Source organism: Mus musculus, chromosome 1 (assembly GCF_000001635.26).
Source record: "Mus musculus strain C57BL/6J chromosome 1, GRCm38.p6 C57BL/6J".
Classification (NCBI taxonomy): domain Eukaryota; kingdom Metazoa; phylum Chordata; class Mammalia; order Rodentia; family Muridae; genus Mus; species Mus musculus.
The window spans coordinates 75,308,173-75,580,925 of NC_000067.6; the positions used below are offsets into that span (position 1 = coordinate 75,308,173).

General features: G+C 51.2%; 11 protein-coding genes, 2 long non-coding RNA genes and 2 pseudogenes across 84 annotated transcripts, besides 31 other annotated features; 10 read left to right on the top strand and 5 right to left on the bottom strand.

Annotated features, from left to right (window-relative positions):
* Positions 1–392: 392 nt before the first annotated feature.
* Positions 393–9,482, bottom strand: Dnpep (aspartyl aminopeptidase). Of its 4 annotated transcripts, none has more exons than XM_006496405.1 (15): positions 8,973–9,482; positions 8,538–8,631; positions 8,369–8,457; positions 8,158–8,271; positions 7,773–7,898; positions 7,447–7,577; positions 7,173–7,248; positions 6,958–7,065; positions 6,192–6,269; positions 5,254–5,337; positions 4,233–4,393; positions 3,820–3,859; positions 3,620–3,721; positions 1,127–1,294; positions 393–537 (listed from the first exon to the last, which is right to left on the bottom strand). In XM_006496405.1, exons 2-15 carry the CDS (start codon positions 8,629–8,631, stop codon positions 487–489), a joined length of 1,422 nt encoding a protein of 473 aa, XP_006496468.1. In that variant the 5' UTR covers positions 8,973–9,482; the 3' UTR covers positions 393–486. The 4 variants fall into 4 exon arrangements, with proteins under 4 accessions (XP_006496468.1, NP_001104301.1, XP_006496469.1 ...); NM_001110831.1 differs by having other exon boundaries at positions 9,163–9,465; XM_006496406.1 differs by having other exon boundaries at positions 8,910–9,164.
* Positions 31,286–31,697: a conserved region, noted in NCBI's record as "conserved region; HS5 region conserved in human". NCBI's record gives the evidence for it as "EXISTENCE:sequence alignment evidence [ECO:0000200][PMID:16545539]".
* Positions 31,286–52,768: a biological region, named in NCBI's record as "desmin upstream regulatory region". NCBI's record gives its function as "regulatory_interactions: Des".
* Positions 33,693–33,819: a conserved region, noted in NCBI's record as "conserved region; HS4d region conserved in human". NCBI's record gives the evidence for it as "EXISTENCE:sequence alignment evidence [ECO:0000200][PMID:16545539]".
* Positions 34,858–34,916: a conserved region, noted in NCBI's record as "conserved region; HS4c region conserved in human". NCBI's record gives the evidence for it as "EXISTENCE:sequence alignment evidence [ECO:0000200][PMID:16545539]".
* Positions 34,944–35,004: a conserved region, noted in NCBI's record as "conserved region; HS4b region conserved in human". NCBI's record gives the evidence for it as "EXISTENCE:sequence alignment evidence [ECO:0000200][PMID:16545539]".
* Positions 35,412–35,463: a conserved region, noted in NCBI's record as "conserved region; HS4a region conserved in human". NCBI's record gives the evidence for it as "EXISTENCE:sequence alignment evidence [ECO:0000200][PMID:16545539]".
* Positions 36,159–36,268: a conserved region, noted in NCBI's record as "conserved region; HS3c region conserved in human". NCBI's record gives the evidence for it as "EXISTENCE:sequence alignment evidence [ECO:0000200][PMID:16545539]".
* Positions 36,659–36,699: a conserved region, noted in NCBI's record as "conserved region; HS3b region conserved in human". NCBI's record gives the evidence for it as "EXISTENCE:sequence alignment evidence [ECO:0000200][PMID:16545539]".
* Positions 37,041–37,072: a conserved region, noted in NCBI's record as "conserved region; HS3a region conserved in human". NCBI's record gives the evidence for it as "EXISTENCE:sequence alignment evidence [ECO:0000200][PMID:16545539]".
* Positions 39,246–39,434: a conserved region, noted in NCBI's record as "conserved region; HS2 region conserved in human". NCBI's record gives the evidence for it as "EXISTENCE:sequence alignment evidence [ECO:0000200][PMID:16545539]".
* Positions 40,882–40,924: a conserved region, noted in NCBI's record as "conserved region; HS1c region conserved in human". NCBI's record gives the evidence for it as "EXISTENCE:sequence alignment evidence [ECO:0000200][PMID:16545539]".
* Positions 41,154–41,212: a conserved region, noted in NCBI's record as "conserved region; HS1b region conserved in human". NCBI's record gives the evidence for it as "EXISTENCE:sequence alignment evidence [ECO:0000200][PMID:16545539]".
* Positions 41,239–41,288: a conserved region, noted in NCBI's record as "conserved region; HS1a region conserved in human". NCBI's record gives the evidence for it as "EXISTENCE:sequence alignment evidence [ECO:0000200][PMID:16545539]".
* Positions 48,120–48,147: a protein binding site, noted in NCBI's record as "CArG6 Oct-like factor binding site". NCBI's record gives the evidence for it as "EXISTENCE:protein binding evidence [ECO:0000024][PMID:11023680]".
* Positions 48,123–49,646: an enhancer, noted in NCBI's record as "MdesA fragment from -4005 to -2495". NCBI's record gives its function as "enhancer in arterial smooth muscle cells but not in venous smooth muscle cells or heart" and the evidence as "EXISTENCE:transgenic organism evidence [ECO:0001131][PMID:11023680]".
* Positions 48,123–52,231: a transcriptional cis regulatory region, noted in NCBI's record as "4.1 kb pE78 transgene fragment from -4005 to +78, including upstream regulatory regions, the minimal Des promoter, and the 5' UTR". NCBI's record gives its function as "drives Des expression in skeletal, cardiac and smooth muscle lineages during development" and the evidence as "EXISTENCE:transgenic organism evidence [ECO:0001131][PMID:11023680]".
* Positions 48,123–52,768: a transcriptional cis regulatory region, noted in NCBI's record as "4.6 kb pE608 transgene fragment from -4005 to +608, including upstream regulatory regions, the minimal Des promoter, the 5' UTR, and part of the CDS". NCBI's record gives its function as "drives Des expression in skeletal, cardiac and smooth muscle lineages during development" and the evidence as "EXISTENCE:transgenic organism evidence [ECO:0001131][PMID:11023680]".
* Positions 48,433–48,460: a protein binding site, noted in NCBI's record as "CArG4 SRF binding site". NCBI's record gives its function as "necessary for enhancer activity in arterial smooth muscle cells" and the evidence as "EXISTENCE:protein binding evidence [ECO:0000024][PMID:11023680]".
* Positions 48,433–48,460: a protein binding site, noted in NCBI's record as "CArG4 Oct-like factor binding site". NCBI's record gives its function as "necessary for enhancer activity in arterial smooth muscle cells" and the evidence as "EXISTENCE:protein binding evidence [ECO:0000024][PMID:11023680]".
* Positions 51,183–51,582: an enhancer, noted in NCBI's record as "region between -976 and -578". NCBI's record gives its function as "high level expression of the Des gene" and the evidence as "EXISTENCE:reporter gene assay evidence [ECO:0000049][PMID:8382796]".
* Positions 51,184–52,352: a transcriptional cis regulatory region, noted in NCBI's record as "1.2 kb HindIII-XhoI fragment from -976 to +200, including upstream regulatory regions, the minimal Des promoter, the 5' UTR, and part of the CDS". NCBI's record gives its function as "necessary for muscle-specific and developmentally regulated myogenic expression" and the evidence as "EXISTENCE:reporter gene assay evidence [ECO:0000049][PMID:8382796]".
* Positions 51,288–51,312: a protein binding site, noted in NCBI's record as "MEF-2 binding site". NCBI's record gives the evidence for it as "EXISTENCE:protein binding evidence [ECO:0000024][PMID:8062833]".
* Positions 51,323–51,338: a protein binding site, noted in NCBI's record as "E2 box myogenin binding site". NCBI's record gives the evidence for it as "EXISTENCE:protein binding evidence [ECO:0000024][PMID:8382796]".
* Positions 51,323–51,338: a protein binding site, noted in NCBI's record as "E2 box MyoD binding site". NCBI's record gives the evidence for it as "EXISTENCE:protein binding evidence [ECO:0000024][PMID:8382796]".
* Positions 51,582–51,627: a silencer, noted in NCBI's record as "region between -578 and -533". NCBI's record gives its function as "strong silencer of the Des promoter" and the evidence as "EXISTENCE:reporter gene assay evidence [ECO:0000049][PMID:8382796]".
* Positions 51,627–51,793: a transcriptional cis regulatory region, noted in NCBI's record as "region between -533 and -370". NCBI's record gives its function as "positive regulator of the Des promoter" and the evidence as "EXISTENCE:reporter gene assay evidence [ECO:0000049][PMID:8382796]".
* Positions 51,794–52,081: a silencer, noted in NCBI's record as "region between -370 and -81". NCBI's record gives its function as "weak silencer of the Des promoter" and the evidence as "EXISTENCE:reporter gene assay evidence [ECO:0000049][PMID:8382796]".
* Positions 52,076–52,095: a protein binding site, noted in NCBI's record as "E1 box MyoD binding site". NCBI's record gives the evidence for it as "EXISTENCE:protein binding evidence [ECO:0000024][PMID:8382796]".
* Positions 52,076–52,095: a protein binding site, noted in NCBI's record as "E1 box myogenin binding site". NCBI's record gives the evidence for it as "EXISTENCE:protein binding evidence [ECO:0000024][PMID:8382796]".
* Positions 52,082–52,162: a promoter, noted in NCBI's record as "region between -81 and +1". NCBI's record gives its function as "minimal Des promoter for activity in myotubes" and the evidence as "EXISTENCE:reporter gene assay evidence [ECO:0000049][PMID:8382796]".
* On the top strand, positions 52,120–60,407 carry Des (desmin). The gene is made up of 9 exons (NM_010043.2): positions 52,120–52,820; positions 53,986–54,046; positions 54,141–54,236; positions 54,393–54,554; positions 54,722–54,847; positions 55,299–55,519; positions 57,156–57,199; positions 58,588–58,670; positions 58,837–60,407. Exons 1-9 carry the CDS (start codon positions 52,246–52,248, stop codon positions 58,876–58,878), a joined length of 1,410 nt encoding a protein of 469 aa, NP_034173.1. The 5' UTR covers positions 52,120–52,245; the 3' UTR covers positions 58,879–60,407.
* Positions 52,127–52,132: a TATA box. NCBI's record gives the evidence for it as "EXISTENCE:motif similarity evidence [ECO:0000028][PMID:8382796, PMID:8062833]".
* Positions 60,038–66,843, bottom strand: Gm15179 (predicted gene 15179). The gene is made up of 4 exons (NR_037976.1): positions 66,715–66,843; positions 65,209–65,324; positions 61,568–61,776; positions 60,038–60,259 (listed from the first exon to the last, which is right to left on the bottom strand). It is a non-coding gene; the product is annotated as a predicted gene 15179 (long non-coding RNA).
* Positions 66,844–67,124: 281 nt separating this feature from the next.
* Speg (SPEG complex locus) lies at positions 67,125–124,148 on the top strand. 32 transcript variants are annotated; one of them, XM_011238645.2, is made up of 43 exons: positions 72,607–74,002; positions 74,965–75,007; positions 75,867–75,896; positions 76,484–76,573; positions 76,656–76,992; positions 79,626–80,932; positions 82,807–82,950; positions 83,590–83,772; positions 92,883–93,058; positions 93,291–93,379; positions 94,126–94,301; positions 96,715–96,975; positions 98,134–98,292; positions 98,407–98,596; positions 98,704–98,927; positions 101,782–101,901; positions 102,117–102,221; positions 102,385–102,591; positions 102,907–103,030; positions 103,114–103,289; positions 106,144–106,256; positions 106,828–106,996; positions 107,148–107,244; positions 107,370–107,570; positions 108,871–108,928; positions 109,491–109,568; positions 109,655–109,833; positions 110,259–110,285; positions 110,799–110,951; positions 112,057–112,099; positions 113,119–113,187; positions 113,388–115,356; positions 115,644–115,775; positions 118,592–118,708; positions 118,872–119,039; positions 119,142–119,264; positions 119,439–119,606; positions 119,720–120,299; positions 120,888–121,127; positions 121,225–121,448; positions 122,267–122,342; positions 122,625–122,774; positions 123,087–124,148. In XM_011238645.2, exons 1-43 carry the CDS (start codon positions 73,970–73,972, stop codon positions 123,277–123,279), a joined length of 9,501 nt encoding a protein of 3,166 aa, XP_011236947.1. In that variant the 5' UTR covers positions 72,607–73,969; the 3' UTR covers positions 123,280–124,148. The 32 variants fall into 32 exon arrangements, 31 of the variants coding, with proteins under 31 accessions (NP_031489.4, XP_030099062.1, XP_011236945.1 ...); XM_011238647.2 differs by having other exon boundaries at positions 76,656–76,815; XM_011238648.3 differs by having other exon boundaries at positions 73,593–74,002; positions 75,862–75,896.
* A 3,590-nt stretch (positions 124,149–127,738) lies between these two features.
* On the top strand, positions 127,739–135,007 carry Gmppa (GDP-mannose pyrophosphorylase A). 13 transcript variants are annotated; one of them, XM_006496532.2, is made up of 14 exons: positions 127,739–127,839; positions 128,606–128,666; positions 128,765–128,862; positions 130,079–130,182; positions 130,670–130,856; positions 131,173–131,232; positions 132,240–132,370; positions 132,988–133,002; positions 133,303–133,437; positions 133,558–133,655; positions 133,813–133,859; positions 134,013–134,105; positions 134,272–134,440; positions 134,729–135,003. In XM_006496532.2, exons 2-14 carry the CDS (start codon positions 128,627–128,629, stop codon positions 134,827–134,829), a joined length of 1,278 nt encoding a protein of 425 aa, XP_006496595.1. In that variant the 5' UTR covers positions 127,739–127,839; positions 128,606–128,626; the 3' UTR covers positions 134,830–135,003. The 13 variants fall into 13 exon arrangements, with proteins under 13 accessions (XP_006496595.1, NP_001344100.1, NP_001344098.1 ...); NM_001357171.1 differs by having other exon boundaries at positions 127,764–128,021; positions 134,729–135,007; NM_001357169.1 differs by lacking the exon at positions 132,988–133,002 and adding an exon at positions 127,975–128,140 and having other exon boundaries at positions 127,764–127,839; positions 134,729–135,007.
* A 7,330-nt stretch (positions 135,008–142,337) lies between these two features.
* Positions 142,338–166,168, top strand: Asic4 (acid-sensing (proton-gated) ion channel family member 4). Its single transcript, NM_183022.3, has 10 exons — positions 142,338–143,241; positions 160,939–161,083; positions 161,185–161,312; positions 161,499–161,661; positions 162,107–162,163; positions 164,112–164,265; positions 164,650–164,741; positions 164,820–164,899; positions 165,071–165,175; positions 165,347–166,168. Exons 1-10 carry the CDS (start codon positions 142,660–142,662, stop codon positions 165,458–165,460), a joined length of 1,620 nt encoding a protein of 539 aa, NP_898843.1. The 5' UTR covers positions 142,338–142,659; the 3' UTR covers positions 165,461–166,168.
* Positions 147,349–151,350, bottom strand: Gm32506. 3 transcript variants are annotated; one of them, XR_865554.3, is made up of 4 exons: positions 151,146–151,350; positions 148,688–148,792; positions 148,343–148,470; positions 147,349–147,687 (listed from the first exon to the last, which is right to left on the bottom strand). It is a non-coding gene; the product is annotated as a predicted gene, 32506 (long non-coding RNA). The 3 variants fall into 3 exon arrangements; XR_373549.3 differs by having other exon boundaries at positions 148,659–148,792; XR_373550.3 differs by lacking the exon at positions 151,146–151,350 and adding an exon at positions 149,137–149,406 and having other exon boundaries at positions 148,659–148,792.
* A 228-nt stretch (positions 166,169–166,396) lies between the features above and the next one.
* On the bottom strand, positions 166,397–171,299 carry Chpf (chondroitin polymerizing factor). Of its 2 annotated transcripts, NM_001001565.2 has the most exons (5): positions 170,620–171,299; positions 170,098–170,240; positions 169,073–169,646; positions 168,388–168,567; positions 166,397–168,054 (listed from the first exon to the last, which is right to left on the bottom strand). In NM_001001565.2, exons 3-5 carry the CDS (start codon positions 169,472–169,474, stop codon positions 166,798–166,800), a joined length of 1,839 nt encoding a protein of 612 aa, NP_001001565.1. In that variant the 5' UTR covers positions 169,475–169,646; positions 170,098–170,240; positions 170,620–171,299; the 3' UTR covers positions 166,397–166,797. The 2 variants fall into 2 exon arrangements, with proteins under 2 accessions (NP_001001565.1, NP_001001566.1); NM_001001566.3 differs by lacking the exon at positions 170,098–170,240.
* Positions 171,300–171,359: 60 nt separating this feature from the next.
* Positions 171,360–177,521, top strand: Tmem198 (transmembrane protein 198). The gene is made up of 5 exons (NM_177056.4): positions 171,360–171,713; positions 172,021–172,225; positions 174,397–174,972; positions 176,203–176,405; positions 176,675–177,521. Exons 2-5 carry the CDS (start codon positions 172,060–172,062, stop codon positions 176,810–176,812), a joined length of 1,083 nt encoding a protein of 360 aa, NP_796030.1. The 5' UTR covers positions 171,360–171,713; positions 172,021–172,059; the 3' UTR covers positions 176,813–177,521.
* Positions 177,522–177,652: 131 nt separating this feature from the next.
* Obsl1 (obscurin-like 1) lies at positions 177,653–198,314 on the bottom strand. Of its 7 annotated transcripts, XM_006496583.4 has the most exons (21): positions 197,041–198,314; positions 195,525–195,794; positions 195,195–195,446; positions 194,741–195,043; positions 193,787–194,083; positions 191,730–192,002; positions 189,903–190,175; positions 188,836–189,108; positions 185,613–185,885; positions 184,698–184,973; positions 184,334–184,621; positions 183,895–184,170; positions 183,016–183,285; positions 182,624–182,896; positions 181,311–181,577; positions 180,417–180,529; positions 179,734–179,890; positions 179,457–179,618; positions 179,051–179,155; positions 178,468–178,737; positions 177,653–177,787 (listed from the first exon to the last, which is right to left on the bottom strand). In XM_006496583.4, the coding sequence occupies exons 1-21, from the start codon at positions 198,050–198,052 to the stop codon at positions 177,780–177,782; spliced, it is 5,691 nt and encodes a 1,896-aa protein (XP_006496646.1). In that variant the 5' UTR covers positions 198,053–198,314; the 3' UTR covers positions 177,653–177,779. The 7 variants fall into 7 exon arrangements, 5 of the variants coding, with proteins under 5 accessions (XP_006496646.1, XP_017168548.1, NP_849215.3 ...); XM_017313059.2 differs by lacking the exon at positions 181,311–181,577; NM_178884.5 differs by lacking the exon at positions 183,895–184,170 and having other exon boundaries at positions 197,041–198,280.
* Positions 198,315–198,904: 590 nt separating this feature from the next.
* Positions 198,905–202,194, top strand: Inha (inhibin alpha). Of its 3 annotated transcripts, none has more exons than NM_010564.5 (2): positions 198,905–199,346; positions 201,162–202,194. In NM_010564.5, exons 1-2 carry the CDS (start codon positions 199,076–199,078, stop codon positions 201,989–201,991), a joined length of 1,101 nt encoding a protein of 366 aa, NP_034694.3. In that variant the 5' UTR covers positions 198,905–199,075; the 3' UTR covers positions 201,992–202,194. The 3 variants fall into 3 exon arrangements, with proteins under 3 accessions (NP_034694.3, XP_011236977.1, NP_001316772.1); XM_011238675.3 differs by lacking the exon at positions 198,905–199,346 and adding an exon at positions 199,366–200,811; NM_001329843.1 differs by lacking the exon at positions 198,905–199,346 and adding an exon at positions 199,437–200,297.
* Positions 202,195–213,356: 11,162 nt separating this feature from the next.
* Stk11ip (serine/threonine kinase 11 interacting protein) lies at positions 213,357–229,163 on the top strand. 2 transcript variants are annotated; one of them, NM_027886.3, is made up of 25 exons: positions 213,357–213,470; positions 213,592–213,677; positions 216,511–216,716; positions 216,916–216,990; positions 217,247–217,342; positions 217,680–217,787; positions 217,915–217,986; positions 218,886–219,012; positions 219,191–219,294; positions 219,404–219,499; positions 219,630–219,671; positions 219,797–219,946; positions 220,137–220,221; positions 220,739–221,089; positions 221,239–221,444; positions 221,762–221,878; positions 222,001–222,178; positions 224,131–224,343; positions 224,455–224,558; positions 225,388–225,485; positions 225,581–225,759; positions 226,000–226,081; positions 226,232–226,302; positions 227,006–227,253; positions 227,914–229,163. In NM_027886.3, exons 2-25 carry the CDS (start codon positions 213,617–213,619, stop codon positions 228,061–228,063), a joined length of 3,219 nt encoding a protein of 1,072 aa, NP_082162.3. In that variant the 5' UTR covers positions 213,357–213,470; positions 213,592–213,616; the 3' UTR covers positions 228,064–229,163. The 2 variants fall into 2 exon arrangements, with proteins under 2 accessions (NP_082162.3, XP_030098903.1); XM_030243043.1 differs by lacking the exon at positions 220,137–220,221 and having other exon boundaries at positions 213,370–213,677; positions 227,914–228,763.
* A 3,941-nt stretch (positions 229,164–233,104) lies between these two features.
* Positions 233,105–234,419, top strand: Gm15183 (annotated as a pseudogene).
* A 3,452-nt stretch (positions 234,420–237,871) lies between these two features.
* Slc4a3 (solute carrier family 4 (anion exchanger), member 3) lies at positions 237,872–251,259 on the top strand. Of its 14 annotated transcripts, none has more exons than XM_006496450.4 (23): positions 237,872–237,990; positions 238,600–238,749; positions 239,061–239,226; positions 239,772–240,049; positions 240,144–240,259; positions 240,697–240,893; positions 242,332–242,480; positions 242,583–242,763; positions 243,075–243,210; positions 243,465–243,648; positions 243,981–244,080; positions 244,451–244,635; positions 245,084–245,309; positions 245,452–245,670; positions 245,988–246,136; positions 246,330–246,524; positions 246,751–246,969; positions 247,239–247,328; positions 247,767–247,933; positions 248,572–248,825; positions 249,101–249,270; positions 249,455–249,628; positions 250,641–250,911. In XM_006496450.4, exons 2-23 carry the CDS (start codon positions 238,699–238,701, stop codon positions 250,716–250,718), a joined length of 3,684 nt encoding a protein of 1,227 aa, XP_006496513.1. In that variant the 5' UTR covers positions 237,872–237,990; positions 238,600–238,698; the 3' UTR covers positions 250,719–250,911. The 14 variants fall into 14 exon arrangements, with proteins under 14 accessions (XP_006496513.1, XP_006496516.1, NP_033234.2 ...); XM_006496453.3 differs by having other exon boundaries at positions 237,889–237,990; positions 238,643–238,749; NM_009208.3 differs by lacking the exon at positions 237,872–237,990 and adding an exon at positions 238,094–238,210 and having other exon boundaries at positions 250,641–251,259.
* An 8,636-nt stretch (positions 251,260–259,895) lies between these two features.
* On the top strand, positions 259,896–260,495 carry Gm15180 (annotated as a pseudogene).
* The last annotated feature ends 12,258 nt before the right edge of the window (positions 260,496–272,753 follow it).

The window sequence follows — 272,753 nt, forward strand, 5'->3', positions numbered from 1 at the left end:
AGTCTGGGAGATCAAAATCACAATGAACTGCCACTCACGCTGGGCTGGAGGGGTGGCTTAGTGTTATTCATTTGTTATTCTTGCAGAGGACCAGGGCTCAGTTCCCAGCATTCACATGGTGACTCATAACTACAGTTCCAAAGGAACCAATGTCTTCTGATCTCTATTGGCACCAGGCACATACATACATACAAGCGGGCAAAACACTCATACACATAAAATAAATCTAATAAAATGACAAGTGGTGTCAAGTCCCTTGTGAACAGGGGCTTCTGGTTCAGGTGCGATGCAGGGAGGGACAACCTTTTACCTGCACCTGACCTTCACCTCTGGTCTGGTTCCAGAGGGTCAGGCCAGGCTCACCCTGCCGCTTCAGAAAAAGCACAGAGAGCTGGAGTGAAAATCTACTTTAATAACCAACATCAGCGAAACTGAGATCCTCCCCTCTCAATTGAAGGGGTGGAAGACAACTCTTGGCGAGAGGCCTCAGTCCACTAAGAGGTTCCGGCTTACAGAAGGGAACAGCTCAAAGAAGCCCTAAAATGCGAGGCAGAGGGAACCAGGAATTAGTGAGTGAGCAGACGGCAGTGCCCCACCACGCACCTTCCATCTCCTCCAAGTCTAGTAACAGAAGCACCGAGGCTTCTATGCCTCATGCACTGGCCTGACTCCTCATCCCTCGGCCCTCTCCAGCCAACCACTTTCCTCTGAGGCCTTGAAAACGAGGAATGGTATGGCCGGTGTTAAAGGCTTGGTAGGCACTGTTGGGGTCTGAAGGGAAGAAGTCAGGTCACCCGGGATGAAGCATACCTGTGATGGACACTGAACCCATTTTCTCCCTCCTCTTCCCCACAACTCCCTCTTCCCTGTCGCCTCTCCCGGCAGCAGATTCCTCTAGCACAAGCTCTCGCCATGATATCCTGCTTTATCACTGGCCTCAAGTCAACAGCCAGCTGGCCACAGACTAAAGCCTCCGAAACGCTGACTTCTTATGAACTGCTTACCTCACATGTGTCAGTGATGGAAGCTGACACAGGGGCCGTTTTCTATTTTGTAGTCCACAGCAATCAGCCCCCCGCAGTGACTAGCCACTTACTGGTGGAGCAGAGGGCCAGGTGGGAGTTACCTTGAAAAGGGTGAGGGTCTGGAGAACTCCAGTGGTACAGGCTGTCTCCCGGATAGAGTGCATAGCCAGTTGGGGGCTGCCTAAGTCCAGCACCCGAAGCCCCAGTCGAGAAGCCAAGATAGGTCCAATGGTGGTACCACACGGGGAGTCATTCCTGACCATGAGGTCCTGGTGAGAGGAGGAGAGGTCATAAGCTAAACCCTAGATGCGCTCACTAAGATCAAGGAGGAAGCTACCCTAGAGCCTCAGGGCTGGCAGAGCATCTAGTTCAATGTCTTCTACCTCTTTGTTACTCTCACACACAACGTGAAACCCCAATACACAAAGGAAAACAAACTTAGTAGTTTTAATGTTCTAAAAGTTCCTGCTGGGCTGGGGGTATAGTTCACTTGGTTGAGGGCTTGCCTAGTATAAATGAAGCCCTGGGTTTGATCCCCACCTGGGCAATGGTGGTGCACATTTGTAATCCCAAGACTTGGAGATGGAGGAATCAGGAGCTTAAGGCTATATTCTGCTTCATACTGAGTTTGAAGCTACATAAGACCCTATCTCAAAACAAAACACCAAGGAAGTCCTAATATGGAGCTAGATTTTAAGATCTGTAAGTGTAAAACAGAAATATAAAAGTCAAACTTTTGTCAGGTGAGAATTACAGTATTAACCCATTGTACTGGCTGGTTTGTCTGTCAGTCATCACAGCTACAGTCATCAGAGAGAAAGGAGCCTCAGTTGAGGAAATGCCTCCATGAGATCCAGCTGTAAGGCATTTTCTCTTAGTGATCAATGGGGAAGGGCCCAGACCATTGTGGGTGGTGCCATCCTGGCCTGGTGGTTCAGAGTTCTGTAGGAAAGCAGGCTGAGCAAGCCACGTGAAGCAGGTCAGTAAGCAACACCCTTCCATGGTCTCTATGTCAGTTCTTGCCTTCCGGTTCCAGTCCCGCTTGAGTCCCTGTCCTGCCTTCCTTCAGTGTAAGCTGAATTAACCTTTTCCTGCCCAGCTTGCTTTTTGGTCATGGTGTTTTGTTGCAGCAATAGAAACCCTGACTAAGCAAGGTATCGTTGTGACAGACCTGACCATGTTTTGGGGATAATTGTGGAAGGACTTTGGAACTTTGGGCTAGAAGAGCCAGTGAGTGTTAAGACCTCAGTGGGAAGTTCTGTAGGAGCTTGGAAGATAAGAATGTTGAGAGAGTGCAGAAGATGGAGGCCTGGCTTATGAAACTTCAGAGGGAAGAGTAGACTCTATCAGGGCCATCTGCTATTTTAAGATTCTGTGGTTCTGGTTTGCTGGGACTGATAGTGAAACTTTTACATTACAAGGACAACTGATGCTGGTCAGCTGGAGCTAAGAAATTAGTAGTGATTAGGAAGAGACCATCCCTGAGGTGAAATCTTCTGGGAAGTGTTTTCTGAGAGCACAGGGAAGCTATGTTTCAGAGGTGGCCAAGGTTGTACTTTGTGCTGCAGGCGGACTTGATAATGTGTAAGAGTCACCCAGGTGGTACTGGTTGTGAAGGCATGAAGGGGTCGTGGAGAGCAGCTGAGGCTTGGAACTAAGAGGCACTGAGAGGCCACTGGTGAAGGTGACTGGTGAAGGTGCAGCCTCAGTGGCAGTTGAAGGTTCAGGACTGAAGGGGTCATGCAAAGAAGTTGAGGCCCGGCCCAGCACCAGAAGAGCTTCAGAAGCAAACTGGTCTAGGTGAGTCTCTTCTCCTGTCCCTCTTGCTCTCAACTTGGGCCTTCTCTTCTGCTACTAGACTAACTCATTCCTTTTCCCCCTGGGGATCTTTCTGTTTGTTCCCTCTGGCTGAGATGTTCGCCCTCTGGACCTCCCCATGGTATTTGTTTCTCAGCAGCTGCCTCTCACTTCCTCCCAGAGACCTCTCTGTGAGTGGAATGATCAGACATTACATGGGACAAGATGGAGACACTGATGCAGAGACGGCCCTTGTCTGGTCCTGCCTCTCCCAGAACTTGGGTGTTGTCCATCGATGGACTGGCCTGGGCCAAGTCTCTGATGTGGAGTGTGTGTACTCATGTAGTGCCCTAAGGACAGTGATGGGTGATCTCAGGCCAGAGGGAAAATGAACACTTGGGGTTCTAGGCTCACCAGTCCTGAATCTTCCTTCTGGGTTGAAGTAAAAGTAAAGAAAGACACAGAGACATGGGGTTATAGAAGGAAAAGGGGCAGGACTAACCTACCAGGTGGCAGGAGTAATCCTTACAGAGATCAGCAGGGTAGGGCTCATTATCACCCTCACTTTACCAATGGGCACACAAAAACTCAAGACAGCTTAGCAAACTAGGCCAAAGTCACCACAACAAAGCCAGCACTGCATCTAGCTCTGCACCCCAAACCCCAGATCTTCTCATTCACTGGGACTCCCTCCACTAAAGTCTCTCTCCTATGCTCCTCACTTACTGGGAGCTCATCAGTTTATGTCTTTATTCTGCTCCCTCCACCAAGCCTTCCTAGAAAAGATGCACACTCACCTGCAGGGGCACCCCAACTTGGCCAGCCACCTCTCGAATCATGGACTCAGACACTGCATTAGAGGCGTAGCGCTGCTTGCTGTTCACCTTGATCACAGGACCCTGGCAAAAGTCCCAGAACAGAGATGATGTGAGGCCTGTGTGAACCACAGAGGCCAGAGTCGGCCAGGCCGCCACATCTTTGAGAAGCAGCATCTTACCTTATGGAACAAAGGCCGGTGGTTTTCTTCATGCTTGTCCCTGTGAGAGGTGATAAAGATCAGGATGGCACACTGTGGTGGGGGCTGTCAACAGCCACTACCCCTTCCAAGGCAGATGGCACTAATGGATCATGGCACTCTTTCCCACCTAGCCCTGCGTGTCCTCAAGGGCATCAGAACAAACGATTCAGGCAGATTCTAGCCATGAAAGGAAGCAAGGTCACAGACAAAGCTTACTTAATATATACACCCGGCTTAGGCAACACATGGCTTTGCATAAGTCTGGCCTTGGAATAATCAAATGGAAGACTCCTGAACCTCCCAGCAGATGGAGAAAGGCAGGCCCAGGAACTAGCCTGCAAGTGGGCTATGCCGCGTCTCTAGCATAAGTACTGTCTGGTATGAAGACTCACGAGTAGTTTGGGTGCACAGCATGGGCCATGTCTGCACTGATCATGAAGGACTTAGGTATGGCTTCCTCGAAGGCAGTCAGACGCTGAGGTGAGGCTGAGATGCGCCGTAGTATCAGCTCCGTCAGCAGGGACTGTGCTCCTTGTGCACTCTCTGACCCCACCTGGAGATGGCAGAGATTTGACTGTGGGAATCTGGACATGCGCCTGGACTGTAAAAGTGTTCAGGATGGCCCGGGATCCACCTGAGTCACTTGGTAGAGAGAAGTATCCTTAGAGACTCTCCTTTCTGAACATATGACAGTAGACTAGGGCCAGACTAATTCCCAGTCATTCATGGACTAGAAATAGCATTTACTGATGGAGGTTTCCACACTGGTCCCCCACATTTACACCCAGGGCTAGGCAGGTGTTAAAGCTATATAACTAACTACCCAGCTAGAGACAGCATTCCCAGTTTCCTTTGTAACTGAATGTGGCCACACTGGGTTCTGTGAATGTGAGCAATAATGAATTCCATTTCCAGACCACACTCTTGAAGACAAAGGCATCTATTCTCTCTGCCCTCTCCTTTACTGCTGACTGGGTATAGACATGATAGCCAGAGATGGAATAGCCAACTAGCATAATAGACCAGAGACCTATCCAAACCACTAGCTGACCCAGGGAGTTACATGAAAGAGAACATCTACCTGTCAAGCTCCACTATAGCATCTCAAGATTACAGCTAAACAACATAGCTGACAACCCGCTATGTGCCAAGCCACAGACCTGAAAGGATGACCTGTGTAGTGGCCCCATCCTTGGGGTAGGAATGCAGCAAGGTACACATAGAATACAGGCTATGGAATCCATTATAAAAATCTATGCAGGGCCAGGAGGGAACAAGTGCTATGGGAGCACTGGCAGCTCTCCTTCCTCCCTCTTTGGGGCCTCTAGAATGCCCTGGCTCGCTCTGAGTGTGGGCCACCAGGCAGTTACTGACTACTCCACTGAGGGACCTCTGCCCCAGCCCTCCACATACCTCTTCATTGTCGTAGAGTGTGACCATGCGCACATGTGGATCCCTGGCCAGAGAGGCAGGGGATGCACAGGAATCAATCAATGCCTAGATGGGGAGGAGACAGGCTCATTATCCCTGACCTTTGCTTCTTACAACTTTGTCTGCCAGGACCTGGGAGGGACATGCTGCCCTGCCAGGGAAGTGGGCTGGGCTCTCGCAACCTTTCTCTTAGGGTCCTGCCTGGCAGGTGGAGTAGGACCTTTCTAGTGGGATAAGTAAATCCATTCTCTGAGCATTTGCTCTCATACACTCCCATGCAGAAGGCAGGAGGATAATGTTGAAGACAGACTGAAACTATAAGTCCTGGGAGGCCAATGATTATGAAGATCAGTCAAACTGATGGGCTTCTGTTAACAGCTCTAGACATGTCCATGAACAACCCAGCTGGCTGGCTCAGAAGCAGACACAGGCCCCGGAGCTACAGTTACCACCCAAAGCCTATCTCCAGTCACAGACAGGCAGGGAAAGGCAGGTTAGAAAGCAGAGGAGGGGCAAAGGGTAGAAAGCTGAGAAACAGCCTGACTGGGGGAGAGAGACAGTGAAGAACATGAAGGTGACCAAGAGGTACAGACAGCCCTACTGAGGTCCCAAGGATCCCAAAGAAGGCTGGCAGGGGACAAGGAGGAGCTTTAAGTCAGAGGCAGAATGAGAGAAGCAGAAGAAAGTGAGAATTGTTTTTCATGGTGGCAAGGCCTGTTTTCAGACAGAGGTCATTAAGGAAAAGTAAAAGACACCATGGCACCCTGAACACTGTCAGCTCCTGGTCCCAGAGCAGCACAGTAATAGTGATGTCAAGGCTACAGTGCATGGGCCCTTCCCAGTGCCAACAGGGTGAAGGCCTGGCTAAGCAGCCATGTCTCCCCAGCTCTCGTGCTGCCTGGGCTGCTCTGGCTTCTCACCTGCAGGGCACAGAAGCAGCTGTGCAGATTGTCCAGTCGAGGAGCGAAGATGAACTCTTCATAGGCTCCACCCAGGACCTAGAAAGACAGGAGGAACACCTAAGTGCCCGGGCCCTCACCACTTCTCCCTGTTCCCAAGGGCCAGAGCAACTCTTGACTGTTGGCTCAGGAAACTATTCTTGCTGTTCAGCAGAGAATGAAGGCCAGGAAAGGGCATCCTACAGCATCTGACTTGTCTCAGAGGGGCAGGCCAAAGGAGGGCTAAGTGGTCAGTCACCAAAAAAAAGAAAAGCAGCCAGCGATGGTGGGGCACACCTTTAATCCCAGCACTTGGGTGGCAGAGGCAGGCGGACCTCTAAGTTGGAGGCCAGCCTGGTCTACATAGTTCCAGCATAGCCAGGGCTACACAGAGAAACCCTGTCTAATAAAAACAAAACAATGCCGACTAAAAGGAAGAAAACAGCTAACACAAACATAGGACCAAGGAGCCAAAGACTAGCAGCTCCCTACTTAGCACTTGGAAGGCACCAGGCCTCTTGCCCTCAGAGGTTCAGAGCAGACAGGGGCCATGTCACACATCACCCCCAGTCTCAGTAGGACGGTCTTCTGGGGAGATGCTCTGCTTATCTGGGAACTACTGAAAGCAGAGGAAGTGCCACCAACTGGGAAGAACAAGGATGAGACTAACTGAGGAGCTTCGGGGATATGCTATGGCTGACAGGGACCCTGGAGGACCCCACCACGAGGGCCTACAGCCACTCCTTACTGCAGGCTGGGTGTCTGCCAGGCAGAGCTCCATCTCCATGATGCTGTCAGGACTCAGGCCCAGATGGGTACAGAGCAGGGACATGAGGACCGAGTGGTGCCGCTCATCCTGTAAGGCAGGGGATGTTGGAAGGTGGACCTGCTCATCCTTTGCCCCTCTAGGGGACTGGTCTGCTCCCCTCTGCCCACCCTCTCCGGGCCAGGGGAGCTTCTTACAGTGGCACCGAGAGGCCCTGGTTCAGGAGTCCCTTTCTCCAGCTCTTCCTGAACTGCTGTGGCAAGAATAGGGACTCTGTGGGGAAATGGGTTGAGAGAAGGGAGAGGGACAGCCATGAACTTCTAGTCCTCCGACTGATTCCCAGCGCACTCCCCAAATGGATAGAACTGGTTTCCAAACGTGGAACTTGACCACTAAGGGGTGGTCCTCTGTTCCCCAGTGCCATATCCCACCCTCACAGCCATCACAACCCTGGCTCGAATGTGGACTCACAGGTGGATCTCTGTGTTGGGCCCAAAGTTCTCATTGATATTTCGCTGCAGATGGATGGCCAGATGTGGGATGCGCAGGATGGGCCGTTCTATATGGACGAGCCTCTGCTCCAGCCGGCCTGAGGTAGGGCACTGTGGCCAACCGGCCAGGTCAGAACTGGGCACCTCCCAAATCCAGCTGATAAAATCCCTTACTAAACCCAGAATAATCATGTCCCCTCTTCCCCACGAGGACTCTTCACTGGTACACTTAAGAAATGGGAAGACATTCAAGCTTCAGGCTGCCGGAAGTGAGAGCCTCCCCAGTTCCTAGCCCCTCGATACCACCTTGATAATGACGCGTCCAGCCAAGGTCAGGTCCCGGTCGAACCATGTGCTCCAGATCCCACCGCCGTAGGTCTCAACACCGACCTGGTGGTAGCCCACCTGGCTTCGGCGCGATTTGCGTTTCACCTGAGCGTAAGAATGAGAAAAAAGGGAATGTCTGAAAGACAACATCTGGAAGGGAGACTCAGGCAGTAAGTTATACAGAGCAGATAGCACATCAGTTGACAGCTGAAAGTGTATGTGGGGAACATGAGAGCATGGGGCGGGTCTACCTTCTTCCCGGGACCTTGGGATAGGGCCTTGCAAACTCTACCTCCAGGATCTCTTCTTCCCAACCGCCCCCCCCCACACCTCCCTTCAGTCCAAACAAGTCCTAACTTCTTACCCTGAGACAGGGACTGTCCGTGTGGGCCCCAATGAGGCTGAAGCCATTGCCAGGAACATACTGGCCCCCCACAGCAAAAGCAATGATGGAGGAGGAGTTTCTGGTTAAGAAGTACTGGGGGAGAGAGTTGAAAGACAGGGGCGTGAGTTGCTTTATGATCCGGGACACAGGCCTTTGCAATAGTGTCTGCCCCCACGCTATCCCTTAGTACCTTGTTTTCTGGTACGATATCCCAGCCCTCTGTTTCCTTGAGTTCACGGAAGCCAGCCTGGAGGAGGCGGCTGCGGCACTCAGCCACGACTGTAGGAAAAGGGCTCTCTCAGCGATGGAAGTTGGTCAAGTCACTCCCACTCCTAGCCTCCCTAACCCTGGTCACCTACCGTGGAAAGGAGAGGGACTCCGGTTCACGAACTTCAGGAGCTCTCGGGCTGTGGCCTGGATGGCCTCTTTCCGAGCCCTGCCGTTCATAGCCATCTACAGGGAGAAGTGGAGAGTTCAGGTGGCTGCCGGGTCTAGGATCCCTCTTTCAGCCCCCTAGAAATGAGAGCCCCAAGGCTCAACCTCTGCTTCCGAGGACTTCACTGGCGACAGATGTGGATTCCTAGCTCGATCGCTCTCGGCTCAAAGGTTCAGTCCCAGGGCAAGAGGACCTCCACCCAGTTTTGTCCCTGGAGTACAGGATCGGAAAGGCCCGCCCCCTAATCAGATAATCCACGCCCCGCCCAGCTAGGAAATCCCGCCTCCAAGAGGACCTCAAAGCTGGAAAGGCCACTAGCCGGCGCGCCACCGTGTCCGGAATCAAAGCACCACTACACCTGTCCCTTAGCCCCGTCAGTCACTAGACAGCCCTTCCGGCTCCGGGAAGGTCAGGCCACCTCGGAGGGTTTCAGTTTTACTTTGAAACCGGAGTACGCCCGTGTCAGCGCCGCCTTAAGCTTAGCTCCGAAAGGGCGCGCGGCCTGCCACCGAGCCGAAGTGGAGGCGGGACCGGCAACAGCAACACACCTGCATAGCCCCACCGCACTCCGCTCCAGGAGCCGGACTCCGGCCCGCCCCTGACGCTCCGCTCCTCCCTCCCGGATCAGGCCTCGCCTTCGCCGAGCTGTGGGCTCCGCCTCTCGTCAGGCCGCACCGGGACTCCGCCTCTACCAGGCCTCGCCCCGCCCCCGCTGCTCCGCGAGCTCCGCCCCTGTCAGGCCTCGGTCGGGTTCCGCCCCCTCCCGCTACTCGCTCAGCTCCCGTCAGGCCTGGTTCCAAACACGCTGACTGCTCTGTGCCAGTCAGGCCGCGTCCCGCCCTCACTACTCCGAGAGCTCCGCCCCTGTCAGGACGCGTTCCGGTTCCGCTCCCGCCTCACCGACCCGCCTTCCTCCAATCAGGCTGCGTTCTAACCACGTGGACTAGTCAGCTCCAGTCACACCGCGCCCCGCCCCACTGTTCCACTAGCTTTGCCCCGTTAGGAGCCACGTCTCATGACCCGCCCTCATTGCGCCACTAGCTCCGCCCCGTCACGCCTACTCTCCAGACCTTGTCTCCGCTGTCCGGGCTTCCTTGGCAGGCCCCGCCCCTGATGCCTCTCTCGCCCCGCCTCCATCAAGTCGAGTCCTCCAGGCGTTGACCCCCCCCCCTCCGCCCTTTCCTTTGTCAGCGGCCTCGAAGCCGCTGCGAGGCGTTCCGCTCCTGGAGCACCCTCAGGCAGGACGGCCCACCGCGGCGGCGGCAGCGCGCTCTAGCGCCCCGGTGGTGTTAGCACAGCCGCTGACTTCCATGAGTTTATGTTATGATAAACGTTATCGTATGTAATTCTCACAATTTTACTGTCAGCATTTTGTAGACAACGGAATTATGAGAGTAATCTGTCTCTAGTTACAAATGGATGGCACAGCTGGGCTTATGACTCCATAAATTAGTGTGCAGAGCCTAGAACAACTGCAAGAGACTTTCGTAGGCTTTTTTCTATCCTCTTTGGTTAAATGTTATGCTACTTAGTAGGTCTCAGAGGAACACAGAAGTCAGTGACCTTTTCAACACAGCTGTTTGGGTGGCCCTGAGGTTTGATTCTGATACTCATGATTTTTTTTTTCTTTCAGACAGGATTTCAGTTTTGTTCAGGCTTTTCCAGAGCTCACTATGTAGCCCAGGCTGGCCTCAAATCCATGGCAATCCTGCCTCAGTCTTGCAATTGTTGGAGATACAGGCATGAGCCGCCCCTACTGGCTCTTTCTACTCCTTAAAGCAGTTGAGGGGGGCAATTCCAATATTATGTTTCCATGTCAAGAATGTTGAATAGCAATCTTAAAACTCATCCATACATCGATGGATCAGGACTCTTGTGGCTTTGAGGTTCAAAACAGAGTCGACCTACCATGAGTGTAAAAATAGTCTTTCCAGGGATCACAGGTCTCTGGGGTGGGGGTGGGGGGCATCTGTTGCTTTTATACTTGGGATGGAAATGAACAGGGATAGATTCTGGAAAGGTCCTGCCACCCTCACTTCAAAGGGGGCAGTTTCAAGATCCGTTCAGTGGGTGACAGACTACATCTGTGTAGCTTCTTAATCATCCTTTAGATATCATTGTATCCCTACTCATTTGTACAGTTAATTAATTACTCATTAATAATTATGTAAGTCGCATTATGTATGAAGCTGAGTGCTAAGTGGACCATGGGAAGGATGTTCTCATCTGTTCTCTAAGGTCTGGTTACGTGGGGGAGGGGCTACATTCTAAGCTACTGATAGCTAAAACAGGGTATGGTTCTCCATATGAGTGGGTTCTGCATCGTTGAATCCAACTAAGTATTTGGGGTCCTGTGTATTAACTAAGCAGAAAGTACAGACATATTTTAAAAGTAGTATTTATGAGAGCGAGAGATGCTATTAAACTCCAAGTCATGAACATATGAAAGCCCGTCTCATGTCAACCTAGGAAATGTGAGTTTAAAATGATGTTCTGTTTTAATTGATGAGGTAAACAAAACCGGAAACGCTTGGCGATGTCAGGCATTGAAAAAGGCTTGGGGTAACACTTGCCTTTACACTCGATGTTCTGAAATGTAAATATTCCATATGGCTGTTTTCAAGCTATGAACGTGATGCCACTAGAGCTAGACACGGATTTGGGAAGAGTTGTACAGAAAAGCAAGCCACTGTGTGTGCTTCTGCCCGGCAGATGCACTGGACATAAGTAACCTGTACAGCAGAAAGTTTAAAATGTGGTACGATAGTGGAAAAGCTGATGGTTTTAAATTTTAACTGTCTCTGCAATATAATTTGCTTAATTGTACCATAATGCTTTGAGGATTGCTGCGGTTAACAACAGGGTCACCGAATCCTTGGGAATCTCACAGTCAGTTCTCATGAACTGGTGCAGGTCAGTACTCCACCCACACTCACCATCCTTGCTATGAAACATACTGCCAATGAAATACCAGACTGGGGGCTGGAGAGATGGCTCAGTGATTAGAGCGCACTGAGCTGCACAGGGACTGTCCCTCCAGCTTTGCTATGTCACCTCTGGCATCAGGCTGTGATAGTAGTTGCTTTGCAGAAACTTGAAGTCACTTTTGCTAAAAACATGGACTCATCCTTTGGACTTGTACTTCAGATTTTTGAATGGGTCAAAAGTCTTGGCACATCTTTCTTTCATATTGTCCCTGTCCCTGTAGGAGCCTATAAGGTGGAAGGAGAGAACTGACTTCTGAAAATTGTCATCTGCCCTCATGTTTGCCCTGGCATGAGCAAGTCCACACTCACACACACACACACACAAACCCATCACACACACACACATACATACACACACACACACATACACACACACACATATACACACACATATACACACACACATACGCACACTCACACACACACATACACACACACACACTCACACATACACACACACATACACACACACATACATACACACATACATACACACACACACACACACACACACTTTTAAATTGTCTAAGACTATAGTGCTGGATTAGTGCGGCCTGTCGCCATTACGGCTGTGTTGAGTATCTTATACCCTGCCCTTTTCCTCTCCAAACAGCTCAAGCACCTGCACTTCCTCAGCCTCATCAGGACGTTCAGACTAAATGAAGGGGCCAGGACATTTGTGTGACAATGAGTGACTTGGTGGTTCCTGGGTTAAGTCACTACACATTAGCCTGCAAGCCACAAGACCAGAATGTTTGTGCCCAAGAAGGAAAAGATCTTTTGAAATCTTTCCCATGACCAATGGGCAATTACTAAGCCTTAATCCATTCCAGGAAAATCAATGAAACTTTGCTGCTTGCTTCTGTTCAGCGAGCAGCAGCCTGATCTCCCTTTCAATCACTGCTCAGCATATTGCTCTGGCTCACATGAAGTTGGCTGACTCAGTCTGAAGCTATAGTAAAGATGCCCTGCTTGTCTGTCTTGTCTGCAATGCAATGTGACTTGGTATCCTCTCCCCCGTTTTCTTTCCCCTCTGTGTGTGTGTGTGTGTGTGTGTGTGTGTGTGTGTGTTGAGACAGGGTATCACCAAGTAGCCCACACTGCTCTTGGGCCATATCTAATTCATGCTAGCCTCCAACTCGCAGTGAGCCTCTTGCCTCAGCCTCCCCAACTATGGGATTATAAGACTTGATCTTATTTCTACTGTCTCTGTACTGTAGGATCTGCGTTATCTGGTATCAAGTTGGCCAACACAATCAGTATCTGGGAAGTTTTTAGAAATGGAGAAAATCAGGATGCAGTGGTTTGAATATGCCTGGTCCAGGGAGTGGCACTATAAGGAGGTGTGGCCTTGTTGGAGGAAGTGTGTCACTGTGGGGGTTGGCAATGAGACCCTCCTCCAAGCCACATGGGAGCCAGTCTTCTCCTAGTTGTCTTTGGAACAAAAGGTAGAAGTTTAAGCTCCTCCATCCCGCCTGGATGCTGCCATGCTTCCTCCCATAGTGATGATGGACTGAACCTCTGAGCCTCTAAGCCAGCCCCAATTAAATGTTGCCCTTTATGAGTTGCAGTGGTCATGGTGTCTCTTCACAACAATGAAACCCTAAGACACAGGGTTTACCAGTAGACATAAGACATTGCTAGATTTCTCTTTTTCGGAGCCGAGGACTAGACCCAGGTTGCTGTGGATGCTAGATGAGCACTCTACCACTGAGCCACACTTCCAGCCTGATTTTACTGCTGTGATTGAGACAGTGTATGACAATGTGACTCAGGCTGGCCAGGTAGCCATTATGTAGACCAGGCTGAACATGAACTCTTGTTTCTTCTGTCTCAGCTTCCTGGGTAGTGGGATTGTGAGTGGATACCACTCTTTGTTCTTTAAAAAACAAAATCTCAAAACATTCAATTTTACCAGTGAAGACTCAGAAGCCAGATGCTGGAGTGAAACCTGCCAGCTCAGAGAGACAGAGAAAGCACCGAGCTGACCTCCTTACTCTACCTATGTCCCATGGAGAAAAAGCCCTTTCTCCTCCTTCATGCTGTCTTAGATACCCTTCAACTCAGTGTCCCTCCTTTCTACCTCCTGGGTTTTCTTATGTTTACTCCCCATCAACTGGTTGCTTGCTCTGCCTCATGACTTATGGTTGACTTTATTCAATCCTGTTTACAGAAAGCTTTAGGATTAAAGGTGTGTGCTACAGCTGAGCCACACCACAACAAGAAACTGTTTTTTTTTTCCAGTTCACAAGCATGGTGTTCATAATGTGATTAAATATCCTGCAACATTTCTCTTCTTTTATCTAAAAAGAAGACTCTTTCTCTAACATCAATAAACTATATACTATCAGATAAGAATTACATTCACAATGTCCAGTCTGTTTGTATTTGGCAACCTTGGAGAAAGTACTCTACTATCTGGCCTATCTTGACGAGTCCCAAGTTCTGTACCTAAATCAATTTCTATCATAACTTGCATTTATCAACCTAAAACCATCTTTTTAGTCCTTTAAACATTTTATTAAATCCTAAACAACGTAAGCTTAACTGTGAGACTATAACTATCTAGTATTCAAACCCATTAGAGACCTGAGAAAGATAAATACTACCTGAATAAACAGGAAGTGCAGAGTAAGCAACTTCTAAAACTACAGAAAGGACAGAGACTGCTGGCTGCCTGGACAGCCACCCACGATTCCTCTGCAACATGGGAGCATCCATCGCTTCAACATACTGGCCCAGAATATCTGACAGATTTTTCTGTGAAGCAGGAACTGTAAAGGACTTCTCTACCTTGTCCTGCCAGAGTTTGGCAGTCAACGTTCTTTGTGTCCTGCTTGCCCACAGCTTGGACAGCATACTGTCAGCAGTAGAAGCAAGGGCAGTTTTGTGCCCAGTAGCAGCTTGCCACATCTGAAGCAATCTCTGGAAGGAGAATGCTTATCATCATTCTTAAAGTAATGGGGGTACTGCCAGGATGCCAGGAGCTGACATGTCTCATTGGCACACACACACAAAAAGGTCTTAAAGAAAACATCTTTAAATGCCATAATCTACAGATCTCAGATGTTTTTGAAGACCATCTAACTATCTCAGTATATTTGAATTGGCAAATATTGCTTGTCTATAGCTATTTACTAATATGATTAAGAAAACATCTGCGATGAACTAAAGTAGTACCTAACAAAACCACAAGTTTGGTTGATTATTAACTTTCATTTCTTAATTATCCTAAACAATGTGTAATAATAGCTTCCAAAGGGACTGGAACTTCACATTGCATTTTTTGTTTGATTGTTTGTTTGGTTTTGGTTTTTTGTTTTTGTTTTTGTTTTTGTTTTTGTTTTTGTTTTTGTTTTTGTTTTGAGACAGGATTTCTCTGTATAGCCCTGGCTGTCCGGGAACTCAATTTGTAGATCAGGCTGGCCTCAAACTCAGAAATCCACCTGCCTCTGCCTCCCAAGTGCTGGGATTAAAGGAGAGCGCCACCACACCCAGCATCACATTGCATTTTTAAGAATTACATAGGTACAGTACCTTAAAAGAAGTTGATACATAGTATCTTGTCACTAAAATTAACCTTAACTTTGTATCAATATACAAAGACCTATACCAGAGTAACCAAATATAACCTTACTTTTCTATCAATTTACAAAGACCTATAAGAGTAGGTTCAATAATCTACCTTCTCCTTATTATTCTTTTGTTATTCCTACTTTTTTTTTAAAGATTTATTTATTTATTATATGTAAGTACACTGTAGCTGTATTCAGACACTCCAGAAGAGGGCGTCAGATTATGTTACAGATGGTTGTGAGCCACCATGTGGTTGCTGGGATTTGAAATTTGGACCTTCGGGGCTGGTGAGATGGCTCAGTGGGTAAGAGCACCCGACTGCTCTTCTGAAGGTCCAGAGTTCAAATCCCAGCAACCACATGGTGGCTCACAACCATCCGTAACGAGATCTGACGCCCTCTTCTGGAGTGTCTGAAGACAGCTACAATGTACTTCCATATAATAAATAAATAAATCTTTAAAAAAAAAAAAAAAAAATTCGGACCTTCGGAAGAGCAGTCGGGTGCTCTTACCCACTGAGCCATTTCACCAGTCCGTTATTCCTACTTTTATTCTTATTTTATTCCTATGTGATTCTTATATTGTTCCTATTTTTATTATATATAAAAAGGAAAGATTTTTAACTTTAACACAGTAATTACAATAATGATGCTGTTTTTTGCTAAGCTTTCCACAATGTCCAGCATGGTCATATTTGGCAGTCTTAGGACTAAATATTTTTGAGTTCGAAGTCCTATTGAATGTGTCAGTCTCATATGAATTTAGCAGTCTGAATGTCCTGAGCAGTTTGTGGTCTGAAGCTGGCCTTTGGGTGGTGTTTGTCAGCTTAGTGGCAATCCTGGCTTTGTAGAACATAGCAGTCAACCTATAGATATCAACTGTTTGCACAGAACCTGACAGCAGATGAGGCATGGGACAGTGTTGCCCAATGGTTAGTGTTGCCACACTCCAGGTGAATTCATCATTTTGGCGCCTCATCATCATCCTGGAAACTTAAAAGGTTACTGTTAGGAATGGTAGAAAACTTACATTTTAAATGCCATAGTCAGCAGATCTGTCCTTTCTCTTCAGATGTTTTATTTGTCCATTGGTCTCTGGAGTCCTTAGTTGGATGTTTTTATTCTTCTGGCAAGATAAAAGCAAAAGCCTGCCCAACCCTACCTCTTGGGGTTCCTTTTTTGGCTGGTTATATCTTTCCTAGGGCAAAATATCTTTTGGCAAAAGAAAAGGTATTATCTTTCAATTGAAATTTTAAAAATTATTTTAAAATTAAATATACTTTAGTGAATAGATATACCTATGTCCCCTTTTTTCTTTATATATAATTTCAAAGAGTAAGGGTATCTATTTTTAGATCACAAAGGACAATCACTTTGAATTTCAGCCTGCCTTTTGCAAGCTACTTTTAAATTTAAGTCACTGTAATTCTCTGCCTCTGCCTCTGCCTCCCAAGTGCTGGGATTTAAGGTGTGAACTACCACTAGCTTGTTTAGTGTATTGACCTTAACCTAGCAACTGATCCTGGGAAGTATCAATACATCTAGCCAGACTTCATCGTTCTGTGGCCCTAGCTTCCTCTTCCCACCATGTTTGCCATGGTAACTCAGGACCAGCTTCCAATATTGCTGTTGTCAAGCCTTTCTAGTCTTGGGGGACAATTCTGTTGAGTTGCCCAAGAATTTAATATCTGTTTCACATAGGGGGAATACATACCATATGTAATGATCACTTCCTTAAATCTCCTTAAATCTAATATGTCTATAGGATTCTATTTAATTTCTCCATAATCTTGGAGGTGCTTATCATCTGCTGGTATGTCTTATGTAACCAGATAAACTGGTTGGTTTTCTAACAACCTTGGGCTACTCCCTTTCAGTTTCATTATGCAGTGGTAGGCCCTTGTCCAAATTCCTCTGTCTGTGCCTAAGAGTTTTTCTATTTCTCATTTATAGGCCTTTCTAAGGTGTGTCTAAATTCCTGTCTGTGTTTGAGTATTTGTCTCATTTTTATTTATAAGTCTCCATAATTTTCTTTCTAAGACTTGTATCTTATCAATGCACTTTTCATATCTTTCTTTTTCCTGTATCTCTAAAGACTTTTTTTTTCCTTTGAGCACATACAGAGGCCTACTTTGTCTATTAAGGATAAAGTATGAAATACCAAAATGCTGATAATCATAATCAATACTGAACCAATTTCAGCTGAATTATTTAGCTTTCATTTCCTGCTTCTATGTTTGAATCATCTAAAGTGTCGATGTCCAGGGTCCTAAAGCCTTCTATTATAGTACTTCCCATCCTTACCTCTCTCCTTGAGGCCTTACCAGATCTGATGGCTTCTCAGTTTATCCACAGCTGGAGTGATTTCTCTGTTCATGTGGTTGTGCCAGAAGGTGGGAACACCAAAATGTTGTTTTTTATAAAACAAAACCTCAAATATTTGATTTTACCGATGAAGACGCAGGAGCCAGATGCTGGGGTAAAACCTGACAGCTCAGAGGGCCAGAGAAAGCACCCAGCTCATTTTCTTATTCCACCAACATTCCAGAGGGGGGAAAGCCCTTTCTCCTTCTTCATTTCTTAGTGTTCCTTCTTTCTATTTCCTGTGTTTTCTTATGTTCACTCCCTGCCAACTGGTTGCTTGCTCTGCCTCATGACCTATGGTTGACTTTTTTCAATCCTGTTAACAGAAAGCTCTTGGATAAATGTGTGTGGCAGGGCTGAGCCACACCACAACAAGAAACAATCTTGGGCTTCACACAATGTGATCAAACATCCCGCACACCATGGCGAGCTTTAGAAGACCTGAATAAACATTAAAGTTTAAGATGCAGTGTTTCAGAGTTCTGTGCTGCAGAAACCAAACAAAACAGCACCTGAAGGTCCATCCTTCTGTATTACCACCTAAAAACATGGTTTCAAATTACATCGCTGAACAAAAAGAAAAGTCATATCTAAAATGTTCACTTAGGCAAATAAATACATTCAGGTAAAATACGTTATAAACAACTTCAGGAAAAATATATGTATTTACACAAACAGGTTTGGAAGAGCAGTTGCCTATGGATACGGGATTATAGGATGGATATGAGGTTGGGATGGACAAGTCAGAAAGACTGAGAGACCAAACGCTTTTCTTTTCTTGTCTTGTCTTTCCTTTTTTTCTTCTTTTTTCCTGAGACATGGCTTTCTGTGTAGTCCTGGCTGTCCTGGCACTCACTCTGTAGACCAGGCTGGCCTCGAACTCACAGAGATCTGCCTCCCTCTGCTTCCCAAGTGCTGGGATTAAAGGCATGCGCCACCACAGCTGACCAAAGAGTTTCTGAGAGTCATTCCTGCCCTCAACCTTCTGAGCAAATCCTCCTCAGCGGCACTGCTGGTGTTTATAACATCACCACTATTTGTTCATCATTTCAATTTGACAAATATTAAAGTGCAAAGACCTACCAGTTGGTGTAGCAATTAATTATGCAGCTCATTGGGAATTGATACAATGTGCAAATCCTTTCTAGTCCATCAGCTTATTAGAGAAGCTGCCTGAGTGGTAATGTGTCCCATGATTGTTAGGGGTTATTTGGGACTTGGGAGAGCAAGCAATACTATGAGAGAGAGAGAGGAGAGAGAGAGAGAGAGAGAGAGAGAGAGAGAGAGAGAGAGAGAGAGAGAGAATAATCCTGCTGTATCTGCTAAAATGCATATGGTGAGGGACTGAATGAGATGATTTGATTCATATTGATGCTAACACAGAGGTATCTCACTGGTGCAAGCAAACACATTGTTCCAATGAGGAAATAATTTGCTTCAGGATAATATGATAGGAACTTGCATAGCTAGGTACAAATTCAATTTTTACAGGGTTGTTGGGGGAGGAACACTTTAGTTTTAAACACTGCTCAAGCCTCACCTTCCATTCAGAAGTCAGTTAACTGAGAACTACAGATCCCCAGATACCCTGAAGAGAGTAACTAACTCAGGGATGGTACTTGTGAATCAATTATGTTATAGGCGTAGTTCTTTTGCCGGGTAGTGGTGGCGCACACCTTTGATCCCAGCACTTGGGAGGCAGAGGCAGGTGGATTTCTGAGTTCAAGGCCAGCCTGGTCTACAAAGTGAGCTCCAGGACAGCCAGGGCTACACAGAGAAACCCTGTCTTGAAAAACAAAAACAACAACAACAACAACAACAACAACAAAAAAGGAGTAGTTCTTTAAAACTATCTACATTTAAAATTTTTTCTCCCTCATTTTTCATGTGTATGGGTGTTTTGCCTGCAGTGCCCAAATTGGTCAGAAGAGGGTGATAGATCCCCTGGAACTGGAGATGCAAGTCATCATGTGTGTGCTGGGAATTGAACCCAGGTCCTCTGAAAGAGCAATAAGTGTTCTCTGTCCTGCTCAGAGTTCCTTCCTACTGTATCTCCCAGGAATTCCTTCTTCCCTCCTCCTCAAGTTCCATCCAATGTCCTGCCCTTTGCTGCTGGTTTAACTATGAAAATAGAAGCCTTCAAAGAGCACATGGCTTTTGTTTCTGTCGGGGGAGTCATCTGTGTTCCAGGGTAAGGCAGCCCCTCTACTTGCAAAGAAGTGTGGAACTGGGATCCAGGACAGGGTGAGAGGGGCAGAGTCACCAACCCTGGAAACCGGACTGGAAACCAGCACTGAGTACAGATCTATTGCGCAGCAGCAAGCATTTTATACAGCCGTTGGACCAATGAGAAAAGGGCATGAGCTCTGGGGTAGATATTCACACCACAATGAGGAGGTGCCAGGCTGCCAGCACCTGAGGGCGCTTTCGTGCAGATGGGGGAAGGAAGCAGGCACTGCTCTGTTCTGGATTGGGATCTGCCACTCATGAGTTTCTTAGGATCCTCTTCTCTTGTGTCACATGGTTTGGCCGGGGACATGGGCACTCGCACTATCAAAGCCGTGCCCACCTCCCTCACCACCTGACAGGCACCACCCAGGGACGCAATACCCACATCTTTCCCTTTCTTATCTTTTAAAGAGTGGCTGCTGAGTCCAGCATGGCCTGGGTGGGGACAGAATGATATAGTTCCTGTCCCTGGGACGGGGCCAGGAGGAGTGGGGCTCCACGAAAAGTTGATGGCTGCTGTAGGCATAGGGCTTGTTTGTATAACAATGTATGTATTTTCACATTCCTCCAAGGAGTAATGACTCCATAATAATCAGAGACCATGAGTCCAGGAGGTGAAGGTGTGGCTAATGTCTCAGCAAAATGGTAAATGCTGGGACCTTCAGGACGGCCCTCAAGGCTGTGGAAAAGAGCTCTAAACACATGAGTCGGGAAACACATAATTCCTCAACTATGCAAAAATATAAGGCTTGCAATATGCATTGTATGAGGGACTTCAAGGATCTAAAGGAGCAAAAGCAGCTGTGCTGTGAGCCACCTTGTCAGAAAGATACTAAGGAAGGAGATACAGAGATTTGGGGAGTGGTGATTGAAAGGCTAGAGCCCATCCAGCTAAGGTTTCTGTTTGTGCCGACCAGGGCAGACATTCCTGAGTTCAAGGTCAGCCTAGGACAGAGCTAAATTAGGTCCAGGTGTGGTATAAATGATAATTTCAGGACTAGGTCTCACCCAGCTAGTTTATGGGCTGTGCTTAACAGATGCAGGCAGATCTATGAATTCTTTTGTAATGTTAAAAGAAAATGTGTGCTTGCTGTCTCCTCAGAATTAAGGGGCTGCGGTCTATGGAAGCTGATTCATCCTTCATGATTTAGGATAATCTAAAGGAAACCTGAAGTAAATGACTGGATTGATACGTAAAATAAAAATAAAAGACTGGGCTCATGGTCGGCTGGAGATGAGCTATCCAGAGAATTTTTTTAAGATAGCAAGAGAGAACTGCTTGGAACACTGTCTCGAGCAGAAGAGCAGAACGTGGGGAGAGAGAGAGAGAGAGAGAGAGAGAGAGAGAGAGAGAGAGAGAGCGCAAACTGTGTCCGGAGATCTCTAGAAAAAGCAGATCAGAGAGAAAGCAGGCTGGAAAGCTGTCTCCAGCAGTATACAGACCACCAGCTTGGACCCCCGACTTGACTTGGGTCCTTTGTTTCACTGTTCCCAGACACCCGTTCCTCAGAACCCCTCTCCAAGTCAAGGCTGGCCCTTGGCAAGGAGCTGTGTCATGATAGGTATCTTTGGTGGCTTTAGGGCCACATATTGTGCCATCACCCTGCCATTGTCATATGGTGGAATGATAATCTGATATAAATCTCTGATTTCTGCATATATGTATATGTGAACCTACACAGGTACACCCACACTTATTTCAATACACATATACATATATACCTATACATGCATATGTTGCCATACAAACTGGAGCAAGTGGGGCAAACATTATGATACAGCATATGGACTAAACCTCTGAAATTGTAAGCCAGCTCCAATGAAATGTTTGCCTTTTATAAGAGTTGCCATGGTCATGGTGTCTCTTCACAGCAATAGAAACCCTAACTAATACAGACATTGATTGGTCCCAGGACTGGGGTATTGATGTGATATTGATGTAACCATGCTTTTGTTTGGAGGAATGTAGACTTTGGATTAGAAAAGCCGTTGAGTGCTTCAAGTGAGGCTTAATGGGCCATCCTTTTAGGAACATGCAAGACAGTGGCGCGGGGCTGATTTGAACTGTGGCAACCTGGATCAAGAGGTTTCAGAGGAGAATGTTAGTATGTGGCCTAGAGACTGTTCTAGTGATATTTTGGCAAAGAATGTGGCTGCTTTTTAAACTTGTCTGAAAAGTCTGCCTGAAGCTCAAGTTGAAGCATTCTACATCCAGCTCACCAGTCAGAAAGAAGTGACTGGCTTGAGCTTCTGAGACCTCGAAGCCCACCCCTCCATGGGCCTGGGTGTGGAGAGCCATGCCGCGAGCAATCGCCATTATAAGATGGCACTGGCCTCCGCTGTGCCTAACTAGTAAACAAGCCTTGTAGGCAGGTGCGAGAGTGAACTCACGCCTAGTCACTGCCCATCTCGGGGTGTAGTAATGGGGTGATGGGCGAGCAACGAATCAGGTGCTGTCACGCCACATCAGGTGCTGAAACATCACGCTGCGGGCTATATAAGCAGCACCATTTTCCGGGTTTGGGTCTTCCCTCCTGAAGAAGCAATAAAAGCTTTACTGTAGAAGGATCCGGTTGTCCGAGTGAATTCTTGCCGGCGAGATACTAGCTCGGGCAAGACCTGGGAAATCTCGAAACAACCTAGTATCGACTCTGTCATGTGGTTATTAGTGTTTGCTCTTTTGTTGTTGTTGTGCTTATTCTTGTTTTGTTTTTGGTTTTGTTTGTTTTTTTTTAAAGATTTAAAATTTTATTTATTTATTTATTTATTATATGTAAGTACACTGAAGCTATCTTCAGACACTCCAGAAAACGGCATCATATTTTGTTAAGGATGGTTGTGAGCCACCATGTGGTTGCTAGGATTTGAACCCAGGACCTTTGGAAGAGCAGTCAGCACTCTTAACCGCTGAGTCATCTCACCAGCCCTGTTTTTGTTTTTGAGACAGAATTTCTCCATGTAGTCCTGGTTGCCCCAGAACTTGCTCTATAGACTAAGCTGGTCTCAAAATTCACCTGCCTCTGTCTCCTGAGCGCTGTAATTAAAGGTGTGTGCCATCACTGCCTGGCTTAGTGTTCACTCTTATGCAGACCTATAATGAAAAGGAGAAGTTGAAGAAGGCAAAATACAAAATGTACAATTTAGGATGAAGTAGGAGCTATGTCCTGTGTTCAAGGAGTCAAACAGATTTTTTTTTTAAAGCCTGATATTAAATGGAAATAGTGGATTGGTGACCTCAGGTCAAGACCCCATCCAGCTAAGCTTCCAACTTCTAAAAAAAAAAAAGAATTAAAGAAACGCTTAGGTCCAAGAATGGTGGTACATGCCTTTGATCCCAGAACTCTGAAGACAAAGGCAAGCAGATCTCTATGTTCAAGGCCAGCCTGGTCCTCCATAACTAAGAAAAGCTACTGAGGCCAGGTATGTGTCAGGGCTGTCCCTGCATGGAAGCCTAGAGAGACTATTGTGTGAAGCTGTGAAGATGAAGCCTGGATTTCATTGGAGACCCCAAGATGCTGGAGATGTCAGAGCCATGGGGTACCTGCCAAGGAAAGCTGCTAACAGGGAGGATAACCAGCCCAAGAGAAAGAAGTGTGTTGTAGTCAACAAAGCTGAAAGGAGTTGGAGATCTGAAGAGAGTGTTGACGTCAGGTGTGGAGATGCAGAGGTGGGAGTTTGCCCAGCTGGTTTTCTGTGTTACTTTGGTCCAGTATTTCCTCACTGAGCTCCTTTTGGGATGGTGACGTGTATCCTGTGCCTTTGTACTATAGAAGTATGTGATCCCCTTTTTCATTTCCATTTTTTTTAAACAGGGGATTACAGTTAAGAGATTACACGAGTCTCAAAAGAGACTTTGGAATTTTAAACAAGGTTGAGACTGTTACAGACTATGGGAACTCTGGAGTTGGACTAAGTATATTTCTGTGTTATGTTTTGACTACAAGCCTACGGGGGCCAGTGAGTGGAATGTGGTGGTTTGAACATGAATGATCCTCCCGGACTCATGTGTTTGAATATGCCTGGCCCTAGGGTATGGCACTATTAGGAGGTGTAGCCTTGTTGGGGTAGGCGTGGCTTTGTTAGAGGGGGTGTGTCACTGAGGGGTGGGCTTTGTGGTCTCAGAAGCTTAAGCCAGTCACTTCCTTCTGACTGGTGAGCTGGATGTAGAACGCACAGCTCCTTCTCCAGCACTACGTCTGCCTGCACATTGCTGTGTTTCTCACCACTACAGAAATGGATTAAACCTCTGAAACTGTAAGCCACCCACAATTAAATGTTTTCCTTTATAAGAACTGCCATGATCATGGTATCTTATCACAGCAATAGAAACACTAAGACACCAACTAAACAAAATAATCTGGGCAGCAGGATGGCTCAGGGGTAAAGGCCACCAACCTTGGTGACCTGAGTTCAATCCAGAGACCCACATGGTAGAACAGAGTACCCCCCAAAAGTTATCCTATGAGCTGGGTGTGCTGGCACACACCTTTAGTCCCAGAACTCAGGAGGCAAAGGCAGGTGGATCTCTGTAAGTTCAAAGTCTGCCTGACATAGTGAGTTCCAGGATAGCCAGGACCACATAGTAAGACCCTGTCCTAAAAAACCAAAATAGGGACTAGAGAGATGGCGCAGAGGTTAAGAGCTCTCTTCCAAAGGTACTGAGTTCAAATCCCAGCAACCACATGGTGGCTCACAACCATCCATAATGAGATATGATGTCCTCTTCTGGGGTGTCCGGAGACAGCTACAGTGTACTTACATATAATAAATAAATTAATTAAAAACAAACAAACACACAGAAGTTGTTCTCTGACCTCTGCATATGAGTGAGATGCTATAAATTTTATAGTAATTAAAAACAAAAATAAAGCTGGGCAGTGGTGGCACATGCCTTTAATCCCAGCACTTGGGAGGCAGAGGCAGGCGGATTTCTGAGTTCAAGGCCAACCTGGTCTACAAAGTGAGTTCCAGGACAGCCAGGGCTATACAGAGAAACCCTGTCTCATAAATAAATAAATAAATTCTGCTGGCACACACCTAATTTCAGCTATTCGGGAGTCTGAAGCAGGATGATCACAAGTTGGATACCAATCTGGGCAATTTATTGTAACCTCGTCCCAAAAATAAATAAATAGGCATGGAATACCTTGGATGAGGTATATCATTAAATAAAATGTAGGTGGGGGACATAGCTCAGTGTTGGAATGCTTGTCTAGTATGCCCTGTACCATAAATAAATAAATAAATAAATAAATAAAGTAAGTAAGTAAGTAAGTAAGCTAGAGAGATGGCTTGTGGGTAAAGACACTTGCTGCTAAGCCTCTAACCTGAGTTCTGTCTCTGGGACTCATGGAAGAAGGAGAGAACCAATGCCTGCAAGTTGTCTTCTGACCTCCGTACTAGTGCGATGGCACAAGCACACTCTCACACATACATACACATCCAATGAGTAAACAAATATGAAAAGAATTAAAAGTAAAAAATGAAACTGCTGCTGAACAGATGGCTCAGTGGTTAAGAGCACTGATTGTTCTTGCAGGGAACCCCATGTTAGTTCCCAGAACGCACACAGTGGCTCACAACCATCTGTAACTCCAGATCCAGAGCACCTGCTGCCCTCTTTTAGCCTCCCCAGGTACTGCATACATATGGTCCATAAACATATTCACAGGCAAAACATCCATACATATAAAAAAGTAAATCATTTTAATAAAATAATTCTCTCACCACACACTTCTAGCTTTCCTCCAACAACGGCCTTATTTTTCTGTTCCCCTTTGAGTCAATCTTTTTAGAAAACAGTTAACAAGACTCCTGTCTAGAATATCCCTCATTCAGTTGCAAACTCTTTGGAGCAACATTTTCACCTAAACCATTCCATCAATACTTTCCTTATCAGGGTAAAAACAGCAACAACAACAACAAAAACAAAACAAAACAAAAAAACAACCACCACGATTCGGAAGACAGTGGTCAATGTTCAGGCCTCACCACACTTGACCCACAGGCCACATCCAGTTGCTTTCTGTCCCTCTCAGAAACTCTCAGCAGCAAGTTAGTCACTCTTCTGGCTTTACCCTCTTTCTCAGCTCTTTCCAATCCTCTCAACTGTGGTCATTTGAATGAACATGGCCTCCATAGACTCATAACTGTGGTAGCCTGTGGTGGTTTGAATGAACACGGCCCCCATAGACTCATGACTGTGATAGCCTGTGGTGGTTTGAATGAACACGGCCCCCATAGACTCATGTATTGGCATGCTTAGTCTCTGTTTGATGAGCTGTTTGGAAAGGATTAGGAGGCATGGACTACCTTGGATGAGGTATATCATTAGATGTGTGCCAGACCCAGTGTCTTTCTCTGCCTGGTTTCTATGGGTCAGGATAAAGCTCTCTGCAACTTCTCCAACACCACGCTTGCCTGCCTGCCTGCCACCACACTCTTGCCATGACAATGATCGACTAACCCTCTGAAGCTATAAGCAATCCTTCAATTAAATGTTTTATTAAGGTTGTCTTGGTCATGGTGTCACTTCACAGCAATAGAACAGTGACTAAGACAAAGCATTTGGCTGAGTTCTCAGAAATCCATCTACGGAGATGGCTCAGTGGATAAGAGCACTGACTGCTCTTCCAAAGGTCCTGAGTTCAAATCCCAGCAACCACATGGTGGCTCACAACCACCCGTAATGAGATCTGATGCCCTCTTCTGTTGTGTTTGAAGTCAGCTACAGTGTGCTTAGGAATAATAATAAATGATGCTTTGGACTGGAGCAAGCAGGGACTGAGTGAGCAGAGTTGACCAAAGCAAGCAAAGGTCCTAAAACTTCAATCCCCAACAACCAATGAAGGCTCACAACCATCTGTACAGCTACAGTGTACTCACATATATAAAATAAATAAATCTTAAAAAAAAATCTTGAAAAACCAGAGAGAGAGAGAGAGAGAGAGAGAGAGAGAGAGACCCATCTACCTTTGCCCCTTGCTGGATCTGTTCCAGTCTCATGGCTTTAGTGTCTACCCCTCGATTCCCAAACTTACCTATCTTTATCCCAGATGTTTCATCTTCTAAACTGCAGCCCCAAACATTTGTCTGTTTATTAAACATCTCCATGTGCACATCTAACGGGAATCCCCACCAAGTTCTGAGTTCCCCTAAAGTGATCCCATCTCTTCTTTCCTTCACTGTAGCATGCCTGCTACTTCTGGGTTTCACCAAACCTGGGACAGAACACTGCTGTGTCCTACAGGAGTATCTTAACTAGGATTCTACTGCTGTGATGGAACACCAATGACCAAAAAGCAAGTTAGAGAGGACAGGGTTTATTCTGCTTATTGTTCCACATCATAATACATCACTGAAGGAAGTCAGAATAGGAACTCAAACAGGGCAGGATCCTGGAGGCAGGAGCTGATGTAGAGGTCATGGAGGGATGGCAGCAGCCACAAGGAGCTGGGACCTCTGCCGTTGATCACTAATGGAGAAATTGCCCTACAGCTGCGTCTCATGGAGGTATTTCCTCAACAGAGACTCCTTCCTCTCTAATGGCTCTAGCTTGTGTCAAGTTGACACCAAAGCAGCCTGTTTGTCATAATGGAGGCCTAGGTCTGTTGTCATAATGATGGCACAAACAGAGCCAACCATGCAGCAGATAGCTAAGTCTATGGTAATGGTACTAATTATTCGCTCCTAGAGGTAGGAACAGGTCACAGGATCTTCACAGTATTCTTCCCTGAGATTCCACCTACCACTCCCTCCGACCCTAGCTGCACTTAACTTTAGATCTGCTAAAGGGGCTGGGGAAATGGCTCAGTGGTTAAGAGCATGTCATTGCTCTTGCAAATGACTCAGATCCAGTTACCAGCACTTACATGGTGGCTCACAACCATCCGTAATTCCAGCTCTAGGAGATCCGATGCCCTTTTGACCGCCGAGGGCACTGAGCTTGCATGCTGTGCACATACACATATGCAGGCAAAACACTCATGCCCATAAAATAAATCATTAACAATTTTTTAAAAAACTGCTAAAATACATAATAGGTGGTGGGATACAGATGCAGCTTGCCTCACAGGTAAAAACAAACAAAAACAAAAATGCAAAGTCTGGCATGGTGGCACATGGCTCTGATCCTAGCGCTTGTGAAGTGGAGGCAAGAAAAGTAGAAGTTCAAGGTCATCTCTGGCTACAAAAGGCCAGCCTGGGCTACATGAGACCTTACTCTAAAACAGAAAAGGAATGCTGGCTCGTAGTAGGACTTTTCTCTTGTACAGCTATCTGTGAGTCCCCCCAAGCTCCTGAACAGAACCCCAGTAAATTCATTACTTTGCCAACACAGACTGCAGACTCTTTCTTCGGTCTGCTGGTTCCTTCTCTGGCTAGGATGAGTAGATCGTGTCTCCCTAGCAAGCTCATACCATACTTGGTAAAGGACAATTCTGCTATGAGCTTCTCGCCAGATCCCACAGTCTATCTTCCATACCTCTCTTCTTCACATTGTATAAACCATCCGCATATCCTGCTGTCTCTGCCTTCTGAAGCATCTCCATAGGCAGCAAGCTGCTCCCGAGCCCTCTCCTGGTACCAGTGTCACCTCTTAGGGTCTACAGAAGTCTCAGCATCTGTCAGCTGAGAATAACCTGCAGGCCAGAGCCAGGTAATGCATCTCAATTGCTAATGCAGGTCTCAGCTCCTGGAGTACAGAGATAGTAAGCAAGTGTTAGAGAAACGTGGGAGTGGCTGAGGGCAATTACTGCTCTTAACTGATCAGGTTCAGTTTCCAGTGTCAACATGGTGGCTCACAACCAGCTGTAATCTCAGATCCAGGGTATCTTCTGAACCTGCAGGCCGAAGTACCCACAGGGTAAACACATTTACACAGAGACAAAAATTACATAAATGTCAAATAATATTTATTTTACATAAAGTACATGTGCCTCTTTTGCAGTGCCCTTGGAGTATAAAATTATTTTAAATGAAAAGTTTGGTTTTTTATGTTGTTGTTTTTGAACAGCCCTAGAAGGGAACCCAGACACTTCTGCTGGGTGAGACAGAAAGGAAAAAGCACTAGTCACCAGCCTCATGGGTTTATGGGGAACTGTAAAAAATGTCACTTCACAAAGGCCCCATGCAGTATCGCCCTCACATGTCAACAATGCCACTCAGTTGTTGGCCGTATAACAAAGTGCTTGGCTCATCATTACCTCTTGGTCCTTCCATCTATTAACTGTGGGCTGTGTTTGCCCTGGTGCGCAGGAGCCAGCAGACACTCAACTCATTGCTATTCTCCAATCGGTGGCTGAAACAGCCTGGGAGTTCGCCACCCAGATCGGCAGATGTCACAAATTGATACTGAACTTTTTTCTCCTTTGAGCCTCAGTTTGCTTATCTGGAAACAAAGTTGGGGAGATAAGAGCAGTTATCGTGAATATAATCGGGGTTGCATGAGGTAACACACTTAGGTTCCTATAGTTAAATCCATTCTGTGAACTGCAAATCGTAGTTCATGGAACCTCTCCTACTATACTGTCTCGTTTTTTAAACTTTGAGAAAGTTGAGGTTGAGGTTATATCTTGGTCTTTGTGTGTGTATATGGTGGGCACATGTGTGTGTTTGTGTGTGTGTGTTTTACTCATTCTGGCCTCTTTAATAACTGACACAGTATTTATATATTAAATATTAAATAAATCCTTATGGAATTGCAAAATAGGTGGCTTAGTGTCTTACGCTTCTAGGAAACTCTCATGTGGCCTTAGGCCTCTAGAGACACAATCTTTAATCCTGGGCATTTTCAGGCCCTGGCACTTTCTGTTGTGCAGTTCTGGGACACTCTCCACAGACACAAGGGTACTGCCTTGCTCTGGCCCTCACCCCCAAAGGTGCATGCTCCTGGAGCCCTCTCTCCAGGAAGCAGAAACAGCCCCCCTACCGTGGCACCCCGGCCCCCAGAAGCTGGCATGGAACATTTTTTGGCTCCTAGCTTGTCTGACTAGCGGTCATTTAATCCTTGCTGGATCTGCCGTGTTTATTTTAGTGAACAGGGTTGTTTACTTTTGGTTCTTAGTTCTGGGGGTGCTTACTCATTTTGCTTCCCTTTTATTTACTCTTTGTAAGCACTTGGGTTTGAGTAAATATGTCTATAAAGTTCCAGGAACCGGGTTATTCTGTGTCTGGTATTTTAATGGCCTTTAAACAGTGTCTGCTCAGGTAAGCATTTTATAGCTAGATCGAAAAGATAGGAGGATTCTGTTCTGAGTGGCCTCTGACTCCTTCCAGGCTGACGGGTTTGTGTGTGTGTGTGTGTGTGTGTGTGTGTGTGTGTGTGTGTGTGTGTGACTAACAGCCCATGAATCATGGCTTTTCATCAGTAATAAAAATGTCAAAGCCAACACTCAACTGAAAAGAGAAACCGACCCCCACCCTGCTCAGCCAGCCTGGGAAACATGGAGACTCTTTAAACCTTAGGGCAAAACAGAGCGTCCCGATTCTCCGGAGTGCTTTTTAAAATGCACACATGTGAGCCCTCCACCTGGAAACTCTGCCCTGGAAGATCTGGCCCGTGGCCTGCGGATTTGCATTTTTAGCAGGAACAGCAAGTGACTGTGCTATCATTGGGCCTCTCTCTGAGAAGCAGTGGTCTAGAATCTCAAAAACCCTGCCGCGGATGGGTGGGTGGGCTGTGCTCCAGCTCATTGCTGTGCTACTGGGTGTGATGGTGAGCTAGGGACAAGCTGGTTTGCTGGGAATGATTGCATTGTAGCCAGAGTAAGGCAGGGTGATGCGGAGCAATCTTCTGCTGAGCCACTTGCTCCAGGTCTCATTTGTTGGCAGACTGAGGACAGAGACCATGTATCCACTGTAATTTCTAAGACAGTGCACCTAATGACAGTTGTCATTGGAGAGAGGGGGCCAGGACACTCTCAGGGAACACAGGAGAGGTGGGCCTGGCTACCCAGGTGTTTCCTGGTAACCCAGATGTTGGCAACAGATGTGGCAAAGAGAATGAGCACCGTGCTGACCTGCCCACTCCTCCTGGGGCTGTGGTCCAGATTTTCAAAGCAGCAGGCGTGGACAGAAACACCCCTCTGGTGTAATTTGAAGGGCATTCTCTGCATTGCCTTAGCCTGCTATGGTATCATGAGTGCAATTTAGAACAGATATTTCATAGAGCCCCAGGCTAGCATGTAGGAGCCCATGTTTAAACAGTTATATTCCTGACCTGGGGCAGGAACTCCTGTGTTCTGGGCCACAGGCAGAGACCTTGTCCCCTTGAAGAAGCCCTGGTTCCTTTCATCAGCCAGGGTGCTCGTCATTCTATCTTCACGCAGTGGTGTGCCCCTGGTCATCTGCTCCCATGAAAAGGCAGGCTCTGCAAGGACACACCAGCCTTGTTCCATGTAGAACCCAGAACCCAGTAGTTACTTCTCCACACACATTTCTGGCTCATGAATACTTGAATGAAAGACTTCCCTGCCACCCACGATCCATTCGATTCCTCACCCTACAGCACGCTCAGAGCATCTGCTGTGGGCCAGGCTCTTGTCAGCCTGAATAACTCCTTTTCAACCCTGAGCAGCTACGAGGCCGGTGGTGGGAAACCGGAGACACATCCTTTGTGTAATGTACCCTGACAAGGCCTAGATCTCAGGTCTGATGGAGACAGGGCTGCACGGGAGAGCAAGCGGCAGCAATGACAGGTTTTTAAGTTAGAGAAATGGTGTCTTGTCTAGCAGGATTTCCCCCTCCTGATTCAGGGAGCCCCATCTGCCCCGAGGCCTCTCTGCCTTTGCTGACAACCGCCGCTGCTTGTTTCTGCTACGACTGCGGCAGGGAGCCTCTATAGAAGCAATCTATAAAACACCATTTACAGCCATAACCAAACCACAAAAATCAATCCCCCAACGCTCACTCCCATCAACAAACACGCTTGGGGCGCCGTCTGAGCGTGGAGCACAGTTTTGAGGTGTCATGGGAGATAAGCAGGAGAATAAAATAGGACTCTGTCCAGAGGCAGCTCCTAATCTCCCTAAGGAGACAAGATACCCAGAGATGAAATGATGAACCACATGAGGGTTTTTGTTTTTTTAAATGCACATGCCAAGTAGCAAAGGAAGGTTCTAGAGCCTTGCTGTCCAATGCAGCAGGCCCATGTGGCTCCTGGACTCCTGAAAGGTATCTGTACACTCAAGCAAGCACTTTGCCTGCCGAGAGGCGCTGCTGTAGAAGGTAATGTCCATGCCAGCTTAGAAACAAATGTCTATGTTCATAATGTTGATCACATGCCAAAGTCCTATTTCAGACAGAATAAGTATATTCAGTTATTAAAATCAATTCCATCTGTTTCTTATGTCATTCTTTAAAATAAAATGTGGTTTCTAAGACATTTAAAATTATCTGTGTGGCCCCTGTTACGTTTCTTTCTTCTTCTTTTTTTTTTTTCTAAGATTTATTTATTGTATGTATATGAGTACACTGTAGCTGTCTTCAGACACACCAGGAGAGGGCATCAGATCCTATTACAGATGGTTGGGAGCCATCATGTGGGTGCTGGGAATTGAACTCAGGTGCTCTTAACCACTGAGCCACCCCACCCCACCCCCCAACCCTGTTATGTTTCTATTGGACAGCACCAGTCTGGCTGGGCTGAGGGGACCTAGAAGGAACCAAGGTTTGTGCTATTGAAGCTTCAAAGGGTTCTGAGGAAATGGGCCCAGCAAAAGGCAGGAGGGAGGACATTTGGGAAACTCTCAGGAAGGGAGGACAGTCTCGGGAGGCTGTACACAGCAGTGACATGGGCTTACCAACTCTACCTTCCTCCAGCCACCTTCCAGAGGGACAGACCCTGAAACACCTGCAGCCCTCCTCCCTCCTGTGATTCCAGATGGGGGTCTGACCAGAAATAGGGAGCTGTGTTTCAGTGCTAAGTACCGGTGAGTGAAGTCCCCAGCTGAGCCATCCTTGGCTAGCATGGGTTTTAAAAAGGCGGTGCTCCAAGCTGGGCATGACAGCTCACCTCTGTAATCCCAGGGAGGCTTCATGAGGCCAGTTAGAGCTACACAGTGAGATCCTTCTTCAAAAAATCAACAAACCTTGCTCCCAGCCAGGCAGTGGTGATGCATATCTTTAAGCCCAGTGCTCCAGAGGTGAAGGCAGGCAGATCTCTGAGTTCTGGGACAGCCAGAGCTACACAGAGAAACCTTGTCTCTAAAAACCAACCAAACAAACAAATAAACAAACAAGTAAAACAAAAACCTACTTGGCTCCAAGCTCTGGGCCTGGGTAAGGGCCGTGACAGAAAAGGAGAGCCGTACTCTGGTGCCTTTCGAAGTGGGAATCTGTTTAAGGTGAGGAGGGATTCCCAGGGAACAGGGTGAGGGTTCATCTAGGCTCCTCCCCACAGTTACCTGGCAACAGCCAGGTGTGCCTGACTCACTATAAAAGGGGCTGCTTGCCCCTCCTCTCTTGCTCATCTCTCTTCTCTCTTTGTCCCTTCTCTTCCCATTCCCCTCCCCTCTCTCTCCACCCCGTGGGCCTCTACTCCTCCACCCACCCAACCCCCTCTGCCTTTCTCTGTCTCTACTCCCTCAACCCCCTTACTCATGCCCTAAATAAACTCTATTCTATACTATACTGTCCTGTGGCTGGTACCTCAGGGGGAAGGGATGCCTCAGCATGAGCCCACAGAGGTACCCCTTCTCCCACACCATACCATGTCTCCACCAAACAACATATCCCTAGCTTTGTTTTCTTTCCTTTTCTTTTTCTTTTTTTTTTTATAAAACACAACAGTGACCCTGGAGGAGAGAGCCAGGCTCTACCTTAGCTGGACCTAGGCAGGTTTTGTCCAGGAAATCTGGCATCTGGAATCTAATGTGATGTTGGCTTTTCTGCCTCTGGTACTGCTTCCCACCTCCCCTCCAAGCTACACACAGATGCTGTAAACACTTGAATGGGAGGATTAGCTCCCCATGTGGTGTCTGGGACATTATGAACAACTCTTAGTCGCTGTGTCTGTATCTGTGTTAAATTGATCTTTTTTAACCCCCAGCACTTAGAGCACGAGGCTGGGTACATATCCAGTGTTCAATACATATTGATGAATGGATAAATGGAGGAAGGAAAGACGGCCTGGGTGAGCGGAGGATAGATCCGTCAAGCCATAGATTCAGACTCTTGGATTCAGGCTAACCTCGTCCTGGACTAGATTTTTGGGACGACGGCAGCAGGAGGGTGTTTCCACAGACCAAGTCCCACAGTGTCTGGGTCACAGAGGAATGGTGCTCTGCTCATAGCCTTCTACCCGCTGAAGAACCAACCGGCCTCCATTTTAGGCTTAAAAGCCATCTTACAGTAAAGACAAAGTAGGTTCATTCCTGTTCATGGTAACACCTCCAGACTCTCAAGAGCTAGGCTGTGCCCCACCTGCAACCTTAACTACAAAAGGTTCTGCACTGCCTGTTCCAGGAACGGCAGTCATGTCTTCCTTTCAAAAGTTAATAACCATCTTACAACCCTGTCTTTGTTTCAAACGGGTTGTTCTGGCTCCCTTCTTAGGACTATCTGCTGTTCCGACCTCCTTGCAATCGTGTCTTTGTTACAAGAGGTTGTTATGACTAACTAGGTGTGCTTGTGTGCTGCCTATTTTGTCTCAGATCCCCCATTTGAAAACTCCCTACCCCTGAGCTATAAAAACCTTGCCTCCCTCACATCCAAACTGACCTCAAATCCTGCCTCAGTGGGAGGAAACCCATGTACCCATTTAAAAGTTTGCTTTGATTAATTGCCCGCTTTAATTAATTTGGCCCTGGTGATTTGGCTCAGTGGTCTTTCTCCTCCCGTCTTTGGCATTAACACAATCTATTTCAGTGGGACTCTGGACTCTGAGACAATGTGTCTAGATTAGCCTCCATTGCTAAACCTTGCTTCTCTAGACATCTCTGATATTCTTCAGTTCTCTTTTTAGAAATCCCTAAGGTCGCCTTAAAAGGAAGGGTAACGTGAAGAATTCCAGGAGGATTGGATGAGCCTGGCGTGGGTGTGGGTAGTTTAATGAATTTCTGAACCAGTTAGGGGAGTCCCAAAGCCTACAGGAAGCCTGCCGTTCCCCATGATGACCACTGGAGGGCATCTGGACCATGGAATACCAGAGCTCCACCTCCCACATCTTGGGAAAACTGATTCAATTCAACAAACGTTTCAAAATCGTTACAATAATAATAGCTCCCGTGTGTTGAATATCCAATTCAGTGCTGAATAAATATATACATACACTTTGTTTAATATTCACTACAATTGTGAATTGCTTAAGGAAAAACCGGGGCATGAGGAAATGCATGCTTTTTTTTTTTTTTTTTTTTTTTTTTTAACCTAGGGCCAGTTAGCTAAAAAACAAAACAACAACAAATTAACCTTTGGTAGAAATGACTTGAACCCCAGTCTTCAAGCACCAACAGTAAACAAAATAAGCAAGTAAGTAAGTAAATAAATAAATACAAGGAAGCTGGGACAGGGGGTCTCTGGATAGAGAAGAAGGATAGAGGAAGGGATGCCACACAGACATTGCATTCCAGAACATTCTGCGATCAGAAGATGGATGGCTGACAGTTTTGTACGTTTTGTACGGTAACGTTGTTGTTTCCTCCAGAAATGATGTTATTAAATAAGTGAAGTGTCTCACAATCCATGGTATCTTAACACAGAAGAAAGTCTCGGAGCTTCAAGGCAGGAAATGGTGTTCTCACTGGACACTTTTTTAAAATGTCTCAGAAGAATCCAGACTATGATGAACATGTTGCTGTTGCTGCTGCTGTTTGGGGGTTCAGGGGATGTCGGCCCTGACCTTGTGGATGCTAGTCCAGTTCTCTCACACCAAGTTCTATCTCCAGCCCTTCCATTAGTGTCTAAATAACACTTGTCATGTATCCAGAATTGTCCGGGGCATGAAGTCTCTTAGCTTCTCCTCATGGCTCTAAGCTAAGGGTCTAAATTATGATCTCCACCCATTTCCTGGAGATCCCAGAGAGGGTGGCGACACACTCAAGGTCACACAGGAGGAAGAGGAGCTCAGGTGAGTGCCTGGGTGTACTGGTTCCAGTCTGCACTCCAAGAAGGGAAGAGCCGAATGGTCAGGCTTGCAGTGCAAAGGGAGAGGAGAGGCCCACGGTAGAAAAGAACTCTGAGTAAAGATGCCCCAGGCAGAGAGAGAGCCCATTCCAACAGGCTCCCCTTGGCCCTGCCTGTGGAGGCCAATGGTAGCTAGCTGAACCCTACATAGCCAGAGTTCTCAGGGCTTCTCTGGAGTGGGAAGAAGAGAGGTTTAACTGGAGGTACAGGATTGGAAGTGGGGTTCCTTCAGTCTAGCTAAGAGTTGAGTCCTCCCTGGCCAGGACCCTCTCCAGTGACAGGCCATTTGGGAAGTGCAGCCTGTGCTCAGGAAATGGCCGGATTGGATTTCAGGGAAGATTAAAGAAGCTAAATCTGGCCGGGGCTGGGGGGAGGTGCCAGGAGAAAGAATTGCAAAGGGCCAGCAACTGGGAGGCCCAGAGGAGCGGGCCAGAGACCTCAGGGTGGGGGTGGGGATCCCAAGTCAGGCCGGAAACCCTTTTGACCCGAGTAAGGCTGGAATGCTGGGTCACCCAGTAGAGACGATCTACTTAGTTGGAGTTGGAGTAGGATGGGCTAGATACCCAGTTGAAAAGAGATGCTGAGCCAAGCTGAGAAGGGACAGAAATTAGGATGCTGACCCCGTACAAAGTTTTTGTGCCGGGAGCCCCAAGACCCAGACACTGTATTGTTCTGTTGATGGTATGGAGCTGTGAAGAAAAGACTTGGGGAGCAACTCGAGTCCCCTCCCCCACTGGGCCCTCCTCTCCTTGCAGCCCCTCCCCTATCTTGAGTGGCAGCAGCGGCTGTGGCCGCTCCCAGTCCCAAGAGTAGGAGCTCAGAGCTTCTATTCCGGTACCCAGCATGGGAGGGTGGAGGAGGGCTAACTTATCCGAGGCAAGATGAGTAGGGGGGTCTGAAGGACTCTGGGACTTGTGTGGGTACAGCTTCTGGCAGCAGAAACACTTGTGCCGCTGCTGGGATGTTCGTGGGAAAAGAGCCTCTTGGGGGTCATCTCTTGCCCCGGGGGAGTTGGGGTGCTGAGGTGATGGGAATCCCCAGCAGCTGGCAATCGGCCTCAGAGTCTCTTTCCAACTTCGAGGCTTTAAGATCTAGCCTGGCTCCAGCCCTTAGTCTTCAGGCAGCCTACCTAGAAGGGATGTGTGGATGAGGCCGGTTGGGGGCAGTCTGTGGCCAGGGTGCAACCAAGGGGAGTGTGAGGCTTTAGCGTGTGGGTGTGGGTGTCCATCTCTTTTGCCCTACAGCTAGGAAACCTCTACCCCCACATCCTCCACCTCCACACACATCCTGAGGCCTCAGCTTCCAACTGGAGGGCGGTGGGGTTGGAGAGAGAAGCCTGTCCCGAACAACCTCACTCCGAATGTGGGACTTTCTCCCATGGAAATCCCCTTATAGGGCTGAGTTAAAGAGAAAGACCTAGGCTGGTGCTGCCAACTCTGTCTGTTGTATGGCCCACACAGAGAAAAGAGCAGACCTTCTAGGGCCACTAGGAAGGGCCAAATCCAGGTGGGTTTGGTTTTGATGTGGTCGCACGGTGGTGGGTTTTGTTTTATTTTGCTGTGCAACCCTGGGGAACTTACCACTCCCCTCTTCAAGCTCCGCCCATCTGCTCTGTAAAAGGAAGATGGAAGCCGATGCTTCGCAAGGTCGTCAGGAGGCAGCGATCCACAGTACCATGCCTAGTACAGAGCTACAGTTCCTGAGTGGCAGCGAGGGTCTTACCAGAGGCAGTATAGGCTGTGGGAGGAAGAGCGGGAGACCTGGAGTCAGGAGGCTGTGGCTATGGATCTTGGCCTTGTGCCTGCTAGACGCAAGATTTAGAGCCAGACCCTGTAGTGGAGAGGCGGGACAACGTGGTAATGGCTGGCCCTTACTGAGAGCTTACGGCTATGGGTCATTTAGTTTGTGGTCTCCTTTTCTCTTATTCTTTCACAGATGGGGAAACAGGCCCAGAAGTACTGGGGGTTGAACCTGGGACCCTAAGTGTGTTAGTGCTCTACCACGGAGCTAAAGCCCCAGTGTTAACATTCCTTTTAGGCTCCGCCCCACAGTTACCTGGCAATAGCCAGGTATGCCTGACTCAGTATAAAAGGGGCTGCTTGCCTCTTCCTCACTCTCTTCCCCTCTTCCTCCCTCTCTGTCCCTTTTCTTTCCATTCCCCTCCCCCTCTCTCTGTGTTCATGGCCGGCCTCTCCTATTCCCCACCATTTCCTTTCTCTGTCTCTACTTCCTCCTCAACTCTCCTCCCCATAACCTACGTAAATTCTATTCCATACTATATCCAGCGTGTGGCTGGTACCTCAGGGGGAAAAGATGTTTCAGCATGGACCAGCAGAGGCACCCTCTTACCCCACACCATACTGCACCTCTATCAAACATATCCCTGGTTCCTTTTCTTGTTTATAAAACACAGCACCCAGCCCTTCACTGTCATAGCTCAGGCTGGTCTCCAGTTCACAGTGTATAGCCCAGGCTGACCTGGAATCTAATCCTCTTACCTACACTGCATGTATTACATGTAGCTTTCATTGGCTCCTACGTTCTTTTCTTCCTTCCTTCCTTCCTTTTGTCTTGTTTTTTTTGAGACAGGGTTTCTCTGAGTAGCCCTAGTTATCCTGGAACTCAGTCTACAGACCAGGCTGGCCTCAAAATCAGAGATCTGCCTGCCTCTGCTTCCCAGATGCTGGGATTAAAGTTGTATGCCATCACTGCTCAGCTTACTTTCTTTTTTAAATTACATTTTTAAAATTTATTTTGTGTGCATGCGTATGGATGCGCATGGGCCCTGGCTAATGTGTGGGCTTTGTCAGAAGACAATGTGTAGGAATTTCCTCTTTCAGTCGTGTGGATCCCAAGGACTGAGCTCAGGTTATCAGGTCTGGCAACAGTCACCTCTACTTGCAGAGCCATTTGGCTAGTTCAGCTGAGGCTCGTGGAGAACAGACTTCCTCAAGAGGGATCGACCCAGGGTCTGAATCCAGGCAGGGCCTATCTGCTCTTCCCCAATTCTTTCTTTTGCTCAGGCTCTATAGAGTCCAGTAGAACTTGAGCCATTGTGTAACTATTTCTCAGTGGGTCTAAGAGGATGGGGGAGTAAAGAGTTAGAACAAGCACGGATTGATGTGCAGGCTGAGAGGCTACATGGCAAGACCCTGTCTGGTGTTCTCTGGAGTTTCAGTTTCGGTGTGTACCTGAATGGTTCAGAGAATAAGTACCCCTCCCCCTAGCAAGCATGGTTTAGGCTGTGTTGTGTGATGTGATCTAAAGTGTCAGAGAAGGCCCCAGAGTCTGAGGGGACCCTTAAGATGACCATGACTCTGGGCTGTGCGAAGAAGAGCAGTGTGATCCTATACAGCTATAAATAGCAGCTTGTGCATAGTGGCCCTGTGAGGTCATTGCCAGCCGCTCGGGCCCTGTTTAAAGCACCCAGAGCCTCAGAGGAAATTTGGAAAGGGCCCAGAACAGCAGGAATATGACCAAACTAGAGGAGTTGGAACCAAAAGGGCCGATGAGGAAAGATGAAAGGAATGGAGATGAATCAGGGAGAGGCAAGTGCTGAGTGATGACCCAGGATCACCGCCACTGGTCTGTCTCTACATGAAGGGAGAGGCAAGCAGAGCTCACCTTCTAGCAGAGTACTAAGAACTGGCTCTGAGGGTGGCTGATGGGCCTGCCCTGTCCAAGCCTGTTGAGCCCTCCTCTCTGCAGCCCACAAAGCCTGATGCCATGCCTGGTGTGGTGATGCACGCTTTTGATCCCTCACGACACAGAAGCAAGCAAATCTTTGTGAATTTGAAGCCAGTCTGATTTGTGGAGGGAGTTCCAGGCCAGTCAGGGTTACACAGTGAGATCCTATCTGAGATCAATACAGTAAGAAAAAGCCAAACTACGATCAAACAAACAACAAAAGCTCTTCCAAGGTTGGTCAAAGAGTGGGACCTCTTTTTCTCCTTGGGGTGGCAGCCTTGACAGCTCTGCCTCATCTGTCCCTTGGGCAAGCTCAGGACTGCACAGGACTCACGATACCCAGAGAAGTACAGAGGTTTCCCCTGTAGTCTGCTGGAACTGGGGACTAGGAGACGTGTGGTAGGGAAACTGGAACTCAGAGAACCCAGAAGGAGGTAGGTCTGCATTAGCTGTGGGGAGGGCCAGTGGCTTCAAGGCTGAGCCAAGAAACCTGGGAGAAAGAAGGAAGGAAGGATCCAGGGTATCCATCCCCAGGAGGAATGGTAGTACCATAGAGGCTTGGCAGAGTAGCCATGTCAACATGTGATGGGATAATGTCTCTTCTATGGGATACACCTGTCATCTGGTTTCTCTTAATGTGGAGACTCCAGACCACACTGCTCAGAGAAGTCAATGAGATTCAGCTTCTGGGTCAGCTATATGGCTCAGTAGGTAAAGGCACTTGACGTTAAATCTAGGGACCTGAGTTCGATACCCAGAATCCACATGGTAGAAGGATGTGACTGGACAAGTTGCCTTCTGACTTTCATATGTATGCGGTAGCATAGCCCCAAATAAGTAAACAAGTAGATGCTTTAAACATTACAATTAAGCAAGACATGGTGCAGGCCTTTAACCCCACACTCGGGAGGCCAAGGCAGGTAGATCTCTTTGAGTTCAAGGCCAGCCTGTTCTACAGAGTGAAAGTTCCAGAACAGTGAGGGCTACACAGAGAAACCTTGTCCTGGAAAAAAGGAATTCTAGATCCTCCTGTCTCAGCCTCCCAAGCATCAGAATTACAAGGTATCCCCACCCTCACCCACCCCAGCCCTTCCCTAATGCTACTGGAGCGTGTGCGGTGGTATTCCTCTACAACCTCCACTATGACCTCTGTTTCCATTATATCTAAACTTTGTGGCACTGATGGTCCCTAAGCCATCACCCTAAGACCAGGCCTCCACCTCCTCCACCCCCCACCTCCATTCCTTCACTCCGTCCTTCCCTCGTGGACACAAATGTCCTGTTTGGTAGAAGCTGGGGCAGAAGGAGGTGAGATTAGCCCCAGACGTCTCCTACTTTGGCAGAAAACCCAGGGTACTTCATGTCTGAAAAAGGAGTGTGTGTGTGTGTGTGTGTGTGCTCGGGAGAGGGGGGTCTGAAGCAGGAGGACTGGGGGTGGGGAGCCAGTGGAAGAAGAGGGGGCAGGAGTCAGAGATGCTTGAGAATAAGAGGATGTGTTTGGGGGACCTTAGGCCAACCAGAGGAGAGGGGGGCAGAGGATGGGGTTTTTCTGACTAAGTCACTCCTCCACCCCAACGCAGCACAAGAGAGATGAGTTTCAGGGAGAATCTTAATGCCATTCTGGCTGGGCCCCCCCAGCTCTGGCCCCGCCCCTAGGGTTTCAGGAAGAAACAATCGCCTCTGGACATTCCTTCCCTTTTACAGTCACTCAGGAGCCCTCACTGGTGAAGCCTTAGGAGCTGCTGGTGAGGGGAAGGTGACGGGGCAGCAGCAGGCAGTGCCTGGAGGGCCTCTCTGCAGACGTCAGAAGGCAACCTCCCCTCTGCTGTCCAGAAACTCAACCTGCCACAACTGAGCACTAGCCCCCTCCCACCTACACAAGATTTGGCCTGGCTCCCCACTCTCACAAAGGTCATTCCAAGGTCAGAAAGAAAATGGCACTTGTCAGGGGGCACAGATGGCTGTCGGTTGAAACCCCAGGATGAGCACCCATCTTGAACTCCAGTTGAAACTCTACCCCAGGTCTGTGTTTGTGCCTCCAAGCATTCTCCCCACCAAGAGCTGAAGGGTCGACAAGAGCTCAGGCCCCCAGGGTTCACCCCCGTGGGGAGCTCCCAGGGCCAGCTCATGTGACAGCTGACAGGAGATAGAGGGGTGGGGGTGTAGGCCCTGGGGAATGGAGCTAAGTGTGACTTTGGAAGCACTGGTTTGGATAAGGTTTGTCCTCTACAGTTCCCTGTGCTGGAGGCTTGGCTCCTGTAGTCATGTTAAGCAGTGGCTGACACCATATGTTGTAGGGAAAACTTTAAGAGACATAAAGTGGGTGTGGGAGCTCATATCTGTAATCCTAGCACTTGGGAGGTAGAGGCAGAAAGATCAGAGGTCAAGGTTATCCTCTGCTGTATAGCAAGTTTGAGGCCAGCCTGGACTATATGAGACCCTGTCTTAGATAAAGCAAAGATTGTTGAGCTAGGCAGAGGTACCTGCCACCAAGCTTGATGACCTGATTTTATTTATTCCCCAGGCCCTACTAGGTGAAAGGAGAGAACTCTTGAAAGCTGTCTTCTGATCACACACACACACACACAGAGAGAGAGAGAGAGAGAGAGAGAGAGAGAGAGAGAGAGAGACATACACATACTTGGAAAGCTGGCTCAGTAGTTAAGAGAACTTGCAGACTCTTGTAGAGGACCTGAGTTCAATTCCCAGCATCCCATATGTAGGCTCACAACCATTTATAACTCTAGTCTGGGGGAATCCAATATCCCTTCTGGCCTTCATAGGCTCTAGGTAGATATACATACAGATAAGACACACGCACACACACTCACATATCAAGATGGGTGTGTGTGCAAGCATGCATACATGAGAGGACGAGAGTAAGGATGTATGCGTATGTTCAGTATGCAGATGTGTGTGGATGTGCATGCACTTGTGTATTGGTACGTGTGAAGGCCAGAGAACAAACTCTGTTGTCATTCTTCATTGCCACCACTTTAGTTTTGGTTTGGGGGGATTTTTTGGTTTGTTTGTTTGTTTGGGACAGTCTCTCACTGACTTGGAACTTCCTAAGTAGGCTAGAGTAGCCGGACAGCAAGCCCCAGGGACCCACTTGCCTCCGCCTCCCCAGTGCTGGAGTTACAAGCATATATCACTTACCTAAACTTTCATTTCTCATAACATGAGTTCTGGGGATTGAACTCAGGTCATTATGCAAGTCCTCGCCACAAACAGGTTGGTCTTGGTGGGCCTTTGCAGGTCCCAGGACCAAGGAGCTCCAGGGAGAGGTATGATAATGAAATAACCCATTTACATAAAAAATAATTTACTAAAATATTCTTATTCGAAGGTGTGTCCTGAAGATGTTCCAAACAGCATTGCTTATACTAATAGAGCTGGCAGCAGTATAAATGCCCATAAGTAAGGAACCTGATGAATAAACGATACCAGATCCATGGTGAAACACCAGGGAAGACATTGAGGTGAAGAGCTTAAACTGTGTGGGCTCCAATAGCTCAGGCTCAGAGCGCAGGACCTGATGGCCTCACCGGGCAATTCTGTGAGACATCTGAAGAAAAAATAATAAGTCTTTGTGGAAGTTAGAGGAGGAAAGACTACTTCCTACATCAGTCTGTGAGCCTAACACTACCCTGATGCCAACACAAGAGAGAGAGAGAGAGACAGAGAGAGACAGAGAGACAGAGAGACAGAGAGACAGAGAGACAGGGAGACAGACAGAGACAGACAGAGACAGACAGAGAGACAGAGACAGAGAGAGAGACAGAGACAGAGAGACAGGGAGACAGACAGAGACAGACAGAGAGACAGAGACAGAGACAGAGACAGAACAAGAAAACTATGGGCTGACCAAAAATTTCAACAACATATGGGAAAGGAAACTCAAGAGCCAATAAAAAAGATCACCAACACATAGAACTTACTCTTGCGTGTGAGACATTTCCACACAATGTAATATTCCACCTTGCAGAACAAAGGGGAAAGCCCACACACAGCCCTCTTGGTTGATGATAAATTATAACAACTTCATCGGTTAGAACTTGTAACAATAGCCAGAATAAAGGTTTGCAAACTATAAAATGTTGCTGAAATAAAAACCCAAATATATGTAGAACATCTCATGTTCATAAACTGGAATATTATGAAGATGTTAATATCCCTCAAAGCTATGCACGCATTCAGCTTGATCTCTATCAAAACCCCATTTTTCATAGAAAAAAAACAATATGTCCTATGGTTTCTTAATGGGCTTCAACTAGAAAATGAAACAAAAACCGGAAAAGAACTAAGCTAACCGACTTACACTTGTCAAAATACTACTAAGGCTACAGTTGTCAAAAAAAAATGTGGTACTAGGAAAAATACAAATATATAGGTCAATGGGACAGAATAGAACTCAGAAATAAATTTTCACATAGTCACACAGTTATCAACAGGGAATCAAGATCATTCAATGAAAAAAGGGCAGTTTTCCACAAATGGTGGTGGGAATACTGGCTAGCCAATTGGAGGCCCTTAGCTTATGCCCTATGTATCTATACTTAAGCATGGAATTAAAAAAACATAAAACTGTTAGGAAAAAAAACATAGTGGAAAAGTTTCATTTTATTGGATTCGGCAATGATATCTTGGATATGACTTCAAAAGGATGTAAAGGAGAGAGATAAATTGGTTCTTAAAATTGGTCTTCACAAAACCTAAAAATCAATTGTTTCTCAAAGGACACTATGAGCCGGACATGGTGGCACACTCCTTTAATCCCAACACTCTGGAGAAAGAGGCAGGAGAATTTCTGTGAGTTTTTGGCCAGCTTTCAGGACAGCCAGGAATATGTGACTATACTGGTTGGTTTTGTGTGTCAACTTGACACAAGCTAGCGTCATCAGAGAGGAAGGAGCCTCAGTTGAGGAAATGCCTCCATGAGATCCAGCTGTAACACATTTTATCATTAAGGACCAGTGCGGGAGGGCTCAGCCCATTGTGGGTGGTGCCATCCCTGGGCTGGAGGTTCTGCGTTCTATAAGAAAGCAATCTGAGCAAGTCATGAGGAGCAAGCCAGTAAGCAGCACCCCTTCATGGCCTTTGCATCAGCTCCTGCCTCCTTGTTCCTGCACTATGTGAGTTCTTTTGTCCTGACTTCCTTCAATGTTGGACTATGATGGGTAAGTGTAAGCCAAATAAATTCTTTCCTCTCCAACTTGCTTTTGGTCACTGTGTTTCATCACAGCAATAGAAATCCCAACTAGGACAGACATTTATCCAAAGAAGATCCAAAGATGGTCAACAAACACATAAAGGTGCTTAGAATAAAAGATGATCAGTAATACACAAATTAAAAACGATAGTGAGGTACCACTTCATACTCATTAGGATAGATGTTACAGAGCAAACAAGACCAGGACATAGTGAATGCTGGGAAGAATATGAGCTGGGGTGATGATGATAATGATTGACACAGGGTTTCTCTGTGTAGACTCTGTATAGACCAGGCTGGCCTCGAACTCACAGAAATCCACTTGCTTCTGCCTCCCAAGTGCCAGCACTGACTCTGAAGAAACTTTTTAAAATGTAATTTTTACCTTTACTTTTGAGAATTTTATACATGTATACATTGGATTTTGGAGTTAGATATGCTACCACTGCACCATGAGGCCCTTAGCATGTATTTTGGTCATGTCCACCCTAGTTTCTCCCCTTCAATTTGCTCTGAGCCCTCCTCCCTCCAACCCCTCTCCATCTCAACTTCTTATGCTCTTTAAAAAACCAAACCAAACCAAACCAAACCCCACTGGGTTCAGTTATCGCTGCCTGTAACTGCCCATGCTCCAGGACCCCATGAGCCAGTGGTCAGGCCCTGCTCCTAGGACCTTCAGAACCAGTCGCTCCAGACGCAAGTGGCCAAGCCCTACAGAGTAAAAAGCCCAAGCTCAGGGCTTGATACGCTACCAATCCCCACCCTGGAAATCTCCAGCCTGGAAAGCTCTGTCCTCAAGAAACCCCATATAAACTCCCATCTTCTGCTAAGGAAGGAAGCTCATGCTAAGGTGAGCGTGGGTTCCCAGTCATTGAGTTCCCAACTCTTGACTGTGATTACCGTTCTCTGCTGCTCCTCACCTGAGCAGAGGCAGCCACCCTCCAGGACTTTTCCTTCCCAATGAATCACTTGTTGTGTGGTGTGGCTTTGTGGTATTCCTTGGCTGCTAACTGCCAGGGTAGCTCTCCCTTCATCGGCACACACCCTCCAGAGCAGACTATCTACTGGAGCATGGGACAACATGGCCATCCTCCCAAAGAAAATGACTCCTTTTCCTCTAGAGGTTATTCGTTGCGAATAGCTCCTCAGCTAGGGGTGAGGCCTCATGAGCCCCACCCCCTTCGCCCTGGAACTTTGTCTGCCCTGATCTTGTGCAGGGAGCCACAGTGGCTGTGAGTTAATGAGAGCGATGACGTGTCCAAAAGACAGAATTTCACATCAGTCCTTTCTTGTCTCCGTTTCTTACAGTCTTCCTGCCCCCTCTTCTGAAGCTCCTTGAGGGTCAGGAAGAGGTTGATGCGGGAAGAGTCTGTCTTGGTTAGGGATGGACAGTCAGCTGTCATTTGTTCTCAGCAGTCCGAAGCGTTCTGGGTCTCTGTGTTAACCACCGCCACTGCAAACAGAAGCTTCTCTGGCCAAGGTTGAGAGCAGCCCTAGCTGAAGGTCTAAACACATATTTAGAAGGCAATTTGATGGCTAGGGATGGCTCAGCGGTTAAGAGCTCTGGCTGTTCTTCCAGAGGTTCTGAGTTCAATTCCCAATAACCTCTTGGTGGCTCACAATCATCTATAATGAGATCTGGTGCTCTCTACTGGTATGCAGGCATACATGTAGGCAGAACATTGTATACATAATAAATAAAATAAATTAATTTTAAGAAAAGACAGGAATTTGACATCATAACCATGTATCAAAACAGCAATAATCAAGTCTGTGACCCACCCAATCCCAGCCATGAGCTCTTGACTGTGATGACATCACCAGGCATGAATCCCCTCCTGTGGAACAGGCCCCAAATCCAAACAGAAAGCAGTGTGTCACCTCACAGTGGTCGTGTCACTATTGCACTAATGGGCATGTCTTGCCGGGCAGGTCAACATTATAGTGTGCAGGGTCCAGCATTATTTACGATAACTGAAAGTGGAAACAACCCAAATACCCATCGGATGATGAAGAGAAAAGCAGAGTAACATTACGAATGAGAATATTATTCAACTATTAAAAAGAAGGGAACCCTGAAACCTACTCTAACATGGGGGGAAACCTTGAAACTTTGTTGTTAAGTTAAACAAACCTCTCACAAGGAGACAAATACTCTATGACTCCATGCACATGAGTTACCTACAGCCATCAACTCCATGGAGACAGAAATAAAATACGGTGTTTGAATGGACTGAAGAATCCCTGATTAGAAAAAGCTGGCCAGGGTTCATAAGTAATGGGATCCTTGCTTGCTCTGAAAATAGAAGTGAAACCTAATTGGAGCTACTTCTTTTCAAAGACCATACTAAAAGGAAACAGATTCAGGCTTGGTGCTGTGGACCTGTAATCCTAGCGATGTGGAATCGAAAGTTCCAGGTCAGGCTGAGGTACAAAATAAGTTCAAGGTGAGTCTGGCCTATGCCACAAATCCCCATCTCAGAACAAAACAAAGAAAGGAAGAGAGGAAATAGAGAAGAGAAAGAAGGAAAGAAAGAACGTAGAGAATGTAGCTCAAATAAGCAGAAACAACCAACAGGTACAGACTGGGCTTTCTGATCGAAGAGTCAAAGGGAGGCAGCCCAGAGCAGTAACCAACCAACCATTGTCTCTGCTTTCTCTCTGTGTCTGACCAGGAAGTACTTCCCCTCTGTGCTCCCTTTATGAAGCTTGAACCACTTCCGTTTGCAACTGCCTATGTCAGAAATGGTCAGTAGCACCAATAAACTCTAGCATTTGTTTGTTTTTGCAACCGAATTTGTACCCTAGGCTAGCTTCAAAGTTGTTATGACGCAAAGAATGAACTTGAACTTCTAATTCTCCTGCTTCTATCTCTGAAGTCCCAGGAGGCATGGGCCCCCGTATATGCAGTAGTAGTGATCAAACCCAAGGCTTTGTGTATGTTGGGCAACTGAGCTGTATACCCTGTTCAAACCAATCAAGAAGATTCGTTGGGATAGGAGAGATGGCTCAGCAGTTAAGAACACTGGCTGCACTTCTGGAGGACCTGGGTTCAATTCCCAACATCCACATCAAAGCTCACAGTTGAAGGGTGGCGAATCGTTGACCGGAAAGGAGTCAGTCTGGAGTGTAGTCTAGTCTTGTCGAACTCTGGAAATCTCATCTCCAGAAAGGTAGGAATTGGGACCCCTCCCTCCCCTGCCTGGGGCCTGCATGTCCAGGTGCATGTAGTTCTGAGCCCCCCCCCCACCTTTGCCCACACCAGAAGAAGTCACATAGTTGCAGCAAAGTTAAACTTCCTCTCTTCTTATAAGGTCATGCCAGCAGCACCTGGAATTCCTTTTTATGCAAATGAGCCATTCCCAGCACCCTAGCCCCACCAATCCTGTACTCAGATAGCCCCAACCATCCCTAGAGGTTTAGAAAACCTTTATAGTCCAACCCCCAACTAAATGTGCTACTTTCTGAATCCTGTCTCCTCTCCTTCCACTCACCTCATCTTGCTCACTTGCTGCCTGAGGTCTCCATCACCCCAATCTGTAAGTCCAGTTCCAGCTGTAGACCTTCTTCTGGACTTCTTGGACATCCATGTGCATCCATGGACTTCTTGTGCATCCATTTGGGGCACATACATACATACAGGCAAAACACCCATATATGTAAAATAATTTTTTTTTTAAGATTAGCACCTTAGTTTACTTTTTGACAGTTTTTTGCTTGTTTGCTTGGTTAGTTGGTTGGTTTGGCTTTTTGAGATAACGTTTCTCTGTGTAGCTCTGGCTGTCCTGAAATTCACTATGTAGACCAGGCTAGCTTTGAACCCACAGAGATCTGGCTGCCTCTGCTGGGATTAAAGGCATAGGCCACCACGATTGGCTTTGAGAAGAAATAAACTAATAAAGCAAATAAAGGCCAATTTTATGTCACTCTATTTTATAACGATAAAACATGACTTAGTTATGAGGGAACTGAGACAGGACACTTTCTAAGACACCTGTGTTTCTGACAACAGCTTACCTCAGAGCAGCATGTAAAATATTTTAAAAAGGGAAAAAGCCAGGTGTGGTAATGCTCACCTGTAATCCTAGCCCTCTGGAAGTTAAGGCAGGAAAATCATGAGTCTAGACTACAAAAAGAAAAAATAAAGGTCAGCTCCACATACGAGATCAACAACCTCCACCACCTAAACTTGGTCCTATGGCTCAGGGGCTGGGGCGGGCTGGAATAGTTAACTGCTGAAAAAACGGGATCCAGTAACTTTTCCCTTTAAGCTCTTTTTTTATACCCTGTGTTTTGATCGTGAGCATTGCCCATATGGGAAGATAGTGATTATTTTAGCGTCCAGTTCCCAACGGCCCCCTTGGGAAGCCAAGGTCTTGCTCCAGCGCCTTCTCAGAGTGTGTTTTGGGGTGTTCCTTTTTCTCCTTCCTGCCTTTCAGGCCCCAGAGTGTTGTTTTACTGCTCGCCCTGGCTGTGTCCTCAGGAGTGGAACCACATCTTGGAAAAAGTCCCAGTTGGTTTGAAGCCAAGAGCCTGGTAGTTGTTGATTTTGACTAGAGATGATGCGGTTTATTTATTTGTTTTCTGCCTCATTTCACCAAGCAACTGAAGGCTAGGGCTGGCCTGAAGGCCATTCCCTTATGTGTTCTAGGGATGGCTCGCAAAGCCCCAGCAATGTCCTTCTTAGCAACTTCATAGAAATGTCCTATACCTTCACAGCAATGTCCTTCTACACCCTGTTTCTTTGGATTGCAGATGACTAGAGCCAACATCAAGGACCTTTAGAGGAAAAAGGAGTTTCATGATCCAAGTAGGGGACAAAGCCTGACAAGGGCCTAGGAGTTCGAGCTGGTGACCACACCCAGGCCAACGACCGAAGGAAGCCTCTTCCCCAGCTTTCCATGTGTAGCCAGAGCAAGTTGACATCCCCCACCCCACCCCAAACAGAAGTCAGGAAACAAGGCGACCACAGGGACCAGTTTAGCAAACCCCAATTTATTCATAAATTCCAGAGATCTCAGCTTGACCCTGCTCAGAACCCACACCCCTTGAGCCAATTCTTACAGTCAGGAGATGCAATGGCAGGGATCTGAGTCATGTATCTACTCGTTGAGCTTCAAGAAGTGAACTGTGTCATCTGAGAGAAGGACAAGGGCCAGAAAATGACAATGACAACTGAAGGTGCTGCCTGGGATGTGTTAAGGATCCATAACAGCCTCCAAAATCCTCTAGAAGCATACAGTCTAGATTGGGAGCTGAGGCCCCAAAATAACTAGAACATAACAGCTTGCACTGACTTGAAGCCTGGATAGGAATATCTGGGGCTCCCCATCCATTTCATAAATGTGTCTCGGGGATAAAAATTAGCTGCTTAATGTGAAAGGCTTTGAAAAGACTGCAGTTGCAAGTCCTTCACAGTTCACTTGCTGTAGACGCATCCGGTCTGGAACCAAAGCTTAGTGTTTGGTTTCAGAGCTGGGGTCAAGGGGCTGAGGCACATATTTTACCAAAGTAGACCTGGCCTCCAGGTTCTCTCAGCATCCCTCAGTCCCTACCTGGTATACCCTGCCCTCAACCTTGAACTTTCCAGTCCAGGGGCTTAGCTGCCCTTTTCCCATAGGCTCATCCCTATATAATCCAGACATTTTGGTCTCTCTTCTTCTCTCTCTGAGCTAGAGCCCTTTCTCTCTTCTTTCTCTTTCCTCCTCTCCCCACCCATGAAACTCCCCTGGCCTCCATCCTTGGGGTCAGTGAACTCGCCTGAGAGCAGCTCCCCAACAAACCTGCCTTTAAAATCATCTAATCTGGCTTGAATTGGCTCATTTCTATGGCAGAGAAAGAGCCAATCACCTAGACCCTGTAGTCAGGCTACCTCACTATGCTACGCTACGCAAATGGCATTTATGTGGCCCCTGCTTCACGATGCTATCGGAGAACTGGGGAGTCACAGGCGTGGTGTTCCCAGCAGGGATCAGTACATATAAGGCATTATTGTTATTGTTGGTGTATGCTTTATTGTCTCCCTGGCCTGTTCAAAGGCTCATTGCACAGTCATGCGAAGCTGTTTGGCCCCCACTCTATGACTAAGGACCCTGAGAGGTAGGGAGGACAAGGACATGCCTTTTGGCACCGCTTTCTCTCTGACCAGCCCTGGGTAGGACTACGGCTCCTAATCCAGGGCTCCATTTCCAAGGTTGAGCTATGGACCCCTAATCTAGTACTCTATCTCCAGGGTTTGTGTTCTAGGAGGGTCAGGGCTCAGTGAAGAGCTGCAGCAAGGTGCACAGAGAAATGTAGATGCCCTTAGGGGTCGGTGTGCGCCTTGTGCTTCAGGGAAGAGAGAGGCGAACACACCCCAGGCCTTCATCTCTGTTGGGGTCCTGGAGTGACTGAAGCTTGTCGCTGTCAGCCTTCCTTGACACCTCTGTCTCCTCAGGTGCCTGGCTCCCAGTCCCCAGAACGCCTCTCCTGTACCTTGCTTCCTAGCTGGGCCTTTCCTTCTCCTCTATAAATACCAGCTCTGGTATTTCGCCTTGGCAGCTGTTGCTGCTAGGGAGACGGCTGGCTTGACATGCATCTCCTGACAAAACACAAACCCGTGGTGTGAGTGGGTGTGGGCGGTGTGAGTAGGGGGATGAATCAGAGAGGGGGCGAGGGAGACAGGGGCGCAGGAGTCAGGCAAAGGCGATGCGGGGGTGCGACTACACGCAGTTGGAAACAGTCGTCAGAAGATTCTGGAAACTATCTTGCTGGCTATAAACTTGAGGGAAGCAGAAGGCCAACATTCCTCCCAAGGGAAACTGAGGCTCAGAGTTAAAACCCAGGTATCAGTGATATGCATGTGCCCCGGCCAGGGTCACTCTCTGACTAACCGGTACCTACCCTACAGGCCTACCTAGAGACTCTTTTGAAAGGATGGTAGAGACCTGTCCGGGCTTTGCCCACAGTCGTTGGAAACCTCAGCATTTTCTAGGCAACTTGTGCGAATAAAACACTTCGGGGGTCCTTCTTGTTCATTCCAATAACCTAAAACCTCTCCTCGGAGAAAATAGGGGGCCTCAAACAAACGAAATTCTCTAGCCCGCTTTCCCCAGGATAAGGCAGGCATCCAAATGGAAAAAAAGGGGCCGGCCGGGGGTCTCCTGTCAGCTCCTTGCCCTGTGAAACCCAGCAGGCCTGCCTGTCTTCTGTCCTCTTGGGGCTGTCCAGGGGCGCAGGCCTCTTGCGGGGGAGCTGGCCTCCCCGCCCCCTCGCCTGTGGCCGCCCTTTTCCTGGCAGGACAGAGGGATCCTGCAGCTGTCAGGGGAGGGGCGCCGGGGGGTGATGTCAGGAGGGCTACAAATAGTGCAGACAGCTAAGGGGCTCCGTCACCCATCTTCACATCCACTCCAGCCGGCTGCCCGCCCGCTGCCTCCTCTGTGCGTCCGCCCAGCCAGCCTCGTCCACGCCGCCACCATGAGCCAGGCCTACTCGTCCAGCCAGCGCGTGTCCTCCTACCGCCGCACCTTCGGCGGCGCCCCGGGCTTCTCTCTGGGCTCCCCGCTGAGCTCTCCCGTGTTCCCTCGAGCAGGCTTCGGTACCAAGGGCTCCTCGAGTTCAATGACATCCCGCGTGTACCAGGTGTCGCGCACGTCGGGCGGGGCTGGAGGCTTGGGGTCGCTGCGGTCTAGCCGGCTGGGGACCACCCGAGCGCCATCCTATGGCGCGGGCGAGCTGCTGGACTTCTCCCTGGCCGACGCTGTGAACCAGGAGTTCCTGGCCACGCGCACCAACGAGAAGGTGGAGCTGCAAGAGCTCAATGACCGCTTCGCCAACTACATCGAGAAGGTGCGCTTCTTGGAGCAGCAGAACGCCGCGCTCGCCGCCGAGGTCAACCGGCTCAAGGGCCGCGAACCGACTCGGGTCGCCGAGCTCTACGAGGAGGAGATGCGCGAGCTGCGGCGCCAGGTGGAGGTGCTCACCAACCAGCGCGCCCGGGTCGACGTGGAGCGTGACAACCTGATAGACGACCTGCAGAGGCTCAAGGCCAAGTGAGGGCCTCCCAGATCTTTCCCCTCACCCCCGTCCCCAGCAGCCCCCCTCCCCCTCGCCTGAGACCCTCCCTCCTCAGCCCATGTTTGGAAAAGGTCATTCCCCGGTGTTCGCTAAGTAGAGATCTTTCCTGGCCCCTTCTATGTAACACTGGAGTAGTAGTCTTGGGAAGGTAGACAGAAGAAATGGGGGAAATGGGGGAAATGGGGGAACCTTGCCTAGTGCACGGTGGGCAGCTGCCTGTGAAAGGATGCTAAGTTGCTAGAGTGATGATGACCATAGTCAAGGAAAGGGTCAGAGCACGTTCTGAGGGAGAAGCGAGGCTGATGAGAGCCTGGAAGGATGGATGGGCTGGGAAGAGCAGGAGGGAAGCCAGGCAGTAGTTTTAAGCTTAGCTGTGATGAGGCCCAAGGGAGGGGCGGGGATGGGGGTGGGGTGGGGGCTAGGCCCCTGGGCCTAGCTGAGGTAATGTTATTGCACTTGGTAAATGGACAGGTTTGAGTAAAGGGGACAGTGGATAAAGGCTGTGACCCATTCCACCACGATCCAGTAAAAGAGGCTGAATAATCCGGATATGGGGGCACCCCCTGTAATTCCAGCACTAGGGAGGATGATACAGAACTGCCATGAGTTCTAGGCAAGCCTAGGATACGGAGCAAATACAAGGCCAACCGGGCCTACTTAGCAAGATTTGTTTTAGAAAATTAAAAAAGTTTATTTAAACAAACAAACAAACAAAAACAGAAAAGACTCCGTACATCATGACGGTCCTGTTTCTGTTTACCCAGATGAGCAGTGTCACCTTCTTGCCACCAAAGTCACAGACATTTATTTAGCTCCTACATGGGTCAGGCTAAGCCTGGGAACACAGAGGTGGATAAAATAAAACAGAGTTCCTAACCCCGGGGAGGTCAGACTATCTGGGACACAAGACTTCAAGGGAGTGGCTCCAGGGTTGAGACAGAGCCACTTCCTGCTCCACCCCCCCGTAGGCGGGGCTTCTGCTGCTTTTTTTTTTTTTCCCCCTGGGCCTCTTGTTCTACCCAACCACCAAGACATGTCCCTGTGTCCTGAGCTGGCTCCCTGATAGGTCCCCAGTCAGTAGTTCTCTACAGCTGGCTTTGTCCCTCACTATTTGTCTGTCTGTTTGTCTGCCCTGGCTAGACTACAGGAGGAAATCCAACTAAGAGAAGAAGCAGAGAACAACTTGGCTGCCTTCCGAGCGGTGAGCCCTCTTTGGTCCCCAGCGGTCACCTCTCCTCTCTCTGGTCCCCACTTGAGCTGTTCCTGACCCTGACGTTGTATTTCCCTCGGGCCAGGATGTGGATGCAGCCACTCTAGCTCGTATTGACCTGGAGCGCAGAATCGAATCCCTCAACGAGGAGATCGCGTTCCTTAAGAAAGTGCATGAAGAGGTACTGGGAGCCCTTGGGTGATGGTGAAGGCAACTAGAAGAGGGGCGTGGCATGGGAGTGAGGGTGGTCGTGGGGATAACTCTGAAATGGGATGTGTGTGTGAAGGTGCTTTGGGAGGGTCCAGAAGGGGACTGAAGCCCCCGCTGTGCCCTGCAGGAGATCCGTGAGCTTCAGGCCCAGCTTCAGGAACAGCAGGTCCAGGTGGAGATGGACATGTCCAAGCCGGACCTCACAGCTGCCCTCAGGGACATCCGGGCTCAGTATGAGACCATCGCGGCTAAGAACATCTCTGAGGCTGAAGAATGGTACAAGTCCAAGGTGGGTGGTCTAGCCTAGGAACTCAGGCACCTGTCCTCCTCTATCTCCATGTGAAATGCTTCCTGTACTTGCATCTATGGAGCAGGGTGAATGTAGAGTCTCCATACTCCCTTGCCTATGCTGCATCCCGCTTCTCTCCCTCTCAGAGACCCTCTCTCTGCCCTCAGGTTTCAGACTTGACTCAGGCAGCCAATAAGAACAACGATGCGCTGCGCCAAGCCAAGCAGGAGATGATGGAATACCGACACCAGATCCAGTCCTACACCTGCGAGATTGATGCCCTCAAGGGCACCGTGAGTCCCTCCCCATCCCCACAACCTCAGCTTCTTTCTGCCTGCTACTTAGCTCATACCTTCATCCTGTGACACTTTGAGCCCAGTACAGACCCTGTGGGGGCCTCCATGTCCTCAACCCACAGAGATGGCAAAACCAGATGGGTGGATTCCTAGTTGGGTACTAAGGAATCAGATGTGTCACCCTGTGAGGTTGGATGACGGGTACTGATGCTCCTCCTTAAGTGGTTTATTCTGCATGGCCAGCCACATAAGACCTTACTAGAGCACAGGGTTCCACAGCTAAGAAAAAGCCTTTGACAATTCTTCCACCTGACCATAAGAACCTGGAGATGCCTCCAGCCTCCAACCTCCAACACTGGGTCTCATTTCCATCCCGGTTCTCTAAGGCCCTCCCTCCTAGACATGCTCTGAGCCTACCCTTGACTTGGACCCCCCTCATCCCTTGCAGAACGACTCCCTGATGAGGCAGATGAGGGAGCTGGAGGATCGCTTTGCCAGCGAGGCCAATGGCTATCAGGACAACATTGCGCGCCTGGAGGAGGAGATCCGACACCTAAAGGATGAGATGGCCCGCCATCTGCGCGAGTACCAGGACCTGCTCAATGTGAAGATGGCCTTGGATGTGGAGATCGCCACCTACCGGAAGCTACTGGAGGGCGAGGAGAGCAGGTGAGGGTCCAGGTGTAGGGTTGGGGTGCTGGGATCCCAGTCAACAGGGTGCTGGGAGCCCAAGCCCACCCCATATCTCAACAAAACCTGGAAGCAGTTTTACACAAGAGGCTACCATTCTGCCCATTGCAGAAAATTAACGAGGGCCACTTGGGTAAAGCACAATGTAATTAACAGCTTTTTATTGAGAGAGAGAGAGACAGAGAGAGAGGGAGAGAGAGAAGTATTCCCTTATCCACCTTTAGAATTAAAAACCTACAGCATAAAATCATATTTGGCAATCAGTAATAAAATATTACTGCCAGTCAAGGGAGCCATGAAAGCAGAGTGGAAAATGATGAGGATGGAAGGGGCGGGGCTAGAGACAAACAGAGAAATAGAGAAGCAGGAAGCCTTGTACACTGATAGAGAGGAGGCTAAGGGGAACGCACATACAAACACACAGTCACTTGTGCTCAAAGGAAAAGACACAGATAAGGTGCTCAAAGCAACCCACCCAAACTTCAGATATGACAAACAGGAGTGTGACCCAGCAGTGGTGGTACCCGCCTTGAATCCCAGCACACAGGAGGCAGAGGCAGGTGGAACTTTTATGTTCAAGGCCAACCTGGAATACGGATGAGTTCCAGGACAGCCAGGGCTACATAAAGAAACCTCATCTCAAAAACAAAACAAAAACAAAACCCAACACACACACACACACACACACACACACTCACTCACACACACAGAGTCCTCTGAGGGAATCTTTTGGGAGACAGAAACATTATGAATCTGGATTGTTCCGGAAGTTACATGGAGATATACTTCTTAAAACTCACTAGAAGTACTCTAACATTTCCGTTGTATGTTAGTTTAACGTCAATTTAAGACAGATCAATGATGCCAACAAGTTGTACCCGTCAGTACTCATAAGAAGCATGGCGAGGTGTCTAAGTATAGAATCATAAGGAGAATTCAGGGGTTTTACTTGTTTCTTTCGAGAAGGGTCTACGATAGCGTGGGCCGGCCTCAAACATGCTGTGTTGTTCAAGGATGGCCTTGAACACCCGTTCCTCTCCTCTTCATTTCCTAAATGATGGGACCTAACAGACTGTGCCACCATGCCTGGTTCATGTGGTGCTGGGGACTGAACCATAGCTTCCTGAACGCTCAGCAAGCTATCTTCCAACTGAGCTCCATCCCCAACCCCTGCATTTTGTAGAACGCACACCTAACACACCATGAATGACCTTTTAAGGTAGCTAGAGAGAGATCCTCTCTTGTAGCCTAGGCATAAATGGCTAGCTCCTCGATCTGGCTTGACTGGGGGGGGGGCACAAAGTGAGTTTCTCAGCCTCTGTCCATGCCTCCCCTAGTACCAGGAGCAAGGACGATCGGGGGCCTGGAGGGTGCAGTGGGGTAGCTATGCCCGAGGTCAGGATGAGAATGGGTGAACTTTCTAGAAGGGGCAATTTCTGGACAGCTAGAGTTGGCTCTTGCTCTGTGCATTGTGAGTAGTAGTGGTATTGGGCTCAGTGGGCCTGGGACAGCTGGGAATGCTTGGGGAGAAGCAGATTAAAGAGTGAGGAGCAGGATTTCAGGGGAAGATTGGAGTGCTCTTAACCCTCTGGGGACATGGTCTCTCTCGCTTCAGGATCAACCTTCCTATCCAGACCTTCTCTGCTCTCAACTTCCGAGGTGAGTGTGGGCTGGAGGGTAGAGATGGGCTGCAGGGATTCAGTTTGGGTAGCCCAAGTCCATTAGGAGAGAAGGATAGACCCCTGGAGGAGGCCAGGCTTGAAAGAAAAAGAGGACTGTAGCTAAAGCACTCAGGTGGTGGTGGTGGTGGTACTGTTTTGTGTTCTATTGTGCTGACTACATCCCCCCAGCCTTCTGGATTATTGGTTCTCAAGAATCAGATGTGTCTTGAATCCCTAACTCTGGAAGCTGCAGGGGTGTCCCCCTGGCAGTTGGAGCATCTCGCTCTCTGCACAGGAAGGTAACCCCTTGCTCATGAACCGTCTGGAATGCTGCCAGAGAGCACTTGGCACACCGTTCTCTGGCTGTTTGTTGAGTGCCCTATTTGTGAGAGCAAGATGTTGGATGCATATTTAAAAAAAAAAAAGCCAAATTTTAGCAAAGCCAAACAATGAGGCGAACGAGCTTTGAGGGCACGTTGCCATCCTGACATTAGTAATATGCAGATCAAGTGGCTTCCCAGCCCCAGAGAGCAGAAAAGAATTCACTAATGATACATTAGGAGAGCAAGTCGGAGATCTTGGCAGCGTCTCCTTTCCTAGATCAAACCTTTTATATCTTCGATGTTCATTTCCATCAGGAAAAATACACGCTGTGCTCCATCGAGTCAAACGTTCATTACAGCCTAGTTGCTTGCTAAGGGACTCATGAGCGCCAAACTCCTGACACCACGGAACTAAATGTGACCCCCACTATGAAAACTCAGATTTCTTTTTTCACTTATTTGTTTATTCAGATACCAAGTATGTGTTCTGCATATAAAATCACTTTTGCTGCGGATCAGCAGCTCTGAGACAGAATAAGTGGACTATCATGGCTGCTACTTCCCAGAGAGGAAACTGAGGCACAGGAGGGACTAGCTCCTGCATCATTAAGACATTAAACAGCTCATCCTGGAGCCTCTAGGTTCCTCCAGCAGGTCTATAGGCCTGGGCTTTGAGGTCCTGTCTTAGATGAGAGTCCACGGATATAAACTCACCATTCAGGACTCTTCTGAAAATCTGGAGGTGGAGAGAGAGCAAGGCAGGATAGGAAACATGAATACTGTTCCCGGGCCTTGGGTCCCCTGCTATCCTGTACCAACACACAGCACAATCTTTTGGCTCTTGAAGCCATTCCTCTAGCAAGACTGGTCCCTCTCTCTATAAATCATCTGTTGGGTGCTGGGTTCCAGGATGAGGTCTCAAAGAAGTCAGACAGTTGTCATAAGAAAGGTGAAAGTCAGCTAGCACTTGGAGCAATGCAGCCTGGGGTGGATTTCCAGTCATGGTGCAGCTTAGGTATGAACCTGGCCAGGCTCATATGAGCATGGGGTGGGTCTATTACAGAAACCAGCCCCGAGCAAAGGGGTTCTGAAGTCCATACCAAAAAGACAGTGATGATCAAGACCATTGAGACCCGGGATGGAGAGGTGAGTGGTGTCGGACCCCTTGTCTGACAGCCCGGTGTCTTTCACCAGCTGGGTGGCTTCCAACCCTGGATGGGGTGGGTGGGCCTTGCTGCCTTGGGGTGGAACAGTTTGGGGTGAGGCTCTTCTAAGCCAGCAGTGGATAGACTGGCCTTCTCCTCCTGCTTAGGTTGTCAGCGAGGCTACACAGCAACAACATGAAGTGCTGTAAGCCAGGAATTCAGTGTCCTGGCCCCGTCCTCACTGCCTCCTGAAGCCAGCCTCTTCCACTCTCGGATATCACACCCAGCCACTTTTCTCCACTCACAGGCTCTGACCCCCCCTCACCGATCACCCCTTTGTGGTCTTCATGCTGCCCAACCCCAGGGAACCCCTCAGCCACCTCTGCAGACCCTCCCATGAGCCCTGGCTATTGGCAGGTGTCAAAGCTGGCTCTTAAGAGAGAACCCAGCTCAAGTCATCGCCCTTCCCCTTCCACCTTTGTGACCCCTGGCTTAGGAGAGGGTACCAGAGAGGGTGTTGGGATCTGCAGGGTCAGGACCGAGTTTGTGGACATCCCCAGCCTGGGTCAGAGACAGAATGAAGCCTCAGCGAGCTGAGATGGAGAGTGGGGGGCCTGAAAACTGCCCTCATGGCCCCTCTCTTTCCCATCGCAGCCCAGGATGGCCTTGGAAAGCGGGGGCTGTAAGAGGGAAGCGGAAGGTGCTGGATGTGGGAGCAGGAGCTACAGAAGGAGAGAGGATGGGTGAGGAGCTGGAGAGGAAGGAAGAGAGAGGCAGAGAGTGGGCTCAGGTTGGTGGGAGGGTACCACCTCCCCTGCCTGCCCCTCCCACCGCAGGGGCCTGGACAGAAACAATAATAAAGAGACAAGCACAAACCTGCATGGCCCTGTCATCTTGACTGTGTCTCAGGGGGAGTCTGGACCGTGTCACACCCCCATTGCCCTGGGATGAACTGTGTCAGTGTCATGCTCAGCGAGATTGAACAGTAGGCCTCTGGGTGCTGTAGTCTGGGGAGCGTGGGGTGCTGGAGAAGGGGTTTCTGTTAAAAAGCCACAGAGCCTTCGGTCCAGCCTTCTATCCCCTTAGGCTACCTATCCCCTTAATATCACCTGGGCATCGGGTAAGGTAGGGATGGGGACAGTCCTATTCTACAGACTGGCTGTGAAGGAAGTTCCCTCGGTCCTTTTGTCCCCAAGGCACTGCCAGTCCCTTTCCATTGAGACAATGTCTCCTGTAACCCAGACTGGCTGCAAACTCCCTCTGTACCCAACCATTCAGCTTTAAACTCCTCATCCTCGAGGCTCAGCCTTTTAACCCTTTCTTTAATGCGCAGAAGCCGATCCAGGCAAAATAACGTTGTTCACAGAAGTGCAAAGACAAGACTTTTTACTTGGGTGAAAAACAGCTCGGCACTCTTAAGAGAATGTCAAGCCACCCTCTATCCATAAGCAGTTCCAATGGAATTTAGTCTCAATTAAAATACCAGAGGGAGCCAGGGCCGGTGTGCTGCCTGTAATCCTAACAGGGGCTCAAGAGGTTGGGACCAGAAGACTTCAGGTTCAAAGCCAGCCTCTGCTTCCTAATGAGGCCCTGTATAAGAAACAAAACAAAACAAATACAAACAACAACACCCAAGAACAAACAGAAGGAAAATTTGAGGTAGTTAGGGGAAATGGAAGGGTATAGGAGTTATTGAAGAAAAGAAAAGAGAAATCAATTGAATAAAATATGTATATGTATTATGAGGCCATGATAACATAGATCAGTGATTCTCAACTTTCCTAACGCTGCGACCCTTTAATACAGTTCCTTACGTGGTGGAGATCCCCCAACCATAAACTTATTTTTCGCTGCTACTTCATAACTGCAGTTTTGCTACTGTTAAGAATCATAAGGTCAAAAACCAACCAAACAACAACAACAACAACAACAACAACAACAAAAACGAACAAACAAACAAAAACGACCGGGCAGTGTTGGCGCACACCTTTAATCCCAGCACTCAGGAGGCAGAGGCAGGCGGATTTCTGAGTTCGAGGCCAGCCTGGTCTACAGAGTGAGTTTCAGGACAGCCAGGGCTACACAGAGAAACCCTGTCTCAAAAGAAAAAAACAAAAACAAAAAAGAATCATAAGGTCAATATCTAATATTTGACCCCCACAGATTGACAACTGCTGACTTAGAAAGTTTTGTTGATGAAAAGGAACCGCCTAAGACATTGATGGGATAAAACAAGCGTCACGCATGTATGGGATGCTGGAGCGTGTTTAAGGAGGCCTTTCAGTCTAGGGGGAGACACTTAGCGACAGAGAACTTAGCGACAAGTGAGGAGCCTAAAGGTCTGGGGGCGGAGCATAAAGTTATCTCTCTTCCCAATTCTTCCTAAGAAAGGTTTCAGGTCAAAGAAAGATTTAAGGAACATGATAATCCTTTGGTCCTGAGGATCCATATTGCTCCCTGCCCCATATCTAAATGACTAAAGGAGTATGGAAGAAGATAAAAATCAAAATGATGATGAAGTCACACATACAGGTGCAGGCGAATGAATCTAATGAGGCTTTAAAGTCTCTGTCGGTCATCCTACACTAGCTCTCTTGGGCAGTGCAGTCTGTCTTTCCCCTCTTTTTGGATGCACCTCTGTTTTCACAAATCCCCACTTTCTTGAAGCAGGTCCACTGCGAGGATCCACCCAAGTTCCCACCACTGCCACCTGTGACCTCACCCCCACCCCCGTCATTTCCGCCTCCCACACGCTCTAAGAGTCAGCATTATAGACGAACTCTCGCAGAACGCGAATTAGAATGCCGGCCAGTGCCTTTACACGGTCAGTGCCTTTACACGGGACTAGAACAGGCAGTACGAGCGAGCAAGGTGCTACCTACCTTTGAAACTGCCTACCTTTGAACTCGTGCGCTGACTGCTCCGAGAAACCCCAGCGCTGAGGGCGTGGCCTTGGTGGATAAGGCTGCAGTATCAGGGGTCTGAAAGAAGTTTCTAGAGTCCCGCTGTTTCTCCTTCTCCCTGAGTGAATCGTGTGTACTCATCCGCTCCACACAGGGCAAAAGGACACATAGGTCGGCGGGAGGGGGACACATAGCCTCACTGTCCTAAAATAACAGATCAGACTAGTCCTTAGGGTTGAGGGAGCTGGGGTTCCCAGATTCAATCAGGGAATCCCCTTCCCAGCCTCATCTCGGTGCCCCCTTTGTGGCAGCTCTCTGGAGACCCCTCCAATTAGGGAATGCTCAGAAGGAAAGCCTTTCCTTCATGTACCTGTCACCTGGAACTACACCTGCCTTTCCTCAGGCAGGAGGCCAGTGCCGCCCTCCACACCCAACGGGAACATTTTGTGTGCAGCTTTTCTGAGCCTGCTCCCATGAGCTAGCGGTGACCCAGGGAATGCAGGAAACAAACCGTGGAAGGTTCACGGCTCCCATGATTATGTAGCTCCGGAGTCAGCTCTTCCAGTGTGCTTTAGCTCCCTATGGCTTCCCTGGCAAAACCTCTCCTGGCCCCTTGAGATGCTGCGGGATTTCCTACGAGACTATACATCAAGAAAGGAACAGACTGTTAAAGGCTTCCCATAGTCCAGGGGCCAGTCTCAGGCTAGCCGAGTTCTCTCTGAGGAGGGAGTGGGAAGGACTGCAGAGGCATTTCTATCCCAGTAGGCACTCTCCTATCCCATCTGTCCACTCTGGCTGGACTCCAGCCCTGGCCTCTGAGGTCACTCCTCCTCCCCCCTCCCTTCCTCTCTGCACAGCTCGCCGGGGATATGTATGCAAACGAGCCAGTGACCTTTGATTCAATAAGGAAAAATGTCAGCTGCCCAAAGACAGTTTTTATCTGTTTAATTCACTACTATATTTGTCGGACCCCAAAGAGTAGTTGGTACCCAGTAGATACTCGTTAAATATTTAAATACTTCTTGAATGAATACCCACTGGACACATTTGTTTACTTTTCTCTATATTAAATATTCACTAGGAAGAGCTGGTAACACCCACTCCTTCACCAACTCAATGGACATTTACTGAGTTTCCCTTCCACCTATATGCACAGCAGATGTCATTAAGACTTAGGACTTGAAAGATGGCTCAGCACTTGAGAACACTGGCTGCTCAGGAGGAGGATTCAGGTTTGATTCCCAGCACCCACAGAGAAGATCACAACCATCTATAATTCTAATCCCAGAGCATCCAATGCCTTGTTTGAGCCTCTGTGGGTACTGCATGCACATACATTTACGCAGACATACATTTACAAATACTCATACACGTAAACAAAAATAAAATAAAAATAAATAAAATCTCAAAAAAAAAAAAATCTTTTTAAAGTCTCAGAGGAGCCAGGCACAATGGTTCCTAGCAGCTGGGAGTCTGAGGGGCATCATGAATTTAAGACCTGACTGTGCTACATAACAACTTCCAAGTTTACTTCTCAAAACAAACAAACAAAACAGCTTAGGTCAAATGTTCCTTGGCCCAGCGTCAGGGCATGATCTGCCAAGGTCACACAGTCATCTATAGCAAAGGAAGACAGGGCCTCTGGGGCCCAGCTATCTTTCCATGACACCACAGACTTATGATCACAAGACAGGGCAACCGGCAGCACACACACCCAGCCTGGAGCCAGAATACAGGGCACCATGAGCCCCAGGCTGAGGGACAAACACCTTAGAGCCAACTGTCTTGAGCAACTGGCCTGGCAGCAGCCTGACCTTTCCAGTTGTCCGCTGGTCCCGCCTAGTCCAGGAGAGGGCGCCAGCCACCAGCAGGGGTCTGAGCCTTTATCCCATGCCCATAAACCCTTGGGAGCAAGTCAAGGTATACCTCTGAATGGACATAGTAAGCAGCATACAAGCCGGGTTCCAGGCTCCATGCCAGGGCCTTTTAAATAGTTAATATTTGTTTTAATATTTAATATAATTTAATACCATCACAACATAGGTCAGACCGTGTAATGCTTCTCCTCAGAATCCAGAGATGCCTCCCCATGTCGCTGAGAATGAAAGCACCGCGACCTGAGAGATGCTGGGCCATCTGGCCTTTGCAAACTATCCGATCCATTTTACCCTGATGCTGTGTTCATCCTCCTAGCCTGGCTGGCCTTCTGGCTCTCCCCAGCTTCCGCCAGGTGCATCCCACATGGGCTGAAATGGTCCTGTGTGTTCATCCCTTCCTCATCCCTTTAAGACTGGCTCTAGAGTTGCTGTGGAGGCGACTCCAGTCACCCTGTTTTGGTTTTTAATTTTATTTGTTTGCTTGCTGTTTAATTTATTTTAGAGACAGGCCTTCACTGTATAGCTAAGACTGATCTCAAACTCCCAATCTTCCTGCCTCAATGCTGGGATTACTGGCATGTACCACCACACTGATCCAACCACCCTATCTTTCTTTCTTTCTTTTTTTTTTTTTTTTAAAGATTTATTTATTTATTTAATGTGTATGAATACACCGCAGCTGTCTTCAGACACACACCAGAAGAGGGAATTGGGTCCTATTACAGATGGTTGTGAGCCACCATGTGGTTGCTAGGAATTGAACTCAGGACCTCTGGAAGAGAAGTCTGTGCTCTTAACTGCTGAGCCATCTCTCCAGCCCCAACCACCCTATCTTAAAGTACACCCCTACCACATTTGTAACCCCCAGCACTTGCTGAGTCATCTACACTAAAGTATTTCTCTCTGTCTCTGTCCTTACACTTTCTTTTTTGCTCTGTCAAATGTCTGTCTTCTCCAGTATAAGCATCCCCAGGGACTGGCCTCTATGTCTGTGTTGCTCGTGGCTCTGTTCCTGGTCAATGAAATGGTGCCAGCCTCATAGGACGAACTCAAGAATGTTTGCTGAAAGAACAGATGCACCCCATGTGTGGCTACTCCCATGCATAGATGAGGAAACTGAGGTTCAGAGATGCTAAGTGATTTGTTCAAGGGCACATGGTTCATTTATTTAACCCACCAACTTGTCAATGAGCCAACATTTCCAGACCCTCCGCTGCATTCCCTGTGATGGTGAGGCACAATGTTATTTAAATGGTTTTGCGTGATGAGCTTTGTGTGTGTGTGTGTGTGTGTGTGTGTGTGTGTGAGAGAGAGAGAGAGAGAGAGAGAGAGAGAGAGAGAGAGAGAGTTAATAGGGGGAGGTGTGCTGGTGTACCCACCCATGCATGCATATGTAGAGGCCGGAAGTTGATGTGGAGTCTCTTCTCTATTGCTCTTCAACTTAGACTTTAAGACAGGATCATTCACCGAGTCTGGAACATTCTAACTCAGGTAGGCTGGCTACCTGGCCAGAAGCCTCTAGCATTCATCCGTCTCTGCTCCTGAACACTGAGGTTACCCACCAGGATTTTTTATGTGGCTTCTGGGGACCCAAATACTGGCCCTCCTGCTTGCACAATGAGCAATTTACCATGGAGTCCCTCCTCAGCCTGACTGTGAGCTTAAAAACAAAACAGTAGCTCTTCCTTTGTTCTTGGTGTTCTGAGTCTTATGCCTTCTCCCACATTTTTTTTTTAAACCTTTTTAGAATTCAACTTACATTGTAGAATTCAATTCATCATTGGCGGTTGCCAGGGACTGGTAGACAAGGTGTGGCTGACTCCAAAGAGGATGCACACGTGAATATTTAGGGTGATGGAACTGCTTTGAATGTTCCTGGGGTGGAAAATACACAATTTCATGCATTTGTCAAAAACCGGAGGCCTGCACATCACAAAGAGTCAGCTTTAATGTATGCAAACTACATGAAAAGACATCCCCTAAGGCTCTTAATCTTTATGGACATAATTCAGTGTTTAAATTGTTTCTTCTGTACTGTGCACCTGGGAATGCATGCCCATGCTCTCAAGCACACACACACACACACACACACACACACACACACACACACACACACACACACACGCATGCACATTTTGACTTAAGTATCCCAGAATGAATGTGGTTCTTTTATTTAACCAACCAAAAAAAAAAAAAAAAATCAAGAATACTCTCTTCATCTCTGAATGACCCTGGCTTTCAGCCTTTCCTAATGTTTATCCCTTAGCTCAAGGTCAGTTCTAGATCTGTAAAGGTGTGTGTGTGTGTGTGTGTGTGTGTGTGTGTGTGTGTGTGTGTGTGCAAATGGAACTGATGACCTCAGGAATCCTATGAAAGTCCCTTGAAATGTAAATTCATATTCTGTATATGCAGTTGTCAGATATAACAAAGAAGAGATAGATAGATCCTGTGGTCATTTCCCAGTGGTGACATCTTGTATGACTACTAAGAAAGTGACTTTGGGATGGAATATCCAGATCATCAGATTTAACAGTTTTATATGCATTCATGTGCCTGTGTGTACATGCGTGCTTGTGTGTGCGTGTGTGTGTGTGTGTGTGTGTGTGCGCGCGTGCGCATGTGTGTGTGTGCGTGTGTGTGTGTGTGTGTCCATCCCCCAGGGACTTCTCTCTACGGGAAAGAAGAGCTTCTGCGCTATCATCCAAGAAGTCTGTGTGGGTCCCTGGCTGACCTTTGACCTCCAACCTTCACGTGCAAAGCCTCTGTCACCTTGATTCTTTCCCTGCCTTTCCCTGTTGATCTGTCCTTCAGAGTGAGCACAGCTGAGAAAAGTGGGCACCTGGGAAGACGGTGAGGGACTGCAACCTATGTCGAGTGGCCTGGACACCCCTGCATTTACCCCATGTGTGTGTATCCAACCTCCACAAGTTGGGCAAAGAAATCCCCCAGGCTTGAAATCAGGCACAGCGCTCCCTGCCTGGAGAATGGAATCCTCACCAACCCAACCTGTTGTCCTCATTCACACTTCAAGCCTTCCAAACCCCTCTTTTACCGCGTTGTCCTCATGCCATCCGTGTCTCCCCTTGAGGCTATTATTGCTGATTGCAATCCTAGCCAACTTCCCTTTCTATAGGTGAAGGCAAATTGAGAGAGGGTTAGGGGTCACCTGGCTGGTGAAGGTAGTAGGGTGGTGGTGTAGTGAGCACAGGACCTGCTGGGAGCTGAAAATCCACCAGAACTCCAGGCTTTGGGTCTTGGTGCTTACCAGCTGTTACGGAGGTGCTGGGAGAGGCCATTGGTCCGGTCTGCTCACCTCCACTGGGGCCTGTCTCTCCATGTGCCTCTCATCTCTGGACCTTTCCTCTTCCTCTCCAACCAGCCTAGTGAGACTAGGGCGCTGGGGCCCGAAGAAAGGAAGCGGGCCTAAGCCCAGGGGTAATTCGACTCCCCCAGATTTCACAAGCTGGGGGCGGGGAAGGGGGCGACACACCGTGGGGGAGGAGATTCTTTTAGGCCAGCTCTGGCGATGGGGGCACTGGGAGAGAGAGGAGCCACATGGAGTCCAAATCCCCTCCTCTGCTGCCCCCTCCCTCCACTGCTCATTCGCAACCCGAGCCGGGGGCCCTAAAAATAGTCCCTGAGGCGCAATCGCCGGCCGCCCTGGTGACCTTCTGCACAGGCCGAAAGCGGGCGGGCAGCAGGAAGGCCGGCCGCCGGCCCCATAGGACTCATCTCTTAAGGCACCATACCCCCTAGGGCGTCCCCCTGGCCTCCCAATTCTAGCGTCCCCTGCCCCTCTAGTCCAGCTCGCAGAGGCCATGCAGAAAGCCCGGGGCACGCGAGGCGAGGACGCCGGCACGAGGGCACCTCCTAGCCCCGGGGTGCCCCCGAAGAGAGCCAAGGTGGGGGCCGGCAGAGGGGTCCTCGTCACCGGGGATGGGGCCGGGGCGCCGGTCTTCCTGCGGCCCCTGAAGAACGCGGCGGTGTGTGCGGGCAGTGATGTAAGGCTGCGGGTAGTAGTGAGCGGGACACCCCAGCCTAGCCTCAGCTGGTTCCGGGATGGGCAGCTCCTGCCTCCACCGGCCCCAGAGCCCAGCTGCCTGTGGCTGCGGAGCTGCGGGGCTCAGGACGCCGGCGTGTACAGCTGCAGCGCCCAGAATGAGCGGGGCCAGGCCTCCTGTGAGGCAGTGCTCACAGTGCTGGAGGTCAGAGGTAATGCGGAGGTGGGGCCTACCTGGCAGGGCTGGGGTCACAAGGGGTAGAGACAGCTGCCCAGGCCATGCGATGCAGGTTGCAGTCCCTCACCATCTTCCCAGGTGTCCCGTTTTCCCTGATGGGCCCCTTCTGAAGGGCAGATCAACAGGGAAAGGCAGGAGAGTGTATCAAGGTAGATAGAGATGCTTCTCATAAGAAGGTCAGAGGTCAACGGTCAGCAGTTGGTGGGTCTAGCCTGAGACCCACACAGACCTCTCGGTCAATAGTGCAAAAACTCTCCTAATCCAATAGAGAGAAACCTTCTGGAGAGAAATGCCCTCGTCTGCTCCAGTGACAGACTTGAGACCTGGTGACCAGCCCCTCTCAGTATGTGTGTGTGTTGTCTTAAAGACAGGCCAGTTCTCCTGTTCCAGACCATGTGGGAGGAGATGGCTATGGCTAGACCTTCTCTCTTCATGATCAACACTGGGACAAGAATGGTGTGGTCAGAACTAGGCAAAGCAGAAGGGGTCAGATGTGTATGAGCAGGACCCAGATGTGAGAAGTGGCTGTTTGAGAATCCGTGTGTGTGTGTGTGTGTGTGTGTGTGTGTGTGTGTGTGTGTGTGTGTGTGTGTGTTTGAGGCATTCTGAGTTGTGGGAGGCTCTGGACTCTCATGGGGTTAATACAAACACACAGCCCTAGGGTAGATGTGGCTAGTGTTGAAAGCCTGTGAATCATGTATCTCTATTGAGGTTTCCATATGAGTGTTCAGAGGACACGGAAGGGGGATGCTTTGGGCTGGTGCCTTGGCTCTTGGGAAGATGGGATTCTAGGCTGATAGACTGAGGCAGAAGAGGAGGAGCAGGAGCCTCGGTCTTGTAGTTGGTCCTGTTGGAGCTGGTGGGGATGTCAGACCAGCTAGATTGTCCTGGGGTCAATGTGGGGGTTTTGTTCAGTTTCTGAGCCAAACGGTTCTCTAAACTAAAAACAGTCTTGGACCTACCAAACTTTGAAAAAAATGGAACTCTGAGGGAGTAGGTTTCATTTAGGGGAGATGGCAAAGGGCTAGGGGGTAGGGGGGCTGTTTTGATCATTTTCTTTTTCTTTTAAATTTATTTTTATTTATATTATACTGTAGCTGTCTTCAGACACTCACCAGAAGAGTGCATCAGATGGTTGTGAGCCACCATGTGGTTGCTGGGAATTGAACTCAGGACCCCTGGAAGAGCAGTCAGTGCTCTTAACTGACTGAGCCATCTCTCCAGCCCTTGGTCATTTTCTAGAGAGACATCTCATTCCATTCCATGGTACAATATAAGGGTCAATCTTTGAGATCTGGGGAGGAAGTCCAGGGATAAAAGACCTTGGCAGGTGGAGGGGAATGAAGGTTGCGTTGGAATGCAATAGGAGATGGAAGGGGGGCATTGTCTCTATCAGTGTCTTCTCTCCCCAGCGTCACCCTGCCCATTTCCTACAGTCTTCTTGTGGTCCCAGAGCTCAGGCCTGGCCTACAGATGACCCAGGGCAGCTTCCAATTGGCCTAGAAGCAGTCAGTACAGACGACTTTAACCTGGCCCAGGGGCTGGGTCAGGTTCTGGAAAAATTCTGAGCTTTCTGAGCTGAAGAAGCAGATTCTCGTAGCTTTTCATCTCTCTGTAGTCTGTAGTAAAAGAAGCTGAAAACGAACTATAACTTAAAGATTAAGGTAGATAAGAAGAATACAATTGAGAGGAAAGAGAGATGAGGTCAGGAAAGGAAGGGACAGTGGAAGAAAATGGTGGACATGGTGCTTGTTAGCTGTTGGACAGGTCCACTGAGACCCGAAGCTCCAAATGCTTCCTTGTCCAGGTGAGAACAGTGCGGACCAGAGAGGAGGAAGGTCTGCCTGAGGTAAGGGATGGTTATGGCCTGTCAGGACTGAGCATCTTGTTTGGTTGGTGATCTTGGGCTTTTCTACTGCTCAAGATGTTCTAAGAGAGGGAGAGATGGAGGGAGGGAAGGAGAGGAGTGGGGTCATAGAATTAGCTACTAGTGACTTGGCCTGACTTGTCCTCTGTGGAGATTCAGGCAGCCCCTCAGACCCCCAGCAAGGCTGTTTCCGTGCTGCTTTTGATCAGGGTGGCATAGCTAGGCATAGCTAGGCATAGCTAAGCATGGACTGGCTACACCTGGACACAGGGGTACAGTCTCCTGGCTGGGGCCGTTTTGGTGAACATCAGGGGTGAAGGGCTCAGAGTGAAGAGACCTCGAGTGCTGTGGGGCTGGGTTTCAAGTCTCTGACATTCACCTTAGACAGGAAGAGAGAAACGGGCTGAGGCATGTCTCCTTTGAGAACATGTCCGACTGTACAGCTACCAGGTTGCAGAAGAGTTCTGCCACGGGGTGAGGGGTGGCTTTGGTGATGATGGAGAGTTAACTAGAGGAGTCTGTCTTCTGCCCCTTCTATTGCCCATCCCTCCTGTCCCTGCTCAGTGACAGCTCTGGGTCCAGGGAAGCTGAGCCAATAGCTCAGCATTGCTCAGACTTCATAGAAAACACTCTTGTTTGGAATCAACAGCACAAAGATGCAAAGAACTCGAGGAAGCCAAAGAGGACCTGGCTCCAGACGGAAGGAGCAGTTTCCTGGCCATGAATGCTTTCTGGCTGGGAGAGACAGGGTGATCTGAAGGTTCCTGGCACTTTAGAAGCTTGGGATGTGAGTTCAGGATGGAAGTGTATTAGCAGGACACTGGAAAACAAGCCTGCTGCTGGATGGGAGGTTTGTCAGATGGGAAAACTCAGGTGATGAAGGTAAAGGGTTTAGGGCATTGGAATGGAAAATAAAGGAGGAAAAATGGCAGAAATTCCGGATGCTAGTAAAATCCTTCAATGTGCTACCTTGTTTAATGGTTTAATCTTCCAGATTTCCTGATTATTGTTTGGATTTTACTAATATATAAGACAGCTGGGATTCTTGCCCAAGACTGAATGGCTTCTAAGTGAGGTAGCAGAGCTAGGTCTGGAAAGCTGGGTCTCTGAGTCTGGGTCCTCATTGCCTGTCCACAGAGAAAGGTGCAGGAAGAGTAAGCCGAGAGCTTCTCATTCCCACCTTTCTCCTGTCAATATCCCAGTCCTCCCCCGCCTGCCTCTAACATCCTCTCTGGGCATCTCTTTGGAAGCATCTGGTCCCCATCCTTACATGGTTCCTCGGCAAGTGACCAGAACAAGTCACTCTCTCAGATCATAGAGCATGTGTGGCTTAAGAGGAGGTAATGGGTACGGGGCCGCAGGGGAGGCTGGTGTGTATTAGTTGAAGCTTCACAGCCAGGACCTAGAGAGTGTTTATCAGAAAGGCCAACATTCGACAGATGGCAATGAACCACCCTGGCTACTTGAAGGCATGGAAGGGAGAGGTTAGAATTAGAAAGGAAGACAGTTTAAGCCTGGAGAGAAGAATACACTAGGACCTTCAGGAAACACTGTTCTATAGTTATCATCCTTCCCACCTGGACTTGGAATGTCTGTAGAAAAAGCCATGAGAAACTACTGTGGAATTGGAAATGGGAACAGAGTGTCATCGGCCATGTGTGCATAGCACAGCGAGTGCCAATCAAAGACAGGAGGAGGGGCTAGAGTGGAACCATAGAGGAACCCTGGGAGGGACAAGAGAGGAGCAGAGAGGCCTCCCTTACTTTGCTGATCAGAGCAAGGCCTCCTTGAAGATCTGGGCAGAAGGGGGGATAGTTGCTTCTCCAACAGTTTCTTGGGAACAAGGTGGGGCAGAACAGAGGAGGAGGAAAGGGGCTATGCTAGAAGATTCACCACCTGCCCCTTACCACTCCTTACCTATTGTTCCCAGCTCTGTGACTCACCCTTGTGTTTATCAAGTGTCTCCTGTGTACCAGTTATCTACTGTTTTAGGTGCTTGGGTACATGACCCGGGGATGGGGGTGGGGAGAATCAAAAATTATGACATCCTGGGGGTTAGTTTCTAGCAAGGAGAGACAGACCATATGAGACACCATCCCCTGCACAGTATGAGCGTAACAGAGTGGCGGGGAAGGGAAGAGAGAAGCTGAACAAGGAGGGAGGCCAAGGAAAGAAGAGTAATGTATGTGGCTCAGAGGACAGTCTGCCAAGAGATCAGGACAGGCAGGACCCTTTAGAGTGTTTTCCAGCTAAGGGGAATGCTACCAGGGCTGACTCGAGCTGACTCGAGAAAGTGGCAGGCTAGTACAGATGAGGGGTTCAAGCTGTGAGCGAGCACCTTCCGGCTCAGTCCTTCAGGTTGCTGCACAGACTCTGGACAGGAACACAAGATCCTGCCAGTCACTCGTCAGGCCCAGCTGTCCCATCACTCACGCCCGCTGCCCATTGGTTATTTTTGCTGTGGAATGTGCCAGCCCCTCGGATTCTCCTGGGGAACAGGGGCTCATGTTACCCCCTCTGTCCACTCAGCTCCTCCATCAGTGAGCTGCTGTGTTTGGGGGGTGCCTAGGGTCCTCTGGCTGGAACTAGTATGGGTGGACAAGTGTCCTGTCTCAATGCACATCCTTAAACACGTGTCTCCACGTGTACCATTGGCCACTGGTGGGCTGAGAGACAAGAACACCTGTATGTAGCCAGAATGTAGAAGATGGAACCTTAAGTCCCTCAGATATGGTGGCACATGTCTTTAATCCCAGCACAGAGAGGCTGAATTTGAGACCAACCTGGTCTACATAATGAGCTCCAGGCCTGCCAGGGCTATAAAATAGAAAGCCTGTCTCAAAACAAAAACAAAATAATGATAATTTAAAAGGGGGCTCAAATGTAAACAACTCCAGGTACTACGTAGAAAAAAAAAAAGAACAAACAACAACAACAAAACAAGATAGGAATTGCTGCCGGCAATTGATTGTAAATGTGTTGTCTCACCCTAAACCCAACCCAATTCTCTGGGTCTGGGACTGTATTTATTTCACTGTCAAGGTTTTAAAGCAATAAGGTCAGGAGACACACCAGAGAACAATGTGGTTCTTTATGACACAGTGGTCAATAACGTAGTCAGAGAACCTAGGTTCCCTCAACTTGTTAGCTCTGTGACCTGGGACGAGTAATGGCTTTGTGGGACAAGTAATTGCTTATGGGAACTAAATGAGTTACTCACACAAAGTCCTCGGCATAACTTAGCCCAATATAGACCCAAGAAGGCCGTGCTTATCACTGTGCTCTGAGCTGGGACTGACACCACCCAGTGCATGCTGGGATGAGACCTGAAGTGATACTAGTTTTCTTAGCCTCAGCCACTTGTCAGTTAAACAAGGATGGGAATACTCCTGAGAGTTTCAGGCTCCTGCCTTTGTTTTGAATGAACTGGCAATTGTAAAGGGCCAGTTTACAAATGCTAATGAAACCTAGCTACATTGTTGTTAGGAAAGGAAGCTGGAACTTTGTTTAGACACTGTGTGTGCATGCTGCAGAATAAGGTGGGCTGGGCAGGAGCAAGGGACACACCAAAAATCTTGTAAGTAGCTCACTTGTGAGAACATGAGTTGACTTTGATTAGGAATATCTATGAGCAACCTTTGGCTGCGGTGGTGTGGTGTGTGTGTGTGTGTGTCTCTGTGTGTGTGTGTGTGTGTGTGTGTATGGACAAACAGATGGATGGAGGGGAGGGGACATCACAGAAACATCCAGAAATTAGAGCCAAGAGAGGCAAGCCCTTTTTTGAGGAGCCTGGGTCCAAGACAGCCCTTAGTCTCAACCCAAGGACCTTTGCGCCGAGCATGACCTAGGCGCCCCCACCCGGTGCTGTACCCTGAGGTGAGTTGGGTGCTGTCTGACAGAGTGCGTGTGCGCATGTTTGCGGAGTACGCCAGAGAAGATGCTGCTGGCCTTCCAGAGCCAGCCTGCAGGAGGAAAGGGGATGCGGCAAGTAGGCCGCCTCTCGCTGCCTATGGAAGTGGCCTGAACTAAAGGCTACAGCACCCCTTTCTGTGCCTCAGTTTCCCCATGTGCCTGGGGCCCGAAAGGCAGATGTGGGGTGGGGGTGCAGGGTCTCAGCGTCGGGTGGTATTTCGTGGGAGAGCTGGAGAGCAGGCGAGTGCTGTCCCAGGGTGGGCAGAAGGGCTGGAAAGGGAAGGGTCGCCAGGTGGGGCGCAGGCTGGCGGAGGAAGGGCGGGCTCTGGGCGCCGCCGCCTTCATCTTACCCCCACCTCGGCTCCTGAGGCCCGGCGGCTCCTTCCGCCACCCGCGCCGGCTCCTGCCCGCTCCCCAACTCGCCCCCGGCCCCGCCTCCGACTCCGCCCCGCCCCCGCCTGTCCCCTCCTCGCCCGGCCGCCGGCCCGGCCCCCTCCCCCGCCATGAAGAAGCTGTGGGTGAAGAAGCGTTTCCAGGTGAGGGCTCCGGGGGCGGGCGGCTCCGGGTGGGGGCAGGAAGGGCTGGGCGCCCCGAGGGAGGGCGGGTCACCGCGGCTGGGCCCAGGGGAGGGGGCGATGGAGTAACGCTGGCCCCACCCCAGCCCTGCTTAGTGGGGGCGACGGGCCCAGCACGTTCCTGGGGAGGGGGCGCCCTGGCCGGCAACTGGAAAGCGCAGGCGCCTCCCGGCGCTGAAGGGCAGAAGCCCCCATCAACCCCAACCCCCTTGACCCCTGGAGGCTCCGGTTGCAGCCTCAGCATGTAGCGCCCGCTGGCTGCTTTGCCATCTCACCCACATCCAGCCCCGGCCTCAATCCCTGCCCGACTTTTCCTGGGCCCCCCACTCTGCAGCCTTCGGTATTCCGGAGATCCTGAAAGCAAAGCGCACGGATCCGCGCTGAGCTCCATAAATTTTTCCCAAGCGCTGTCCTCTACGTACTGGGGCCTCCTTCCTGCATTAGGGAGACGCTGGCTTTTGAGCGATGCTTTACCCTTTGCTAGCCCCTATCCTGCCTGCTTGACACCTACCCCAGGCATCTGCCCTTCCCCGCAGCGGGAATCTGTATCCTCGGCCCTCCATCTCTATTAATTCTTAGCGCCCCCACACCATCTTCCCTCAGTCATGCTGACTTCCTTGTCTCCTCCCCTGTATCTCTCTCTGGGCGTGCTGCTCTGACCCCAGGCTGAGTCTCTGTCCCTTAGGAAGTACTAGGATTTGCTCTACCGCCTCGCTTCCTTCCCCGGCTCCTCCCCAGAGCCCAGCTGGATACCCTAGAGGAAGGAGAGCTGAGCCATTTATGACTAGGGCAACCTAGTGGCTCTGGTCTCTGCCCTGGCCCCTGGTGAATTCCTGTTTGATAACAGCAGATTGGAATGAGAGGGATATGGGTCCAGGAGCAAGCCTCCCCCTCACCAACTCATTCTGGCTTTTCTCTTTCAGAAAACCGGCCATTCCCGCCGGGCCTTTGGCCGACTTACCCATGGTGCGTGGACTTCTGGCTGCTGTAACCCATGCCCGCTTCTCTTCTTGGTCCATGTCCCTTCATGAGGCATTATGGCCCTGAAGATAGCCCATGAGATGTGGAACCCCCTCTCCATCTATCCACCCCCCCCCAAGAAGGACAATTATTCTCTGCAACAGAGAAAAGCCCTAGTATTTGGGAAGGGGCTCCTTAGCACACCCACCATAGGGGACTCTCTGTTGTCCATCTGTGGGACCAAGTGCCATGTTCTAGAAAGGATTACATGGCCACTGCTTGTTTTGGTACTCAAAGGGAAACTGAGGCACAGAACATGACAGACTCTAGGATGTTGAAAAATACCCAGGAATCTTTATTCCTAACCTAAACACAGCCTTTTTTTTTTTTTTTTTTTTTTTTTTTTTTTTTTGAGGACCATTCAGTAGTAGAGAAATTCTTGGAGAAAGATGGCTGCCACAGCCCAGTGCAGACAGATGGGAATGCATTTGTAAGGAAGGGCAGAAATACAGTGCAAACACTGAGTCCGTGGCTGAGCACAAATGTGGTGTGTGTGTGTGTGTGTGTGTGTGTGTTTGTGTGTGTGTGTGTGTGTGTGTGTGGCTAGTGAGAGTATCAGTAAGTGCTAAGGGGACCAGAACCACTGGGCAGTTGAGATAACTCAAGCATATGGCTCACCAGTGTTGGTACCTTCTGGGGAGGGGGTCTCCCTCTCCTCCCCATCTCACAGAACATCTCTGGTATCCCTGGACAGCAGGGACCCTCATGCCTCCCTATATTCTGCCTGCCTTCCATGCCCCATCCCACAAACACTCTGATAACTGTCTGTCCACATCTCTCTCCTGCTGCTCCTATGGAAGCGAAGTTTTCCGCTCCTGCAGAAAGCAAAGTTACGGTAGGAAGCTGGCTCCTGCCCTAGCCCCTCATTCCCTTCCCCAACCCAGCCTGGGCTTCTCCTCACACTGCTTCAATTACACCCTGATGCCTTCCGGCTGGTTTGGGGTTCAGGACAGCCTGGTCCTGCTGTTGGTTGCGTGCCTTGACAGTACAACTCTGAGGTGACTCCTCTTTGTTCCCGGGATACTGGAACCTAGACTTTTGAGCCCTGCGAGTTAGGGCCTTGTTATGTGGGATGCAGCTATTCAAGACCTTAAGCTGTTGTGGACTTGGTGAGGGTGGATGAGGCCCTGGTAAGCCATTAAGTGGGTGGGGGTGGCTTATTTGAAAAGGTCCATGGAAGTAAGGGTGAGCATTAGAGCAGGAGTGGTCCAGAGATCGAGCCTGGGCACCAGCATGGGAGGGGCTTCTTTAAGCATCCCAGGCTGGCCAAGGGGATGTCAGGAGCAAAAGAGAGTAGATTGGGTCCTGGAATTCTCCCTGTGGTTAAGATGGAACTTGCTGTGGGGGAGGCAGGTGGCGACTAGGGAAGAGTTGGAGGCATAGGGAGGAGGTCTCTGCCCACACAGACCCCTTCTTATCCAGACTCGGAGACTGCCGAGGATGACATCAGCGATGTGCCGGGGACCCAGCGCCTGGAGCTTCGGGATGACAGGGCCTTCAGCACCCCCACGGGTGAGCTTTCTGAGTGCTCCAAGAGCAAGCCGACTGCCTTCCTACAAAGGGTGCTTCTGCCTCACTGTGCTCCTTTCTTTAGGGGGCTCTGATACCCTGGTGGGTACCTCCCTGGACACACCCCCGACCTCCGTGACAGGCACCTCAGAGGAGCAAGTGAGCTGGTGGGGCAGCGGGCAGACGGTCCTGGAGCAGGAAGCGGGCAGCGGGGGTGGCACCCGCCCCCTCCCAGGCAGCCCAAGGCAAGCACAGACAACCGGGGCCGGGCCACGGCACCTGGGGGTGGAGCCGCTGGTGCGGGCATCGCGAGCTAATCTGGTGGGCGCAAGCTGGGGGTCAGAGGATAGCCTTTCGGTGGCCAGTGACCTCTATGGCAGCGCGTTCAGTCTGTACAGAGGACGGGCGCTCTCGATCCACGTGTAAGTAGTTACCTCGCCTGGGTCCACACTGTCTCATCTCACCATGCTGTCCTGTGCGGCCCCATCACTGCTCCACCAACCTCCACCCCGGTCTTCTCTGCCTCATCCATCTCTGTGCCTTCCATTACCCACTGCTTCCACGCCTAGCCTTGGCTACACTCTCTCCCCACACCACTCCCACCCACGGCCTCCTGCTCCCACCTGTGCTGGCTCACAGTGCCGTCTTCGTGGTCTTGGGACCCCCTCTGTCCCTTCCACGGCTCCTCTAAGAGCTCCAGTTTGCCAGGGCCCCTCTCCTGCCTCGCCTATGTAGGCTCCAGTTGTCCTAGGATCTCCCCCCCCCCCTCAGAGGCCCCCTCCGTGCCTGCTGTCTCAGCAGCTGCTGCCTTTTCCTTTCCCTGCACATTCCTGTTCCCATGTGGGCCTTTTTCTGGGAGGAACAACCTTTCTGCACGGCAGCTCCCGGGAGAGCAGGGGAACGAGACAGCACCCAGGAGAGAGACGAGAGCGAGGTGGTCAGGGGCAGCTGGGACAAGGGGCCTGCGGAGCATGTGGTCTGTGGGGAGGCAGGGGGCCGAGAGATGAGGAGGGGGTGGGAATCGGGAGCTGGGGGGGGGGAGGGGAAGGGTTGGAATAGCAGTGGTAGGGGGTGTGTGATGATCTCGTGGACCATACCTGAGGATGGCTCCATGGCCGATGTGGTAAGGGGATGGATGACATATGGAGGTGTTGGAGTGAGGTATTGAAGCCTTTTTTGGAGATTTGGGGGATGGCAGAAATGGGAGGGGGTTGCTATGTCAGAAGTGTGGAGTGGCTGATGATAGATATGATGGGGGTATCTAGGGAACTGAAAGGGGGCTTGGTTTGCGATGGGTGTGGGTGTCAGGTGGACATACAGAGGTTAAGCAAGGTACCCTAGTGGGCTGTTTAAGAGGGTGCTTGGAGTGGTTAGTGAAGGGCAGGCAGAGAGGCCTAGGTCAGGGCAGGGGCCCCTGGGAGCTCCTTTGCTTATCTTATGCCATTATCGGGCACTCCTTCCCTGCCTTTTTTTCCCAGGCCCCAGCCTGAGCCTGGAGTTGCTATGGCAACTTCAGAGGAACCCATTTCCTTAGTGATATCTGTGGTACAGAGTCTGGCCTGGAGCTAGGAGCTGCCAGCAAGAGGTCTCCTCTGCTGTCCCCAATTTCTCTTCAGGCCTCACCCAGTTCCCAGAGATCATTCCTTAACGACTCTTACTGCCCCCATTCGTGCTCCCCCTCCACAGACTGCCTCCTTGCTGGCATCTCCGCCCTTACCCCTTCCTCCTCTTCCAAGCAGGGGTGGGTCTATAGAGTGGGTGGTGACTCAGGTAGTCTAAAATATCCTTACATTGAAGCAGCCAGAAAACTTAGGCTCCTGGATGGCACTGCACAATTTCTTCTTCTTTCTGTGTTCCCAGAAACTGAGACAGTTAGACAGGAGCAAAGGCTTAGGGATCAGGCTATCTGTGTTCTGTCCCTAGCACCAAGTCCTAGCTACTGCCTTGGGAAAGCACGGGACCTTCTTGAACCAACCTCAAGTTTATTTATCTGTTAATGGGACAGTATCAATCGTTCTGTTGAGTGACTTCTGAGAGGATATATTTTAAAGCTCAATGCAAGTGCATTCCTAATCCATGCCTGGCACACACTAAGTTTTCAGTGAGCATACTCCTAGGTTTTCAGCTCTCTCCCATATGTCAGGAATGATAACGGCTCTCAGATACCCTTTCCTGACACTCTTCCTGCATACCATGCCCTTTCCCCATGCAGACAGGGGAAACCGAGGCCTAGCTCCTAGGCATCAGAACGCTGTGTGATGAGAGGGTACTTTGGGTTGACAGGTTCCCTCACTCCTCCTCTCCCCCACTCTTTGTTCAATCCCACTTGGTAGTTATTTCTGAGCAGGGCTAATTCTGAGGGAGGACTTCCGCGCTTCTCAGAAGGGTTTCCAAGGACTCAGATTTTTACCCGTGAGGGGTAGACAGAAGCCTATACTATGAGGAAACTGATCAAGAGGTAGGGACTCTGGATATTCCATTCCCAGCCAGATCCTATGGGTGCTGGTGTTAAGGAATGGACTCAGGTCACATGGATAAGATACTGCTCCTTAAAGGCTTGTCTAGTGAGGAGGCAGTTGCTCACTATGAAGGACAAGTATCCTGTCCAGACTGGGTTGGGCTCCTGTGGGGACCAGCTTGGGGCAGGAATGAGTAGGAGGCACGTTCCTGAGAGGAGCCCCTCCCTATCCAGCCCTTGTGTTTTCCCTTGCCATCTCATCTCTGGGTCCTCCTCAGTGCCATTCCTTTCTCTCCCTCAAGCTCAATTCTTGCTGTGTCCCAGCTTCCAGGGCTGGGGGGAGGGGGCTGGCTAGAACCCTTGGGGCTGAGCCTGTATTGGACCCAGCCAATAGCCCAGTCTTCTGGTGCATGAGCCGCTGGCCTCTCCCCAGCACCTGCTCTGGCTGTGCCCTCGAGGGGGTGGGGCAGGAAAATCTGGCCCTTGTCACCCCAAGCCTGCCCAGCATGCACCACTGCTCAATCCCTCTCACAAGCTAGGGGGTCTAGGAGGGAAGGCCCTCTGAGTCCTCCACCCCTCTCGGCCTTGGTTCTGCAGCAGCATTCCTCCGAGTGGATTGCACAGAGAGGAGCCTGACCTTCAGCCTCAGCCAGCCAGTGATGCCCTTCGTCCACGCCCTGCCCTTCCACCTCCCTCCAAATCCGCTTTGCTTCCCCCACCATCTCCTCGGGTGGGAAAGAGGGCTCTGCCAGGACCTAGTACCCAGCCCCCAGCTACTCCCACTTCGCCCCATCGGCGTGCTCAGGAGCCCTCGCTGCCTGAGGACATCACCACCACGGAAGAGAAGCGAGGGAAAAAGCCCAAGTCATCCGGGCCGTCGCTGGCGGGCACAGTGGAGTCCCGGCCCCAGACGCCACTGAGCGAGGCTTCGGGTCGCCTGTCAGCATTGGGCCGCTCGCCCCGGCTGGTGCGCGCGGGGTCCCGCATCCTGGACAAGCTACAGTTCTTCGAAGAGCGGCGACGCAGCCTGGAGCGCAGCGACTCGCCGCCAGCGCCCCTGCGGCCCTGGGTGCCCCTGCGCAAGGCTCGCTCGCTGGAGCAGCCGAAGTCCGAGGGCGGTGCGGCGTGGGGCACACCCGAGGCCTCGCAGGAGGAGCTGCGGTCACCTCGGGGCAGTGTGGCAGAGCGGCGTCGCCTGTTCCAGCAAAAGGCGGCCTCGTTGGATGAACGCACGCGACAACGCAGTGCAACCTCGGACCTCGAACTCCGCTTCGCCCAGGAGCTGGGTCGCATCCGCCGATCTACGTCGCGGGAGGAGCTGGTGCGTTCGCACGAGTCCCTGCGTGCCACGCTGCAGCGCGCCCCATCCCCTCGGGAGCCCGGCGAGCCCCCACTCTTCTCCCGGCCTTCCACACCCAAGACCTCACGGGCTGTGAGCCCGGCTGCCACCCAGCCGCCGCCTCCTAGTGGTGCGGGCAAATCTGGGGACGAGCCTGGGAGGCCCCGAAGCAGAGGGCCGGTGGGCAGGACTGAACCGGGGGAAGGCCCGCAGCAGGAGATCAAGCGTCGGGACCAATTCCCGCTAACCAGGAGCAGAGCCATCCAGGAGTGCAGGAGCCCTGTGCCGCCCTACACCGCGGATCCCCCGGAGAGCAGGACAAAAGCCCCCTCCGGTCGCAAGCGGGAACCCCCTGCTCAAGCGGTGCGCTTTCTGCCCTGGGCCACTCCGGGAGTGGAGGACTCTGTTCTGCCCCAAACCTTGGAGAAGAATAGAGCGGGACCCGAGGCTGAGAAGAGGCTTCGCAGAGGACCTGAGGAGGATGGCCCCTGGGGGCCCTGGGACCGCAGAGGGACCCGCAGCCAAGGCAAAGGTCGCCGTGCTCGGCCTACTTCCCCCGAGCTCGGTAAGAGCACTGAGATGGCTGAGAATGTCCCCCAACGCCGGTTGAGAGAGCTCAGGGAACAGCGGTTTTGCGGCTTCTAGCTTTGATACAGGCAGGGATTGGAGTAAAAGTACCATGTTAGGATCTGCTACTGGTGAGGTGCAGTGTGAGTGCTCAGTGGGGCAGAGATGTGAGCAAAGCCCGGGTGTCTGCTGGAGGGCCTCCCTGGTCCAGTGGACTGTTAGGCAGTGGGGCCAAGGACCATCAGCTGGAGGAGGCACTGGCTGGAACCTAGGCGTTCTCATGCCCCGCCCCCCAATCCATTTGTGGGGACAGGCAGTCTAAAATTCTTGAAAACCCGGAAGCTTCCCTAACCCTTTACTCTGTCGCCCCCCAGGCCCCGTTTCCTTACCCCTTTGTGGCCACACTGAGCCTCCCCTGTCCCCCATCCTTGCATCCTGCCTCACTGATTCCTATGGTTGATGAGCAACATCACAGGCAGAATGCTTCTGTCCCTAAGTCCCTGCTGCTTTCCCCAGTGTGTCCCAGGTCCTGCCTGTACCTGCATTATTGCACTTAACCGCCTTGGTAATTTGCTCCATCAAAATTATTTTTCATTTGTGTGTCAGCACCTCAGAATCGTTAGACATGTATAGGTTCCCTCCATCGTACATACCACCATTACTGTGTTCCCACAACAGTGGCCCAGATGTTGTGTCAAATAGACCCATAGAGATGTTACCTCCTCTCTGTCTGCTTACCAGCTGTACAAAGCACTGAATGCTACCCTGCCGTCTTCCCCATAACAAAGCTGAGACTCAGAGAGACGGTCTCATTTGTTGAGGGTGATATAGTTAAGAAGGCAGCCACCCTGGGGTCTTCGCAGCCCTTGCTGCTGCCCTACTTTGTCCTTTATCTAGCTGACAGAATGTTAGAGGTAGAAAATACCGGGAAAGGAGCTGGAGAGAGGGAGAGCTCAGTGGGAAGGCATTTGTCCGGGATGCACGAAGCTCTGAGCTCAACCTCCAGCACACATTCAAAAGATATCTAGTGAGACCCACAACAGTGTGGTCTTTATCTCTCTGTAGTATCCTACAAGCAGGCACCATGTCTTATTTCCTGATGAACTCCTGGTTCTCTGTGCTCAGTGAAGATAGTGTTACTATCTGCTGATGGGACAGAATCAAAGCTGAGTTTCCTAAGACTGGCTGATCTCTCTACCACTGCCTCTTTGGGCAATCTGGTGGCCTTACAGGTTTGAATATCTCCCCAGCCCCACCCGCCACATTTCCCTGTGAACCTAGGATTGCTGTTAGGTCTTAGGTGGCTAGTAGTTTGTTCTCTGCCCATTGGTGCTTAGGTAGTCTCGTGGCCCCTAGAGTGCTTTCTTTTTTCTTTTCTTTTTCTTTTTTAAAGATTTATTTATTTATTATATGTAAGTACACTGTAGCTGTCTTCAGACACTCCAGAAGAGGGCGCCAGATCTTGTTAGGGATGGTTGTGAGCCACCATGTGGTTGCTGGGAATTGAACTCAGGACCTTCAGAAGAGCAGTCGGGTGCTCTTACCCGCTGAGCCATCTCACCAGCCCTAGAGTGCTTTCAAAGATCTTCCAGGACATTCATGTGAAGACACCCACTCCACGTACCAGTGCCCTCCTGTGCCAGCAGTAATTGGGAAGGAAGTATGGTCTCTGCCACCCTGTTCTGATTAAGAACATTTGCTTCCTTCAGACCCTGTCTTCCAGAAACTTCTCATGCTGGGTTTTGGTTTTCTAGGATTCTGTACTGTCAACATCCCCTCTCCCCACAAATGTCCCCCCAATGACACTACAACAATGACCCTTCAAGTCTCATGTCCCCTTACCCTCTCTCCCTCTGCTCCTGTATCTGGCAGAGTCCTCAGACGACTCCTATGTGTCCGCTGGGGAAGAGCCCCTGGAGGCACCCGTGTTTGAGATCCCTCTGCAGAATATGGTGGTGGCGCCAGGAGCTGACGTGCTACTTAAGTGTATCATCACCGCCAACCCCCCACCCCAAGGTGAGCTACAGGGAGGGCTGGAGGCTGGCGGGTTGTGGTGGCAAGCATGTGGTGTGGGGACAGGATAGGTCTCCTGGAATCCTCTTGTGGGGAAGGGGAGAATTGTCCGTCCATGGGGCTGCTCTGGCTCTGGTGTATTCTGGAAGATTGTCCCCTACCTCCCCAGCTCAGAAGTGTGGTGGCCGAGCTTCTGGAGTGAGGGCAGGTTCCTCAAAATTCCCCCAAGGGAAGATGACTGAAGATGTACTTTGTTGGCAGGGTGCTTGCCTAGCATACACAAGGTTCTGAGTTTGCCCTACAGTACTGCGTGATACGGTGGAGCATCCTTGATACCAGCTACACAGTGAGCCTGGGCTACATAAAACCCTGTCTCACTTAAAAAATTATTTTAAAAAAGTATTGAAGCCAGGCAGTGGTGGTGCACACCTTTAATCCCAGAACTTGGGAGGCAGAGGCAGGCAGATTTCTGAGTTCGAGGCCAGCCTGGTCTACAGAGCGAGTTCCAGGACAGTCAGAACTACACAGAGAAACACTGTCTTGAAAGAATAAGCTATGTTCCTGTGGAGTGGGGGTAAGGATGAGAGCTCCCAGAAGTCCCTTTGTGGCCATAGCAAGCTGGTTCTTCCTCCTTCCCCACAGTGTCCTGGAAAAAGGATGGGTCCATGTTGCACAGCGAGGGTCGTCTTCTCATCCGGGCTGAAGGTGAACGGCACACACTGCTGCTCAGAGAGGCCCAGGCTGCCGATGCTGGGAGCTACACAGCCACTGCCACCAACGAACTGGGCCAAGCTACCTGTGCTTCTTCACTGGCTGTGAGACCTGGTAGGGAGCCTTCTGGAGTAGGTCCTGGTTGGGGTGGGCTGTGGATTCTTCCTGGTCAATGTGAAAGTATGGGTTCCGAGTCTTGGCTTCCCAGTGTGCACAATCTTCCTTTGTTCTGGGTCCGACTCTCGGGAGGAAGCAGTTTGAGTGATCCTAGTCTCAGGACAGGGGTACGCTCATCCAGAAAAATCCATGACATTGGCCAAACTCATCTTTGAACATCCTAAAGAGCAGTGATTCTCTGCCTTCCTGATGTTGCCACCCTTTAATACACCTCATGATGTGATGACGCTGCCGATATTATTTTTGTTGCCACTTCATAACTGTAATTTGCTACTGTGATGAATCATAATGTAAATAGCTGTGCTCTCTGGTGGTCAAACGGGAGCCCTGTAAAAGAGTCATTTAGACCCCAAAGGAGCTGAGACACACAGGTTGAGAACCACTGCTATAATGATCTCTCCGAACAGGGTTTGGTGGAAAGGCCAATTGTCTTTGAGTCTATGAGAAAAACAATGATTCATTTCAAAGGATTTAAGAGGCACCAAGAGCTTCTGAGATCCATTTCTTCCCAGAACAAGAAGAAAATAGAAAGTAACAAAGAATCCAAGTGCCCCCACCGTACAGAGGCAGCAGAGAGAATACACTCAGTGTCTCAGTGTCAGCCGTGCTGAGGTTGTCCTGTCTGTTCTTTGCCCTCACTTGGTACCAGACTACTTACTCCTTTGAGTTGCAGCCCAGTGTCTCTCAGGTTCAGGCAGGGCTAGAGCAGAATCTATGAGCATGGCAGTTCTGCTCATTTAGGTGGTTCCGTCTAACAATGTGCTGATCTTGGGGTGGTGGGGTGGGAATGGACAGGGTGTTGAAGCAGGAAAAGATAATGGTGAAACCCACAGATGTTCCCAAATGGATGTTTCCAGTGGGTGTCCAAAGTCTCTGGAAGCCAGAGCTCAGAGAACAGTGTTCTGGGATGCATCAGGGCCCTGGAGGAGGCTGGGAGTCAGTATGTCCCGTGCTCTGCCTTTCTTTCATTCAGTGTTGCAGAGACAAGCTCGGAGCCCAAGCATGCACATGCCAGAGCTTCAGCCCTTAACACATTCCCAGTTTGGGAGTTCTTGGTGGGCTCTGGTATCAGCCTTTGGGCTGTGTCAGCTCCTTTGGTGGCATGTCTGGCTTGTGATCTTTGTCCTTCATTCCACATCCCTCCCTGGAGCTGTCTGAGGCTCTCTTCTCACACTCCCACTACGCTGAATCATGCCCACCCGTCCACTTCCTGCCTCCATCCTTCCATCATCTCTGGGATCTGGCCTCTGACTCAGCTCCCAGCTCTCCTAGGGGCCCCAGGCCTGGCTCCAGAACTCCAGTCAATACCTGGCTTGGGCTGAGAGCTGGCAAGGGGCGGGGTATGAGGTGCCCCAAATCCTGGCTGGTGGCCACCTGGGAGCCATTTAAGGTTTGGAAAGCAGCTTGGGGCACGGCAGCTGTCAGCACTTGACTGGGAGTTCTGTGCTTGCCACGTTGAACCTCCCGAGCTTCGGTTCCCTCATTTGTAAACCAGAGATAATTATACCGTCCTCACGGATGGAAGCAAATGTGCGAATGAGCGTTATGAACTGTAAAGCTGTAGACAAATGTTAGTTGTTAGCGTTTGAGGGTGCTGCCGTGCACACGAGCTCGGCTTTCCTTGAGGATCTGGAAAGAGCTATGTCCTTCCCTGCCCTTCTTTTCATACTCTCTGTGCCTTGGGGATTCCACTCCTGTTCTTCCAGAGCCCTCCATCTAGACCCTCTGTGCCCTCCAGGCCCTGGGTCCTCATCTCATCACGGCATCTCTGTGCCTGCTTTGTTCTGGGCAGCCAGAAAATGTTCATTATGACAGGCTATACCAAGCATCACAGCAGGCCCCATAAGTCAGACTGGCTCCAGGGCCCAAGAGGCTGGCTGGCAGGTCCAGACTCTGCACTGGTTGTGGAGCAAGCTGACTTTCTTACCCTACAAGGCACTGTTTGGTCTAGAGTGGTTGGATGGAGGCCACAGGGCCCAGGGAGTAGCTGGAGAAGGCAGAACCAGTGGTGGCAAAGACTTTGGCAATAGAGAGGGTCCCCGACCAGGTGTCCATCAGTTGTGATGATGGGGTTGTCCAGCTGTGGGGGTACAGGGAGTACGTGGAGGGAAATGGCACTGTCTTGTGGGAAGAGAACTCTATTGAGCTACTGACTGCCTCCCGACCCTTACACCCAGGGCCATGGAAACCAGTCTGGGTGCTGGGTGCTCAGTGTGCTTCAGGGGTAGCCACCCCATCAGGGCCTGCTTTGGAAAACCCACAGGTGTCAATTCTTGGTTGGGAATAACAGTAACCAGGACCAGGCAACTAGAGAATTCAGCCATTGGCCTAGGAAGGCAGCCTTGCCCTAACCCTGAGTCAGTCTCACTCACTGAATAACCCTAAGTGGGGGATAGACAGAGGGGGGTCTCTGGAGTGTGATGTGAGTGACTAACCCAAGTGAAGCTTCTGATAGCTGCCATATCTGTCCCACAAGCCTCCGTTGAGTACCTACTAATGCCAGGCACCCTGTCTTTGAACGTTTGCTTCTGTTTAGAGTGCCATGTACCTTTTTCGTTGTTGTTGTTGTTCCCAAATCTTTTCATGTCTCTTTCCTCAGGCTCTAGTGAGTCCTGTATGTGTTCGTGGTGTGTGCATCTGGATGGATAGAGATATAGATGTGTGTTGCCCGTGCATGTGATACTCCTATTTTTCAGATATGATTTGTAGCCAGGCCAGGCGCTCAGCCTGGGAATCTGCCTGCGAATGCTATTAGCAATAAGTGATATAGTAATGGAAATTGCTTATTCAAGTAACAAATTAGTTTGAGTCTGGGATAAAAGTAACAGCTTTTTGGTGTTTGCTGAGTCCGTCCTATGGTAACATTTGAACCAGCTCTCACCTAAGTAACATTTAACCAACTCTCTGAAGTAGCTTCTGTCATTGTGCCCCTGTCACTCACTAATGCGGTAATGGAGACTAGGGAGTGTTAGCAAAGTGTTCCAGGGCACATCGCTGACCACCACACCTTCACATGACCAGGGAAGTGTTCTGTGTCTGTACTGCACCTCGTGGTACACCAGTCACATCCAGCATCCAGCATTTAAAGTGTGGATAGTCCCATTAGGAGCTTCAGTGTTTGCGCAATGTCACTTTATCTGTCGTACTTGTTAATGGTCTCAGCTGCTAGTTTCCCTCATCTCAGTTAGGATGTTGAGCTAGGGCTGAGCATCCCTAACCACTGCACTGCACAGTCTCCTTCCCTGCTACTCTGAAGACACTGGGGCTAAGGTATTCCCTGAGATTGTGAGGAGTGCATTGCCCAGGCCTCTATGAGTAGCCAGATTTGGGGAGGAGTCTCTGTCTCCTCTCCTGATTCTCCATCTCTGTCCTGTGTTGCCCTAGTCCTGTTTCCTGATGCTCTTGGGTCCTTTCCACTGTAAACTCTGACAGGAGGCAGAGGAGGGAGGCTCAGAGTGCTTCATCATCCATCCCATTGCCTGCTTGCCTCACGTGTTTGATTGAACAGAGCCATGGCCTTGCACTATGCCTTAAAACTGTCCTCATTTCCTTTTCCTTTTTGTCCTCTCTCTCTCTCTCTCTCTCTCTCTCTCTCTCTCTCATTCTTCTTCCTCCTCTTCCTTCTTTTGGTCTATCATGTAAGCATCACCTTAATAAATGAGTGATGTACTCAGTAAGATTAGCGAGGTTCTAAGAGGATGGAGAATTGCCCTTCAAAATTTGGGCCAGGAGAGTGCATTCATCATGACTTATCTTAGTCTTATATTTAAGATTTCCATTATCTTGTTAGGAAAGAGACTATTTATTGGGCAATGTGAATGCAAAAGGTAAAGAAGAAAAATGTGCCACCAACCTCTACCCTCTTCTCTTGGCCTGGGTCCTAGGCCACCAAATGCATGGTTTCAGGTTCCTCCTTAGCAAAGACAGTGACCACTGAGAGAACACCACACAGCCCCTGTTATCCATTTCACTGGGATCTGGACATTTGAGAAAGCAGAGTACCATGGTCTTCTCAGCCAGACTCACCCCTCCCTCCCTGTCCCAACTGTCAGCATCAGGGGTATCTGTGGGCCGACTCCCTAAGGCTGCCACTTAGAATGGAGCTTATCTGTCACCCAGAAGAATTTAGTATGGATACAAACAGCTTACTTGACCCTGAACAATCCAACATAGTCATATGTGAGAAATTCAACACTTACCCGACTGGGTCAGGCTGACCAAATGAAATTCTCACCATCATTTCATACATTTAGAACTAAACTTGAAATATTCTCAGCAGTGTTTCTTCTTGCCCCAGGAAGTTCTGGGGAGATGGCCAAGCCAACACACTGAGACAAGTTCCACCTCCAAGCCCAGTCCTCCTTTCCTGTCACTTCCCTGGTGATCATAGTGGTAGCCATTTCAAAAAGGGCCTGGGAGGGGCCTACCAAGGCAGCACATATGGAGGGCAAAGGTAAATGCCTGGACACATGGAAGTGCTAGCTAATCCCCAGCCCATTCTCCCTTCCTCACAAACCATATAGGGCTCCCTTTGGCCTTCAGAGCAAAGGCCAGCCCTTCAGTGGGCCTCCACCTTCCAGACAAATAGAGCATAGGTCTTTCTGGGTGGTGGCAGGTATCAAGAGATTCCTGGTCTGACATGGTTCTCTCTCTCTCTCTCTCTCTCTCTCAGATATGGCTTCTGTGTGTAGCCCTGGCAGTCCTAGAACTCACACCATAGACCAGGCTAGCCTGGAACTCACAGAGTTCTGCCTGCCTCTGCCTCTCAAGTGCTGGGATTAAAGGTGTGTGACACCATGGCCCTGTTGCCCCTTTCTTAGTTTGTCACCCATGTCCATTCCTAAACAGTCTGCAGGCCTCTGAGCCTATACTTTCTACCTCACATAGTTTGTTTGCCTTAGTTTCTCTAAAGCAAGCTCTAATTTAAATACCACATCTTCCCTCATTCCCAGAGCCAAGAGTCACCTGTATGTATGACCCTTATTGGCTCCTCCCTGGCCACTCAGCCTCTGTCCTGCTCACCATTATATATTGTATATTAATATATGTTATATATTATAGTGTCTTTCTTATCAAGTCAAAGTCCCCTGACTACACAACTGTCTTTTCCACACCTTGGTCCTCGAAGCCATGCTTGGAGACACTGCTAGATGGATTGAGGGCTGTGTGGGCCACAGAACTTGGGGATGATTGGAGAGGAATAAGGGAAGCATTGTCCAGGGAGTTCAAGCCATGAGCACTCCCTGAGTAGCCTGTGGATGCTAAGGAGGACACACAGTAATAAGGCTGTGTCTGAGAGGGGAGGTTGAGATGGCAGCAGAAACCATAGGCCATAGAGATGTGGTTCCATGAGCCCTCAAAAGCACCAGCACACACACACACACACACACACACACACACACACACACACACACACACGAGAATGCAATAGATAACCTGGTGACCCAAACCTGTAATCCTAACTACTGTGGAGGCTGAGATCATAACTTGCCAGAGATACAGAGTCAGTTCAAGACCACCCTAGGCAACTAAAGAGATCTTGTTTCAGACTAAGAAAAAGAGGCCTAGCAAGGCCCTACATTCAATCCCCCAGAAACAAATGACTCAGACAGCCCAAGTCCAGACTGTAAATCAGAGACTACAGGGGACCATAGCCCAAAGAACTCTCTAGGTGATTCCTGTGCTCAGAAAACTTTGAAACCCAATCAACCAAGCTGGGCAGTGGTGTCACATGCTTTTAATCCCAGTACTCAGGAGGCAGAGGCAGGCAGATCTCTGAGTTCAAGTCCAGCCTGGTTTACTGATTGAGTCAAGGCTGCCCAGAGATACCCTGTCTCAAAAAACTAACAAGCAAAATACAAAAACAAAAACCAAAAATAACAAGAAGCCCAACCATATAAGAAGCATTTTGAAAAAAACAAATGTTTGAAATCGCTGGCATGGGGTTAAAGATCTAGCTCAAAGTGGGAAGCTGGCTGCTGTCATTGGAATCACAAGGGCTGTCGAACCAGACTTATGGATTTACAGCCCTGCTCTGAAGTTGAATGGCCAAGAGCTGTGAGATTCAGTGAAATCACCTCTTAGAGTTCCCATCCTCCCATGAAGATTTGCCTAGGTCTCAAAACTTCCATGTGCCTAGGGATCTCTAGAGTGCTTTTGAAGAAAAAAATTACAGTGTTCGACTCCTCACTTTAGAAAATCAATTCTGTAGGCTGGATAAGGTCTAAGAATCTGTATTTCAAAACAAGCCCCAAGTGGTACCCGTGTGGGTGGTTCAAGCATCACGCACACAGTTCTGGTGTAGATGGCCTTGGGTGATGCTATCCGTGTGCTAGAAACTGGGTGTCTGTCGTGAAGAGACTACAGACAGCTGGGATGTCAGGCTTGACTGGATATACTGGCCTGGGGGAAATTCCTGCTTGTGGGCTGTCTAATGCCAGTTCTTATTGAATGATACTGGCCTGAAAGAACTGTCCAAAGGGCAGCTAGATGAATAGAGTCAGCTCATGGAGAGCTGGGTCAAATGTAATGAAGTGGTCCTTTAATGGGAAGGTTTGGGATCAAAAGAACACTGCCCTTGCTGGTGTTATCTCCCACAGTGAAATCTGGGTTTGTAGATGGATCAGGCTTGGGATGTTACAAAAAAATGGCTACAAAGTTGCTTTAGCCCATGCGGTCTGCAGGGCTTGGGATTCTACAGCTTGGTGGTGTACTTTGGGGTTATGGCTGGAACAGAGGCCACTTCTTTTTCTCAGAGAGGCATTCCATTGGAGCTTGAGCCTGCAGCCTGACAAGCAATCTCGCCAAGACTCTTGACCTAGGCTTGCTGCTGATTGGCTGGCTAGCACCTAGGTTCTATTTCCCTGCTGGCCACCAGGGGTCTCTGAAGCAAACATAGACCTTTGGCAATTCGAGTTAAATGTTTGCCCCGCCCTCCTTTCCTTAGCCTGGGAGCTTGCCTCAGCACTGTCCAGCCTGGAGGTGACCCTGGAGCCAGGAATCTAAACTCTGTAGAGGGAAAGGAGTCCCCTCTTCCAAGGGCTGTGCCTATGACCTCAGTATCAGCTGGTGGCCACGCCCCCGGCCACAAATGCCATTCGGATTTCTCTCTCCTCCCCAACCTTGAGACTGCCAGCCTGAAAGTGGGCTGTCCTCTTGGCCCCCACACTTCTTCATCACTGGCAGTGCTGGGGAACACAGGTCATAGCTTGGGAATGTGGCCCTGGGTGGAGAGAGGGGATCAAGGAGGGAGAGAGATTTGTGGCCTCTGCTCAACACCTCTGCTTCTATTATTCTTCCTGAGCCCCTTCCCTACCCACTGGGTGCAAACGGAAGCTGGGGAGGAGCGACCATTGGGGAGGAGCGGCCCACACTTCCCTAGCTTTGAGCCCTGGTGGGCTGAGGGGTGAGGGGCAGTTTGCCAGCAGAAATTCAGTAGAACCCATGGTTGAGCAGGGTGCAGGCCTGTGTCCTGAAGTACCTGCTCTCCTGAACTTGTCTAGGGCAGGACCTGGGAGTCTGCAGCCATGGGCTCAGTTTCCTTAGGTTGGCAGGGGACAAATCTGGAAAGGAGGGTCAAGCCCTGACAGTTCTTTGGTTCTCTGTGTCTGAAAAAGCTGGTTGTGGCCTATTTGGGGGTTTAAGGCTGGCTAGTTATGTATTCCTAGGTCAGGATTCTTCTTGGTTTGGGCAAAGCATGGCGCTTGCTGTGCTGTATGGGTCAACACTTCTGGCCCAGGCAAGGATATTAAATGCCGCAGTGCAGTGCCACCCCTTAGACCCCTCTGAGGACCGGGGTCCCCACACCTGTAGTCTAGGCGCTACTGATGGGTTCAGCTCTTGTCAGTGTCCCAAGCTGTAAGGAGAGGAAAGGCAGACAGCTAGCTGCTTGGAATGATCAGAGTCTAAATTCAGCTGGTCTGGGCTCCGCCCCTCCCCCGTTCCTATTCCACCACTCCAGGGGCTGCTCTCTGTGGTCTCAGCAGGCACCACCTTCCCAGCCAGCGCCTGCCTGCTGCCCAGCCTCTTGCTGGCCACCCCCACCTCCTCCTTCCCCCGCTCCTAGGCTCACTTCCCCTCCCCCCAGGGCTGGCTCAGTGCGGGGCCTCAGCTGGGTCAGCGAGTGAGTGGGGCTGGCCAGGCTGATCGCCTGTTCCCTGGGGAGCTAAGGCCAGTGGGCAGTGGGCAAGAGGGCCTGGTGCCAGGGCAGAGACTTAAGGAAGGTGCAGGCCGGGGTTCGTGTGCAAAGCCTCAGGGTGAGTTGGGGTGCAGTACTGCTGGGGGCTTGGGGTTGGAGAACCAGGAGGAGGGGCCAGGGGGCTGTGGCAGATTCATGTCTGTATTTGGCAGTCGGATAAGCGCCAGCTCAGCGAAGCTGGGCCCCTGGCCAGTTGTAGGGGAGAGCTTCAGGGCCCTGGGGACACCCCTCCCCCAAGGCAGACTCAGGTGTCCCCTTCCTCTTTTCCTAGGCTGAACCACTCTTTTCTATGGATGATCTAACTCTGCTTTTCCATTGCCTGAGAATCTGGGGTTCATGCTGTAGGGTGGGGCCAACAGGTGCCCCTGGGGAAGCTGAGAAGGGAGAGGGGGATGGGCTGCCTAGACACTGACGCCTCATTGGCTCGGGACAGAGGTCAGGATGGGGCTTGCATGAGGTGTATGCTGCCCTTCCGTGCCAGGCCCAGCTCACCTAAGAAACCAGTGCTTCACCCTGCTGTGGTGGGGATCCCAGAGGTTCCTGCTACCTCTTTGGAGCTTCATGCTAGTAACATAGATTAACTGCTTGAGTAGAATTCAGGATTGCCTCTAAAGCCATCAGTGGCTCTTCTGCTGGCCACACCGTTTGCTCCAGGCTATTCTCTGTAGACTAACATGAGGATAGGCTTTGGCAGGCCTTGACAGAGGAGGAATCGGTCTCAGGGAGAGGAAGTGGTCATGGTCATGAGGAGATGAAGTCAGAGCTGGGCCTGCAGGAACTACTTCACCTTTGCAGTGTGCTCAGCTGGCTCTCTTCATCCTTTCCCTTGATCCTCTCATCTCTCTTCCAGGCGGCTCCACATCCCCTTTCAGCAGCCCCATCACCTCTGATGAGGAGTACCTGAGCCCCCCAGAGGAGTTCCCAGAGCCTGGGGAGACCTGGCCCCGAACCCCTACCATGAAGCTCAGTCCCAGCCAGGATCATGATTCCTCCGACTCTTCTTCCAAGGCACCCCCAACGTTCAAGGTCAGACCCCTAAGGCTGATATCCAGTCTTCTGTGGACACCATTCCTATGTGTACCTCTTATTCTTGAGGCTACTCTTAAGCATTACATGTAACAGAACCTTGCCCCGTTAACCCTTGTGACCTGGAGACAGCCACAGACTGGTGTGGAAGAGACCTCTGTCTCAGGTCCCCCAGTTCTCAGCAGCTGGAGCTATGCTCTGTCACCCCTGATGCTTTGGCATTCTCCTTCAGGTCTCACTCATGGACCAATCGGTGAGAGAAGGTCAAGATGTCATTATGAGCATCCGTGTGCAGGGAGAGCCCAAGCCTGTGGTTTCCTGGTAAGTAACAACCCCCTACACCACTCACCAGTGACACACACACACACACACACACACACCCCCGCCAACCCACCCCTGCCTCCGCCGTCACTCCCCAAGCTAAGCCGGCTTTGGTAGAAGGGAGCTGAATTTTAGAGCGCTTCCCTGGGGATCCCATCTCAGTCATAGCAGCATCACCCTGCCTGTCCGGGATGTTGCTGGAGCAATGAGTGGTTTCATGTCTATCAGCTTTGAATGACACCTCTTGCCCTGTAAGTAGGCTGGTCATCTTTACACCATCAGCTGATGCTGGGTGGTTTTCGAAGCCAAGCCATTCCTGTAGCCAGCCTGTGGTAGACCCAGCCCCCACACACTGTTTCTGAGCTGGACCATTCTTCAGCATGTCATTGTCCCCGCCTCTACACTGGTTTGGGTTCTGGTTTTCACTTTTAATTGATTATGTGGTCGCCAGTGTAATTATATATTTTTTTTAAAGATCGTTCTTCATACCCCTTTAGCGAGTGGGAATCTATGTTTCTGTTACAAATAAGTGGAAGTAAGATATGGGGACCTTTAAGAACTATTTAGAGGTGAAGCAGGTTCTGAGATGGGAGAGATCCAAGTTGAGCAGGGGTAAACCTGGCTTTGGATCCCTGGGGTGCATTGATCAGCCATATAGACTTAGGAAGCCAGTTGGGAGGGGAGAAGGCAGCACTGTGCCTGCCACCCCATAAGGGCTTCAGGCTCTGGCTTTGTCTCTTTGACAGGCTGAGGAATCGACAGCCCGTGCGCCCAGACCAGCGGCGCTTTGCAGAGGAGGCCGAGGGTGGGCTCTGCCGCTTGAGGATCCTGGCTGCTGAACGGGGCGATGCTGGTTTCTACACATGCAAGGCGGTCAACGAATATGGCGCTCGGCAGTGCGAGGCCCGCCTGGAGGTCCGAGGTGAGAGGCCTTCCTCCACTCTTCCCCTACTGACAGCTCACATACAACCTCAGTTATAGGATGCCACACTGAACAGGCCATGGAGGTCCCCTGGTCCCGCTGCTTATATTGTAGTTGGCTAAATTGAAGAAATTCCAGAGAAAGGAAGTGACTTGTCCAAGATCACACAGAAAATAATTCCATGCTCATCTGACTCCCCAACTTGCTTTCCCCACGTTCCATCACGATAACTCCTGGCAGTAGCTGGAAGCCCTGCATCCTACAGCCATGCACCTTCTTCCCACACCCTTTACCTTTACCACGCTCTGTGCCGCCTGTTCGTTCTTCACCGACCCTCTTACCCTCCTTTTGTGCCCCGCCCCTCCCCCACTCTCCCTACACATTTGATTGTTGTGCAGAAACTGTGGTGGTTGGGGTAGCACTGGGGAGTGGCTGGTTGCTGGACCCGTTCGGAGGGACCCTGAGGGTACCATCATCATGGAACACTGGAGGGACATCAGGGGGGCCAGGGTTTACAGAGTCCTGAAGGATGGAGAGCTGGGGACATACAGCAGGGTTCTCGGGCAGCAGGAGTCACAGGATCTATCTAGGCTGCCCCTTGGAGGCTGCTGGGTCACTCCTTCAGAGTCTGGTCATCCGTTTGACCTTCCCTTCTATGTGAATAGGGTTAGGAACATCTCCTCTGCCCTTTATCCCACCATTGTCCTTCCCTGCCCCTCACTGGGCACTGTTCCTTCATGCCTGGCAAAGGCCAGCTCTAGGGGCTTCCCAAGGTACTGCTAAGCTCCCGCTAGAGCCCAGAACTCCAGTCCTAGCTCCTCTGCCAGGTTTTGCCTGCCTCACTGTCCCCCATTCCTCTTGTTGCTATGGTTGCCACCTCTTTGAGCTCTAAATTCTTAAGCCTCTACCTTCTCTGGGGTTGGGTTCTGCCTCGCTTCTCTGTGTTAACCTGTGTCTTGGTGCTCCTCTCTCTTTGGGATTCCTTCCAGCATTCCTTAGGTTTTGGGGTGCTCCTAATGGCTATGAGTACTTCTCCCCTTTGTTGCTCAGGGTCTCTACCTGAGGAACACCAGGGACCAGGCTAATCACTGGCCCTTTTATCCAAGTGCTGATTTATGGGGAGCCAAAAGTGACCACTGTAGAGGCAGCTTCATATCCAAAGGGGTCCTAGCGAGGTCTGTGGTGTGTGTGCACGTGGTGCGTGCTTGTGTGTGTGTGTGTGTGTGTGTGTGTGTGTGTGTGTGTGTGCACGTGTGCTGCACTAACCTGCCGCTTGCTGACTGAGGTTTTTGTCTGTACACAGGCGAGTGAGCTCAGGGGGCCACCTGCGCTGCCCCCGCTACCCTCCGAGCTGCACCCCTGTCTCAGGCACCTCTCGGACCTCGCTGTGTTTCACTGCCTCCTGCCCACAGACCCAGCCGGCTCGCCGGCCCGGACTTAGCCCATGCTCCCCTTCCCTCCCTAGCCCATACAGCACCCTGGGGTAACCCACCGGGCCCCTGTGGATCCTCCCTCCCCAAGTGGATATGTGGCTGTGCAGACCAGGAGGCCCCCAGAAGGACTGAGTGTTGGGAAGGGATGGCCATGAGGGGTGCCAAGCTCCCTCGGTCTCCCCATAGGGAGCATCCAGCGAGTGCATGTGCTATGCTGCTACAGGCCACTGTCTGTCTATCTGTTTGTCCGTCTGTGTGTCTGTGACAGTCAGGGAAGAAAGCCTTTGAGCTGAGGTGGGCTAAGACAGAATAAGATGACAGAGCACAGCATCCATGAGATGCAGGGGTTCAGAGGGGTCAGGTACAGTGGATATGAGGCTCTCTGGGAAGGGGCAGGGCACTGACCATTTCAGAAATGGGTTTTAAATGGCACAACATTTTTTATTCCACAAGAGACCAAAAGCTAGAGGTCTAGGGTTAAGCCCTAGCTGCTGGCAAGATTAGGACCAAGTGGGGTACCCTTCTTTACAGACACATCCGACACGCGCTGTCTGAGAATGAGAGAGGTAGCCAGGCTGAACACAGGAGCAGGGTCATAGTGGAGGTGGAGATTTGGAAACACTATTTCGTAGCTCAAATAAAGTCCAGTTTGTACCCAGCTAGTGTGCTGTGTCTTCTTTTGCCGCCGCCGCCGCCACCACCGTTGTTGCCACCATCGGTCCGGATCCCCTCCCTCAATTCCAATTCACATCACATCACTTCTCCCTCCCGGGGGTCCAACATGGGTTCCCATCTCAGAGCCAGATCTAGGGGGCTCCTTGCTATCTTGCCTGGGGCGGATGGGCTTTCCCAGTCTCCAGAGGAACCAAATGCATCTCTTTCTCTGTATCTGTCTGTCTCTCTGTGTGTGTGTATGCGTGTGTCTTCCTCGCCCTGTGTGTCTCTGCTGTCTGTGCCCCCTGTGGCTGCCTTCCCCTCAGCACACCCTGAAAGCCGGTCCCTGGCCGTGCTGGCCCCCCTGCAGGACGTGGACGTGGGGGCCGGGGAGATGGCGCTGTTTGAGTGCCTGGTGGCAGGTCCAGCTGACGTCGAGGTGGACTGGCTGTGCCGGGGCCGCCTGCTGCAGCCTGCGCTGCTCAAATGCAAGATGCATTTTGATGGCCGCAAGTGCAAGCTGCTGCTCACCTCTGTGCACGAGGACGACAGTGGTGTCTACACCTGCAAGCTGAGCACAGCCAAAGGTAAGACTCACTCAGGTGCTAGGGCTACTGTGGTCCCCAGGGCTGGGGAGGGGACTGGAGGAGCCGGGTACAGAATAGGTGTCCAGGAAATAGAACGCTAACGGCTAGGGCCAGGAGATAGTATGGGCTTCTGGCCCCCCAAACAATGAGCACTTACGAGTACTGGTTCTCAACCTTCCTAATGCTGTGACCCTTTAATACAGTTCCTCATGTTGTGCTGACCCCCCCCCCCATAAATTTATTTTGTCACTACTTTATAACTGTAATTTTGCTACTATTGTGAATCATAATATAGATAGCTGATATGCAGACTATCTGATGTGTAACCCCTGTGAAAGGGCCATTGGACCCCAAGGGGGTTGTGACCGACAGGTTGAGAACCTCTGACTTAGAATGATACCTGGGACAGAAATGCTCCTAGGTTCCTTGTTCCCAAGACAGAGCAAATCCACTGAGCTATAACAAACAAACCTGACTCGGGCATCTCCGTTCTTGCCCTGCAAGCTGACAAGCCCGTGTCTTTGGATAAGTCACTTCCCCTGTGTGAGCTTTATTGTATCCCTCTGTGAATGGGGATGGTGCTAATACCTACCAGGCAGGAGGGATTGGCAGGATTAGTGAGATCACCTCTACAGAGAACAAAGCCCTGTACAAGTCAAAGGCTGGCAACTCAGGATGCCAGCTGCTGTTACTATCAATGGCATTGCTGGCCTGATCCTGTTCTCTGTGAAGAGCAGAAATGAGGACACCTGCCTCTGGAGTAGGGGTATAGAGTGGGACCAAGAGGCACCTGCTCTGGGTGACAGGTAGGACAGAGTGTGGACAGCATGAACCAGACACAGAGAAAAGTCTGGGTAGTGGGCTTATCTTTACAAACCTCAGAGTCAAGCTAAGTTTCATCTTGAATGAATATGATATGGTAAAAGCTTCATCAGGTCCTGTGCTATAATGTCCCCAGCCCACCTTGGCACGCTGCTGTCCATCCTTGTTGACCCCCTGCCTCTTAGGAAGAAGGCCTGGCCTATGAATCTTGTCCAGCTGCCTCAGCCCTCACGCTGAGTCTTTGTAGGGCTCAGTTCAAGCTCCCAAGGCTGGACCTGTGAGATTAGGCGTCTGGGCCTCCACAGCCTTGACCCAGTGCTGCCCACTTCCTCGCAGATGAACTGACCTGCAGTGCCCGGCTGACGGTTCGGCCGTCGCTGGCGCCTCTCTTCACCCGGTTGCTGGAAGATGTGGAGGTGTTGGAAGGCCGTGCTGCCCGCTTGGATTGCAAGATCAGCGGTACCCCGCCTCCCTCCGTTACCTGGACTCATTTTGGTATGGTTCACCACTCTGAATATACTGAGAAAACATCATGGGTGTGATAGGGTGTGCCCAAAGGGCAGGTCCCTCTGCCTTAGTAGATTTGCATCTATGTCCTCTGCCCCCCAGGCCACCCCGTGAATGAGGGTGACAACTTGCGGCTTCAACAGGATGGAGGTCTACACTCACTGCACATTGCCCGGGTGGGCAGTGAGGACGAAGGACTCTATGAAGTCAGTGCCACCAACACTCATGGCCAGGCCCACTGCTCCGCCCAGCTGTATGTGGAGGAGCCTCGGACAGCTGCCTCTGGCCCCAGGTACCACCTAGGACCCCAGGCGCTGCCTGAGGTGCCTCTGGGGGACCCTTACCCTGAGCCAGGAGGGTATAGCTGTGCACATCTGGGTAGCCATGTGGTTCTTGCAGCTCGAAGCTGGAGAAGATGCCATCTATCCCTGAGGAGCCGGAGCACGGAGATCTAGAGAGGCTGTCTATTCCTGACTTCCTACGGCCACTGCAAGATCTGGAAGTGGGACTAGCTAAGGAGGCCATGCTGGAGTGCCAAGTGACCGGCCTGCCCTATCCCACCATCAGCTGGTTCCACAATGGCCACCGCATTCAAAGCAGTGACGACCGACGCATGACACAGTGTATGTGACCAGGAAGGGACCCAGCAACCTCTTGGCTTTTTGAATCCTCCCCCTAGGACTCCCTCCAGGTCTTCTATTCGTAGTCTGGTTTGAGGTGGAAGGGCCTGGGGAACAGAGCCTTTCGGGGCCCTGAGGTCAGCCTGTCCCTTCTTGAGTCCACACAGTGCCATCTGCTGAGTCACCCGCAGTGGCTGTGTTAGCATTTACTGGGCAGGCGGCATAGCCTGCTGCTGACCGACATGGGGACTGCAAGCAGGTTGCAGAATCCAGGGTGCCTTTCCTCATTTTTTAACTGTGCTGTGATCAGAGTGAAACCAGCTAAATGTACAGATACACACACACACACACACACACACACACACTGCCGCCACTGCCACCACCACCCCAAAGCAGGGCCTGGTAGATCGCAAGCGGTCAGCAAATGATGAATCTTATTACAGTTTTTATTGCCACTACTCTCACTGTTGATAGAGCAGAGCTGCCCCCCCCCCCCAAGCCTGAGAAATCCAGTGGAAGGGCTGGTATGTGCAGGGTCTTGCTGAAGGGAAGTCGATCCACAGTCGCTGGCCAGGAAATAGGAAAGAGAGAGTCAGGACTTGGGTTGGAGTCCTCTTGCCTGGTTATTTTCCCAAGGTAACACTACTGTGTTCTATTGTCGAAGCAACATGAATCTCATGTGAGCTCCTCCTACCTCTACTCGTGGTGGCTCTCTTCTAGAGCTGCCCCTACGAGCCCCTTAATAAGTGCTTTCTTTGTGATTCAGCCCAAGTCCTGAAGACCTGGCAGGGACAGTCTCGCCTTGCCATAGGTCTGTGAGGCAGGTACTCTGATGCCTGTCTACAGATGGGTAAACTGAGACTTAGAGAGGTCCAGACATTTCCTCGAAGGTAAGGAAGGACCTGCTGACCCAAGCCCACTTCTCAAGGCCTGCTCTTGACTCCTGACTGGGGATGTAGCTAGGTTGGCAAAGCACATTCTCGGAGGCCTGGGTGTGATCTCTACGGCTGTCTAAGCTGGGCATGGTGGCATGCACGTGTAGCGCCAGCATTTGGGAGGTAGAGAAAGGAAGATCAGACGTTCAAGGTCATTCTAAGCTACACAGTGATTTCTGGGCTGCTCTGGATTACATGAAACCTTGTCAGGAAAGGAGAGGGAAGGGAAGGGAAATGGAGGGGAGGGGAGGGGAGGGAAAAGTACGGGAGAGAGAGAAATGAAGGAAGAAAAGAGAACTAGACTGGGTTTAATCACTCACACCCCATTCTCTCAACTCCACCCTCATCCCATCCCTAGTACCAGTGCAGCAGCTGTAGCTGTCATCGCTTAGTCACAGACCTTCCCGTGTCCCCACTGGAGGCCCTGGGTAGATGTCTGTCTCAGGATCAGAGTTACCGTCTCTTCTGTGCCTGTGTCTGGGGTCACTGACAGCCTTTGGTGTTTCTGCCTCTTTAAATAGTATAGGCAGAGATAAATGAGTGGATAGCCATTCCCAGTGAGATAAGTGATAGAGGAAGGCAGTGTTTGGGGACATCCCTGGTGTGAAGGAGAACAGCACAGGCCACCACTTCTTCATGTCCTGCCCGATGACAGCATCCTTATTATTGATGGAGCAGAGTGCAAAGAAAGAGCTTTGGAATGAAATGGAACTCAAGTTCAAACCATTGCTTCATCATTTACCATACCGTGTAACCTTGGACAAGTCAATTAATGTCTCTGACCTCCTGGGTAAATGGGGATCATTTTGTAGAGTTGCTGAAAGGATTAGGGTACCTGGCATCGGATGAACGCAGAGCAGGCAACTCTTATTATAATTTATAATGTGACATATATTTGGCACTTACTGCATGCAAAGCATTGCGTTGTAAGCGGAACAAGCAGAGCTGGACAGGAGCTGTGACTCATGGATGTGAGAAGGAGAAATCTCTAAAGTCCCTGGGACCTGGTACCCAGCGATGAGCTTTAAGAGGGCTCGAGACCCAGGGAGGGCATCAGGGCACTGGAAGGGGGTGGTGGGGCCATGGCAGGATGGGCTTGATGTACCTGAACTGTGTCTTAAGGAAGGAAGCTTCAGGTAAGTTGAGAACATTCTGAAAAGGAGTATCGGGGTGAGCGAAGACTCCGAGGTGGAGCTCACGTGGCCTGTGCAGGGACCTGATGGATGGGCAGTCGGGAAGGAATGGCAGCCAGACGGTGGGATGGATACTAGAGTTTCTGCTTTAGCTGACCTCTGGTGGGCTTTCTTCAGTCTCCGCTGGAGATGAGGGACAAGCAACAGCTATTAGGCTGAGAAGAGACTGGGGGGGGGGCGTTGAATCTACCAAGAACCTGTATCAGAACGTTGACTGTAACATAACCCCTTGGAGGTACAGGAAGGAGGGAGCTGTTACAGACATACCAACATAGAGACACAGACAAACCCTATGTAAGAAGAAGGTACCAAACCGGGCGTGGTGGCACACGCCTTTAATCCCAGCACTTGGGAGGCAGAGGCAGGCAGATTTTTGAGTTCGAGGCCAGCCTGGTCTACAAAGTGAGTTCCAGGACAGTCAAGGTTACACAGAGAAACCCTGTCTCAAAAAAAACAAAAACAAAAACAAAAAACAACAACAACAAAAAAAACAAACAAACAAAAAGGGGGGGGGGAGAAGAAGGTACCAAGTGGCTAGACTTGAAATGCTGAAGCAACACGTACTAGTTTTGGCTACAGGAGGCACATGCCTCTTGGTGGCTGCCCTATCCTTTCCCCCTTTGCCCTCTCTCTGCAGTGGGTAATATCTGTATAGCCAGGCTTAAGCTGCCATGGGCTCAGCCCAGAAAGTATCCTGATCAGCCGTGTGTTGCTGTCCCTCCCCCACAGACAGGGACATACATCGCCTGGTGTTCCCAGCTGTGGGGCCTCAGCATGCTGGTGTCTATAAGAGTGTAATCGCCAACAAGCTGGGCAAAGCGGCCTGCTACGCCCATCTCTATGTCACAGGTGAGGCAAGCATCTTGTCTAGTAGCTGTGTCCACTGGCATCAACTAAGGGCGAGGCTAGGGGGAGGGGTGCCCCACTCCTGAGGGAGCAGCTGGCCTTGTCCCTGTGCCTGTGGCTGAGCCTCAAGGCTTAGCTTTCTAAGGGTTGGTGATCCTGTGGAGTTGCAAGGCTCTGAAGCACCCTCCCACCTCCTACCTCCCACCCATGGCTTTCAGATGTGGTTCCAGGCCCTCCAGATGGTGCTCCGGAAGTAGTAGCTGTGACCGGAAGGATGGTCACACTATCGTGGAACCCACCCAGGAGTCTGGACATGGCTATTGGTAGGTGAGGGTTGTACAGGTCAGAGGGTGGGGATGAGGTATGAACAAAGAAGGTTCTAGCAGGGGAACCAAAAGGCCCAGGCTTTTGAGCATACAATGGGGGACAGGAGTGGGTAGTACTCTAGAAGTGGGATCAGCAACACCTTTGCTGTTTCTCCTCTAGACCCAGATTCCCTAACATACACTGTGCAGCACCAGGTGTTGGGCTCGGACCAGTGGACGGCACTGGTCACAGGCCTGCGGGAGCCTGCGTGGGCAGCCACAGGGCTGAAGAAGGGGATCCAGCACATCTTCCGGGTCCTCAGCTCCAGTGGCAAGAGCAGCAGCAAGCCCTCAGCACCGTCGGAACCCGTGCAGCTGCTAGAGCATGGTGAGCCCGATGCTGTGTGGATGGGGATAGGCATGGGGTCAGAGATGGAGGCTCCAAGGCTACCTGGACCTGGTAACTGTAGCATGGACAGTGTCGCTTGGCAGGACCCCATCCCATCAGTGGTGGGCAGTGGCCTGGCCACTTCCTTAGGTGCTTTCTGGCTATGTTCCATTTCTCTGAACCTCAGCTTCTCCGTGTGTAAAACTGGAGCTCTAAAGGAGTACAGGAGAGGGGAGGGGGCAGGGGATGACAATACAAAGGGTACCATGGCCCAGTGCCAGCCTAGCACAGAGCCTGTGTTCTACCTCCCTGCAGGCCCACCCCTGGAAGAGGCGCCTGCTGTGCTGGACAAGCAGGACATTGTGTATGTGGTAGAGGGCCAGCCTGCCTGTGTCACCGTCACTTTTAACCATGTGGAGGCCCAGGTTGTCTGGAGGAGGTATGAGTCCTTGCTTCCCATTGGCCCCTATTTGGGATCATCCAGCCCCAACCTGACAAGACCACTCCTCATATCTTCCTTAGCTGCCGGGGAGCCCTCCTCGAGGCGCGCACAGGTGTGTATGAACTGAGTCAGCCAGATGACGACCAGTATTGTCTGCGGATCTGCCGGGTGAGCCGACGAGACCTGGGACCCCTTACTTGCAGTGCCCGAAACCGCCACGGCACAAAGGCCTGCTCGGTCACCCTGGAGCTGGCAGGTAAGTGACAACTTCTTCATCCCTTTGAGTCATGTTGCATGCCAGAGATTCAATCCCATGTCCACCCACTCAGGCCTGTCCTTCTAGTAGCAATGCCAGTATTAGTGATAATAGCAGCAATAATGTCAATTATATTGATCATGCATGGTGACATGTTCTATAACTGCATTCGGGGAGCTGAGGCAAGATGATTGTGAGTTTGAGCCAACCTGGGCTACAAGTGAAGAAGATCTAGTTGAGACAGGGTTTCTCTGTGTAGTTCTGGCTGTCCTGGAACTCTCTTTGTAGAGCCTGGCCTCAAACTCTCAGAGATCTTCCTGTTTCTTCCTCCCAAGTGCTGGGATTAAAGGTGTGAGCCACCACTGCCCAGGTTACTGTAGAGTAAGTTACATTCCAGCACAAGGTCTTAGGTCAAATCCCTAGCGCTCGCGCGCGCACACACACACACCTATATATACAACGTTGTGTACAATGTTAACGTCTCATAAGTACCAGGATCACTGTGACATCATTTTTTTCTTTAAAGATTTATTTATTGTTATATGTAAGTACACTGTAGCTGTCTTCAGACACACCAGAAAAGGGCGTCAGACCTCATTACGAATGGTTGTGAGCCACCATGTGGTTGCTGGGATTTGAACTCAGTACCTTCAGAAGAGCAGTCAGTGCTCTTACCCGTTGAGCCATCTCTCCAGCCCCCACGTACCTTATTTAATGCCTCAACCTCGTGAGATGGGGCTCGTTACCATTCCCATTTTGCAGATGAGGAAACACTATCAAAGTGTTAAGTAACCTGGCCCAAGATCACAGGCTCTAAGTTCAGGAGCTAGGTTCAAGTCCCCATGCCAGACAACAAAGCTCTGAGCACTATTAGTTTGTATGCTAAAATCAGTAAGGAAACAGTGTCTCAGCAAAAAACAGCAGGGAAGGAGAAGCTAATTAAAAAGCAAATGCTCAGGCTGGAGCGATGGCTTAGTGGCTAAGAGCACTGACTGCTGTTTTGAAGGTCCCGAGTTCAAATCCCAGCAACCACATGGTGGCTCACAAACATCTGTAATGGGATCCTATGCCCTCTTCTGGTGTGTCTGAAGACAGTGTACCCATATACATTTAAAAAAAAAAAAAAAAAAAAAAAAGCAAATGCCCTTAAGCACAGCCTTTCGCCTGCGCCCAGCTCCGAAGCCACTTTGACTTCACCACTGTCACCTTAAGCATGTGGAGGTCCAGAACCAAAGTTCCCCCTTTTGGGAGGGGGGAATTTCTCCTTTAAAGTCAGAGCTTCTGGGGCTATAGCATGCATTAAGTGGCCACTGCTTTGTGTTTTGGGTCCCTAATTAAGTCCAGCATCTGTATCTACCTGGACTGAACAGTGTTACCTGCTTAGTGGATACAATTCCAGCCAAAAGCAAACAAAGTGACATTTTAGTTAGCACAGACAATCTATGAGCAAATGGACGTTTTCTGTTGCTTTAAAAAAAAAATCATTGAAACTCACTTAAAAACCTCCAGAGTTTTGACCTTGACAAATTGCTTCCCCCCTCAGTCAACAGGGGACCAAGAGTTCCTAGAGAGGAGGAGCAGCCACAGGGGGCCATGTGGAGGAGCTGGGGCCCTCCTGGCTCTGTGCTGATGGGGTTTCCAGTTCAGGGCTTTTTCTCTGGTCCAGTTCCTGCCCTGCATTTCCGACTCAGTCACCACTCTGTCCCCACACTGGAGTATCTGCTAGACTTGTCCACACTTTCAGGGGTAGCCAAGTTTGGGGCTTGAAGGGGCCTAGCAGCCCTGCATCCTAGCCTGGCATGGATGGTGATGGAGAGAGACTATCTTAACCACCCAGAGCCAAAAGGGATCCGGGTCTTATAGCAGATACCGTGTTCTGCAATGCCCTGCTTCACCACGAGCCAGGCAGGGTAGGTAGAAAGGCAGCCCCTTCTCTTGACTGCCACATAACAAACAGCCTCTGCCCCAGCCCCGCAATAGCCTCTATATAAAGCCAGGCAGGTCCCTACGGTGGTGGCAATCTATACCCAGCTGCTCTATTTTTTCCCTTCGGGGCTTGATTACTTTAATTCCTCTGGGGTCCTCGAGATGCACTCAGAACACAGGGCTTGGGATTTACAGTCTTCACAAGGCACACTGCAAAGTGTGCTTAACTCTACCACGAGAACTGCAGACTGCTTTGCAGGGGATGATTGGCTGTGTGGTTTGCGGGAGAAGTAAGCGGAGACTTCCCTCCGAGACTGTCTGGTTAATATTTGGGCGGTGCTTTTTTTTCTTTGGGCTTGCCACCTCCCAGAAGGCAGAAGGCTTTCTAGACAATTTAAATAAGAATCAGAGAGAGAGAGAGAGAGAGAGAGAGAGAGAGAGAGAGAGAGAGAGAAGGCTGTGCCCTTCAGGAGCTGAATTCTAGGTCACAGCCCCAGCTTCCTCCTGCGGGGGGCCAAGTACAGGCACTCTGAGGCCAGCAGGTGGGGTGTTGAGAAGAGCAGTCACCCATAGGGGGCAGCTCTGAGCCACACTGCACCTGCCTCATGGTTACTGCAGAAAAGAGGGGCTGAAGAGTCAGACTAGAGAGATAGGACATGCAGGCTTCTTTTGTGTATGAAAATGTCTTAATTTCAAAGCCATCACACGAATCCTAAGGGTCGCACAAAGCCACCTGTACCAGTGACCAGTACCTTGTTAGGATTTACAGTGAGAGCCAAGCCAGGAACTCTGGTGTCCTCAGGCGAGGGGGGAGCTGGAAAGGAAGGGCTGGTGTTCTCACCATCCAGTTGCTGATAAGGACAGGACTTGAGGAGGCAGGCCCCTGTGGTGACGACATCTGGTCCTCTCCCGTCCCTGTTTGTTGCAGAGGCACCTCGGTTTGAGTCTATCATGGAAGATGTGGAGGTGGGGCCTGGAGAAACCGCTCGCTTTGCTGTGGTAGTTGAGGGGAAACCACTGCCAGACATCATGTGGTACAAGGTCAGTGGGTAATGCAGGCTGCAGTAGCCTGGGAGCTGGGGGTTTGTGGAGTCCTAGAAGGCCCCCAGGGGCATAGTTACAAGGAGGAGGAAGAGGAGGAGGAGGAGAAGGAGGAGGTTGGATTCTTGGGGATAACTGAAGGGTTAGGGATCTTGTTTGGTTGGTTGGGTTGGGTTGGGTTGGGTTGGGTTGGGTTGGGTTGGGTTGGGTTTTTGGTTTTTCCAAGACAGAGCTTCTCTGTATAGCCCTGGCTGTCCTAGAACTTGCTCTGTAGACTAGGCTGGACTCAAACTCAGAGATCTACCTGCCTCTACATCCCAAGTGAGTGCTAGGATTAAAGGTGTGTGCCACCGCTGATGGGCACAGGTTAGGGGTTATTAACAAGAGATAACGGAGAACCTGATGCTGGTCCTGGGGTCAGAGGGACTGAGTAAAGGCAGCAGTGGGGCTTGATAGGCAGGGTCCTGGCCTTCAGGTCCAGATGAAAGAGGCTGTCTGGGTGTGGAGGAATAGCTAGGTCCAGGTGTCAGTAAAGCCAGATTCAGGCTGCAGGTGACACCCTTCTCTGCAGGATGAGGTGCTGCTGGCCGAGAGCAACCATGTGAGCTTCGTGTATGAGGAGAACGAGTGTTCCCTAGTGCTGCTCAGCGCAGGAAGCCAGGATGGAGGCGTCTATACCTGTACCGCCCGGAACCTGGCAGGCGAAGTCTCCTGCAAGGCGGAGCTGTCTGTGCTTTCAGGTGGGCTCGTGTTCTGGGGAGAAGAGACAGGCAGTATCCTGCCCGGTTCCCGAATTCTGTCCTTTGCCTTTTGGATCTGTCCCACATTGCCCTTCTCCGTCCTTGTCCCTTTCTTGTCCTCCCAACATGGGGACATCTCTCTCCTCCCCAGCTCAGACAGCCATGGAGGTCGAGGGGGTCGGAGAGGATGAGGAACACCGAGGAAGAAGACTTAGCGACTACTACGACATCCACCAAGAGATTGGCAGGTGTGGGGCGAGGAAGAGCTGCCTTTGAGGACCAAGAGGGGGCTGCTGGGTCTGAGGGCCAGGAAGGATGGAGGGTCAGCGTTGTTGTAACAGCAGTGTCTTGTCACCTTCCCTGTGTCATCCAGGGGTGCCTTCTCCTACCTGCGGCGTGTAGTGGAGAGGAGCTCTGGCCTGGAGTTTGCAGCCAAGTTCATCCCTAGCCAGGCTAAGCCTAAAGCATCAGCAAGACGCGAGGCGCGCTTGCTGGCCCGGCTCCAGCATGGCTGTGTGCTCTACTTCCACGAAGCCTTTGAGAGGCGCAGGGGACTTGTCATAGTCACGGAGCTGTATCCTGGGACGAGATGGGGGTGAAAGACTGTTCTTTGTAAAGGCAAATTTGGAACATGTTTTACCCTTTGCAAAGGGCTCCTTTGAGCTAGGGCCATAACTGGGGTGGGGCTCTAGCTCACTTAGCACGCTCAGAGCCCTGCGTTCAGTTTACAGCACTGCATAAAACTGCGTGTGGAGACCCACGGCTCTGATCCCAGGACTGGGGAGGGAGAGCTGAAGCTTAACATCATACTTGTTTCATAGCCTAATCCAGGCTATGCCAAATCCTTTTTAAAAGGTAGACCTTTTGAATGTTAGAGTGAAAAGCCTCTCTAGATCTTTGGTCTCAAAGAATAACAACAATAACAACAAACGTAAGTTCATTCCAGGCATGGTAGCATACGACTTTAATTGCAGTTGTCAGGAGATAGTGACAAGTGGATCTCCGTGAGTTCAAGACCAGCCTAGTCTACAGAGAGAGTTCTTAGACAGGTAGGGACTAGATAAGAAACCCTGTCTTTTAAAAAAGGCTTAAGTTTATACAACATTTAGTGTGTTCCCGGCAATGCTGCACGGGTTTTATAATTACTCAATACTCAGTCCTCGTGTATATCTTCCTGGTAGAACTTCATCCTTGTTTTATGGCTGATGAAAGAGGCATAAAGAGGTTAACTAGTATAGTGTAAGGTCCTGCATCTAGCAAACACCGTAGTCCATCACAGGATGCAGTGTACTGTATCTGCACATCTGACAGGACCCTGCTCCAGACGAGACCCCAGACCTGCTTTACTTACCAGGACTCTTTTTTATAAAGCCACACCCTTCTCTTGTATAAAACCTTTGGCTCAACAAGGCACGTTGAGCTAGCAATGCTGACGGCTGGCTTGACCCTCCTGGAGCAGGGTGACTCTGACCTGCACACCAGCCTCACAGTCTGCCCTGTCCAAGTCCAGACCACAGCAAAATGACAATTTCACTATGAAGACCTCTGGGTTACTCTCAAATATTGCCAGAAGGCTCCCTGTGTAGTCAATAAGATTCTACTATAATTTGAGGTGTGTAAAATGCTTCATAAGTCAGGAGAGGATCTGTCGCCTTCACTTCACTCCCCGAATAGGTAAGGGACTTGCCTGAGAGTTCAAGTTCAAGCAGGTCTCCTATCTATGTAATCTGCTGCCAGGAAAGTGGAACCCAGTGTCTGACCCTTCTGATCGTGGGGAACCAGGGCCCTAGGAGCTCTGAGCATGGGCTGGATGCAGCTCTGGGGTGGAGCAGGGCAGTTGGTACCTAACCCTTACTCCTTGACTTATGACACAGCTGCACAGAAGAGCTTCTAGAGCGCATGGCCAGGAAGCCCACCGTGTGTGAGTCTGAGGTGAGGGCAGTGGGTGGAAGGGGCAAGGTCGTGAACCACCTTTCACCTGTGCGAACTCTAAGAACAATGGGTGGGACTTATACACACCATTTGTGCCCACAAGGAAGCCAGGGTTGGTGGTGGGGAGCAACATCAGATGGCACAATTCCCCACTCCACAAGACAAGACTTGTACTGTCCTCTGTAAACAACAGCAGACACATTCTGGCCCCTAACTCCATTGCTTCCCAGTGTTCCTAACATAAACATTCTATGAAAACCACCTAGACTTTGATCTCACTGCATGGCTATACAAAGTGTATACTGCATGGTTCTCCTTATAATATAATATAATATAATATAATATAATATAATATAATATAAATCACTATCCTCTGTATGTGTGCTGTGCACAACGTGTGCAATGGCACATGGTAACCCTGAGTCTTAGCATCCTTCATCCTGTGTGGTGAGCCACAGATGAGCTCTCATGAACTGTCTGAAGGCCTCTTGCCATATCTCTGGTGATGAGCAAGCAGAGTGTTCCCCCACCTCCACGGACTCTGGCCTCCCTGTTTCCACAGACTCGGACCTATATGCGTCAAGTGCTAGAGGGGATATGCTATCTGCATCAGAGCCATGTGCTGCACCTGGATGTCAAGGTGAGGAGGGGTGTGGCGAGCATGCAAGAGGTGGGGCTGCCATATGGAGTGTTCTTCCTTGATCAGCTCCCATGCCTTGGTTATAGCCGGAGAACCTGCTTGTGTGGGATGGTGCAGGGGGTGAAGAGCAGGTGCGCATCTGTGACTTCGGGAACGCCCAGGAACTCACTCCGGGAGAGCCCCAGTACTGTCAGTATGGCACGCCAGAGTTTGTAGCACCTGAGATTGTCAACCAGAGCCCTGTGTCTGGAGTCACTGACATCTGGTAATGCTGGCATGCTGGCCGCCTGGGGACTTGCTCACTGGCTGGGAAGAGCTTCGGGAAACTGGGATTCCCCGTCTGACAGTCAGTGCGTGGCATCGCTCCTAAGGTTTCCCTTCTGCCCAAGTGATTTTCAGCTTTTTATCATTCGTGGCTAACCCAGTCCTTCTGGGCATCAGATCTCCGCTTCCCTGGGGCTGGGCCTCCACAGATGAGACTGGTATAAATTTACTGAGCTTCAGACTTCTGGGCTTCCTCAGCCAACCCTGCCATGGTCCCTGACTTTGGGTTGAGGTCCTACCGGAAGTAGACACTCCTATGCAGCCTTGCCAGGGAGGACTCATCCTTATCAGAATGGTGGTAGAGACAGCTACTCATTTCTGCCTGGAGTGGCCTGGCCTCTCACTCGTATTTCTGGTTTCCCACAGGCCCGTGGGCGTCGTTGCCTTTCTCTGGTAAGGACCCCTCTGCAGTCTCCTGATTGGCCCACCCCTAACACTTGCAGGGTCCATGTCCCTCTCCCTTCTCTCCCATACTTAAGGGGTTTCACATGCACCAGTCTGGTTACCCCAGCTGGCATGCCACAGCTTCATAAGAGGTGGGCACGCTGGATCCAAAGGCCAGTGCAGGTTGAGCACCATCTTGGCAGGGAGCGACCTGATCCTAAAAGATCCAGAGCACACACTAGGGGACACATCCCCTCAGGGAAAGCCACACTGGAGGAGGGACAGCACATACTCTCCAAAGCACAGGCAGTCAGCTCCCAAGGCACAGCTGCCTCTCTGCCTAACCAAGGACCCCAAGTGGAAGAAGGACAAGACTATGAAAATTCTGGCTTCCTGTCCAGATTTGCCTCTGGTGTCCCCAAACCTTGGGTCTCCACTTGTTCCTGGCCCCCCCATCACAGGCATTGTACTTCACCTCAAGACCCTGCCCACCTCTTACCATAGCCCACTCTGCCTCTGCAGTTTGACGGGCATCTCCCCATTTGTTGGGGAGAATGACCGGACAACACTCATGAATATCCGAAACTACAACGTGGCATTTGAGGAGACTACGTTCCTGAGTCTGAGCAGGGAGGCCCGGGGCTTCCTCATCAAAGTGCTGGTGCAGGATCGACTGTGAGTACAAGAGCCCTTAACTGCAGAGAACCCCCTCAAACCACCTGCCTACTCCTACCAAACCCCTGCCCTTAAGTACGCAACCCCTGGCTCATTTTAAAAAAAATTCAAAGATTTGTTTTTATTGGTTGATGAATTGATTGTTTTCTTATTTATTTACTTACTGACTTACTTACTTAATGTATATGAGTACACTGTCTTCAGACACACCAGAAGAGGACATCAGATCCCATTATAGATGGTTGTAAGTCACCATGTGGTTCCTGGGAATTGAACTCAGGACCTCTGGGAGAGCAGCCAGTGCTCTTCTTAACCACTAAGACATCTCTCCAGTCCCCTGGATTGATTTTTTTTCTCTGTGTAGCCCTGGCTGTCCTGGAACTTGTTCTGTAGACCAGGAAGGCCTCAAACTCACAGAGATCCATCTGCCTCTGCCTTGGAAATACTGGGATTTAAGGATTGTGCTACCACTGCCCAGCTAATTTTTATCGTTTTTAATTATGTGTGTGTGTGTGTGTGTGTGTGTGTGTGCGCGCGCGCACATGAGTATGTTGTGTGCATGTTAGTGATGGTATCTGTGGAGGCATTAGACCCCCTGGAGATGTATTTACAGGCAGCTGTAATCTACCTGATTTCTGATTGGTCCTCTGGCAGAGCATCATTTGCTCCTAACCACTGAGCCATCTCTCTTTTCTTTTCTTTCTTTTCTTTTTTTGGTTTTCAAGACAGGGTTTCTTTGTATAGCCCTGGCTGTTTTGTTTGTTTGTTTGGTTGGTTGGTTGGTTGGTTGGTTCTGAGCCATTTCTCTAGCATCGAATCCCCCGTTCCTTTTTTAAAAAAAAAAAGATTTACTTATTTATTTTATGTATATGAGTACACTGTTGCTGTCTTCAGACACAGCAGAAGAAGGCATCAGATCCCATTACAGATGGTTATGAGCTACCATGTGGTTGCTGGGAATTGAACTCAGGACTTCTGGAAGAACAGTGCTCTTAACCACTGAGCCATCTCTCTCGCATCAAATCCCTTGTTCTTAAGAGGTCCCATTTTCTCAACCATTCATGAATAAAGGAATGATAAATTATTACTTCTTATTCCTTTACAGGAGACCTACTGCAGAAGAGACATTGGAACATCCTTGGTTCAAAGTGAGTCTAGTCCAAACAGCTCCATTTACTGACCATTATACGTGTTAACTATGATATGCATTTTATATACGTGTGACCTAGTAGCCTAACAGTAGATCTGTAAAGGATTGTAGTTTTAGTCCCATTTTGTTGATAAGGAAACTGAGGCCCAAGTCAATGATCAGGTTAGAATAGCATAGACTCTAAGCATAAGCTTGGACTCCTTTTCCTATCCTTGGGAATCGGGGGGGGGGGGATGTGCTCCTCTTTAGGGTTCCTATTGGTGCACAAGACCAGTCCTGGCCTAATTTCCTCCCTTTTGTGTGGCCATCTCTGTCCTGGGTTGGTTCCACACACTGGTGACAGGGTGACCTGGCTCATTCACTCATGAACTTCAGGTGAATGGTTCTTATCATTTTCAAGCCCCTGCATCCCGGGACACAGTGGCAGGCACTGGCAAGGAGGAGATCAGCAAATGAGTCGAGAGAAGGCATCTAAATCCACTTGCCATTGGATGATGCCACATAGCTCAGGGCAGACTGCTTGCCTAGCACCTAAGGCCCTGAGCACGAGGGACTTCATCCTACAGAACAAGATACTTGCCATCCAACTCTGTGCTGGGTCAGCCAAAGACAAGCCATTCTGCTAGCAACTCTCAAACCAAGAGTTTCCATCCTTGGGTCAGAAACAAGTAGCATCAGATCGAGGGTGGGCGGGCTGCCTCCGGCAGCATCTATAAGTCTGGGCCGCCAGGACTTCAAATGTCTGGTGGTACCCAGAGACAGAAGGGAGTTGGGGACTCCCGGAATACCCAGTATGTCAGGGAAAGCCACCCTCAGGCATTGCCTGTTACCTGCCTCTTCTCCTGTAGTCAAAGAATGTGTCTCAGGGGTAGCTCTGGCCTGACAGACAGTTTGTGGGGACAAGTCCCTTCAGGAATCAGTACTTCCTGCACCAAGGTCCCCAGTGGACTTTGTCTCTCACAAAAGGTCTGGGTTGACAGAGTGCTGTCCCTCAGGCCCTCTTTCCTGGGTTTGCAGACAGAAGCAAAGGGTGCAGAGGTGAGCACAGATCACCTGAAGCTCTTCCTGTCACGGAGGAGGTGGCAGGTGAGTTTGTCCCCGACCTGCCCCTGTCCTTTTTACACTCATTTCCTCCCATGATATTTCTTTTCAATGGTGAAGCCCCTCCCCCTATTCCTGCCTGAGCTGCCCTCCCATCGCTATATCTTTCTCCAGAGTTGAAAGGGGCCTGGGAACCAGTTAAGCCTCTGGGCCTTTCTGGTCTGACTGTAGCACCTTGTTTGCAGCGCTCTCAAATCAGCTACAAGTGCCACCTGGTGCTGCGCCCCATTCCGGAACTGCTACGGGCTCCCCCGGAGCGGGTGTGGGTGGCCATGCCTAGAAGACAACCCCCGAGTGGGGGACTCTCATCCTCTTCAGACTCAGAAGAGGAAGAGTTGGAGGAACTTCCCTCAGTACCCCGCCCCCTGCAGCCTGAGTTCTCAGGTTCTCGGGTATCCCTCACCGACATCCCCACCGAAGATGAGGCTCTGGGGACCCCGGAAGCTGGGGCTGCCACCCCCATGGACTGGCAAGAGCAGGAAAGGACTCCCTCTAAGGACCAGGAGGCCCCCAGCCCTGAGGCACTCCCCTCTCCAGGCCAGGAGTCCCCTGATGGGCCTAGCCCCAGGCGGCCAGAGCTCCGCAGGGGTAGCTCTGCTGAGAGTGCCCTGCCCCGAGTCGGGTCGCGGGAACCGGGCCGGAGCTTGCACAAGGCAGCATCCGTGGAGCTGCCGCAGCGCAGGAGCCCCAGCCCGGGTGCCACCCGCCTGACTCGGGGAGGCCTGGGTGAGGGCGAGTATGCCCAGAGGCTGCAGGCCCTGCGTCAGCGGCTGCTGAGGGGAGGCCCCGAGGATGGCAAGGTCAGCGGCCTCAGGGGACCCCTGCTGGAGAGCCTGGGGGGCCGTGCACGGGATCCCAGGATGGCAAGGGCTGCCTCCAGCGAGGCTGCCCCCCACCACCAGCCCCCTCCGGAGTCCCGGGGTCTGCAAAAGAGCAGCAGCTTCTCTCAGGGCGAGGCAGAGCCCCGGGGTCGGCACCGCCGCGCGGGGGCACCCCTCGAAATCCCCGTGGCCAGACTTGGGGCTCGCAGGCTGCAGGAGTCTCCCTCCTTATCTGCCCTTAGCGAGACCCAGCCACCGAGCCCTGCGAGGCCCAGCGTCCCCAAACTCAGTATCACCAAGTCCCCGGAACCTTCCGCTGTCACATCCAGAGACTCTCCCCAGCCCCCGGAACCTCAGCCTGTCCCAGAAAAGGTCCCTGAGCCCAAACCAGAACCAGTCCGAGCTGCAAAACCAGCACAACCCCCTTTGGCTCTGCAAATGCCAACGCAGCCTCTCACCCCCTATGCCCAGATCATGCAGTCGCTCCAGCTGTCCAGTCCCACCCTGTCCCCACAGGACCCCGCTGTGCCTCCATCAGAGCCCAAGCCCCACGCGGCTGTGTTTGCCAGGGTGGCTTCCCCACCACCCGGAGTCTCTGAGAAGCGCGTGCCTTCGGCCAGAACTCCCCCAGTGCTAGCCGAGAAAGCCCGAGTCCCCACGGTGCCCCCCAGGCCAGGCAGCAGCCTCAGCGGCAGCATCGAAAACCTTGAATCAGAGGCTGTGTTCGAGGCTAAGTTCAAACGCAGCCGCGAATCGCCACTGTCGCGGGGCCTGAGGCTACTGAGCCGCTCGCGCTCGGAGGAGCGCGGTCCCTTCCGTGGGGCGGAGGACGACGGCATATACCGGCCCAGTCCGGCAGGAACGCCGCTAGAGCTGGTGCGACGGCCCGAGCGCTCGCGCTCCGTGCAGGACCTCAGGGTAGCCGGAGAGCCGGGCCTTGTGCGTCGCCTTTCGCTGTCCCTGTCGCAGAAGCTGCGGCGGACACCGCCGGGACAGCGACACCCTGCCTGGGAGTCCCGCAGCGGAGACGGGGAGAGCTCCGAGGGCGGCAGCTCAGCTCGGGCATCCCCAGTGCTGGCGGTACGCAGGAGACTCAGCTCCACGCTGGAGCGTCTGTCCAGCCGTTTGCAGCGCAGCGGCAGCAGCGAGGACTCCGGGGGCGCCTCGGGTCGCAGCACGCCGCTGTTTGGACGGCTGCGCAGGGCTACTTCGGAAGGGGAGAGCCTGCGACGCCTCGGTGTTCCGCACAATCAGCTGGGCTCTCAGACTGGTGCCACTACACCTTCCGCTGAGTCTCTGGGCTCAGAGGCCAGTGGCACATCGGGTTCTTCAGGTAAGGAGGGACTAGGCGAGTAATGGGAGTGGTGTGCTAGAGACAGGCTCTGAAAGGAGTAGGGGTCTCCAGAAGCCGGAAGGGGGTAGAGAGAGGTGGAGAGGCAGAGGCTAGCAAGAGAAGGGACAAGGTTGGGGTTTTTTGTTTTGTTTTGTTTTTTGTTTGTTTCTGGTTTGGTTTGGTTGGGTTTGATTTTTTTTGGGGGGGGTGCTACTTTGAGAGCTACAGGAATGTGGGTGTCCTGGGGGAATGGCTACACAAGAGCTCATGAGTCTGGGTGTGTACAGCTCCTGGAGAAAGCCGAAGCCGGCACCGGTGGGGCCTTTCCAGGCTGCGCAAGGACAAGGGATTATCTCAGCCAAACCTCTCCTCCAGTGTCCAAGAGGACTTGGGTCACCAGTATGTGCCCAGTGAGTCAGGTAAGAAGCCTTAGGTTGCTCTCGGGGCTGGCTGACAACAGACCACCTTGAGGACCTTGGGCAGTCATGGAAGAGGCCTCTAGTTAGGAAAACAACAACGATAATTACAGCAGCAGCTGCCATTAATTAGCAAAGGCAAGTGTCCTATTAAGCATGTCACAAAGGCTGTCTTGTTTAACACTACAGCATTCTTTAGAAGGATGGTCCTCTGCATCCTATTTTACCGTTGAGGAAATAGCTTAGTGAAGCGATGCTGAGTAGCTTGTCCGAATCTCAGGTCTAATAAGGGGAGCAGCCAGAGTCTGCAAGCATCTCCAGGCCACTCGACTGAGGCCTTTGTTTGGCTGGCCTTGTGTCTCTTGCAAGGTCTCTGCATCTGGGTGCAGTTTTAAAGCTGCCCCCAATCCTGCTTCTGTGCGCCCAGTGTCTCAGACCACATGCATTCAAAGACACAACTTGTATCCCAGCTTGGACCGCACCTTCTGTTTTATACAACTCTGAACTTCTGGTCGCCCCCCCCCCCAAGTCTCCCCCTCCCCCCATCACCCACAAGGCAAGTTTTAGAGAAAAATAGACATTAGGCTTTTTTGCTTGAGTAGAGGCCTGCAATATCCCACAGTCTATTGCTTGTTCAAATGTCCTGGGGCTGCAGGGAAGGAGGTATTCCTCCCAGTGTCCTCCTACCTAGCAAAGAAGCATTACTGAAGGCAGCCAGGTTTCTAGGCCAGCCGGACGGACATTCAGGAGGAAGCCACCAAGCCAGGGTGTGCACATGATCTTTAGAAGCTGACAACTCTATCCTGGCTCAGTTTTGGGGAGAATGGATCTAAGCTTGCTTTCGACTCAGCTGGGCTTGAGAAGGCTATTTCTAAGCCCTGGTCAAGGCTGTGGGGGTGTAGGACTGGTGGGAGGGCGTGGGGGACAAGCTGGATGGAAGAGGGTAGAAATGGAGGGGGTGGCGGGTGGAAAGAGCATCCGCAGAGAAATGTGGGGTTGCTAATCCCTTCCCACCCGGGGCCTCCATTTTTCTGTGCAGCTGATTCCCTGCTGAGCAGTGAGTGCCCTCTGACCCCGTTCTCCCCCTGCAGGAAGAGGCCCCTCCCAGGTCCACTTTATCAACTGGGGCTGATCCTGGACTAATGACAGTAGGACATCTTTTACCTCTTACGCTGGCCTGCTTTGTTCCCTCCGCAGTACCCCGACTGCGGGCAGCAACTGAGGAGACCATTCCCAGTACACTGGAGGATAAGATCGAGGCCCCTCCTTGGGGAACAATAGGGTCCTGTACTTCCTCTGAATTCCTGCTCCCTCCTGGTTCTTGTGGTTACTGCTTTCCTAGGGGTCTTTAGCTCTCTCTCTCCCCAGGTGAAGTGGACACACCCCACCCCCGTGACCTAAACCAGATTGGATTTTTTGTCTTAAGGAACAATCCAGGGACCACAAAATCAAATCACAGTGCCTCTGAGGACTTGCAGAATTGGCACAAGCCCCTTGCCTTGGGCAAGGTCACCAGCCAGGGTCCAGGCAGCTTTTCTTTTTTTTTTTTTTTTTAAGATTTATTTATTATATGTAAGTACACTGTAGCTGCCTTCAGACACTCCAGAAGAGGGAGTCAGATCTTGTTACAGATGGTTGTGAGCCACCATGTGGTTGCTGGGATTTGAACTTCGGACCTTCGGAAGAGCAGTCGGGTGCTCTTACCCACTGAGCCATCTCTCCAGCCCCCAGGCAGCTTTTCTGCTTTGCCCAAACAATCCCTCTTTCCAGGTTCAGCTCCTGCCTTCTCTGCTGGGCGGTTTGGGAGCACTTCCTGCGTAGACTCTGTGTCGCCTTTCCTTTTCACAGCAGACCCTCCCCACCCAAGCTTGATCGGTCTCAGCCTCTCAAGTCACAGATTAGAAATGCAGTTTCAGAAGGGGCATGGGACTTGCTTAGGGTCCTGGGGTCTACTCTTCTCTCTTGCTCTTTTTAGTGGCATGAATGAGTATGCAGGAATGTCAGGAGCCTCCTCTAAATCCCAGAGACACAGCGAGGCACGCTTCCAGGGGCTGCCCATAGGGGGCGCTGGCTTCAGCTTTCTTGAGACTGCACAGTCTTTATTTTTTTTATTTTATTTTTTTTTTGTTTTCGAGGCAGGGTTTCTCTGTGTAGCCCTGGCTGTCCTGGAACTCACTATGTAAACCAGGCTAGTCTCAAAATCAGAGATCCTCCTGCCTCCAGCCTGAACAACTTTCAGGAGTATATATTTTTTCCTTCCATCATGTGGATTTGTTGGACGGAACTCAGATCACAAGGCTTGGCGGCAGGTGCCTTTATTTGCTGAGCTGTCACACTGGCCCCAAGACTGCACATTCTGATAACAGATGCTTCGCACAGCCCATGTTAGCTCGGGCCCCTGCTTCCTCTCCTTTTCCTGCTCATTTGCCCTGCAGTGGCCCAGAGGGAGTTTAAATTGCAGAGTCTTAACTGTTATCATTCTTCAAACTGTGTTTGTTTTTATTTTAACAAACGCCCATAGAGCACTTATTTACTGCTGGTCTTAGCTCTAAGTGACTTACACACGTGAGGTAAGCACCGGGCATCTTCAGTCATCAGTCAGGGAGAAGATGGTTCTGCATATGTTGAGAGGCTGGAGAAGGTGATGCCCACTACAAGAAAACCTGGAGGCACACAGGGCATGAGGCTCTATTCTCCTACATACGGCCAGGAGGCGAGAATCATTCACTGTACTGGCCATGCTACCAGGGCTCACAGGCATCTGTCTCTCCCTCAGCAGCAAGCAGCCAGGGTCCTGAGCTGTCTCTCTTTTCCTTCAGATTTCCCCCCAGTCTTCCACATCAAACTCAAGGACCAGGTGCTGTTGGAGGGGGAAGCAGCCACCCTGCTCTGCCTACCCGCAGCCTGCCCAGCACCCCGCATCTCCTGGATGAAAGGTAAACACATTGTATCTTCAGTAGAGAGGGGAGGCAGCTACATGCAGTTCCTAGTCAAAGGGCATGGGAGAGGCTAGGCCACGGGGAGGCAGAAGGAAGTAAAGGGCAAGGGAGGGAAACCTGGATTCACTCAGCTGCTCCGTCTATGCCTTCTTGTCCCCAGATAAGCAGTCCCTGCGTTCAGAGCCCTCAGTGGTCATTGTGTCCTGCAAAGATGGACGGCAGCTGCTGAGCATACCCCGGGCCGGCAAGCGGCATGCTGGGCTCTATGAGTGCTCAGCCACCAATGTCCTGGGCAGCATTACCAGCTCCTGTACTGTGGCCGTGGCCCGTGAGTTAGTGGGAGGGCAAGGCCAATGTAGCAGGGATGAGGAAGTGGGCTAGGGCATGCTGAACCCGCATATGTTGAACCCGCATCTCCTTCTCCTTCCAGGCATTCCAGGGAAGCTAGCTCCTCCAGAGGTGCCCCAGACCTACCATGACACAGCACTAGTAGTGTGGAAGCCAGGAGACGGTCGGGCACCTTGCACATACACTCTGGAGCGGCGGGTGGATGGTGAGGGCAAGGCAGGGTGAAGGGAGCAAGTGGCAGGCCAAGGGTAGGGGTGGGGCTGTTTGGGAAGGCCGGAGTCCTCACCAGATAGAGGCATCTTCTCTGGGCTCTTGTAGCATAGAGAGCTGGGGCCATCGCTCTAGGGCCTCAACCCTCCCTCCGCTGTGCTGTCTGCAGGGGAATCTGTCTGGCACCCTGTGAGCTCAGGCATCCCCGACTGTTATTACAATGTGACTCAGCTGCCTGTCGGCGTGACCGTGCGGTTCCGTGTGGCCTGTTCCAATCGTGCTGGGCAGGGGCCCTTCAGCAACCCTTCTGAGAAGGTCTTCATCCGAGGCACTCCAGGTCAGCGGGAGGTGCAGGGCGGTGATGTCGGAACCCAGGACCTCTCTGCTCCTTGGAGCGTCCCAGCTCTGCTCCCAGAACATTCCGTGATGATTTTCCTTGTCTTTTCCTAGATTCTCCTGCTCAGCCAGCTGCTGCTCCCCGAGATGCCCCTGTTACCTCAGGGCCAACCAGGGCCCCACCGCCTGACTCTCCTACCTCACTGGCCCCCACCCCCGCTCTTGCGCCCCCAGCCTCCCAGGCATCCACTCTCAGCCCCTCAACTTCCTCCATGTCTGCCAACCAGGCCTTGTCCTCACTCAAGGCTGTGGGTCCACCACCCGCAACCCCTCCACGAAAGCACAGGGGCCTTCTGGCCACCCAGCAAGCAGAGCCATCCCCACCCAGTATCGTGGTCACCCCAAGTGAACCCAGGTCTTTTGTCCCTGACACTGGAACCCTGACCCCAACCTCTAGTCCTCAAGGGGTTAAACCAGCACCTTCCTCAACTTCCTTGTATATGGTGACTTCCTTCGTGTCTGCACCTCCAGCCCCCCAGGCCCCAGCCCCTGAGCCCCCTCCTGAGCCCACCAAGGTGACTGTGCGGAGCCTCAGCCCAGCCAAGGAGGTGGTCAGCTCCCCAACTCCTGAGAGCACCACTCTTCGGCAGGGTCCCCCTCAGAAACCCTACACCTTCCTGGAGGAGAAGGCCAGGCAAGCAGGGATAGGGAGAAAGTGGGAGAATGGACGGGACACAGGGAACAAGGGATACAGTTTGGATTCAGAGAACAGTGTAGACTGTCCTGGCTAAGGACCATTTGAGTTCAGCTAGCTACTGTCTTGAGCTTGAGCCATGTACTCTTCACAACTGTGAGAGGAAGGCACAGCCTTGCCACTGTGATCACCCCTTTCACAGATGAGAAAACTGAGGTTATGTGCTCTCCCAAAGGTAGAGAGCCAGGAGAGCTGGAAGCTTTGCTCCTAGCACTGAACTCCAAAGCCCACTGTGTTTTTGTTTTGTTTTGTTTTGGAAAGATTTATTTAATGTATGTGTACACTGCGGCTGTCCTCAGACACACACCAGAAGAGGGCACTGGATCCCATTATAGATGGTTGTGAGCCATCATGTGGTTGCTGGAATTGAACTCAGGACCTCAGGAAGAATAGTCAGTGCTCTTAACCGCTGAGCCATCGCTCCAGTCCGCCCACTGCGTTCTTGTTCCCATGGTCCCTGCTTCCCATTTTAGTTCTCACAATGATAGTGCCCACCCTGAGTCTGTGGCATCCCTCCTACACACACAGGGGCCGCTTTGGCGTTGTGCGGTCATGCCGGGAGAATGCTACGGGCCGAACGTTTGTCGCCAAGATCGTGCCGTACGCCGCGGAGGGCAAGCGACGCGTGCTGCAGGAATACGAGGTGCTTCGGACGCTGCACCACGAGCGGCTCATGTCCCTGCACGAGGCCTACATCACCCCTCGGTACCTCGTGCTTATCGCTGAGAGCTGTGGCAACCGGGAACTCCTCTGTGGGCTCAGCGACAGGTAGCTGGGTGTCCCCAGGGAAAGGGTAGCAGGAGTGGAGGAGGCTGACTGGAAGGTCACCCGTTTAGCCTATGGTGACACCCCACCCCGACCCTAGATTCCGGTATTCAGAAGATGACGTGGCCACCTATGTGGTGCAGCTGCTACAAGGCCTGGACTACCTCCACGGCCACCACGTGCTACACCTGGACATCAAGCCGGACAATCTACTGTTGGCCGCTGACAATGCCCTTAAAATTGTGGACTTCGGCAGTGCTCAGCCCTATAACCCTCAGGCCCTGAAGCCACTTGGCCACCGCACAGGCACTCTGGAGTTCATGGGTAAGAGGGCCAGCAGCCGGGTCGTGGTAGAGGGCTAGAGGATTGCCACAGGGGCATGCCAGGCTCACCCCCTCCACCCACACATGTACCACTCATATATTACCCGCTATGTAAATAATGAAAGAGAGTTTTTTTTCCATTGATCTTTACAATAGCCCCGGAGTTGGGCACTACAGTACTCCCTTTTTACAGATGAGGAAGGAGAAGCACCCTGACATTAAGTTATTTGTCCAATTAGACAGTTACAAATAACTGCAATGGGATTTGCAAAAGCTGGAAAGACGAGAGAATCAATTACAACTGTACTGAGCAGGGAAAGCCAGTCATTTAGCTACCTGCTAACCGGTACTTATTATCGTTATTCCTTAAAGTTATTCTACAAGCCGCACTTTAGAGACAAGACAATGGGGAGCCAGGCAGGTTTAGTAAATCGCCCGAGGTCCCATCGTGAGAAGGGGCAGGCTTGGGATTAGAGCCAGCCAGGCTGATTTCAAAGGCTCTTAATCTTGGGGTTGGCCACAACTCTGTAAATGAGAGCACTGCTTCTGAGCTGGTCCAGGGCAGCTTGTGACATTGTATCTTGGGTCTTCTGGAATCTCCGTTACTCAGTGGCGAGTGGCCCACATCACCCCCTCATCTGTCCTGCCTGCTGACCTCTAGGGCCTGCTGTTCTGGTTTTAATCATGCTTTGGTAACGGCCACGGTCCTGCTTCTTACGGCCCCAGAACTCCCCCCAACCCCCGCCCCAACCCAGCCTCCCTCTCCCTGTTCCCCTGCCACGGGGAACCTAAGCCAGCTTGACCTCTGTCTCTTGTCAGCTCCTGAGATGGTGAAGGGAGACCCCATTGGCTCTGCCACGGACATCTGGGGAGCGGGTGTGCTCACCTACATCATGTGAGTGGCCTGGCCCTGGTCCAGCCCCATGCTTCCTCTGCCCATGATCCCTCCCTCTACCTGTTCTAGATCTCATCCCACTTCTGCCCACCCCTCCCTCATCCTGCATTTCCCTGTCTCCCAGGCACGCAACCAAAAGCAAAGTGGCATTATCCCTGAATACTGTGCCCCTTCCAGATGTCCTACATGAATGTCTCTTAGACCTTTCAACTGCACATCACTCTAAGGTAGAGGCAATGAGAGAGGCATCCGAGATGGCAATTCACCTTTCTTCCACAACAGGCTTAGTGGGTACTCCCCATTCTATGAGCCAGACCCCCAGGAAACAGAGGCTCGGATTGTTGGGGGTCGCTTTGATGCCTTCCAGTTGTATCCTAACACATCCCAGAGTGCCACCCTCTTCTTGAGAAAGGTCCTCTCAGTACATCCCTGGTGAGTAGGCCCCCTACCTGCCAACCCTCCAGTGTTATCTATTTCTGAATGCAGACCACCATGGCTTCACTTGGCCAAAGATTCCCAACTCCTCCATAGAGAGCTGCAGCAGAAGCTGTCACACTGCCGTCCATTTAAAGTCCGCAACAGCCCTGGGAAAGGCAGAGTCAGTCCCTATTGCAGAGACTGGGAATCTGAGCCCATGAGCTGCCCAGTATCAGAATCAGGATTGATAAAGGGCCTGAGGGAGGGAACAGCCTGCCTTCTCCCAGAGCTTCTTTCCTGGTTCATGATCTCTGGCTTGCCTGGCAGGAGCCGGCCCTCTCTGCAGGACTGCTTGGCCCACCCATGGCTGCAAGATGCCTACCTGATGAAGCTGCGCCGCCAGACACTCACCTTCACCACCAACCGGCTCAAGGAATTCCTGGGCGAGCAGCGGCGACGTCGGGCTGAGGCTGCTACCCGTCACAAGGTGCTGCTCCGCTCCTACCCTGGCAGCCCCTAGGTGGCACAGACCGCAGCCCGGCCACGGGCTTCAACTTGGGTTCTCACTCGCGCTGCCAAGGGACATTCCAGAGCCCATGCTGAGCTGGACAGGCAGGGGCTTCAGATACCAGCAGCAGCAGCAGCAGCAGCAGCAGCAACATCTGGCTGGGCTATTACCTCATGGACCTAAGAGGACAAGGCCCTGGGGCTTCAGCCGAATGTCACCCCGGCCATAACCAGAGCAGGAGACCCACTGGCCAGGCTGGGCAAGGGTGAGAGCAGAAAGAGGCAAAGAGGGAGTTGGGAAGTGAAGAATGAGACGGAGGATAGAGAGGGAGGAGTTTGAGGAAGGTTCTAGGCTGGAGTGGAATGCTATATCTCAGGGAGAAGCCAGAAGGGGACATGGCTGAAGAGGAAGAAGGACCCTGTGATGTGGGAATGTGGTGGAGAGGAGGACTGGACATAGAGAGTGTGCCAGGAGCCAGAGCAGAGACATAAGGGAGGGCAGAAGGGTAGAAGGCAACAGGAGTGGGCTCAGGGGTGGCAGGGCAGGCCAGCAGCTGCATCTTCAGAAAGAGAGAGGAGAAAGGCAAAGAGACGAAAGGCCGCTCCAGCTGGTCTCCTGTCCCAGCCGATGCAGTTCTGGGCGTTCTCCACTGGCCCAGGGATGTCCTCACTGCTCCTCCATGGCCTTTGCCCTCCTTCCCATTTGTATTTATTTATTTATTGCCTTTTGTGGAGTTTCCTTTCTATCCAGTCCCTAGTGCCTATGTTGTCCCGACCATCCCCCTTCAGTCACCCAGCTGTCTGTGCAGCTGTCTGTCTGTCTGTCACAAGGAAAATAAAACAAAACAAAACAAAACAAAACAAACAAAAAAAAAACAGCAAGCCACAGGACTTGTGCGTGGTCTCTGGGTGGGGTGAGGAAGAGGAGGGGGGCGGCTTGGAGTGGGTCCTGAGTGGAGCTTCACCTTCTCTAGGCAATGACAATGCATTCAGGGGTCTACCATCTATACCACCGAGAGCCTTGGGGCCTTGCAATCCCTCCCTTGCCTCTCACCCCTTTGTATTGCTAGATGAAGGGAGACTGTAGCCACTTTTCAGTTTCTAGGATGCTGGGAGACATACTGATTTCCCATAACCACCCTCTCTCTTGACACCAGGGACCCACCTCTCTGCTCACATGCTCCCTCTTTGTAACTTGAAGAATGTTGGGCTCTAGAATGGACTAGCCACATCGCAGGCCTATCTCAGCCTAGCTCTTCCTCAGGACTAGGGAGAGATGGATTTCATCTCAGTAATTAGGTCAAAAAGAGACAGTGTGAAGAGCTGGAGAAGACACCAGGAGAGGTCCTGGCCTGAGGTTTTTGGGATTTAAACACAGATCTGAATGTATGGAGCAGCTGTGAGTGCACAGGGTAGCCATGTCTGGGGTTGAGGGACACATCAGGCTAGACCTTCTTGTCTCCAAGGCAGGTTAGGAGTCTGCTGGGCAATGACTGGACACACCCATGCAGCATTGAAGAATGGTCACAAGGTCCCAGCAATGAGCTTCCTGGACCGGAGGTAGAGGAAAGAAGGAGGTGGGAAGGAAACTGCAGATCAAAGGGAGCCTTGAAGCTCTACTCTCGGCCAGATGGGAGGAACAAGCTTCTGCCTGTAAGCCGAGCTTCGGCACTGGGTTGAGACCCCTTGACTCAAGCTTCTACAGCCGTTCTGGCTTCCAGGATGGAGGCAGGGCTCATCATCTTAAAATAACAAGATGTTAAAAGCAGAGAGAGAGATACCTTGCCCACCCATCATCCCAGTTATGAAGATATACAGTTTGCCTGCGAGGATCTCCAACCCCTCACACATTGCAAATACATTCATATAAAACTCAGGTGCCTGAACTCGTATCTTGATAAATGGAAAAAAAACAATTCCTCTCCCGTCCCCTTTGATCTGCAGTTTCCTTCCCACCTCCATTGGAAATGGCACGTGAACAGCTTATTCCAAACACGGAAGAGCTGAGGTAATTTATGTCAGCAGAGTGGTATCAAAATTGTTCTGATCAAAAGGTTTGCAGTACCAAGACTCGTAAACCAGTGTCTACAACGCTCCCACCTGGTTCCCTAGCCTACATTGACAGCACTCCACTCAAGCCCCGGAGAGATGATCTTTATCACAGGCAGTCTTGTGCCCCTATGCACAAGGGTATGCCCTCAAAGGACTTCAGCAGACCTAGAGGTTGGGGAGTCAATTATAATGTTAACCTTCAAGGGTGGTAATGACCATCCAGACCCTGTTCTGTCACAAAGATGGAAGAGAGGCACTGGGAAAACAGTGCAGGGGTTACCTCTTCCAATTTCCAGGTTAGGTGTCTAGTGGGATAAGGGAAAGGGGCAGAGATGGTGTGCTGGCAGACTGCACAGAGAGCAGGCCTCAGTTCTATTATGAGAGTTCTGAATACTGACCCAGCCTGGAAGGATGGGGGTGTTTCAGAAGGAACTGAAAGAGAAGGGTCTGCCTTGGCTTCTGAAGGACAAAGTTCTGGCAAAGGCAGTGTAGCCAAGCTGACGTAATGAATCTCAACTTTCCTGGACCTGTTTATCTGCTGGAGTTAGGATGCAAGGAGCTGTGCTATAGGCCTAAGTAGTACTGTCTCCAAGGATCCAGAGGTAGTGGTGGCTCTGGGAGTGCAAGATACTGATAACTGGCCATCTGGACCAGTATAGAGCATCAACGATGCCAACCAGTGCTCAGATTCCATGGGCATCCTTATGGAAGGCTCATGTGCTCTAGGTTCAGAACAGCGTCACCCTGTGGGCATCTGCAGTGGTAGTGTCCAGGCGGGAGTGCATTTGTAGCTGGGCCTAGTCCAGACCGAGTGAGGAGGAACCCACCCTCCACACTGACTGGAGGGCATGACAAGCCTAGCAATTTCCTCCCTTCCTTCAGGTCCTGATCCCACCCAGACTGAGAAGTCAGCCCGGGGCTCCCATCCTAGGATTCTAGGACCCAAGGTCACAGTGTGCGTGCGCCAGGATTTAAAATCTAGTTTTCTGGCTCCCAACCCAGGGCGCTTTCCTTACACAGAGCTGTCTCCGAAGCACTTGTGAGAGCTGTATCTCTTTTGATCTTCTACTTGACCCAGAGAAAAAGGGACAGGGATAAGTCCTGTTTAATAACGAAAGAGATAAAATGTAAAGGCTAGTCATCTGTCCAATAACATACTGTGAATTCAAATGCATCGTGTGGAGTTAGGGCCAGATATTCCTCATCTCATGGTGATGCTCGTGTCCTATGGTCAGGTTCCCCTGTCCTTTGTTGAGTCCATGCTAAGATATAAAAGGGACCTCAAAGACGCCATGGCAGCACTGACTGCCCACTCCATGTCTGCCAGACCAAGCACGGGTAGGACATTGAGGACCACGACAGGGAGGTCTAGGATCTGCAGCTAAGGCAGGGCTGAGACTGGGACCTGTGTAGTATTGTTCCCAGAAACTGGACTGCAAAGAATGAGCTTTATAATTAACGCTCATTACACACACAGATAAACTGACCCACAGATCTGCCCTCCGTCTCTCCACACCTTCCCCAGGGTGTAGAGATTGGTCCTAACACCACCAGCGCCTTACCATTCCCCAGGACTACCCCAGGACATGGCCCAAGGCTTCCTCAGGTGGACATGGCTTGAAAGGGACCATCAGACCTTTTTACCCTGGCTGCGATCCCAGGTGCTGGTGGGATCCAAACCCTCTTCTGCCTTGCTTAATAAAACTGCTTTCCTGGCTGGAGAGATGGCTCAGTGGTTAAGAGCACCGACTGCTCTTCTGAAGGTCCTGAGTTCAAATCCCAGCAACCACATAGTGGCTCACAACCATTCGTTAATGAGGTCTAACGCCCTCTTCTGGTGCATCTGAAGACAGCTACAGTGTACTTAGATATAATCTAAAAAACAAAAATAAAACAAAATTGCTTTCCTTCTGATCCTCCTCGTGCTTGTTTGTTTTGTTTTCCATCGCCATTTCCTCTCCCTGCCTGCCCCCCCCCCCATATTTATTCCAAGACCCACAGGCCAAGGTCACAGAATGTTGGAGTCACTAGGAAATCTGGAAAGCTCATTTTACAGGTAGTAGTCATCCGGAATAGGATTTCTCTCAGTGTCAAATTTCTCAGCTGGACAAATTTTGGAACTGTGATTGCTCCTTTTCTTTTGCTCAGTCTAGGCTCAGCCCCTCCAGGCTGTTCCAAAGCTGGCCACCCAGGGGATTGTCCTGTGACTTAGTGCTCCGCTGCCCCTGAGCCCATACTGGAAAAGCTTAGGTCTCAATCTCAAGTTTCCAGGCCTAACTTCTTAGCCCCCATCCTTACTCCTCTCTCTCCTCAGTTAAGCCTTGTCCTACGGTGACTTGACGGAACGCACCAGGTTTCCAGCACGTTTCCCAAGTGTCTTATTGGAGTTGGAGAGAGAACGTTTTCAAAACTACAATTCCCAGCAGCCCCCGCGAAAGAGCTCTCGCGGGTTGTAAGGAGACACGTACGCGGAAGGAGCAAGCAGTGGCAGGCGGCAGAGCTGGCGTAAAGGGAGCTAGTGGTAAAAGGATCTACATGGTGGAGGGGGTGGTGGGCAGGGTAAGGTGTAGCAGACGGACCCTGGACGTAGGGAGGGCTCACAGGGCCTGTCTTTCTCTCCTCATGCCCACGCTTGTGTTGGTTCTATAACCAATGGCTACGAGAAACTGACGTCTATTGGACTGACTCAGTTGTGGGGTCCAGGTCAGCAATCAATCTTTGGAATCCAGAGATTCCGCACCAGTGGTCGGTATGCGCACGGCTGGAGTAGTAGGCTCAGCGTTTGACATGTCAACGGAACCTGTCTTTTGATTCGAGCACATGTAGGTAGTTGTAGAATTCACAGTCAGCACCTAGAGGTGTTAGGGTTGGTGCTCATCAAATGCAGATTGATGTTAGTTCTGTACTTGGGGCGCATTCATAGGATTAAAATTAAATACCCAGAGCTCACTCAAGGTTTGTGGTTCCATATTCACCGCTGGGATTCGGAGTTGAACAGCTAGAAGGAGGAAGCAGTCATTTGCAAGGCACTGGGACTAGAGGTTTCAGGGTTTTGAGATCTGGGGTCAGAGAAGGGGGTCCGTTGAGTACCCGTGTTTACATAATTTGTTCACGGCCAAAGAGAAGTCATTAGAGATAAAAGGGAGGGCTGCAGGGTTTTGAAGCCATCTGAGTTCTGGATTGGGATGAATTTCGTGATTGTGTGCCCAAGGAGGGACTATACTGAACTTTTGTGTTTACATCCTAGGAAAGGACTATGTGTTGTAATTATTCTGTTGTGGTTTGAGGTTTAGGTAATAGCGCTCATCATGCTCAAAGCTGTGATTCTCATTGGAGGCCCCCAGAAGGGTGAGGAGATGGGGGACAGGGGAGCGGGTAGGCTGGAGAGGTCGGTGGGGTTGGGACACAAGGAAATAGGAAGCTAAAACGTTCTCCTGTCCTCTCAGGGACTCGCTTCAGGCCTTTGTCTTTTGAGGTGCCCAAACCTCTGTTTCCTGTGGCAGGCGTTCCCATGATCCAGCACCATATAGAAGCCTGTGCCCAGGTAACCCCACACTTCCTGCCCCTCTCCTTCATGGTGTGTGTCTGTCTTCCATTTCCCAGCTGCCATCTTTTCCCACCAACTACGGCTCCACGGGCTGCCATTCACAGGCGTCTGAGCACTGCTTTGGGCAGCCAGTCCTGGTGACTTCCCTGCCTCTTGCTGCTGCTCAGATTTCACACTTAGTTTTACAGTATGGAATGTGAAGCCAGGCAGGGATCTTAAAGAATAAGCTAGAGCCATAGCAGGGGGAATCAGTGATAAAGCGCAGAGCACCTATGCTGTAGCTCCTTTTCTTTATTGCTCCATTATTGGGATAGACAAGGTTTGAGTCTGAGTCCTGTCTTCCTGCTGGGACCTGGAGCAAGCCAAATTTCAACCTCTTTCAGCTCTAGTTTTCTTATCTGTAAAGGAGATTAAACCTCCCGTGCAGAGTGTTGAAGCTGTAAAATGCCTAATTCAATGCAGACCCCTGATAAATGACCCTGTCATCTTAGGCTGGAACCAAACTTAGAATAATATATAATGGGAGATGGTTTGGTGGGTAAGTGCTTGCTTGCACAAATGTGAGGCTGTGAGTTTGATCCCTGTCATCACCCTTTTAAAGAGCCAGTGTTGGTGATAGGTTTGCCATCTTAGGACTGAGAAGGTAGATCACTGGGGCTTCCTGGCCAGCCAGGCTAGCCTAATCATTAGGTCCCAGACCCCAGTGAGCGCTGACCCTGAGAAGGTGGGCTACTCCTGAGGACAGAGCCATGTAGAGATCCAAGATTGACCTTTGGCTTCCATGTGGTTGTTTACACAGGGGCTTGTGTACCCCCACATATGCATGGGCACACTTACACGAGCTACACATACAACTCAGAGACACTGCGTGTGTCTAGTATGCGTGAGGTCTTGGGTTCAATTCCCAGTGCTGGGTGTGGGAAGAGGTGACAAAGAAGGAAAGGCAGAAAAGATGACTGGATTATACATGACTGTGGCTTGGTGGACAAGGTTCGTTCTAGTCCAGGTACATGGGAGACTATAAAAAAAGGTGGAAAGGTCACAGCTGAGAGTTCTAACTTCCTCACTGTCCAAAAGAAAAGCGGGGTAGAAAGGCTGATTACCCAGGATACACACCAGAGTTCAACCTTTATCCTCTAGACTTCTGGACCAGTACCCAGATCTTCCCAGTTCCCATCAGAGGTTTCTCTGGCAACCTCTTCCTTTGTCCTAGGTCCCAGGGATGCAGGAGATTCTTCTCATTGGCTTCTACCAGCCTGATGAGGCCCTCACCCAGTTCCTGGAAGCTGCCCAGCAGGAGTTTAACCTTCCAGTCAGGTGTTTGAACATGCGAGTGTGTGTGTGTGTGTGTGTGTGTGTGTGTGTGTGTGGGTCTGAGTCTCAAAGCTCTTGGGAATGGGTTGAGTCACCAGGGTTCACCCCATACCCAAAAGGTACTTATTTTGGGCATCAGAATTACTTTTTTTTTAAAAAAAAGATTTATTTACTTTATGAAAGCGAGTACACTGTCACTTTCTTCAGACACACCAAAGAGGGCATCGTATCCCATTACATCTGTGGTTGTGAGCCACCATGTGCTTGCTGGGATTTGAACTCAGGACCTTTGGAAAAGCAGTCAGTGCTCTTAGCCGCTGAGCGGCCTCTCCAGCCCCAGAATTACTTACAGAATTACTTAATATGCGGTTTCCTTGCAGACCCAGGGCAGAAGTACTGCTGACAAGGGTGGAGGTATGGTGGGGGGGCAGGTCAGGTGCCCTCCTGACTCATGGTGTCTCACTGAGCTGGCTGGGGCTCCTGGGGACAGGTACCTGCAGGAGTTTGCCCCCCTCGGCACAGGGGGTGGCCTCTACCATTTTCGGGACCAGATCCTGGCTGGGGCACCTGAGGCCTTCTTCGTGCTCAATGCTGACGTCTGCTCTGACTTCCCCTTGAGCGCCATGTTGGAGGCTCACAGGCGCCAGCGCCACCCTTTCTTACTCCTTGGCACCACGGTGAGAGGGCTGGAGGCTGTAGAGACTGGGGCCACTCTAGGTCTTGGGTAGGGGTGGAGTTGGGAGGGAGATGTGCTACTCCAGCAGTTACAGAGGTGTCATTGGCAACCCTGAGCCCTTTGGTTGCTGGAAAGTAGAGGGGCGGGGGGGGGGGGGGGGGGGGGGAGGGCGGCTGTCAGCTCTCAGCTCTGCTGAAGGCCTGTCAGTGTCAGCGCTGCATGCCAGGTGCTAACGGTGAAGGGAAGGAAGGGAGAGAAAACAGCCTCAGCCGCCCCGGAGGAGGCAGGTCACTGTCTTGGATATGTCTGTCTCGCAGGCTAACAGGACACAATCCCTCAACTACGGCTGCATCGTTGAGAATCCACAGACTCATGAGGTGAGAGCAGGATGGGGCGTACCTGGCATCTCTAGGGGATGCTGAGAACGCTTTCAGGAGGGGTCCATCATATCAAACAGATAGGACAGTTTGTGTGCCATCCCCCTCCCCCTCTCTAGTAAATCATCTTGTAGCTCTTTAAGAGAGAAAGACAGGGGGAAGGGGCGCCAGCTCGTTTCTGTAGGAGTGATGTTTTAATAAATGTATTCACGGGGCACTACCGGAACACAGAGAGAAGCCCAGCAAGAGTCTGACGTGAGGGGTCAGGGCTTCCTTCAGGAAACAGGTAGAGATGAAGGAGACTGCTGGCAGAGAGAACGGTTTGTGCAAAGACAGGCAGGAAGTCCACAGTGACCCATAATTACTGAGGTAGGAGCATAGTCGCTAGGGCAAGAAGAGCCTTGTCCCTGTTTATGAAAATCCCTGCCCGTGAGTCTTAAGGACTTAGACACACAAGCCATTTTACTTGTTCATAGTTTAATATATATAAACTCTACATGGAATATATATGTGTAGGCTTACATGCGTATGCAGTTTTGTGGCAGGCACCAGTTAGACATGAAAGAAAAAGAACCACAGAATAAACACATTCCCCACCTCTCAGGAAACCCCAGTCTAGTAGGAAGAACAGTCAAAAGCCAATCCTTAGCACAATGGCCTGGGTGAGGTATAACCAGAGGCTAGGGGTGTCAGGTGTGAAGAGCTAAGTGGAGTTGATAGCCGAGTGACAAAGAGTAACAATGTCAACTTGGTTCCAAACGGAGGGTTTCCCAGAGGAAGAGGCAGAGAAGGACATCCCAGTGGCCAGTTATTTCCAGTTATTTTCCTGGAATACCAATGGTTAGGGAGGATTGAGCACAGGTAGCCCCCTGGGGATGTAAAGCCAAGGTATGAACTAGCCCATTCGGGCGTTGCTCTTGGCGGTAGAGGGGCCTGAGGGTGATGTAGTATGAGGTGGTGGTGTGGAGGTCTGCCCTCCGCTATGAACTCTGCCTTCACTTCCTTAGGTTCTGCACTATGTGGAGAAACCCAGCACCTTTATCAGTGACATCATCAACTGTGGCATCTACCTTTTCTCCCCAGAAGCCCTGAAGCCTCTCCGGGATGTTTTCCAGCGTAACCAACAGGATGGGCAACTGTGAGGCAGGCTCCATGACCCTGTGACCTAACCCCAAGCATCCCTGACCCAGACCCGTGTCCCCTGCCAGGCTCTGTAGGTCCCATGGTCACCCTGCTCCCTGGCTTTCTCCCCTCGCCCTTTCCCACTGTCATCTGTAGTCTGCCTCCCTAAGTCCCTCCCCTCCTAACCCATTCTGTCCCTCTTCCTTATACACCCCAGCTCCTCCTCTGTCACCACCTGCCCATTCCGCTTCTGGTCCATTTCTCTCCAGCCCTGCTTGTCCCACAGACATCTTTTGAGAACAGAAGGCAACACACACTTGAGTGCACATGCACTCAAGTGCAGACATGCACACACACGCGCGCGCACACACACTCTTGCTCGGGCTGCCCAGAGCCTTGCCAGCTAATGTCAGGTTTGTCCCTCCCAAGCCTGAAAGCTGGCTACTAGGTCTCCCCCTCCACACCCAGCTCCCATCTCACGCCTCATTCATCTGCTGACAACATTTCTCACCCCACCATGTCTCTGCTTCTCTCCATCTCTCCTGGCCTCTCTATCTCTGTTTCCTCTGAGCTGGCATCTCTACCATCTCTACCCCCCCTCCCTCTCTCTGTGACTGTCTCTGCCCTCACCAGCTGCCTTGCTCTGGGGTGAGTTTGGTTTTTTTTGTTTTTGTTTTTGTTTTTGTGCCATCCAGTGAGGGAGGGGAATTAGCTGGGTGAATGGGGGGAGGGTGGGCATAAGCAGGGATAGGAGGAGTGGGGTCTAGGCCTGGGCCCCCCCAGTGAGAGCAGTCAAGGGGAGTAGAAGAGATACCTAGGATTTGAATAGACCTTGGTAAAGCAGCTAAGCGAAAGGAGTGGCAAAAACCCCTTCCACTCCTTCCCGGAGAGACTCCATATTTGGACTTACCTAGGGATCTGAGTAAGGTCTCCCCCTTTCCCGGCCAGGGAGGAGTCCCCAGGCTCGTGGCCTGGCGCAGGGACCATCCGACTAGAACAGGACGTGTTCTCAGCCCTGGCTGGGCAGGGCCAAATCTACGTGCACCTCACCGATGGTATCTGGAGCCAGATCAAGTCTGCAGGGTACGTGGGGGCTGGGGAAGACCCCGTACCACGGATCTTGAGACTTAAGAATGTGGCATTTGGGGTGGTAGGCACAGGCCCTGCTGGACCCTGAGCGCCCCTCTCCCTTTTGGTCCCCAGCTCAGCCCTTTATGCCTCCCGCCTCTATCTGGGGCGATACCAGATCACTCACCCAGAACGGCTAGCCAGACACACTCCAGGGGGCCCACGCATCAGAGGTACCTACCCCGTCCCATTACTACCCTTTACTCTCCCACATCCTTGGGCCTACACTCTTCACCTCAGGTGTGGAGGTGAAGGCTCAGTCTCCTCCCCTCCCTATCCAGATGTGTTTTGGGGTATCTGCCCCCCCCAGGTTGTTTCTTCTGCTTTTAGGAAATGTTTACATCCATCCAACCGCTAAAGTGGCCCCATCAGCTGTGGTAAGTAAGCTGTGGCCCCAACTTCAGGGAGAGGCTGTTGGGATCCGTGGGGAGAACAAGGGACCAAGCTCAGGTGCCGGTCTGTCCCCCTGCTTTGGAATACCTGCTGTATCCCCAAGTCCCTTCACTCTCAAAGTATGATGATCTTCACAGCTGGGCCCCAATGTCTCCATTGGGAAGGGGGTGACCATAGGCGAGGGTGTGCGTCTGCGAGAGAGCATTGTCCTCCATGGAGCCACTTTGCAGGTAGGAACCAGGCACACAGCCAAGAGGCTGGGGGGGAAAAGGGGAGGGGTCAGGTATGCCTTCCAGATCAAGAGGAGTGAGCCTCACCCCAGGCCCTGCATCTCCCTTCCACACCTTCCTGTGCCTGCCACCTGTCCACTCACCCTGAGCCATTCTATCCCAACAGGAACACACCTGCGTCCTTCACAGCATTGTGGGCTGGGGGAGCACTGTGGGGCGCTGGGCCCGTGTAGAGGGGACTCCCAATGACCCCAATCCGAATGACCCCCGAGCTCGCATGGACAGTGAGAGCCTCTTCAAAGATGGAAAGCTGCTTCCTGCCATCACTATCCTGGGTATGGTTTGTTGGGGCCTGGGGGGCGGGTTGAGGGTTAGCAAGCTCCACAGGTGAAGGCTGGAGTCTGCAGGGGACGTTTGTTCTTGTGTGCATTGTGCGTGTGTGTGCATGAGTGTGTGTATGTATTCCTTAAGCAAACATTTACCAAGATCCTGCCATGTACCCAGCCTGAGGGAATCACTGGGGGATGAGGCTGGAGCACAGATGGGCAGGCCTGGCCATGGCCCCAGCTCCCTGCCTCATCACCTCTCTCGACCTGTTCCTGGTGCCCTCATCCACGCTCCAGGCTGCCGTGTTCGGATCCCTGCCGAGGTGCTCATCTTGAACTCAATTGTTCTACCACATAAGGAGCTAAGTCGAAGCTTCACCAACCAAATCATCCTGTGAGGATGCTGCCAAAAGGCCCCCAGGACTCCCGCCCACACTCCTTTGGGCTGCTGCCTGCCTGGCTAGCTCTGTCCAGATAGGACCTGAGGAAGCCACCTTGTAGGGAGCCTTGTGTGTGGCCAGGGACACCTGGCTTCCCTCCCTACTGCCAAATAAACCCCTATGAACCTTGGAGCCAGCTTGGACTCCTACTTGCGCCTGGACTTGGGGGGGGGGGGAGTGGAGGCACAAGAGGGGCAGCTGAGTCAGGCCCCCCCACATTAGCATTTAAATTGGAGTCGTTGCTGCTGGCTCATGAATAATGAATTCGGAGTCTTGGTAAATCTCCCCCTCCCACTGCCTCAGCCTTCTGCACTAGCTGCTTTAGAGGAAGGCCCTCCAGGCTCCCTGGCCCCCACGACCTTCACCCTGCTCGCTGGCCTGCCTCCCCGGGCCTGGCTTTCCAGAATGCTGAAAGCTGAAGGATTTCAGTGGGCACCCTTGCTGGGAGGCTGGGACGCAGGCTGAACACCCAGCAGCCTGCTCTCCTCAGCTCCATGCCAAGACCCAGCCCTGGCCTGTTTAACGCTCTGCCAGCCCCATCTGCTCCCAGGCTGGCTTCGGGGAGTTGGGGGCTTTGCCCCTACCCAGGGGTCTTCCAGGATCTACCCCCCACTTCTCCGGCAGAGGTCTGATTTCAAAGAGGCCCCTTTACCCCTTGGCAGTCTGATACATTTTGGCAGATCATAGCCCTGCTCTCCACACATCCCCATGTTTGCCCATGACCCCAGTGTGCCCCTCTTGGCACCCCCCTTTCCACAGCTGTGGGTGCTGAGTTTAGTTGCCAGATGAGCTGGTAATGATCGTAATCTGCTAATTGAGAGGAATCTAATTACCCGAAGAGAATAGGGGGGCAGGGTTTGGGTGGGAGACAGGAGGGGGTCCTGGCAGCCAGCTTGGGTGGCAGGCAGCAGGGTGTCGGGACCTTGTTGTTAACCCCAGGGTCTGGGACCAAGCTCAGGATTTCATAGCTTTCCGGGCAGGCAGTTAGAAAGATACATGGGGACTGGACCACAGCTGACCTGGGGACTGCCCTAGAGATGACCTCCCATGCCATGAGGGCTGGCTGAGAGCTGGGGGTGGGGGGTGGGGGTGGGGAGATGGCCCAAGGTCTTAGCAATCCTAAACTATAATCGGCATCACCACAGCCCCTTTCCCTGGTTTCTTCCCAGCCTGCCTCCAGCACAGACCTGTCACGTCTGCAACCATCAGCAGAGATGCAAACCTATTCAGCCTGGGGTCACCTCCCTAAGGAAGGGGCTAGGAGAGGGTTGGACCACAAGGCCAAGCTCTGTGTTCCTTTCCTTTCCTCCCCCTACCCTGACCCTTCTGTTCCAAGTGGTTGGCAGAGGCCATGGCAGCTCCATCATAAATATGATAATTTAATTATTTTCTCAGCAAAACACCGTGAAATCCAATAAGTCTGTGTCAGGCCCTGGCCCCCGGGACCCCCCTCCTAGACCCAGTGGGGGTGGAGACATGATGGCAAGAGTCTCTGAAGGGGGAAAGGGTCAGTGAAGGTGGTATGGAGGAGGAAAGCTGAGACCTTCAAAACATTGCCCAGGCTGAGGGAGTCGCAGGTGCACCGTGTCTTAAGGGTGAGGGGGTAATGCCCTCACTCCTTCCGACCACTCTTCTGCACTGGGAGAAGCCAAAGCCCCATCTGTCTGTCTAAGGGAGGAGCTCACAGCCCATGATGTGGGAGCCACTCTGCCTCCAGAGAGGTAGCAGGGAGCCCCCTTATCTGCTACTCTGGGGATGTGCACCCAACCTTCATTAGCCTCATGGAGATATAGGTGTAGGAGGGTACTGGTTCAGGGGTGGGTTTGAGAAGGGAGAAGCCAGAAGGAACTGGGGTGGAAGTGGGGTGGCAGTGAGCAGGGGGAGGGATGCGGGGGAGGGGTGTGCTCCCAGCCATTAGTGCTTTTTTTTTCCTCCCAGTTTCCATAAAAAGATTATTCTGTAAAATCAGCGAAGGGGAGCGAGCTGGGGGCCGGGGAGGGGGGGTTGGGTCCCTGGCATCAAGCTGGATGGGGTGACAGGGGAGGAGAGCTGAGGACAGGGACTGAGTATGGAGAAAAATTTGGATGGGCTTCAGGAGCAATCGAGATAGAGAGCCAAGAATGCTGGCTAGTGTTGGGGAGGGACTGGTCAGAGTGGGGTTGTGTGGGGGGAGCAGTGCCCTCTCTCACTCATGTCCTGCTGGGGTTGCCCAGGTCCCAATCCTACCTCCATCTTAGTCCCTCCCCCTGGCATTTAGCAGCCATTATGGGGGAGCAGATTGCAGCCTCCTCCCCCTCTCTGGGAAGCAGGCACAGCTGGGGCCCGCCACATCTGCCGCATCAGCACGGAACACAGCTGGGTGTGCCCAGAGCCATGCTCCCCAAAACACAAAGGGGGTGGGAACCAAGGAGAGCCCAGACCCCTGAGATAGACACACTGACACCTCTGCCAACAGACACTCCTCAAAGGGAAGCAACACCCACCAACACACGCTCCCTGTGTGCAGAGACTGAGAACTGGCAAACACGCAATTACCCAGCCCCGCCTGCCACCTCCGCTCCCCTCCCGCACCCCCCTCTTCTTTCCTCTCTTCCCACTAAGGCTGCCTTCTGTCACCAAGCCATCTCTGAACTGTCCTAGGCTAGATTTAGGGGAGCAAGGGGTTTCATTGGCACCAAGAACACCTTCTGGTAGGTCAAGGGATGGTAAGGGACGCCTTGGGAGCCCACCCTGGGTAGCAACTTACTCTTTTCCAAGACTGTACCCCTCCCCATAAGGAGGCCTACCCCTAGTCAGGTGGGGTGTCTACCCCAGTGGACTGAGCATCAGTGACCTATTCCTTTGACGCGCCTGTGTTCCACTGACCGCCGCGAGGAGGCGCTGTGTGCCCTCGGTATCTCCAGATCCGTTCTGAGCGGCTCCTGGGGCCAGCCTCTGCCAACCCTATTATTCGGCAGTCCTCTATCCTCCCCAGTTCATCGCTTGGCTTAGTTTTGCCACCCCAGGCATGTGTGGGGTGTAGACAGAAAAGTCCTCCTTCCCAGAACGAATGATCAAGAGTTTTCTTCTTTCTCCTCTCCTAGTTAATAGCCCCTGATTAAACCTGCCTCCTCAAAGCTCTCCTTTCTCTGCTCGTCTCTGCGGCCGGGTGTCTTGCCCTCAACCCTCTCCTCCCTGCCCCCTCCCATCATCCCACTCGGCAACAACCCCCCACCCCCCCATGCCCCTCGGAGCTTTAATCCCTCCTGCTGCCGTGCTGCCTTATCTGCTCCCAGCAGCTTTCGCTGCTGCAAAGCCCTCTCCCCCTCCTTCTCGGGATCTTCTCTCCCTCCTTCCTGCTCTCTCTGCTCTCTGACCAGCGCCACCTCCTGCCTAGCCTCTCTGTCACTCAGACCCCCATCTCAGGGCTCCCTGTCTGACACCAGGGATGAGTGCCTAGAGGCCCTTTGCCCTCTCTCTGGCATCTGCTTAGGGTCTGTGGGGTGCCTACCTACTCCCACCCTCCCTCTTCTACCTCAGCCCTCTCCACTGACCCCTCAAACTTGTCTGTTTCTAGCCAGTCAGGATGTATCTTTCTTCCTGTCCTCCCTTTCCACATCCCCTCCCTAGTTCCTCCAGGATTTCCCTAAGCTTGAATCCCACCCTCTTCATTCTTGGTGACCAATGACCTCCGCTTGAGAATACCCAAATAGGAATAGATGCCTGACAGAGGAGTGGATGCTTCCCTGGGATAGCCCCGGGAGGGCCCTGTCGGGGTGCAGAGAGTACCGGTGACAGTGGGGGCAGGGCCTGGCGGTGGGATGCTAACCCTCTTCAGTTGCCTCAGATCACGTCCGGTCCTTCCCATCCCCCCTTGGCCGGGACTCTCATTAACCGCTTCTCCTGCCTCGTCCGTGGCATAAATAACCCAGATAAATCAGCCGCCGTCCGCCCCCCGCCCCTCGGCCCCCGCACAGCCCGTTTGTCACTGCTGCTCGCTCGCCAGCCAGGCCTGGCCAGGCCAGGCACACCCCTCCATCCCTGTCCCTTCCTGCTCACGTCTGCCCCACGCTAGCTTCCCACCCCCTGGTCAGCACCAGGTCCAGAATTCTGAGCTGGGGTGGGTCAAGGAAGTGGCCCTTGGGATCTGGAGACTGGGGACTGGATCTATAGAATGCTCCTTAGGAGTTCAAAGGTTGTATAGTTTATGAAGATAGCCAGCCAGCCAGGGGAGTCAGGAGCCCCCACAGGACAGGAAAGAACAGAAAAGGCTTCCTTTGTGGGGAGTGGGGGGAGTCCCTGGGCTGTGAAGAGGCTCCCTGGGAAACCTCTCAGGTTCTGCCCAGGGAGTCTCGGGTCTCCCTTTGGAGTCATTTTGCTCAAGTAAAACTTCCAAGCATCCTCCCAATACCTCTGACTAACCCATCCTGCCCACCCTGTTGACTCCACCCCTTTCCCAGTTTGCCTAGCCCAATGTACTCTGACCTTTACCTCTCTCAATAACCTTCTCTTTCCCAGTTTCCGGAAGCCTAACTCAAATCCCAGGGTGGGGAGAACTGGGCTATGAACAAATCTGGGAAATGGGGATAACTGGAGGGCAGAGCAGTCTGAGTGGGGGCTCACATTCTGCCTGAATGGTAGCCCCTCCCCACACTCCAAACTCCGTATTCCCTAGCCGCCCCTCCCACTAGCTTACAGCTAGCTCAGGTCCTAACCAGCTTCCCTCAGCCCTGCTTCCCACCCCTACCCCTGCTCCACCCCTAAGGGGGCAAGCTGGTCCCTAGGGAATGGGTGAGAGAAACGGAAAGGCTGAGGGAGCTTGGGCGCAGGGCTGGGGTGGGGGTGGGGAAGAAACTGGGCCGGGCCCCAGGGACCAGCTGGGCAATGAGCCGGGGAAGCAGCCGGGAGGCTAAATGAGGGAGATTATCACCCAACTGCAGCCGGGCAGAGAAGGAGGCAGGCAGGGAAGCAGGGAGAAGGGGGGGAGAGGGGACAGGGCCAGAGGCAAAGGGGGTATGGAGGGATAGAAAGGGGGCCAGAAGGGGCTGGGGGTGGGGAGAGAGTGAGTGGAAACCGCCAAGAGATGGGCTGGAAGGATGGGGGTCCCCACTGAGAATAGCCTGATTCCAGGAGGTCTGGGAGACTGGATGGTAGGGACTTGCGGACAATTAGAGACAGCTGGCCACCGGGCAATGGTGGGAATCTGCATGTAACAAGCTGCTGCTTCATTCCAGTGCCCTGGAGTTCCCCCACAGACCCCACCCCACCCCCCAGCCCGGTATGGAATTACCACCCAACGTCTTTCCTTTTAGAGGTGGAAGACTCCCTGCTGACCTGAAGTTGGGGGGCAGGGGGAGGTATCACGATGGAGGTCAGCATGCTGTGGAGACAGCTTGACCCTGAGCGCTCAGCCGATAGCGCGGAATTCAGACAGGATATCAGGGCAGTGGTGGATGCTGGGGGAGACTAGGGGGCAGCTCCCACTTTCTTGGCAGAGTCCCAGACCGAAGTAACCTTAAAAAAGCAATTAAATCACCCTTTTTTTAAAACCCAGTAAAGAAAAATCAATATTGGGAGAAAAGGGAAGAAAGAAAAGGAGGGATGGTGGGTATGTGGTGCAGGGGGTGGGGGTGGGGGGGACTTTGGAAAGGTCTGGAAGTCGACGGGGATGCGGGGGGGGGGGGCGGGAAGAGTATGGAGGACTACTGCCAGGGTACCAAGTAGAGAGGGGGCTAGCTGTCTGTGGTCACTTGGACCTTTCCATAGGAACTCAGCGCCTGCTTCCAGTGCCAAGTCAACTTCTGCTGTGTCCCAGCCAAAAGCAGCCCTTGAATCTGCCCCCCCGGGGTGGGGGTCTTTTCCTCCCAGTGTTGGGAGCCTGCTGACCTAGACTCATGGGAAGCGTGTAGGGACACCCAGCTGTGGGGCCCTGGGAAGCCACTTTGCTGAAAGGTTGGGAACATCTAGTTAGAGCACCATGCATGGCTAGGACCAGGTGTGTGGGTGGATGACACACTGGGGTGCCCCTCACTAGGAGCCTGACCTAGCCTTGCAGCCAGGGTGGGCCGAGCAGCGGCCTGAATCCCCTAAGGGGAGCTACGCTGATGACCCTCCCTCGGGGCCAGCCTGAGACTGCAGGGCCAGGCTGACGAAGGGGAGGGGTGGCCGTTGGACAGCGTGTGGACCTCGGGCTCTAATCCCCAGCAGCTGCCGTTTCCCTCAGATCGATTCCCTTCTCACTTTTTTTTTTCAGCTGCTGGTTCCGCGGCTTGGATCGATGGAGCCGCCTCCCCCTCCCCTCTGAGCTTCCTCTCCCTGCTGCTCATTAGCACCCCGATTAATCAGCCCCCCTCTCCTCCCAGGACAAGTGCTTCCTCTCCCCCATGAGGACTCACACTTTTACACACCCCCAGGGGCCACAAGTGGACCATTTTTGCTACCCCCAAGCGGGAGGTGCCAACGTACCCCCCTCCCGGTGAGCCAATAGGGGCTTCCACTTCCTCTCGTGATGGTAACCCATGTGTCTGATTTCCCTCCAAGATAGCAGCCTGCAAGGCAACCCTGTCTAGCTCTGCCAGAGGACAGGACATTCTGGGCACTGATTTCCTTAGCATAGTATTTCCATTGAAGCCCCCACTCACCTTCCCACCGGCTCTAATAGCTCTCCTGGGCGCTTCATTTCCTTCTACCCTGCCTCTGAGCTCTTAGCTCCCCGGCCTGGCTCATCCAGATTCCCCTCCTCTCCCCCAAGCCTTGTCATAGCAAGGGATTTGGAGACTAAAGGACTAGTAAAGTGGCTACAGACAAGTGAGCCAGGCAGGGTGGCCTCTGCTTCAGTCACAAGAATGACTGAACCTGGGATATGGGGCAAAGTCAGAAAAAGGGAACCAGGGTCCCTCCTGGAAGGGGTAGGGATGCGGTGGATGTTGAAATCAGCAGCAAGGCTCTAGGGGAGGGGAGTCTGAGTGAAGCCACAGTTGTCTCTTCATCTCTCTTGCCTGCCCTCCCCTTCCTTCCCTCCCTCATTCAAACAAGTGGCTCTCACAAGGAGTTGCTGGAAGCTGCTTTGAGTGGGGCAGTGAGATCCCTGGAAGGCTGGAGTCAGGAGTCAAGGAAGCTGGGAAGTGGGGTTGATTGACCCTTCGTGGGGTGTGGTCCAGAAGAAGTGGCAAGGAATGGGCTGAGAAGTCAGCATAGCACCATTCCCAGTTTGGCCCGAGACTAGGCTATCCGTGGCCCCCACGCTTGACTAAGGTACAGCGAGAGAGTTTCAGAAGCACCCCTGATCCTGGAATCTCCATCCTGGGCTGGGGTAGGGTGGGGCTTTTCCCTCCCTGGCCTGGCTCCTGCCTCCCGTGCCAGTGCCCGACGGTGAAACGCTGTTGACATGTCCTGAATTATTAAGCACGGGGTGGGCTCCAGAGCACATGCTGAGCGGAGCGGCTGGGGCTGCGCGGCGTGGCGGAGCAGCGCTTGCTCCCTCGCTCACTCGCTTGCTCGCAGGGACACACGCAGGGGCTGACAGCTGTGCGGGTGCTGATAAGGGAAGCCACAAGGAGACGATCGAGGAGAGAGACAAGCGGCAGCAGAGGCAGCAGCGGCAGAGGCAGCGCCGGGGCTGCGGAGCTGCTGGGAGTGGGAGTGACGCCCCCACCTCGGGCCCCCACCCTGTCCCCGTCCTCCTCCTGGTTGCCCTGAGTTTAGAAGAGCAGCCGCTGCCGCCACCACCACTCCGGAGGGCACCAGGGCTGCTGTCCAGGGAGGGACAGTAGCAGTGAGGCTCTGGCCAGTCCCAGCAGCCGGGGACAGATGCCGATCGAGATTGTGTGCAAAATCAAATTTGCTGAGGAGGATGCAAAACCCAAGGAGAAGGAGGCAGGGGATGAACAGAGCCTCCTGGGGGCTGCTCAGGGGCCAGCAGCCCCTCGGGACCTGGCCACCTTTGCCAGCACCAGCACTCTGCATGGGCTGGGCCGGGCCTGTGGCCCTGGCCCCCATGGACTGCGCAGAACCCTGTGGGCACTGGCCCTACTCACCTCACTGGCTGCCTTTCTGTACCAGGCAGCCAGCCTGGCCAGGGGCTACCTGACCCGGCCTCACCTGGTAGCCATGGACCCTGCTGCCCCAGCCCCAGTGGCGGGTTTTCCGGCTGTCACCCTCTGCAACATCAACCGCTTCCGGCACTCGGCACTCAGCGATGCTGATATCTTCCACCTGGCCAATCTGACAGGGCTGCCCCCCAAAGACCGGGACGGGCACCGTGCAGCTGGCCTTCGCTATCCAGAGCCTGACATGGTAGACATCCTCAACCGCACTGGCCACCAGCTTGCTGACATGCTCAAGAGCTGCAACTTCAGTGGGCACCACTGCTCCGCCAGCAACTTCTCTGTGGTGAGTTCTACCAGCTGGGCCACCTGAACCTGGGGTGGCCAGAAGCTAAGGTGGGGGGTGGAGGGTAGTACGTGAGGGTATCCTCAACAGGGCTTCCCTTCCTTCTGCCACCAGAGGCGGGCCTCGTGTCTCCCTCAGCTGGTGTTTCCCTCTGGCTCCTCAGTCCAGGAGCAGTGGATGCTCAGAAGGGCTTACCCCGTGGCACAGCTCCTTCTCCTCCTCTTCTGCTGCTGCTGCTGCTGCTGCTGCAGTGTTCAAGGTTCAGGGGCCAGGGCTATTCCTCGGGATGGACTCAGGGCCCTGAAGCTGGTCTTCATCCCAAGGCCAGACAGACTGAGCCCCACTTTGTTCTTGTTCTCCTTTTCTTCGGGGGCTACTGGATTCTTCTTCCCACCAAATCAAAGTGACAGGGAGAGGGTTGCTAGAGGGGAGAGGTGTCCCTGTCTAAGGAAGAACTGGAGGGGGGCGGGGGGAGAAGGGCTGCCTTCTGGGGAGCTGGCCCGGCCAGCCAGCTGGTTGGAGATGGTCTTCGTGTATCTTGGATGCCAGTCTCTTTCGTCTCTGTGTCTTTCACACACACACACACACACACACACACACACACACACACACACACTCAGCCCTTCACAGCTGTTCTCACACACCCCTCTTTCATGCTCCCCCTGGTCGGTCCTGCTTGCCAGTGCCCCCACCCCCTCTGGTCCCTGTTCCTGCTGCTCCATTGCCTGGCTCTGGCTCTCACACTGGGAATCACTCATTCCCTCTCTGTACATAACTCATCCTCAGAGCTGGCACACAGATACACACACTTAGGGACATGGTTTCCTTGCACACTCCCTGCCATGCACGCCTAGTGTCCCTGTCACTACATTCATGCACACCTGCACACCCACATATCCAGAGAGCTACTCATTCCATGCCTGTACCCAGGTTCATAGCTGCCAAGGATGGGGGTCACGCTGGGGATGTCATCCCAGCTCCTGACACCAACCTACCCCAACTTCTGCCCACCGTTCTCCAGGCAGAGACCACTAGCACCATCATCCCCGTGTATGTGAACACAAACACATGTGCCCTCAGCAGGAGTGAAGTGCCAGCCCTGCCTGCTCTCCTTGCACACCTCCCGCCATCAGGTATATGAGCGTGGGGGATGTGTCTAGGATGCTGTCAGGTTTATCACACACACTCACAAGCTATGATTCACAGTGTGCTTGAGTTTGTCCCCAGTCGATGCCTCTGTGTGTGTGTGTTCTCATCCTTGTGGCTATTGGCTGGTACATGAGCAGATGTATAGTGGCACCGAGGTGCCTGTTCACACCCAGCCACCAGCAGCAATGGGTACGTTCCTTCCTGAGAGCCTAGCTCCTCACCCATAAGCTCTTCCTCTCCCTGCCTCGGTGTTACCAGGGAACACGTATCAGCCAGGTTCCTGGCCCCACCACATCCGCAGTGTCTAGGGCCTCTTGCTTTGGCTTGTGTGGGTGGGTTTGGTGGGAGGAATTAACATAAAGAGAGGGGCAGGAGGGAAGGAAGATTGTACCAGGAGTGGAATTAGGGAATAGCAGTCTGTTGTCTAGCTAGCTACACGCTCTGACTTCTAGGAAAATAGAACACTGCTCTCCAAGACCAGAGCTAAGAGCGGTGTGATGTGTGAAGTGAGTGTGGCTCTTGGGAATCCATGGGACTCCTGCCTTGTGGCCTCACCCCTCTGTGATGGGGGTGGTGAGGAACTCAGTCTCAGCAGGTGCTGCTGGGGCAGAAATCAATGGGGTCTTTGTGTCCCTGAGTTTGTGTCTTAGCTCCAGTTGGGGTGGGCAGGAAAGGGGAAGGGCACCGATGACACAAATCAATGGAGGAGAGATGGAGGGCACTTAGAAAGTGAAGGGAAGGTGACAAAGGGTTTCTCTTAGGATAAGAGGTGTCCAGAGAATACAGGGGCAGGGATTCCCTTGATCAAAGCTTGACCAAAGTTCTTGGAATCCTGGGAGATGGATGGGGAAGAGGAAGGGCGAGGATAGCTTTCCCTAGGTCCTTTGGTATCCTGGGGGGGGGGGGGGGTACAGATACAGAGAGAGACAGGGACAGAGACAGAGAGACAGAGAGACAGAGAGACAGAGGGGAAGCTGGTGGGGCTGTGCTGTGGGGCTGTTCTAGGGACATCAGTGCAAGAGGGACAAAGCAAGCCTTGGGGGACAGAATTCCCCTTTGAGATTCCTACACCCCCATGCCCACCCTAGCCTGGACCCATAACCTCCTGCTCACACCCTGCCCCCCACCTGCTGCATATAAATTCTTCCTGGACCTAGAGTACTCGGTTGAGTCTGGGACAGTCAGGAACTGGACTGAGAGCCATGGTGTTGGTGAAGATTGAATGTGTTGCCCGGGTGAGACTGGAGGCCTCTGGTGAGGACATGAAGTCCATAACTCAGCTCTGCGGTGAGGGTGTTGGGGTTCATGATGGGGATTTGAAGGGTTTTGGTGAGGTGATGAAGATGTGAGCTGGTTGAGGTAGCACCTGCCAGGGAGTGGGCGACAGGGAAATGGCCAGTGATGGTGACAGACAAGCTTCAGTAAGGGACTATTCTGTGTTTTCTGTTGCCTTCCCTGTTTCCTCCTTCCCACTCCCCACTCTGCTGTGACCTTTCCTCCGGAATCCAAGTTAATAAATGTCACATTTTCCAGCCTATTTTTACTCTGGGTAATGTGCCCTCCCCCAGTCCCCTAAGCAGCCACTCTTGCTTCTGGTGCCACTGAGATCTCTCTCTCTCTCTCTCTCTCTCTCTCTCTCTCTCTCTCTCTCTCTCTCTCTCTCACACACACACACACACACACACACACACCACACCACACTCCCAAATATCCTTTCATTTATTCCTAGCCAGGCACTCAAAAGGCTGGTCTGTGGACCGATACACGCTAGGCTCCTTGCTAGGACCTGTGGGGGACAGCAGAGAAGGGAAGCCGTTGTCCTCAAGCCCTGTCCTCAAGATGCCTTCAGTCTCATGGTGGAAGAGGGACAGGGATCCTCAAAAGCTTAAGCAACCATGCAAGAGTTAATCAGCCATGCAAGCGATGTCATAAGGTGCCAGGATTAATTGCCAGATGAGGTGCGTAGATGGTTAGAGCCTGAGTTCAGAGAGAGAGGCCACTCTGGGCTAAAAGAGGGCTAGGGAGGCTTAAAGGATGAGGGAGACAGAGTGCAGTTTGGAGAGGAGAGAAAGAGAGTCAGGGGTTCTGAAGAAGCCTACTATGGCCTTTCCCACCCCCCACTGTCTTCCCTCGGGCCCCCAGCTCTTCTCTTCCCTTCTCTCCTCCAGTCAGCTCACAGGAGCCCTCTCCCACTCGCACCTCATACTTTCCCCCATCACTCCCTTCACCTGACACTGTAGGGGGCTCTCCCTTCCTCTTTGTTCCCACTATCCCCCAACTATGTTTCAAGCGCTGGCTCTCTTCCTCCCCCCATCATAGCTCACTCTCAGTCAGCTTGGTAGGAGGCAGTAGCTCTCTCCTAGCTCTCTCCCTAGCCTCCATGCTTGCTCGCTTGCTCCGTACAAATGCAAAGGTGGTAGGCAGCTCTAAAAGCCAAGCATCTCCTCTCCTCAGGGGACAGGACATAGGCGTGAGTTCTGGAGCTGTCTGACCGACCTGTCTGACCATGTGGACTTGTACCTCAGTTCTATTCTGTCATGTGGCCTCGAGGAAACCAAAATGCTTTTATGAACATCCATTTGTGTATTACATTGTCTCTGGGGTGGCTTTGAGGATAAGATGCCTGAGAAGAGTTTAGTACACTGCCTGACATGCACACAATGTGTACTTTGCAAGTGCCAGTTGTCAGAAATGCCACCGCAGCAGCTCTGGGCCATCTTTTATCTCACTGTCCTCAGTATCATCTGATGGCTTCTGATCCCTGCTCTGGAGCAATGCTGCTTTCTATCCTCCGGTCGTCCCTTAGACCTTTGCTGTCCATCGTGTGGTTACTGACTTCCCAAGCAAGCGCGCGCGCACACACACACACACATATATGATATATATATATATATATATATATATATATATATATATATATATATATATCAGTGCTAGGTGACAAACCTTTTGCAAAGATGGAGACATCCTTCGTCTGTATTTTCCAACAAGGTAGTCACTAGCCATGCATGGCTGTTGAGCATTTAAAATGTGATTTGGCATGTGCAACCAGTGCATGTTATCTTGGACACCATACTGGTGACTAAGGTTCAGATTGCCTGGCTGAGTCAGGGCTAGGATTACAGGGAGGACTAAACGATGGTGTTTTGTAGGGTATGACAAAGTCAAGCCGAGGCCCCAGGTTAAGCTGGGGACAGTTGGAGGCTTTGGGGTGTCCAAAGCATCATGTGAATCACACAGATACTACTTTTCCCAGAGGCAGGCATGACCTTGCTCTCTTCTCTTCCATGCCCCTGCCTGGAAAATTGAAGCAGAAAGGAGGAGGGATTCCCTTAGGAGGTAGGGGAAGGTCCCAGCTCCTCGTTGTAGCCCCCCACACACAAGATCAAGGGTACAGACAGCCCCTAGAAGGGCAGGAGGCCAAGGCTCCATGGGCACCTTACTCTCTCCATTCCCCCTTGGCTCCCAGGCTTCCCTCCCCCTCCCAGTCCTCCTTCCCCGCACGCTGGTGACTGCCGTGACTATTAATCACTAGCCCTGTTCTCTTCCTCTCTACTAATCAGGCACAATTAGACAAGGCCTCTTCCAGCTGGGCAGTCCCCCCCTGCCCTCCCCCTCCCTTCACAGCCCTCCCTATCCGATACCCAGGACAGCTCTGAGGCAATGAGGACTTGATGTAAGCCCTGAGCTACTCTGGTTGCCCTGGTGCCCAGTTTGGGGCTTTTCAGCAATCTCCTCTTTCCATTTGTCTCCTCCTTGGTCCCTGGTCTTGTCTAGCGCTGTAGATCAGCCAATATTAGCAGGCTCAATCTCTAACCCACTGCCACTGTCAATCAAAGGGGCGACTCCATCCATGCACACCTCCCAACTCCAGACCTTTCCTATAACCCTTGACTCTAGAAGCAGGGGGTGGGGGGGGGCATTTCTTCTAATGTTTGTTCAGGCCTCTTACCTTCCAGATCAACTTTATTAACTCTGCCTGAATCCCCCAGGCAGTCCTCTTCCCCTACAGTCCAATTGTGTCCTGAGGTGTGACCCTTGAGCACATTTAGTGAACATCTGGATGAAGGCTGCTCCTGCCTAGGAGGGAAAAGTTAATGAGACCATCTGTGGCAAAGGGTCGGGTCTCCACCTCAGTTCTAACCAATTGTTGCCCCCGTGAGGATGTCGGTAGTCTTCCAAGGTGTCAAAAGAAGCTCCAAATCTAGTTTATTTCAATAAAAAAGGTTCCCAGAGTTTAACCATCCTGTAGACTGCCTGCAACTTACACTGTAGAACCCAGGTGGGTAAAGCACACCTCTTGCTTTGTACTGGCTGCTGCTCCTCGAGTCCTCCTAGAGGGGGCGCTCTCGGTCTGGCCGCATTGGCAGTGAGGATGGTGGATCGGATTAAGGTAGTTTGCCTGAAAGGAAGAACAGGGAAAATCGTCACAGAGGGCTGGTCTTCAAGGGCAGTGGGGAGGGTCGTGAGAGACATGCCCCACCCGGCCCCACTCAAGAAGCCCTGTAGCCTCTTCATTAATCAGGAATCAGCCCCGAGCTGGGCTCATTATCAGCCCAGCTTCTCGCACTGCTGGAAGATGCTGATTAGCATCTGAAGAAATGGCCCCCATACGGTACCTCTCCTGGCCTCCTTCCCGAACCCCCATCCCTGCCCTTGGGTTTCCAGGAGGAACCTGCCCCCTCTTGTGGTTGAGAGCAGGGTTACGAGGTCCAGGTCAGGATTGAGGGGTAGAAAGGATCAAACCTGGAGGCAAAAGGATCCTAGAGATCTCAAAGAAAGTCCAGCCTCTAGGCTACTGGATGCAGCCCTGGACAGGGAGAGAAGTGGGGACGGAGGCTAAGGAGGAGAAAGGACAGCAACTCCCCCCATACACACACACACACACACACACACACACACACACACACACACACACTTCCTGGCTCTCCTGTATCCACAGGAGCAGCTAGGTCAAGGAGGTGGGACAGCCAGCTTCATGGGCAGTGGGGAAAAGCCCTCATCTAGGAGACTTGTTATGCGTTTTGTTGTCATTATTTTTGTGTTTGGTGGGCCATGACAGAGGCTTAGGCTCTTCAGAGCACCCTATTCCACCCCCCTGTGCAGTGGGAGGAGGCAGGAAAGCTGAGAGCCTCAGACTGAGAACAGCAAAGTTCTAATGCTGTGTGTCTTCCAGAAATGGCAGGGATGCCTTGCGTGTCTTCCCTTGGCTCCCGAGCAGGGGGCGGGGGGGGGGGGGGAGAGACTGGAGGGGGGGCGGTAGCAGGACAGAATATCCAGTCCATCCCCTAAATGTTCACGGTGCCCTTGGGACACCGCTTGGGGCTGGGGGTGGGGGGAGCAGTTCCAGAGAGATAGGCATAGGCTGCGGCAGGCGAGGCAGCAGCGAGAGTTCAGAGAGGAGCCACGGGATGATTAAGGGGAAATGGAGGATTGATTTAGGAGGAAAGATTAAAGGAGCTAAATCCGTGGCGCTTGGCTCAGCGGTGACTAAGCGTGGACAGGATAATAGCTTACAAATGTGTGAAAGGTGTAAATACCAAGCGGGGGGCGGGGGAGGCAGCTTGGCTGGCCAGGGGAGTGGGGACAAGGGACTGGACAGACCCTGGGGAGGGCTGGAGACTCCTGGGCGACTGCACAGTGGAGTAGGCTTCTCCTTAGCGGGGATGCGAGTGGAGGTTGGGATGTTAAGGGGCCGCTGGTTTCAAAAGGAGGTTTCATTTCTAGGGCAGAGCTCCCCAGACCTCGGGGTGAGTGACTTCCACATTTCACTTTAGCAGGGCTAGAGACTAAGGTCACGGGTTCAAATCTGACTCAAGTCCTTCAGTGCTGCCTCAGCACCAGGCCTTTTGGTAGTTCCCAGGCTCACTGGCCACACCCAGCTCTGGTCCAGACAGAGCTCAGTGTACACCGGTCAGCGCTGTCCCTGCTCCCGCCCCTCTAATCTCCTCCCCGGCCTCAGCGGGCGGCGGGCGGCGGGCGACAGTGTCTCCCTCCGCGGTGGAAGCCTCTGGCGCTGCTGTGTGCACGGAGGTCACTTTGCCGAGGAGCCGGAGCCGAGGGAATGCAAATGAGGCGAACCCAGGGAGGAGAGCCGAGGAGCCCGGAGGAGACAGAGGGAGGGCGCTGCTCGGTGATGGATGCCTGCCCCGCAGGCGAGGCAGCCAGCGGGAAGCGTTGCCCGTGGGTGCGGCCTTGCAGTGCGGGGCGGGCAGCTAGGCCTGTGCTGCCAAAGTGAGCCTAGTGCAGGGGGTTCCTGATAGGAGCCCACCCACTCGTCGACTAGACGGATGGATGGACACCCTCCTCTCTCTCTCTCTCTCTCTCTCTCTCTCTCTCTCTCTCTCTCTCTCTCTCTCTCTCCTACTCCAAGTCTCCCCAAGTCTTGTTGGAATTGAAAACTCCCGCCCACCAACTGTGAGTGCTAAACTCTTCAACAGCTTTGTTTGCATCAGGCGATGGGGATGCCAGGGAAAGACTTAGTTACTGATTAAAAACATTTATCGCTTGCAAAATTCTTTCTGGGGTCTAACGCTTAGGCAATGGCTGCTCGGGAACAGGTGTAACTGTTTACCTGGGTCCCGGAGTCCCTCCCTCTTCTACTTGGAAAACAACCCGAGCTCCCAATTCCATACTTCTACTTCCACAATTTCTCACATGCTCTGGCTACTGGACCTTAGCCAGCTCCTCCTTCGCATCCACCAGGGCTCTCGTGCTTACGTTTGAACCAACACTACCGCCATTTCCAGACCCACCTTAGGGAAGAAGGCTCCTGGAAAAGTACGTGGGTGGCACTGGGCACGGAGAACTGGGCGCTAAGAACACGTGGTCCATCCGATTTTCTTCCTGGGGAGTGGGCCAGCCAGCTTACTCAAAAGAGGCTATCCCTCTCCCTCCAACCGGAAGCAAACTCCTGTTGCAGCCGCAGCAGCTGCCTTGGCTGGGCTCTCCAGCACAGCATGGAGCACAGCCAGTAGTATCTATTTGTGTGATTGTTACGTTTGTGTTCTGTTCCTTCTTGTAGACCTGGCACTTTGAGTATGCCTGGCACATGGTGTAGGTGCTCAGGGTTTTAAATGAACTCATGCCTCCACATCCCACAGCAAACTCGTTGAGGAAGACTGTTTTGTTCTGGGATGTATCCCCTGTGTCAGACACAGTGCCTGAAACATTGTAAAGGTGTAAGGAATACTGCTTGACACATGGGCTATCCCAACACCCACCATTCTCTGCTCTGCTACAGCCTGTGACCTTGGCAGCGTCTTACCCTCTCTGTGCCTCCACTATCTCACCTGTGAAATGGGACAATAAGGATAGCTTCTATCTGGGGCTGGCGAGATGGCTCAGCGGGTAAGAACACTGACTGCTCTTCTGAAGGTCCTGAGTTCAAATCCCAGCAACCACATGGTGGCTCACAACTACCCATAATGAGATATGATGCCCTCCTCTGATGTGTCTGAAGACAGCTACAGTGTACTTACATATAATAATAAATCTTTTGGCGGGAGGGAGCAGGGACAGAGCGAGCGAGGCCAATCAGAGTGAGCAGAGGTCCTAAAATTCAATTCCCAACAACCACATGAAGGCTCACAACCATCTGTACAGCTACAGTGTACTCATATACATAAAATAAATAAATAGATAAATAAATCTTTAAAAAAAGAATAGCTTCTATCATTTCTTCCTCCAGCATTAAAGAGTTCATCTATGTAAAGTACTCACATTCCTGCTTGATTCAGAGCAAACATTCAGAAAATTGCTATTGCTGTTGCTAAAGTGTTATGTAGTTATCTCCTTTCTCATGACAACTTCGAAGGGTACCTGATTCTATTCCCATTTCACAGATGAAAAATGGAGGATCAAAGAGGTCTGAATCACACAGACCTCGATAAAAACAAGTCCTGGAGGTAAGCCAGGCTGAGCTTTCCATCTGCTGGGAGAGCCACATCTCAGAGCCTGTGAGCTGTGCTCTGAAAGAGCTCCGTGCTGATCACCCGCCAAGGGCAGATATCTTTAGGAAGAGGCAGGATACCGTGTGAAAATCGACGTGCTGTGCTATGCTGTGCTGTGCTGTGCTGTGCTGTGCTGTGCTGTGCTGTGCTGTGCTGTGCTGAGCTGTGCTGTGCTGTGCTGTGCTGTGTGTGCTGTGCTGTGTGTGCTGTGCTGTGTGTGCTGTGCTGTGTGTGCTGTGCTATGCTGTGCTGTGCTATGTGTGTTGTGCTGTGCTATGTGTGCTGTGCTGTGTGTGCTGTGCTGTGCTGTGCTGTGCTGTGTGTGCTGTGCTATGCTGTGCTGTGCTGTGCTGTGCTGTGCTGTGCTATGTGTGTTGTGCTGTGCTATGTGTGCTGTGTGTGCTGTGCTGTGCTGTGCTGTGCTGTGTGTGCTGTGCTGTGTGTGCTGTGCTGTGCTGTGCTGTGCTGTGCTGTGCTGAGCTGTGCTGTGCTGTGCTGTGCTGTGCTGTGCTGTGCTGTGCTGTGCTGTGTGTGCTGTGCTGAGCTGTGCTGTGCTGTGCTGTGCTGTGCTGTGCTGTGCTGTGTGTGCTGTGCTGTGCTGTGCTGTGCTGTGCTATGTGTGCTTTGCTGTGCTATGTGTGTTGTGCTGTGCTATGTGTGCTGTGTGTGCTGTGCTGTGTGTGCTGTGCTGTGCTGTGCTGTGCTGTGTGTGCTGTGCTATGCTGTGCTGTGCTGTGCTGTGCTATGTGTGTTGTGCTGTGCTATGTGTGCTGTGTGTGCTGTGCTGTGCTGTGCTGTGCTGTGCTGTGCTGTGCTGTACTGTGCTTTGCTGTGCTGAGCTGTGCTGTGCTGGGCTGTGCTGTGCTGTGCTGTGCTGTGCTGTGCTGTGTGTGCTGTGCTGTGTGTGCTATGCTGTGCTGTGCTGTGCTGTGCTGTACTGTGCTTTGCTGTGCTGAGCTGTGCTGTGCTGGGCTGTGCTGTGCTGTGCTGTGCTATGTGTGCTGTGCTGTGTTATGTGTGTTGTGCTGTGCTATGTGTGCTGTGTGTGCTGTGTGTTCTGTGCTGTGCTGTGCTGAGCTGTGCTGTGCTGTGCTGTACTGTGCTTTGCTGTGCTGAGCTGTGCTGTGCTGGGCTGTGCTGGGCTGTGCTGGGCTGTGCTGTGCTGTGTGTGCTGTGCTGTGTGTGCTATGCTGTGCTGTGTGTGCTGTGTGTGCTGTGCTGTGTGTGCTGTGCTGTGCTTTGCTGTGCTGAGCTGTGCTGTGCTGTGCTGTGCTGTGCTGTGCTGTGCTGTGCTGTGCTGTGTGTGATGTGCTGAGCTGTGCTGTGCTGTGCTGTGCTGTGCTGTGCTGTGCTGAGCTGTGCTGTGCTGTGCTGTGCTGTGCTGTGCTGAGCTGTGCTGTGCTGTGCTGTGCTGTGCTTTGCTGTGCTGTGTGTGCTGTGCTGTGCTGTGCTGTGCTGTGCTATGTGTGCTGTGCTGTGCTGTGCTGTGCTGTGCTGTGCTGTGCTGTGCTGTGCTGTGCTGTGCTGTGCTATGTGTGCTGTGCTGTGCTGTGCTGAACTGTGCTATGCTGTGCTGTGCTGTGCTGAGCTGTGCTGTGCTGTGTGTGCTGTGCTGTGTGTGCTGTGCTGTGCTGTGCTGAGCTGTGCTGTGCTGTGCTGTGCTGTGCTGTGCTATGTGTGTTGTGCTGTGCTATGTGTGCTGTGTGTGCTATGTGTGCTATGTGTGCTGTGCTGTGTGTGCTGTGCTGTGCTGTGTGTGCTGTGCTATGCTGTGCTGTGCTGTGCTTTGCTATGTTGTGCTGTGCTGTGCTGTGCTATGTGTGTTGTGCTGTGCTGTGCTGGGCTGTGCTGTGCTGTGCTGAGCTGTGCTGTGCTGTGCTGTGCTGTGCTGTGCTGTGCTGTGTGTGCTGTGCTGTGCTGTGCTATGTGTGCTGTGTGTGCTGTGTGTGCTATGTGTGCTGTGCTGTGTGTGCTGTGCTGTGCTATGTGTGCTGTGTGTGCTGTGTGTGCTGTGTGTGCTTTGTGTGCTGTGCTGTGTGTGCTGTGCTGTGCTGTGTGTGCTGTGCTGTGCTATGTGTGCTGTGTGTGCTGTGTGTGCTATGCTGTGCTGTGTGTGCTGTGCTGTGCTGTGCTGTGCTGTGCTGTGCTGTGCTGTGCTGTGCTGTGCTGTGTGTGCTGTGTGTGCTGTGCTGTGCTGTGTGTGCTGTGCTGTGTGTGCTGTGCAGTGTTGTTCTGGATGCTCTCTTCCCTAGGTCAGCCCCTGCTCCCCTGCTGAGTGCCCGCCTGCTGTGGCAGGGAGGCCATACATCACTCTGGAGTTTATCTCTGATCTGCAGTCCTAACCTGAGGGGGAGGAATTGCTGTTGCCTTTTGTGGAGGAACAAACCAAGGCCTAAAGAGACTGTCAGGCACCCAGCTCTTGATGTAGTGTCTCAGGCTGTTTATTAAGATTGGTGGAAGAGGCAGGATTTGAACACTGCTTTGTCAGGCTCCAAACTCTGTCCCTTCTCCTATGTTCTGTGGCTTTTATTCCAGCATCTCAGACTGATGCTGGGGAGTCATGGATATGATCTCACTTTACAAATGTTTGCTGACTTAAGGGGAGCTCACTATGTTGCTCTAAATTCCAGGGCTGAAGCAATCCTCCTGCCTTGGACTCCTAAGTATCTGGGACTACAGGTGCTTGCTTTGGGGCTTGCTACTCTTTTTTTTTCCCTTCAAGACTTACAACTACCCCCAGAAGCAAGTCAGGTGGAAATTTTCTAGAAGATTCCATTTGACAGAAGAAAAAAAAAAAAACTGAGGCCCAGAAACATCAAAAACATCACTAATGCAGGTTACAGGCAGCTAGACTTAGTGTCTACTGACTCCCAGGGAGGGGACAAAATTAGTAAAGAATTCTGACACTGGCTGGGGAGGCAGGATGGGTTGTGACGCGGAATCTTATTATTTGTGTGCTCTTGGATGGGGAGCTGAGATCTCACAGGTTTTTGATTTAGCCGTTGTACAATGGGGCATGGGGTTGGGGGTTGGTCTGCATGACCCCAAGCTTCTGACCAACACAGATATCCAAGAAATTAGTGCTGAGTTTCTTCCTCTGCCCCTGGAGAGGTGAGAGGGGGGATGCAACCTGGGTCACCCTTGAGTAAACTCATGGCTTAGGAGCGCTCCCACCTTAGATGCTAGTCATGGCTGGATGAAGATGAATCCAACGCCTTCTATTGGTATACAGTGGATTTCAGGGTACTGCGGGGTGAAGGGGAGTCCATTCCGGGGCACCTAAGAAGGAGGTATAGGGGTGGACCTCACAGAGTAGGGCAGAGGGATAAAGGAGAGGGGCTCCCATCCACAGAGAAGTAGCTAGGCGGGAGGTACTGGGGTCTTGGCAGAAGCTGGGTGCCCAGAAGGCAGTGGAGATAAAGCCCAAGCTGCAGATTAGCTGTGGGATTAGCTGCCTGGTCCTTGCTGCTTCTGGCTGCTTCTTATCTCCCAGAGGCCCAGGGCCTTCTCCCACATAGCTGAGCCCTGGCCCTACTAATTGGCTATTAACCCTGTGGGCTCTGTGTCTATAGGGAGGAAGAAGAGCTAGGGAGGGCTGGGGGTGAGGTGGGGGTAGGGGAGCCAGCAGCCAGGCAGGGAGAGCTATCTTGGGAAATGGGAACTGTGGATGGATGGAGCTCAGAGGGCTGAGAGAGAAGCCATCGCTCAGGAAAGCAAGCTCTGGACAGATCTCTCCCAGCTCCTGATCATTGTCTCGGGCAGATGGGGAGGGAGAGGGAACAGGGAGGACATCGGGGCAACCTTGGGCCTATAGTAAAATCTAGGAGAAAGACAAGATGTAGAAACTGAATACTTACATGGAAGATGGACAGAGAGGAAAGCAAATAGGATGGAGGTACGGGGGACAAGGGACAAAGAAAGCAGACAGCATCTAGGCTTTGGGAGAGAAAGGGATGCAGATTGATAAACAGGCTAGCCAAGGGCTAGGAGCAGAGAAACTGAGTCTGGAGGCATAACTGGTTGGGCATCCAGAAAATGTAGACCCAGGGATCTACAGAAGCAGTCAGGAGACAGACCTAGAACAGGAAACAAGCAGTGATTCAGGCCAGCGCTGCAGGGAGAGATAGAGTTGGAGAAGAACCAGTCAAGGGCTGGCTAAAGGAAGCTGGCAGAGGGTCCTAGGGTGGCCGTTCACCTTCAGCTCAAGGAAGTTCTAAAGTCACATGCTCCAGCGAGGGCAGGTAGCACGGGATCAGAAGCTGAGATAGAGAGAAGGTGTTAGGGCTATGATAGGATCAAGGCCCCATGGGCAGAGCTTAGAAGCTGAGGTTATCTGGAGATGACCCTGCCACCATCAGAACACGTCTTGGTTCTCTATGATTGGGCCTCTAGGCTCCCAACTCTTGTATACACATCCTTCCAGGGGAGGGAGGAGTGGACAGCCAGTGGGACCTTGTGGCTGAACAGTCGTGCCGTCTCCATGGAAGAAGCTCTGGGCTGTGCTGCCACCAGAATTGTACCACTTAGGAGCCGGTGGCTGGCTCCACCATCACTGCCTGGGCCAAAGACTGTCTCCAGGGCAACGACCTGCTCTTCTCAGCAGTGGGGCCTGACCCAAGCTGTGCAGGTGGCCCAGTCCTGCCAGTCTGGCCTGTCCAGTCTCCATAGAGTGTCCTTTGGACCTGGGCTACTTTCACTCACTGTCTATGTCACGCATTGTCCCTTCTCCAGTATACTTCACCTGCACATTTGCCAGGTAATCAACTCCCAAGTCAGGGCTAAGTTCCACCCTGTAGGGGGCTCGCACTGCCCAATAGCATGTGTCTGTGTGCACACACTGAAACATAACATACATCTACAGTGCAGTTCCACCAAGGGCTAGGAGCCTCCAACCATCTTTCATCCACTGAGCCCGCAGCAGGTATCTCGTAAGTCCTGATTATGCTGTATACAGCGTTCCACCCTGTCCAAATCTCTGCAGCTCTTCGCTCGCTGTGCACGCTTAGCCACTTTCCCTTTCTGAGCATCAATCACTTCATCCGTCCCAGGGGGCAACAGTGATCACCTCATGGGGCTTGTGTGAAAGGGTTCAAGGAGAAGATCTATCAAAGGCACTTCTCAAAGGGCCCGAGACACGTACTCATGTGTGAAATTCTAAAAGGAAAGAAGAAAGAAAGAAGGAGAGAGAGAGAGAGAGAGAGAAAAAGACAGAAAGAAAGAAAGAAAGAAAGAAAGAAAGAAAGAAAGAAAGAAAGAAAGAAAGAAAGAAAGAAGGAAAGAAAGAAAGGAAGGAAGAAAGAAAGATTTGACCTGGGACAAAAAAGAGGATGTCTGATGATGCCTTTCTCCTGTTCTCTGCCCCTTGTTCTGCTAAGCAGGAAGTAGGACTCGAGGCTTCAGGGAGTTGAAAACTTGTGAGTGAGGCTAAGCTTTGGAGGCCGTGGCAGACACAGTCATGTGAGCAACACAAACCCGGGGTTCCCTCACGTCGCTTGGGCCTCATTTAGCCTCTCAACTCAAGCATGCACTCCAAACAGGCTGAGTTGGCAGGAATGGATTCCAGCATCTTCTCGGCCTGAAACAGGAGGATGTTGGGCACTCACTTGTATGTTTCCTGTATCTGCCTTTCCCACACCGCTAGAGATCCAGGAGGTTTGCATCCCGTGTACTTCAGGTTCCTCTCTCTCCAGGCATGTCTTGAGAGCCCGTGACTAGGCCCAAGCTGTCTTGCTTGACTCTGGTTTGGCCTCTAGTTATTCTCAGTTTCAGCACCAGACATGGAACCTAGGACTTCCCCAACATAGGCAATCCCTCCACCTCTGAGCTAGACCCATGACCCTCTACTTTCTGAGACAGGTTCACTAAGTGGCTAGAGCTAACCTTGAACTCAGTTTGCAGCCCAGACAGGCCATGAATTCTAGTCCTCTTGCATTGGTCCAGAGCTTCTGGGATTACAGGCTTGTGCCACCATGCCTTCCTTGTTCATCTAGAACTTTCTACTTACTGTGCAGTCCACAGATCAGCAGATTTGTAAAAAAAGCAGAATTTCATTCTCAGGAGTCCGTCTACTTCCATGTATTAAACCAGAACCAGCACGTTACAAAGGGGATCTGGGTACAAATTGGCATTTGAGGAGCACCGATCTTGGAGACCTCTGCAAACTGGTCCAGTTCTCTGAGCTTCTGTCTCCTCGTCTATGGAATGAGGATAGTAATACTGCCCTTGGGGGCAGTTGTGATGATTCCATTAGACTGAGCACCCGGCCTAACATGCTCTAAGATGTCTGTGATGCCCACTCCTGCTCTCAGGGACATGCAGTGATGGAGGGTACAGGCGGAGATGGGGTTGGGATGAGACTAGAACCCAGAAGCTGTGAAGGACTGGTGAGGAAGGGAAAGACAAATGACCTTGGGAGGATGGGGCTGAAGAATGGAGCTGAAGGGAAAGAGGAACCAAGGAAAGAAGTTCCAGTGTGAGGCACAGTCCGTCTTTTTCCATCCTGAGGCAGAAGCTGGGTAGGTTTGGGTTGGAAGGATGCTAACAATGAATGATGGGAGTATCGGGGAGCTTAGCCTTCCACTCTGAAGCTGTGCGGCTTCATTAGAGTCACCTCACCTCTCTGAGCTCAGTTTCCTTCTCTGGAACCAAGGTCGTCAAACACACCTGAAGTCAGAGGCACCGGGTGGATGACACAGCGTAGCAGTGGATGTTTTCATGTTTTGTAAATGTCAAGGTGCCTGCTATGCGTATTTTGTTGTTGTTTCAGAAATCAGTTTGGGTAAAGGCTGTACTGGGGAGGAGGTGTGTGTGTGTAGAAGAAAGGTTGGTGAAGCTGCAAGTAACCAACTCACCAGAGGAGGGAGGACAGAACCTTACCCTCAAAGTGTCCCTGGTGTTCCCCTTAGGTTGCTTCAGAACTCCATGTCCCAGTCCCACCCTCTGCTCAGCCTCTGGCTCTCACTTTCCCGCTGCAGCCAAGTCTAAGGAGATCTTTTCCCTCCAAGTCACTTCAGGTTCCTTTCCCAGCTTTTACAGTGTGAACACGTTGCCAAGAAAAGGGGTGGGGATAATGTTGGAGCTCACGGACCCCTCGCTGGCTCTGCCTGTGATGGGTTTGACCCAGGGCCACATCCCTGTGGGGTGAGTTGGGAGGGGTGGAGGAGCAACGACTAGAATCCGCCTCTTTCTTTCTCAGTAGCTCTCCCACTCCAGCTGTTCAGTGACTCCAGGCAGTCACGAAAATCCCCAGTCCGGGCCCGTGCCTTCATCTTTGGGACACCAGCGCCATCTGGTGTCCTTTGGAGAGAATGCTGGTCGTGGAGACATGAGCCGGGCTTTAGATAGTAAAGGTTTATAAGGTGTCCCCACGATGGGACAAATGCATGGAACAACATTCAGGCCCCCTGCTTCTGTACAGCTTGCTCTCCAGTGGGGGACGTGGGCAATGGGCAGTAAAATGGGTAGATGAGCGGAGGAGCAAGGTCTGAGGCTTACAGGGGAAGCAGGACAGCTGGCTCTGCCGCTCCCAGAGACGGAGCAACAACTAAGGCCAGAGGTGAACACAAGGATTGGATGTTTGAGTCACAGAGTCAGGAGTGGAAAGGGAGGGAGGAAGAGGGCCAGGGCCACACTGAAGGGCGACTTTAACGCTAAGGAAAGTGTCTGACTTTATTCTCTAGGAAACGAGAAGCTGTCACTGTTTAGTTTCACTTAAAAATAACTTTTGTTGGGGCTGGAAGGATGGCTCTGTTGATGAAGGACTTGCTGTGTAAGAAATAGGACTCTGCTTTCCAACATCCATGTAAAAATCTGTGCACTGGGGAGAGAGAGAGAGAGAGAGAGAGAGAGAGAGAGAGAGAGAGAGAGAGAGATCCCAGTGCTAGGGAGGCAGAGATGAGAGCATCCTTAGAGCTCACTGGCCAGCCAGCCTAGCCAAACGGATGATCTCCATGTTCAGTGGAAGGTTCTGTCTCCAAAAGTAACGGAGAGAATGATTGAGGGAGATACTGGGCATTAATCTCTGGCCTCCCCCGCATGTAAACACGCACACATGCACAAAGAATAAAATAAGCTTTATTGTGTATACTTGAGTTTTACAACATGATGTGTGCACTACAGAGACTAGAATCTGGCAGGGGACTTGGTTGGTTTGAGTGTTTTGACTGCTGTGTGGAAAACAGAGGAAAGGAATGGATGAAGGGAGCCCGAGGAGGTAGACCATTTTAGAATTGTTTTGGGAGTGGGGGAGATGCAGACTTTAAGGATCCTTACTCAAAAGACCCTAAGTAGCAATAGGAGGACCCTTTACTCAGGAAAGGGAGAGCAGGATTGATAGGATAGCAAGAGTTCTGAGCCTGGTGTGGTGGTGAATCTCTGTACTCCCAGCTCTTGGGTGGTTAAAGCAGGAGGATTGGGAATTCAAGGCCGGCTACACAGGGAGTTCTTGTAGCTACACAGTGTAGCAAATCTTGGGCAGGGGAATTTCTGGGTTACTGCAAGGCCCTGGGGAGGAGCAGATCCAATCTCAACTACACAGTAAAAACCTGCCAAAAAAATATTAAGAGTTCTGTGTCTGCTGTGTTCTTTCTCCCTCCAGGTCTATACTCGCTATGGGAAGTGTTACACCTTTAATGCAGATCCTCAGAGTTCACTGCCCAGTAGGGCAGGCGGCATGGGTAGTGGCCTGGAGATCATGCTAGACATCCAGCAGGAGGAATACCTACCCATATGGAGGGAGACAAGTATGCAGGCGGGAAGGGGATAAGGGCCAGCTCAGGGATGGGGCCTGGGCTCGGCTCTACCCCTGAAGGGGGGTCTGAAGCCTCTCATCTCTGCTGTGCAGACGAGACGTCATTCGAGGCAGGGATCCGGGTGCAGATCCACAGCCAGGAGGAGCCGCCCTACATCCACCAGCTGGGGTTTGGCGTGTCCCCAGGCTTCCAGACTTTTGTGTCCTGCCAGGAACAGCGGGTGAGCATCCCCAGCTAGGCCTAGGCTGGGCACAGGGCAACTCACTGCTTAAAGGGATGCTGGCCACATCTGCCTGGCAGATACTCAGTCTGCCAGCCCCATGGCCCTGGCTGGGGCTATTGACACTGGAGGACTGGCCCTGATGGACACGCTTGGCCTTGACCTTGTCATGCCCCATCTCTGCAGCTAACTTATCTGCCCCAGCCTTGGGGCAACTGCCGGGCGGAAAGCGAGCTCAGGGAGCCTGAGCTTCAGGGCTACTCAGCCTATAGTGTGTCTGCCTGCCGACTGCGCTGTGAGAAGGAGGCCGTGCTTCAGCGCTGCCACTGCCGGATGGTGCACATGCCAGGTGGGCACCTCCAGCCAGTCTTTGGTGCCACTCTTCTGAGCTCCCGAACTTCCAGGAGGCAGAGATGCATGCGTACCACATGTACACGCATCTACACGCATGAGCGTGTGCTCATGTGTATGTCTGGATACTTACACATGGGTTCGTATACTTGGGAGCGCATAGATGTGCATGCTTGCGTGCATGCTAATATATATTCGTGGGTATGTGTTTTGGGGCTGTGTGCATGACCCGAAGACTGTAACATGATTGTGTAAGCAAATGTGCAATTACCTGCATATGTGTATGTATGCATTTTTACTGTTTTTATGCGTGTGTGTGTGTATATACATTGAACTGTTATGCATATGTGTAAACATGCATACATGTAGATGTCTACACAGGTGTGTGGTGAGGGAGAAGGGAAAGGACTGTAGATCTCAGAACTGTTCTTCTCTCCTTTCAGGCAACGAGACCATCTGCCCACCAAATATCTACATTGAATGTGCCGACCACACACTGGGTGTGTGCTGCCTTCCCTTTCCCTGCCTCTCATCATTCCTCACCCCTCTGTGTGCTCATCTCCTGTGTCTTATCACTTCTCCTTCCAGTCTGTCCTGGAGAGGTCTTGCTGAAGTTGAGCTCTGTTCATATCTCAGAGGGAGGTGGGGGTGGGTCCTAATGGCTTCTATAGCTTCAGATACTCGGTAAGTGATGGCAGACCATGGAGATGCTACAGAAAACCAGGACTGGGAGTGGAGCCCATCTCTGTTCTCCCAGTCAACATTCTCTCTTCTCTCCTCCGCAACTCCCTACCCCTGCCTCTTACTCAGAGGAAGTAAAATGACTTCTCCCTGAGCCCTAGGAAAAATACATTGCTGGATGTCAGTATGGGTAAAATGAACTCCATCTTTCCATGGTTCTCCTGAGCTGCAGCTCATCCACCACCCGCCATCCATCCATCCACCCATCCATCCACATGCTTAACTGTTGATTGATTGATTGACTCTCTAGACTTACTCAACTTGTTCTGGGTATTGAGATTAAGGGTCCAAGAGCCCTGACCATGAACACTTACTAAGGACAGATGCTATCACAGCACAATAGTTCTTGAATAGGGGTATCTCATGGGTGTTATAAGGCCCTGGGGAGGGGCATGTAGCCCTAGTCTAGAAGGGTAGGGAAGATTCTACATGAAAAGCTACTTACACATTAGTCAAGGTTTGAAGGGTTCTATATAGAAGAGATAGCATGTCCCATGTCCCAGAGACCTTGTGGCTAGAGAAAGCTTGCTTTGTCTAGGGTACCCAAAGGTCAGTAGAGCTGGAGGCAGAGGTCAAGGGAGGGAGCAGAGTATGGAAGAGGGAGGTTCTTGGAAGCCAACATAGACTTAAGGCAAGGTAAAAAGGCGAGTGAGATAGTGAGCAGAGCAGATAGTTTGAAGCAGGGCACCAGAACTCACTGCAGAAATCTAGATTTGATGGGCCACTGGGGATGCATTTGAAATGCTGAGGTAGCCAACTAGCACACCAGGCTCTCCTCTATACCCCAATAACACCTGCACCTGTGAAGTGTGTGACTGAAGAGCATTAAACAAAGGAACAGATGTATCAGCTAGATAAAAGAGCCACAGGTGTAGTGAGAGTCCACAGAACAGGTGACACTCTCAGGCCTGAAGGTATGAAGGGGCATCATGAAACGAGAGAGAGAGAGAGAGAGAGAGAGAGAGAGAGAGAGAGAGAGAGAGAAGGAGGAAGAGGAGGAAGAGGAGGAGGAGGGGAGGAAGGAAGGAAGGAAGGAAGGAAGGAAGGAAGGAAGGAAGGAAGGAAGGAAGGAAGGAAGGAAGGAGAGAGAAAGGAGGGAAATGGAGAGCAAACATGAGCTCTTACCTGAGGCTGTCTGAGAGCAGTGTGGCACAGAAGAATGCAACCCCTATCTGTAGCCTGATAACTGGAGAAACTGGGAAAGAAGTGCACACGGATCCCTGTCCTCCAACTCCCTCTGACCTGCCTGACCACAGGGACCAGCCCCTGGGGTATAAGACAAGGGGAGAGTGAAATGGGGGACCAAAAGGGCAAGCAGAGACATCCTAGCTTATCAAGTGTGTGGATTCTGCCCACCCACTTATCCATCCATTCACCCATCCTCCCTCCCAGCCATCCCAGCATCCTTTCCCTAATTCATTGCTTGTGTGTCTGAGATCCCATGTTGACTAATTCTTCCTTCTGAGCCATGGGACCTCCTTGTCCCAGGGATCTGAGGACAGAGGGAGAGATGTGTAGGTGTAGATGCAGTTGTCATGGGTCATTTAAAGTTGGTCTGAGGGGGACCTCAATCAGCATGCTCTAGAAGGTGAATGATCTGGCCTTCTAAATGGACATGCCAACTCAGGATAGCCTCTGTGCCTGTCCCCATAGTCACTGTGCCTGTGGGCCATTCTCCCTACTGCAACTGGTGCCTTTGTGTTGCAGACTCCCTTGGTGGGGGCTCCGAGGGCCCATGCTTCTGCCCTACACCCTGCAACCTGACTCGTTACGGCAAAGAGATCTCCATGGTCAAGATCCCCAACAGGGGCTCAGCCAGATACCTGGCAAGGAAGTACAACCGCAATGAGACCTATATAAGGTAAGCCATGCCCGCAGACGAGCTTTGTGGAGAGAGCCCTTCCGCAGGCCTGGGGCACAGAAGAGGCTGGGAAGGAGCTGCCCTCTTTGTGTATATTGGGTCTCCTGCCCGGAGTGCCATTCATTATCTAAGTTTCACCCAGAAAAGCCCTTCCCAGTCCAAGTCTGAGCGGCCACAGCTTCGTGTATCCCTGCCATTGCACAGATCCCACTTATATGACACCATTTACCAAACCATGAACCTAACAGCTGGACCTAGCTCCCTCTGGGAGCCTGAGGTTGCCAGCTTCACAGCACAGTCTTCAATGATGATAGCTTGACTGGGGATGGCTTTGCCAGCATCCAGACCAGCAGCCCCACACAGGTGTCATTTCATGTCTCCCAGGGAGAACTTCTTGGTCCTGGATGTCTTTTTCGAAGCCCTAACTTCTGAAGCCATGGAACAGCAAGCCGCCTATGGCCTGTCAGCCCTGCTGGGTAAGCCCTGACCCTGGCTCCACGCATGTGTGGATCAGCCCAGCTTGTTACTACTGACCCTTCCCTCTTTCTCCTCAGGGGACCTTGGGGGACAGATGGGCCTGTTCATTGGGGCTAGCATCCTCACCTTGCTGGAGATCCTTGACTACATCTATGAGGTAAGACAAGGCAGAGAGAGTGGTGCAGGCCCTTGGACTCAGGGTTCTAGAAGTGCCTGAGGGCCTGGGTCTGAAGAGGCTGGATTGAGGAATGGGGAGCCCTACTGGTGCCTTGGTAGGCAACAAGTCCTATAAGTGAGGCCTCTTCAACCCCCCACCTTGACCTGCAAGGTCTCCTGGGATCGGCTCAAGAGGGTGTGGCGACGGCCCAAGACCCCACTGCGGACATCCACCGGGGGCATCTCCACTCTGGGGCTGCAGGAGCTGAAGGAACAGGTGGGTGGCCTCTCCACACCCCCCCCCTGGCAACCTGGAAGATCACCCTCTCCCCATAGCCACTTCCTGAAAGTTCCTAAGACACCCCAGGGGAGAAGGCAAAGGTACTGTTGTTGAGGTTTGAGTACACAACTTGACCATTGTCCCATCTGTCACCTTTTCATTTTACAGAGTCCCTGTCCAAGCCGGGGCCGTGCTGAGGGTGGGGGGGCTAGCAGCCTGCTTCCCAACCATCACCACCCTCACGGCCCCCCAGGAAGCCTCTTTGAAGACTTTGCTTGCTAGAACAGTGCTGTGTGGGGAAAGTACCCATGAAACTGGGCCTCTACGCTGACCCCACACATCTCCTATTCCTGGGACAGAAGGTCTGGGGCAGCCCAGGGCTAAGGGAAGGGGTGGTGCTCACTGAGAGGCCAGGACTAGGGTCCTGCTCTCCCTGACCCAGGCTCAGCTGCCTTGCACAAGGGTCCTTCTTGTCTATACTCCCTGCTCCCAGGCAGGTATCCAGGAAGGGCTGGAGACCAGACTAGAGGTCCCTGAGGAGGGGAGGGAGGAAGAGGGGGGGAAGGTGGAACCCTGGCAGAGCCCCTCTGTACATTTGTATATAGTTAGGGACTGGGTGGGGGTGGGACACAGACATAGAAGGGTGGGACTGCAGGGGAGGGTGACACAGGACAGTCAGGGTCCTAGCCCTAATGGCAGAAGGCAAGTCCTTGGGACCCAGGCATGCTGGGCTGGTTCTCTTTCCCTCTTTCCAGGCCCAGCTCCCTCTTGGCAGGGGGAGTGGGCGGCCCAGCAGGCCTGGCCCAGCTCCCAGTTCCCCCTGTACCAGCCCCACCACAAGTTCCCTTCATGGGGAGTGGGTGGAAAGACCTTTCAGACCTTGGCTGAGCATAGGGGGAGGGGGAGGGGGAGCGGCCTTCTCAGGCCTTGCTCCCTAGAGATTGGTTTTATAAAGTGCTGGTGAAATTGGGAATAAAGAGGCACAAAGAATTCTGTGTCTGTTTCTCTGTGTGTGTGTGAGAGAGAGGTGGGGGGAGAGGGAGAGGGACAGAGAGAGGGAGAGGGAGAGCATCCACATGAACTTGCTGGAGGCTGGGCATCTATCTGACTTGATCCCTGTAACAGGAAAAGAAGGCTCCAGACCCAGGGTTCCTCCATCCTTAGGGGTCGGTCCTCCCATGCCTACCTTGCCAACACTAAATTACCAGTTTCCACTCATTATTCTACACTTAACCAGTTTATTAAAGCCAGAGCTTTATCGTGGATCCAGAAGGGAGAAGGCAGTAGATAACGTACCCCTCCTTTCTCAGCTTCACCTCCTCCAACAATCCATCTACAGCCCAGCTCCCAGGACAGGAGCCCAGGAGGCAAGGCTGGCGTCAGGCATAAACAGAGGCCACAGCCTGAATCAGCAGCGTCAAGGGGGCAGGGGGACTGGACAAGAAAGGATGGCTCTAGGGCATCTGTCTCAGGGCTTGTCCTGAGCCCATGGGTCCAACAAAGCAAGAGACAAGGGACCAGTGGGCTGCCCTAGGGACTGAGGCTACAGCCAGCCCTGTCCAGCGAGGCTGGCACGTGGCTCCAGGTTCCTGGGGAAGAGCAGGGACAGGTGCAGGGGCTTAGGTGCTGTTCCCCTGTTCCTGCTCAAAGAGCAGCATGGCAAGCTGGGTGCGGGAGCCAAGGCCCTCAAGTACGCTCTGGCGACAGCGGTGGTAAAGGTCTTCACTGAGCCGTGCACTGCACGGCTGGGCCCGGTAGCGCTGCAGCAAGGCTGGCTCTACTGCTCTCAGCACGTGCAAGTTGGAGAAGCGCAGAAACAACTCGTACACATCCAGGCTCTCCAGCAGCTCCTCCTCCTGCTCCGAGGCCGCCACCAGCCGGCCACGGGCCGCCACATAGTCGGAGTTGTAGAAGCATGCCTCACTGGCAGCCTGGCGATCAAAGTGACCGGTGTCACGGCCCAGCTCTGGTGGCCCAGGGCCCTGAGGTGGAGCCACAGCAGGGTGGAAGGCCTGGAAGTGCATGGGGAAGAAGGCCTGCCAGCCAGAGATGGCATGCATGCGGCAGCGGTTCAGGAAATCAGGTGTGAGTACCGTGTCTGGCCCGGCCAGCAGGAACAGAGTGTCTAGTGGGTGCTTCTTGGACAGCAGATCCATGAGACGCAGTGGAGAGGGCGCTGCTGTCTGCACACTGAGCCAGGGCACCCGGGCACCAGGGAAACGCCGCTCTAGCTCTGCCACGTGGGCCTTGACAGGTGCGAAGACGTCTGAGTGGGCTGCCCGCTGGGCCTGGCGTGGCTCATACAGCAGCAGCAGGGTCAAGGCTGCTGCATCACCAGGTTCCAGGGCTGCAGTGGCAAAGGCTTCTAAGAAGCCAGAAGCCAGGTCTCGTTCCGCTGCAGCCAGCGGCAGTAGCACAGTGAGCCGAGAAGCCTCGGTGACATAGGGTACAGGCAAGATCTCCACTCGGCTCAAGGGCCGAAGGAGCTGCACCCTGCGGGTGAGGGGCCAGCGGCCACCCTGGGGTGTCAGCGCTTCCAGCTGCAGGTCTAGTGTGTACTCCATGCCTCGGGCTGGATCAAAACGCCGGTAGCCGTTCACCAGCTGTTGCTTCTGGAGCTGCAGCGCTGGCTGGTAACGGCGGTTGAGCTCCTCTAAGGCTGTCCCCAGGACGTCAGCCACATCAGCCTGGTCGGCCCCACGCAACGGGCAGCGGGGAGAGCCATCGGCGCAGGAGAACGCGTATTGTTCTGTGAAGTAGTCCCAGCGCAGAACCTCAAAGCGTGAGGCAGGGCGAGACGGTGCTGGGATGCCCACTGGCCAGGCAGAGGCTCTCTCCCCATCAGCAGCCAGTCGGCTGGTATTCTGGATCTCCCACTGGGCAGGGGAAAAAGGGGCCATGAGCAAAGTACGGGGTCACAGAGCCAGTATACAACTAGAGACTCTGTGGGCAGGCAGTGATACTCAGAGAGGACCTGCAGCTTACCGGAAACCCAAGCCCCCCACCCCCCCACGCACGCGCATGCGCGCGCAGTTTCTTCACAGATTAAGACAGTTTAAAAGTTGAAAGGGGGGATTCCTGGAGGTTTCACAAAGGTCAAAGCCCTGGCAGTGGGTTTGCTCTATGACTCTATCACTGACTTTTTATTCCCGGGGTCTCTCAGGACCTGCTCCCCCTAATCCCTTGACTCCCTAAGCCCAGGCCTGTACCTGCAATTCTTGAATCTCCTGGTACGTGCGGTCCAGCTCAGCGCGGGCAAAAGCTTTGTGCAGCTGGTACATGTGCACAGGGTCACGCACGGGATGGGCTGTCAAGGCGCTGCGGAAACGAGGGTCCCCCTCCTGCACAGGCTCCCCGGGGCTCAGTTCCAGGTAGTTGTAGTGCATTCCCTGGGGAGGGAGGAAAGGAAGCATTCAGAATGGGAACAACAACAGAGCTGACTGACCTTCCTCCCTCTCTTAGCTGGTGTCTCATCTTCAAATCCTATAACCAGTTATGGACTTGGAAAGTCAGAGTTCTGTGGATTTGAAGTCTATTTGACCAGCTGATGTTGTACAAGCCTGGTCAGGTCTCTGTGAGCTCATCTGTGAAAGCTGCCTCAGAGGTGTCCAGAGAGCTAAATAAAATAGCTGACACTGAATATATATTGTGTGTAAGGATCTCTTACTTTTCCCTAATCCTTATACGGCCCTGCCTAATAATTGTTTCCATTAGCATGCACGAGGCTGCTGAAGCTCAGATCTAGTAATTTACCTAGAGCCACTGGGATTTAAAAAAAAAAAAAGATAGATTAACAGAGAAAACCCCAACCTCTATCTCCATTACCCCATACCTCTCCTGGGGAAATAAGCAAGCTCTGAGAGGAGACACTAATTGGGAGGCTTATCTTCCTACCTCGTGGTCACCAGTACAGCCCACGCCTGTGGCATCAAGGATGCAGCGGCCCAACCACTCATCCGGGCGAGCACTGACGATGTCGTTGCGGCAGCTTTCCAGGTGGGGGCGCAGTTGCTGTAGCAGTGTGCGAGAGAGCAAGACTCCAAAGCCCCCGTGGCAGTAGCGGCCTGGGGTAGTATCTCCACCGATGAAGTCCTGCGGCCGGCCAAGATAGAGATGGGTTGCTGAAGCAAGGCTGAGGTGGCCAGCTAGGCGGTCCAGTCCATGCGCTTCAGTATAGGTGGCATCAGGCACTAGGAAAAACCAGTCAAAGTCATCGCCGTGTTGCTCCAGCAGGTGGCGCAGCGCCAGGTGCAGGTGTCCGATGGGCCTCTCTTCGCCCAGTGCCACCACCGCCATGCCTGAAGGTGTCCGGCGGCCCCTCGCACCGGTCAGGAACACTACATGCTCCAGTCGGTGTCCCAGAGTTCGGTTTACAGCCACACCCAGTGTAGGCAACGTGGCTTGTGAGGTCAGCACTGCCACCAGAAGCTTCTGCCTGATGCCCAGCTCCGTGCTGATATACCGAGTTCTGGGAAAAGACAGTTAGGAACAAGATAGCACACAGCTTCACTTGTTAGTTCTCCTCTGGACCTGTTTGGCACCCACGAACGGGAGGATAAGACTGTCTCTCCCACGAGACATGATTTAAGTGATATACTGGTCTCACAGAAAGTGTTGCATCTAGGAGACAGCACTTCCAAGGCAGATGCAGGTAAGAGATACACTAGATCTACTTCCAGATTTCACAACCTAGTGGCTGTGTCCCTGAACATGTTACTTAATCGGTGCCATCTGTAAAATGGGACAGATTGCACTTAAACAGTAACATGCTTGGCACACTGTTGCAGATGCTCCCTGCAACATGAATATGCTGTCAGCCCCGCCCCCCCAATATGTCCTATAAATGATGTGTAGAAGCATACGGCATAGTGGTGTAGAGAATGTCTTTTGGAGAGGGGCAAACTAAGGCAGTGACTCACCTTCCTAAGGTAGAAGGTAAGTTGTACAACTGGAATTCACTGTTACTTAGAAGAAATTACTTCAATGCGTGGGCAGAGACATCAATGTGATGAGTACATTCCTCCCTCTCCCATCTCATCCCAAGGTGGCCCTTGAAACCCATCTAGGAATGAAATACAGGTAAATTCCAGTTCCCTCCTTTTTCTTTCCCCCTCTTTATACACTTATCCTCTTTAACACTCATTTTTCTAATCCTAAACAGACCAGTGGGGGGCTAAGAGGGTCTTTGGAGTATAATTGGGTGGAGTCGGTTTAGCTCAGCTCAGATCCGGACGGGATCCAGAAAAAGCTTCAAACTGGCCCTCTGTCTCCCTGCAAGCAGGGTCATAGGAAGTAATCGAGGCCCAAGGACTTCCTGGCCGGCCGGCCCCTTCCTTCCGGAGCCTGACCCGGCCTCTGGCGGCCTCCCTAGCGCGCGCATCCTGGCTGGTGCCTGCGGGGGGGGGGGGGGGGGTGTTAGGGCGGACGGAGTGGATCAGTACCTGACGGCCTTCTTGGTGGCCTGGCCTGGCTGCGCGGGATGGTAGGGCAAGACACGAGGCTCCCAGCTCTCACCGGTGCCTGCGCCGGCCCCGGGCCTCTCGCGCTCGGATCCGGGCTGCACCGAGTTGGGCCGGCGCGCCGCGTTGGTGTTGCCGCGCGGCGGCAGCTCAGAGTCTCCGGGTTGGGGCGGCCCGGGTCCGCAAGGCTCCTCCACCCAGGTGACGCTGAGCAGGCTCAGGGTGAAGCCCAGAGAGATGCCCACGGCCACGGGCCCCGCGGGCCGCAGCACGGACAGCAGCAGCGACGCCCGCATGGCGTCCCGACAGCGGGTCCCCGGCCCCCGCGTAGCCCGAGGCGGCTCCGAGGGGGCGGGACCGAAGAGGGGGCGGATCCGGAGGGCCCAGGCCCAGCAGGCGGGCCCGCTCCCTCCCCGCCGAGCAGAGGTAGGAGCTCAAGCCCGGAATCCCCGGGCGGGTCGGCCGCCCTTAGAGCAGCACTGCGCGCCCGGGCCTCCAAGGCGGCCGCTGTCCGACGTGTCACCGACAGGGCCCCGCCCCCGAGGTGGGGTCTAGCCGTCAGCTAGCGGAGAGGGACGAAGGGGAGGAGGTTAAAGGGGAAGGACCCCCGGAAGTGCCCCCTCCTCAGCGCCGGAGAGGCAGACGCCGGGGGCGGAGTCCCCTGTCTCCCCCCTGCGTGGTTGGTGCGTCCCGGATGACGTCAGAAGCAGCCCGCCCCTGCCAGGATGGTGCACCCTGAGTGACGTCAGGAGCAGAGGCCGGAGCTGTCCATCAGCACCAAAGGCCGCCAGCGGGCTCAGGGCATGGGGCCGCGGCTCCGGGACAGCCCGAGCTCCTGCTCCTTTCCCTTCCCCGAGCCGGGCGCGAGTCTGTGGAGCTGCAGTGCCAGCCGGTGTCGGAGGTGGGGCGACGACGCCGTCGCACAGAGACCCGTCTCTCCGGCCCAGCAGCCCCCTTCGCACGGCAGACTTTGCCCGGACCCCAGTCAGTCAGAGCCTCTGGTGTCCTACAACCCCGGCTCCTCCGGCCCCTGCACACCCTCCTTTGCTCGGAAGCTCCGGTCACCTCCGGCCCAGGTAGATCTTGGACAATTCCAAATTGAGCCTCCCACAGATGGTGCTCAGGCTGCCTCTTTTTGCCAGCGGCACCCTCCCTCTCCTCGTCTAGCCCCATCTAGTCCCTCTTTTAAGTCCATCCCAGCCGCCTCTAGCCAGGCACTTGTTTCCCTTTGTCTCTGCTCCCCGTTCCAGAGATGCTTCTAGAGCTGCCTGATGTGGGCAACCATTCCTTTGTCCACTGTGCCCTTGCTGAATTCCCCCACTCGCACTGTTATTGTAGTGGAGACCCACAACTGACTCTTGACCCCAATTTCCTCCCTGTCAGGTTGTCCTGGGAGGGTGACCCCCTTCCATTCCCGGCGCTATGCCGGGTACTATGGAAACTCTGCGGTTTCAGCTGCTGCCCCCGGAGCCGGATGACACCTTCTGGGGTGCACCTTGTGAACAGCCTCTGGAGCGCAGGTATCAGGCACTGCCGGCCCTCGTCTGCATCATGTGCTGTTTGTTTGGAGTCGTCTACTGCTTCTTTGGTGAGATCCCCCTCGTTCCTCACCTGTGGCCTTCTACTGTTTCCCTAAAGTTCCTTTTTCTGGTGTCTCGAGAATCATTTCCACCCCATCCCACCCCCACCCCCACCCCACCCTCATGGCGGTATCATTCTCTTGCTGATCACAAGTATATTTGTAGATCATTGACTCTAGATTCTACAGAGAGCAGGTTTTGAATTAGGCTCTTTGAGTTTGAACCGGGCTCTGTATGTTAGTCACTGTGATGTAATGGGCATGTTAACCTGGGTCTCAGCTTTTTCACTTGGACAAAGACAACAGTGTTTGTCTCATATAGACAAGAATTAGTAGGTGGTCAAAGAATAATGACTATCGTAGCGAAGATATGTTTGGATCACTTAGGATAAGCAGACTAAAATAAAATAATAAAAACTCTTAGCATGGTTCCTTACCACAGGGCATATTGCATGGTGGGGGCGAGACCTGGAATATTCACACTTGTGATACATATCAGAGTGGGCTGGATGGTAGTCATACAAATGGAGATCGCCTACAAGGCAGATTCCCATAAGAATGGTTACTGTGAAGAGTTGTATGGGGGAGGGCGTGGTATGCCTGTAATCCCAGCATCCAGGAAGCCAAAGCAAGGGAAGGGAGGCTCAAGGCCAGCATGGATTACATAGTTCAGTGAGGTTGGGTGGGTGAGCACTAACTGCCGCTCAGTCGAACAGGTGTGTGGGGGTCCATTTGACAACTCTCAAGGTCTTGGACCAAGGCTGGCTTCTCTACAAAACAGTATGCCTTTTTCTCATTTTCACAAAGGTGACCTATGGGCTAGTGTCAGCTTTGAGTAAATAAACGCCCAGTGGATTCTTCAGGAAGTTACAGAACTTCACAGTGGAGAGAGCCTTCTATGAGTAGGGACCCAAAGGCAGCCTTCAAGATTATATGTATCAGAACCAGTTTGGGCAGAGAGGCTGGGGTGGTTTGCCAGAAGTGTGTTAGAATAGTTGGGAATATAGGGTGTGGAATATGGGATCAGATGGTCTTTCTCTTACATTTTGCAGAGTGGGCAGGGAAAATGTCCCCCACAAGGATTTAGGATATGTATGGGTGTCCAAAGATTCCCCCCTCCTGCTCTGGGTACCTCCTCCCTCTGCATGGTGCTCTGGATAGCTTCATCCCTTGCCCTCAGCTCTAGTAATCATCCTACCCATCTTGGATGCCCCTACCAGGGATTCAGAGCCTCTTTCTAAACTCTGCTCCTCTCTGACTTCAGAACCTTCTGGGGTCTGATACCCCCATTCTTGGAACCAAATCTCTTTTTCTCTTTATCATCATCTTTCTCTTTGGCTCTCCCTGCCTCTCCTTGACTCCTAACTCTTTCTTCCAGCTTCCCAATTGTTTGTGATCCACCTCACCCCCCCTTCCTCTTTCAAACACCACTCATGTCTCTCAAGTCCCTTCAATTCCCCACCCCCCACCCCCACCCCCCATTCTCCATGTAGTCCTCTTGGGTTTCCTGCAGCCCCACATAGCTCCTAGTACCCTCCCTCTGGTTCTCTCTGATCCCTGTAACTCCAGTCAGTAGATTGATCCTCCGCATGGTGGTTTCTAGTGCTCCTATTTCTCTGCCCTCAGTGTTCCCCTTTGTCTTTAATAATCTTAATGACACTACTCTTGCCCAGTCCCCTGACCTGCAAAGACCTCATCTCCCCCCCAAGCTCTGTCCTCTCTGTGACTTTCCAGCACTGCTTTACCTCGGAAGCCCCTGACAGTCTTTCTAAACCTAGGTGACCTCACCCCATTCATTTTCTTCTGATTTCCAGACTCTTCATTTCTGAGTAGTCCTCCTCAGAGGCCCAGAGACTCCAGTGCTGATCCCTTTGGGACTCCAGTGATCTCTCTGGACCCTGTGATCCTAAAGACCCTATTGCCCCATGGCCAATTTACTCAACTTCGACCTTCAAAGGCTCATAACATGATTTTAATAATTACGTGCCTTCACAACGATTCTCAGCAAACATCTGCACGATCTCCCCTGACCTCCATGGCCCACCTTGAGCCCTCATGACCTCTAATTCTTCCTTTAGCACCCATGTCTCCGATGCTCTTGTGCCTCCATGACCCCAACCCCTCTGACTTCTAACCTGGTAACCTCATTTTGGCCCCTCCCTGGCCCTGTTCCCCTCCAGGTTACCGCTGCTTCAAGGCAGTACTCTTCCTCACTGGGTTGCTGTTTGGCTCAGTGGTCATCTTCCTGCTGTGCTACCGAGAGCGGGTTCTGGAGACGCAGCTGAGTGCTGGGGCAAGCGCGGGCATCGCACTAGGCATCGGGCTGCTCTGCGGGCTGGTAGCCATGCTGGTACGCAGTGTGGGCCTCTTCCTGGTGGGGCTGCTGCTCGGTCTGCTGCTCGCTGCTGCTGCCCTACTAGGCTCTGCACCCTATTACCAGCCGGGCTCCGTGTGGGGCCCGCTGGGACTGCTACTGGGAGGCGGCCTGCTCTGTGCCCTGCTCACGCTGCGCTGGCCCCGACCACTCACCACCCTGGCCACTGCCGTGACGGGCGCTGCCCTCATCGCCACTGCCGCAGACTATTTTGCTGAACTGCTACTGCTGGGGCGCTACGTGGTGGAGCGACTGCGGGCTGCACCTGTGCCTCCCCTCTGCTGGCGGAGCTGGGCCCTGCTGGCACTCTGGCCTCTACTTAGCCTGATGGGCGTCCTGGTGCAGTGGAGGGTGACAACCGAGAGGGACTCCCACACAGAAGGTGAGAGGACACAGGCTAGGGTGGACATGGGAAGGAGGGGTGGACGGAGATGGGTGGTTAGTGAGAAGGGACAGAAACCACACACAAAAAGTCGGGGCCTTGATGGGTTAGAGAGTTGACTTGATCAGGGTCTAGGAGAACAGGGCCAAGAAACAATCCCAAAAGAATGTGCGGGGCACCGGCTCTAGGTCAAGTCCATTCCAGGCGCTGGGGTAATAGTGATGAAATAAAAGCAGAGCAGAGGATGTAGCTCAGAGGTAGCATGCTTACCCAACATGAGCTGGGGTCTGAGCTTGACTACAGACAGGACAACAAATAAACAAAGGCTACCAGAGAAGGTTCCTGCTCTCATGAAGGGTGTACATTCAAGGTAGCCGAGAAACAGATAACAGATGTGTGAAGAAGCAACTAAGTTAACTTCTCTTGTGCAGCGTGTTATGGAGAAATACAAGGTGATCTGAAACGGTAACTTTATGGAGCCCACTGTACTTAGGGTGGTCAAGGAAGGCTGCTTGGTGCAGGTGCAGTTCATGAGCTTTGCTGACAGGATGGACCCTCTAGGCTGAAATCTGTTACAAGGACAGTGCGATGCCCATGGAGGGCTTGGAGTAGGAGAGGGAAGAACATGGGTTAATGTCTGAGGATGCAGAATGCAGTAGAGCAGCAGTTCTCAACCTTCCTGACGCTGTGACCCTTTGATACTCTTCCTCATGGTGTGGTGAGCCCCACCCATAGATTATATTCATTGCTACATCACAATTCTAATTTGCTGCTGCTATGAATCATAATGTAAATATTGGTGTTTTCTGGTAGTCTTAGGCAACCTCTGTGAAGAGTTGTTCACCACCCCAAAGGGGTTGGGACCTCCAGGTTAAGAACTGCTCTAGTAGAGAGAGACAAGTGGATGGAGAGAGGACATAGTGAAGAAGGAGCTGTCCAGTTAAATGATGATGGGATGGTGTCTGGGGGGGGGGGTGGCGGGAATCGGAACAGCAACAACAGTTGGGGAGGCAATTTTGCGCATACAGGCCACTGCAAGAATAGAAAAACTGTGGGAAGTCCCATCTTGGAGGTAGGAAGTCAGGAAAGGAAGTAACAGGGTGGACGGGGGTGATGGTCGTGGGCAAGGGACTGTGGAAGCCTAAAGCCTCTGAGGGGAAGGGAGGAAGAGGGCTCCGTGAAGAACTATGTGGACCTGAGTCTCTTCTGTGCCCATCCATCCCTCTACAGTCGTCATCAGCCGGCAGAGAAGGCGAGTGCAGCTGATGCGGATCCGGCAGCAGGAAGAACGCAAGGAGAAGCGGCGGAAGAAGAGACCCCCTCGGGCCCCTCCCAGAGGTCCCCGGGCACCTCCAAGGCCTGGTCCCCCTGACCCTGCTTATAGACGCAGGCCAGTGCCCATCAAACGCTTCAATGGAGATGTCCTCTCCCCGGTGAGGCCCCAGGACTCCTCCAGCCCCGAGGTGGGAGGAATGTGTAGTTTGAGCATGCAGGACTGAGTCTCCTTACGGGACTGGATGTATTTGTCCACCCATCAGAACCTCCGTACCTGGGCTCTGACAGATCCATCTTTGGAGGTAGGGACAGGTGTCCCAAGTACTGATATCAAATGGATATGGTATATGGTGGGTTTTAGGGCCTGGGTGGTATAGGGAGAGGTGGGTCTGTGGCAGGACTCAGACCTGTTCTTATTTCCCCACAGAGTTACATCCAGAGCTTCCGGGACCGGCAGACTGGGAGCTCTCTGAGTTCCTTCATGGCCTCCCCTACAGACACGGACTATGAGTATGGGTCCCGGGGACCACTGACAGCCTGCTCGGGACCCCCTGTACGGGTGTAGTCATGTCCCCATTGTCTGGACTCTGCAGTCACCAGCTCTGCCACCTTCGAGACTCCTGCCAGGCCACTACTGAAGCTGCAAGGCCCTGTGGCCTCTGGCTGTCTCGCCTCCTTGGAAAGGGTTGGCCAGCCACCAGAAGGGAGGCTGTGTCTCAGGTTAGGTAGGCCTGGCCTGAGGGAGAAGTTCCCGTCCAAGCTCCCGAGGGACTCGGGGTGTGAGCCCCACTGGGAAGTGCTCAGGGTTGTGTGTTGCCCATACATGTGTGTGAAGGGGTAGGCCTGGAGGGGACACTGGGACCCTTGCTTTAGATTTGATTGGCAGGGCTTCTTCAGGGCTAGCCCCGCCTCCTGTCCTGCTGCTGGGGTCCCATGGGCCACTCTCCTGCATGTCTGTGGTGGGGGAGGCCTGCCTGCCTCCCCTATTGCTCTATCTTCCAATCATTCATCTAAGGGTTCTTGTCACTGTCCATGGAACTAATGACGGCACCCCTCACCCTGGTCCCCTGGCCTCTGCAAAGCCACCAGCCAGAGGGCAGTGGCAGAGGATGGGGGTGGGAGGGTGCTGTCCTGGGTTGGGTTTGGGAGGAGGGTGGAGGGAAAAGGGCTTAAATGCACGGTGCATGTCTGGTGTCTGCTATGTCACCGTAAGACACCTCATGCTTCTGTCTCCTCCCGCCCTGTTTTACATCTTTTATAAATGTGCCAAACGATGTGGTCTCTGCCAGAAGTCTTCAGTAACCGGTACTTCCAGCAACCAAGCTGGAAATACTGCAGCCTCTGAGCTGTGACACTACAAGGGGCTCCAAGCATGGTCTGCCCTTTCGTGGCACACAGACAGGTGTGGGCATGAACATTAGCATCTTTATTGTTACCTGATACCTCTGGCTCCTCCCTCCCCACCCTGCCCAGCATAAGGGTACGCTCCTTCCAAATTGTCCAAGGGCACCTGCTTGGTGTGTTTCAGTCCTCTAGTCACCTGTTGAGGAATGACTTCATGTGGGACTGGGGGTGGGGAGAGTTGGGCCAAGCCAATCGCCTCCCCTAGCAGAGTCTGGATACCCATGGGAAGAGCTGGGCCCTACCCTTTTGGAACCTCTGGCAAGGATGTCTGTAAGGCCGTGAAAGTGGGAGCAGGTAGGGTGGGACACACAGCAAAATGTGTGAAAGATATGCAGAGATTTGGGGTAGAGTGGGCACCTCCTACATCCAAGAGGGAAAGAATGGAAGGAACTTCCCAGGCTGCCCACTGAGGTGACCAGCAGCCAGCTGGAGAGAGGACAGGAGGAGGTGAAGGACAGGTGCCAGCAGATACTGGTGGGTAGTGGAGAAAGGAGCAACTGGTAGCAATGGGGGTGTTCTGGGGAGTCAAGCATGTGCCAGAAGCAGAGGAAAGGGAGAAGCTCTAGCAAGAAGGGCCCTAGGAAAGTCAGGGAAGCTTCTTTTGAGACTCAGGGTTCCCTCTCTTCTTCAACCTTGAGTGTGATCTCTCCCGCCCCTTTCCCCATCCCCCACATGCATCAGAACCCACTGCCAAGAGCCCTTCCCTGAGACCTAGAAAACCTCCCATAGGTATAGCTCGGCACTGCAGCTTCCACGTAGCCCCTCCTGCCCGGTCAGCTTGTTCCTTGTGGATTCTGCCCAGTGGGCGCTACTCACCATCTACCAGCAGCTGTGTGTCAGCACTGTCCTGGCCTGCTTGGCAGCTGTAGGTGCCCTGGTCCTCAGGTCGGACGTCATGGATGACTAGGCTGTGGGTGGTGCCGTGTCTACGCGTCTCATACTTGTTTCCCGGGCAGAGTTCGACCCCCTCCCGCATCCAACACACGTGGCCCCCAGGGCGGGACACAGTCACCTCCAACACCGCCCTGCGGTTGACCAGAACCGTCTTCTCACGAGGTGGGCGGCGGCACATCTGGAGAGGCAACGCTGCGGTTGGGGGACAGGGGCTTAATAAGGACACGCACGGCCCCTAGAGGAGAGATGTATCTTCCCTGCCTACGACACCTCCACTCCTGGCACAAGCCCTCCGTGCCACCAGTCCGTTTTCCTGCATGCCCAGTTTAAAGTCTCTTCCTCTCCATCTCCTCTTGAAGAAATGAGCTGCTCTCTGTGACCTGCCCCAAGAGAGCCTCAAAGAGGAGAGATGAAGACAGCAGCATCTCTAGGACCGGTGGCTAGTCAGTCAGTCCCAGGATGGGCGATGATGCCCTTCCCTGTCGCCTTTGCTTCAGAAGCTTACCCTCCACCTCCAGCCGAGCCAAGGACTGGGCGGGTCCCGCCTGGAAGCAGACTTCTCCGGTGTCCTCGGTTCTCAGCTCGCTCAGCACCAGAATGTGTTTCTTCCCTGGGGGGTGGGGGTGGGGAGGTATTGAGGCCTCAGCCGCTTCCCGGGAGAATTCGAGAATGAGGGTGGAACCCGAGCAAGTCCCAGGGAGGTTCCGAAGTGTCGGCGCGCAGAATTGGAGAGAGAACGCGAAGAGGAGCTAGGCAGAACTCAGAGCTGGCGGCGGAGAAAGTCCGGGAGACACCAGCAGTAGGGTGGTGGGGCGGGGAGCTGGAGGTGGAGCTTATCTGAATAGGGCGGAGTCTGCCTAAATCCTGGGCAAGGTAAAAAGGGGTCACAGAGGGTAGAAAAGTGGCCACACCTTCCTGTCGGATGCGGACGCGGCCTCCGGGTCTCAGCGCGCGGCCTCCGAGCTCCCAGCGCCCGGTGATCTCGGTCTCCGACACAGTGCACTCAAACGTGGCGCCGTCTCCTTCGCGGGCACTAACGGACCGGAGTTCACGGAGTACAGACACCTCTCGTTCTGGGGCGGAGCCAGGAGCGTGAGGAGGGGGCGTGGCGGAGACGGGACACACATCCGCCACGCCCCCTCCCTAGAAGTGGGTTAAAGTAGTACCCTGGCATCTCTGGGTACCCACCGCGTACGGTCAAGCGCGCAGGCTCGGAGCGAGCTGTCCCCACAACGCAGCTGTAGGTCCCGGCGTCTGAGGAGCAGCAACGCCGCAGAAGCAGAAGGCGGCGCGTGCCGAGAGCCTGGAGCCGGAGGCGTGGGCTGAGAGAGAGCGCCTGCCCATCCTAAAGGCGGGATTCGTAATAGGTCAGATGGAGCCCAGTAGGATTCTGGAGGCTGTGACCCTGGAAGGTGGCGCTGTCCTCTGTGGATGCCTAGCTGGCTAGAAGCGCACTAGTGGATTCTGTGTGTTCCCCAGCTAGGGTTGGACTGTCCCACGTCTTCCCTTTCTGGTCACTTTTCTGAGAAGGTGCCATCCCTTGGGGACTTTAGAGCAGAGAATTGGCACCAAATGGCGCAGAAAGCCCAAAGCTCTACATGGACCCACCAAGTGTGGATTTTAAGGTTGGTTTTTAACATAGACTCTACTATTGTCTGCCCTTGAGCAACTAACTGTTCATCCCACAGAATGTACGCCTTAGATAGCCCAGTGATGACAAGGTGTACCTTCACAGGGTGTTGTAAGGACTAAAAGGGATTAAATGTGACATCAGTCTCAGCCCAGTACCAGTCTCACAAGTCCAGTGAGTGTTAGTTTCTTGCCCGAAATATTGTTATGTCGATAGACCTGCACTAGGGCCATGCTCTGACCTTCTCCCATATTACGTCAGCCAAAGTCTGGGAAAGCTCGCACTCGAACGTGGCTGTGTCACCTTCAGTCACTTCTAGGTCCTGTGGCCCCTGCACAATAGTCACTGGGACCTCTGAGAGTGGGTAAGGGAGAACAATGCCAAGGGGTCAGGTGTCGGTGAGGAATGAGAGTCCAGCTTATACAACACACAGACACAGCAGGTCAGTGGCAGACACACGCAGGTGGGTGGTGGAGGCCACTAGTGAGTGAGCAATGCTTGGGAACAGGAGATTTAAGGGAGGTGCTGTAGAGGAGGAGGCACGGCAGGGCCAGAGAGCCAGTGAGGTCATCAGCAGGAGACAGGTTGGGGCTGGAGGGCAATGGCAGAAGTGGAAGAAGAGAGACCAAAAAGGAGCACTCCCAAACACATGGACAGCAGTGACCACATGGCTGGAGTGGACAGCTGAAGACACTGGGCTTGGTGGGGATGGGCACAGAGTGCACTACAGAGCACCGAGGGTCCCTAGAGGTGTGGCCAATGGGGAACTCAGGGCTGAAAGTGGGGGCCTCAGGCAGAATCAGTACTAGAGCTTACTCTGAAGGTTCATCGGTGGAAGAATTACAGGGGGCCCACGTAGGGAGCCAAGAGAGCCATTGAGTCATAATAAGAATAGTCAGTGGGGACATACCCAGGTAGGCAAACGAAAGAGACCATGCAGACATGGGACTGTTGAAGGTAGCACCGGATGCAGGGCTAAGGCTAAGGCTGTACTCAAGCAAAGCGGTCACTGGGGCCCACACAGATCCAAAGGGTCCAGCAATTCCCCACTCTGGCAGGGTGGTCAGTAGGGGCAACATGGTTAGGCCAGGAGTCACACACAGGGATTTAGCAGGCAGAGGCCCAGAGGCCACACCTCTCACTGTGAGCCGAGCAGCACACCGAAGGGTGTCCGCAGTGAAGGAGACACAGCCCGAGTCAGCCAGACCCAGGCCGCTTAGCACCAAGCGGTGAGTGCGGCCTTCTGATTGAATGTGGCACTTGGGCCCTGGGTGCAGCCGGACTCCACCCTGGGCCCACTCTCCGGTCACACCCTCCTGGGACAGCTCCAGCTGGAAGGTGGCACTGCCCCCCTCATGGACGGTCACATCCTCCAGAGGCCGAAGTTCCCTCAGCTGCCGAGCTAGTGTGGGGAGATGAGAGAGGGAGGACACCAGCTCTGGGCAGGGTGCAGGGGCTCACTCACTCCAGCATGCTCCACGTGCCACCCCAGCACTCCATGAAAGGCCTTGGCTATACAACTTCAGACTGGGTGGGAAGGAGGGAGGGAGAAGGACGGGTTGAGGAGTCTCAGTGTGGGGTGGGGTGACACTGGAAGGAACAATAGGCCCACTGGGATCAGAGCCTTTACTTAACATATAACTCGTCTGTGTACCAAGGGATCTTTGGCAAACTCCTCTGACTTTTTTTTTCTAAGCCCTAGTTTTCCCTATTGCACTAAACCAGTGGTTCTCAACCTTCCTAATGAAGCAACCATCTCATATAGTACCTCATTGGTGGTGACCCCCAGCCATGAAATTATTTTCATTGCTACTTCATAACTGCGATCCTGCTACGGTCATAAATTGTAATGTAAATACCCGATAGGCGGGGTATCTGATAGGGGACCCCTGTTGTTTGATTAGCAAAGGGGTCTTGACCCACAGGTTGAGAACCACCATGCTAAAGCCCAGTGCCACTCTGGGTTATACTGTGATGAACACATACCACTCGTGACAGCCAATCACCAAGGTCTGATACCTTGGCTAATTTCCTCAAAGACTCTGGACGTAGGGATCAACCCTATTTTTATGGAGATTTGTTTCAGAGAGATTGCATGAGGTCACACAGGTAGTGTGTTCCAGCATGGGGCAGTGGGTGAGAAATGCTATTAGCCAGTCATTCTTTCAAAAAATAAATACAGAGAGTTTTTCTGGAGTATAAAATTTATGCTGCTAGCAAAGCCATCTTTGAAGTAAAAAGCAGAGTCCATTTGGACTTCTGAGGGACTAGAAAACATTAGAAAAAGAGGATTTTGGTTTGAGCAGGAGCCTTCTGGCTCTAACCCCAGATTGGGACAGCCAAGGCAGACCTTCCTCAGCAGAAAGGAGCACTTTGGTGGTGGTGGCAGTGTCAGGGACTCTGGGCCAGCCAGGTGAGTGATGAAGTAGGAGAAGATTGGGCACTCACGCCTCACACTGAGCCTGGCCAGGGTGCGATCGTGGCGGCTCTCACAGCCGTAGGTGCCCTGGTCGGTAAGTAGAACGCCATGGATAGAGAGGCGGTGGACATGGCCATCCTGAGCCGTGGTCAGGCGAGAGTCCAGGGGAAGAGGTTCCCCACCTCGTATCCAGCGAACAGTTCCAGCTGCACCAACTCGGCCTGTCTCTACCTCAAGGTGCACATCCTGGCCTTCCTCGGCCCGCACATCCTGCAGCCGCCGCAAGAACAGCAGCTCTGTCTCTGGAAGGGAAGATGAGAGATCATGGAGCCCAGAGGTTGAAGGCTAGCTCACTTCTAGGCCATGGTTGTGAGGGGTTAGCTACAGGGAACAGAGCATTTTATGCTCAGTCACACTGAACCTCGAACGTGGAGCCTGGCACTTGTGTCAGCAGCTCCGGCTCGCGCGGTCACGGTCCCTGCGTCTTTGAGTTGGCAGCCTCGGATGATCAAGGTGCGGCTTGAACCATTCTGGACCATTTCCAACTGTGGCCCTGCAGTGATAACCGCTCCGTTGCGTAGCCAGGTGACTTCGGCATCTGGTGGTGAAACCTCACACTGGAATGTGGCATCGTCCCCCTCATGGACTGTCAGAGGCGTCAGTTCAGAGACCAGCTTCACTGGCGGGAGCTCTGGAAGGAGGGGTGAGGCAGTGACCTGGATACCTCTTTCTCCCTCTGTCTCTCTCCACTACCAACCCCCACCCTGATCCCCCTACAGGATGCAAGCTCTCATTCTCCCACCAATTACAACAGCTTGAGTGAGGCCCTATTGTGTGTTGGTTGTGGGGGTTCTCCCAAAGACCAGGATGCCAAATCCTGGCCACACTTAGTAAGCTCCTTGAAATCCCAGCCTGGCACCTCTTCCCAAGTCTCTAGTACCAATACATTATTTACTATGGGCCCAGTTACAACATTTAATGGTCATAGCAACCTATCTGCCATCCCATTTCAGTGCTGGGGCTCAGGGGAATAAAATGGCCTCGCAAATGTCACCCAAGTCCCAGAGAGCCAAGTCTGAGTTACACCCTGGACAAGTTGACTCTAGAGTCCTCCTTTTAATCCACTGGGCTATACATCCTGCTATGCTAGGGTGCTGGAAAAAAGGAAGATGCCCTCTTACAGTGACAGTCATGAACGCATTGGTGGGAACCATAGAGAGCAGTTGGGTGAGGTATAGGAGATGAAAAGGGTCCAGAGGATGGGAGGTTGTCTTTGTGGGTATGAGGGGTGCATGGTTACCTTCCACACTGACGATGAAGATGCGACTGTCCTGGGGTGCGTCGCACAGGTATTCCCCAGCATCCCCTCTCCGTGCCCCCCGCACCCGCAGCACCTGCCTCGCCCCGGCTTGTTCCAGCTGTACCCGCCCCTGGCTTGCCAGGCGCTCCCCGTCCTTGTACCAGCGCACAGGGGTCCCTGGCCTGGAGAGGTGCACCACCAGCTCTAGGTCCCCACCTGGGGTGCTTCGAACACTCGTCTGGGCTGCCTCGGGGGCCACTACCCGCACTGGGGGCTCTGTGGGGTCAGAGCTAGGGGTCACTGGGAGGGCAGTGAGAAGGGTGGGGAGACAAGCTGGGGGAACAGGGCAAGGGAAAGATGTTATGTCTTAGGAAAGTGGGGGAGCCCTGGATGGGGGGGAGGGGGGACTAGTAAGGCTTTCTGCCCAGGTTGTACTCACCAGCCACCTGGACATTGAAGCTGAGGCTTGGGGCCCCTGGGGATGCCCCAGATTGGCAAGTGTAGACACCTGTGTGAGCGAGGTCTGCTGCCTGGATGCAGAGGATTCTGCGAGGACCCTCAGCTCGCAGCTCTAGTCCTTCACCCTGCTGCACCGGGCTCCCATTGTGGCTCCAGAACACTTGTGCGCTTGCTCGGGACAGCTCACAGCTCAGCACCACGGGCTCCCCAGGAACCACGCAGAGCGGATTTGGGGCTGCCTCTGGAGCCAGAAACTGCACCGGAAGCTCTGCACAAAGAAAAAGGGAGTTGTAAGCCCAAGCCAGCCCCTGCCTCCCCACCCAAGGCTGGACCGGCACACCCACCAGCCAGGCTGACGTTGAAGGTGACAGCCTCATCTCGGGTCTCACATACATACTCCCCGGCATCCTCAGGCTGGGCGTGGGGCAGGGTGAGAGTGCGGGCAGGCCCCTCAGCACCCAGCTGCAGCGCATCTGACACCTCTACCTCTAGGCCATCCTTGTACCAGCGCACCTGAGACCCAGCCGGGGCCACTTCGCAGCGTAGCTCCACGTGTCCTGGAGCCCCAAACTGCAAATCCAGGGATCGGGCCGCTGGGTGCACAATCCTTTCTGGTGGAGCTGGTGGGTGGACAGAGAAAGAGGGAACATGGTTTTGACAGATGGTCTCTCCCTGCCTCTCCAATACACTTTATAGTGTAAGGACCTGGGGGCTCCTATGAAGAAAAGGACTTGCCCAAGATCATACAGATAAAAGAACCAAGTCAGACTCATACTCAAACCCCATTCACCTCTCATTAGGTCCATCCCCATTCCTTCCATTCTATGCTTTGCCTCTGAGATGCATAACCTATTGCTCCTTGATAAACCAGTTATTTTGCCTTTTTTTTTTTTTTTTTTTTTTTGGCCTGACTACCACCTCCCAATGTGAGCGTCATGAATAGTGAAACTTGCAGCTCACTGGTTCACTCTGTACCCCTAGCATATGGTGCAAGGCATATGCTAGTTGTTTGATAAGCATTTGTTGAATGAATGAATGAATGAATGAATGAATGATCGATCCTAACTGCTAGGCTTCCTCTCCCCGAGCCCGAGGACACTGTCCCAGCTTGAATTGAGTTCTTTGATGGCTAAGACTGAGGAGTCTGGGAAACAGAGGCCTGGGGGAAGGCAAACAGTGGGGGAAGGGATAGTGGATGTCTGTCCCATAGAACCCTGTCTCTTCACTTCCCTGGAAAAGTGTCCACAGAAACTACCCACCTGTGACAGTGACAGTGAAGAAGGCTGAATCATCCCCAGCATCACACACAAACTCGCCCCCGTCCTCTGGCTGGGCAGCAGGCAACACCAGACGGCGACGAGGCCCATCGCTCTGGAGCACCAGGGCTTCACTCTCCTCCACCTCTAACCCATCCTTGTACCAGCGTACAGGAGCATCCTCTCTAGACAGCTCACAGGTGAGCACCACACATTCCAAACTCACGGCGTGTAAGGTCACCTCGTCCTGGGGGTATATGATCCGCACAGGGGGCTCTGCAGAGCAGGGCAAGCACAACTGTCACTAACTAGCAATGCCTGGCAGCACGTGAGCCCCGCTGCCCATGTGCTAATAACAGTCCTGAGTTCCGAGTAGCACAGTAATAAGTAACAATAGGTCCCTGACCTGTCCTTCAAATCCCCAAGACTAGACACTTACAGAATCCAGTATCTTCTGGACTTTAAAAGGATGCATTTCTCATTTGGTAGCTAGCTACCCTTCAGGTCCTGCCTCTGCCCCTTAAAATGATTCCCATTAACATTTTGCTGTCTAATATATATTTACCCTTGGCAAGATATACTAGAAGACACAGTCAAATCTAACAAAGATGCAGATATAGACTAGCCCTACCAGATAATTAAAGAATAATTAAGAATGTATCAGTTAGGGGCTGGAGATGATGGCTCAGCAGTTAAGAGCACTGACTGCTCTTCTGGAAGTCCTGAGTTCAAATCCCAGCAAACACACGGTGGCTCACAACCATCCGTAATGAGATCTGATGCCCTCTTCTGGTGTGTCTGAAGTCAGCTACAGTGTACTTAGATATAATAATAAATAAATCTTTTTTAAAAAGAGAATGCATCAGTTAAATTCAGTTTTAATGTAATAAATTTGACTGTCAAACCTCTGATCTCACTACATAGCCCTGGCTGGTCTCAAACTTACTATGCAGACCAGGACGGCCTAGAAATCACAGAGAATCACCTGCCTCTGTCTCCTGAGTGCCGGGATTAAAGGTATACACCATCATACCAGACAACTGCTAAACTTTTAGCATTTGGTTTTGAGGGTTTGGGGGCTTTACAAATTGTGCAGGAGTGGGATCAGGATCTGTAAACAACGAACACCTCCTAACTCTCCAGTTACTGTGCCGAACACTTTGAGCCTTTAGCCTCACGCTGATGTCTGGAGGAGAGCACTGTGCTGTCTCCGGTTTCCAGATGAAAGAATTGAGGCATGCAATGATTAAGCAATGAATTGCCCTTAAGGTCCCAGACAGCTATTAGCTCCTGGGCAGAAGGAAGAAGCATTCTGTTCTAAAAGGCTCTCCTGCTGCAGGCACTGGGGCGAATCCAGGCCACCCACGTGCAGCAACTAGGGAATACTTCTTGTATACCAGAGTTAATACCTGTCTAAAAGTATCCCAGGGATGCTACACTGTTTCAGTGAGCTCAACCTCAAGCACAGGCCATTCTTCCACAGAAAAGGAGCTAAGTCAATATTAGTAGACCGTCAGCAAGCCCAAGCTTGCCCGTAATACCACGCGCTGTCTTGTTCTCCAACGAATTAAGTTTCCAGAAGACTAGAGTACACCTGGCCCCCTTGTGGCCTGGCTAGGGAACTGTGGGCTTCCCTGTCTAGGATTTTTCAGTTCTCCACCAGACCCAGCCACAGGACACAGGGCATTCTTTTCTCAAAATGTATGATCTAGTCATGATAAGGCCAGGAGATTACAGAAGGCAGCTTCTTCTATATGGGATGGCGGTGGAAGATGTTGGGGCAGTGAGCTGGGCCGTTTGGTGTGGGACTTGATCCACTCTGGCCTGGAGGTGAGGTGGCATTTGTGTGAACTTTACTGTGAGGCGTAGGGTGCTTTGTGGTTGTGGCTGTTGTGTCTGGCCAGGGCTGGGACTGAGAGAATGAAGGTCTCTAGCTGTAAAATAGATTGTGTCCACAGCCTTGTTGCAGTTGTGGGCTCCATCTGGGGTATAGTGAGTGGAATTCCCTAAGCAGCTCTGCCTGGGCATGGCTCCTGGGGCAAGTCAGGGAAGAAGGCAACAGGACCGTGAAGATAGGGTAGTTGTCCTTGTGCTGCCACTGGGGTTCTTCTGTGATGTCCAGAACTGACTAAATGCCCCTACGACCATGCACCCTGGGAATGGTGCCGTGGGCTGTAGTCCTGAGGTGGCCGGCACAAATCACCACCATATTTCTAGCTGTCCTTGACTCCCCGGTACCCGGACTATTCTCAGCCCACCCCTTAACTCAGCCTAACTCCATTACAAGTAGGTAAACATCCTCATTACCCTGACCAGGTTAGCAGCCACGAGCCCAGGGTTTCCTATGCTGTCCTTGACAGCCTATGCCCTGACATGTGTCTGGCTTTCTTACTAGGCTGTGTTCTTTGAGGAGGAAATACATGTGTGTTCATATGCTGTCGAATGCATGGAGCCCAGCCCATACTACAGTGACCCTGTGAGACCTCCGCCCAGGCCCTCCCTGCCTGGCTGTTCTGTGGAGCCCTGGACCCTAATTGAACTTATTTACCATGAGGTTTCTTGGAATGTTTATTGGTGCGTTTATTGGTTTAACACAGGGGTTGCAAATGTGAGGGCCAGATAGGTTAAGTTAATGGCTCAGGGAGTCTGGGGAGAGGCAGGAGAAATGGCAGGGAGGGTGGGACAGAGAAATGGGGGCCCCATACTATGGGGCAGCTGCTACTCAGTGCCAGCCGTTCGTCGCCATGGGGGGAAATGAGACCAGAACCGCCGGGTCTTCGGCTTTTTCAAGAGGACGTAAAACTCCGGGTTGTTATTTGGACTGTCCTGACTTTGGTATGACTCTGCAGGCCAAACAAAACACATCTGTGGGCTGCATAGAGTCAGAGTCCAAGGGGGTCTCCCCATTTGTGACCCCTGGATAGCAACTGCCTTCCCAGCTAGTCTGGCAGCTAACTGACCACCAGCCAGGCACCCAGCCTGGATGGCATTCAGTCAGTGAGCTGGTGGACCACAGCTAGACCTGGCCTTGTTGACACCAGAGAAGGGCTTGCTGTTTCTGATTGGGATTCCAGGCTCTTTCCAGCAGGGACCCTGGTGCATGCACCCTCAACCCACACTCTCCCTCCCAGACACAACAAGCTTGCATGTGGAGAAATATTCACTCAACATTCCTGAGGCTCAGGGTTGTCCTCTGGTGACTCTGGGGGCTGGGATAGGCCCACACCTGTGACGGTGATGGTGAAGGAAGCCGACTCATCATGGATTTCACACAGGTACTCGCCAGAATCCTCAAGCTGGACAGAGGGCAGCACCAGGCGGCGGATGGTGTCTTCCTTCTCCAGGAGCAGTGCTGGGCTCTCCACTACCTCCTCCCCATCTTTGGTCCAGCGCACCTCAGCCCAGGGTCGGCACAGCTCACAGGTCAGCACCACACGCTCTAGGCGTACGGCTGCCACATGCACTTCGCTACTGGGGTAGACGATCCACGAGAAGACATCTGAAGGACAGAGACATCAGATCCTAGGCAAGAGGGGATGGGACTGGAGTGTCCTGCCATCCTTCCTAATCCAGGCCTATGTCCTATGCTTTCTAAGTCAGCCACGGGTTGAAGAGGTCATTCTCTAGGCAGTCCCTCACAGCTAGCACCACACAAGCCCCTGGGAGCAGCCATCACGGCCACAGAGATCCGACCGTAATCTCCAAAGTACACCAAGCTTTGTATGGAAGCTGCGTAGTGGGGAGTAAGGAATCAATGTTAACTGTAGAAACAGTTTATGGTCTCTAGGGTGGGACAAGGACAAAATGAGAAATGAAACATAGGGGGGATGGAGAGATGGCTCAGTGGTTAAGAGCACTGACTGATCTTCCAGAGGTCCCAAGTTCAATTCCCACCAACCACATGGTGGCTCACAAACATCTGTAATGGGATCCAATGCCCTCGTCTGACATGTCTGAAGACAGCTACAGTGTACTCACATACATAAAATAAATAAATTAAAAAAATATATATCATGGGAGAAGAGGGCTGGGTCTCAGATGAACTGGGGTCCTGTATAGGACTCTGAGACTTTTTGACCTCTTCCATACCTGGTACCACCTGCTCTGTAACAGAACTACTGTTCCCAAGGAACCCTCTTAGCAGGGGACTCCTGGGGGATGGGAAAGGCGGTGGGGGGGGGGGCTCCCTGGTGATGAGTAGCTGGGACTAGTGTGCTCAGGACTAGGCAGTACAGGAGGCTAGAGGGGACCAGAAGAGTGACATGCAAGAGCACGTGTGCTAGCTGCTCTCACCTGTGATGGTAACTGTGAAGTAGGCACGTTCATCTCCTGCGACACACTGGAACTCGCCCCCGTCGGAGGGCCGGGCTGCAGGTAGCACCAGGCGGTGATGGGGCCCTTTATTTTCTAATACGATGATGTCACTCTCCTCCACCTCCTGCCCATCCTTGTACCAGTGTACAGTTGTGTCCTCTCGGTCTACCTCACAGGTCAGCCTGACACACTCGGAGGTGATGGCATGGACAAACACATGCTCTTGGGGGTTCACGATGTGCACTGGGGGATCTTGATGGGAAGCAGAAATGGGTCATAAACACCTCTTACACAGGAGACTCAAGGGCTGCAGAAGATCAGTGGCAGTGGTGGGGGGGTAATTAAAGCCATGCCATGCAGGAGTTTGGGGCCATGAGATCCTGTTGGCATAGAAGCTTAGGTATCCCTCAAAGGTGAGTAGGGGGTACAGAGGGTAGGAGGCACCCAGGGGCCATACAGTGGTAGCCAAAATTGACATAGGCAAAAAGGAGATCGCAACCACGAGGCACCTGGCTGAGTTTACTGTTCAAGGACAGGGAAGAAAGGATAGGCCTGGAGGAGGATGACTCAGGCAGCATCAAGCATCCACTCCACTGGGCAGTGGTGTGTTTTATACACAGGCAGTATCTCAGAGGCCCAGATATTAAGGGCTTGCAGACCAGGCTGGTGCTATCAGTGTTATGGAATTGCTTAGTAAGAAAGCCTTAGATCACTGGGGCCCATCTTCAAAGGGGCTGGTGGCATCCCAGCCTCTTCCTCTTTATTTCCTGGACATGAAGATGAGCAATGTGTTCTGCCACATGCAACCCTGCCTTTGACAGCCAGCACCTCCACTGTAGTTTCAAATCAGTGGTTTTGGGTTTGAATGCCCAGAACAATCCTTTCTCAGTATCAATGAATATCTTGGGTATTTCCCTACAGTGGCAGGAAACTAACTAGTTCCCTGTCATGGAACATGCTCAGGTTGGGGTCACAGGGTTTTCTGAGTTGAAGTAAGATCCTGACTCAAAAGGGTCAGTAGCGTCTATGCTGACTTCCTTGAGAGTCAGCTTGAGTCAGTGTCTCACACGGCTGGGGCTGGCCTCAAATCTGCATGTCACCCAGCTGAGTTACTGTCATCGTCAGCTTTCTAACAAGAAGATCCTTCAGGCTCAGTCCTGAATGTTTCGGCTTTGGATAGCTCAGGACACCTGGGAAGTTGCCTTCTGACAGGCTTCTAGCGTACTCCTGCCTTATGAGAACCCCTGAACCAATATACTTAACACCTTTGCCTACTTCAGCCACCATGAGTAGCAGGAAAAAGTCAGGGCTGTGTGTGACTCCAGCCCACCATCTGTGCTGGCTGCCTGATAACAAGGAAGTCACAATACTTCTACAGGTCTCAATGTCTTTACCTGTGGACTGGAGATTATGCGTTATTAAGTTGTGAAATAGCGTATGCGCAAATGACCTAGCATAGCTCTAGCTCCAGAGTAGGATCTCACTAAATGTCAGCCCTTCCTTCCGGCAACTGCATTTGGCCCCTCACCCGATCCAGCAGAGGGCGTATATGCACAGGTGGGCAAGTGTGTTACACGATGTGGGTACATGAGAGATTTAAGATGCAAATGTAAGACCAGGGATGTATCTCAGTAGTAGGATGCTTACCTAGCCCCACAAGGCTGTAGGCCCCAGCCAAAAACCATAAAAAAAAACAAAAAGCACTCCATAAAAAGGGACCCCCACCAAGCCAACAGACCACAAGGGCAGGGTTTACAAAGCTCCCCAAATCAGCCTCGGTCAGAAGCAGCCAGCAAGGTTCCTGACCTTGAACAGTGACTCCAAAGAAGGCCGAGACCCCTTCCGTTCTGCACTCAAATTCACCGCTGTCTCGGACTTGAGCCTCAGGCAGGATCAGTCGGTGTTTGCGGCCCTCTGTCTTCACTATGAGCGACTCGCTCTCCTCCACCTTCTGCCCATCCTTGTACCAGGTTGCAGGAAAATCCACCCTTGAGAGCTCACAGGTCAGCACTACCCGTTCAGAGGTCGTGAAGGTCAGTGACACCTTGTCCTGGGGACTCAGGATGTGCACTGAGCTTTCTGCATGGAGAGAAAGCTGGTCACTTGCAATGTCTATTCTGCTCCTCGGATATGCAGCCTTTTCTCCAGTCTGCGTGCTGGTGTAGGGCTGAATACACGAAGGAGACAACTGTTGTCAGTGACTAAAGCCCGGATGTCGGTTGGGGTTTAAAACAGGTTTGAGGGTCAAGGGGGAAGAGAACAGAGGAGCAGCACATCTATCGATAAGGTGCTAGGTTCAGTTTTCTGACTTAAAAAAAAAAAGAAAAAGATTTGTGCACTGCTATGGTTTGGTTTGGATATGATCTGAGTTATTCCCAGAAAGATATTCATATGATGGAACTATAGTCCTCAGGGTGGCAGTTTCTAGAACCTCTAAGAGCCTAGGGGAGGAGGAATAGGAAGAAGTATTTGTAATGGTGAGGTTTAGCGGGAGGTACTTCTCAAAGGAACCCAGTCTGAGTATGTTGCTACAAAGCGAGTTCACCCACCCTGTGTACTTGGTTCCTTCTGATCGTGCCTGCTTGTCCATCTCTTTGTCATGGTCTGACTTAGTGAAAAACTGGGGTAGGGTCACTAAAGACTGGACAGTGTCATTAAAGACTGGGAAGACCAACTTTGGAGTTTCCAGAACTGTGAGCTAAACTAATTTTTTTTTCTTTATAAAATACCCAGCATCAGCTTCTCTGTTATAGCAACAGAAAAGAGGTTAGGTCAGATTTTTAGGCCACTTAAGCAGAGTAGCAGAGTAGTGGTTTTACTGTATTTAAGAATTCTTAAAGAGCCCGTCTCTGTGCCGGGCAGTGGTGGCACATGCCTTTAATCCCAGCACTTGGGAGGCAGAGGCAGGTGGATTTCTGAGTTCGAGGCCAGCCTGGTCTACAGAGTGAGTTCCAGGATAGCCAGGGCTACACAGAGAAACTCTGTCTAGAAAAACCAAAACCCAAAACAACAACAACAACAAAAAAGGGCCTGTCTCTCCTGGTGCCTCTGGTGATAGTGGTCTTTAGTTAAACTTGGAAATGCTGCACTTGATGATTTCTGCCTTTGCTCTCTACCGCTGCTGCTGGAAGCTACCACTGTTAAGACCCCAGGTTCTCTAGCAATAGCGAGAGAACTGAGTGCTAGGATGGCCTCTGAATTTTCAGCACCCACTTCCCCAGCCTGAGTGATGGATGTTACATCCACTCCCCTTCCTTGCTAAGAAGGAAGTATGGGGGTAAACAACTCGGATTCGCAATCCAGCACCATCTTTGTAACTCTGAGCAGGCCATTTAACTTCTCTGTGCCTGTCTTCCTCCACGTACAGTGGGAAATGACTAAGAACTTGTTCTATGAGGCTATCGGCAGGACTGTGCTAACTACCTAAATCAAGTGATTAGGGCTGTGCCTGGTTCAAGGTGAACTGCTAGGAGATAAGGTTTCATTAGGCAATTGGACAAGAGGACAGAAAGCAGACAGGGGCTATAGCCAGGATCCATGTCTTTTAAATGAGAGGACAAGTATAATTATTTTTTTGGTAGTATTGAGTTGAATTCACTCACCACTGAGCTATACCCCCAGCCCAACTGCAAAGCAAAACATGCCAAAGAACGGCGATGAGGCTGATGAGCCCAAGAGAAGCTCTATATGCTAGGAGTTGGAAAGCGCCCTTCTGAGTGTCTGAGCTCTCTATCTGAGCCCATCATGAACACCTCTTACTCTTCCAGCCCAGCTGTGGGAAACAGCCACCGCATCCGCCTCGCTTGGCAAACACGACTTCTGTGCTTTGAACCTATCTGCCTAGGTGTCCACCAGTTACCAACCTTGGATAGTGAGGGCAGCAGAGTCTTGCACACCAGGGCAGCTGAAGCCAACCAGGGCCCCACTGTCCCGGTGCTTGACAGCTTGCAGGATGAGCCTGTGCTGGAGGCCCTTCTGCTCTATGCGGTACCGCAGGGCTCCAGGCTCCACCTGGCCCTCTGGCTCATTACTCTGGAGCTGCTCTCCATTAAGGAACCAAGAGCCCTGGATGATGGCGGACAGATCAAGGGAGAAGACGGCATCTTCCCCATCATATACCTGCACGTCTTCCAGGCCTGACACCAGGCGAGCTGTGGGCACTGGAACAGAGACAGGGCACGGCTGTTAGAACCAGAAAGGGCTGAGCACGGGGTCCCCAATGGAGGAGTTAGAGGAAGGACTGAAGGAGCTGAAGGGGTTTGCAACCCCATAGGAAGAACAATAATATCAACCACCCAGACTCCCCAGAGCTCCCAGGAACTAAACCACTAACCAACGAGGACACATGGAGGGGACCCATGGCTCCAGCCACATATGTAGCAGAGGATGCCTTGTTGGGCATCAATGGGAAGAGAGGCCCTTGGTCCTGTGAAGGCTCTATAGATATCCCAATGTAGGGGAATTCAGGGGTGGGGGAACACCCTTATAGAAGCAGGGGAGGGGGTATGGGATAGGGAGTTTCGGGGGTGGGGACTGGGAAAGGGGATAACATTTGAAATGTAAATAAAGAAAATATCCAAGAAAAGAAAAGAAAAGAAGAAAAGAAGAGGAGAGAAGAGAAGAGAAGAGAAGAGAAGAGAAGAGAAGAGAAGAGAAGAGAAGAGAAGAGAAGAGAAGAGAAAAGCAAAAGAACCAGAAAGGGCAAAAGCTAGAAGATGGGCGAACATAAGGACTGGGGGTCAGAGAAGGGAAGAATGGTCACGGAGAGCATGACTGGATAAAGATACTGATGGATAAGTGGCGAAGGGTTAACTTACCAAGGTGAGCAGAACCGTTGAACACGACATGGGGACTGCGGCCATGTTCACTGACTGTGCAGATGCGGAAGTGATAGTCACCCTCGGTGGGTACACAGTCCCCGGGCACCTCTACGGCTCCCGCCTTCTCAATGCTGAAGCACTGGATCCAATCGTCAGACCCCACTTCCTGCCGCTCTAGGCGGTAGATGAAGGAGGTCTCTGGAGGTGGCTCTGGGGGCTTCCAGGTCAGCAGAACCTTGTTCTTTTGGCCTTTGAACATCTCAACCATTACGGGGGGCCCGGGAGGACTGTGCTTGACACCTAAGATAAAGGTGGGATCTTCACCTGAGCCTTGTACACGTCCCCATCAACACTCCTGCTTTAAATCCACCTTCCCAACCCAGGCACTGGCAACTGGCAACGCCCCTGCCCCCCCCCCCCCGCCCCCGTTTATAAGTGTTCACGCTCTCACATTTGACTCTGAGCAGGGTGGTGGTACGGGAGTTGCCCAGGCTGAAGGTGATCTCTCCAGCATCTTCTCGGGTCACCCCTGGAAGGACCAGGGCATGCATATGACCACAACTGCTCTGGCAGGTGTCTGGCAGGTCCTCCCCATCACGGCTCCAGCACCCCTGCACCCCAGCTTCTTGAGTCTCCACCAGCAGTACTGCGTTCTCTCCTTCCAGGACGTCAAGCTTCCGGGGTAAACGCTTCAGGATGGGTCCTGAGACGTGGATGGGAATCCGTCAGCCCAGGCACGAGACACCACCAGGTCTCAGCCTCCTCCCACTGGCCAGCTGACCTTTGACCGTCACATTGGCCACAGTGCGCACTCGGCCCCGCATCTCGCACAGATAGACGCCATCATCATCGGCCTTCAGCTTGTGGATGACGAGGCGTCTCACAGCGCCCTCCTCGATCTGCTCGTACTTGCGGCAGGGTAACAGCCGTTGGTCCTCCCGGAACCAGGCGGTGGGAATTCGAGAGTTAGGTACTTTACACTCCAGCACCACAATCCCGTGTTCCCGACCCTCCACATCCTGCAGGGGCCGGGTGAACCGTAGGCGGGGTTCTGTAGAAAGAGAAGGAGAGAAGGCTCAGGAGCAGGAGCAGGAGCGAGAGACTAGCTGAGGAGGATAACACATACTTGCTCTTCCTAGCAGGCTAGGAATGGCGGCCGAATTCCCAGCTAAGTTAGTTGGCCTAATTCCCAGCCTGACCCCGATATCACCTTGGACACGTCTTATAACATTTCTGGGTCTCAATCTGCTCATGTGTTAAATGGGGGAGGGGAGGCGGCAAACATTCAACCAGATCAGTGGTTTTCAAACCGTCCCTAACACTACACAGCATCTCCCAATTCTTCAAGGATCTGCATTGAATTTCATTTTAATATAGCATTCTAAGCATTTCAAAACCATATTTCGGAACTTGGAAACCACCAGAGAGTTAACTTGCTGAGGAAAACAAGGTTTGGCCCCACTGGGAGAAGTTTCTTTACTTTCTTGAGGACATTGCAGTTTCTCACTGGCCTGGCAAGTCTGAGCAGGACGCAGTGAGGACACTGTCACAGCTCGGATACCACACACTTGGTTAAGTGTCAGGCAGGACTCAAGGGAACTTCCCAAGCATGTTTTCCTTGAAGGAACAAGTTGGGCAATCACCAGTGAAAATGTAACCCCTCAAATCGTGGTGGTCAAGTCCTATTAAGGGGAGCCTTAGCTTCCAATGTGACTCGAGAGTGCCTTGTTTTCTCTGGATTTTCTGTTCATGGGTACTGAAAACGTGTAAGGTCACCTCTCCCCCCCATCTCTTTTGCTTTCATCTTCTTTGAAACTTAAAAGAATCCAGACTGGCTGGTGTTTTTCCTCTGACACATCCACCTCTCCTGTGAATGAGCAGTGGCTGCTGGGAGGTTTGCACCAGCCTTCCTAACAGATTCCGGGCCCCCGAAGCTGTGAACACAGCCTCCACTCCAAATGTGTGTTTTCAATACAGCAGCCCCCTTTTTCTCACCGATTAGCATATTATAAATTTAGCCCTAGTTATTTACTCCCACAACATGCTCCTATTATTTTACAGATATTGCTACCAATGGGAATCCAGTTGGGAAAGAAGGCCTAAAAGAAAGAATAAAGGATAAGAATGTTCTAGGATTGTTAAGATTTACACAGTCTATTCCTTGGCTTAGTGGTTTTTACCACCTGGGTAGCTGGCTAAGAAATTCATCAGTGTACTGGAATTCAATATTCCTCCGGACATGGGGGTGGACATGAGCAAGAAGGACCTCTGGGGGCACTGGAAGCACGGTGCTCTACCTTTCACGTGCAGCTGGACCGCGCTTAGGGTCTGGCCCGCCGAGTTGCGCGCCGCGCACACGTAGAGCCCACGGTCCTTGGCCTGGCAGTAGAGCACCTTAAGTACAAAGCCGCCGTCGCGGTCGCGGTACATGAGGCGGCGGCGATCGGGGAGCAGAGGGCGGCCCTCCAAGTGCCATTCGATCTCGGGCTCAGGTTTGCCCATCACGTAGCAGCGGAATTTGGCGTGCTTGCCCTCGTTCACCCAGAAGGTCTTGGGCGCGCCTTTGAGCGGCTCCAACACGGGTTTGGGGTTCTCATCGGGATCCTGGGGCGGGCTCTCGCGGGGCTGGTGCACCTGGAGCAGCGCGCCCGCCTGCGCGTGGCCGTGCGCGTTGCGGGCGTGACACACGTACACCCCGGAATCGGGCAGCCGTGCCGCCAGGATGCGCAACGTCAGGCTCGCGCCCTCGTCACTCGCGCCGCGGCCGGGCTCCAGCTTGAAGTGGCTGCTGTCCCATACTTCGTCCAAGGCCATCCCATCCTTCTCCCAGTACAGCTTGGGCTCCGGAAGGCCTCCCACCTGGCACGTCAGCACCACCTCCTCCCCTCGCAGCACCCACTGGGACTGGGGCCCCGTCAGGAACTTCGGGGCGCCCTCCCCGGTGCCCGGTGTTGGCAGCGGACACTCGGAGGACTCGGGCTCCGGCTCGGGGGCCGGGGGTTCCAGCACGGTGACGGCGGCCGCCGCGTAGGCCTCTCCGGCCGCGTTGCGGGCGCGGCACACGTAGACCCCGGCGTCGGTGGGCAGCGCGCCGCTCAGCAGCAGGCCGTGCTCGGCGCCGTCCTCCGGAAAGCTTAGGCGCTCGGAGGCCACCAGCTGCTGCCCGCCTTTCTCCCACACGACAGTGGGCGGCGGCTCTCCCAGGACCACGCATTTGAGCTCGGCCTCCGCTCCACTTACCACCCGCACGGGCCGCGGGAAGCGTAGGAAACACGGGGGGCTCCCCTGATCCCCTGATCCGGCCTTCATTGCGGCCGCTGCAGATGGCTCGCCTGGGCGCGCGGGAAGGCCGGGAGCCGAGACCAGGGCGTGGCGGAGCGGGCGCCGGGACCGGTGGGACTCCTGTGACCGCTCGCCTCTTTACCCTGGACCCTGGCCGCAGCCCTGCTACGCGGCAATTCCCGGGCCGGGAGCCCAGAGCTCAGGGGGCTGTCCTTCCTGTTTGCCTGCTCAGCGAGGGGCCCTACAGCCTAGACTGCCCGCGGCCGGGCTTCCTGCTCTTGGGAGTCTCTCTTTCCAGCCCCCTCCCACAGCCTGGGCCTCTTTCTCCTCCCTCCCTCCCACCTCCGGCCTCCAGGTCTCCAACTGCGGGCCTGGCTTGGGCTTGAGTGACTTTGTCGCCTGCAGCTGCCAATCCCAAAAATATTCTCTGATGACACAGCTGGAGGACAAGAGCTCAGACTGGCTCCTCCAGGCTAAGTATAGAGCAGGCGGGACCACCTGCCCTCGGCCCAGAGCCTCAACCCTAGGTCTACCCTCCCACGTTGGCCTAGCAGCTGCTAGGATTGAAAAGAGCGCCAGAAAGTCTGAGGGGGGTGGTGCATTCTGTCCTTCTGACAAATGATTTGATGACTGGTCAACCTTAAGCACCCAGGCACCTGTGGTACCTGATGTAGATTCTATGTGTGTGTGTGTGTGTGTGTGTGTGTGTGTGTGTGTGTGTGTGTGTGTGTATTTGAGGAGTGGGTTGTATGCTTGCCTGAATGGGTCAGGTCACTTGGGGTGAATACCCATCACAGCCCCTTCCCCCACATTCTTGGCGGGAGTGGGAGATAAGGCTCAGGGCCACAGACATCTGCGTCAGAGATAGGAGGTCTCAATGCCATGGGCAGGGGCGACTGGGACTGTGGGGCGTGGGAAGGACTGGGGGAGACTGGGGTGAGAAGGGTAGAAGAAGGCCAGCAGTGGGATGGGGAGGGGACAGTGGGGAGGTCCTAGACAGAAAGGGCACAGGGCAGCGTGTGGGTTCCCTGTCATCAGGGCAAGTGAACTATGGTGAGCCAGCGGTCTCTGCTGCTCCTTTTGCTGTTGACCCTACGGGATGTGGACAGCTGCCAGGGACCCGAACTTGTCCGGGAGCTCGTCCTGGCCAAGGTGAAGGCTCTATTCCTAGATGCCTTGGGGCCCCCAGCAATGGATGGGGAAGGTGGGGATCCTGGAATAAGGCGTCTGCCTCGAAGACATGCCGTTGGGGGTTTCATGCACAGGACCTCTGAACCAGAGGAGGAAGATGTCTCCCAGGCTATCCTTTTCCCAGCTACAGGTAATGAAGTTGGGGATTGGCAGGTCAACTTTGAAGAGTAGCCGGTACCTACTTCATGGGCTTGGGAATCAGGCAGCTCTGGGTATGAATGGCAGCCCCACAACTCAGCTGGCTTTGCGGCAAGGGGCCAGTTCCTAAGCCCCTCTGATCGACATCAAACAGGTGGTAGCCTCTACCTCAACATCAGATAGGTGGTAGCCTCTACTTCTCAAGCGGGACTGATCCAGTGAGCCTAGCATGCCTGGAATACAAAAGGGGAAGCTAAGGCTCTGTAGAGACAGCTTCTGTTGCTGCCTGTGGTCTGTCCTGCGTTTTGTGCCCCCTACTCTCCCCAAGCCCCATCTGGCTCACTCTGAGGTCTCCTCGCTTCCCTGCCTTCATCTCCAGGCAGCGTAGTAGTAGTACCGAAAGTATGGATTTCATATCAAGTGGAATCCCAGTCTTGCCACTTACTAGCTGACTGTCAGCCGCCTCAGTGTCTTGTCTTGAGAATGGATCAGTTGTTAGAATTTGTAACGCGAGGGACTGTGTTCTAGTACGGCCCCAATTGCAGTCTTGACTACAGCTGGCCCATAATATTTCCCATAGTCTGTGTCCACTGGACCAGAAATGGCAGCTACACTTCCCTGGGAAGGGCTGACCTCTGCTCTCTTCTCCTTTCCCTTCCATTCTTTCTCTTTTCCTCCTCCTCTGTCTTCGTTAGTTTATGCATATGCCTGGAAATGCGGGGAGGTCAGAGGTTGACCCTGAACATCTTCCTTAGTCACTCTCCACCATTGTTTTTGAGTCAGTCTCTCACTGAACCAGGACCTCACTAATTAGTTAGCCTGACGGGTGTCTGTCTCCTCGGTCCTGTGAGATCGCATCCAGTTCTTTATGTCGGTCCTGGGATTGAACTCTGGTCCTAATGCAGACACAACAAGTACTTCAACTGAGCTGTCTCCCTACCCTGTAAGCTGTCTTTCAAAAACACGGTGCCTTTAAGAAATTTATCTTTTCAGGGCGAGGGGAGAGTATAGGGGGCTTTGGGGATAGCATTTGAAATGTAAATGAAGAAAATAATTTTAAAAAGAAATTTATCATTTAAAGTTTCTGACATGCTGAGATGGAGCAAAAGCAACAAAACACACCCATGCACCCAAGGTGTGAGAATCACTCCATGGTATCTGATGTACACTACCATAAGCTGCAGCCGCCAGCAGCCACGGGTTCCTGGCTTCCTGAAAGGAAAGCTGGGGATGGATGGCGAGGAAGGGGCGAGAAATAATGAGCCAAGATAAAGTCCTCTGATCAAGGCTCAACTTTAATATCCTAATGTCTGATCTTTAAAGGGAGGGGGGAATCCATCCCCCACTGTGCCAGGATCCCACTTTCTCATCAGGAAGACAAGCTCGGCTGCTCAGCAGGTAGCTTCTTGCAGGAAGCTGCAGATGTGCACAGATGTGGCAGACAAAACTTTACCTAGGTAGGAAGACTTCACCCTAGGTGAACTAGCAACTGTGGCAAAGAAGGTCTGAGCCAGCCAGCCTGCTCAAGGCTGGGGAGGGCACAATAAGCTTCATGAATAGACCTGAGGATGAAGTAGACAGTGAAATGGACTCTTACCCATTGCCCTTTATATTAACTGGTAAAACCCCTTGGGAGAAAATTTACCAATGTGGTGTTTTGATGATGAATAGAAAATTGGGGAGCCTCTGTTAGTTTTCCCAAGACTCCAGGGGGGGGTGTCTAAGTCTAAGTGACACTCGATTTTTGACATATAGTCAGCAAAATCAAGGCTACCCTCTCTTTCCTTTTTCTGCCTGTCCCCTGCAGGTGCCACCTGTGAGGACCAGCCAGCTGCCAGAGGGCTTGCCCAGGAGGCTGAGGAAGGCCTCTTCACTTATGTATTCCGGCCATCCCAACACATACGCAGCCACCAGGTGACTTCAGCCCAGCTGTGGTTCCACACAGGCCTAGGCAGGAAGAGCACAGCAGCCGCCAATAGCTCTGCGCCCCTGCTAGATCTTCTGGTGCTATCATCTGGGGGGCCCATGGCTGTGCCTGTGTCCTTGGGACAGGGCCCGCCACGCTGGGCTGTACTGCACCTGGCGGCGTCTGCTTTCCCTCTGCTGACCCACCCCATCCTGGTGTTGCTGCTGCGATGCCCACTCTGTTCCTGCTCGGGCCGGCCTGAGACCACTCCTTTCCTGGTAGCCCACACTAGGGCTCGAGCACCCAGTGCGGGGGAGAGGGCCCGGCGTTCAACTCCCTCCGTGCCTTGGCCTTGGTCTCCTGCGGCTTTGCGCTTGCTGCAGAGGCCTCCCGAGGAACCCGCTGCGCATGCCTTCTGCCATCGAGCTGCTCTCAATATCTCCTTCCAAGAGCTGGGCTGGGACCGCTGGATCGTACACCCTCCCAGTTTCATCTTCCACTACTGCCATGGTAGCTGCGGGATGCCCACATCTGACCTGCCCCTGCCAGTCCCTGGGGTGCCCCCTACCCCGGTTCAGCCCCTGTTTTTGGTGCCAGGGGCCAAGCCCTGCTGTGCTGCTCTTCCGGGGAGCATGAGGTCCCTACGCGTCCGAACCACCTCAGATGGAGGTTACTCTTTCAAGTATGAGATGGTACCCAACCTTATTACTCAACACTGTGCTTGTATCTAAAAGCACCTCCGCCTCCTCCTCCCATAGCCGATGGCCACAGTCAATTCACCACCCCAGGGTCCTCAGCTAGGAGGAGGACAGAGTGTGGAAAGTAGACAGTTTCCACTTCCTTTTCCCTACATCTTTCAGTATGAGGGATCCATATCCTGCTCCACCCAGGTCCTGTGGATAACAATAAAAAAGGAAGTGTGTGTGCCTTTGTATGTGTTCCCCTCACGTCTTTGACAATGGGGTTGGGGAGGTCTGGGGTCAGAGAGAATTGCGTTGTGGGATTTTGAGTTAACTGCTTTTGGCTTTAGAGATCGACAGTCTAAGAGGTAAAATTAGATGTGAATTAGTTGGGAAGCTGCCAAGTGTCCCAGAGCTTTGGACACCCACTCTAGGGACACATTGTCCCCTTACAAGCTAAACCTGATATGTCACACAGTCTGTCTGTCTTGCCACACCTAAAAGAAAGTTACTATCATAGTGGTTTCATCTAAGGCGGCCATACCCTCCCCCGCACCCCCCCCCCCCCCAAGCATGCAGCCATTCTCTCTTCTGGCTGACTGGTGTCTAGGTCAAGGTCAGGGGATTCATAGACATCGCAACCCTACTGGACAATTGTCCAAGCAGAACAGATCTTGATGCCTCTTAAGAACTTGGGTGCAGAGAAAGGGGGGGAAATGTATGAATTGACAGTGTCACAGGGAAACTCTCAAGGAGAGAGGCAGTGTCATACTGAAATCTGATGACCAGAATGAAGAGCCAAGAAACTGGTTTTGGACCTCTCATCCATCCCCTAATGATTCCCACCCTTTCTTTGAAACAAGGTCTCATCTTCTAGCCCAGACTGGTTTTGAACTGAAGGCATCTTGCCTCAACTTCCCAAGAGCTAGGGATTGCAAGTAGAGCCTCGCTAACCTGGGTGGGACTCAGGCTCCCTTGGTGTTTCCTCTTCATCTTTACACAACATTAAACACTTAGTGGATAATGTCAGAAAGATGGAAAGATAAGCCACAGCTGGGGGAAAGTGTATTTTTGGTGATCTGGACCATATACTTAGTATGCACACAGAAGAAAGCAGGGCATGGTAATAAACTCTATGTCTTTCTTTCTCTCTTTTTCCCTCTCATTTGTTTCCTATCAATCCATTTTGCCTCCAGAATGGAGCATTAAGAACTTCTTTTCCTGAATTTTTTTTTCATTATCCCAGGGTCCTGGCTTCCTGCTGATTAGTCCTATTGCAGTACACAGTATGTGTGTAGAGGTGGGCTGGGGTGTTCAGTCCATCAGCACCCGACACAAGAGCACTTTTGGATCCTGACTGAGGACTCCAGTGTGTTTTTGTGCTAGCAGAGCCTGGGGCTTGTCAAAGGCTTCCTTCCAGCAGCCCAGCAAAGGCTCCAGACACAGAGGGAAAAAAATCCCAAAGGTCAGAGTCCTTTCAACACCCCTCCCCCACCTGAATAAACCTGAAGCAGCTTCTATTCCTGGCAGCACAGGGGCCCCCAGACTTGGTTCACTCACCCTCTGAGGCTCTGAAGGCATAGGGCAGGCAGACAGAGTTCACAGCTGAGTCTTTCCAGCATCTTCATCCATCCCCATCAGAGTTATTAGAACTGTGTTGTGCTCAGGGTTCCATGCTCCCTACTCAGAGGGCTGGGAAGTGCACTGCACAGGCTTAGCCAATGGGATCCAGGGGCTTTTTCTCAAGGCTGCCTATGTTCCCTTCTTCCTTGTCTGGCTTCCGGCCTAGGCCTCTCGGTCCCCACACCAAGGCCTTTTCCTGGGAACTTCATCTTCTAAGACTCGCCTGCTCCATATTCTTCCTGCTGAGACCTTGCTATGTTCCTGTGCCACTAGACAGCTTCTGTCACTTGAAGAGAGAAGAGCTCTGAGGGTTGGGGACAATACTCAGGGCCACAGGACCCTGCACTAGGCTAGCTGCCAGATGGCTACTGCAAGTTAAGTTTTTACATATCCAAGACAAAGCAAGAAAAACAAAGACAGTACAAGAAGTAAATGATCTCCCACAGTGGCAAATACATTCATTTTAAAGAGCCATTATGGGCTGGGGAGGTGGCTCAGCCGTTAAGAGCACTGACTGCTCTTCCAGAGGTCTAGAGTTCAATTCCCAGCAACCACATGGTGGCTCACAACCATCTGTAATGAGATCTGATGCCCTCTTCTAGTGTGTCTGAAGACAGCTGTAGTGTACTTATAGTAATAAGTAAATAAATCTTGTTTGTTTGTTTGTTTGTTTGGTTTTTCAAGACAGGGTTTCTCTGTATAGCACTGGCTGTCCTGGAACTCACTCTGTAGACCAGGGTGGCCTCAAACTCAGAAATCTGCCTGTCTCTGCCTACCAAGTGCTGGGATTAAAGGAGAGTGCCACCACGCCCGGCGTAAATAAATCTTTAAAAATTAAAAAGACAAAGAGACATTATTTATTCTGAAATTGTTTTTCATTTCGATCTCTCTTTTTTCTGTCACACGAACTTGAACACAGACAGAGTCCACTTATCCCTGCCCCCACCTCCAGTGCTGAGGTTACAGATGTAAGCTGCCACACCAGGTCTTTACAGGGACAGATGCTAGGTGGTTAGCCTCAGGCCCTCACCTTCACCCAGTAAACACTACCTCCCAAGCCATCTCCTCTGCCCCTCCCCCAGTCTTCTTTCTAGGTAAGGTCTCATGTAGTCCAAGCTAGTCTTAAACTCAAGATTCTCCTGCCTCAAGAGTACTGCAATTATAGGTAAGGGCCACAAAAAACCAAACCCCAAAACAAAAGCAAATAAACAACAAAAAGAGACAGGAGGTGATCAGGTTATGAAGGCAGAGCCTTCAGGGAAGGGTATTAGGAGCCCTCCCTGTAACAGTGTGTGAAGGAACACACTTCCTTCAACCACAGAAAGATTCCATAACAAGGCACCATCTGGGCAGAGGAGTGTGTGTCTTCCTTGGGTCCTGAATCTGTCAGTACCATGACCTTGTACTTCCAGTCTCTGGAACTATGAAAGAGCCATTTCTATTGTTTATATGGTGTGGTCTTGGGAATTTTCATATGCTAGAAGTGTTCCACCACTCAGTGACATCTCCAGTCCAACCTCTTGTTATTTCAAAATCACCCTATATAAGGTATCTTGTAGCAGCAGGAGCAAACTAAGACAGCACACAACCACAGCCCTCCATACTTCGCAGACACAAATCCCAGTCTTTGCTCAATCACACCCATTTCTCGAGCCCTCACGTCTCCTGCCCTGCCTGAAGCACTGCCTCTCTCAAAACAATGGCTCTGATGTCATCTCTTCCGTGCCTCTTTCCTTACTCACAAGTAGCAGAGGTCCTCTGTCTCTTTTTATTGCTTCCTCTTCTTTAATCTCAACTTTCAAAAATTATTACAATTTGTTGATATGTTCTCATGGTAATGATTTCACATGAAAAATAAAGATGAAATTTACCCGAATCATTGTCACCAGCTCCTTCCTCTGAGGTAGCTAGGTGGCTGAGCTCTCTGGTCACACATATTTCTATGAATGAACACACACATACCGAGAGAGAGAGAGAGAGAGAGAGAGAGAGAGAGAGAGAGAGAGAGAGAGAGAGAGAGAGAGAGATCTCTATAAATGGTATTATGTCCATATGTATTGGGTTGTGACTATTTTATATTTGTGAGTTTTCTTTACATTTATTTATTTATTTATTTATTTATTTATTTATTTATTTATTTATTTATAGATCAGCTCTTACTCTATAGCTATGGCTGGCCTGGAACTCACTATGGTTTTTGTTTGTTTATTTAGTTAGTTAAGGGTTGTTTTGTTTTGTTTTGTTTTGTTTTTTCAAGACAGGGTTTCTCTGGGTAGCCCTGGCTGTCCTGGAACTCACTCTGTAGACCAGGCTGGCCTCGAACTCAGAAATCCACCTGCCTCTGCCTCCCAAGTGCTGGGATTAAAGGTGCACGAGGCCCATCGCTCTGGAACACCAGGGCTTCACTCTCCTCCACCTCTAATCCATCCTTGTACCAGCGTACAGGAGCATCCTCTCTAGACAGCTCACAGGTGAGCACCACACATTCCAAACTCACGGCGTGTAAGGTCACCTCGTCCTGGGGGTATATGATCCGCACAGGGGGCTCTGCAGAGCAGGGCAAGCACAACTGTCACTAACTAGCAATGCCTGGCAGCACATGAGCCCCGCTGCCCACGTGTTAATAACAGTCCTGAGTTCCGAGTAGCACAGTAATAAGCAACAATAGGTCCCTGACCTGTCCTTCAAATCCCCAAGACTAGACACTTACAGAATCCAGTATCTTCTGGACTTTAAAAGGATGCATTTCTCATTTGGTAGCTAGCTACCCTTCAGGTCCTGCCTCTGCCCCTTAAAATGATTCCCATTAACATTTTGCTGTCTGATATATATTTACCCTTGGCAAGATATACTAGAAGACACAGTCAAATCTCACAAAGATGCAGATATAGACTAGCCCTACCAGATAATTAAAGAATAATTAAGAATGTATCAGTTAGGAGCTGGAGAGATGGCTCAGCAGTTAAGAGCACTGACTGCTCTTCTGGAGGTCCTGAGTTCAAATCCCAGCAAACACACAGTGGCTCACAACCATCCGTAATAAGATCTGATGCCCTCTTCTGGTGTGTCTGAAGACAGCTACAGTGTAGTTAGATATAATAATAAATAAATCTTTTTAAAAAAAGTTTCATTTTGGGGTGTGGTGTGTGTGTGTACACGCATCCCGCTACACATGTGGTACAGTTGTCAGAGGACAACTTGGAGTTGGTTTTCTCCTCTCACCACCTGGGTCTCAGGAATTGAACTCGGGTCATCAGGCTTGGCACCAGGAGCCTTTACCCTGTGAAGCTCACTGGGAGTTTTCTTTAGCTTTATTCTCCAGCTGTTTTCCCTGTAAACGATCACAGCCCTTCCCCACCAAGAAATAAACTTGTCTTGCTAATTTTATTATCCATTCACCAGCTTAGTGTTAAATACACAATACAGCTAAAGGCTTAGAACAACTGTATACAGCAGGCACTGACGTCATAGACGTTCACAAGTTTGTGTATCCCTCTGTATCATGGTCCTCTCCTATTTCCTGAAGAGACAAGAGTATTTGTGTCCATTGATGAGGACATCCTGAACCCAGATAATCACTTTTAACCTAAAATCAGCTTGTCCATTTTGCGTTCCTTGCCTTCCTTTCCCTCCCCCACCTTCCTGCCCGTTTTGTCCGAGCTCCTCTTATGCTCCGGTCTGAGCAGCATTATCAGTCCTGCCCGTGTTACTGTCTGCTCCACTCTGTCTCTTGGGCTCACTTCTGCATGCCGATGTTTCTCTTTGTTCCCAGTGGGTCTGTGGGTGACAAGACCTCTGGAGAAGGCTTTTAGTTAATATGATGTTCCTCTAAACATTGGAAGTTTTTGTCCCCTTAGGTTTTTTGGGGGGGGTGAGGGGGCCTTATTATAGTGCCTGCAATTGTATTATAAACCAGTATGGTTTTTGTTTTGTTTTGTTTTTTGTTTTTTTGAGTTTTTAGAGACAGGGTTTCTCTGTGTATCCCTGGCTGTCCTGGAACTCACTCTGTAGACCAGGCTGGCCTCATCTACAGAGGTCCACCTGCCTCTGCCTCCTATGTGCTAGGATTAAAGATGTGTGCCATCCCCATCCAGCTAAAGTCCTGTTCTTTATAAGCAACTTAACAAGGGCTCTTTGGCATGTTGAGTCTGTTATCTGCTTTTTAAATACTGACTTTCAGGGGGTCTAGAGGGATGGCTCAGCAGTTAAGAGCACTGACTGCTCTTCCTGAGGTCCTGAGTTCAATTCCTAGCAACCACATGATGGCTCACAACCATCTGCAATGGGGGTCTGGCATGCTCTTCTGGTGTATCTGAAGAGAGCAATGGTGAATACATTAAACAAACAAACAAACAAATCTTTTGGGAAAAAAAAAAAGAATTTAAAAAAAAAAAAAAAGCCCTGGCTGTTCTTCCAAAAGATCCAAGTTCAACTCCCAGGACCCACATGACAGGTCACACCTGTCTGTAACAGGTGTTCCAGGCCTTCTGACACTCCCACACAGATATACATACAGGCAAAACACCAATACACATTAAATAAAAATAAAAATTATATAAAAACAGAAACATAAAACATAGACTTTCAGGAAGTAGAGGCAGGCCAATCTTTGCGAGTTTGAGGCTGGCCTGGACGATGTAATAAGTTCCAGTCTAGCCCATAATAGGCTCTGCCTCAAAAGACAAACCAAAAACCAAAACCAAACCAAAACAAAACAAAAACAAAATGAAAGGTTTTTACTCTCTTGGCCTGCAAGAGTGGTGTGCTGGGCATTAGGTGTACCTGTTGGAGTATCTTGAAAGATTAGGGTCCTGTTGGTATCTGCAATGTAAGGATGTTTTCTGCTCTTAGATTGTGTGTGTGTGTGTGTGTGTGTGTGTGTGTGTGTGTGTGTGTGTGTGTGCGCACGCGCATGCGGAGGCTTGCATGTTCCTAGGAAGCACATCACTGCAGTGCTCATCCCCAGTTCATTTTCATTCCTCGGGGTCATCTCTTGCTGTGTGCAATTGAGATGTGGTTTTTCTTCTCTGCCATCCATTCTGAAGAGGTTTTTGTGGTTTTTAGTGCATCAAGGGGTCTTTGGTCCCATAATCACATCCAGCATGGTTATGAACTTGTTCATTTTTAGATCTCTTTCGGAGCTGGTGTGGGGGTGGGGTGGGGATTGCTGCAGCGCATACTCAATGCGCAGCCTTGGACCAGAACCATGTCTCTAACCGCTAACTCCTCTGTAACGTGCCTCATGTTTGTGGTAAACGGAGACGTCTGCATCCTGAGCCTTAGTTGCTGTAAACATGTTGTCAGGCGGCAAGGAGAAATTAAGATTGCAGATAGAATTCCGTTTGTTTATCAGCTGACCTTAAAGTAGGGAGATTACATCCTGGACCATCCGGGCAGGTCCAGTGTAATCAGCAGGGATGTTAAAGAGGGAGTCAGGGAGTCAAGGTCAGCCGGCTGTGTTGTGAGCAACCACTGCTGGCTGTGAAGAAGGAAGGAAACCAGGCCAGCGAAGCAAGTGGCCACTCGAATCTGGAAAATCCAAGGACAGGAATTCTTCCAAGAGGCTCCATAAAGGAGCAAGACTTGCTGATTCACTAATTTTAACCCAGTGAGATTTGTTTGGGTCTTTACCTTGAGACTCTACGGTGTTGTTTTAAACTTGGTAACTAAAGGTCGTGCCATTGGACACAGCAGAAATGGTAATTATAACAACAACAACAACAACAACAACAACAACAATGTAAGACAGTATTGTAAAGTGATGGCGGAGTCTCCTCTACTGTAAGGACTGATTTGTGTGCTTCATTTACCCAGATACTAGCCCATAGGACCTGGCCCATAGTCAAGGGCTGAGAAAATATTGAATAGACAAATGAATAAAAGAATCCTCATGGCTGTTCTTTAGAGACCCCCAGGAAATCCCCACTCGCTTCCTCCCCACAGTCACCTTTCCCCAGAGTTTCCATTCCCTGTGGCCCATGTCTCGGTGTTTCTTCACCCGCTGCCTCCCCCTCTGCTGTGGACCAACCGCTTCTCTTCTGTCTCACTCTTCGTGCAGGAAGAATTGAGTTAGGAAACCCATGTCACACAGGTAACTGACTGCACCAGGCCTTGGTGCACTGTGCGCCCCCCCCCCCCCCCCCCCGTAGTGCTTGATTGATGTTCTTTTCTTTCTTTCCCAGATCCTGGGTTCCTTTCCTTTTCCTTTTCCTTTTCCTTTTCCTTTTCCCTTTCCCTTTCCCTTTCCCTTTTCCCTTTTCCCTTTTCCTTTTCCCTTTTCCCTTTTCCCTTTTGGAGAGGAGAGGAGAGGAGGATGGCCATGAGCACGTGGAGAGAGGGGGAGGGGAATGGGGAGAGAGGAGGAAGGGGCAAGAGGTCAGAGCTAGAGTAAGAAAGCAGGAGAGAGGAGGGGCCAAGCAGGCCCTTTTACTGTGAGTCAGGCTCACCTGGCTGTTGCCAGGTAACTGGGACTGAGCCTAGGAGGAATAAGGAATGCTAACAATGCTGGCTGTGTCTCGAAGTCAGAGGTCAGCTTGCTTTTTCCTTCCATCATGTGGGGCCTGGCGCGTCAAACTCAGGTTATTAGGTTTTGTGGGCAATGCCTTTTCTGAGACAGCCTTTCTCTGTGTAGCCCTGGCTGTCCTGGAACTACACTCTGTGTAGATCAGGCTGGCCTGGAATCCAGAGATCCTCCTGCCTCTGCCTCCCGAGTGCTGGGATTAGAGGCTTGCACCACCATTGCCCAGCTCGTACTTATAACATTTTATTTTTATTTTATGTATATGGGTATTTTGCCTACATGTATGCCTGTGTACTACTTCTGTACTTGGATCCCGCAGGGACCAGAAGTGGGGCCCTGGAGTCTCTGGCACTGGAGTTACAGGCCCTTGTGGCAATTCACCATGGATCCTCTAGGAGAGTAACAACTGTTTTTGACCACTGAGCCATCTCTCCAGGTTCCCTACTTTTTATTTTGGAGATAGACCCTCTTGCTAAGTTGGGCTAGGCTGGCCCAAAAGTGATCTTTCTCCGTCATCCTTTCTAGTAGCTGGGATTTCAGGCTTGTACTACCCAGGCCAGTTAAGGTAAATCTTTGGGAAGCACTTTTAAGCATCAAACTTAAAGTCAGTTTCTGTTTTTCTTTCTCCTTCTCTTCTCTTCTCTTCTCTTCTCTTCTCTTCTCTTCTCTTCTCTTCTCTCTTCCTTTTCTTCTAGCGTCTCCTTTTTTTCTCCATCTCTTCTTTCTTTAAGACTTCACTACTGTAGCCCAGGCTGGCCAGGAACTCTAAATCCTTCTGTGGTAGTCTCCTAAATTCTGGGACTACAAAGATATGCCATCCTACTCAGGTTTGTTTATTTGTTTATTTATTTGTTCTTTATTATTTTAAAAAACACTTAGCACTTTTATATTTCTGGAGCTTTTATATTTCTGAAACCTCATGTGCAGAATGCAAGGAGAGTAATTGGCTTTTTCCAGATGGACAGGCACTTCCCCCAGGACTGTTGAGTTAGTAATTATTCTGCTCTGTGTTCGGTCGATCTATTGTTTATCTCTTTGCTATTATCAGGCTTTGGTCACTGTGACTTTGGAGGACACTCTGCTGCCTGGTAGGGCAAGGCCCCTATTAGTGTCTCTTAAATTTTGTTTTCAATTATTTCCTCTCAAAGTTTCTTGGCCCTGTATGTATTTAGTCTCCTAGATAAATTTTAGAATCAACTTGTCCGTTTCTAAGATGTGTTGGGACTGGGATCCAACCTGTACTGAACTGACACCGTTACAATCCTAATTGGTCTCATCCAAAGCATGATTTGTTGTCACTGGCCAGGTCACCAGAAGGTCCAGTTCTTGCTTTCTTCTATGGATCTGGTGCACGCTCAAAGCGTGTGCACTTGTTTTTGTAGCTTTGGTGACACAGGATTTTCTTTTTCCCTTTGATTAAAAGAAATTTTATAAGTAGCAATTTACAGAAGAATGTAACTTAGGCAAGAGAGGGAGAAAAAGAGAGAGAGACTTCTTTGGAAGGCAGCCAAGGCCTTGCCTGCAAGCCAAGGACAGAAAGGGGAGTGGGCCTCTCAGGGAGGAGGACAGGCCTCGGCTGTTTACTCTCTTGCTGCTTCTTTAGCTTAGCTTTCCCCTCCCCAATACAGTTTTGTTTTCTTTGATTTTTCTCTCGTTCACTTATCTGGAAGCTCGGTAGTGTAGGACAAACCTGAGTAGAGAGAGGGGCTACCCATGTGAATGGAGGATTTTCACACAATAACTGTGGACCACGGAAGCCAGGCCAAAAAGCAAAGGTTTCAAGGCACCACATCAGGATATCAAAAGAATGAGTTTTTGTTTTTTGTTTCTTTTTCTGCCTATGAGAATTTGGCTTGATACAGTTGACTTGATTGTTATGGCTCCTCCCCCATGGCCAGCTTCAGGTGATCGATAAACAAGGACTGACAGTTGCTATGTAATGGATTATCAATTGCACAAAATGTCCCAGATCCATGAGACGGTATATAGGAAGTTTGTTCAGGCTAGAGAAGCCTTCCACCACCTCTAAAACTGACTGACTCCAACTCTACTCTTTAGATTTTTCATTAAAAGCAAACACTTGCATGTATGAATGTTTTGCCTGAATGCCTCTACACCATGCATGTGCTGTGCCCATGGAGATGAGAAGAGATTGTACAACCACCTGGAACTGGAGTTACAGATGGCTGTGGGCCGCCATGTGGGTACTGGGACTTGAACCCATGTCCTCTGGAAGCCTAGCCAGTGCTCTAATTCACTGAGCCATCTCTTCAGTCCTACACTTCATGTTTAACTTTCTTGTGTTAGAAAGGATTGTTTCATAAAAGACATTCCCCTCCCAAGCCTAGCTAGTCACTCCATCCTAAGAAATGTTTTCATAATGTAGACCAGAAGTTGATGTCAACTGCCAGACCAAGAGCCAGGGTAAAAACTACAGTGGTGCTGGGTGGTGGTGGCGGCGCACGCCTTTAATCCCAGCACTTGGGAGGCAGAGGCAGCCTGGTTTACAGAGTTTCAGGGCAGCCAGGGCTACACAGAGAAACCCTATCTTGAAAAAAAAAAAAAAAGCTACAGTGCCAATTTGGAAGTAGAAAACTCAACAGTCTTGCTTTTGTTAATTATTGATATATTTTATTTTCAAATTTAGGAAAACCACTTTTAGTTAGGTGTACTGAGCTGTAAATACAGTTAAAAACAAAACAAAACAAATACAGGTTCAGGTCATTACCAGTGACTAATTTTTGTTTTTGAGATAGGATCCCACTATGCAGCCCTGGCTAGCCTGGAACTCACTATTTAGAGCTGGCTGGTCTTGAACTCACTGAGACCCTCCTGCCTCTGCTTCCAGAGCTCTGAAATCAGAGACCAGGGACCAATTTGAGAGTGTGCTAAACCCTAAGGAAAAATAAGTCTAGAGACTGAGGACTATGACAGCAAAGGGGGTTTGAGAGTGGCATCCCTGCCAGCCTTAGCCCTTCTGGCTGATATAAAAGAACTTCGCAAGGACAGGACAGCTATGTAACTGGAAGATCAGTATTTGTTTTGGATGAGTTCTTTTCCTTCTAATACAAGATCCCATTTCTCCAAGCTCTGCTTCCCCGCCCAGTCTGCAAACAAGAGTCAGGTTTCTCTCTCTGCCGAAGGGGCCACCCAGAGCCGAGCTAGACCTGGGGCCCCGTTAGGGGCTTAATCCCGGCTAGTTCCGTCCTACTGACACATCGGCTCGCCCAGGGCGTGGCTTCCGGTAGCGAAGGCATGCTTTCCGGTAGGTCCTTTGCCTTCCGGGGCGGGACTTCCTGCCCTAAAAGAGCCCGGCTGCCAAAGTGATTGGAGTGCGAATTACGCGGGCCCATGGGCTCCCGAGGCCCAATGCTTTTTGGAAAAGGGGTCAGAGAGATCGTTCTTTTTAGCTGATGCTTACTTTTTACATTGCGCGACGCCTCCATTTGCACGAAAGCTCTGGGCTTTTGTTGCCCACCTGAGGCTCTTCCGCTTCCCCTTTCCCCAGGCTCCGCCCCCAGCGTCCCGTGGCTATGACGACCGCTCCGCGGGATTCAGTAGTGTGGAAGCTGGCGGGACTTTTGCGGGAGTCGGGTGAGTGGACTTCTGGCTTATTTGGTTGGGAGTTCTAGGTGTGTTCGATACTGTCCAGAAACGCCGGGAATCACCGAGTCATTGCCGGCGGGGTCACGAGGTGCCGGCGTCTTCTGGGTGTGTTCCTTGTGACGCGTTGTTTACAGTCATGCCTTTGACAGTCTAAACTCTATCCATCTCTCATAGCACTTAACTCTCCAGAGGAAAGGGATCATTAATAGATTAAACACTTGCAGACAAGAACATAATCACTTGTACCGAAAGCCAAGTATAAGCACCTTAGACACCAGAGATTTGGAGACCCACATAGGTTAGTCCCAACCCTCTATCAGACTTGGATAAGTTTTTAGACCCTCAGTATTCTTCTCAGATAGGTTAGCATAGGGATTGTATTGAACGCAAAAGATAGCGGGATTTTAGTTAGCTTATTTAGTGCAGTGCATGCATGCATAATAAGTGTTCAAAAGATAGTGTTACTATAGTTGCTGCCCCAGTGCCTGGGCATGGCAAAGATCACTGTGTTGTTTGGTTTTTGTTTTTTTTTTTGTTTTGTTTTGTTTTTTTGTTTTGTTTTTTTTTTTTTTTTGAGACAGGGTTTCTCTGTGTAGTCCTGGCTGTCCTGGAACTCACTTTGTAGACCAGGCTGGCCTCGAACTCAGAAATCCGCCTGCCTCTGCCTCCCAAGTGCTGGGATTAAAGGCATGTGCCACCACGCCTGGCACTATGTTGTTTGTTATGTGGTTGCCATCATCAGCTAAATGATCACAATCATGATTCTTTGAGAGCTGGGGATATAGTTCAGTAGCAGAGCATATGTTTAGCATGTACAAAACTTTGACTTATAATCCCTAGCATCCTCCCCACACACACAGAAAGGAGAGATTCTTCTTTGAGCCCCGGCTTTCCTATCTGTAAGGTGGGGTTAATGGATGTCTTTAGGAGATAAGGATGAGATCTAGATGAAGCAGCTGTCATTTGGAATGTGTGACCTCGATGGCATTAGTGCTCCATATCTATATACTCCCACCATGGCATCCTTGGAGTCTCTTGATGGCAGTTCATTTTCTGGTTTGTGTTAATAATTACTCCCATGCTGTGCCTTTTCTAGACTTCCAGGGGACACCTTGAATTATGTGCATGTCTATACTCAGTGTCTAGTACATAGAAAAATCTCTTTGTAAGGCTGTAAGATTTATTATTCAGCAAAGATCTGACTTGGCTCCCAGGCTCGGAATCGTAGAGTTCATATATGATTGTGGGGATGGAATCACTTTGTGTCTTGATTATGGTGGTGGTTGTCATAATCTACACTAACAGAATAGAACTGACACTATATTTTATCAACACCTAATTTCCTGGTTTTGATAATTGTACTATAATTCTGTAAGTCAATTTGGGGGAAGCTGAGTGAAGGGTGTGGGAGATCTCTGCTATTTCTTGGTATCCCAAGCCAGCCTTGAAATTATGATCTTTCTGCTTTAGTGACTCATCCTATGGAATTATATATAGGCATATGATGTTCCTCCACCTGACTTCTGCAATATTCTTTGACTTCTTGATTTTTCTCCCCCCATCCCCCTGAGACAGGGCCTCACTTTGTTGCACTGGTCTGGAATTCACAGAGATTCACCTGCCTCTGTCTCTCACATTCTGGGATTAAAGGTGTGCACCACCACACCTGGTTTCAGAATATATTAAAAAAATGTCCACAGTTATTATAACTGTACTTTCCTGATAGAGTGCTAAGTGGGGAATATATCTGAAAGACGACCTCACAGGGCTGATAGTCTTATTAGGTACAACAGCTTTATAGAAGTGCTGTAATGGACAACGACATGCATTTCAATATTGTTTGAGAATTTCTATAAATGTGCATGTCATTCTTGCAACCAGAAAAAGACAGAAAGATCAAATACAGTCGGCCTTTGTGTAAAGTGGGTGGTTGCAGTGTGGAAGCGCAGGGGTGTTATTTCTTTAAATATTTTTATTTTGTGTGTGGAGAGCATCTTTGGGTCAAGGCCAGAGGACAGCTAGGGGCCTCATGTTTCAGAAGCTGTCTTCCTTGTTCTCTGAGCAGGGGTCTCCACTGAGACCTGGGGCTTGCTGATTAAGTAGGCTGGCTAACCAGTGAGCCTCAGGGATCTTTCTGTGACTGCCTCGTCAGTTCCCACCACTATGTGGGCGGTGGAGGTCAGCTTCAGATTCACCAGCTTTTTCAGCTGGACCTTTATTGAGTCATCTGCACAGCCCCCAGAGGTATTGCTTTGCGAAGGCTTGCTGGGTGAAGTTGGTCTCCACCTTGGCAGTAGAAAGGGATGTATCATGATGAGAGAGAGCTGTGAGCCAAGTGGGCTATGTTTCCAACTCTGTAAGTAGCCTAGGCTTCTTTCTTTCTTTCTTTTTTTTTTTTTCTTTCGAGACAGGGTTTCTCTGTGTAGCCCTGGCTGTCCTGGAACTCACTCTGTAGACCAGGCTGGCCTCGAACTCAGAGATCCGCCTGCCTCTGCCTCCCAAGTGCTGGGATTAAAGGCGTGCACCACCACGCCCGACCCTAGGCTACTTTCTACAGAGTAGAAAGCAAAAGCATTTGGAAAAGTCTCTGGGAGTCTTATAGTAAAACAAATTTCTGGTATCAGGCTGAAAGGCTAGGATTTTTGCTCGGTTGCTTGTTTAAATGGGGGAACTGTAGAAGATGTTTGAGCTGGGGAGGAGGTAGACAGTTTGATCTCTCAGTGGAATATCTCAAGTACAGAGGAGAGTGGGTGCATTTTGGGGGCCCAGAAGGAAAGACCTTTCATTTTGTCCTCGTCCCCGTTTGTCCTTCTTCCTGCAGGCGATGCGGTTCTCTCTGGCTGTAGCACACTGAGCCTGCTGACAGCCACACTGCAGCAGCTGAACAGAGTGTTTGAACTGTACCTGGGGCCATGGGGCCCAGGCCAGACAGGCTTTGTGGCTCTTCCCTCCCACCCTGCAGACTCACCCGTCATCCTCCAGCTTCAGTTCCTCTTCGATGTGCTGCAGAAAACACTGTCACTCAAGGTCCCAGGAGGGGCATGGGGACAGGATGCGCAGAGAGCCCTAGGGAGTGATGAAGGCAGGGCTTGGGATGGGGTGTGAGAGGGCTCTGAGGCTGAGAGCCAGATGATGTCAGTGATGCCTGCTGGTGCTTATGCTGAGGAAGTGGCGCAGAAGCAGGGGAGGCTGCCCTGCCTCGCTAACCTGAATGTTCCTTTTTCAGCTGGTCCATATCCCTGGTGTTGGCCTTCCAGGGCCTATCAAGATTTTCCCCTTCAAGTCCCTACGGCAGCTGGAGGTGAGGGAGTGTTAGAACGTATAGGTGGGCAGAAACTGTTGCGAAGGAGCCTCTTGGGCTGAGGACAGAGAGATGGCCTCTTTTGGTGGGAGGTGGTGTCTGAATGTCCCATTGCTCCTCAGTGATGTTTTCCATTAAAACTTCCTTCCTTACCTGTAGCTGGGCTTTGGATGGTTTCCCTCCTCCCCATCAGAAGTTAGGGATGAGGCCTTTGCCATCTTTGAAGCTTTGCTTGCCTCCCTCCTTTTCTTCTTAGCTTCGAGGAGTCCCTATCCACAGCCTGTGTGGCCTCCGTGGCATCTACTCACAGCTGGAGTCCCTGGTTTGCAACAGAAGCATCCAGGCACTGGAGGTAAGGAGGATGAGCGCTGGCCCTGATGTCTTGTCCTGATAGATTGAGAAGACCAAGCTTCATGTGCTTCCCTCCTCTGTCCTGTGTGACACCACAGCCCTCTACACCTGTCTGCGTGTTTACAGTCACACCAAGCTGTGTATCGGCTAGTGTCTGTCTCCCTATGGTCTGCATATGGTCCCCGTAGTCTGCTCTTTAGGGACAGAGCCTTGAGCTTTCTTCAGAGCTGCGGAGTCTCCAGGTAGAGCCTGGTCTATGTGAGTGGGGGACTGGAAGATAGAGCATGCATGGGGAGAAGGCAGAGAGTGACATGTAGTTGTGCCTGTTCCCTATCCAGGAGCTCTTGTCAGCCTGTGGTGGGGATCTCTGCTCTGCCCTCCCCTGGCTAGCCTTGCTTTCTGCCGACTTCAGCTACAATGCGCTCAGGAGCTTAGACAGCTCCCTGGTGAGTGTCCCCCAAGGGAAGGTGCCTTTGGGGTGAGAAGAAGGGTCCTTTGGAGGGAATGCCATCTGTCTGTCAGATACCCTTGTGTGAAGAACTTTTCTGTGCTTGCTTTGTCAATCTCCTTCAGCGTCTCCTGTCCGCTCTCCGCTTCCTCAACCTGAGCCACAATCATCTCCAGGACTGCAAAGGCTTCCTGATGGTAAGACCGAGCTGCCTGATTGCTGATGGACTTGGCCCTTACATGGCTCCACTCTCACTCACTCTCAGATTAGCTAGTGCTCCACATGGCTCTTGGGCCTAGGTGGAGGCACATCTGCGAGCTGGTACTGTACTGTGTGGGTTTCTCCTCTAGCACACAACAAGGTTTGGAATACCTGGATGAATTGGGGGAGTCAGTTAGTTTCTTGCTTCATTCACCTGTCAGGTATACATCATAGCAGTACCTGTGAAGAGTACCTATGTTACTTAGCCTAGTGTGTGGCCCAGAAGTGATAGATTCCATGATGGTGACAAACCCTTTCCCTGTGGCCTTTCTGTCCTCCATTAAAGATAAATGGGGCTGAGTACTTGTTAAAGTGGTAGGAACTTTCTTCAGTGAGGAGTCACATCCTAGGCTGAGGAGGATTCAAAGTGCAGTGACTGGAGAGTGAAGGAGTGGCAATGGCTTGGGTGTCATCAGCACTCAGGGAACTGGGAATTCTCAAGTCAGGAAGGGGCGGGAGCTGGGTCCACACTGAAGTGCATGGGTTTTCTCACTGACTGTACTGACTGGCTAGGTAGGCCCCCCTTGTCCCTCAGAGGCTGGGAGACAGACCCCGTGGCCCAAACAGAGGATCTCCTTGGTTGCGCTAAGTGTTCCTCAGATCCTTGTCTTTTTCCAGGTGGGAACTTAAAGACGGAGTTACCATCTAGGGGTGTAGCCTGGGACTGTTAGGGACATGCTAGTGTTTGTTCAGGTCTTTCAGTGCAGGATGGAGGAAGTCATCTGTGTTGACATTGCAGTTTCTGTAGGCCAATGTGGATTTGAGAGGATAGCACAGAGGGCCCTGCCTAGAGCTTTGTTGAGTTGAGAACCTTTGTCCCCTCACCCACTGCCAGGATTTATGTGAGCTGTACCATTTGGACATCTCCTATAACCACCTGCGCTTGGTGCCAAGAGTGGGACCATCAGGGGCTGCGCTGGGGACTTTGATACTGAGGGCCAATGAGCTCCGCAGCCTTCAGGGTGAGTAGGGAGTGTATTGGGGTGGCTCAGGTTGGCCGTCTAGAGCCTCATGAGGACTTAGAGGTAGGGCTGTGGTGAACAATTTCTCCTTCTGCCTCTGTCCTGGGCACACAGAATACCATATCCCTTACCCACACCATGTCCTCGCAAGGCCTCTTCCTTCTCTCCTCTGCCGTAGGCCTGGAGCAGCTAAAGAACCTGCGGCATCTCGATGTGGCCTATAACCTTCTAGAAGGACACACAGAGCTTGCGCCATTATGGCTGCTGGCCGAGCTCCGTAAGGTGAGCCACGAGTGCCTAACGGGTCTGGGAGCCACCTTCAGGTCTGGCTCTCCTTGTGCCTTCACATAGGGGGCATCCGATGCCTACGTCGTCTCTTTTCTGCCCTCAGCTCTATCTGGAAGGTAACCCTTTGTGGTTCCACCCTGCACACCGTGCAGCCACCGCCCAGTACTTGTCACCACGGGCCAGGGATGCTGCTCATGGCGTGAGTGATTATCCTCTGTCTGTCCCTGAGTGAGAGGCCAAAGTCCCAGTCACTCTATGGTGCTGTGAGTTCTTGGAGTCACTAGTGATGGGCTCCATCTCCAGCCTGTCCTCTCCTTTGTCTTGTACAGTTCCTGCTTGATGGCAAGGTTTTGTCCCTGAAGGATCTTCAGGTCAGTCGAGTGGGGGTGGGAGGACATGAAGGGAGGACAGGGTAGGAAAGTCTTTTGGTCAGTGGAAACTAGGGTCCTCCTCTTGGTTAGCTCCATCATGCAGACCCCTTCCTGTCATCACACAGCAAACTTCAGACTCTTCAGGGCTTGGTCCCGTGATCCAGCCTCTGTCCTGGCCAGTGGGGAGTACCACTGAAACCTCAGGTGGCCCTGAGTTGAGTGATAGCCTCTCCTCAGGGGGCATTGTGGCCCAGGCCCCGCTTCGTAAGGTTAAGGTGAGTGAGTGGCTTCTGCTGGTTTGTGCCTGGGCTTGCGTGGTCTCTTTATGGCACTGTGGGTAACTCGGTAGACTAGCAACAGCAAGGCCTTGTCCTTGTTAGGACTTGGCATTTTTTTGGTAAGTTAGGTAAGTGGCCATGGATGGCCAGGCTGGCTTTTGTAGATCTCCATCTCTATCCAAACCAGAGCCGAGTCCGTGTGAGGCGGGCTAGCATCTCTGAGCCCAGTGACACAGACCCAGAGCTCCGAACTCTGGACCCCTCCCCAGCTGGTAAGTTGACCCTCCCTGCTCACTCCCTTCCCACCTCCTTCCAGACCTCTCTAATCTCGATGTTGCCTTACATTTTGGCATCGGAGGAGAAACTTGATTTTGGGGTGGTGTGGATTATTGCGGAGGGCCCCTCAGTCTGTTGTCTTTTTAGTTTAGCCCAAAGAGAGATCTGCTTCCAGGCAGCGTTCTCCTAAGGAACATGGATTTTAAAGGGTGCTAAAGATTCTGTAATAAAGAGATTTATGGCCACAGCCATTTGGGGAGCACGGGCTGCAGCAATGTGAAGCAGGTTTCTTCCTACAGCTCGTCTTAGACCTGAGATGTGTGGCCGTGGTTGGGAAGCGCCACACATTTAGTTTTGTGTGTGGTCCAGACTGGCTTGTGGGCACAGTATTCCATAGGACGCTCCTGAGGACATTCTGCGGAGGGGAGGCCTATTGAAGAGGAGCCAGAGAAAGAGGCTGGGGTCAGCCAGGGTCTGGGTGTGGCCTCAGCTCTACATCCTCCTCCATCTCAGGGTGGTTTGTGCAACAACACCGGGAACTGGAGCTGCTGGCCAGCTTCCGGGAGCGGTTTGGCTGTGACTGGCTGCAGTACAGGAGCCACCTGGAGACCATGGGGAGCTCCCCTCTTAGCACCACCAAGACTCCTGCCCTTAGCACCCCTCCTCTGGATGTCCAGAACCTGGAGACTGTATGCAGCCCTCCAGCCATAGAGGACGACACTAAGGAATCGCCAGAGAAGGTGTCAGAGGAAGGCAGGGTGGAGCCAGAGCCCCAGGAAGAAGAGAGGGAAGAACAGGATAAAGAAGAGGGATCGAGAGAGGACCTGGAGGAGGAGGAGGAGCAGGAGCAGAAGGCAGTGGAAGGTGAGAGGCCTGTGACCGTAGAGCTTTGGGGTCATGGGTGTCGATTGGGATGTTAGAGGGACTGCAGAGAGGCCAGGCTGGGTAGGACACTCACTCCCTGAGGCCCTGGACCCTTTGTTCACTCCAGTTCTCTCTTGGTCTCTCCGCAGCTGAGCTCTGTCGCCCCATGTTGGTATGTCCCTTGCAGGGACTTGGGGGTGTGCAAGGCAAGGAGTGCTTTCTCCGGGTCACTTCTGCCCACTTGTTTGAAGTGGAACTCCAAGCAGCTCGGACTCTGGAGCGGCTGGAGCTACAGAGTCTGGTGGCAGCTGAGCTAGAGTCCGAGACTGAAACCCAAGGAGAACCAGTGTCTGAGGTAAGTTGTGGGGTCAGGTGCCTGGGAAGGGGTTCTCGGCTTTTCCGGAGTCATCGTTGGGAACCTGTTGGCTCTTGTGTGCCATGCATTGGGCCTGGGTATTTTCCATCTTCTCTCATGAGAACTCCGTGTCAAGGAGGGGTGTGTGCAGGGCTGTTGTGTGTGACTAGGGAGGGTGCTAAAGGATGGACTCTATGCAAGGGCTTTGTGTCAGACCAGCATTGTGGGGTCCAGAGTTCCTGTTTTTCTCCGAGCTCTGTGTAGCCCAGACCCCTTTTCCTCTGCCCACTGCTGTGTTCTCCTTTCTTCCTGCACAGGGCTCAGGTCCATTCCCCGGGGCTCCAGTTCTTGTTCTTCGCTTTTCTTACATTTGTCCCGACCGGCAGCTACGTCGATATGCTGTGCTGGAGCCGGAGGCCCGTGAAGCCGTCCAGGTGATGGAGGCCAGAGGCAGGCGGGGAGGTTGGAGGGAGCAGGTCCAGGCTGGAGGGGTCAGAGGTCGGCCAAGTGGGTCCACCTGTGCCCAGCTAGCTGCCTTCTGGCCCACCTCCCTCAGGAGCTGCTTGCAGTACTGACCCCATTCACCAGTGTGAAAGAACAGCAGCCTGGGGCAAACAAGGACCCACAGGGGGCCAGATTCCAGTGTCTGCGTTGTAGCTGTGAGTTCAAGCCAGAGGAGTCCAGATTGGGACTGGAGAGTGATGAAGGCTGGAAGCCTCTGTTTCAAAATACAGGTACCAGCTGTGGCCTTGGCCTCTCTGGCCACCTAGCTCTCCCACTGCAGGGAAGGTGTCTCTGAGAGGAGTGTGGAGAGGGAGCCCAGGGGAAGAAGGTCTTAGGAGAGTGGGGGCAACTGTTTGGCATAGGGAAGAAATACGAATGCCTGCCTGCTGCATTTAACAGCAGAAATGGTCCAGTAAGAGTCTGGAAGTGCTGTTCTGTGAGTGTACGTAAACCTGCTCTTCAGGTTTTCATCACTTGATGGCTTATGGTGGTTGTGGGTAACATCTCAGGAATAACAAAGCCTACTGAGCACTTAGTGCAGCGCCGGGTTGCCATGTGCCTGCCCTCTGTTGGGTGAGCTGCTTTGCTGGTTGGCACAAGTTCCTTCCTTGACTGACCTTGTAAGCACTTGGTAGGATGCGCCACCTTATGGTCTCTCTTTGTGTTCTGATCTTGGGATTGTTCCACTATAGGCCAGTCAAACAATAGGGCTTTGGAGATGCTGAAGAAGGAAGGGAGACTCTGGATAATAGCTATGTGAAATGTACAATTTTGATCAGCCATACTTCTTGGCAGCAGACAGAGCAGGACCAAGTTATTTTTTTTCCAGAACAATACCCCTGTGCCATTGTCTATTGTGAGCCTGCCCTGGCAGGCCTAGTCACATAGGCAGTGGGACATCACAGCTCTTTCTGGATCCTGGCTATCTCCATAGGTACTGTGGCTTCTGCATTGGTAGAATTTCTCTTTAAAGGTTTCGATGTTTCAAGAACAAGTCTTGGCCTCAAACTTGAATGTACCTGAAGCTGTCCTTCTCCCTCCCTCAGCCTCTTGAATGCTGGGATTACTGATGTGTGCTACCTTGCCCAGCTTTCTTGTGAGATTTAAATATGACAATAAAGCACCAAGCATAGCTCCTGGCACAAAACAAAGGTCCTTCATATATGGTAGCTACTGTTATTATCTCCAACTACATAGGTGTGGGCAGGGTGTGTAAGCTAATTTAGTTATTTCTTTATTTGCAAAATGGGGTATGAAAAGTTTTAATGGAGCTGCCACATAATAATAACATTGATGTGGGGGCTAGTACATGCCTAGAGTGTTGTAGCCACATAGTGTCTCTCCCCTCATTGTTGATCCACATCCTTCATTCTTTACCTGCATCCACTCACCCATCCTGCCGACTCCTTGAGGTAGACGTGATTTTTCATCTTACAGATAGTAGTCAGGCTCAGAGCACAGGTCCACGATTATCCATCTATAGTTAATCTGCTGATTTTGGTCTTAATTTTTGTTATTATTATATGTTTGTTCCTGTAGCTGTGTGTGTGTGTGTGTGTGTGTGTGTGTGTATGCGTGTGCACACACACATGTGTGGAGGTCAGGGACCAACTTTAGTGTCCTCCTCAGTCATTTTCCACCAGAGTTTTTGGCATAATCTCTCACTAAACCTGGAGTGCATCAGTTTGTCTAGACTGCCTGGCCAATGAACTCTAGGGATCGGCCTCTCTCTTCCCCAGAACACTGGGAGGCTCACATACATGACACCACACTGCTTTTACCTGGGGCCTGGGGATCTGAACTCTGATCCCCACGCGTGTGTAGGATGTACAGTGTGGATTGAACCATCTTCCTAGCTCTTGATTTTGGTTTTTCAGGAATTTCTAGTAAAGCGCTGCTATGCTTGATAAAGCCAAGGCTATGGGAGGGGACCAGAGCAGGACCTGGAAGTTAGAAGATGGGATGTATTTTTAGGAGGCTGTTGGCCATGGGCTAACTTGACTCTTGGGGATGGGGAGAGGCAAATTAGAGACTATGCTTAGATATGGGTGAGGGTGGGATGCTGCGAATGCTGGCTGTGACTGGAGCTAGAGATTGGATCTGAGGAAGCTGGATGGTGGCAGGGAGTATTGTGAACTTCATGCTTTTAGGAGGCTTATGGGGTGTCTGTCTGTCCCTCCAGAATCTCCTGTTGTATGTCCAAACTGTGGGAGTGACCACGTGGTTCTCCTAGCTGTGTCTGGGGAAGTCCCGAATAGAGAGCAGAACCAGGAAGAGCAGTCAGCAGATTCTGCCTGTGACCTCGCTGACCACGGTGGCTGTCCCAGCAGGCCTGATGGCATCCCACCTCAGACATCCATATCCCATGACCGTAGCAGCTGGAGTCTCAGCCCATGTGAGTATGGGTGGAACAAAGTGGAAGCGTGCTTGGGGGAGGGATGGGCACCGTGTTAAGTTGGAGCTGTGGCCTCCCGGAGCCAGGCGATGACCCCTTGATTGCTCATAGCCCCTGGATGCTCTGGTTTTCGCTCTGTGGACCACCGACTCCGGCTCTTCCTGGATGTCGAGGTGTTCAGTGACTCCGAGGAGGAGTTCCAGTGCTGTATCAAGGTCTGTGCCACCCACTGACCCATGGCCCTGGGCAGCGAGTCAGATGCTTGGGTTTCAGCTGCAGCTGTGGATAGTTGCTGTGTTTCATGTGGGCATGTTTATTCATCCTTGCAGTTCAGTTGTCTCCATCCAGGTAGGGATAATGGTCCTTGACCTCGAGCAGAGGCTGAGAGCAGGCACCTGTCCCTGCACCTGGCACTTGGTGAATGGGTCCTCCTGTCAGCACAGATACGTGCTGTCACTTCCTCCTGTCAGGGACACTCAGGCCCAACCGTGCAGCTGGCTTGCCCTTAGTCACAAAGAAGCAGGGTTATGCAACGTGAAGCTGCTGTATCAGGACAAGGCCCTAGAGGGGCTGTTTAATCTAGCCTGTGTGGGTCCATGCTCTAGGAGACTGAAGCTATAGATGTATAGAGGCCCAAGAGAAGGTAGCTTGTGGGAAAGATGGGACAACTAGTGTCCCGGCCTAGAGGCAGGTTCCTCGGGGGAGTCTAGGAGGCTGGGGAAAGCTGCTCAGGAGCAACCTGCTGTGTCTGCCTGGAACATGGATGGGATCTAGGGACCACCCAGAGGATGTGAATCAGTGGGGTAATGGTTAAGTTGTTAAGTAAGATAGTCTTGGCTGAGTGTGGAAGAGAGGTTGGAGATGGGGAGAGGATGCTGAGGAGGCCTGCTAAGAGGTGCTGGGGTGGTGGGAGGGCGAGTGCAGGGCCACAGATAGTGAAGAGGTTGATCATGCGAGGAACCGTGGTTAGAATGCAGCTTTTGGTCTGGCTACTGTCTGCTTGGCTTTATTTTCTGCTTTCTCATCAACTTTCCCTTCCCTTAGGTGCCAGTGGTGTTAGCAGGCCACACGGAGGAGTTTCCGTGCCTTGTGGTTGTGTCTAACCACATGCTTTACCTGTTGAAGGTGCTAGGGGCCATCTGGTGAGTGTGCCAGGTGTAGAGCTGGGGCCGTGTCACAGTCCTGCCAACCTCATCCCGTCCTCCTCTTAATCTTGGTTCCTTTGCTCTCTCCACAGCGGGCCTCCTGCTAGCTGGCTCCAGCCCACCCTGGCCATTGCTCTGCAGGACCTGAGTGGCATGGAGCTCGGCCTCGCAGGCCAGAGCCTTCGTCTGGAGTGGGCAGCTGGCACTGGCAGCTGTGTACTACTGCCCCGAGATGCTAGGCAGTGCCGAGCCTTCCTTGAGGAGCTCACTGGTGAGGGAGGGAGGGAGGGAGGGAGGGAGGGACAGACAGACAAGGGAGTCGAGCTTTCAGTCATGGCTGCTCAGTTTGATGCTCACCAGTAGTAGATGGTCCTGGAACTTCCTGTTCTGTCAACGCCCAGTGGTAGAAGTTTCTGAGGGCCAGAGTTAATGGAGCTTAGCCAGGGTCGAGGCTGAGGTGGAGGACTGCAGAGGCCTCTGAGGGTTTCTGTCTCTGGCTGGCTTTATCCAGGTGTATTGCAGTCTCTGCCTCGTACCCAAAGGAACTGCATCAGTGCCACAGAGGAGGAGGTGACCCCGCAGCATCGGCTCTGGTGAGTCAGCAGGAGGTTAGGGTTAGGTGGTGCCCAGGCCTACTCTTGACAAGACTGCAGACATAGTCCCATCCTCGTGCCCACATCTCCCCAGCTGCTCCCTTCCTACCCTGGCTGATTCTCTTCCTCTGTCTGCTGTGATCTCCACAGGCCATTGCTGGGAAAAGACCCTTCTGCAGAGGTGCCCCAGTTTTTCTACCTTCGGGCCTTCCTGGCTGAAGGTAAGGCCAAGTCTGCAGGCGCTTCCCTGGTTTCTATAGCCCATGTTGTCCTTGGCTTGCCCACTATTGCCTCTGTAGTGCCCGTGGAGTAATGCTTAGTTTCTGGCATCCAGACTTCTTGCCCTTGCAGGTATATCCACACTACAGGGTGGGTGTTTTCAGAAGGTCCTTAGAGCCTCAGCTGGCCAGAGACTATAGCTTTGGCATTCAGTCTTTCAGTGGGTGATTGGCTAGATATGTTCCACTCATCCTGTCAAGAGGCCCCGGGCCATTGCTTGGCTGGTGTGCTGGCTCCCTTAGTATAGCACTGCAGGGCTTTTGGCTGTTAGTGGTCCCTGGAGTTTGTGGAAATACAGTGCTGATCTGTGGCCAACTCTTTTTTTTTTTTTTTAAATGTCTCAAAATGTTTAATAAATATTTCCTCTCAGTAGCAATGTTACATGAGTTTTATATAGATATAGACAGCCTTACTTACAATGCTTTGTGTTTTTTTTTTCTTTTTCTTTTTTTTTTTAATTAGGTATTTTCCTCATTTACATTTTCAATGCTATCCCAAAGGTCCCCCATACCCACACCCCTGTGGCCAACTCTTAAGTGTGGCTCACACCTCTTCTCCAGGACAGCACTGGGACACTAGTCCTGGGGATCTAGGTCCAGCATAGCCTTTCACTGTAGGCATCATCTTGTCTCTCTCTCTCTGCAGGCTCCTCTACCTGTCCTGTGTCCCTGTTGCTGACGTTGTCCACCCTGTACCTATTAGATGAAGACCCTGGAGGGTCCCATGCAGAGTCTCCTCTCCCAGTGGTGTCTGATGAAACCTCAGAGCAGCCTGCTTCTCTGGGGCCAGGTCCTTCCCTGCAGGTCAGGGAGCAGCAACCACTCAGCTGTCTGAGTTCTGTGCAGCTGTATCGCACAAGCCCTTTGGACCTGCGGCTGATCTTCTATGATGAGGTGTGTGTGTGTGTGTGTGTGTGTGTGTGTGTGTGTACACAGTGTACAGTGCATCTCCGAAGGATGGGGATAGATTGGGATGGTGCTAAGGAAGGCGCAGGTGTATAGTGGGGACAGAGTCCTGATGTGAGGACGTGGGTTTGGATAAGCAGCAGGTGTAGAAAGCAGCAGTCAACTGTGGCAGTGTCCTGGCCTTGGAGCCCGGTACTGAAATACCTAGCTGGTGTGAGTTGGTGTGATCAGCCTACCCACACTGTATGCCAACTGGTTGACCTTCACAACTCCAACATGAGGAGGAGGTGCTGTTGTTGATCCTGTCTTACAGATGATGGAACTAAGGCTCAGAGACATGAAACTTGTGCAGGTCACAAGAGTAGAGTCAGGAGTTGAACCTGCACAGTTCTTGGAATTGACGTTAGAACTCACGTTCCCTACAGCATGGAAGATAGAGACGGAACTGTGAACACCAGTCCTCTAGAGCCCTCAGACAGTGCGCTTTAAGGCTCAGAGTCGCCCTTTAATGCAGTGTCACACAGACCTGAGGCAGGGGAGGAGGGGGAAGAGCCTTTAAAAGCCGAGGGTGTGGTGTCTTTTCCTAAGATTCTGGACTCTTGGTATGTCTCTCACTGTGTTTCCCTTGCCTGCTGCTCAATCTACCAGGTGTCTCGACTGGAGAGTTTCTGGGCCCTTCATGTTGTGTGTGGGGAGCAGCTGACAGCCCTGCTGGCCTGGATTCGGGAGCCCTGGGAAGAGTTGTTCTCCATTGGACTCCGGACAGTAACCCAGGAGGCTCTGGACCTGGACCGATGAGGCCTCTTCACTGACTTCGCTGCCTCCCCCTGGAGTTGCACTGCCGATGCGATGCCCTTTTTCCTAGTCTCTAGGTCTGGCTGCTTGCCTGGCTGCTGTTGGCCATTGGCTTGGGAAGCTCCAATGACCACAGCTTAAGAGAAGGACAAGAGAATCCATCTGGCCCTTGGGTGACCTGCCTAATAGAGCAGGCTAAGTGGTCAGTGCAAACATTTCTCCAGCACTTACTCTCAGGTATCAATAAAGTTGTTGCCAGGTGTCATGGGTAGTATGTAGAAATGTCTCCCAGCAAGCCTGCCATCCCCTAATCTCTTCCCGGAAGCAACCTTGTTTGCACTGAGACCTGTCCCCAGCCCTTCTCTAGCAAAGTAGGATTACTGACCCTGATGTACCCAGTCCCCAAGCAGGTTGCGACCTATCCAGTGGCCTTGCATGGGATCACTGCCAGTCAATTAGTTGGGTCCCTTAAGATTTTTCATTATTCTTTTTGAGACAGGGTCTCACTGTGTAACCTTGGCTAGCCTGGAACTTTCTGTGTAGACCAGGCTGGCCTTGAACTCATGGAGACCTGCCTACCTCTGCCTTCTAAGTGTTGAGATTAATGGCGTGAGCCACCAATTGTGAAAAAGTTGTGAACTTCCCCTCTTCCCAAAGTTTACATTTTATGTAAAGACCTGCAATAAAAAGTGAGATCCTGTCATTGCTGACTCTGGAAGTCACCTCTTGAGCGAAGCACTGTACCTGTCCAGAAATTTCAATGCATATACACGCACATGTGCATATCCCCCCCCACACACCCCCCCCCCCCCACATTCCCAAAAAGAGTAGCTAGTTCAGCTATCAATGGAGAGACGATTCTTGGGGTTGGTTTCTCCCAGGCGATGCCCTGTCTGGTCTGCTGGGAGGGTGAGGGGGAAATGCTAAGTCTTAGGACTGGCTGGCCAATGGGAAGTGCCCTTGGAATAGCTGTCCTCTGGTACTGCCTGCAGGGGACCCAGACAGGCCTGTTCAGAGGCTCTCAAAGTAATCTCACCTACTTCTGTTTTGTTCAACGCTGCCCTGAATTTTTAATTGAAGTAAATTAAAACTTCCCCAAAGTATTAGTCCACTTTCTCAGTGGTTTGCACGACACTGTCCCATCTGTGACGCCGAGCTGTCTGAAAGCAGAAAACTGAAGAAAACCTGTTCAGCCTCTGGCCCAAATCTACCCTTTTGCACAGATCTCTTAGCAACGGCAACAGCAGAAACAGGTCACAGTGCAGGTAGGACAGAAGAATCTTGCCATTTAGGCTGCAGTGCACAGAGGTGTGAACCTTCGGAGTCCAGGCATCTTCCAAGTCTTTGTGCTTCTAGTTTCAGAAACATCTTTGTTTAGCAGTGACAGTCCTTGGCAGCATTGTGAAGAGGTGTTCGTTTTGTGCCCCAGAAGACATTATCAGGACTGAGGCCATTACCACTTAGGGAGGTGACTATAGCATAGGTGTCAAGAGGCTCTTGCCTCACATGCTCTGGGCTGTCCCCAGAGATCAATTGGTCCATTCAGTCTGCTCTCCCCATCCCTCCCCCAGCCCAGCAAGTACTTATTGATTGTCTGGCCCTAGGCTGGCATGAGGAACACAACACTTGCCAGAGGCCTGGTGACTCCTGGAAAGCAGTGGAGAGAAAATTCTGAAACCACCATACCAGCGCACTGCATTTCCCATAAAAGGAGTGGGGGAGGGGATTATGGCTTACTATCTGCTTGTATGTGTTTAGATCCTAAAGGGATGACAGGAATTGGTGGGAGATAGAGTTGAGGGGAGGCAGAAGGGGATAGTATGACATTGAAGGTTTCACTCTTGGGTTTTTTCAAGACAAGTTTTCCCTGGCTGGCCTTAAACTCAGAAATTTGTCTGCCTCTGCCTCCCAATGCTGGATTAAAAGTGTGAGCCCAACTTGAGGAGTTGGCTGTTTAAAAGGGAAATTTAAGTGCTTCAAATTCTCATAGACCCAAAAGTTACACTTAAATTTTCTGAGGCCTTATGGGGTTAAATGATTCTAGGACTGGCTGAGGGGAGCTGGCCTGCTAAAGAACTCGTCTCCTTCTAGGAGGTGGCCCTGAGGATGAGTCACTTTTGATGGAGGGATGAGTAGCATCCTTCTTTCTCTGTTAAGATTCTACAGTGAAGTCTGGGAGGTAGAAGCGGCACAAGCCGTTAATCCCAGCACTTGGGAGGATGAGGCAGGAGAAGCTCTGAGTTTGAGGCCAGCCAGGTTTATAAAGCAAGTTCCAGGCTAGATAGGGCAGTTATAGAGAGAAGCTCTATCTCAAAATCCCCCCAAAGATTGTCTGTCTGTCTGTCTGTCTATCTATCTATCTATCTATCTATCTATCTATCTATCTATCTATCTATCTATCTATCTATCTCTATCTGGGGGGAGGGGGGGAAGGAAGGTGGTGGTGGGGGAGAAAGGGAGGGAGAGAGAGAGATCGATTCTGCAGCAGCTTTGGCAAGATTGCCCTGGTGGCTTCCCAGCAGTTGGAATTCAGTCACATGGTCACATGTGCCAGCATGCTGTATTTTGGTTCTGTGTGCCGGCATGCCATATTTTGCATCCACCCACAAGGGTCAGTGTGGTGTGGTTGTAACACGGGAAGGACACGGGATTTAGGACTGTGTCTTAGTTGTATGATTCACGGCTTAGCTGTGAGCTAGTAACGTCCCCTTGTTTGCTCACCTGCAGTGTGGAATTGAGACTAATCAATAACTTATCTGCTTCACAGAGGTGTTGAGTATCCGTGGGAGTATTGTGCAAAACCTCAATGCATTCAATAAATGCTGGCTACAGAATCCGCCTGTTAGTTGCTACATGCTTCTTTGTCACCCAGGAGCCTCGGACTGTTCTTTGTAACTGGAAGAATGGCTGCCTGCTTCTTATTGCCTATGTGTTTATGGGTGAATATTTCCCCAGTGTGCTTTGGAGGAAACTCGCACACTTCTGGAAAGAGCATGAGTCAGGACACATTTCTGTCTTGGCCCATCCCTTTTGTCACTTGATCATTTGGGACTTGGTGACTTCTCCGGCCTCCACTGAAAACATTCCTTAGTTTATTAGTTACTATAATTACCTGTGCACTTGCTTCACAGAGACTCACTGAGCTCTTTGGGAGGTGCCTGGCTCTGTGCGAGGAGGGATGCAGGAAGTCACAATAGGATTCTCTTTCAGGGTCTGGTTATATAACTCTGGTCGGTCGTGAACTTGAGATCCTCCTGTCTGGGCCTTCTGAGTACTGGGATTTTGGATTAAAACCAACATGAAGTGCACGGTGTCAGTGTGTAAGGACATACTTTGTGCTTTGTCTGTGCACTCAGCCTTCCTGTGATGTTATCACGACTGTCCTGGGGAAGATCTACATCTTACAGGTGTGGCGAGTGAGGCTGAGGTTACTAAGGTGCTCTCACCCTTGAACCCTCTGTCTACAAGATCTGAGCTGTCTTCCTTAAACCATATTGCCTCCTAAGCCTTATGGAAGGCCCATCCTTTCAGGATCCATCCAGTCCTTTCATACGGTCTCTGGTGGCACCAACGTCTGGGATTATCATATCCTGTCAACAGAACACCATCGAGATCGTTCAACTGTTTAAGCAAACCATTCTTTCCCATTACAGGGTCCTTCCCAGGGGCTTGAGTGTTGCCCTTTCCCCTACCTCTCCAACCCACCCTTAATTGTGAATCTGAATCTTTCATATTCTTCGGGCCATTGTTTAATTGTCGTCTCCTTACAGAGGATGGCCCTAGTCCTGTCACCTGAATCTCCCGTTACTGGGCTTTTCCTTCCTGGTACTTGTTATGGATGCTTCATAACAAAGAGTAGGCGTTTGCTTGTGGATGGTATATACAATACTTAGCATGGAATATAGAGAGCATGCGTGAGTCTTACTCTATGAGGTTGGGTGCTGTGAAGTAGTGCTTTATATTTGCAAAACAGCTGAGCTTTAATTTCAAGCTCCCATCCTATGGGTTTGGTAGGGCTCCCTGACCTGACTCTCTTCCCTTCATGCCTTGGGGGAACCTCCTCCTGTTTCAATTGCTAGAGAGGGCAAAGGTCTGCTCTTCCACCTTTCCCACTAGCTTCTGGTCAAGATCTCTTTCTCTTGCTAACCCACCTCTTTTTCTTTCTTTTGAAAACACCCTTGGCTATGGTTCTGGGGAAGCAAAAGAGCAGAAAGGCTGGTAGGTTATCTCTGCCTTCTCTTCAATCTGTTTCACCTAAATAAAACTCAGGCAGGTAGTTATTTCAGGGATGACAGAGGACCATGGTGGGGGTTGGTTCGTCTCTCAGAATGCCATCCTGCACAAACATGTCAGGAAGGCTGGTCTGGAAGGTGACCCTCAGGGATACTAGCAGTGTCCAGACATTGGATTTGTGTCAAAGTCAAGGCCAGGCACATGTGGATTATGAGATAAACTACTGCAGAGTAACAAGAATAGTAAATAAGAGTGACAGTTATTGAACACTTGTTCCGTGCCAAGCATTGAAATGGTTTTAAATTACGACATCTCAAAACTCCAGAGCCTGGGCCCTAATTCAATGCCACCTTACCTGTAAGAACCTGATCGTAAACCCACTCAGTAGCAACTGGCCCTGAGTGCTTTGCTCCGGGAAGCAGGGAAATAATTCTGATAAGAGTCTAAGTGACAATCTGGGCTCCATGAAACCATACGCACTGTGTGAGTTTAAGCTTACCAGTGCAGGGCTGGGGAGATGGCTCAGCGGTTAAGAGCACTGACCACTCTTCCAGAGGTTGTGAGTTCAATTCCCAGCAACCACATGGTGGCTCACAACCATCTGTAATGGGATCTAATGCCCTCTTCTGGTGTGTCTGAAGAGAGTGACAGTGTAGTCACATAAAATAAATAGATAAATCTTTAAAAAAATAAGATTACCAATGCAAAGATTGGTTTATGGGGGCTGGGTTACAACTCAGAAGTAGAGTGCTATCTTAACATGTATGAAGCCCCGAGTTCAAGCCAGGCAGTTCAGGGTGGGGGTGATAGGATGGGGAGGTAGGGAGTTGGGGTTGGGGCTATGGGAGCAAAGGGTGGTGGTGGTGTCATTTTACCACCTGTGGGGGAGGTCAGAGCTGTTCTGGGTCTCCTTGCCATTGAGGGTTTGCATGGTTGGTCAATTTATTGTGGCCCTTAACATACTGCTCTTGTATGCTAACACATGCTAACATGCTTATTTCATATGTGTGCGCACTGTCCTTTCATGTTTCTCTGAGGACTCCGAAGACTTACATCTCTTAGGTTCTGAGCAGCATTGGATCGACCCAACATCTCCCGAGCGCCACTATGTGCCAAGTCTCTCTGTTCTATGTGCTACACATAGGCAAGCTCACCTTTTTCCTCTCAACAACTCCCTTGTCACTGTTGGAGAAACCAAGGTGCCAGGCACGGTAATAAATAACTTGCTCAAGCGGTTATTGAGTGACCAAGCTGGGGTACAACCTCAGGTCACTTGGCCCCCAGAGATTTCAAGCTTAGCTTCTCGCCTCTGTAGCCTCTAATAGCAGAGATAGCTTTGAAGAATAAACCTGAGAAATGAGTGATATTTCTCAGTTTTGCACATGGCTTGGAAGGTTTAGCAGTTGCATAAGGCCATTGAGACATGATAGAGAGTGTTAGCAAGCTGTGGTATTTAGGGGTAAATGTCAGACATGATACCAGAACTCTGGGGCTCCCTTGGCTATGTTGCCTATGGGCCTTCAGTCTTGAGCAAGTCACTTCATGAGCCTTACTTTTCTTACCAGTCAAGTAGAGAGTTGCTGGGAAGGGACCATGAGAATATCACAGTGCCTTGTAAAATGGAAAGTACCACTTAAATTCCAGGTAAGAAAGTTATCACATTGTCATCATTAAGAGTAAGGGATGTGCCTTTTGTCTGGTGAGGCTGTAGTGGTTTTGGACACTCTCTGAGTTCATCATACTACCCAAGGACAGGTGACAAGAAGAAAGATCCTGGAATGATGGCCGAAGAGGTCAAAGACCCAGTAAACAAATCTCAGGGAAAAGCCAAAAGCAGCACAAAGGCAAAGCTCGTGACAAACTCAACGTCCTTGCCCTTTTTAACAAAGCTATGTATGACAAACTGTAAGGAAGTTCCCAGCTATAAGCTTATTTCTTCAGCTGTGGTCTCTGAGAGACTCAATATCCATGGTTCCGTGGCCAGGGCAACCTTTCAGGAGTTACTTAATAAAGGATGTGTCAAGCACTGAGTCCAAGTAATCTACAGCAGAAACAGAAAGGGTGGAGATGTCCCAGCTTCTGGTGAAGATGCACAAACAGATTCAACCAACTCTACTTTAAAATAAAACTCTGCTTTAAAAAAAAAGATTTATTTATTTTATGTATATGAGCAAACTGTAGCTGTCTTCAGATACACCAGAAGAGGGTGTCAGATATCATTACAGATGGTTGTGAGCCACCATGTGGTTGCTGGTATTTGAACTCAGGACCTTTGGAAGAACAGTCAGTGCTCTTAACTGTTGAGCCATCTCTCCAGCCCCAAAACTCTGTTTTAAGAAGAGTGAAGAATGTGGGTATGTGTATGGAGGGCTGAAGATAAGAGCACTTGTTGTTCTTATAGGCAACCTGAGTTTAGTTCCCAGAACCCACAGGCTCATAGCCATCCATTTTTACTTAGAGGTAGTATCCTCTGAGCATATCACTCACTCCTGAATTCAGAACTTGTACTAGAGACTTGACTATTGAAACTCAGGTCAGTGTCTTAACCTAGCTGCAAGGGAGTCAGGACATATGCATTTTTCTAGCTTCTACCTTGGCGAGAGAGAACTTCCATGAAGAGGTGTCACAGATTTAGGTTGCCATAGATGACAGATATGTTTTATACTGGACTAGCTTCTAACATGTTTAACCCCAAGATCAAGCCATTCTTGGGAATGGCTCTAAGAGAAATGTACTCTGTTGGCTCCTGGCTCAATTGTGAGGAACTGTGAAAATTGTACTTGTATCTCTAGCCAACTCTGGATGCCAAAATGGATCTTGCTCCCTGGACAGAGGACATGGGTTGTGGTGGCATTACATGTATCAAGAAGTCACTCTGGAGTATCAACATGCAGGTGAGAAGTCCAAATCAGACTTCATTATGAGGGAGAGTGAGTGGGGTAGCTCTTGTTTTGAACCTGTCTGTCACTGGTTTTGTCTGTCTTTGCTGTCACCATTTCTGTCAGCATTTAAGCATACATAGGCTTTGGAAGTGGTGGCCAACAAACACCAAAGTGGCCATCCATGATGCATGCATGGGTCATCCTTGTCACAGTAATAAAGTCCCTATCAGAACTCCCAATGGGTGACTGGCAGGTACAGGTATGCTGGAGGCAGAATGCTGGGAGAGCTGCAGGCGTAATGAAGGAATACATAATACATCGAATAGAACGAGCTAACAGGAAGCAAGTGATAGGCGAGCCAACACCACCTGCCCACCCTGCCGCAGAATGAGAGAGGAACGTGGGCTTCTAAAAACCCTCCCAGGGGGACGATTTACCTCATTATTCCAGAGACATGGATGATAAAAGTGAGATGCTTGTGGAGTCGAGGCTGAAGTTCCTGACTCCAGGTGGGATGAGGGTCTCCAAGGGACTAGTTTGGTGTTCCCTTCTAAGTGAGAGGAGAATCCATGTGCAACATCCATTCTGGATTGGGATCTCTAAGGGACAAGTTGTGTGTTATGTAACCCAGCACCCTAGGGCTCCCAGGTTGACAAAAACTTCTCAGGCTGTCTTGAGATAAGACTCCCTGATGGTTTTCCAGGCTGTGGGGGAGGGTCCAGCACTAAGATGTAGAGGACAGAAGGAAGGCGAAAGGGATCCTCCTAGGGTATTCCCAACAAGGGATGGCTCCATTAAGACTTAAGGCCGGGGCTAGAGAGATGGTTCAGTGGTTAAGAGCACTGACTGCTCTTCCAGAGGTCATGAGTTCAATTCCCAGCAACCACATGGTGGCTCACAACCATCTGTAATGGGATCTGATGCCCTCCTCTGGTGTGTCTGAAGGCAGTTACAGTGTACTTATAACAAACAAACAAACAAACAAACAAATCTTTTAAAAAATCCTAAGGCCAAGTTAGCTGGCTCAGGGTGAAGGACAGGGGCAACAGGTTACTTCACTGCGGCTGCTGCAATGAAGGGTAACAGAGAGAACAGCTTCACAGTGTCTGAAGTCAAGTATCTGCAGACACCAGTTCTTTCTGAAGATGCACAGGAAGGACCTGTTCCAGGCCTCTCCGTGTTTTGGAGTTTCCTTGGCTTGTGGTGGCATGCCGCCAGTCTTCACACAGTGTTCTTTCCATGTGTGTCTGTGTCCAAATCTCCCCTTTTTATAGACACACCATATCGGATAAGAAAGGAGAGCACCCCACTCCAGGATGCCCTTAACAACTACAATGGTCTTATTTCCAAATAAGGGCTCATTCTGAGGTCATGGACGTTGAGAATTCGCATGTGAGTTTCAGGGGACACAATTCAACGCCAGCCCATGGGCGTCATGGGCTTGGCTTTAGGAAAGCAACTCACATGTCCTGTTTCTGCATAGCTGACACCCAGTGCTGACATCTTTGTAAACACGGATGACTGTGAGAAGTCTGGAATAAATGGCCGGGGCTCAGACAGCCATCATCTGCAATCCACCAAGGATGCCCAAACTTGTGGGTAACCTTCTTCCTAGGTGAACCTCTATGGGGGATCACGCCTTCCTGCATCCCCATGTTCTCAGACAAAGGAATAATACTTCCCTAGGATGGTTAGTGTAAATTGTCAACGTGATGACATCTAGAATCACCTCAGAGGTGGGCCATGCCTATCTGGGATTCTCTGGATTGATATGGATAAACTGGCTTTTTGTTTGTTCCGTTGATAGGGTTTTGTTGTTGTTTTTTGAGACAGGGTTTTAATATGTAGCGCTGGCTGGCTGGAACTCAGTGTGTAGACCAGGTTTTGCCTTGAACCCCTAGAGACTACTCAGCCTTTTTCGTTTGTTTTTGTTTTTCGAGACAGGGTTTCTCTGTGTAGCCCTGGCTGTCCTGGAACTCACTCTGTAGACCAGGCTGGCCTCGAACTCAGAAATCCGCCTGCCTCTGCCTCCAAAGTGTGGATATTAAAGGCGTGTGCCACCACTGCCAGGCTCTCAGCCTTTTAAGCGATGGAATTAAAGCCGGGTACCTCCATGCCCAGCTCTCAGAAGATCCATCTTAGTTGTGGCAGGATCATTTCTCTGGCCTGGGGATCCTGAACTGTTTGAACTGATTGTAGATGGGATGCGACCAGCTGCTTCAAGCAATCCCCAGGGCTCTGTGTGTACACTCTTCCCTTGGGTAGGGCTGAGATCTCGCAGCGCAGGGGTCAGAGCAGCTTCTACTTTGTACATGCTTCTCTCCCCTCCTTCCCACCCCACCTTCTGCTGACCCCCAGTTCTTCTCCCTTTGTTTGTTCTAAGGTGTAGGGGTCTGGCTTAAACGGACTGTCATTCAGGGCTTTTATGAGCATGGGTTATTCTAGATGCCCAGTTTCAGAGACTCAGAGAACACTGGGGGTGGGGGGTGGGGGTGTCCAGGTGCCCTTTGCGAACATCTCTCTGACCTTGGAAAGTGAGATAGGTCCTCCACGGTTGGAGGAGCAGGGGCGGGATTCGGGTGGAGGAACAGTGAGAGCTTAGCCACAGGATTTTAGAGTGGTTGGCCCAATTGGAATGCCCCTGTTTCAGCTGCCTCTGGCTACTGATGGGTAGATAATGTGCCAAGGTCAAATGGTGGGTGGCGCCCAGCGCCAGAAGCCAGCCTTTGAAGGGCATCAGTTGAGCTGAGGCTGGAGGTGTTGAGGGCAATGGCTTTCAGGGGTCTCTGATCTCGTGTCCAAGCTGGAGAGGCTTGTATGTGCGAAGAGGGTCTCCTCCAGGGCTCCTGAGGGAAAGGGAGGGGTGGCTAAAAGCAAGGTGGAGGAGTGTGTTTGAGGGATTGTGGGAATTTAGGGCCGTGCACCCGCCCCTCCTCCCCCCCCCCCGCAATGCGTGGGGCGCCTGGAGAGGGGTCTTGCGGGCAGGTGGGATCCTGCGGGGACCCGAGCGCGGGGCCCACGCTGGCCTGGTCGGGGTAAGTCAGGGATCGTCCACTCCCATTGTGCGGCCGGGCGGCGGCGGGCTGGCACAGCCGAGCGCTAGGAGGTGGAGCCGTGGACTGCAGGCTCCGGCGCCTGCGTCCGCCTGGCCGGGCTCTGCGCGGCGAGAGGCCGGACGGGAACCCGGCAGCCGCGCCCCGGAGCTTGCGGGGAGGGACATGGGGCGCGGCGGCTCTCCCAAGCCCCGCAGGTTCCGGAGCCCGGAGGTACTTAAGGGCAAGGCGTGGGCGCCGGGCCGGGTAGGGACAGCGGACTAACATGGACCGGGTTGGGCCTCGGAAGGGAGAGCGGGCTGGGCACCGGGATGGAGCACCCCGGAGGGGGCCCACCAGCGCAATTTCTGACCCCGCCCTCCTTCCTCAAGGCTCCCCAAGAGGTCTCTGCAGCGCCCCCTTCTTCTCACCCAGGGTTTGGGTCCCATAGTGATTGAGAGACTCCTAAGTCTTCAGTCTTCAGCCCTGCCATGGCTAATGGGGTGATCCCGCCGCCCGGGGGCGCCTCCCCCCTACCCCAGGTGACTGATGCGTGGGGGTGGGGTGGGGGAGGAGGGGCAGGATGGGCGGGGTGTCCTCTGGATGACCCTGGGACCACCAGATCCAGATGTAGAGCTGTATTGGTAGTGTAGAGGAATAGGGGGTCTTCGGTATTTCATGCACTTGTGGCTGGTGCTCCCACAACCTGGGGGGAAGCCCTCAGAGGGTGTTTTGGGGATGTTGATGCAGGCAAGGGTGAAGGTGTTGGGAAGGCCCTTGAAGTATGGAGTTGGGGTTGGGTGGGGAGTGTTCATGAACTAGGGGTCCTTAGGAGAGGCTATCTGGCCTGCAGGTCCGGGTGCCCTTGGAGGAGCCCCCTCTGGGTCCAGATGTAGAAGAGGAAGATGATGACTTGGGCAAGACCTTGGCTGTGAGCAGGTTTGGGGACCTCATCAGCAAGACCCCGGCCTGGGACCCCGAGAAGCCTAGCCGCAGCTACAGCGAGCGGGACTTTGAGTGTGGGTAGCCTGGGGACCCCTAGCACCCCAGCCTTCACCACCATCACCTTCATCGCCACCATTACTGCGCTCACCTCCGGCTTGATCACTCAGTGTCATCCTGTGCTGGACGCTGTGCTGGGCCACCATGCCATGTTAAGTCATCCTGCCTCTCATACCATCATCACCTTGTTCACCTGTCAGGGGAGATGTAGGGGAGATGCGCCTGAGGTCTCTCTCAGTGACCTTCATCGTGCACTGGGTCCCACTCACCCTCTGCCCCACTGTGTTTCCTGATGTGTCTTCCCTCAGCTTCTCTCTTTCTTCGGTACCACATCTCCCGACTCCCCTTTGCGACTTTCTCTCTATGTCACTCTTGTCCCCACTCCACCTGGCCTCACCAATGACAGGAGCAGGGATGCATAGTTGGGAGGGGTGTCCTGGCTCTAGAAGAAAGACTGGGGGTGCCTTTGTTTTAGATCTCACGCTAGAATAAGGTGTGAACTCCTTGTGGGGGAAGCCCCACTCTGCTTCAGGGGTCTCAACCCACTCTCCTGCACCTCCAGTTCACCGGCACACATCCCACCACACCCATCACCCGCTCTCAGCCCGCCTGCCTCCACCCCACAAGCTTCGGCGACCGCCCCCCACCTCTGCTCGGCACACCAGGAGGAAGAGGAAGAAAGAGAAAACCTCTGCTCCCCCATCAGAAGGGACACCCCCTATCCAGGAGGAGGGGGGAGCTGGAGCAGAAGAGGAGGAGGAGGAAGAAGAGGAAGAAGAGGGAGAGTCTGAGGCAGAGCCTGTGGAGCCTCTACCCCCAGGTCCCCCACAGAAAGCAAAGGTAGGGTCTCCTCATGGACAGAGGGCTGGCTGGTCAAGACCTGATGTGACCGAGGTGGCTCCTGAGTGATGAGTCTGTCCATGTATGTCCACAGTTCTCCATTGGAAGTGATGAAGATGACAGCCCAGGCCTTCCTGTCAAGGCTCCCTGTGCCAAGGCCTTGCCTTCTGTGGGCCTGCAGTCTGACCAGAGCCCCCAGCGCTCCGGCAGGTACTAGTCCCAGCTCCCTGGACCCAGCCCTCACTGAGCAGAACCCACTGCAATCCAGAGCAGGTGGCCCAAGTCCCTGACACTTGCCTGATTCCTAACCCTGAGTAGTGTCTGTAGGTATGACCCGGAAAGCCGAGAGAGTGAGGAGAGTCTCATCCGACTCCATGGTTTACAAGTGGGAGGAGGGAGCAAGAGGGGAGAAGAGAGAGTAGAGCCAAGAGGCCAAGAGTCCTCTAGGCCTGAGGTGTTGGTGAAGAGAGAGGGGTACAGGTAGACAAGCTGAGCCAGCGAGTGGGAAGGAATGAGCATGCTGGGAAAGGAGGCCTCTGTATTCACTCTTGTTCTCGAGGCTGGGGAGGGGGGCGTGTATAAGAGCTCATTAGTTCAGCAGCTCCTTGCCTCTCTCCATCAAACCTAAAGCCTCATAACTTCCTCAGCTCCCCCAGTCCCCGGGCCCGGGCTTCCCGAATCTCCACAGAGAAGAGCCGGCCCTGGAGTCCATCAGCCAGCTATGACCTGCGGGAGCGATTGTGCCCAGGCAGTGCCCTGGGCAACCCTGGGCCAGAGCAGCGGGTGCCCACTGACGAGGCGGAGGCTCAAATGTTGGGTTCTGCCGATCTGGACGACATGAAGAGTGAGTGAGACCCCGTGGCGGGACCTTGAAGAGGGTGTCCCCACCTAGTCCTTTCCATAGTAGCCCCGTGGCAGAGAGAGCTTCATCTGACTAAGCCACCGCTCTTCCAGAGCTGTTTTCCTTAGTGTCACTCGGGAGTGCTCTCTGAGTCACCTATTGCATAAATCGACCCCCTTGGAGGAAGGCTCTCCTGAGATCTCTTCCTTTGTAAACGCCATGTTAACCCACCTGCCTGGAGGCTGAGGGCTGAGCTGCCATTCCTGGCCTCACCTCTTCCCAAGCCAGGCCTGCAGCTGCCCTCACTCCTTCCTACCACCCTTGCCCTGGCCTGGCTGTGATCTCGGCACATTCCTTCCATCTTATCAGTGCCTGGTTTTGGTGCCACCTGTCATCACCCACGGGGCTCTGTGCCCAGGCAAGGGGCATCGCTGGTCTCCTGCCCTCCTCCTCCTCCTAAGATTCACAGGGTGTGGGCGGGGGCAGAGGTGGGGGGAGTTAGGGCTTTGAGCTCAATACGTCATGGAAAGTTGCCAGGGCCTGAGGACAGGGACAGGAACAATCCGATGGTAGCGGCAGTGGGGGGTCATCGGGAGGGTGTATTTACAGATCTAGGGTGGGGGCTGATAACGACAGGATCAGACTTGGGGGACGAGGAGAATTGGAAGCAGGAAACCTTACCACATCCAGCTCTGTGTGGGCAAAGGCAGCTCCGGCAGGGGCTCCCAATTCTTGGGACAGCCAGGGCTGAGTGAGGCCTTGGCCACCAGGGGAATGACAAGCCCGCTGGACAAGGTCATGGAGCCCAATGGGACTCTGAGTCCTAAGCCCGGGGACACTGAAGACCAAGGCCCTGGGAGGAATCCAAGCCCCAGCGCTGGTGACTTAGTGGCCTCAGAGGATTTGGAAATGTTTGTACTGGACTTTGAAGACTATGGCCTATGGGAGCCCATGAGGGGCCACCCGAGCCCCCTGGCAGGGGTAGCTGCTTGTGAGTAACTAGGCAGCTAGCCTCTCTCCAGCTGTTCGTCTGGGCAGGGCAGGTGGGAAGATGACCAAGCAACCCTTCATAAGCTTGTTTGATAGGCACTAGTGGGGCTGGGATTCGGGTGCTGTGGATATGAAAGTGTTGGGAGCTAGGTGTCTAGAGACAAGCATTTGGACCCATGGCCCCACAGGTTGTGGCCAGGACTTCAGGGTATGGATAGGACTGAAGGCTTAAGTGGGATCTGCCTTTTGTTGTGACTTGGCCAGTGCTACAATGTTGCTCTGTACTGTGCCTTTCCTCTTCTGAGACTGTTTCCACATCTGTGAAATGGCCACCTGGAGAATGTGTGTGGGATTACAGCCAGGTGGACCTGGTGGGTACAAAAGGGGCCTGGAGCATGTGGGCCATGACCTTGAGATGGATCCTTGGGGCCCACGTCTACCTTGCCCACAGGTCATCGGCTGGAGGATAACCCCGGGGTGCGGCGACACTTGGTGAAGAAACCATCCCGGATACAGGGTGGGAGAGGCAGCCCCAGTGGCCTGGCGCCCATCTTGCGCAGGAAAAAGAAGAAGAAGAAGCTGGATCGGAGGCCTCATGAGGTATTTAGCCCGAGGGTGTCTGCTTTGGGGATCCAGTGTTTCTCCTTTGTGACAGTCCCAACTCTGACAGCCTCTGAGCCCTCACCTTGATACCTATTGCAGGTGTTCGTGGAGCTGAATGAGCTGATGTTGGACCGGAGCCAGGAGCCACACTGGCGGGAGACAGCACGCTGGATCAAGTTCGAGGAGGATGTGGAGGAGGAGACGGAGCGCTGGGGGAAGCCTCACGTTGCTTCGCTCTCCTTCCGTAGCCTGCTGGAACTTAGGAGGACCATTGCCCAGGGTAGGGCTCCTTGGGCTGGCAACTTCTCCCTGCTGTAGCGCCATCTGTGTTGGGCTGCCCAGTGAGTTGAGACCACTCTGGGAATTCCGAGGGGCAGGACTATGCATTGCACCTGCACTCTTAGGCCGTGACTCACTCCCATTGCTTGGCCCCCATTGTCATATGCATCCCCAGATGCCTGTAAGACGTGTATCTGCTGTTAGTGCATTGGCCCTCAGCTCAGTTTGCACATTTGCCTGCCTTTGGGCAGCAAGGCAGTGGGGGGTGGTCTCCCCTCTGGCCGGGCGGCTCCTTCCCTCACTGTGTCCTAGGAGCGGCTCTCCTGGACCTGGAACAGACCACCCTGCCGGGTATCGCTCACCTTGTGGTGGAGACCATGATTGTATCTGACCAGATCCGGCCTGAGGACAGGGCTAGTGTTCTGAGGACTCTACTCCTGAAACACAGGTGTGAGGGGCTGGGGATGAGGGCTCTGTCTGCTTCCGCTGTCCTAGGGCCATTGTCTCTTCTGAGGGGGTCTCAACCTGAGCTTGCGTTACTCAATATGATGGGAGCTTATTCCCCTTCTGTCTTCTTACAGCCTTAACCAATAAAAAGCTGTCACATTAAGAAGGGCTGTGGCTGTTGTCCCTCACTTCTCACCTCCTTGTGATCCCAGTCTAACAATGTACCTCGCCAATGTACCTTGCCCCCTTCTTTAGCCATCCCAACGATGACAAGGACAGTGGCTTTTTCCCCCGAAATCCGTCAAGCTCCAGTGTGAACTCAGTCTTGGGGAATCACCACCCAACTCCTAGTCATGGCCCTGATGGTGCGGTCCCCACCATGGCTGATGACCAAGGAGAGCCAGCCCCGTTGTGGCCACATGACCCTGATGCTAAGGAGGTTAGTGTACCTTGCCCGGCCTGAGCCTGGGAACTTAGAAGATGCCCAGTTTAGTTGAGATCGGGAAGGCTGGATGCCTGGCACCGCGACAAGCATGCTGTGTGTCTGTGGGTGGTGCACACGAGGGCTCCCTGTGCTGATGATACAGGATTTTGGTGTGGTGATGTGCCTGACCCATTGGAGCCATTCAGCTGATAAGGCTGAGGTGGGGTGGGGCATTGAGGAGAGGGCAGGGTCCTCTTAAGAGAGGAAGCAGGGCTGGGACGAGGGCTGGGAGGGCCTGCGTGGCGTCTAGGCTGGGTCCCAGCCCTATTCCAGTTCTGCGTCCTCAGAAGCCCCTCCACATGCCTGGGGGAGACGGTCACCGAGGGAAAAGCCTGAAACTGCTGGAGAAGATCCCGGAGGACGCCGAGGCCACTGTCGTGCTTGTGGGTGAGGAGGGCCGGGTGCTGGAGGCAGGGCATGCTGAATGTCTATTATGGTCTGTGCCCCTGAGCTTCTAGAGGAAGCTACTGAGTCCTATCTTCTTCATTCCCAGTTTCCTGCCATATTGGACTATGGGTAGTTTAATATATAGCACCACTGTAAGAATTAGGGGGGAATGCAATCCTTATGAGACACTCTTACTTTCCACCTCTTGGTGACTGCTATGTGGATATAAACACGTAAGCGAACAGGGTACTTGAGATCTGAGGTTTCTTTCGCAGTATCCAACGGCCCCACTGTACAGAAGAACCCAGGTCTCCCTCCCAGAGCCTGCTTTGACTGTCTCCCTGTCCATCACGGGTTTTGTCTTCCTCAGGCTGCGTGCCTTTCTTGGAGCAGCCGGCGGCAGCTTTTGTGCGGCTCAGCGAGGCTGTTCTCTTGGAGTCTGTGCTGGAGGTCCCCGTGCCTGTTCGCTTCCTCTTTGTGATGCTGGGGCCCAGCCATACCAGCACTGACTATCACGAATTAGGGCGCTCCATTGCCACACTCATGTCTGACAAGGTTGGTTCTGTAACCTGGGATGGCTTCTTTAGGCCTGTCTCCTGGCTCCTGCTTGTTCCCTAGCTGTCTGTCTCTGGAGTGGAGTTGGCAAGCTGTTAGCTCAGGGTAGAAAACGGAAACCTAGGCTGTGCACGGAAAAGGTGGTAACACAGTAGTAGAGTCCCAGACACAATGTCTTGGATGTAGTAGGAAATGTGGACTGTCCCCCTGTCCTGTGCTGATGGTGCTGACCGTGGCTGGCCTTAGACAGAACGGTCTCCTCGCTTGGGTGATGTTTGGGATGTAGGCCCTGCCTAGTCAGAGATGTTCTGAAATCCTTTCCTAGACTGGCCTGGTGCATATGGCTATCTGTCTTCTCCACCCTATCTCTGTGACCCAATATGACCTCTCTGAAGTCTCCTTCCTGGGCTCTCTCGGCCCATCCTTGAGAGCCATTCCCTCTCCCCAGCTCTTTCACGAGGCTGCCTATCAGGCAGATGACCGGCAGGACCTTTTGGGTGCCATCAGCGAGTTTTTGGATGGTAGCATTGTGATTCCCCCGTCGGAGGTGGAGGGCCGAGACCTACTACGTTCGGTGGCTGCCTTCCAGCGAGAGCTGCTGAGGAAGCGGCGGGAGCGGGAACAGACCAAGGTGGAGATGACCACCCGGGGGGGCTATGCGGCCCCTGGCAAAGGTCAGACCCCAGCCCACTCCTGCCTCTCCGAGTCCTGTACGCTTTTGCCATCACCGCCCCTAGTGCTGTGTGGAACGCAGCCAGGGCCTCCAGACAGGATGGAGTGGCCTGAGTTTCATCAGAATCTTTCCCGTTTCCCCAGAGCTGTCTTTGGAGATGGGGGGCTCCGAGGCAACCTCTGAAGACGATCCCCTGCAGCGGACAGGCTCAGTGTTTGGGGGGCTAGTGCGAGATGTGAAGCGCCGTTACCCGCACTACCCCAGTGACCTGCGGGATGCTCTGCACTCCCAGTGTGTGGCTGCTGTGCTCTTTATCTATTTCGCGGCCCTCAGTCCTGCTATCACCTTTGGGGGGCTTTTAGGTGAGGCTCTCGGGGTCACTGTCGGGGGTTTGGATGGCACCCATAGGGGTCTCTGGCTCATATCACTTAGAGGGTCGATGGACAGCGGGGGATAGGAAAGCTGAAACTCCCTTAGGGAGCTACAGGGCCTGAGGACTCCAGTGATCCATTTGGGGTGGGGTGGGGTTTAAAATGAGGGTGTAAAGGCAGGATCCCTGTAGGCCTTGTCTGTTGTTCTGGGAGCTAGCTGCTCCACACTTGCTGGAGAGCCAGATGAGGAAGGGGCAGAACAGGAAAAGCCAGGCTATGACTCTCTTACCAACCCCTTTCCACCCCAGGAGAGAAAACAGAGGGGCTCATGGGCGTGTCAGAGCTGATTGTGTCCACGGCTGTGCTTGGGGTCCTTTTCTCTCTGCTCGGGGCCCAGCCGCTGCTCGTGGTAGGCTTCTCTGGGCCTCTGCTGGTCTTTGAAGAAGCTTTCTTCAAGGTAAAGCCTGTCCTCTTATCCTAGGCACTGCCCCTCCTTCCTGCCCTTTGTCAGCCCCTTATCTGAGTGTCCAGGAACTGGGTCTCTGTATCCTCCCTTCTTATCCTTGGAGTCTACTCCTGTTCATCCCACAGGTACAAATCTCAGGGAGGATGGCCCACCTGTAGGTAACCAACCTCCTTACTATCTCTAGTTCTGCCGAGCTCAGGACCTGGAGTACCTCACCGGTCGAGTGTGGGTGGGCCTCTGGCTGGTGGTCTTCGTCCTGGCCCTGGTGGCTGCGGAGGGCAGCTTCCTTGTCCGCTACATCTCGCCATTCACCCAGGAGATCTTTGCTTTCCTCATCTCGCTAATTTTCATCTATGAGACGTTTCACAAGCTCTACAAGGTGTGGTGGTGTCCAAGATGGTGGGTGGGTAGGAATATGGTGGAGGTGGTACCTGCCCTAAGGAGGCGTGGAGCTTGCTGACAGCAAGACGTGGGGAGAGGGGCTGTGTGTGTGTGTGTGTGTGTGTGTGTGTGTATGTTTGTTGGGAGGTTAAGGGATGTCAGGGATCAGGGCTGGGTTTGTCATCTGCCTGTGGAGAGTGAGGCATCCTCTTTCCTACACATAGGTGTTCACAGAGCATCCTCTGCTGCCATTCTACCCACCGGATGAGGCCCTGGAGACTGGCTTGGAACTGAATAGTAGTGCCCTGCCCCCCACAGAGGGACCACCAGGCCCGAGGAACCAACCCAACACAGCTCTGCTGTCCCTCATTCTCATGCTGGGGACGTTCCTCATTGCCTTCTTCTTGCGCAAGTTCAGGAACAGCCGCTTCCTGGGGGGCAAGGTACTCGGTTCCCCTTGACTCCTGTTGTCCCTGATAGGCTCAGGTCCCGAGAGAGTCTTCCTCCCTTCTTGGCCAATGCGGTGGCCCAACAACCCCCCTACCCCGACAAGACAAGAGTGTCTCTCAGCTGCGGCTGGCACTCAGGGGCTGGCACCTTGAGGGACACACCTTAGAGTATTTCTGGCCCTAGCTTGGTCCCAGAAAGGGTTGTGGGAGGGGGTGTCTCCTGTCCCTTAGCCCCTTGCTTCCAACCTGGCTGTCCTCGGCAGGCTCGGCGCATCATCGGGGATTTTGGCATTCCCATCTCCATCCTGGTGATGGTCCTTGTGGATTATTCTATCACAGACACCTACACACAGGTGAGTTTGCCCCATCTGCTGTGGCCACTTAAATTCCACTAGCCCCAGGATCTGGAGCGGGGTAGCAGCCCAGTTCTCTTAGTCAAGTGGCAAGATGTTGGGCCACACCAGAGGCTGCTGTGAGGTTTGACCCAGGGGCGACCCAGGTCATCTAACTGTGTATGATCCCAAGTGGCAGGAATTTGGAATAAATGTGAGCTGGTGTAGAGGGCCAGGTCTCTACAACAGCAGGTCTCCTGACAGCTTTGGAGCTGGGGGGTGGGGTGGGGGGGAATTGCTATGCCCTCTGCCGGCTCCTGGAATAGTGACTTTGGAGAATGAAAGTGAGTTTCAGCAGCTCCCGAGAGTTCTGGGAACTCTGGTAGGAACAGCTGCAATGTAAACCTCATCTATGGGCAGCCTCTGGCTCTGACCCATGTCTTCCTTCCTGCCATGCAGAAGCTGACGGTGCCTACAGGGCTCTCAGTGACTTCCCCTCATAAGCGCACATGGTTCATCCCACCCTTGGGCAGTGCCCGCCCCTTCCCACCATGGATGATGGTGGCTGCTGCTGTCCCCGCGCTCTTGGTCCTCATCCTCATATTCATGGAGACACAGATCACTGCGTGAGAGGGCTGGAGAGGGAGGGAGATGGACGGGTGGCTTGGCTTCAGGGTTAAGGCACCGGTACCTTATCTGTCTAGTGATGCCTTGTGGTAGGCTGTGAGGAGTTTGTTGGGATCTGGCGTGAGTGAGGGATGGGGAGGAGGAGGAGAAAGAGGAGGAGAGGAGGAAGAAGGGAAAAGGAGGGGGAGGAGGAGGAGGAGGATGGGGAGCTAGAGCAACAGGCTGGAACAGGTGTGGGCATGTGGCCCCAGGCATGGTTCTCCTATGGGGGAGGGTTTGACCTGGTGCTTCTTGCTATCACCCCTGGCAGGGTGGCACTTGGAAGTTCTCAGAATTCTGTCAGGGTGTTCTGTCACCCAGCGATGCTCACACATTTCTCATTTTGGTTAAACCAAAATAACACGGTCTGATCTGGCATCTGGCTTTTGTGGTGCTTTAAATGTTCGCAGCATGAGAATTTGGCTCAGGTTTACTGGAGTGTGAGAACTTTAATTTGGGAATGTGAAAGAGGAATCTGGCAGGTCCGGGGAGAGCTGTCGTCTTCAGTGCTCCCCTCCCCACAAGCCTTGGGTGAATGGTGTGTGTGCCAGTGGCAGGTCTGCCTGCTAGCTAGCTCCTTCTCCTTCAATCCGCACAGGCTCATTGTCAGCCAGAAGGCACGGAGGCTACTCAAGGGCTCCGGCTTCCATCTTGACCTGCTTTTGATTGGCTCTTTGGGCGGCCTCTGTGGCTTGTTCGGCTTGCCCTGGCTCACAGCTGCCACTGTGCGCTCTGTCACTCATGTCAACGCGTTGACGGTAATGCGGACTGCCATTGCGCCCGGTGACAAGCCCCAGATCCAGGAGGTGCGGGAGCAGCGGGTCACCGGGGTGCTCATTGCCAGCCTCGTGGGTGAGCACTGGAATCTCCCCATAGATTTGCTTTCTTGGGCCCAGTGGCTTGAGCTGGGCTTGACCCTCCTGAATCTGCAGGTGCAGTATGCTTAGCCCACCCCCTAGGTCTCCAGCCAGTCTCCTCACACTGGGAACTCTTCCCTGCTTCCCCTTTGTCCTGATCCACCTCTGTCAAGAAGGCCCAGATTGCTCAGATAAGCAAATCCCTTACCAGGCCCTTTGTCTGGGCAGGGCAGGGGCCAGGGGTAGGCAGATCTGTGTTACCTCCCCCAGGCCTGTCTATCGTCATGGGAGCTGTGTTGCGCCGGATCCCATTGGCTGTACTCTTCGGGATTTTCCTGTACATGGGCGTCACATCACTGTCTGGTATCCAATTGTCCCAACGTCTGCTGCTCATTTTCATGCCAGCAAAGCACCATCCTGAGCAGCCCTACGTGACCAAGGTCAGGCCCAGATGCATGGAGTTGGGGACATGGTTGAGTTGATGGGAGTGGGTCTGGAGGGACTCCTTGGCTAGGGATGAGCAGAAGGAAGATAAAGATAACTGGGACCCAGAGAGCCATGTTCCCCAAGGAGTGGGTGGGGCCTGAATGGCCATGGTGTAATGAGACTAAGCCTGTACCCCAGGTGAAGACATGGCGGATGCACCTGTTCACCTGCATCCAGCTGGGCTGCATTGCACTTCTCTGGGTGGTCAAGTCAACGGCGGCCTCGCTGGCCTTTCCTTTCCTGCTCTTGCTCACGGTGCCTCTGAGGCGTTGCCTTTTGCCCCGGCTCTTCCAGGACAGGGAGCTGCAGGCGGTAAGGGCTGACGGCTTGGGGTGGCTGGGGGGTTGGGAAGATTAAGGCGGTTGGGGTGGGCACTGATTTAGATACCTGGCTTCCTGCTGGTTTGTGAACTGGGGAAAGTTACTGCATGCTCGGAAGTGCTGTTTTCACTGGTCTAGTGGGCTTGTTGTGTCTACCGAAGAGCTGGTGGGAGAGTTAACTACGAATCCAGGTAAAGCTGCTGATATGAGGCTTTAAGAACAAGACAGGCCTGCTGTGGACAGTTGTGCTTAAACAAAGTACCTGGCTGCAGGCTGCGTATGGATGGGATAGCACAGACATCAGTCTTGGGCCCTGTTTCTGTCAGCTATAGCAAAGGACATCTTTTTGCTCTTCTTAAATTTTTTCATGTTTCCTCTCTCTCTCTCTCTCTCTCTCTCTCTCTCTCTCTCTCTCTCTCTCTCTCTTCCTTCTCCTCCTCCTCTTCCTTCTTCAGCATTTTTGCTTGTTTTTGTTTTCCAAGACAGGGTTTTTCTGTGTAGCCCTGCCTGGCTGACCTGGAACTCGGTCTGTAGACCAGGCTGGCTTCAAGCTCACAGAGCTCCACCTGCCTTTGCCTTCTGCTGGGATCAAAGGCGTGCACTACCACACCTGGCTTTTTAAAATGTAGTTTATGTGTATGTGCTGAGGTTCTCTCTCTGCCACGTGGGTCCTGGGAATTGAAGCTGGGCCATCAAGTTTGGTGGCAAGCACCTTTATCTGCTGAGTCACCTCACAGTCCGAATTTTGCAATTCTTTCAGCTCAGATATGGGGCACAGAGGCGCCAGGATCCCAGGATCCTAAGCATACGCATCCTGTGTCACTGTTGGTATTGTACTAGTCCATTTGGGCATTCTGGGTGATTTGGAAATGAAGGTTTGAGGCAGGGAAGTACTTCAAGCTGGGGTCCTGGAGAGAGAATAGGTGTTGAGAAGAGGATGTAAGGAACAGGAGAAACGTTTGTCTGTCCCCCTGCCTTTCCCAACCCCGTGCTCTCTTCTGCAGCTGGACTCTGAAGATGCGGAGCCGAACTTTGACGAGGATGGTCAGGACGAGTACAACGAGCTGCACATGCCTGTGTGACCTGCAGGATGGTGCCCCTCCGAGACCCCACCTTGGCGATTCACAGACCCTAGGAACCCAGCACCAGGGCCAGGCATTCCTCAGACCCAGGGATGTGCCTGGAGTCACTGCCCATGCCAGGCCAGTGGCCCCTTGACTTTCACAGCCCAGACGGCACCGGCTTTGAAGTCATTACAACACACTCCGTGTCTTGTGTCTGCCTCATTTTCTTGGTGCCGCTTGTGGCTTGTCAGGCCACATTTACCTACCTGAAGTGTTACCAGGGCCATCCAAACTGGAAGAGATTTGAAGCAGGGGACAGAGAGGGCTTGAGGGGAGGGGTAGATTCAAGACTACTGAAAATCCAAGCTGGGTTTTGCTGTTCCCTTCTTTAGCTCCCTTCAGTATAGCAGAAGAACAGAAAGTTCAAGGTCTACTGAGGGTCACATGCCCATTAATCTAGCCCTGGAGGGGATAAGGAGGCACTGCTTCCCTTTAGCCACCAGGGAAATCAGGGTGACTTCAGTCCTGTGGGGCTACAAAGCTGCACGGGAAATGCATCTGGGAAGCAGAGGTAGCGGCTCAGCCCCTTAGACGCCAGGATGGCGCGGGGTTGGGGGCCCGCTGGACCATTTTAGATCCTTCTGGCTTAAGTGGGAAGGGTTCTAGGATTCCTGAAGCCACTCCTTGTGCAACAGTCTGTTTTGCCAGAAATAACCTAGGAGGCCTTGAGGGGGGTGGAAACAGGACCCGTTGCGTCACAGTTGCTAGGTAACCAGCTGTCTGGAGCCTGCCGGCCGTGTGTAGCCCTCTGGTGGTGGTTTTTGCGCACTGTAGGCTCTGTCGGCAGAGCAAGGGGAAGGCTGCCACCTGGCGGATCCGATTTAATCCCAGGTTTCATTTAAGCGGGTTCCAAAGGATTCTGGGAGGTTCATGGAGGTCTGCGGCACCAAGCATCCAGGGTTAATGATGCCTTGGCATCACATAATCCTTTCCCTCTGGAGCTGGTTCTGCATTCCTATCTTTATCCGATTTGACCTCTCCTTTTCTGCCATGGTTCAGGCCTACAGCTGGCGCCTGGGGCAGGCAGGGGACACAGAGATGTTTGCTGTTTTCCTAAGTCAGAGCAGAACCGAGACAACAGTAACCGGGCTATCATCACGTTTTAAGCATTTCATCCCAGCTGCCCACCCATCTTTGCTCTCTGATGCTGTCATGCCTTTGACTGGCTCGTCTAGCCTATTTGAACACAAAAGACTTGGTAGATGGGCCATGCCAAGGTTGAATGTAAAATTACTCTGCCAGGGATCAAAACAAAGGTCAGATGTAAAGCCTAGATCACAGGCAGGCGTGGAGCAGGTCTCACAGAGGGTCCGACCTTATCACAGTTAGGCTTGGCCGACAGGCTTCTGGGAGAGCCTGGAATCCTTTCTGGGTATTGGCTGCTGGCTTGCTCTTCTGTTGTGGGGATTCCTTTACAACTCCATGAAGGAGCCTGCTTTTCCCAGGAGCCCTCTCCTGCAAGTGAGAAGAGGATCCACGTGGAGATCTTAGTCGGGGTTAGTAGCAGGTGATATCCAGTGAAGTGAGGAGACTCTCTGGCCTCAGAACAAAAGGTGAGAACAATATGAAAGTTGAGTCGGGTTGCCATAACAACCAATATGAAATGGATAACACGAGGATACTGGAGCTATAGGGGATGGGCTGAAGTTTAGGAGGAACCTCGCAGAAGATGCAATTCTGGGGTGGGGCCCTGGGCAGGGCTTTTTCCACAGCTCTAAATGTCACCAGGAAGGGTGCTGCTAGGGAGCGGAGTGGAGACTAGGATGATTCTGTAAGAGACAGGATGTCGAGACCATGACATACATCCAGGCTTGGGCCTGGGTGACTAGACTGAATGTCATTAGAGGACATTTGGAATTTATCCCAAAGTCCCATGTTTCAACTGACCATTCCTTGACTGAGCCTTTGGCGCCATATCCTCTCAAGGGCCTGGGACCTTTGAGAACATTAAAAAAAAAAAAAAAAAAAAAGCATAGCGGGACATCAGTAGAGAGGTGTTCTGTTCCTATGGCATAGCTTGAGGGGGAATGGGTATTATAAGGCAGGTGTTCTGGAGTATGCCCCCCCCAAAAAAAAACCAGCTGCCATGATCAGATGAGTTGTACCTGCTTGCAAGAAACCAACAGGAGAGGCCTGTGGGCCGTTGACCTTTCCTCAGAACAGCGTTTGGGCAAGGTCATTAGAGACTGTAACCTCTTCTCAAAGCCATCTGTGTGCAGTTCTGCCTTGATTGTGCTTAGTGTGTTCAGGGGGCCCAACCTCAAGGTATTGGGAGATGCTAGGTCTCTAGCAGGGAGAGTATGTCTGCTGGGAAAGGCTAACAGAAGGGTGCTTTGTTTATTTGCCTATGTATGGGAAAGCCATCCTCCATGCTGGGTTCCTTGCCAGCTTGTACCCTGTGACCAATAAACTCAGGCGGGTTCCCCAGAGTGAACTTTGTGGGATCCTACTTCAGTTTGTTGTTGGGACCTTGTAAGGTGGGGGTAGACTTTGTTTGTGTCTCCTAAAGGAAGGGATTCTTCCAACAGGAGTTGAGGAAGGAGGTAAAGGTCGTGGTCTATTAAACACCCAGCCCAGCTTCCTTGGAAAAGGCTTAGGGAGTAAGCATGTGTGAAGTGTTGGGGTCAGGGTTGGGGGTAACAATCTATACTCTTTTCTTTTGTAACTTTCAGAGTCAGATTATGGGCAAGAGTCACACCTTGGCCAAGTGCCCAGGGTTTTCATTATCCTTGGACAAGTTCAAGCCCATTTCCAATCTAGAGTTCTAACACGTTTTCTTTGTATAAAGAAGGTGGCTGTCCCTGCCCTCCTGCTGAGGATTCAGCTCACTTAGACAGCTGAGGATCCTGTGACAGCCTCTGACTGTCGGAGCAGTGGACCATCTGCTCATATTGCCCTACACACCTCCTTTAGGGTACAGAAGCTGGCAATGATGTGTACCATTTGGCAGGCCAGGTGACATCTCTTCTTGTATCATATCAGCTGACTCAAATGATCACCATGGCTGTTGACACTTGGAGCTCTCAAAGGGAATTCTAAGCAGCAACGGGGGAGACAAAGCTAAACTCAAGGGCACTGGTACTAAACACAGCCTGCTGCTCAGCTCTCAATGAAGCCATTGCTGATAACCAGCAAAAACAGGTTCTGGCAGTGCCCACCAGTGGCCTGAATCCAAGGTGGCAAATTAGAAAATGCAGAGTGAGGAATTTGGTTTCCAGATAAATTATTCAATCATTTGAATTTGATCCATTGCATGTCTCATCCATTGTGGGGGGAAAAAAAGCACAGGCTCCAATATTCATAGGATTTATGTTCTGTGAGGAAGATTGACTGTTTGAGCAGGCTGCTGGGATTATTTTCAATTTTCTAGGAACTGTTTCTTAATATTGAACGATGCTTTATCAAGTGCTAACTAAGCAGACAGTCACTGGGATGGTCTCTGGGTGGCAGATGAATCACAGTGTTTGTAGGTGATGGGAAAGTGTTGCCCAGAGCTCGTCCATATCCAGGGTCCTGGGAGAGAAGTGGAGATGGGGCATAGCTTGGGGGCAAGGAATAGTGGAGCACAGATCTGGTGCAAAGAGAGAAGGGAAGGGGGTTCTGAAGAGGCTTGCCTCTGAACCAGGCTTGCTTTTAGAGTGGCTTGGAGTCTCCTCGAATGCCACCAGACCCACCCTATACCCATTGCTTGTGCTTTCTGTGAGATAGGCAGAGACTAAGCCTAAATCGTGGAGGGAGGGATGCACAAATGTCAGAGTAGGAAGGACCACATGGTTCTAAACTCTGTCTCTTTTGGGATCCAGCATTGCCACACGTTGACACCAATAGACCTTTCAAAGAACTCTCATATTTGTTTCTATTAAAGCTGACATTTCACTGTGGCTGATAGAAATAATGCCACAGAGCCCAAAGAGGCAGTGCAGGTTTTCTTCTGAGTCAGTTTGTAGAATTTTAATCTAGTCACATGGCTGCTCTGGCTGGAACACAGACATGCCCTTAGGTCACATCTTTAATCCCAAACAGTGCGGCTAAGGTTAGTTTCTATAAGGAATCAGCCATGTTTGAAGGCGCTGTCTAATTGAGGGGCAGACAAAGTGTTGAATCAGAAAAAGATTTGACAGAATGAGTCAGAGATAGCATACACCCAACTCTTACAGGAACAGCACAGGAAAGAGGAGCTATTTAAGAGCAGTGCAGGGAGAGAAAGGAGTGAGTTGGAAGTCAGTCAGTCAGTTTGGTTCATTCAGTTGGGAGTGAGCGCAGAGCAGTGGAGTTGAGTTCATTCATAAGTTCATGCAGTTCAGTGCAGGTCAGCAGAGGCAGTTGAAGCCAGACAATAAGAAGGAGCCAGAAGATTAGAACAGATTGCTAGAGTTAGTTTGAGGCCAAGCAGAACAATTCAGTCAGAAGCTTCGAGAAGCCAGGTTGAATCAGTCAGCTTGGAGAGGAGTTTGAGAAACAATGAGCACAGTAGGCCTCCGAGATGGCCATTAGAGCAGGAGAATAAAAGCTGTAACAGTTGGAGAAAGAGATGTTGATGGTGCTGTCCTGCATGCCAGCTTGACAAGCTGACATTGGCAGGGATAAAGAGAAAGTACCACCATATTTTCTAGGAGCTGCAGGAGATGAGAAGGGAAGAGCAGGAAGTCAGCCTGCTCTTCATGGATTCTGGATCTGTCTGTGATTCCTACTATACTAGTAGCTCCTCAAAATACCAGAAATCAGATCATGTTCTCCATTATAGCATTGGCAGGCAAGTCATAGATAGGGTGTTAGTAGGTACTTTTTCCAAAGCTAGGATGACTAGAGGTAGTGTTAGGCTCTCTCTTTTCCCCTCCAGCCTTCTCGGGTAGTTTCTCAATGTGTCATCTCTGCATCTCAGTCATCAAAGGAATGTAATAAAGTCTTTAACTCTTGCTGGCTGTGGTGGTGCACATCTGTAATCCAGCATTTGGGAGCCTGTAGCAGTGTTCTCATAGAATGAGAACCTGTCTCAAAAGTCATGCAAAGGAAATGGTGAGGCCCAGGAATCTGCCTTGATGAGCTTTGAAGCCCAGACCCAAGTACTCTCATCCTGTGGATCTTTGGAGTACACTTTAAATACCAGATAGGGGGCTTTCTGCCTTCCAGCTTCCTCTCATAGTGGTTCTATGTTCATTATTTAGAAGGAATTGGAAGTCCAGTGTTGCCCGGAGTCTCTACTTACCTGTGGAGTCCTGTTTGTGATCAGGAGTCTATCCACAGGCAGGAGTTGTTAGTGAGTAGGTAGCAGATTCCTACTTCCCTGAGCCTTCCAGGTTCCATCTGTGTAGTTAGATGCCCCTGTAGACTGCAGTGGTACAGGTGGAAGGTGAGCTGGCACGCTGTGCCTTCCTTGTGTGCTGTGACAGTTCACCATGAAAGACTGCTGCATCTTCACATTCTAGGTAGCTGAGGGAGATTGCTCAGCTTTCCAAGTGTTGGGTAGAAGGAAGCAAGTGGATGAGAGTTTAGGAAGAACAGACTTCTGGGAAAATTGTCTCCCAAGGAACTCTAGCCCAGACTAAAGCTTAGAGTGGCTAATTAAGAGCAGTGGTGTATTTTATGTTATTTTATTTTATTTTAGTGTGTGTGTGTGTGTGTGTGTGTGCTCACATGTGTGTGCATGTGTGTGTGTATGCTCTGACCGGCTTGTCGCCCTCTCTGTAGCTCAGGCTTTTCTCCTGCCCTCCTGAGTGCTAAGATTATAGGTGTGAGCCATTACAACTGGGACAGACATTAAATTTTGTTGTTCTTTTGAGACATAGTCTCTCTATGCAGCCCCGGCTGTCTTAGAACTCACTCTGTAGACCAGAACCTACAGACATCTGCTTACTTTGGTTTCTCAAGTTCTGGGATTAAAGGCATGCACCACCACACTCCGCCATAAATTTTTTAATTAAAAATTCTATTGTGTGTATGAGTATATTTCTGTGTGTATGTGTGTGTGTGTAAGTTAGAGAACAACTTGAGGGGGTTGGTTCTTTCATACCAACCACGTGGGTCCAGGAATCAAATTCAGATCATGAGGTGTGGCAGCAAGTGCGTTTATCTGCTGAGCCATCCTGCTGGCCTGTGAACATTTTTTAAATGATTACCTCGTGTCAAAGCAAATATCCACAGCCCTTGGCTCTTTTCACTTTTCGAGATCAGGCACTGTTTCCCCTAGTGGAGGAGGGCACAAGTAGTGGTGCTTATGATAGCTTGACATTGTATTTGGAGAGTCTGTCAATTGGTGGGTAGGTGTCTTTACATGGAAAGAGAAACTGAAGGAGCACAGCAGCTCTGTGAGTCTGCAGCTACAGGGTAAAGCCGAAGTAAATTTACAAGGCAAAGATAAAGGGAGTTGGTATAGAGAGAGAACTGGACATTCAGCAGGTGCATATGGCACAAATCACGACAATCATGTGTCAGAGGTATCAGAAATTGTTTTTCAGGCCAGGGGTTTACTCTGTATGTGCATTGGAATTGCTTAGTTTTAATAAACGTTAATATCTGCACCTTACTCTACAGGCTGTGTGTGTATGTGTGTGTGCACCTGTTAATAGTGATGGAACCCAGGGCTCATATATGCTATATGAACTGTGTATCTCAACTCTCACTTTAGCCTTTTGAAAAACATACCTCCCTCAATCTCGGAGAGTCTAACATGAAGTCAGAATTGACAGCTCCATCCTAAGCTTGTATTTTTTTTTTCCCTATGAATCGTTTTGGACCTCATTTCCATAACAGTTTAAAGTAATCTCATATTACTGCTTCTCCTTGCTACCGAAATGCAAATGCGCAGTTTGCATATTTATTTTCGAATGCCGCAAGGCAGGAAACCAAGCCTATTTATATTCTTCCGTTTTACCAGGTGACAGAGAGCCACACGTGACAGTTTGCATTGCTGGGGTTGTGATCTGGGAGCATCCTTTGCTGGTTTTGCGGTCACCGAGGGCATTGTGACTGAGTGGCCAGACTGTCAGGACTAGAAGCTGGAAATCTTGAATCCAGTTGGCAGCTTGGGCTATGCTGTCAATTCCTTCTGGGAGATATAGAATTTGGCTGCAGTGTCTCTTACAAGGACCCTGTTCTCCCAAATGACCTTGATCACTGTAGTTCTTGGGGGAGGTAGGAAAGAGGCTGCCCTAGGGAATTAATAGCTTCAGGAACTTCTTCCTAAAGCCCCTTCAGATTGAGCAGACTCTGGGGACGCCTTCTTTGATAGGTCTGAGAAAATCAGGAATTCTAGAGCCATAGAACATAAGATAGGAAAAGGATGTGGGGCCAGCCATGACCTTGGAGAACAACCGTGGGTCTCAGACTTAGCTGTAAGAGATGATCAGAATTCAACTAGATATTTTGATATAAAACTACCAATGATTAGTTTTAACGTCCAGAGTTGTATGATCTTATAGGTAGCATATAGAGATGACAAAATGTATATGGAAAGAATTAGAGATTCTTTTATATGTGCGTATGGTATGTATGCCTATGTATATGTTCATGTGTGTATGGGTATTTGTGCATGTGAAGTTGAGTGCCTTTTAAAAATCAGTCTCTACTCTATTTTTGGAGCTAGATCTCTGGCTGAATCTGGAGTAGCAGTCACTGGTCTGGCTAGATTCCCCAGGCAGCAAACACTACTCTTGTCTCTGATTTCTGGACCCCGGGATTCTAGACTTGTGCTGCTGGCTTTTTCACAGGGTACTGCCCATCTGGTCCAAAGTTTATGTGTCAGTACTTTATCTACTAAACAACCTCACCAGCCCAAGGACAAAAGAGTCTTTTTTAAAAATTTAATTTAATTTAATTTAATTTTATGTGTATGAATACAATGTTGCTGTCTTCAGACACACCAGAAGAGGGCATCAGACCCCATTACAGATGGTTGTGAGCCACCATGTGGTTGCTGGCAATTGAACTCAGGACCCCTGGCAGAGCAGTCAGTCAGTGCTCTTAACCACTGAGCCATCTCTCCAGCCCCAAAAGATTCTTTAGAGATAAATGAACAAATACATAGTTCTATGCTTTCAAGGTTAAATAAACACCAAATTAGGTGTAATACCTGGGTGGATATTGTGGACTGGCTTGGTAACCTAAGGGGATGCGTTGCTCAGCAACCTGCATCTTTAAATTAGAAATCGACTCAAACTAGGGCTTGATGAGTCAGAATTCTACTTAGTTTGTTAGCTTGTTAGCATCCTCAGTTAACCGAGAGAGGAAGGTACCATCTTCTTCATGGTAGACATTTTAGTAGCCCTGGGAGCAATTACAATTAAGGCTGCTAATGTTCAAGGGAATAAAAACTATCGTTTTAATCTCTTCAAAATAAACAATTGGTGCATATGTAATAGCTTACAGATATAATAGCTTACCTCACAACTTGAAAAAGACTTTGGCCTATTACAATACATCACACTTAGCATTCTACTGTGACATTTGTACTCTTCTTGCTATGTGTGATTCTTTTCAAGTTGACATCTAAGATTTTATCAACTTTGTAGCACTTAACAGAATTTATGTTTCACTGTTATATATATTTGTATTCTCAATTTATTAAGTCTATTTGAAAAATCACTTTTGTACCTTGGGAAGTTTGTCAGTCAGGTAAAGTACCTAAAATGGAATCAAGTTCATTATCTGTCACTGATTCTTGACCTTTTAGTTATGATCAAGCATAGTATCAAATATGTAAAATTTATAAACACTGCTAATGTTAAAGAGGTTTAATTAAGTATATAAATGGGACAAAGCATTAATCAAATGCCTTCTCAAAATGCCTGTTAATATTTGTTAGCATTGTAAATAGGACAATAAGCTGGGCAGTGGTGGTACATACATGCCTTTAATCCCAGCATTCAGGAGTCAAAGGCAGGCAGATCTCTGAGTTCAAGGCTAGTCTGGTCTACAAAGTGAGTTCCAGGACAGCCAGAGCTACACAGAGAAACCCTGTCTCAAAAATAAATAAACATAAATAGGACAATAAGATTCCTCATTTGCTTTAAGCTCAAGGAAGGGCTATAAATGCCTAAATCTATAAACTAAATATTAATTCTCACTTTTTGGCTTTTGGCTTGGAGGAGGCTCTGGTGCAACTTTCTTTGGTTATCCTAAATCCAGATTTATCTGCCACCAGCTGCCTCCGCCATGCTGCCCAAGTTCCACCCCAACAAGATCAAAGTCGTGTACTTGAGGTGCATTAGAGGATAGGTCAGTGCCACAATCACCTTGGCCCCAAGATTGGTCCTCTGGGTCTGCCTCCAAAAACAGTTGGTGATGATGTTGCCATGGTTACTGGTGATTGGAAAAGTCTCAGGATTGCTGTGAAACTGATCATCCAGAACAGGCAGGCCCAGACTGAGGTGGCACCCTCTGCCTCTACCCTGATCATCAAAGCCGTCAAGGAAGAGCAAGAGACAGGAAGAAGCAGAAGAACACTAACACAGTGGGAATGTCACCTTTAGTGAGACTGTCAATGTTGCCCACCAGAAGTGATGCCCATGTTTGGGCAGAGAACTTTCAGGAACTATCAAGGAGACCCTAGGTACTGCACAGTCTGTAGGCTGCAATGTGGATGGCTGCCACCCTCATGACATCGTAGATGATGTCAACAGTAGTGCCATGGCATGCTCAGCTAGTTTAGAAGCAAGGAGCTATTCAATAAAGGACTATCTGATGAAACAATTATTAGTTCTCAAGACCCAAATAAGTTGGGTTTCAAATAATCACTAACTGGACTATTCTCCCTCTCTTTACATTTTTTTCTTTTCTTTTTAAGAGTATAACGTAATTACATCATTTCCCCCTTCCCTGTCCTTTCTCTAAACCCTTTTCTATACATTTCCTTGTTATCTTTCAAATTCATGGCCTCTTTTTCATTAATTGCTGTTACATGCACACATTATATATATATATATATATATATATACATATATATATATATATATACACACACACACATATATTCCTTAGTATAACCTGCTCAGTCTATATAATGCTACTTGTCTGTATGTTTTTAGGGCTCTTTGGTATTAGATAAGCAAATGGTTTGGTATTCCCTGAGTAAGTCTATTTCTCTTGCATTAAGCACTCCTAAGTTGTCTGTGGCTTGAGATATCGTCATCCTCTACCCTATCCCATCATCCCGTGCTCCTGAGTTGGCTGTCCTTTGTGTGTGTGTGTGTGTGTGTGTGTGTGTGTGTGTGTGTGTATGTGTGTGTATGTGTGTGTGTGTTTGGTATGTGTCTTAGTTAGGGTTTTACTGCTGTGAGCAGACACCATGACCAAGGCAAGTCTTATAAAGGACAGCATTTAGTTGGGGTAGCTTACAGTTTCAGAGGTTCAGTCCATTATCATCAAAGGGGCAGCAGGGCAGCATCCAGGCAGGCATGGTGCAGGCAGAGCTGAGAGTTCTACCTCTTCATCTGAAGGCTGCTAGTGGAAGACTGACTTCCAGGCAGCTAGAGTGAAAAAAGGTCTTAAAGCCCACACCCACAGTAACACACCTACTCCAACAGGCCACACCTCAAAATATGACAGTATGTCTATTGGTGTCTTCCTTGTTCATCTCATGCTTCAACAGGCATGTTGGTGAGACTTTATAGGTGTAGAAGTGTTTTTTTCTATGTTCCAAAGCCAGCCTTAAGGGACATAAAAACTTTTCCTTTAATGGGCGATGATTCATTACTGTAAGAGTGTCTGGGAAACGGGGAAGTAGAGAAGGAGAACATGGGTCCCAGGGTTATGAGACTGCGTTGTTTCCAAGGTTGAGCTACTTAGAGAACTCACCTCACAAGAAGAGACTTCAATTTTCTTTGATCTTTTATTTAGTGATGGAGGTGGGCTCAGAGGAGAAGTTTTGACAACTGAGAAAGCTGGTTAAGGTTTTGGGCTGGGTCTTATCTTTCTCTGCTGCTATAATAAAATATTGTAGGCTAGGAAATTCATAGTACAGGAATTATTTCTTATGGTCCTGGAGGCTAGGAAGTTTAATTCAGCAGATTCAGTGTCTGGTGCTGGGTTGTGTCTTTCCAAGATGGCACCTGTTGCTGCTTCCTCACACAGTAAAAAGGGGAGAGGAGGACTAGAAGACTTTCTTTGGTACAGAGGCACTAATTTCATACATGAAGTCAGCACTATGGTCATGCACTCACCTGACCAGCTCATCTCTTAATACTATACACGCAGGGCTTTTCTCCAACATGAATTTTGTCAAAACACCTATGTTCTGTGGGTTCTGAGGAGCACCTCTCAGCATAGCCCTTAGAAGTTGCTTTCTGCTTCGCTCTTTGCTCTTCCTATTCATCCAGACATTTCCCCTGGGTGAGAGCAAGGCCCTGCTGTGGGAGATACTGAGACTCCTTCTTCAGGGGGTTCTGTGGCCAATAGGCAGAGGAAAATGTGCTCCAGTTCAAATTCTTTGCACTCAGTAGAATCAGGCTCCAGCCGAGTTAATCACAAACAGGACTTTGGAAAGGGATTCAGAGAACTCCTGTGCCGTAGAGGAAGGGACTCGAACTCAGACACAGCTGGTCAGAACCACAGTCAAGTCCACAACCCAGACAATGTCTGGTGAGACCACTGCCACTGAACGCAGGGTGCCGCAGCTGAGCCCCTGAGAAGGGTGTAACATTTGCTAGTCTGTCTCTGGAATGGCTGCCGGGATTCCCCACCTCTATTGTTAGCTCCTGGAGCATGGCCTCCTGTGAAAGTGTCTGGCTGGACTTGGCCAGATTAGGTGTCTGCTGGGAAGGCTGGAAAGAGAGAGGCTTAGCTTATGCGGTGGGCAGTGAGGCTGACTCTGAAATTCATAGAGTTAAACTGGAGCCAGCTTACAAGGGCTCCTGTCAGAATATCAGGGATCTGTGAACAGATTGTTCAACTCAGCTATCAACAAGTCAAGTGCAGCTCTGTAAATAAGTTATCTTGCAAAGTACAGCTAAGCTCTCTTTTCTCTTGTGTGTAAAAGAAACAGGATTCTAAAGGGAGACACAAGAACACAGACTAGCTTACCTGAGGGACAGGTCCCCAAGACTCAGGGGACAATGCTTGGGTCCATTCTCTTTTGGATTCATATTTCCTAGCATTGGAGCTGAAGAAGCTGAAGAAATAATGATAAGCACAGACGGAATCCTCAAAAAGAAAACCAATGACCAACCTCAAAACTCAGACTAGACCCAGGAAAACAAAATACTCTAGGTGTGTCTGTTTTCTCTAGCTGAAGGAAAAGGTAACTTACAGCAAAGCGGAAAACATAAAGGGGACAATTCCAAATATCATAAAAATAAATAAACAAACAGGGTCCAACAAAGGTTGAGGTGTTTGCTTAGACTTCCAACTCAGAGGGACTGAGACAGGGCACCTCAACACTCCTGTTAAAGCGGTGTCTCAGAGGGCAAGTGGGGAGCCCCAGTTTCCAGCTCCCTATGACCCCCAGCAGCAATGAGGCATCCTTCCCCCACCCCTCTAGATGGCGTTGAGAGGCCTGACGGACTTTCCAAGAGGCAGAGTGTGTTATTGTGTCTACATGGTGATTTCAAGGTTTTTCTACAAACAAACGGAGACGAGGAAGAAGCCATTGAAGCTGCCACGTTGAAGAAAGCAATCAAAGGATGTGAATGAATGAGGAGACGGACCTTGTCTATGAGCAGAAAGTTCAGTACCATAAAGGGATCAGTTTTTAAAAACATATAGGCTCAATACAATTTCTATCAAATGCTAATTTTTTTGTAGATACAGATAACACCATTTTATAATTTATAGAGTAAAACATAGAAATCATAGTAGCCAGGACAATGCGAAAAGAGAAAATAACGGCTGACTTCATCTACTGGAGTCCAAGAATTACTATATAGCTTCAGTAATCAAGAGAGACAGACACATGGATTAATCGAGCAAAAATGGATGACTTAGACATCAATCCTCGGACACATGCCTAACTGACTTTTGGCAAAAGGTACAAAAATAACTTAAGGGATAAAAGACAGTTTTGTCAATAATAAATGACACAGTGATAGACCTTCCATAGGCAAACAAAATAAATAAAATCCTGGTATAAATCTCACATTGTAGAAATAAACTAAATCAAAGTGAGTCACAGGTTTAAATGTAAAACTTTTTAAAATTGCTTTTCTTTTTTTTAGTGATTTCGTTTATGTTTGCACATGTTCCTGTGTGAGTGTATGTGCGTGTAGGGTATGTGAGAAAGGGTCCGTGTGTCTGTGAGCATACAGAGGCCGGAAGAAGGCATCGGATCCCTTGGAGCTGCAGGCTTTTGAGGGACGCTGGGCTTGTTATGTGGGTGCTGGGATCTGAACTCTGATTCTCACTATTGTTCAGCCAGCACTTTTAACCACTGAGCTATCTCCCCAGCCATATTAAAGAATCGATTGGATTCTTCATGTCTAGACTAGGCAAAGAGCTCTTAGATTTGGCAGCGAAGACTGCTGACCTGGAGCTTATAAAAGCTTAAACATTTTACTCTGCAAAAGAATTTGTTAAGTGAAGCCAGATATAGTGGTGCATGCCTAGAATCCCAGCACTTGAGAGGTAGGGGCAGGTAGGTCTCTGTGAGTTTGAAACCAGTCTGGTCTACACAGTGAGTTCCAGGCCAGTCAGTCAGGGCTACATGATGAGATCCTATTTCAAAAATGTCTCCTCCAAATCCATCCCCTGTTGCTGATCTCACACACACACACACACACACACACACTCTCTCTCTCTAGATAGACCATACACTGTGTAACTTGTGCTGTGTACATCAGAAGGTCATTCTCTTTCATTGCTCACTTGTCCTCCAGTTTGTCCCTCCCTGGAGGACAAAGAAGCTTCCTCCATTGATCTTATTCCAAATAGAGCACCCGTGGGCCATTGTTCACAATGCTTTATGTGAAGATGCATCTTCGTTTTCCTTGGGGTCTGAGTCCAAGTGTTTTATTGGTAGCTCAAATGCTAGTTGAACATTCAGGTGTTCAAGAGGGTGACATCACATTGGCAGCTACCCATCTCCTTAATGGAAATGAGCAGACAATGCAAGCAGATGGTGTCCCTTTCCTCTCCGTAACAGGCTGCTCTGTGTCTGCCAGCATTCCACTGTCCGCAACCTAGGAGGGTTCCACAGCATAAGAAGTGCATTTAGGTACCGACCAACCCTGGCTGCTTCCCAAATAATGAATGTTTACTAAAAAGTCGGGAAAGGCCTCAGATCATTAAGAGGAGACAGAACCTGGGCTCTTCCTCAGGCTTTCCCCCCTGTGTTTTATTTTATTCAAGGGGCCTGCAGCCTGTGGTTGAGGTGGAATTGAGGATGGGTCTGGAGCACTGCATCCTCTCATCTTTTGTAATCTCATCTTTTGAATTTTTGGCAAAGGAATGGGATGAGAGTGTCTTAGTTAGGGTTTCACTGCTGTGAGCAGACACCATGACCAAGGCAAGTCTTATAAATGACAACTTTTAATTGGGGCTGGCTTACAGGTTCAGTCCATTATCATCCAGGTGGGAGCATGGTAGCGTCCAGGCAGGCATGGTGCAGGGGGAGCTGAGAGTTCTACATCTTCTTCTGAAAGCTGCTAGTGGAAGACTGACTTCCAGGCAGCTAGGATGAGGGTGTGGGATAGCCCACACCCACAATGACACACCTACTCCAACAGAGCCACATCTTCTAATCCTGCCACTCCCTGGGCCAAGCATATACAAACCATCACAGTGAGGCTACAAAAATATGGAGGCTTATGGATGCTAAGCTGTTTGACCTTTCCCCCTTAGTCAATGCCCTTTGTATTCCCCCTGTCCATTGAAATCTGGTCCTTTCCTTAGCACTTTGGTCTAGAGGCCAAAGGCTGGGAATGCATCGTAGATAATGGGTGCACGAACATGGGACTTATGGAGTCTTTACCAACAGAGCTGCCAAATTGGTACTGGTTGCATTCATAGTCCCTGCCACAGAGAGAGAGCTTCTGAAGGCAGAGTGGAGCTGATACAGAGGCGAGATACGGAGCCGAGAGATACACTTGGTTGAGCTGAGTCAATGGGAAGTCCCTAGTTCCTGGTTCCTCAGATCAACATTCCAGCTCATTCTTTCTTGTCTCTCTTGCCTGTCCTTCCCAGCCATATTCTATTTTTGGCCCGCACAAACTATAGTTGAGTTTTTTTTTTCCTTTTTGCACACGCATCTGAAAGAATTTCAGATAAACACTCTATAAAGAGCTCTCCTTGCTCTTGACAGCATCTCTTCCCTCCTATGGTTTCTCTCTACTGGGAAACTACACCTGGTGTCTAAAGGTGCCAGTCACATCTGAGCACCGCAGGGCAGCGTTTGCCCCCCAGAGGACCAGCTAACTTCAAGACAAGCTCCAGGGATCTCAGAGAGGCTGCGTTTCTCCTGAGATCTTTGGATGCTTCATTCAGTCACTGAGTTGAATCAGAGTCACGCTAACAGCATGAGCCTGCAGTTTATATCCTAAATGACACATTTGGACAGAAATTCGGAACTCCCCCCCCCCTTTCAGTATAGAAAAACATTCTAAAAACCAAGCCAAATGTTTCTGAGTAACGTTTTGTGGGGATAAACTGATCGGGTGCTAAGACACCTCCGTCTCGGGCTCCCGTACTCCCTGATTTATTTTGGCACTGAAACGGTTGCGGTGCCACCCTTCAGCCACCTCTTTTTTTGTTTTTTTTTTTTCCCTTGTCTACGCCATGGTGAAAACTGCATATGGTTTATTTCAATTAGCTTAATTGTTTTTGGTGTTTAATAGCTAATTGTCTTAATTAGCTTCCAAAGCACAACAATGCCAACAACGGTAATGACTGCATCTTATCCATATGGTTACAGAAGACAGATGAGTCTGTTTCCATCCTTAGGCTGTGTTTGTCCCAGGAGGACAGGGCAGATGCGAGAGAGGAGGAAGATGGAAGTCCTCAAGATGGCTGACCTGGCCTTGAAAGTAAAAACCCGAATATTAAAGAATAAAGAGGAGGTGACAGATGGGAAAATAAAACTGGAGGATTAAGGATTTATGGAGAATTCAAGTCATCAATTTTCTTAATGTAGCTACCACGGGTTGATGCTGGGTGAATAAGAAGAATGGCCCACTTCACGGGTCCAGCAGGCTTTGATCTGGAGAGCAAACGTTTGAAGAACAGATGGCAGGACACTAAGGGTGAGAAATGTCCCGTGGCACAATCTGTTTTAAGAATAGCTGGCACCAGTCAAAACCTGGGTGACATTCCTCTGGCCAGTCTGACTCAGAGGCAGCTCATAGCTAGTGCCTTGTATACATTAGGAGCTTACTATATGTTTTAATCAGCAGCTGTCTGGAAATCCTTCAGATTCAGCGAAACCTTCAAAATCTATCTAGACTCCGATGCTCAGTAACTCCTTAACTGCTGTTATCATGGTCTGATTCCCCTACCATCTTTGACCTGGCCGCCTCCACCAGCCTTAAAACTGGTCTTTCTGCATCTACCCTCAGGTTCTAGAGGAGTTTATTCTTTTTTATATACACGTTTAAAATCTTTTACATCTAATCTTTTATTTACTTAATATGTTTGAGGAGGAGAGCGCACGTGCCACAGGACATGTGTGGGGTAAGAGCACAGCCTTTGAGAATCAGCTCTCTCCTTCTACCGTATTGGTCCTGGGGATCGAACTCAGGTCATCAGGCTTGGTGACAAACACTTCTACACATTAGGCCCTCTTGCTGGCCCCAAAATTCTTTTTAAACACAGTAACTGTCTTAATCTGTTTCTTTTTGCTGTAACACGATACGGGAGACTTGTTAATTTATAAAGAAAAACATTTCTCTGGCTCATGATTATGGAGTTTGGAAATCTAAGAGGAAGGCACAGACTTGTCCTTGGCATCTGGAGAGGGACTTCATGAGATCATATAGAACAGCGGAAGATATTGTGTGGTGAGATGGAGTACACACACCAGTGTGCTTCTCTCTTTCTGTTCTTATAAAGCTACTAATGTTATTAAGGGACCCCATACCACCCTCATAGTCTTATTCAGCCTTAATTATTCCCCCAAGACCCCACTGCCAAGTGCCATCGGTGTATGAATTTAGGGACTAAGTTTTCAATATAGAAGCTCTAGGGGGATGCATTCAAATCATGACAACAGCTAAGGGAAGTCATTTAAAGAAAAATCATAACGCCACATCGCTGTTCTGAGAACCTGCTGGAAGCACCCATCTCACCCAGAACAAAGCCTTATGATGACAACATGCAGCAAAGCCTTCTCATCCTGTGTGACCTTTTCTGGCCTCTTCTCCATGTGCCTTTCCTTCCCACTTCCACCGTGCTGTGAAGTCCTTCACATGCTTGGGCTACACCTGCCTGAAGATATTTAACTCAAGCAGAATGAAAAGTCTATTCCCTGTGCATCATTTACTTGTTTGATGCTGTGATGAAGCAGCTGATATTCTGGAGGCAAAGCTGAGGTTTGAGTCTTGGAGGAGTTGGGCTGGATCAAGGGGAGAGAAGGAAGTCACTGGGCTGAAAGGGGGGCTCGCATGGGTAGGGGGTAAGGATGCTTTTGAAGGAGTGCCTGGACCACAAAGGAAGACTGGTTTAAGGATAATTTTCAGGAATGTTGTGGTACTCCCGGGGAGGTGTCTGGAGTAATTAAATACAGTTGTCTTAGTCAGGTTTTCTATTTCTGCACAGACATGATAACCAAGAAGCAAGTTGGGGAGGAAAGGGTTTATTCAGCTTACACTTCCATATTGCTGTTCATCACCAAAGGAAGTCAGGACTAGAACTCAAGCAGGTCAGGAAGCAGGAGCTGATGCAGAGGCCATGGAGGGATATTACTTACTGGCTTGCTTCCCCTGGCTTGCTCAGCTTGCTTTCTTATAGAACCAAGACTACCAGCCAGGGGTGGCACTACCCACAATGGGCCCTCTCACCCTTGATCACTAATTGAGAAAACGCCTTACAGCTGGATCTCATGGAGGCATTTCCTCAAGGGAGGCTCCTTTCTCTATGATAACTCCAGCTCGTGTCAAGTTGACACACAAAACCAGCCAGTACAACAGTGTTCCTGACATTGCTCATAGGACATCTGAGCTTTGTGGTTCATGTTAGAAAGAGCAGGAATTCACTTTTGCCATAGAGTGTTACAGGATATTTGAACATGTTTCTAGTTAGGGTTTGGCTCAACCATTAGCACTCACCTTTAATCCCTCTGGCTGGAATATATATACGCCCTAAGTACACACCTTCCTTTAATCCCAAACAATGAAGGTAAAGTTAGTTTGTAGAAGGAAGCAGACATGTTTGAAAGTGATGTCTAATTGAGTGGCAGAAAATGTGATGAATCAGAGAAAGATTTGACAGAATAGGATATGCTCAACTCTCACTGGAAGAGAGGGGAGAGGGAAGCTACTAGAGAGACAGTGCAGAAGGTGGGGGCAGTTTTACCGGGAGAGAGAACAAGCTAGACACAGGTAAAGACAGAATGAGCAAGAGAATGAGAAGGAGCCAGAAGATCAGATTGCTAGAGTTAGTTTGGGGCCAAGCAAAACAATTCAGAGGTGGAGACAAAAGCCAGATTGAGTTAGTCATCTGGGAGAGGAGTCTGAGTTCAGCTGAGTTGAACCAGCCAGCTAGAGTTCAGAAAGAACAAGAAAGAGTGAGTTCAGAGAGAGCTTCCTTAGCTCCTTAGAAACCTGCCTCTCACCTTGAATTTGGCTTTTCTGAACATCCCAGAGGGGAAAGAGGACCAGTTGAGATTCTGTCTTCTGATCGCCTTGAGTCCCTCTTAGAGATAACAACCAAATGGAAGAATAGGCTCCTGGAATTGTTCTTTCTGATTCTCTGAGATGTTGGGGTGGCCCAACTACCATCCTAGCTTTAAAGAGAAGGGGGTTCCCATTCAACCTCATCTGGGAAAACAGTGATTTATAAAAGGCGAGATGGCCTTACCAAGCACAATTCAGTTCTGCTTGCAGCTTGGAATCCAGCACTTGAGAGGGAAGAGTGTGTGTCAAGGAGAAAACATTTATTATGAAAAGTTAATTGGGAAATGGCTGCTTTTATTGTCCCAAGGACCATGTCAAGGAATGTGGATACATGGAAGGGTTTTGGGGATGGATGGGGGAGGGGGAGGAAGCAAGAAGAGTCCAGAGAATGCGTAGACCGAAGACTACTTGCTGAGTCACGTGAGATATTTCCCTTTCTCCTTTGTCAGACCTTCTATGTGGTAACCATTGACCTAATCCCCAGAACCAGTCTCTGAGATTATTTAGACAAATGTGCCATCCCTTCCCTTCCTGAAGTGGATCATTACACTTTTTTAATTAAAGAAAAAAGATTAGCAAATCCATGGCTCATGCTTCAGTATTATCCGAAGACCGTCAGTAATTTTGAAAAACTGCAACCAATTGGGGAGTCTTGTTTTCTTGTGATCTTGTTTCCTCCTACAACCAACATCTGTCTCTGTCATTTGAAGGTGGTTCTTTTAGACTTTTTGAAAAAGAGGATTTATTTATTTATCTTATGTATATGAGTACACTGTAGCTGTCTTCAGAGTCACCAGAAGAAGACATCAGATCCCACTACAGATGGTTGTGAGCCACCATGTGGTTGCTGGGAATTGAACTCAGGACCTCTAGAATAGTAGCCAGTGCTCTTAACCACTGAGCCATCTCTCCAGCCCTCTTTTAGACTTTTTTTTTAAAAATTTATTTGTTTGTTTTTTGTATATGAGTGCTCTGTCTGCATGTACACCTGCATGCCAGAAGAGGGCGTCAGATCTCATTACAGATGGTTGTGAGCCACCATGTAGTTGCTGGGAATTGAACTCAGGACCTCTGGAAGAACAGCCAGTGCTCTTAACTGTGGAGCTATCTCTCCAGCCTTTTAAAGACTGTTTAATGCTGGGCAAAGGGGAAAAATAAAGAGTAGCTTTACTAGGGGCAAGTTACAAAGTAGGGCTGGACAGAGGAAGGCAAATGGCTTTGGGGATGAGTGCTGTTACAATAGGAGGAGTGCAACCCCAGTCCCGGGCAAGTGGAAACAGAAGCCCAATGTCACCCTCAGCTACACAGAGGCCAGCTTAGGCTGTAGGAAACCTCATCCCAAACAAACAAATGAATGGATTAATGTACATACTCACGTTTTCCTGGCAGGGTTTTGAGGGATAAGCTGCCATGGGTCACAGTAGACAGACTTAGCTCTGTACCATGTATTGGCTATGTACTTAGTTCAGCCTGTTTCCATACACCGTGTAATCACAGCGTGGCTCGGTTTCAGCCTCAATGCCATCCTGGCTTTTTTAGAGTGTCTAGGAGTAGCTCTGTTCCGCATCCCCATTTAAGCCAGCAGGGCACTGTCAGAAACTGATTCTGGTTTCTCATTAAAGAGAGGCATGCTCAACCTTTCTGGAGAGGTTTGACAGGGTGGCTTCCACCAAGAGAGGCAGGGACAAGCTGGGTAGCAGTGATGGGGCCTGAGGGCAAGCCCGTGAGAAGTTGCAGTCTCAGGTGGGAAAGGTAAATCAAGTGTGCACATGGAAATCCACCCTCAGTCACTGGACTCTGAGGAATGACTATGCCACACGGAAGGGGCTGCCTTGTGACCTCAGCATGTGCACTGGGTGCTGCCAACTCTGCCACATACCACAACGTCACTGTGATTCTCCCAGTGTGGACAAAGCCTACTGAGAGCATTCACTTGATATTCAAGTGTCCCCCCTGTTCATTTGCTTTTTCCTCTCGTTCAGAGAAAATTGACTGTAAGTGGCAATTCCACAGACACTCCCGGGCTGCAAATTAGAGTTAAGCCAGCAGTCCTAAGATTTACAATTTTAACCTCTTGGAACTGAACTATTAACTAACCCAAACATGAGTGCATTAAGTCATCAGCCATGGCTTGAGCGATTACCAACGTCCCGTCCCCTGTTCAGTCGATAATTTTAAAATGCTTGGAATTGCTATTGCCTCTTCAATCATATAACCCTGGACTGAGGTCATCCCTCTCCCTCTCTCCCTCTCCCTCTCCCTTTCCCTTTCTTTCCATCCCTCCCTCCCTCCCTCCCTCCCTCCCTCCCTCCCTCCCCCCTCTGTCATAATCCCTGCCCTCCAAGTTTTCCTGAGGTGTCGCAGGAGCCTGGATAGGATGTCTTTCTTTTCTCTTTTAGGAATTGTTCAACTTCTTGAAGCCTGAAGGTAGTGAAACTGAAAATCTAACCCAAGCTCCTTGTAATCTCTAATCCTTTAAGAAGGACTGTGGGATTTGATCAAGAAGCCCGGCAACAAGTAGAATCCACCTAGCAATGGGTGTGATAGATGAGTTGTAATGGACATACTCAAGGACAAGGGCTAACAAGGTAAACTGACCTTAACAGCAGGGTCTGCTTTATTAAGGTGGTGGTGGAGTGGGGTCTGTTTGTTTATTTAGATTGTGTTCTCATTATGTTTCCCAGGGTGGACTTGAACTCTTTGGCTCAAACTGTGCATCTGCACCAGCCTGGAGAGTTCTGAGGGCAGGTCGGCCTCTTACTTGTTCCAACTGCTATTTTTATTTTATTTTTCTAAATTTAGTTTTGGGAGACAGGGTCTCTCTCTGTCATATAGACCTGGCTGGCTTTGAACTCTCACACATCCGTCTCCCCTGCCTCCTGAGTACTGGGATTAAAGGCCTGCACCACCATGCCTGGGGTTATATTTATTTTTATGGTGACTTTCAATCTCACACTCATAGGCCACAGGAAGTGGATCACACTTTATAACAGTGGCAGGAAGTCTCTTTCTTTGAAAGCAATGTTAAATAAAATGTGAGATGATCTAAGGGGTGAATATTAGGGAAACAGTAGTGACAAATGGGAAAGGAAGACAGTAGTGGTTTTGAAAGTGGGACACAAAATGGAAGCCCAGGAAGCGGTGGACATTTTTATATGCAAGTAATGATGTTCCTCCAGGAAGTGGCCTTTGCCTTTTGCTTAGTTCATCCTTGTCTTTCCATTTATGGCTCCACAGTAAAACC

What these genes read in the sequence shown, in the direction of transcription:
- Dnpep (NM_001110831.1), bottom strand. An exon ending in GCTGTGCACCCAAACTACTC is followed by an intron (nt 3,860 to 4,232) that starts GTGAGTCTTCAT and finishes CACCTCTCACAG; the next exon opens with GGACAAGCATGAAGAAAACC. An exon ending in ACCGGCCTTTGTTCCATAAG is followed by an intron (nt 3,722 to 3,819) that starts GTAAGATGCTGC and finishes GACTTTTGCCAG; the next exon opens with GGTCCTGTGATCAAGGTGAA.
- Des (NM_010043.2), top strand. Translation starts at nt 52,246, where the DNA reads ATGAGCCAGGCCTACTCGTCCAGCCAGCGCGTGTCCTCCTACCGCCGC. An exon ending in CTGGAGGGCGAGGAGAGCAG is followed by an intron (nt 55,520 to 57,155) that starts GTGAGGGTCCAG and finishes CTCTCGCTTCAG; the next exon opens with GATCAACCTTCCTATCCAGA. An exon ending in CTCTGCTCTCAACTTCCGAG is followed by an intron (nt 57,200 to 58,587) that starts GTGAGTGTGGGC and finishes GGTCTATTACAG; the next exon opens with AAACCAGCCCCGAGCAAAGG.
- Speg (XM_011238643.2), top strand. Translation starts at nt 67,268, where the DNA reads ATGCAGAAAGCCCGGGGCACGCGAGGCGAGGACGCCGGCACGAGGGCA. An exon ending in CACAGTGCTGGAGGTCAGAG is followed by an intron (nt 67,662 to 75,866) that starts GTAATGCGGAGG and finishes ATGGAAGCGAAG; the next exon opens with TTTTCCGCTCCTGCAGAAAG. An exon ending in ACAGCTGCCTCTGGCCCCAG is followed by an intron (nt 98,597 to 98,703) that starts GTACCACCTAGG and finishes TGGTTCTTGCAG; the next exon opens with CTCGAAGCTGGAGAAGATGC.
- Gmppa (XM_006496532.2), top strand. Translation starts at nt 128,627, where the DNA reads ATGCTCAAAGCTGTGATTCTCATTGGAGGCCCCCAGAAGG. An exon ending in CATTGGAGGCCCCCAGAAGG is followed by an intron (nt 128,667 to 128,764) that starts GTGAGGAGATGG and finishes CTGTCCTCTCAG; the next exon opens with GGACTCGCTTCAGGCCTTTG. An exon ending in GAGTTTAACCTTCCAGTCAG is followed by an intron (nt 130,183 to 130,669) that starts GTGTTTGAACAT and finishes TCCTGGGGACAG; the next exon opens with GTACCTGCAGGAGTTTGCCC.
- Asic4 (NM_183022.3), top strand. Translation starts at nt 142,660, where the DNA reads ATGCCGATCGAGATTGTGTGCAAAATCAAATTTGCTGAGGAGGATGCA. An exon ending in ACCCATATGGAGGGAGACAA is followed by an intron (nt 161,084 to 161,184) that starts GTATGCAGGCGG and finishes TCTGCTGTGCAG; the next exon opens with ACGAGACGTCATTCGAGGCA. An exon ending in TGGCCTGTCAGCCCTGCTGG is followed by an intron (nt 164,742 to 164,819) that starts GTAAGCCCTGAC and finishes CTTTCTCCTCAG; the next exon opens with GGGACCTTGGGGGACAGATG.
- Chpf (NM_001001566.3), bottom strand. Translation starts at nt 170,933, where the DNA reads ATGCGGGCGTCGCTGCTGCTGTCCGTGCTGCGGCCCGCGGGGCCCGTG. An exon ending in GCCACCAAGAAGGCCGTCAG is followed by an intron (nt 169,647 to 170,619) that starts GTACTGATCCAC and finishes GTCTTTTCCCAG; the next exon opens with AACTCGGTATATCAGCACGG. An exon ending in AGGAGATTCAAGAATTGCAG is followed by an intron (nt 168,055 to 168,387) that starts GTACAGGCCTGG and finishes TCCCCTGCCCAG; the next exon opens with TGGGAGATCCAGAATACCAG.
- Tmem198 (NM_177056.4), top strand. Translation starts at nt 172,060, where the DNA reads ATGCCGGGTACTATGGAAACTCTGCGGTTTCAGCTGCTGCCCCCGGAG. An exon ending in GAGGGACTCCCACACAGAAG is followed by an intron (nt 174,973 to 176,202) that starts GTGAGAGGACAC and finishes ATCCCTCTACAG; the next exon opens with TCGTCATCAGCCGGCAGAGA. An exon ending in ATGGAGATGTCCTCTCCCCG is followed by an intron (nt 176,406 to 176,674) that starts GTGAGGCCCCAG and finishes ATTTCCCCACAG; the next exon opens with AGTTACATCCAGAGCTTCCG.
- Obsl1 (XM_006496583.4), bottom strand. Translation starts at nt 198,052, where the DNA reads ATGAAGGCCGGATCAGGGGATCAGGGGAGCCCCCCGTGTTTCCTACGC. An exon ending in CACCCTGCTCAGAGTCAAAT is followed by an intron (nt 195,044 to 195,194) that starts GTGAGAGCGTGA and finishes CCTTTATCTTAG; the next exon opens with GTGTCAAGCACAGTCCTCCC. An exon ending in GGCCAGGCTCAGTGTGAGGC is followed by an intron (nt 181,578 to 182,623) that starts GTGAGTGCCCAA and finishes TCCCCACACTAG; the next exon opens with CTCGGCAGCTGAGGGAACTT.
- Inha (NM_010564.5), top strand. Translation starts at nt 199,076, where the DNA reads ATGGTGAGCCAGCGGTCTCTGCTGCTCCTTTTGCTGTTGACCCTACGG. An exon ending in TATCCTTTTCCCAGCTACAG is followed by an intron (nt 199,347 to 201,161) that starts GTAATGAAGTTG and finishes TGTCCCCTGCAG; the next exon opens with GTGCCACCTGTGAGGACCAG.
- Stk11ip (NM_027886.3), top strand. Translation starts at nt 213,617, where the DNA reads ATGACGACCGCTCCGCGGGATTCAGTAGTGTGGAAGCTGGCGGGACTT. An exon ending in CAGCTGGAGTCTCAGCCCAT is followed by an intron (nt 224,344 to 224,454) that starts GTGAGTATGGGT and finishes GATTGCTCATAG; the next exon opens with CCCCTGGATGCTCTGGTTTT. An exon ending in TCGGGCCTTCCTGGCTGAAG is followed by an intron (nt 226,303 to 227,005) that starts GTAAGGCCAAGT and finishes CTCTCTCTGCAG; the next exon opens with GCTCCTCTACCTGTCCTGTG.
- Slc4a3 (XM_006496450.4), top strand. Translation starts at nt 238,699, where the DNA reads ATGGCTAATGGGGTGATCCCGCCGCCCGGGGGCGCCTCCCCCCTACCC. An exon ending in TAGGAGGACCATTGCCCAGG is followed by an intron (nt 242,764 to 243,074) that starts GTAGGGCTCCTT and finishes ACTGTGTCCTAG; the next exon opens with GAGCGGCTCTCCTGGACCTG. An exon ending in ATGGAGACACAGATCACTGC is followed by an intron (nt 247,934 to 248,571) that starts GTGAGAGGGCTG and finishes CAATCCGCACAG; the next exon opens with GCTCATTGTCAGCCAGAAGG.